The 258,827-nt window shown below is 41.6% G+C and overlaps 1 protein-coding gene across 6 annotated transcripts; it reads right to left on the bottom strand.

Moving 5' to 3' along the window:
* Positions 1-26,291: 26,291 nt before the first annotated feature.
* SORBS2 (sorbin and SH3 domain containing 2) lies at positions 26,292-242,073 on the bottom strand. Of its 6 annotated transcripts, none has more exons than XM_069977711.1 (28): positions 241,482-242,073; positions 183,779-183,884; positions 165,670-166,905; positions 136,957-137,006; positions 132,182-132,274; positions 125,619-125,645; positions 125,306-125,433; positions 106,886-107,018; positions 103,588-103,760; positions 91,425-91,491; positions 87,878-87,922; positions 85,487-85,679; positions 83,045-83,159; positions 79,848-79,931; positions 76,759-76,815; positions 63,292-63,341; positions 61,618-61,796; positions 54,684-54,769; positions 53,552-53,592; positions 53,258-53,372; positions 51,563-51,691; positions 49,766-49,966; positions 44,813-45,622; positions 42,915-43,097; positions 38,340-38,447; positions 33,391-33,434; positions 32,628-32,734; positions 26,292-31,811 (listed from the first exon to the last, which is right to left on the bottom strand). In XM_069977711.1, the coding sequence occupies exons 4-28, from the start codon at positions 136,964-136,966 to the stop codon at positions 31,750-31,752; spliced, it is 3,240 nt and encodes a 1,079-aa protein (XP_069833812.1). In that variant the 5' UTR covers positions 136,967-137,006; positions 165,670-166,905; positions 183,779-183,884; positions 241,482-242,073; the 3' UTR covers positions 26,292-31,749. The 6 variants fall into 6 exon arrangements, with proteins under 6 accessions (XP_069833812.1, XP_069833815.1, XP_069833816.1 ...); XM_069977714.1 differs by having other exon boundaries at positions 125,306-125,361; XM_069977715.1 differs by lacking the exon at positions 38,340-38,447.
* Between the last annotated feature and the right edge of the window lie 16,754 nt (positions 242,074-258,827).

The raw sequence follows: 258,827 nt of genomic DNA, 5'->3' as shown, positions 1-258,827 counted from the left end.
TTGACCACTAGGAAATAATTCCTCCAAGTGGATATATGTACCCACAGTAGATAGATAGGTAATTGCCCTCCGTTAGGTAGTCCGTTGCCCCTCCCAAGTAGAAAGGGGCCCCCAGTAGATAACTTGTTCCTTCAGTAAGAATATGCCTACCCAGTGGGTAGATAAATGCCTCCTCCAGTAGATAGGTGACCCTCTGTTGGTACACAGAGCCCCTTTGAGCAAAATAAATAAATACACTGTACATATTTATCTCATGTTTTCTTCCTCACCAGCAGGGCCTTTTCATTCCCCACTACTCACAGGCACAGCAGGCGCGCACACAAGTAAAGACATTGGAGAACATTTATGAACGGTCTGCCATAGGGGGATTCGCGGCAAGGCGTGGAGGAGGCTTGGCTTCCTCCTGCAACGCATTGATCATTATTTATCATGATGAGGGTAAATCATGATCCAAATCTAGGTGTAGATTTGGTATGCCGGACGCAGGATCGGGTGCCCGGCCACATTCACTAAGAGGTGTGCGCCTCTTAGTGAATTCGGCTTGGGAAAAGCGGGTAGGGCTCTAGTTAAGACTGGCGTACAAGTACACTGGTCTTCATAAATCCCCCCCATTGTGAGTGTGACTGAGCCAGGGAGGGGTTCAGAGGTCTTGCACTGTTTCTGGTTTATTTTAGACTGCAGGCTCAATGGAGCCTACACCTACAGGACAGCCGATGGGAGGAACAAGTGGCCTCTTGCTTCTTTGATGTTCACCCAATGAAAGCAACCCCCACAAGCAAAAGTGCCCAGGATTTCCGGTACTAGTGGTTGCGCACCCCCAGGCTAGGCAGGAGGTGTCGCCCTAGGTGGGTCCCTACCTTGCCTACCTCTTGTCTCAGCTCAGGCCAGGCTATATCTTGACTTGTTTAATGCTATAATGTAATGTAAATTTTCCTTGAGGATATATTTCTTGTTTTAAAAAATTGAGTTTTCTAGTATTCCCTCTTCTTCCTCGTTTTCTCTTTTCCTTCATTCTGTGGATCCGTCACTTTTCCAGAGTTTTTAGTTACAGTATACTTCCCCAGTTAGCAATGTCACAAAAACACAGAGAAATGCAACAGCTCACCGCAATGGCAAGATACAGACCCAATACAGATATGAAAATCACTAAAAGCAGCCCCCCAACTGCCCCCTAAAAATCTCAATAAAATAGTGAGGCTCTTGGTTACCATTTGCAAATAGTGTAAACCATTCCACCAACGATAAGGTGGCGCCATGCCAGGATAGACCTACATTGTACTAGCTGCTCCATGGCATATAATAAGCCTATGCTCTGGGCATGCAGGATCCATCCTATACTGGCAAAAGTAATTACACCATCTGGGTGGGATAGATGGAGTGCATGACCAAGTAGAGGCAGCCACTCCCTCTATCTGGAACACAGAAAAAGAGGCAAATTCGGTCAGCTCTCCTAGAACACTATTCACACTAGGCAGGAGTACGTTGCTTTAGCTGAAGTTGCAAACACACAAAACCACAGAGCAATGCAACAGCTTAACGCAATGGCAAGATACAGACCCAGTACAGATATGAAAATCACTAAAAGCAGCCCCCCAACTGCCAAAAAATCCCCATAAAAATAGTAAGGCTCTTGGTTGCCGTTTGCAAATAGTGCATACCATCCCACCAACGATAAGGTGGCCCCATGCCAGGATAGACCTACACTGCAGACAGTTAGCAATGTGTTATTGGTAAAATGGTAAGGGTGCTCTTAACCCCTTCAAGACCAAGCCTATTTGCACCTAAAAGACCAGGCTCATTTTTCAAAATCTGACCTGTCTCACTTTATGCGCTTATAGCTCAGTGATGCTTTAACGTATGCTAGCGATTCTGAGATAGTTTTTTCGTCACACATGGCACTTTATATTAGTGGCAAAATTTGGTCACTACTTTGTGTGTTTTTTGTGAAAAACATCAAAATATCATGAAAAATTTAAAAAATTTGCATTTTATGAACTTTGAAATTCTCTGCTTCTAAAAAAAGAAAGTTGTATTACATAAATTAGTTACTAAGTCACATTACCAATATGTCCTCTTTATTCTGGCTTCATTTCATAAACATATTTTACTTTTTTAGGGTGTTACGGGGGTTAGAAATGTATCAGCAAATTACCACATTTTTGTGAAAGTTTCCAAAACTGATTTTTTTAGGGACCAGTTCTTATTTTAAGCTGATTTAGGAGGCTTGTATACTGGAAACCCCCATAAGTGACCCCATTTTGGAAACTAGACACCTTAAAGAATTAATCTAGGGGTATAATGAGCATTTTAACCCTACAGGGGCTGGAGGAAAGTATTCACCATTAGGCCGTAAAAAAATGAAAAATAAAAATTTTCCAATAATATATACATTTAGATTAAAGTTTCTCATTTTCAAAAGGAACATGAGAGAAAAAGCACCCCAAAATTTGTAACACATGTTCTCTTGAGTACTACGGTACCCCATATGTGGGTGTAAACCACTGCATGGGCACACAGCGGGGCTCAGAAGGGAAGGAGCGCCAATTAGCTTTTCCATTGCAGATTTTGCTGAAGAAGTTTCCGAGCGCCAGGTGCATTTGCAGTGCCCCTGTAGTGTCAGCAGAGAGAAAAAAACCCATGTCACCCCATTTTGGAAAGTACACCCCTCAAAGAATTCATCTTGGGGTAGGATGAGCAATTTGACCCCACAGGTGTTAGAGGAAAGTATTCAAAATTAGACAGTAAAAATGAAAAATTCAAATTTTTTCCAATAATATGTTCCTTTAGTTTGAAATTTTTCAATTTCACGAGGAACAAGAGAAAAAAAGTACCCCAAAATTTGTAACGCAGGTTCTCATGAGTACAACGGTACCTCATATGTGAGCATAAACCACTGAATGGGCACACAGCGGGGCTCAGAAGGGAAGGAGCGCCAATTAGCTTTTTCAATGCAGATTTTGCTGAAGAAGTTTCTGAGCGCCAGGTGTGTTTGCAGAGCCCCTGTAGTGCCAGCGGAGTAAAATCTCGCCATAAGTCACCCCATTTTGGAAAGTGCACCCCTCAAAGAATTCATTTTGGGGTGTGGTGAGCATTTTGACCCCACAGGTATTAGAGGAAAGTATTCAAAAGTAGACAGTAAAAATGAAAAACTCGAATTTTTCCAATAATATGTTCGTTTAGTTTGAAATTTCTCAATTTCACGAGGAACAAGAGAAAAAAAGTACCCCAAAATTTGTAACGCAGGTTCTCCTGAGTAAAAAGGTACCTCATATGTCGGTATAAATCACTGTATGGGCACACATCAGGGCTCAGAAGGGAAGGAGCACCAATTAGCTTTTTCAATGCAGATTTTGCTAAAGAAGTTTCTGAGCGCCAGGTGGGTTTGCAGTGCCCCTGTAGTGCCAGCGGAGTAAAATCTCGCCATAAGTCACCCCATTTTGGAAAGTGCACCCCTCAAAGAATTCATCTTGGTGTGTGGTGAGCATTTTGACCCCACAGGTATTAGAGGAAAGTATTCAAAAGTAGACAGTAAAAATGAAAAACTCGAATTTTTCCAATAATATGTTCCTTTAGTTTGAAATTTCTCAATTTCACGAGGAACAGGAGAGAAAATTCACCCCAAAATCTGTAACGCAGGGTCTCCTGAGTAGAACGGTACCCCATATGTGGGCATAAACCACTGTATGGGCACACAGCCGGGCTCAGAAGGGAAGGAGCGCCAATTAGCATTTTCTCTGCAGATTTGTCTGAAGAAGTTTCTGAGCACCAGGTGCGTTTGCAGTGCCCCTGTAATGTCTACAGAATAGAATCCCCCCAAAAGTCATCCCATTTCGGAAAGTACACCCCTCAAAGAATTCATCTTGGGGTAGGATGAGCATTTTGGCCCCACAGGTATTAGAGGAAAGTATTCAAAATTGGGCAGTAAAAATGAAAAACTTGAATTTTTCCAATAATATGTTGGTTTAGTTTGAAATTTCTAAATTTCACAAGGAACAGGAGAAAAAATGTACCCCAAAATCTGTAACGCAGGTTCTCAACGGAGTACAACGGTACCCCATATGTGGGCATAAACCACTGTATGGGCACACAGCAGGGCTCAGAAGGAAAGGAGCGCCAATTTGCTGGAGCAAAACCGCAGCTAGTAACAGTTATTAGAATAGCGCAGTTACTAAAATACAATAAAAAAAATTAGATTGCAGGTAATGTGGGGTGGTTACGGACAGTCTGGGGTGGTTCCGGGTAATCTAGAGGTGGTAACGGGCAGTCTGAGGTGGTTACGGGCAGTCTGAGGTGGTTACGGGCAGTCTGAGGTGGTTACGGGCAGTCTGGGGTGGTTACGGGCAGTCTGAGGTGGTTACGGGTAATCTGGGGTGGTTACGGATAATCTGGGGTGGATACAGATAATCTGGGGTGGTCACAGGCAACCTGCTGTGGTTACGGCAACCTGGGGTGGTTACAGGCAACCTGGTGTGGTTAGAGGCAACCTGGGGTGGTTATGGGCAACGTTGGGTGAATACGGACAACCTGCTGTGGTTACAGACAATCTGGTATGGTTACAGGCAACCTGCTGTGGTTACGGACAATCTGGGGTGGTTGCGGACAATCTGGGGTGGTTCGGGCAATCTGGGGTGGTTACGGGCAACCTGAGGGTGGTTACGGGCAACCTGCTGTGGTTACAGACAATCTAGGGTGGTTACAGGCAACCTGCTGTGGTTACGGGCAACGTGGGGTGGTTACGGACAATCTGGGGTGGTTATGGACAATCTGGGGTGGTTACGGACAATCTGGGGTGGTTACGGACAATCTGGGGTGGTTACAGGCAACCTGCTGTGGTTACGGATAAACTGAAGTGCTAATAGGTAATCTGAGGTGGGTACCTGTAATCTGGCGTGGTTACGGGCAATCTGGAGGGGGTCACTGGCAATTTGGGGTGGTTAGAGGCAAGGTGCAGTGTTCAGAGGCAAGGTGCGGTGGTCAGATGCAAGGTGCGGTGGTCATAGGCGATGGCGGTGGTCATAGGCGACGTGCGGTGGTCAGAGGCAAGGTGCGGTGGTCATAGGCGACGTGCGGTGGTCATAGGCGACGTGCGGTGGTCAGAGGCGACGTGCGGTGGTCAGAGGCAAGGTGCGGTGGTCAGAGGCAACCTGGGGTGGTTGCGTGCAATCTGGGGGGTTACATGTAATCTGGCATGATTATGGGCAATCTGGGGTGGTTATGCCCAACCTGCGGTGGTTACGGGCAACCTGGAGGGGTTACAGACAATGTAGAATTGTTACGGATAGAGTGAAGTGCTTATAGCTAATCTGGGGTGGTTACATGTAATTTGGGGTGGTTACAGGCAATCTGGGGTGATTACGGACAATCTGGAGGGGGTCACTGGCAACGTGTGGTGGTTACGGGCAACGTGCGGTGGTTACGGGCAACGTGCGGTGGTTATGGGCAACGTGCGGTGGTTACGGGTAATCTGGGGGGTTACGTGCAATCTGACGTGATTACGGACAACCTGGGGTGGTTATGGGCAACGTGCGGTGGTTACGGGCAACGTGCGGTGGTTACGGGCAACCTGCGGTGGTTACGGGTAATCTGGGGGGGGGGTTAGGGGTAATTTTGGAGTAAACTGCAATTATTACTATAATAAAAAGTGTGTGTTTTATTTTTTTGTATGTTTGTCACTTTTTGAACTTTATACATTCATGTTCACTGTATTACTATGATTACTGTGATATTTTCTATCACAGTAATCATAGTTCAGTGACAGAGACTAAATTGGTCTCTGTCACTTTAAATTTTCAGAGCTTGGCTGGTTGTGGAGCGCATGCGCACTTCATAACCAGCCAGGACACGGAAGAGGAAGGAGCTCCAGGAGCAGGTGAGTATATGGGGAAGGGGGGGGGGGTGTGACTGGGGGACGGGGGTGACAGGGGGGTGGGGGGCGACTTGGGGGGTGGGGGGACATCACTTTTTATCCCCTGTCACCAATCATTCATGGTGACAGGGGATAAAAATTGCCAGCGGCACATGGCACAAGCGATCAGCGGTATATAGTATATACCGCTGATCGCTTGTACCGGGACCCCACAGGGGGGGTCCCGATGACTGCCCCATGCTCTCCGCTACCTCCGGTGGCGGAGAGCATGGGGCTTTCATTCATTTTTCTTTTTTGATCACTGTGAACAGACATTAGTCTGTTCACAGTGATCGCGGCGGCCATCTTGGATCCGATGGCCGCCGCGGGAGGGGGGGTTAGTGACTGGGGCACTAGGGGCTGATCTGGGGTCTGATTTTTACTTATTTCATCTCCCCCCACCGTGGATTCACAGTGGGGGGAGATGAAATACAGCGGCGGCACCGGCCCATTAGTGACCGCCGTTTCGGCGGTCACTAAGGGGTTGATGGGGGTCAACTGCGGAATCGCAGCTGATCCTCATTATCTCCGGTGCTGTACACAGATGACAGCGGGATCGCTGTCCCTGCAGCGATCCCGTTCTCATCACAAAGCCCCCTAAAGTCAGGAACGTATATGTACATTCCTCCTGCACGGGGCATGTGCAATAGGAACGTATATATACAGATGGCTGACGTGAAGGGGTTAAAGAAAAATGTATATTAATGGTTAATTTAATCAGAAAAACACTAATAGTCCATGAAGTACATAGTAGCATCTCTCACCCCAATACCACTATATTTCTAGAGCAGCACTATTTCAGTTTGCTACAAGTTCCTGGAAGAAATACCGTAGCATGTAATGAGAAACTTAAGAGCTGGAAGAGGTCAAGAAAGAAGAGATGCTTTCAATTACATTTTATATGAGCTGGTAAGAAGCTAAAACAGCCCAACCACAGAAAGGCATATTGTCGTCAACTTCCCTTATATACTATATACAGAACGGTTTATGTCCCATAATAGAGATTTTTTTTTTAAAGACAAAATTGCGTTAAACCCTTTTAGGACATATCATATGTATGCTCTAATAGCTGCCTATGCATTTTACCTACACAGGCAGTAAAGCATGAGTAAAATAATTAGTTAAAAATAATTGCAGGCAAAAATAAGGAATACGTTTTACATAATTATCATATTATTTAGGATTTATATATTTATTATCAGATATAGAAAAAAACTGTGTCAGTGCTCTTAGAATGAAGTGAGCTAAAACCTGCCTAGCCTTAAGGAGTTACAGGCTATGGGTCCTTTTACAATCATTCAAAGACGCTCTTTGCACTGCCTTTTCAAAGGCACGATTAATCGCGTGGCCAGGCCTCACAAACACTGTATCATTCATGTGGCCATTTAAATATATTTCTATCAGCGTCACATCTCCAGTTTAGACAGAGAGATTTGCGGCCATTAGGAATAGATTTTACCACTCGCAAAATGCGATATGCTGATGAGCAGGCGTTTTCTTGTTCGGCTGATCACCAAAGCTTTTACGTGTACATGTGTAAAAGGGCCTTAAGTCTTACAATATTGTATATCATCTTTTTTTATTGCTCAAATACACCTACAGTAAAATGTAAAATGAAGCATTGCAATACATCTTTGTAATGGGATACAGCTGTTTGCCATCATCCATCTCTGCTGGCTGTGGATGCTGATGTTGTGTGACCTCTGACAATACACACAGATGCATCCTAGCATTCTTAAAGGGGCCATACATGACAAATAGTTTCTGCTCAGCTACTGCTTAGTGTGAAGGTGTGAGATCATTTGATGCTGTTTTTGGAATTAACCTGTTACAACAAATGAATGTTATGGGACCTGTATACTAGCTAGATAAACTTAGAAGCCTATAGAAAAAGCAGCACCCCCTATAGGACTCATCATGACAGTCACCCAATCATTTGAATAGTTACCCTGTACTACTGTTGGGTTGCTCTCCACGGCTTCTGTTACAAACTAACAACTGATGGCCAGTGTTTTTTTTTTAATGATTTTTAGTTCAATTATATTCAATACATAGTACACATCTTTTACAGGGCTACATCTCCACTGGACTGTTTTTCAATGCAATTTTTGATTCCTAAGGAGGTTCCTTACCCACTTTTTTTCTTAAAACATGTCGCAAGTTTCATGTCACCTCAAATCACATGTAAATGGGGTTACCCATCTACACGGAGCGATAATCTGCCCAATGAGACCGATTATAGCTCTGTGTAATAAAGACAACGATCTGCCGAATAAGCGATCATCAGCTGATCGATGTCTTTCTCCATGTTGAAAAATCGTTGGTTACTGACCACGCATCACTACATGGGGCCCTATGCCCCTCTGCTAAATCAATGGTCAAACAACTCACTCTTAGGTTCTCCACTTCACACTCATGGACTGAGAAAATGTCCTTTCAGAGGGAACCTGTAACTAGTTTCATGTTGTCATATTGCCTGGACCACAATGATAGAGGATCTACGTTGTACAGCTGTACCATTTCAGAGTAATCGTAGATGTTACTTCACCTGTTAATGGCGCTCTGAGTTACTGGGGTGGTCTAGCAGCCCTGATGGACAGACCTCCCTCTATACACAAACAGAGAGAGAAATCAGTCAGTCAGGGCCAGCAGAACACTCCCATAACCCCGAGCCCTGTTCCCAGCCAAAGGTATAACTGTAATTTCTCTTAAATGGCATGGCTATTCATATATCATTGTAATAGGGGAGCCTGTCATTGCTTTATGCTGCCCACGGTTCAGGCTGTACAGCAACATGAAACTATGTTTCCTTTAAAAGCACTTTGGTAAAGCGAGGAAGTATCCAAGAGTGAACTATTTGACCTTTGACTTATCAGAGGGGCTTAGAGGTGACCCCACTTGGATGTGCTGTGAGCAGAGGAATCTGTCATTGACTAATCTGTATAACACATGTAGTAGCGACTTTACCAATTCTAATGAAGACTTAAAATATAGGATTGAATAGAGGCTACTATTAAAATCAGCCTTGTAACTTTTGTTGTTTCTTTGCAGGAACTGTGTAAAAATTATTGTAAGAAGGAGCAGGACTCAGCAATGCTAAGGAGTAGAGAAGAGCGAACCGGGTTCAGGTTCGAGTCCATCCGAACTTGAATGTTCGGCATTTGATTAGCTGGGGCTGCTGAACTTGGATAAAGCTCCAAGGTTGTCTGGAAAACATGGATACAGCCAATGACTATATCCATGTTTTCCACATAGCCTTAGGGCTTTATCCAACTTCAGCAGCCACCGCTAATCAAATGCCGAATGTTCTGGTTCGGATGGACTCGAGCATGCTTGAGGTTCACTCATCTCTACTAAGGAGGCATATAGAGAAGACATGGAGCACTGACCACACAGGCTCTATTGCTCCACCCATGTGAAAGGACAATTGTCTTCCCTTCTCTGGATCACTGGGGGTCTGACCACTGGGACCATTAGTCATCCACTCTCAATAGAAAGTAACATTTGATAATGCCAATACCCATTTAATGTTTGGGTACCGCTAATTTTTTAACCCGAAATATCTTTTACAATAAAACTTGGAGGATGTGTACAACCTGGCAAAATGTCTCTACTATATGAATAAAAACCTTTGCAATAGATAAAAGATTGGCTCAATAATCATGATAAGGCATGAAATAATATATGTCGTGAGAGGGAAACAAGCTGAAAGGCTGGGCACTAGAGATGAGGACACTTTGAGTATGCACCCAAACTCTCTACATTTGATTACAACCCTAGGGATTCCTGGGAAACATGTTTTCAGAGGGGCAGTCCCATCTGAGTTCAGGATCCTTTTTGTAATTCCCACATTTTAAAAGTCTATTATTGAAAGCTCTCAGTCGTATAATGCAGAGAAGAGGATTCCGTGGACCTCCAGCAGCTACAAAACTACAATTCCCATCATGCCTAGAAAGCCAAAGCTTCTAAACAAGTACTTAGAATAAGCAGAAAAGCTGAGGTGTGGTTAATGTACCACTACTATTTTCATGTATGAAACAAAACCACACTTTATAACTAGCAATTCTCTTCTGTGAGTCTGGTGAAGGTTTCATATACGCAGTATTTCTTCTTACATGAACGTTTACCTACGGACTCTGTGCATACTGAAGGCACCTGATGGAGGCACACTGCATTTCATGATAGTGTATGGTGGAACAGTGCTAATTCATCGTAGAACAATGTGCATGATAATGGTAGTTTAAGGGGTTATCCAGCGCTACAAGAACATGGTCACTTTCTTCCAGAGACAACACCATTCTTGTTTGCAGGTTGAGTGCAGGTTTTGTAACTCAGTTGCATTGAAGTGAATGGAGCTTGAAGTGAGTGGTGCTGTCTCTGGAAGAAAAGGGCCATGTTTTTGTAGCGCCGGAAAACGCCTTTAAGCTGGGTTCACACACAGTATATTTCAGGCTGTATTTGATCCTCAAGTCAGGTCCTCATAGCAACCAAAACCAGGAGTGGATTGAAAACACAGAAAGGATCTGTTCACACAATGTTGAAATTGAGTGGATGGCCGCCATATAACGGTAAATAACTGCCATTATTTCAATATAACAGCCGTTGTTTTAAAATAACAGCAAATATTTGCCATTAAATGACGGCCATCCACTCAATTACAACATTATGTGAACATAGCCTTTCTGTGTTTTCAATCCACTCCTTGTTTTGGTTGCTATACAGCCTCACAAATACAGCCTCAAATATACATAGTGTGAACCCAGCCTTAGGGTATAAACCCACACACCGTATACGCAGCAGATATGCAACAAAAACGCAGAAGATTTGTTGGTACACATTTGATGCTGTGTTCAGTTATTTAGATCTAATCTGCTGCGAGTTTGCTGCGAGTTTGCTGTGTATCGCAGCAGCAAATACGCTGCATATACGGTGTGTGGGTTTATACCCTTAAGCAATTAGTTACACACCGCTGTCATACATCTATGAGCAATACTGATTCACATATGTGAACTATAATGCTTACAATAAACATAAACTACTAGTAAAACTAAAAGTAGCTGAATACAGCTTTTTAAAGGGGTTATCCAGCGCTACACAAACATGGCCCCTTTCTTCCAGAGACAGCCCCACTCTTGTCTCCAGCTTGGGCGGGGTTGCAAACCGCACCTGAATTGGAGACAAGAGTCATGTTGTCTCTGAAAGAAAGTGGCCATGTTTTTGTAGCACTGGATAACCCCTTTAAAGTCCTACTTCTGCTTGGTACTTAAAGCGACTCTGTACCCACAATCTGACCCCCAAAACCACTTGTACCATCAGATAGCTGCTTTTAATCCAAGATCTGTCCTGGGGTCCGTTTGGCAGGTGATGCAATTATTGTCATAAAACATTACTTTTAAAATTGCAGCTCCGTGCCCTACTGGCGGATCTGTGCCCTAACTTTGCACCACCCCTCTGTCCCTCCTCCCCGCCCTCCTCATCATTAGGAATGCTCCAGGCAGATTGCCTTCTATTCACCACCTGTGTTACCACAGCACATGGGCTGGATCATTAAAGGAAACCTGTGGCAGGGTGGCAGGCTCCCAACCCCGTTACATCCCCTATACTTACCTCATCGCGCCGGGTCCAGCTTCCTGAGCCGGTTGGGTGACTGAGATTTCAGCGCCCGACGCGCGCGCTCACAGTAGAGTCCGATGTCCATAGAGAATGACGGAGCATCGGACTCCCCATTCATTCTCTATGAGCATCCGACTCTCCTGTGAGTGTGCGCGCCTGGCTTCGGGCACTGAAATCTCAGTCACCCGACCGGCTCAGGAAGAGGACCCGGCACGATGAGGTATGTATAGGGGGATCTAACGGGGGGTCGGGAGCCTGTCACCCTGGCACGGGGGGTGACAGGTCCTCTTTAAGACACCTGTGCAATGTTCAAACAGAAGTAAATATTTCAGTGGCATTCCTAATGATGAGGAGGGTGGGGAGGAGGGACGGAGGGGTTGGTGCAAAGTTAGGGCACAGATACTCCCGTTGGATACGGGGCTGCAAGTTTAAAATTAATTTTTTATGACAATAACTGCATCACCTGCCGAACGGACCACAGGACAGATCTTGGATTAAAAGCAGCTATCCGAAGGTACAAGTGGTTTGGGGGGGTCAGATTGTGGGTACAGAGTCGCTTTTATGTATCACAGTGTTATTTTCGGATGTAAGTTCATGAACTATTTACTATTCAATGCTTTAGGGATTTTTTTTTACATCCAGAAAGACCTGTCAGCACCAAAAGCTCCGAGGTAAAAATTCAAATGTGTGGCTGGTCATGGGTGGCTCCGCTCCATGCTTAATAGCTTCAGTCATACGTCACCCTCGGGTTTGGCAGGCTGCTTCCATATTTGGTTTGAACTTAAATCCCTGTCTGGCGAATGGAAACTGAGCAGGCTCATTCCAAGAGAGATGATCTGGAAGGTCTCCAGCTGGGATCTGTGCCAATACAGTAAGAAATAAGAAGGGAAGACTGTAGTCCTTAAGTGTGCCACAGTTATGAATATGAAGGAATATTAGAAATGTTGGAATGATTAAGCTATATTTAACTGCAGCCCTAAAATTCTACAGTCTTTTTAAATAGTTTATAAGTAGCTCACACTGTATAATGTATACAGAAAGGGAGAAATACTCTCTACACTATGATAGACAAATGGACAGACTATGGCATTTAGTTTTTTTACATGCCACGCATATAGACAGATGGATAATATTTATGTATATTTATGTAGACTCTTAAATTGTATCTCTTTAAATTCATGGGTTGGCACACTAAAATTTATTTATGTGCATATTAAACACATATCACAGATGCCAAGAAGACAGACATAATAGCTATTTGGAGGGATCAATAAGGCAACATATTTCTGGTGTTGTCCGCACTTTTTGTCAAGACTGATACCTTACTGCAACTAACCTAGGGAGCATTATATGACCCAACACAAGCATGGCTAAAGTTTTCAATCATAAAAACTTTTATAAATGAGCTAATGTATATACTTACATTGGCCACAGAGGAGACCTGTACACAATACACAATATATGGAGGCACAGAAGAGGCCTATATACTATATGGGGGCACAGAGAAGGCCTTTATACTGTATGGAGCGCAACTACTATATGGAGATGCAGAGGGGGCTTAACTTCTATACAGAGGGTGCCTAACAGTATATAGGGGCACAGAAAGGCATAATACTGTATAGGAAGCATATAGGGGATCTCACTACAATATGGGAGCACACAGGGGGGTGGCAAACTACTATTTGGGGGCTCAAAGTGGGCACTATTATACTACTGTGTACAAAATAAAGATAAGGACTTTGTACAGTGGTGAGAAGAGTGCTTGTCTAGCAGATCCTGTAGCTTCTACCAGTCTTTATGAATCTGAATAACCCCATTATTCATGACTTGTGAAGGCACATAGAGATAAGCGTTCGCTTGCTGCAGTCTGTAGGGCTTATACACACTCTCCATGATCCTCGAAGATAACGGAACGTGACTTGGACTCGCAGCTCTTCTGGCATCATGTATCAATACGAGAGCTATATGTGTTTAAATCTTTGAAGGACTGTACTGATACAGCTACGTGACTGGTTCATTACATTCCCGCAAAGATTTAAACACATACAGTTCTCCCGGCATCATAGTGATACATGACGGAGGGAGAGCTGCAAATCCATGTCACAACTTCACACTCCATAATCTCCGTGTATTGTGGAGCGTGGGAAGAAGCTCTTAGCGTCTGATTCATTCAGGCTAAAAAAAAAATCAAGCCTAGGCCTATTGTGGACATAATGCGTGGGCCTGCAATCTCTTTCAGAGAGTACGGGAATTTCAGATTATGGTAATTGCCTTATCTTAAAAATCCTTTATTTAGAACACATATGTACTATATTATTTCTTGCCTTTTACATTTTTATTTACTGAAAACAATGTGGGAAAAGTTCCAAACTGCAATAGAATTCTGAAAATATAGAATGGAAAAAACATTTATGCTAATTTGTTTGTAAGCTTCCTCCAATGTAGCTCTAGTCCTAGAATAGAATAAGTTTTTCCTTTGGGCATTAACTATTTTTTAAACATGAAATGAGAGATGTTTTGATGTATTTATTGTTCATGTATTTGATATGGTTCAAATAATAGCAAAAGTCCTTTTTAATATATATATATATATATATATATATTTATTTATTTATTTATTTTTTAGTATATTTTTAGGATCTAAGGGTCTACATTTATTTACAGGATGTCCCACTAGCTGAAGGTGCAGAAAAATCACTTATAGCCCCCAAACTAATGAACGAATTTTAATGAAGTTTGGTCAGAACCTGGCCTACCCAGCAACCCCTGATAACATGTTTATCCATTGCTGCTTTAAGGGCCTTTTAAAAGGGCTGATTATCGCGCCATAAATCGTTCAATCGTTCGAATTTAAGCAATAATTGTAACTGTATAACTGTATATGGCTAACAACTACTACATTTACTACCGTTACCACTTTAAACTTGCAAAGTCATAGGACTGCTGTTCTATAAACATTTACAAAATAGGTCATTTGCATTATATATACTGTATATATATTGAGTAAAACTATTGAATTCCAGAATCTGAGATTCCACATCAAGTCAATAAATGTTTTGTGTTACTAAAAAGTCCATTTTAACCCTTTCAGGACCAGGTTAATTGTGGCCTTAAGGACCAGGGTCCATTTTTTTTTTATCTGACCTGTCTCACTTTATTATTTGCATTGATGGATATGGGGAATCCGTGTTTATTTCACTTTATTTATATTTATTGTGCATTTTTTTAGTCTTGCACTTTTTTTTAGTGTTCCAACTTCACTATCTGATTGCCCGATGACAGGCATAATACATTGCAGTGCCTCTGGTTGTCACAGCTACAATCGGGACCCTGCGATCATTTTGCAGAGCCCCAATGGTGAACAGAGGGAGAATTCTCCCGCTGTTCTCCCTACAGATGTTGTGATTGCACTGACTTCAGCATCTATATGGTTAACTCTTGGGATCCGTATTCGGCTTGGGTCACAACAGTTGCTGAGGGTGCCCGGCTATCACTGACAGCTTCTGTGCCCATTCCATCTGATGACGTAACTGTATGTCCATGATCGGGCATGCACCACACAAATGGACATACAGTCATGTCTCTGGTCCTGAAGGGGTTAATAGATGGGGCAGCCCCTTGAAAACGTGTTTGTTTTGGCGTGGTTAAATAGCCTGGATCATTCTCAGCAGTTGTTTCTCCTTACATATTGAGTACAGGTGCTGATTTCTACAAGCCCTGATCCAGGCTTAGTGAGTCACAGGAATAAATATATGACAAACATGGGAAATGCCATATGTGGAGTGGACTTCTGTAACCTGAGTAATGTTTTTGTATATCTGTGATTGGTGTACATATCATCACTTGGTCAGACTGATACTTTCTATCATTTTGTTTAATTTTCTGAATATTATTGTCATTAATGTATCTTCCAACCCTTTCATTCTCTATAATGATTGTGCTTTCATATAGAAAACTATTACAATGGTGTATTTTGCAAAACACTTGTTTTCCTATAGACTTTTGAATATCATGGACCTCTAGAGGACACAGTGCTGGTTGTTACTGCTGTTTACTATGAGACTGAGGAGCCTTCTTTCTCTGGGTACTTTGTTCTCAGGCTTCCATGCCCGTCTCCACATCCAGCACTAGCAGATCCTTGCAACTCATCCTTACAAATAGCACTGTGAAACACAACCGGTCTCTTTCTATCAGGCTCCCAGGTCTGGTTCACAAGTAGTTTGTACTGTTGTATTGCTTTTCCCACACGCAGTCATATGAGTGTCCTGCTCTGTTATCCGAGCTACCATGACCAGGATAGGAGTAAGAACGTTCATTCCTCAAATGGCCATATGAGGCTGTCTGTCTCAGACTAGAAAGTGGGGATATTTGGGGGTGGGGGTAGTAGCTTTCTGTCTCTTGCACTCCTATGTCCTTAACATGAGACAACATTTTTACAGTGGAGTAGACAATTGTGATGGGAATTTGTTGGACTTGACGCTGATGTGCTGTGCCAACATGCCCACAACCTATATATTTCAGCTCTTTAGAGTAGCACTTTAGGTAGCCCAGCTCTATCCAGTGGCTGTGAGAGGCTACAGGGATGTGCATTGTTCAAAAAAAAAAAAAGAAAAAAGAATCTTGTCAGAAAAGAAAACACAAGCAGCCTACAATGCACGGTCTCCACTGCAGGACCACAGGGGTGCTGTATCCCTTTTTAATCCAGTATAAGGCTATGTTCACACTGCGTATGAGTCCGGCCGTAGTGCGAACCGCGAATATACGCACGTAGTTTTGAGGTTGATGCGTTCTCTTGAAAGTATACGATATACGCCCGCACAATGCACACTACGTATGAGCTTATGGCCGGATCGTATACGGAGTACTTATTTCAGCCAAATTGAACTTGATTTTTCGATCCAAGAGGTTCTGTGAGTTTTATTGGGCTGGGCGAAGATTTCCAAGTAAATGACCTGTTTCAGATCGCTTCGAAACAAGCTAGGGAAGCATAACTGTACTACGGGTGTATGTTCGCGGTTCGTACGCATCCGGCCGCATGTCTATTTTACCCACGCCCGTAGTTTCAGCCACACATGTACGGCGGCGTACGAAATGCGGCCGGACTCATACGCAGTGTGAACATAGCCTAACCATGGACCATAGGGGTGAACTGCAATAGGAATGCGAAAGCAATAACTTTTTAAGTCACTTCCTAAAAATGTTATGTATATTTGTGTATATAGTAGTATGTATTTATTGGATTTGATTTACATGACATTTCATGCTAAAGGCAATTTAAAAAAAAAAAGGGTCCATTGAGCCCTACAGACAGCAGCAACACACTTCATCTTATAATGTGTTGATGAGAAGACTCCTGCCTCAATTTCCTCTCAGCCCCCTTGCCAACCACTGACTATATACATATCAATAGAGACTGGTTGTAGTAGTTAAAAGGACTGATTGGATTAGAAGAAAAATGGTCTGCTTACTTCCAGAAATAATGCCACTCTTGGTATACCTGGTATTACAGCTCTCATTCTAATTTACGTGAATTTGCCTATATTGAAATACTAGCAGGGCTGTTTCTAGCAATGTGCGGGCTAGGGGGCTCCGGGAGCATGACAACCTACCTTCCGTTCTCCCAGTCTGGACCTTGCCCAGCGCTACCCCCCCCCCCTTTCACACTCAGCTCCCACCTGCCCTCCGATTTCACTCAGCACCCCCATCCCCCAATCTCCATCTTCCCGCCTGCCCCTCAATCTTACTCAGCTCGTGACGCCACCCCCCCTCTTAGGCCACAGCTCATCAGCCCCCCTGGCGGACAACATTCAGCTCCTAGCTCAGTGCCACCCCCCCTAGCCTTCCTCAGCCTCACCACACTCACTACCAACCCTCCCACCTCATTAAGGGCAGAGTAAACCCCCCCCTGACCTCAGCATTGACTTTGATGCCAGGGAGGAATCTCTCCAGCAGGCACATTGATATGACGTCATCCATGCTTGGATTAGGTGAGTAAAATGTTTTTTTGTGTGTGTGCTGGGGGACTGCAGGGGAACATTATTGCTATAGGGGCACAGCACAGGGAGACATTTCTATGGGGGCCCTGCACAGGAGACATTATAACTATGGGGGCACAGCACAGGGGGCCTTATTACAATGGAGACACAGCATAGGGGGATTTATTACTATGGGGGCACATCACAGGGGGCATTATTACTATGGGGCACATTACAGGGGGGCATTGTTACTATATGCGGACACAGCAGGGGGACACGTACTATATGAGGGCTTAAAAGGAGGTGTTATTACAATATGGGGGCACAGCAGGGGGCATTATTACTATATGGGGCATTATTTCTATATGGAGGGCACAGAAAGGGGCATTATTACGGGGCACAGTGGGGGTGGCACAGCATGGGCATTATTACTATATGAAGCACAGCAGGAGGCATTACTATTTTATGGAGGCACAAAAGGGGACATTATTACTATATGGGTCACAGCAGGGGGCATTATTACTATATGGGGCACAGCAGGGGGCATTTTTTACTATATGGGGCATTATTACTATATAAAGGGCACATCAGGGAGCATTATTACAGGGCACAGTAGGAGTGGCACAACGGGAGGCCTTATTACTATATGGGGCACAGCAGGAGGTGTTATTACTATATGAAGGGCCCAGCTGGGGGCATTATTACGGGGCCCAGTGGGGGTGGCACAGCAGGGGACATTATTACAGGGCACAGTGGGGTGGCACAGAAGGAGGCATTATTACTATATGGGTACAGCAGGGGACATTATTACTATATGGGGGCACAGTAGGGTGCATTGTTACTATATGGATGGACACAGCATGGGATCCTACATACAGGCGGCAACTCAAATACCTACTCACTTTACTGCGCATGACACCAAAAAGCGCAATTAATACACTGTGGGGCCCTAAGGGTGGGAAAAGGGAAGGAAGTTGCAGGAAGAGTTCAGAGCCTGAGATGTTTGTCTGGCAGGTTCTAAAGAGATGAATTGTAGTTGCAAGAAATCAGCATGGTGGTCTGGGCCAGATGGAGAGGAAAAGTAAGATCAAAGAAGTCATCACATGCCTGAATGTGTTGCATTTCACAGAACATTATTTAGTAGGGGTGCACCAATGTGACAATGGTTGGGAAACACTGCTTTGTGCTACAATACACACACTGCTTCTTCTGAACAACCAACTTGTTCTATTTCCCATCATACTCTGCAGCATGTCTGCTCTATCACTCCTTTTCATCTTACGTAACCACTTACCAAATTCTCCCTTTATACCAGTAAAAATCTTAAAGGGCCTCTATCAGGAATGAGAAATAGGGATGGCCCGACCCTATGAACCCGTATGAACCCGAACGCTAGGCAGCAGATTCCCGCCGTCTGCCCGGATCCAGCGGGAGTTACGCCTGGAAAACTGGGATACAGCCTATGGCTATGGCTGTATCCCAGTTTTCCAGGCGGTCCTCCCGCTGGATCTGCCCGCTCCACGGAGCGGGCAGACAGCGGGAATCATTACCAAGGGTTCGGGTTTGTACAAACCCGAACCGAATTCGGTTCGGACCATCCCTAATGAGAAAACATTATTATTTCAATAGAGCCTGTCAGCAGATTCATGCTGCCCTAACCATGAGCAGCATGATATACTGATAGGTTCCCGAATATCATATAATAATTACATTCATTCTGAACATTTGGGTATTTTAAGAGTAACAAATAACATATAATAAATAGAGATGAGCGAACCTCAAGCATGCTCGAGTCCAACCGAACCCGAACGTTCGGTATTTGATTAGCGGTGGCTGCTGAAGTTGGATAAAGTCCTAAGACTATGTAGAAAACCTGGATATAGTCATTGGCTGTATCCATGTTTTCCAGACAACCTTAGAGCTTTATCCAAGTTCAGCAGCCACCGCTAATCAAATACTGAACGTTCGGGTTCGGATCGACTCGAACCCGAACCTGGTTCGCTCATCTCTAATAAAAAACATATTTTGGGTTATGCACCCATAAAGAGGTACTCTGGCTAATTGTTTTTTTTTCTGATGTCAGAGAGTTATATGGAATTGTAATTTACTTCTATTTAAAAATCATAAGTCTTTCTATACTTATCAGATGCTGTATGTCCTGCATTATATGCTGTTTTCTTCCCAGACTGACACAGTGCTCTCTACTGCCACCTATGTCCATGACATGAACTGTCCATGCTACTGCTCTGGACAGTTTTCCTGTCTTGGACAGAGATGACAGCAGGGAGCACTATGTCATACTGGAAAGAATACACCACTTCCTGGACAGCACTTCCTGGAGGACAGCAGCTGATAAGTACTGGAAGACTGGAGATTTTTAAATAGAAGTAATTTACAAATCTATATAACTTTCTAAAACCAATTGATTTGAAATGGATAAAAAAATGCTGGATAAAACCTTTAAAGGGTTCATGGATTTTCTTCTGATTTTAAAGCAACAGTTATAAAAGGAGTAGGGCACAGGGAGAAGTAACCACTTAGCACCTCACCTCCATTTTCTCACCACTTAACTTGGCTTCACTGACACGCCGCTCCCTATATGAAAATAAGGAGAAATCTGTCAATCAAGCCATCTTGGGTGGGAAGAACCAAGGAAGAGCTGCCCAGTGGACGCTCCTCTCTGATTTAGGCTCATTGTACACCTGCGTTTGCCTTTAGAGGCCCATGGTTAGGGCAGTATGAATCTGATGGCAGATTACCTTTCTGCAACTTCTCTCACTTTCCCAATAGGATGACCTGGGCAACAAAATCAACACCAAACCATCCCACCATGTCCTGAGCTTTTGTATGGTTCTTCTGCTTTGATAGTGACTTGTGGAGGCATAGATGTATTCCTATCTGAGCTTGTCATCCTCATCCATAGCATAGGGAATACCAAGTTGATCACTGGGGATCTGACCACCGTGACCCCCACTAATCCCAAGAACGGAGATGCAAGCACTCTACAATGAATGGAGTTCTCAGCGCTCTGAAGCATTCAGCAGCCCTGTGGTGATTGCATCCCCGTTCTACGGATCATTATAGGTCCCAGTGGTTGGACCCCAAGAGATTAGCTTATTCTTCCCTCATCCTATGGATAGGGGATAACAACATAGGACACCATGTTTAATGGTTCTGTTCCATTCACTGGGGCAGATTTATTAGCTGTTTTTACAGAGTTAAACTTAAAACTTACATGGACCAGATTATGACATACTCTTAGGAATGGTTTTCCGACTCACATTTCCCACTATGACACTGGTCTTGATCTATTGTAATTTCTAGCTAACTATATTAATACATTTTTACTATTTGGAGTGCTTTCTCTATTTGTAATGTGTTTCACGTTTTAGCAACAGTTACCAGAGATGTTCCTGCCTCGATTATGTCACCCAAACAAACAGTGAACGCTACAAGGCAAATAAGGAATTCTCCATTCTCCGCTCTATGTGCTGTAAGACCGCTTTGCATCAACAGTAACAGGAGTTTTGCTAGAGCTTAGATGACATATCCAAGCGGAAGAACAGAATGGGTCTAATGTATGTGTGGTAGTCATTTATATGGTGAAAATAATCCTTTCCAGGTTTCCAGACATTGTGTGTAACTGACAGGTAAAAACGGGATATATATAATTTTGTCTTATCCAGTAATATGAAACTTACATGAAGTCATTGGACAAATATTTTTCAGTGACTTTTCATGAGTTGATTCTACAGACACTACTGCTTAGGTTTCCTTGAACTTTTTAACATGGCCACATATATTCTATTGTACATGTCATGGCCTAAACATAAAGGGCTTCCACTCATTAACCCACTAACTATTTATAGGAGTCATAATTCATGTTGCAGACCTAATAAAATGTGATGTTATCAGCAGGGACATTACACTGTCCTTAGGGTTGCTGGTCTTTGTGATGTGAGTGGAAATGTCAGGCAATGTTATGATGTCATTACCTCAGTGACATCATCACATTCATTCTGTCATTCTGACAGCATACCAGGCAGTCCCCTTTATCATGTCATCACTTGTCAGACTATTGGATGTCACAACTGCTATGAAGCCTAAAAGCAGGTGAAACATGGCTCTGGTTTGGGCTATCCCTGTCCCTTGTGTCATGGCTGTCTAATGGCTGCAGGAGGCAGAACTCACCTAATTTGGCCTGATGCTACTTTTGACATCATTACCAGGCCCTAAAAAGAAACTTGTCTGGCAATGTAAGACACTGTCCATCGTCCCAGTGACATCATCATATGCACTGGTGTCCAGCCTGGATTCATGACAGCAGCTCTAATAACAATGTGATGAAACCAGTCACTGACCTCAGACCTATGTGACGTTATGTCTAGTATGGAAGCAACTTCTGGCATACACCACCTCTGCTTACATGTGCAGCTGCCATGATTGTCAAACAGCTTCAGGTACTGCCTTTTAATGCATAGTGCCAGAACCTGACATCACTCTTCATATCATTACCCCATATAGAGTCCCCACCTCAATGATGTAAACAGTCCGTGAACACTTTGCATGCACTTGTGCCATAGAGTGCACTGACCAGCTTGTGTCCCCAACAGGTTTTAGGGCTTTTTGTCACTCCTTTGTGATATAACTGCCTGAAACACACCACCACCTTTGGCATCATCTATGATATCACCCCTTATTCTACAGAACATGTCGTGGTAGTTTCACTGACATTGCCCATTATTACATGCAGCCCACCCTGCCATTCCATTAATGATGTCACTACATCCATTACCAGGGCTGGAATAACAGTATTCAAGGTAGAAAGGTAGTATATTTATGACCAGGAAGCTGTTTAAGTATACCAAGAACATCTTTGCTGTGTGCCTCAGTGTGAGCTTAGGTTTTCATGCTATTACACTGTGTGGATTGCAGATTTTCTTGCACCTAAATAGTTATGTATGCTAAGTATGTGTCCACAGCCGCTTATTCTCACTTTTCCCTCTTAGTGACACATTCACCCTTCATGGGGTTTTCCATGGATTAGGATGACTATTGTTTGAGTCAAGTTTTTATGTTAAACGTATATAGTTTCTTTTAATTTGTTGGTGATGTTTGTTGTGAATAAAGGACTGCTGGGAAATGATCAGAACAGAACAGGAAGCCTCAGATTAGTTTTGGGTTTGGTGGTCAAAATGGAAACTGCAAGGTTTCATAATTTGTTTTAAACAAATTGAACATAAAAGGAAAAATGTAAAAAAAAAAAAAATCTTAAAGGGGTAGTGCGCTATACATACCTGCCTCTTGCCGACCCCCGTCCACCATCTTGTGCCAATGATGTCATCTTCGGACGGGTCGGCAAGAGGCAGGTATGTATAGAGCACTACACTTCTGGGTCTGGTGTGGGTGGGGGGAAACACAGGGAAGGGGGCCAAACACTAACATAACATACATTACAAAGTTGTATAACTTTGTAATGTGTGTTATTTAGTGAATAATTGTTTAGCGCCGCACTACCCCTTTAAATTACACATTCCCTTTAACTCCCACAGTAGTTACGTCCTGCATTGTTTTCTTTAGTGACATTTTCCTGGAAGCCAATACTGGCATTATCTTGTCAACATCAAACTTACCATAACCCCACACATTATCTCTTAAGGCTTTGTACCATCCACAGCATACTCAAATTTTGGACCTTAAAGTTTAACTTCAGATTTTTCTTTAGATACATTGCTGGCAAAGATTAAGCTGGGCAATACAAAACTGCATCACATATTTCATTACAGCCCACTAATAATCAACTATAATGGAGCCAGATATACAGGGCCATGTTACATTTAGAAGAGTATTAACTGATTCTGTTGGTTCTACTATTTTGTCTAAATTCACTGCTTGGACTTGGTCATGTGGTTAGCATTCAACTATAAAGAAACAGATGATCCAGCAGGCTTTGGTATAGCTGATAAATCACAACCCATTTATTGGATATGAATCACCTTATTGTACATGCAGACATCAGCCCCCAGCACAAAAAACGCAGACGCGTTTGAGTGCGGTTTTTGCACTCTTACTCTTGGCTTGCTAAGAGTTAGGGTACTATTACACGGAACGTTCTGTGTACTAAAGACAACGATCAGCCGATGATCGTTGTCATCGGCTGATCGTTGATATAAGTTCAGACCTATAATCGTCTGCCTGTCAGCAGAGACAAGCCGCTGTAAAGCTGAAGTGCGCGGACCCGGGGAGAAGTTAAGAAGAAGAGGACCCTGGACCATAAATTAGGTATGTATACAGTTTAAACAAAGGCTGCAAGGACATCGGTAACGATGTCCCTGCAGCCCTTGTTTAATGATTATCGGGCCGTGTAATAGGCCAAGTAAACGAGCAACGATCTAGCAGATCGCTGCTCGTTTACAGGTATTATCGGGCCCCCATCGGCCCGTGTAATACCACCGTAAGAGTGCAAAAACCGCATTCGAAATGTGTCGGCGTTTTTTGTGCTGGGGGCTGATGTCTGCATGTTCAATAAGGTGATTCATATCCAATAAATGGGTTGTGATTTATCAGCTATACTAAAGCTTGCTGGATCATCTGTTTCTTTATCGTTGATCACTACGTCACTCTCCATTGGAGTGGATCCATGCAAGCTGGAAGATCATCATGGGAAAGGTGAGCAGGCAAAATCCCTTTTGTATCTTTGATGGGGTTAGCATTACCAGGCTTCATCGTAGATGTTATTCCTATTTAAATGGTCTGATTTAGCCTGGTAATGCTAATGACATGGTAAAGTCTAAACAAATTGCAGAACCCACATAGTCAATTAGACTTGTAAATTGTGTAAACCAAAAAATGCAACAAAACTGTTAATGAAGTCAGAAACCTCCTCTAGTCAGTTCCCTGAATCTGCTGTTATTTGAACAACCAGCTTGGGAGAATTTGCAGACCCCACTTGATAGACAAAGTCGGTAATTGGTGGTGGTGGTGGTGGGGGGGGGGCTATTTGCTTTATTGGCCTATGATCACAGTTACACTTGCAACCTCTGTGACCCTTATTGCCATGCCACTGATTTTAATGTACATCTGTTCTGTACTGTATGTTTTAGTATGTGTTAAAGAAAGACCTAATCTCCTTAAATCAATGTACTTAGTAATATTTTGACCCTGTTTCTGGTAAAGTGCCATTGTGCTGGGTTGCGCCAAAAGACTTTGGGCCCAATTTTGTCATCAACACTGACATGGCTTTAAATGGAGCCTCCAATGACAGTGTGAACAGAACCTTATATTTAGCGGGGATTTATTTGGGTTCAGAGTTAAATACTCTATAAAGCATCTAGCTAATGTTTAGCTTACATTGCTCAGAGGTCGCTGATATAGAATAGTGTGGGATAATCTTTTTCTTTTATTCTGTAACTACTCTACAGCTTCTATTTATAATGATTTGTGGCTTGCTTTACTCTGAGCTACTGGATGAGGACTGGACAATATTGTATAAGTCCGGTATGTACAATATGTATGTGAAGCACTCTCATAAGAATGTGTTATGGAGAGAAAGCTGCCAGCTGGCTACTAGTGATACCTAGACAATAATGTGATGAGCAGACTGTACTCACAGATCATCTTAGCACTTATAGTGGTTACTAGAATAGTGCAATAGTGATTAGCTTTCCTGCAGACCCATTAACAGCAGGGGCTATTAGTATAAATGAACTTTAAATATATAAGACACTAGTGCGGAAGACCCAAGGTGTCAAAACTGTACCAGATTAAACTACACACTTACTTTTAAAGTGTCACTGTTAAAACTTTCAAAATCTAAAGTCAACGGTAGATGTGATATAAAGCAAGTTTGCAATTTACATTCATTACTATTATTATTTTTTACCATGCTTTAAAACAAAGCTATACTTACTTGTATCCAGGTCCAGTCCCCTGAAGGCAGCATTTTATTCTTGTGCTGGTTGAAAATAAGTGACTAAACACAGGAAGTCCTGGTCATCTGATTGCTTACAGAGAAGGCAGTCATTTGATTGATGGACACATTGAGGCATTACACTCTCTACTTCCTGCGTTTAACCAGCAAAAGACTAAAAAGCTGCCTTTAGGAGACTGGACCTGGATACAAGTAAGTATAGCTTGGTTTTACAGCATGATAACTAAAAAGCATAATGAATGTAAATTGCAAACATACTTTATATCACATCATCTGTTGATTTAGATTTTGAAAAGGATGATGATAGTGACACTTCAACAAACATGTAGCATTATGAAACCTTCTTCTCAGATTTCTATGTTTAGGATCCAACCAATATCTAAAAATATTTTTTTAATGCACTCATTAGTACATTAGTTTTTAAGTTTCCTTCATTACCCTATTCACAATCCTTTCATTAGAAAATGTATGGGAGGAGCATAGCTGCGCTGTCCTGATCCTGGTGTTGCATTTCTAATAAATTATACCAGATGCTGTACCTGATGTCACAGACTGGGAGAGTTTGGTACAGCATTTAATAAAGCATTGGAGAGATACACAGCCCAGTTGAGCCTGAAGTTCCGATGCAGCTCTTCTGTTTCCTGACATTGTCTATACTGCTCTCCTGTATGGATGCAGCATAGCAATGGCTATTTAGGATTTAGAGAGGGTTTTTTGCTAAGCTGCAGGTTTCTGATATAGTTTAATGAAGTTTTTATATTGCATACATTTTGAAATAAAAAAGACAGTTACACTTTATAAAAAATCACATGAAATACTGCACCAAGTCTGAATATGGTCTTACAGTAAATAATGACAGAGCCATAACTTATTCCAGGCAAAATTTATTAGATGTCTATTGAAGAAAAATAACAAACCAAGGAAAAATAACACATATACTGTCTGCTTGTAAGAATCCATAGTTAATAATCTGGAAGCCACACTTTGTTATTAGATACAGAAGGTAGAAACAGTGCGCTTTAAAATAATACAAGCATTAAACCAGGCATTGGAAAACCTACCCATCCATCTGTCTTACAGCCACATCTCCCATGAGCCACCAGCTGCACTACTATCCTGAACGTGAGGGATGTCGTTCAGAAGGCGCAGGATACTGAAGGATACCCATGCATAGAGTTAGACACCATACTCCCCCATATTAACACCATCAAAAGTAGGTGTTTATAGCAAAGCTGCATGCAGTATAACAACTGTGAAATTCAAAGCCTTTCAAATATAAAGCTTCTTTATTTCTTCAACATGAAATACTTTATACTGCAAAGGAAGGGGAGGGTATTTTATAGCATTTCTCTGTAACAAATAAATATGTACATTTAGATACCACTAGCAAAACAAGTTCATTGTTTCACAAAATCGTTCATAAAAGGCTATTTTACAAATGAACTGGCTAGTGTGGCGAAGAGCAGAGAAAAGCTGGCAGCGCTGTGGGGACTTGGGCACTCCCATGTACAACTTGGTGTGACAGAGGACATAGGGCAGAGGCTCTGTACAATGGAACTAGGCAACATATGTACAAAATACTACATAAAATGTGAGTGTGTATCTAACAAAGAGCAGAAATATAGTAAACACTGTTTAATAAGGTGCTAAAAAAGCAGTGTACTCAGTGTCCAGTGCCACTGTTATACATTGGGGCCTAGTCTTCTTAAGTGTCACATAGCCTGAGCTAATAGTCAACCCTCGATTCACTGTCAACTAAAAGAACTGTGTCATTTTTAAAACATGCATCTCCACACCTGTAGGTGGCAGCAGGCATACAGTCACTAGTATATGACATCTTGTTGATGCCACCCATTGTCTTCACATTGCATCTACCACACATTTTTTGAAGTTAGATAAAAAGTGTCCGTCTTCCCATTTTCTTACTATTTTATTAGTCTTAACACTGTCATCATCCACATGCAAACTACAAATTATGGCTTTTAACATTAGATACTTTAGGTAGAATTCTCACATTGCATATCTAATACAATTATTGGTTAAACCAACAAGAGAGATTTCTGGAGATACAGACCTAGGAAATATTTGTAACGGAATAAGTCGAAGTAAGTCATGAAATAATAATTAGATAACACAAGAGGCACCTCTGATTGTTTTCTCTCTCAGCTGATATGATGCTATATGTTATAACTATAGAATACAACTGTTAATATAGATCAGTGCAGATCTTTGGTAAATTGGTGTGTCCAAATGTATAAAATAATTTTTGTTTACCTAATGGGTTGTATGAGATTATTATTGGTCTGTTTTATTCAGAAAAAGCACCATGGGTTATGTCTGGTATTGCAGTTCTCGTGTTTCTTAAAAAAAAAAAACTTTCACAATAATGTTTTGATATTTATTACAGGACATAGTTTTATTTTCTCATGGGATATCTCTATTAAGTATAAAAAGTGTATAGTTATTTATTATATTTATAAGGTTATGTTTCATACTAGTAAATGCAAGTTTGTGTAATGGCATTCCTGTTGTATAACAAAACATATTGTCCACATTGTATGGCATATACAGAAGATTGAATTATAACTTTGTGTTAAGATAAATATATGTGACTTGTCAGCTTGTGGTGCTTTGTTACTATGTCATAATGTGAAACGCATGTACATGTTAAGCATGGTCTTCTACATGTGTGCAATGAGCACACAGGGTAATGGAAATGAGAACTCACAGAACACAGCTGAAGTTATGACTTTCTCTTCCATGTTCTTCTTTACAATACCAATTTGTTTTACTCACTTTAATTCTGCAACATATTTTTTTTAGCCATTTTGCATCCGGTTTTTTTTGGACAGCCAACACTTGGCACCAAGACACTAAAGCTTTATGCAAATTATGACTGTAATTTGCATAAACGGGTCACGTTTGGCCCCAAAATAGCAAGAAAAAAAAGCTGTGACAGCAAAAAAAAATGTTGTGAGAACATAGCCTATAGCTGTTCTTCTGATACACAGCTCAGAATCCAATGCATCCACCCATTTAAATGGCCACTAGATGTCTTACTTTTCCGCAAACTACTGTCAACTGTCTGTTGTTAGGGGGATTCCAATTTTAGCAACCAAGAGACCCAGACAGAATACAGAGAAGGAGGGCTGGGCTTAGATAGAGCTATGTTGGGGACACTTTAACCAGTAACCCCTTGACTTCCACCACTAGAGGAAGTTTAGGAGCTTACTACATACTTTTTTACACTGAAGAATAACACTGTATGCAGTAAGCTCCCTCTGGCATGTTAAATCTATGGAGGAGATCCATAGTTCCATGTAAGAAATAGAGCTACAATGACTTTAAAATGTCATTGTTGTTTCACAAAACTGTCATAGAGACATTTTAAAAGTTTTGATTGGTCACTGTCTGAGTGTTCAGACCCTTACCGATCGAGAGATACAGCTAGGAGAGGTCCTCTCCTGGCTCTGTGTCACATGATCAGTTGAACTCATCAGTCGGGCTCCATAGACAGGAGAGGACCACGCTTAGCACAGCCTTCTCCTGGCTCTATCTCCCGATCTGTAAGGGTCTGAACACTCAGACACGGACCGATCAAAACTTTTGACATTAATCTTTGACACGTCAAAAGTTTTGTGAGACCACAATGACACCTTAAAGATCTATAAAAAAAAAAAATTGTCCAATACCTAATATCGGTTCTTTCTTTTTTTGTTGAGAATGTCTAGCAGCGACCTCCTATAGACATAAACTGGTCATGCAGCTGATCCAAGCATGCATGTGTATGGAAGAGATAGGTGTCTGTTGTGCAAGTGTTTATAGCTGGATTTTTTGTCCACTTAAATAAAGCAGAAAAAAATTAATGACCCAAAAGAGTTTTAGAATTGGACTGTCAGTTCCTAACATTTCAGATATAGTTCTTTTAAGAATCATTGGATGAAGAAAATATTTTACCTGCTCTTGACCTCCTACACCTAATCTGTTATCCTCCTACACCGTAACATGGGATCTAAATGCCAGGCATACATCATGCTTTCTTGTGCAGACTCAAGCGTCAGTATTGTTCATAGATCTCTACTTTAAGGGATATTCCAAGTTAAAATAATATCCCCTTATCCACAGAGACCACCTGCGATCCCCTGAATGGAGCCCTGGGTGTTTGTTATAATTGGAGCACTGTACTCAGCTATCTCTGGCAGCTCCATAAAGAGTCAACAGAGAGGCAGAATGCACTCATAGCTTCATTCACAACAAACACCCACAGCCATTTTATGGGGATCGCAGAGGGTCTGACCTGGGGAACACCCTGTGATATAACACTCATACCCTATCGTGTGGGTAGGAGATAAGTTATTTTACCTCAGAATACTCATTTAACATTTTGACTTAAAGTACAAATGAGGCTCACTGTCACCCTTAGGGAGGTTTTTTTTAATTTTTTTTATTAGGTACTCCTCTGTTCACAATAGAACATAGGGAGGTAGCATTCATTTTGGTGTACCGTAGTTCGATACCACATTGTCACATTACTAAATTTTATTATTAACACAACACTGTTGCAGAAAGCACAAGGAATAGGGCGACTTCACATAGCTAATATCTTGTTTTTGTATGGATAGCAATATTGGCTTTTGCAAATAAGTGGTGCTAGATGTAGGCTTCAAATAACAATAAAACTATAGTTAATCTGGCTAACAGGGCAGATAAACTTTAAGGGTAAATTCACACGGGCGGATCCGCTGGGAGTCTCACGCATGAAATCCGGAGCTAATTCGCAGCTAATCTGCCATACACGTATTAATAATAATAAGAATAATACGTGTTTTGCAGATTAGCTGCGGATTTCGTGCGTGAGACTCCCAGCGGATCCGCCCGTGTGAATTTACCCTTATTAGGCACATAAGACATGAAAAGGTCAGACATGTTCTCCAATGGATGTGAACGTCAACTCTGATTACTGTGTTGTGGTTTATGTAATATATGGAAACCACAATGGATCCCACTGACTTATAATGGGGTCATTTGGTTCCTGCTGTGGTGTCCCAATGGGAAAAACAGAGCTGCATTTAGCATTATTCTTCCTATCTAAAACAACAGAATTTGTGGAACCTCTAATGTACTGTAGATGTGAACAGAGCTTGATAGACATGACTACTGTATGAAGCAGAATATGGCACTCCAAGAACTTGTCATTGTGTTCTTTGGCTAAACAACAGTCATAAAGTCTCAACTGCTAAAAATCGTGCTGTTACTCAATAACCCTTAAAAAAAATAAAATAAAAATAAATATATATATATGTATATATATATATATATATATATTTATTTCACAATGTTGGTCTTTGGGGGGGGGGGGATATTTATCAATGTGTTCACCAGACAACTAGTGTAAAAACTTCACTTTTTTGTACAATACTGTAAATTGCTGTAAAGTCTCAGATCTTTAAACAAATAAGAGACCGCTTAAGCATTTTACACCAAAGTTTACACTAAAATCATTGATAAATGCCCCCCCCCCCCCTTTGTGTATAGGAAAACCAAAATCAACCAACCATATTGCTGCTGTTTAGTGTGACCTCACATATATCAGTTACGGTTCTGATATGGTTATTATGGCCATCCAATTTTGTGATTTCATGTCAATTTGCTTTGATTTCTCAATTTTCTTCTTATGATTTGAGTTAGCAGTTTGCGTCAAGTAACAAAACCCCCAATCAATCTGTAATAGACAGGTAATGACAAGCTACAAAGCAGTATATTCTCATGGTTTTATTCTTATGACATAGACGTTACGAGAACTAATGTTTCATCAGCCATTCACTACTCATGGCCTGTGGAAAACCTGTGTTCCTATGTCAGGGAGCCATCTCATAATTACATAGCGCCAGGGACATCAGACACCTTTGCGCCTTGTGATACAACAGATGGTGAGATACACCTGTGATGTATCTGAGTGCTGAACTTATAATAATCATTTTACCCACATGTTTCTGATCCTATGAACAAGTATCTAAGCAGAGTAACATCTTTAATACCTTGTGTTCTTAGAGTGTCTTACACAGTGTTGAAAAGAAGCTTCAAAAACACACATCATTAGAGGCAGTGCGTCCTACAAAATTGCAGTTTCACAAAGAGTGAGTAAGTAATGATTGGTGCTAGAAGATTATCAGTAGTGATGGGACTGAACCGACAAGGCTCTAATACTGCTAGACAATGTTGGCAGGCTGCAGGACTACATATGAACTGGTTCAGGTCAAAAATAAAGATGCGTGCTTCCTAGAAATACATGTGACACGTTAAGCATCCAACAAAGCAAACTGCATTTACAGCCTTTTGACATAGTTTCCAGGGAAAGTTCCAAAGAACTTTGTTCTTCTAGAAGTGCCTGAAAATAGAGAAACATGTGAGTTAAGGAACAGTCCGTTCACATTTTAATGATGTAATTAAAAGCTTTGTTAGATCAGAGACGCCCACAAGCTGAGACTTAACAACCCACTGCCTCTTATGGTCCTTTTAGACGGAACGATTGTGCGAATTTGCACGATAACGATCGCATTTGAGCGATAATCGTTCCGTGTAAACACAGCGAACGATCAAGCGACGAGCAAGAAATCGTTCATTTTGATCTTTCAACATGTTCTCAAATCGTCGTTGATCGTTTGCAAAAAAATTGCAGATCGTTCAGTGTAAACAGTCTTTCAACGATTTCACCTATGTGTAAGATAGGCTTAAGTGATCGCAAAACGATTATTACGTACGATGTATCGTTCCATCTAAACGCTGATCGTTATAAAAAAAAACATTGTTCATTCAAAGTCGTTAATCGTGCGATCGGGCGAATTATCGCTCTGTCTAAAAGGACCATTACTGTAGGTGAAGGCAGCTGCTGCTAAAGCAAAAGTACTTAGACGTAATGCAGATCACCTAGTGAGAGAGACAATGTTCCAGCTGAGTTCCATCATGATGACTGGGGGTCAGTAGCTAAATGGTGACTAATCTTTCAAAACACTTTTCAGGATATGATGCCCAGTGTTTCTAAAAGAAGAGTGGCCATTATATAAAGTGGCATTTTTTTTAGCAGCTATGATATCTGCCATACACTTATACCTTTTTCTCAAAACTTTAACATAATAATAATAATAATAAAAATAATAATGTCCATAGCAGTGCAAAATGTTATGGTACAAGAAAACCTACTTACCTACAAACCATCCATCATCACATTTTTCCATAACATCTATCACATCACCTTCCCTTAATTCTAGCTCATCCTCATTCCGTGGAGTATAGTTGTACAAGGACTGGTATCTGGCAGAAGCAAAGGTAGAGGTGTCGTAGTTGCATGATCATGTTTTAGATTATTATTATTATTATTTATTTTAGAGCACCCTTGATTCCAGAGCACTATACATATGACAAGGGGTTACCATACAGAATGTAACATACAAAGAGATCTGCCTATACTGTCAGTCTTCAGACACAGGCTAATATTCTTTATAATATGGATGTCCTAAAACAGAGCATGTTTAGAAACGGCAGAATTTTTGCGTCTGCACATAGGTAATATGGGGAGGATTTAATAAACAGCGGGGGTGGCAGAGAGGACGCACGCTCAAGCCAGAGAGGCAGGGAGATGGTGGGGCAGTGGGCGGGGTTACACTCAGAGGTGGCGTGGCCTCTGCATACCCCTTATTTACGACAATTTATGCTGGCACGCCGAGGCAGATTGTTGGTGAAACCTAAGCCATATCCGAGCTGGCATAGATTTCAATTACAGCGCCCGGGAAGCTCTGATGCACTGGGGTTTATAAATCCTATGTGCTTGTGTGTTGGTGGATTTTTTAAGACCAGCGAGTAAGATGCCGTTCTTGATTAACTCGCCCCCCCATATGTGGATTGAGTGATTTGTTATCAAATACTTAATTTCCAGGCTGTAGAGTTATATAGAGGAAAGGTAGACTTACGGTTCTCCCATAGCTTGGATGTTTTCATGAGTAAATACTGCTCGCTGTTGGGGGAAAACACAGTTATGATTAGTATAATATATGAGAATTTTCATCATGGCTCAGAGTATCAGTACATATAACACAGACACTGATAACATTATTCTTGCAGTGAACATAGCTTACAGGACAAAGCTACAAGTAACTAAAGCTAAGCACATTTCACTCCTGTATGGAAAATGTGTTGTGTATCTCACACTAATAATTTTTGTGCTTGTGCACCTTTCACGTGCTGTGCAAAAATTTCAGTTTTTTGTGCAAAATTTATTATTAGAACTAGCACAGGTGTTGATAAATCTTGAGCAATTTTTTTTGCCACACCCCGTCCAAGCAGAAAAAAAATCAAAAATGGCACAGACAGTGTAAACTACTCACAAATAGTGCAACTTTCTTTATAAATGATGTGTAAAATTTTACATTTGCAAAAACCCAAAATATGCCAGAATAATGGTGCAAAAACAGAGTTGCCACTTTAAGTAAGGGTGTCTTCACACAGAGAGATTTATCTGACAGATTATTGAAGCCAAAGCCAGGAACAGACTAAAAACAGGGAACAGGTCATAAAGGAAAAACTGAGATTTCTTCTCTCTTCAAATCCCTTTTTGCCTTTGGCTTCAAAAATCTGTCAGATAAATCTCTCTGTGTAAAGGCGCCCTAAAGTAGTTCAGGTGCAATTATGAGGCAATTGCATGTAAGCTTTACTGCACATACAGGCTGGATTTGAGTAGTTTTTATGCACATACAATTTCAGTCACCTCAAAACACAGTATAGTACAGTAATGCAGTGTAGTGTGTTCAGAGGTTCACAGGCAAATACGGTACATATAGTACATGAAAAACAAACATTGCAGAAAAAAACATTGACTACATAGCGGTTTAGTGAAAGTCCAGGCAAATAAATATTATTAACATTCAAATGGATGAATATAAAGAATCTACTATGCAAACATAAAGTACAAAAGACAGAAAGTACAAGTATATTGTCCTCCCCTAAAGTTATTCCGCAAGAGCAGCATATCCACATACAGTAGCATCACATTTAAGCAGATGTAAGCCCAGCAACATGCTCAATATAGTTATAGAATTCTCTGTTTTAGTGATGTATTAACATCTCATGCTAGTGAAAGTGTGCCAGTACTAGGGACCTACAGAACAGTAAGGCGTATGTTGTGGTATACTTATGCTATAAAACATCCATAAGACAACAGCAAGTATCTTATTAATGGAAATGGCATACATGGCAAGACACGACCAGTTGTAGGAAGGCACACACCTTCAGGGAAAGCAGGGCAGCAGAGTATGTGGAGGGAAAGCAGGGCAGCAGAGTATGTGGAGGGAAAGCAGGCAGCAGAGTATGTGGAGGGAAAGCAGGGCAGCAGAGTATGTGGAGGGAAAGCAGGGCAGCAGAGTATGTGGAGGGAAAGCAGGGCAGCAGAGTATGTGGAGGGAAAGCAGGGCAGCAGAGTATGTGGAGGGAAAGCAGGCAGCAGAATATGTGGAAGGAAAGCAGGGCAGCAGAGTATGTGGAGGGAAAGCAGGGCAGCAGAGTATGTGGAGGGAAAGCAGGGCAGCAGAGTATGTGGAGAGAAAGCAGGGCAGCAGAGTATGTGGAGAGAAAGCAGGCAGCAGAGTATGTGGAGGGAAAGCAGGGCAGCAGAGTATGTGGAGGGAAAGAAGGCAGCAGAGTGTGTGGAGGGAAAGCGGGGCAGCAGAGTGTGTGGAGGGAAGGTGGGACAGCAGAGTGTGTGCAGGGAACATGGAGCAGCAGAGTGTGTGTAGGGAAGGTGGGACAGCAGAGTGTGTGTAGGGAAGGTGGGACAGCAGAGTGTGTGTAGGGAAGGTGGGACAGCAGAGTGTGTGTAGGGAAGGTGGGACAGCAGAGTGTGTGTAGGGAAGGTGGGGCAGCAGAGTGTGTGTAGGGAAGGTGGGGCAGCAGAGTGTGTGTAGGGAAGGTAGGGCAGCAGAGTGTGTGTAGGGAAGGTGGGGCAGCAGAGTGTGTGTAGGGAAGGTGGGGCAGCAGAGTGTGTGCAGGGAACACAGGGCAGCAGAGTGTGTGTAGGGAAAGCGGGGAAGCAGAGTGTGTGTAGGAAAGGTGGGGCAGCAAAGTGTGTGTAGGGAAGGTGGGGCAGCAGAGTGTGTGTAGGGAAGGTGGGGCAGCAGAGTGTGTGTAGGGAAGGTGGGACAGCAGAGTGTGTGTAGGGAAGGTAGGGCAGCAGAGTGTGTGTAGGGAAGGTGGGGCAGCAGAGTGTGTGCAGGGAAGGTGGGGCAGCAGAGTGTGCAGGGAACACAGGGCAGCAGAGTGTGTAGGGAAAGCGGGGAAGCAGAGTGTGTGTAGGGAAGGTGGGGCAGCAGAGTGTGTGTAGGGAAGGTGGGGCAGCAGAGTGTGTGTAGGGAAGGTGGGGCAGCAGAGTGTGTGTAGGGAAGGCGGGGCAGCAGAGTGTGTGTAGGGAAAGCGGGGCAGCAGAGTGTGTGCAGGGAACACAGGGCAGCAGAGTGTGTGTAGAGAAAGCGGGGCAGCAGAGTGTGTGCAGGGAACACAGGGCAGCAGAGTGTGTGTAGGGAAGGTGGGGCAGCAGAGTGTGTGTAGGGAAGGTGGGGCAGCAGAGTGTGTGTAGGGAAGGTGGGGCAGCAGAGTGTGTGTAGGGAAAGCGGGGCAGTAGAGTGTGCAGGGAACACAGGGCAGCAGAGTGTGTGTAGGGAAAGCGGGGCAGCAGAGTGTGTGCAGGGAACACAGGGCAGCAGAGTGTGCCCTTAGAAAGCGAAGGAACAGAAGAGTGTGCCACAGGAAAGCAGGGCAGCAAAGTATACCACAAAAAAACGGGGCAGCAAAGTTTGCCACAGGAAAGAGAGGCAGCAGAGTGTTTACCAACCTCTGACCTCACAGTAACAGACCCCAGGAGATAACATTTGAAAGATCAAGCCTAGTGTGGGATTAATGTCAATTGACTGACAGATGCAGAGAGAAGGACATCATTTGGAGCATGAGTGGGGCATCACAGAGAAAACGTATACATGTGTTACATGGCATGTTGTGTCTCTTATATTAGTCACATGTTGTTTTGCCAAGAAAACTTGGCAAATTACTGGGTTGTAGTTTATATTTACAAATTACACAATACAGTATATTGTACAGAATGTTCTGCATAGTGTTATTAGTATAGTATGACCTGACATAGAAATATTTCTGGCTGTGTGTGTGTGTCCATTACTGGCTGATAACTATCTCCCTCGACCCTTTGGTCTCAGCTAAGAATGCTTGTGTTCTGCACAGGGAGAGGGGAGTAAGCAATTACTAGAGTCTGGTGGCATCTTCTCTCCCCTGAGAATGGAATCAGGGCATCAGGCATATTAAAATCCAACAGCCTGATCCTTTTCTCTTCGAGTGGCTGAATGTTCCTGTGTTCTCTATGAGGAGGGGATGGTAAGCCGCTCTGGTGATGGTAGCTTATCTCTCCAACAAAGGGGTCAGACAGTGATTTACCATCACGCCCAACCCATATCTCCACCGGCATCAACTTTCAGTGGAGTCTTTGGAGAGACTTAGCCGTGGCCCACCTCCTGTGCTTCAGGCCGGGCTAGTTCCCTTGAATAGACCGGCACCGTGTGTGGGAACCAGGTCATGGTTCAAAAAAAAATTGACCAAGGCACCGGCATCCCCGCGCCGACGCCGGTCTATTCATATAAAAAACTTGAAGCGATGTACCTAATGGTACATTCATATATTTTGCCTTATCCATGGTAACCTGATATTCATTTTGACAGGTACCCTTCATATCTTTTGTCCTAACATAGACAGGACAAAAGGTAGAGACTCCTGCTGATTACTGTTTTCTTATATAAAGACACAGGATAGTGAGGAGGGAAATAGAGCTGATACTGTATCTTAGGACTATGAGCAGTTTTGTTATATAATTGTATATAATCTTCTTTAGTTGGAATTGTAATGTGAGACAAAATAGGATAAAAGGAGAGGAAGAAACGTTTAAGTGAGGAAAAGCTATGTTTTTTTTGTATGTTTTGGAGCATTTTCTATGTTTAATGTTATTTTAAGGGTCCAATTCTTGCTTTCAGTTGATAAAATTCTATTGAAAGAACAGACAAGCTTAGATATTACACAGCATGTTTTCTTGTTATATGAAGCATCACATGAACACAAACTACTCTTGTGCATACATATTAATATAGTCAGGGGCGTAACTACCACCGTAGCAGCCAAAGCGACTGCTACAAAGCCTGCCGCATCAGAGGGCCCGATGGCCCACTCCTGCAATACACTTGGCCCCCTGAGCTGTCATCATTTGCAGCACCCGATGGCAGAGCGGCCTTCAGGGTGCTGCAAATGTCCCTCTATCTGCAAACATTCCTGACGAGCACCTGCAGCTAAATGGTAAACGTTATGACTACACTTGACGGATTTGTAGTCAGTCAGGGGGTGCCCAATCAAAAGTATGCTAATAAGCCCAGCCATTTCTAGTTACGCCCCTGACAATGGTGCAGTCAAGCTATACTGCAAGAGCTCAATCACGTTAATCTGCATTCTAAAAAACAAACAAAAAGGAACATACATAACACACAGTATGTATACAGTGCTTAAAAACAACAGGCTAATTTTTCACACAATGTAAGAAAAGATAATCGATCATCAGAAGGCAGCAGTTGGGGTGACAGGTACACTCTTAGAAGCTTTCAAAGAAGGTGACCTTTAAAGGAATTATCTAGGATCAGAAAATAATGGTTTTGCAAAAATGGCAGCACTTTTGTCTGCCACTGCAACTACCTAGAATAGTGATCAGCCACAATACCAGACATATGGAGTATAGCATTGTATTTTCTTTATTCTACTCCTAGACAATGACTTTAAAACAAGCTTCCTAAAAAAAAGTTGACAAAGTGGATTCAGATTACTCTACCCTTTGGATGGTTTTGGGGCTTTTCACTGGTGACCTGCAGGATTTTCTAGACATCACAGGACTACGAGGAGGCTTACCAACAACTACTAGGTCACTTTTATAAATATTCTGAAAAACCATAGGACAAGAATCAGTTTCTAAATTTCCAAATTATTTTTATCAACCTTAATCCATGCAAAAATGGTGCACACAGCTGATCACATGCATGAAAGCGTAAGCAAGGGGAATAAGTAAGACTTAAATACATTATCAGTGAGGGCACACAGAACACACATAAAACAAACGTATTAATATGGGAAGAAGTGTTACATGGTTCTTGGGGTAAGGATACACATAACATTACCTTTCATATAGCTGTCTGTGACTACAATCTGCTAATTTGTTGCAGTGCCTGCAACATAAAACATTTTTTTCTTAGCACATTGCAGTCACAGACAGCTGAATAGAAGGTAACATACAGTATATGCTTTCTTTAAAATCTATGTAACAGTGCCAGCAGTTAGGCTCTCAGTTTCCAGGTTCACCATCTTCAAAATGGCAGCCATCTCACCAGGCAGGATGAGGGGTCAGGGAATCTGCATTCTGGAAATAGATGCACATCCAAAAGATGGAACATGCATCTATTACATCTGTCCTGTAAATGTTCCTTAAAATTTGTAAGGTGGGGATATCTCTTTAATTTCAGTAAGGGGCCATATACACAGGAATGGTGTTTTTCAGGCAACCAGAACAATCCCATGGAAGTCTTTGGTAGAAAAAGATTCTCAAAAACGCCAGAGAGATAAATGCCACCAAAAAAAGCTGTGTGTGTAAGGCATATCATAACTTCCACTGATCTCAAACTAACATCTGGCCACTGGCGTTTTTGCAAAAAACAAAATAAAACAATAAAGCCAGACTAATAATTATATAAAGAAAGTATAGAGTAATTCAATATTATGTGTATGATATTTTAGCGTTTATAATACATTTAAATGTAATTTTATTTTTTTATTTTACTGGAATACTAATTCACTCCTAAGCATGATGAATTGCTGCTACATGCAAAGGACTGTACCATACACAGTATTGGAATCAGGTGTAAAACTTTTTCTTTCCATATTTCTGTAAGAACTTGTGGGGTTAAAAGTCTTGCTGTACTCCTAGAAGTGTTTCCTGTGCCTCTAGATAAACAAGGTTTGTCAGTTGTTATTGCTGCAGTGGTGAATACCAGCTGAGGGGACAGTGTGCTTTTACTGCTGATACCCATAAAGTACCATGTTATTTTGTGAGCCAGCCAAATGCTCTGACATTTAAGAGCAGAATGACTCACAGGACATAGTGATACCAGAACTACATTTATATGCAGGAGAGGCCTCCCATCTGGGGCTCAAGAAAATTCTACCATATTTTGAGAACATTATCAAGAATAAGGGATAAGGATAATATGTCAGACAGATGCCACTATGAATCAAGAATTTGGTTAAATTATTACTGTTTGACACTTCTGAAATGTCAGAAATCTTGAGATCATCTATTAGGAAGTTGGCTGCATATGCATATCCCTTCTATGAAATCTAAAGACGTTATAAAAACTCGAGCTTCCAGGAGCCCACCATCATTCTAGTTGCATTGTTCATTAATGGCAAACTTTGTCATTTCACTGCAAAATGAATTGCTATGAAAACATACAGTACATCTCACTATAAAGTTACTGACGGTAAGTGGATCAGGCTGCCCTTTCTGTTTGTTTGCAGACACTGACAGTAACAGGTTCAAGTATGTCTGGCTAAAGAACAAAGGGCAGCTATTTTCATACAGCACAGGTGTCCACAGTGAGGCTCTTATAAGAAAATACGAAATTATTGTGGCACTGTGGCATTTGCCAGGATAGACCTTTTAACCAGTAGTAAACAACACTACATGGCACCATTGCCATATCTGTGAAATGCTTCCATACTTCCTCGTACCCCTTTATTGTAATTCCTTCACAATTTATCCATTCCCGTCTATGTATGGATAGAGCCATATAGTATGGTAATTCCATACTCGCTTAACACAGGCCATAGCACTTCACATCTGTCATCTTGGGTAATTCCAGATGGAAAAGGAGGTTCTCTTTATCATCTAGCCTTTAAATAGTTTTGTACTCTGATCATCACTATAAGCCAATTACATAGACACCTGTCTTCCCTTGGTTTTGTACCAGGACAATGTAATAAGTTCATGGCTCATTGTTGAAATCTCTTTGTCTGTAATGTCTTTATTTAGCAACCTTAATGCTTAGTAATTGGAGTGCAGGCCTTTGTTATTAAGTCATGTTTAATAGACTGTTTTATTGCAATTTAATGGAAAATCTCTAGAAACATAGTAACGTAGTTAACCCCCTCCCGCCGCTGCATAGTAAATTAACGTGGCTGCAACAACGTTAATTTACGCTGCAGTATAACACAGGTGTAGAAGCTGCGTGTGTCATCCGCGGCGGGTCCCGGCTATCAGTAATAGCCGGAGACCGGCCGCAACTCTCAGCACTAGAGCCATGCTCCGGTGCTGAGAGTTAACCCTATAGATACTGCTGTCAGCACAGCCACAGCATCTATAAGGCTCCTGACAGAGAATTCTAACCCTACAGAGGGAAAATTCTCCATCAGGGCTCTGCAAAGTGATCGCAGAGCCCCGATGGTAGCCATGGAGCCGGAAGCCTCAGGCTTCCGGTTTCCTGGCTACAGAGGCCAGTGGGGGTCAGGAGGGAAGGCAGGGCGCGTACTGGGGGTCAGGAGGGAAGGCAGGGAGGGCACCGGGCACCCGGCCATGCGCTCTGCCCCCTCCCCTCTCTCCCCTGCCACTGTCACAAGATTGTGACAGCGGCAGGGGACAGAGGAGAGAGGCCAGACATAGGGACATCAGCTTATGGGATCATTATGATCCCATAAGCTGATGTCCAAAAACAACCTAGGCATCAATGACCAATGGTCGTGAAAGGGTTAATAAGGTTGAAAGTTCATCAGCTTCAACCTAGGGAAACCCTACTGTGTTAATCCAGGGGGAAGGCAAAAACCTCTATGAGGCAGATGACAATTAAAGTTGTGGGACATAAATATCTGTAATATGACAACTTTCAAGAATGCAACAGCAGGCGATAATCTAGTTTTACTAAAAGGGACAGGACAATTTTTTTTCTAACCCACTTTAACTGGATGTTGTCAGAATAAAAAGAAGTCATACTCACCTGCCCCAATCCCCCATTGCTGCTGTTCTAACAGCTCTCAGTCCTCTCTGCTGTTAGCTGGTTCCTGTACTGTGTGTCTCTGCAGGAACTACTCACTCAGCCAGTCACTTGTCCTACGGTGATTGACTGAGCGGTCATTTCCAGCAGGGACAACACATAACAGGAAGAAGGAGGCAGCTGAGAGCAATGGTTCTTTAAATGGTTTTTTTTACTAGTCAGCATTGTGCACCAGGGAATGTATGTGAACTCAGTGTATGGAAAATTTATGTTGCACCCTTAAAAATAAAATATGCCTTCAGCTGAACGTGTAATGGCTGGTTTATTTGTAGTTGCGGATGCAAATTCTGCAACAGCTGAAGGCAGTGCTCCGTTTTAAAGTAAGAAATAACACTTGACAGTGTAAGTTCTAGAAGCACGAAATCCACCACTGCCAGGAATACCGACATTTAAGAAAACTAAAAGAGGAGACGTAACACCAATGTAATGTTATATTATGCTCAGTTAATTTATGAAAAAAAATGTCTTTCTTTTTACCTTGATTTATTTGGAAGAAAAGAAGAAGAGCCATTTATGACAGACCACTACTGTCAAATCTACTGCAAACATCATGTCTTAGAGCAAAACAAGTGGAGTATAAGGGCTAGTTTTATGAGGGCATATGCATGCCAAAGAAGGAAACACCCAGTCTAGGACCCTCATCTTGAAGCTTAAGAGAAGAACTCTGGACAGAGTGACACCCATTTGGTTGAATGGAGTGGCCAGGGGTGGATTAACTTTACCATAGGCCCCGGGCTGCTCACCAAGCCTGGGCCCCCACCCCACTCTAAATATGGCAGCACTAGCATGGTGTTCGTGGTACAGTATAGATAATGTCATGATTGCTGTAAAAAAGCAGTGTTTTTTTTTTTTGTTTTTTTTTTTTAATCCTGGCAGAACTGTAACCAAGAGACAATACACCACTAACAGTATAAGTCTTTTTGGGTGGCCATGGGCCCCCCCAGTGGCTCTGGGCCCCGGGCCACTGCCCAAAACGGAACTGTTATAATCCGCTACTGGGAGTGGCCATGTGCGACATTCCTTGCCGATAGCAGCTGATCAATGGTCTCTTCAATCCGTGAGATGCAGAACCTCTTGATAATCTCTATTTTAGCACAATATTATGGATGATCCAACCATGCATTGCAAGTAGTCAAAAGTAGGCACAATAACTTGTGTCATGCATGAATATTGGATCTTTTTTAGGAATTAGTATTTCCACACTTAACCTTAAGACCAAACACTGTCATGCTTATTGTAAGTAATCAAACTGTAAGGTGTGCTCATAAGAAAGAGGAAACAAGTGACAGCCACATGCATGTTGGCGTTACCTTTAAGCGCGGAGATTGTGTCTGCTGCCTGGATGTGAATTTCGTTGGCGCAGAGGAGTGTGATACAGTGGACTGACAGGGTGAAGGTGACGATACATAGTCAGCGTGAAAAGGAGGACTAGAAGAAATGTGGGGAGGAGAATGTGCGGGAAACCTTTGCTTTCCAGGAGAAATGGAGGTGCTCTTAAATATTTAAAAAACAATAAATGACAAAAATCAAGTTTCATTTACTGTCATAATCCTTATATTTAGTCATTCAGTGAGTCTGCTATAGAGCTCCAACTCCAACAAGATACAATTTTGGGGACAGAGTTAAAAAAAAAGTGAAGAAAAACAAACCACCAGAATGAAGATCATGCATTAAGATAAAATATAGAACATGTAACGCGTGAAGACGTCTTTAGTCATAATATGGATTGCACTTTGACTGAAGCAGCAATGCAAGCGAGAGACCAAAAAGACTTTGGGAAAGGAACACTTACACCTGCAGGACAGAGTAGCAATTGGACGACTGGGTCTAAATCACTACAGAAAGGCTACAATGTCAAAAGCATCTGAAATAACAATGACTTGTTAAAGAGGATGTACCACCAGGTACATCCTCTTTAACCTGAACCGACAGATTGATGGGGCCGGCAGGGGGAAGCTGGTGCCGCGGTCCGTTTTTCAGACCGAGGCCCCGTTCCCGTGCATGGCGCCGTTCGATCCAGTGGTACCGGCCTGTGCTCAGTGGGAGGGAATTCCCTCCCCTGTATGACGCGGCTCGCTTAAAATGAATGGAGCCGTGTCATACAGGGGAGGGAATTCCCTCCCACTGGGGGCGGGCTTGCCTACCTCCAGTGCTTGAGCACCGTCCGGTACCGCTGGATCGAACGGCGCCGTGCACCGGCGCCGACCGATCCGTGGGTTCAGGTTAAAGGGGATGTACCAGGTGGTACATCCTCTTTAAGCTTTTACTGAAGAAAGCATTCCAAAAACACTAGTCTGTGTAGCTACCCAGTGCTATGTAGTAGGTAAAGCAGCACTTGGCATCCTAGCTTTTTAGCTAACTCCATGGATGGTAACCAATCGTCAAATAAAGCTAGTGTACTAACTATGTGCTACAATGAAATGTATGGAATCTTAAAGGGATATTCCAAGATTTATTGAACATTTTTATATGTTGCTGAGGGGCTGCTAATAATAATACTTACCTAACCTGGTCCCCCACAGCTCCTTGTCTTGTCTACTCCCAACACAATGCATCAGAGCAGGACCTGCCTGCTCAGCCAATCACTGGCCTTATCAGTGTCCCGTTCCCTCTGTCATCTTGGAAGCAGAAACCAGCAGGAAGCAGTGAGTGACTAGACCACTGGATCAGGAGCTGTGGAAGGTGGGGATGGGGGAACCAGGATAGGTAAGAATAGCTTATTTTTAATTTTTAGTAGCCTGCAAGCAACATATCAAAATTTCTAATCCAGAAATATCTCTTTATAAAACATTATACGTATATATAATATATTTCACTTATTCAAAAGTATTGTATTTTTCAGCTGTGAGAAAGAATAGGAAATAATGTTTATATTTACCTTATACTTCTGTAATGTTATCTTGAGATTTACATTTTTACATGGTTTATGTGTTTAGATGGATTTTAGGGCCAGAATCTATGTCATTGGATACATGACTCTGTGGCCTCATATACATTTTATAGAAGACACCCAGCATTTGTTAAAAATGACGACCCTGTAAAGCAAAGTTCTAGGATACAGCTAAAGGTTGTGGTTGACTATATCACTGGGTTTACTATTGCCATTTTCATTCTTTGCCTTAACACTAGACTGATGGTAATATAACAGGACACTGTGGGGCAAACGTACAAGACAACATGCAGTAGCTTGATCTTAGTAACCGAATACCTCTGCATTGATACTGGGTGAATAATCTTCATGACATATAATAGGTTGCGCTACGTTTTCTACTGGTTGTTGTACGATTTCACTTTCACCATCTTCCTCGATGTAGAGTCTTGGGTGTTGTTCTTTTTGAGGTTTGTACCTAGAAAACCCTGACTCTTGGTATACCAGCTGACCTCCTTGAATGATAGACATCAGCTCTTGACAAATCTCCTCTTCCTGTTCATCGACAGACGTTGCGTTTAGTGCTGTTGACGGCCCTGGTGCACACTCTGAGAGAGCCAGTTCATTCCCAGAAGTTTCAGGCATATTAAAACGAACCAAGCAACTTTCTGTGGCTTGTATCATACTTATTTGTCCCTTTGACTGTGTCTGGTCCAAGTACTTTCTCTGTTCAGTCAGACTGCTATCAGTATTAGTTGCAGGCATAGAAGGGACCTCAAGCTGCTGAATTACAGGAGAGGAAAGTGTTGTGTCAGGAAATGGTGAAGGTATGGTAGGATGATGACAACTTGAAAGGGTCTTTGGTGATGTAATAGGAACAAAATGACCATCTTTAATTCGGGAAGCTATATCTCTTGAGGACAACTGTTCAGGCTGTAAAACAGTTAATGGCAAGGAGGTGGGCTTCTCTAGATTAAGAAGAGGGTGGTCAGGAAAAGGTGGTGGAGTCAGGACAGGTGTGTTTGAAGGAGAATAGCCGACAGTCAGTGACAGCCATTCACTGGTCACAGCTTCTATGTTCCCCTTACTAGAGGATGAGTCTGCTTTGAGAGTAAGGGGTGGAGTATGGAGTCTCTTAGATGAAGATAACTTTAGAAATAAAAGATAGGTTAAGAATCAAAGGAAACAAAACAAAATAAAACGAATATTGTAACAAATGTTAACAGAAAAAAAGTAATTTAAAAGGAAGTTAAAGGTGACAAAGTATTTAATTGTGCAGGTGGACATGCCAAGTACTATTAGCGCATGAAACCAAAGGAGTGAGAGAAAGCTATCTGAAAAGTGAAATGGTATCTGCTGATAGATCGGGTTCTAAATGTCAAATGTTGAGAGAAGTCTGAGTCATCCTATTCAAAGCAGTAGTGTGGGTTTCACACGATAGCTCTGAGTTTCTCCTGTACACATGCTAAACTACAGCACTGGAAAGTCACGGGAAGGGCTCTCATTATATTAGACCTAAAGGCCACCTTTGAACTCATATTTTTTTGCATTCCTTTATCTTTTACAAAGAAAACAGATCAGCAATTGGTTTTCATTAAACATTTCTACCCTTTGGCTTCCGTAGGTTGTATGTACAGTACATCCATTACAATGCAAGCTGTTTAATGCTGTTCTGTCCTTATTCCCTCATAGAGCTACAGGTGCAGCGTCTGCCACCATAAGCGTGACGGAGAAACATCTTGTTAAAAAAGGCATGCCAGCGCTGGGTCGGCAACTGTAAGGGGAACAATGATATGTAGATTTCTGTACTCTTGTATGTACATTCCATGGTGTGCTGCCAATAACAGTGTGCCACAGAAAAAGAGTAGCATGCTGCCATGATAGTGGCCACTTTGTCTTAGCTAAGTACTCAGTCTATTGCTATTGTCCCACCTCACCTGGATGCCTGGATGTAAATATTTTTTTATGATCTCTTTGTTAGAATAATAATTGAAAGAACATACATTATCTCCTTTATGCAATAACCCCTTACTACAATCTACTACAAATGGTTGGCCTAGGGTAAACTGAATATGGCACCAACATATCAAAGCCTATCCACATTACCTTCAGACTAACCTAAGGTTAAATTCTATTTGATATACATTCACTTCTATTTAATTTTATATTTTAGCTTAGATGTCAGGAAAGGTAAGAAAGGGATACAGAGCTGTCTTATGAAATGAACAGAGAACAGCGTTAAGCAGATATCATTGTAGTGTACATACATGCAAGTTGCAGGAGCCAAAGAATACAACATTTTTAAAGAGGGTTTTATGAGATAAGCTGCAGTATCCCATCAAGGCCACTAGTCTGCATTACTGTGTGTGGTAAAAAAAAACTGATTGGCAAGGGTGCTAAGTGGTGGACCCCCACCAATCACTTGTAAAGCAATTTTAATGAAAAGGGCTGCACATTGTATTTAAGCACATGCAATGCAGAAAAATGGGTTCAATAGGTCCATAGCCTTGATTCGTTCCAGCACTTGTCCAATTATAGTTACTAATCTGGCAAAAACAAAGCACTGATAATACTAACAGAATCATATGAGTCATATGTACAGTCAATGAATTAAGCATATTTCTATATATTTATTGGGTTACCTAAGGCTTCTGTACACACAATAGCATATAGGCTCATAAATCAATCCAACATGTAAAACAGCTTCGCAAAGTAAGGGCCCTATTTCACCGGACGATTATCGTTTGCATAATCGTTAACGATAAACGATCCAAATGACCGCTATTACGAAAGACCTGAAATCGTTCGCCCATTTACATGGAAAGATAATCGTTACTTATGATCGTTCTTGCGGTCGTCTGGTCGTCGCTATTGCGTTTGTCACTACTGCGAACGACCGAACGACGTCTTATTCAATGTGAACGATTTGCGAACGAGCAACGATAAAAATAGGTCCAGGTCTTATTAAACGATCAACGATTTCCGTTCGGTCGTTAGTCGTTAACTGCTATTCAAACGAACGATTATTGTTTAGGTTCGAACCATTTAACCATAATCTGAACGATAATCGTCCGGTGGAATAGGGCCCTAAATGTGTTGTTTTCTTTGTACAGGACTTTTAACCACAAAGCAGAAGTCATTGTAGCAATGTAGAAAAAAACAACTGTTATGTTTTTTTGAGGATAAGCGAACCCCCTGAAGCTCCCCAATATTGAGAAATAACAAACATTTCTAACACCCCTATGCTTACTGTTGAAATTGTTCTCCGGTCCCTAATTCCCCTGGGTTTAGATTCAGAAGCAATGGTGTTATGTCACTCTGGCCATAACATCTACTATGGACATAAGTGATCGGCCAGTGTAGTCATGTGATGTTGGTATGGGCAACATGTTAAAATCTGAATCTAATGCCAGGAGAGATGATTAAAGAAGGACGCCTTTTCTCCTCTATACAAATCCATTACTGGCTCTTGACTTCAAGAATCTGTCAGATAAGTCTGTGTGTATAATAGCCCTATAGTCTATAAATTCCTGAGGCATCTGTTGGACTTGCTGAGAAAAGCCAGATCCATGGAACCAGCATCTCACAACAAGTCTTAAAGCAACTATTGCTAATGTCCTCGTGCAAGATACCACAGGACTAGTGGAGTCCATGCCTCAATAAATCAGAGCTGGAAACAAACTCAGTCTTATAGGGGTTGTCAATAATAAAACAATTGATAGCTGAGGTGATATCAATAATTGATCGGCGGGGTGTCGATCAGCTGTTTGTTGCCTGCATTACCGTGAGAATGAAGCTTGAAGCAGTTAGCCCTGTTCCCTTAGTAGCAGTGATGGAGGTGTACTGCAGCCTTACCTCCTATTAACTTCAAGCTGAGGGTGCAGTAGCCCAGTTCCTCCGCCACATGAAATGGTGCCAAGAACTTCTTGTTCCGTTCTTACTGTAGTGCGGGCAAGGAACAGCTGATTGGCAGGGGAGCTGGGTATTGGCACCATGCCGATCAACCATTGATAGTCTACTCATTGTTTTATCCTGGAAATTTTCTTTACAACTTAGTTTTCAATGTTATGGCTGATTGGTGTATAACGTACTCAGTATCTGTAATGTGTAAACAGAGTGTCATAGACATCTAAACATTTTCCAGATTTGTTTTCAGTCATCACAATAAGGCAAATGTAGCTGACAAATTAGGCTTGACCTATAAGCTGGCCATTTATATGAGACAGCTGTCAGCTGCACAGTTATATCTTCTGATTCCCCCCCATAAACATATATACTGTAATAAGAAATAAGCTGACCTTATCAGCTTATACCCTGCAGGAACAAAGAATTAGCCATGTTGAACTAAAAAATAACCAGACCCTGTTCCTCTTCATCTCAAGAGAGGTATAACTTGCACCAAAGCTCCACCTAGCTGTTAAGTCAGAGAGATGCATATCTTCGTCTGCATGTTTGGTCGCTTTTGTCTGTTTTTTTTTTTATTTTGTTAGATAATTTTAAGCAATATAACCTATTTTCTTCATTTACTGTACCCTACTGAAGCAATTTAAAGGTAATGCATCTCTGAGTTTATGTTAGATATCATGTTATGTTAGTGCCTGTTTTGCAATAATAAAAAAAGAATTGTGATTGGAAAATGTAGTCATGGCTAAAAAAAACCTCATAACATACAACATATTGGCCGTAGGTTTCATAGGGGCAAACTAAAGCTGGGGTTTCATGGGTTTTATAACTGCTGCCACTAAGAAAGCACAGGTGGCCATTGCTCTGCAATGCTCATAGCCGCCAGAGGACATTTCAGAATAGACAGTGGTGAAAGAGCCAGTATAGACCCTGCAGGGTCTGTAAGTGACATGGAGGACAAGTAATAAGAAAGAGAAAATAAAAGTTGGCCTTTTTACTCAAATTGACCCCAGAGATATCTGATGCTAGTGCTGAGTTAGGGTATATTCACACAGGATGGCGATAAAGAGGCACAAATTGTAGTTCCTCATGGTTATAATAAAAGATCTAATAAGCATCAAGCATAAAACGCCTCTAATGTCTATATGCCTATACATTCTCCAGTTAGTGATTCAACAGAAAACCACAGTAAATATCAGATCCATTACATTTGTTCTTAAATTAAAATTCCTAAACACAAATGTTCTTAACTATTAACCAGAAAACTGTTCTTGCTGATGTCGCTGTCTGTATATGGTCCACAAACATTAAGAAGGCCATGATATTATTACATAATGTAAAAATGAACCAGTGATATGGATGACTGTATTTCAGGAAGGAAAGACTTACTGTGCTGCTGGAGTTATGCGTCCTCTCGGTGGAGTAACTCTGGTGAAGTGACCTTTCTGGAGATTGACCTTGGCTCTTGGATGGACTCTTTCTTACAAGTTCCACATAGGACACTGGAAAGATGCCTTGTCTGTTGGTTCCTGGAATTTTACCTTCATACCAGTTTTTATCAACCTTCTTAAGAAGTGTTACCCTGTCACCCTGGAAGACAAAACAGTTTTGTTTTGTGATGGAAGGCTTTTTTTCATCAGATTCAGGAGTGGCCCTATTACACCTATTACACCAAATGATTATTGGCCATACTTGGCCAATTACCGTCTGATAATTGTTAAAAGACCACGATCAGCTAATCATGCACAATGTCAGCTGATCGTGGTGTTTCAACATATAAAAAAATCATGATCACGTCTCTTCAATGGCCAGCCTGAACAAGCGGATGAGTGTTCGGGTTGCAGCTTCCCGCTCGCTGTCTGCGCGAGTAATAGTACATGCAGCGAGCTGGGGACAAGTGGCAAACGAGGGCTGACAGGTCAAAGCTCCCTTCCCCTTATACTGTGTAGTGTAATCCGGCCTTTGGCCCTAGAAGAAGAAAAGCCTTGCTTTAGGCTCCATAGCTCCCCAAGTTCTAGTTTGTTAGTGGTGAATCCTGTCATCTCATTCCTTTAGGAAACGAGGGTAGATGAGGATTATGTCAGACAATGGATCTCCATTCAGTATTACAAAGCACTTTCTTAAAAAAACATAATTACCATCCCAAAACTCTAGTTCAGTGGGCTTATAGCAAGACCTTTGGCTCAAAGGTACTAAGACTTTCTAGTAGACAGTCTTTACCAATTTGACACACCCTATTTTGATCATTTGTTTGCTTAAAGAGCACCAGAAGTTGGTCCATTTATATAAGCACAGTGTCATAGATTAGACCACTACCTCTTTTAAACAGAGGTTACGCCCCTTTATGGCAGAAATGTGTCTCTGATGCATCTAAAACACATAATAACCCTGGAAAAAAAGTCCCATGCACCAGATCTCAGACAGAATTCTGGCATAGACACATTACTACATGTGGGTCTTTGTGTCTGCATGTCTGGATTGAAAAAGCCACTGTTATGACAGGACTTACCTCCCTTCTCCATGTTTAGAACACATGAAAAGCACTATACATAATAAATGGGAGTCACCAGACTCAAGTTTTTTTGCCACTTGACCATCAAGTGTCCTGAAGCATCTTGTTTAATTATTATTTCTATATTATTTACAGACATCTTCAAATCCCTGACAATAAAACTGTACTGTAGCAAAAGTAAAAAAAAAAAAGAAACAGGGAGGACAGGTGGTGGTGGGAGCATAAAAATAATCAAGTGATACTTACCTGTCCCAGTGTCCCTGCAGCTACAGCACCAATTCTCACTGACAGCTTCTGGTCTCCTGTATCTCCTGATCCTGTGCGGTCACAACACCACAGGAACTACCCCCTGAGCCAGTATGTGACTGCAGAGGTGTCCAGTCTCCATCACTAGCTGAGCGGGGCTGTAACGTCATAAGATTGGGAGATACAGGAGACAGACGGGTGACAGTATCACTTTATTATAGTTTCCACTACCCCCTGACCTCCCTGTTTTTTTACCTTTGCCCAGAGTACCCCTTTAAGTGATTTCCCACAAGAATCATCCATAGGATATGTCATTTTCTGCTATTTTTACAACAGTATGCTTCACTTTCAAAGTAAGAACTTAATAGGGCCACCAGCAGAGAGAAATGCCTTCTGCATTGCTGGCCTAATACATCAAGGGAACTCACCTTTCTCAGTGATAGCTCGACATTTGTGTCAGCATTGAAGTTATATTTAGCTATTGCTTCTCCAATCTCTCGGACTTGGGCGGGGGGTGGGGGTCGCACTGGCTGGGATTTCTCAGTTGGGCTTATTTTCTGGGGAAAAAAAGCTTATAATTAGTCATTAGAGAATTGACATATGATTTTTTTTTCTACAACACCAAAAGTATTGGGGCAAAGCAGTATTCATTGGCCGTTTTCACATCTTCATCAGAAATAGATTTGGATGGACAGTGCTGTGTGTAGGATTATTGTTCCAATCTGAACAATTGACCCCATAACAGAACACATCGAACACCATTAGTCTATGGTGGGGTCTATTCATCTTATTATTAATTGTAAACCACTACAAAGATGTGAACGCAGTCTAAGGCTATGTTCCCACAATGATAAAATGATGGACGTTTTTCTGGGCTTTTTATTGCAGAAGGACGGGCATTTGTAACCATGGTCCTAATTAGGGATAATCCAAACCTGCCGAGGTTCGGGTTCCTATGAACCCAAACGCTCGGCATCAGATTCCCACTGTCTGACCGCTCCGTGGAGCGGGCGGATACAGCGGGAGGAACGCTGTCCTAGTCCTAATCATGAATTAATATTGCATTAATTTGAGACCTCTGCAAACATTCTCATGTCTTTAGTGCAGGGCTAACTTTTATAACTTTTGGAAGCGCTACAAATTGATTTTAATATTTTAGCAACAGCTGCTGTCCAGAGCAATACACTGAGTAGCATGCAATCTTATAGACTGCAGCTTAATGCAGCACTGTAACTCAATAGTTAAAATCAATCTGTAGCACTAGAGTAGCCCAGGCCTGAAGGATACACGTTGCTGGTCATGTGATTTGGTTTTCTGTTATGTAGTATGCAGATATATGTTCTAGAGACATGGAAATAACAGTATATGTCTGTTGAGGGCTCTACTCTGCACATTCATGCAGACATATCTTGTTACAGGGACACTATTGTCCTTCCTACATGGGACATGATTCAGCCAGGTTGTCATCTGGAGATAACTGGATGACCTTCAACAGGTGTACAGTCTGCTAGATTGAGACTCAAAGAATGCACTACAGACATCTACACAGTAGTATCTGGTAGGGATATATGTTGAAATAGAAATTTGGTTCCTTAAAGTAATAGCAAATGTAATGTTGTAGAATACTATTTTGGGCAAAGGGGGAAGCCATTTGTACTGTAGCCATAAATAGTAAAGACAACGCTGCATCAACTAATCACTCATGGTCTATTTTACTTGTGATAGTAGTTGTGGTTGAAATTCCTTATATACCAATAGGAGTGGCTTGATATGGTTTGGTTAGTCCTAAAAGGAACAGTACTCAGCTCTTAAGAGGTAGCTGTCAAAAGTAGACCCCAGTAATATTTACAGTATAAATTCAATTGTCACCATTGTTACTCACTGTATATGAATGCCCAGCAAACAGTGAGTAATACTGGACGCCTGCATTATCCGCTTGCTCAGCTCTGGGCAGGATTACATCTATAGAAATTGTTGGCATCTAGAAGATTTAGTTTTTTGCCCATTCACTGACCGCAAGCAAAAATCATGAAAATCTTAAGCAACTGAACCATATTAGTAAGTTCCAGAACTTTTTATAGAGTGATTTTGAATGAAGGAGTAAATAAAGGAGTTTCACTAACCTCAACGTAAGAAATAGGCAATATTCCCACTCTCCCATGATGTTCTCCTTCATACCAGTTTTTGTCTATTTTCCTGAGGATATACACAGTATCTCCTTTCTTAAAGGACAGCTCTCTGTAAAGTAAATGTCACAAACATAAAAAATAGGACATTGTTATAAAATTCTGCCTAGTACAGAAGGCCCCCCCCCCGACATCCTAAAAAAATGCGCATGAGATCAGCAAGATCATCTTTATCTTGAAAAATAATGTGCAATACTGCAGTAGAAGTTTATCATCCAGTCCATCACTTACTTTGGTGTCTGAGCCTTGAAGTCATATACAGCTCTGGCAGCCTAAATAAGAAAAAAGACAAGACAGACAGCTAGCATAAAGGGAAACTTGCACTGAAAGTGTATATAAACATTACAAGGGGTGGGGTCCTCTACGCGCCAAAATCTATCTTAAACAGGTCATCCAGCCTTTAAAAACGAATTGCCTTTCCTCAGATTGGCCATTAATATTAAAGAGTCTGCAAGACTAATGCAGGTTCTGCAGCATTTTTAAACGGGGGTTTCAACCACAGGACAAGGGGAGAGTGTCCTATCAAGGCTATCTTCAGAACTCTGAATAAATAATGAATAAAGCCTCAGTTGAGTATGCCCACTGCCACTTTATTCAGGTGGTAGTTTTAGGAGTTCCATTCTTAAAGGGGTTATCCAGTGCTACAAAAACATGGCCACTTTTCCCCTACTGTTGTCTCCAGTTCAGGTGCAGTTTGCAATTAAGCTCCATTTACTTCAATGGAACTGAGTTTCAAAACCCAACCCAAACTGGAGACAACAGTAGGGGGAAATTGGCCATGTTTTTGTAGCGCTGGATAACCCCTTTAACATCACCGGGGCCCTCTAATGTTTACATTGTTTGCAAGTCCATTCAAACTAGTAATGTACTGCAGCCCTGCACTATTTACTAGGCTGGCCATACATATTTGTTACTTGGATGAACAGCTAATGCTTGGCCGGCGGCTAGCTCCGCCAACCTTGCGATTACAATGCACGCCATGTCTGACAAGTGTACAAGTTTATTTCAGTGAGCAGGCTAGAATAAAGCTCTGGTAGACATCTATAACCGAGGCTTCTTACCTGCAGGAACAAGGGGATAGCCACGTTGAAACGCATTAGATAAACATTAGCTTGATACCAAACATTATCTAATGTGTGCAGCTAGCTTTAGACATAACTGAGGTCTCATATGTCATAATTATTCATACAGTATAACCCTATACAATTCAGTAATGCTCACACACAGTGAATAATTCAATTTAGTAACATCTATAGCAGTGTTCCTCAAATTCTAATCCCATCATGCTGTGAAAGCCAAAGACTTTACAGAATGTTTTTTCCATCAATCCAGCCCATATCATATGAGTGAGATACATGGTTACCTCCTTCTCTTGCACGCTCCTTCTTGCAGAACTTTTGCTCACATCAGTAAAGGCTGATGAATAATTTCGTTGAGAATCTTGATCGGCTATAAAAACAGAATATTATTAAGTCAGCCCTGATCCTATTCATATTGTTTTACTGTTTGTGATAGTTTGGGCACCTTGAAAAGAAGGTCTAGTGCTATTCTGTCATACAACCCTATAGTGCCCAGTACATAGATGTTAAACATGCAGGCTATTTTCACTGTGTGACATAAGCACAGACCTTCCGCTACAAAATAGGTCTGCTGCTCCTAGCCCTGGTGGCATTCAATGCATTCCTGAGCAGTGACTTCATTGCAGCCTGCCCTGTGAGAGAAGCTCCATCTAACGGGAACAGGGTGATCTCATACTGTCATACACTATTTTCTGCTGCGAGCATTTGACCAACCAAAACAGCAGAAATTAAACACAGATGGACACAGACGGATGTATCATCTACACAATGTCATGCTTTATACACATGCATGAAAGAACTGCATGCAAGACAACTTACTTGATAAATACTTGATCTTAGCGTTCATGTTATGCTAAACTGTATTTTTGCAGTGCTAATACAGAGTATACCATTCTTGTTAGAAGAACAATTAGCTGAGCCAAAGGTAACTTTTTGGGGGTACAAAACTGTTTACCCTGAGATTGGTATCACTGTGCAGGCTCGGACTGGCCCACAGGGGAGCATGGGAATCCCCCGGTGGGCCCTACCCATTAGTGGGCCCCTGAGCAGGAGGTCTGCATCCCCGTTTAGCAGCTTCAGGATGACATATAATCCCCCAGTTAGTTTCATGGGACTTCACCTTTCAAGAAACTTAAGTGGACGGCTGTGCTGTTAGCATAGAGCAGGGATGGGGAACCTCCGATCCTCCAGCAGTTGCAAACTCCCATCATGCCTGAACAGCTCCTATACACTAGAAAAGGGATGGGGAACCTTCGGCCTTTGGCTGTCCAGGCATGATGGGAATTGTAGTTTTGCAACAGCTGAAAGGCAGAAGGTTCCCCATCCCTGGCATAGTGTGTCTGACCAGTTACTAACAGTGAGCAAGCATAGCCGGTCACATGCACAGCACTGTGCAAAGTCACTATAGTAATGTAAAAGGTTTGACACTGGGTATATCTGGTGTATGTAGGGTGGGCCCCTAGAATAAAATATTCCCTGGTGGGCCCAAGGTACCCCAGTCCAACACTGTCACAGTGTGATAAGCTTACACTAAATTTGGTTATTTTAGTGGATTTTTCATTGAGCTATTAACGTTTACCTCCAAATTTACCAGGTATCTTACAGTTATAAATATCCCACGTACATCATAGCCATTCCTCCAGATCATCCCCTTAACAAAGTGTGTGATGTAAAGCTGGCCATGGGATAATAATAAGCCAGAAGTTGGGAGATCAATTGTCCGTGGGATCATTCGTATGAGTGATCCCACCAGCAACATGCAAGACTACTCTGGCATATAACTGTGTTTTATATGTCACAATGAGCTTACCCAAAGTGGCAAATCATCAATTTCAGTCAAACAAAATCTATTGTGGTTGATCACATTTTTGGCAAACATTAGTTTGCTGTTGGCTATTGCAAACAATTATTGTGTAGTTTATGTGATGGACAGCTGGAATGACCAAACTCATCTACTGTGGCTGACCACTGGCAAATGATCAGCCTAAAAGGGATATCCCTAGATTACAAATTATCCCAGGACAGGGAGGAACTAGCTGATTGATGGGTATGTAGGGCACTAGGACCCCAGCCAATCACACTGAAGTCAGCAAAGTACAGAAGTACCATAAATAGTGAATGGAGGAGAGGCTGAGCATGCATGCTGCCGCACCGTTCACTCAGGAGACATCTGACCTCTGTTCTCGTGACTGGTGAGGCCACAGCATTTGGACCCCCTATGATCTGTAGATAGGGAATAATATTTAATTTGGCATAATCTCTGAGAGTTTATGAAAAAAGACTGCATCGGGTGACCAGAAGAAGCTATAAGCTTTAACTAAACACCTGCACAGAAGATTAATGGGATGCATGGAAGATTTGCAGGGTTAACTGAGGCACACCAGCTGTTAAACTGTATCTGATAGGGAGGAACAACTGATATACTGTGTATCTTACAACTGAAAGCGTATGAAGGATAAACGTGCACAATTGCCACATATGTTTGCCATGTGCAACTCGGGAAATATACTATTAAACTGTCCACATTCAAATGTCATGTTTTCCTTGATATATTGCTACCTTTAGTTGGAGCTTGCTTTGGCTCTATAGTAACATGCATGGCTATAAGGCTATTTTGACTACCATGGTGAGCTGGCTGTTGTCTGTTAGTTATGGTAGTCCTTAGTTTCTACACTAAATTTCTTTAGTCTATAGACTGCTGATGGGAATATAGGAAAGCTGTATGGCGCTTACAGCTCTCCATAACCATACATGATATGATTAGTACTCTCTTGTAAGAATAAAATAGTAATGTATGTATTTGAAGGTAATATGTCTCCACTTTATGATCATTGATCATGAGAATGAAGGGGACACAGCGCTGGTGTAGCACTACCTGTAGCACAGTGGTTCTCAGCCATCCAGCAATGCAGGGCGACCAGAAGCCCAACTGTGCAGGGAAAGGTTTCTAATGCGACACAACGCCCAGATACCAGTGTTGTGTCCCCATTATTCATGTGAACAGTGGGAATTCGAGAGGTCAGACCCCCCAAGTGATGGCATATGTCAGTGTTTTTCCATTAATTTATGACACGGGAATACCCCTTCTAATGCCCCAACATGCAAACGTAATGGTCCCAATTTGAGCAGAGAAAGTAAAACTCCTATTACACCGGTTGACGAGAGGAAGCAAGTGTGTGCCGTTCCCCATTTGCTGCCGGCACTATTACACACGTTGGCAGCGAACGGATAGGTGCAGGGGGAGCTGCGGAGGGCTGCCAAGGTGATCGCTAGATCATCTGGGCAGCCCACAGCAGATAGCGGCGGTCTGCTGCTGCCGCTCCTATTTATACATGTTGAAAGACAACAATCAGCAGACATCATGCATGTCGGCTGATCGTTGTCTTCTATTACACAAAACTATTATCCGCCGTAACGGTCGGTATCTGCCGAATACGTCCAATAATCGCTTCCTGTAATAGGGCCTTAAGATTGACTCCTATAATTAGAAAGTAGGAAGACTGTAGTAGACATCTTCTCTCCACTTGCAGAAGCAGATATAATGTACGGTGGCCTACTGGTACATTAAGCAAGCAAGCAGCTTTATAAAATCCATTATATGGAATGAAAGGAAAGATAAATAAATGGTTTATATCAATAATTCTTGGAGACAGAGATGAAGAGGAAGCAAGAGAAATCTAACTTTGGATATAGTGTTAATACTAGACAGGTGAAAAGCACTACCAGATTCTGTGTCAATTCATTTGTAATAAGCCAATTCTATGTAGTCTGCACAATCTGCCTCTTCCTACAACATCTCTGCATCCCAAATGGATCCACAACTTTACAAAGCTGGATGAATGAAATGGGGAGGGTACATTATGAAATTTAAGGAAATGATAGCGGGGCACCTTGGAAAGTATATGGGCTATCCTGGGAGTTGTTGTTGGTTGCATCCACATCCTGGTAAGAGGCACTGATGGGCAGTCTTCCACAATCATTCTGATAAGGTGGGTAATGAATAGCACCATCTTGAGGCAGCTGGTAGTAAGACGGATTTGGGGTGGATAAAGGAAATGCTTTTAAAGAAGAATTTCTTTCTGGGACATCGGGTAGAAGCTCACTGATAAGTCTGTGCAGGATGCTGTTGTCTGGTAAGCTCCCACGCCTTTTCTCAGCTTTAATTTGGTCACAGATATTCTGAAGAGCAGAGTCCAGAGCTTCAAAAACAGATGCCTTACACCGGCTCTTCTCAGATTGCCTTTTAGGCGTAGAGCTTTTTTTCCTACGAAAAGGCACTGGACTGACAAGAAAAGCAATTTTGGAAAGGCCTGAATCGGTTTCTTTCCTTCCTGAAGTTTCACTTTTGTCTTGCTTAGCCCTCTCGTGTTTTAACATGGTGGTGAAGCGTGTGTATGATGCTGGGCACCGTCCTTTGCAAGAGCTGATGAGGTGCCGATGGTGGTGGTGATGATGGTGGTGGTGGTGATGGTGATGCCCAGAACCATAAAAACTTTCAGATGATGTGAAGGAATAGTGGTCAAAATCACTCTCACTGCAAAATGATGATCCTTCTATTTGTATGAAGTCACTCATGTCTGAAACTACTGCCTCAGGGTCACTATCAGAAAGTTCCACATGCGATTTTGGAATCTGATCACTTGTCACTTCAATATGGACGGGAACTAAGGGCTTAGCTTTCCCATTGTGCTGTACCTGAGATATATGTCTTTCTTGAGCTTCTTCGTCGAGAAGAGATTCAATAGAAAACCTACGTTTAGGGCACGAGCTGTTGGTAGAGATATCTAAGCTGACTGCAGACAGCATCTCATCTCCAAGGTTGGGCATGGATTTGGATTTCTGGATTAGCTGTTCAAACTCTGATATTCTTGTTGGCACCATATCTCTTGGCACTTCTTCAGACACTGTTCTCCAACCTGCAAATATCCCTTTTTGTTGTTCCTGCTCATACTGCATAATGCGAGATTTCACAGAACAGATCACTTCAGAGCTCATCAAGTCCTTACGATTGATACGATGCATTTTTTTGTATAACTTCAGAAAACCTGGAGTATCGTGAGCCGACCTATGACGAACCCTGGATGTGCTTGGTGCACAGCCTCCAGATGTATATGGGTTTCCCCACACCATGGCACTGCTCTGCTTGGACTTGTTGTCACACAATAAGGATCCCATGCTTTCAGATTTGGCCTGGTTTGTAGAGAAGTTATTGTGATCCTCTGTTAATAAATCATCACAACTCCTAGACTTAATTTTTGGTGATGCTGTTTCCTCTGTGCTGCTCCACACCTCTGCATTCTGTCGGGTCATCTGCCAGCCATTCTTAAAGCTGATAGCACGTTTTGTATCATCAGGCACAGCTAAGTGGTAACTATTGCCACTACAGTAATCTATTGAGTTTGAGGCATTTGGTTTATGTACAGAATAAGTGAATAGGGGGGGATACATTCTGCTAACATCCCCACCTTCAAAATCCAAAGAGCAGCATGACAAGAGAGAGACATTTCCAGAAATTAACAGATTTATAGCAAAAGAGAAAGCATTGGAAATATAGAGAAAAGGCATTGACAGAGACACAATGTAATAAACCTCGACAAACTCATCAAAACCCAGTCAAAATTAATTAATATATGAATATATTACCAATTCTATTCTGCCGACCAGTACACATCTCATTTATAGCCATAGGACACAACATTTTACCATCAACTAATATTTCAGTTAAAAATTGCATAAAAATTTACATTTCATATAAAAGGCTGGGGCTACATTCTGATTCCCGGCCACATGACTAGGAAATGCTGTGTCGCACTGGCTGTCATGCTGCCTTATCGTGTGACCCCTTCACAAGTGACCTACAAACTTCCATGACCCTGCAGTCGCAAAAAATCCATCGTGAATTTTCTGTGACTTTGGGGTCATGTTTACTTAAGTGTAGGGGATGTGCAAAAGGCAGTGCGACCAAAAATTGCCATGTAGCCCCAGCTTAAAAATCTTATTTCTCAAAGGGAATCTGTCAACTCCAGATCAACACCTCGTTGACTCTTTAGCTCCAGCCACGATCTAGGTCTGACAGATTTCCTTTAAAGAAATATGGTTTCAGAGGATTCAACACTAATCTAAAGCAGGGCTCATAGAGTGGACACATGTTAAAATGTTAGTAGTAAGAGTAACTACCTAGGAGTGGGATGAGGTTGGGGACAGGCATGGTTGTGTCCTTACATTAAAATCAGTGTAAGCAGGTTCTGACCTGCTACTGCGTCTTACCCATAGACATATGTGATTAGATCGGGAAGACTATAGTTAACATCTTCCATAATAGATGGGATAAGATAGCTTAAAAGCTATAGGGTCAAGCCCATTAAGGACAAAGCCAAGTCTCATTTTTGCACTTTTGTTTTTTTCTTCCTTGTGCTTTTTTACCTACATTCCCACATGATCCCTCATTTTTTGCGCCACTAATTGTACTTTGCAATGACAGACTTTAATTTTCCACAAAATATGCTGCACATTATTTGCACAGTGAAAGTGAAAATAAAAACTACTTTTTATTTTTATTGGGGGGGGGGGGGTTGTTGTTTATGCCATGTGCCCTATGGTAAAACTGACTTGCTACCTATATTCACCAAGTCGGTACGATTACTTTTTAAAAAAAATGAAATGTTCCTTAAAATTTCTTTATTACCATCCTTATATCTCTTTTATTTTTTGGTCTATGGTGCTGTCATTTTTTGCGCCATGATCTGTACTTTCTGTTGGTACCTTGCTTGTGTATATGTGACTTTTTGATAAATTTTTATTACAATTTTTCTTGATTTGATACAACCAAAAATGCAAGATTTTTGCACTTTGGAATTTGATCATTTAATAGTTCGGGCAACGCATGTGGCGATACCAAATATGTATTTTTTTAATTTAATTACTTGTTTTGGCAATTGATATGAAAAAAAGGCCACAGCTCCCAGACAAGCCTCGTTCTAAAATGTATTTTATAATTTAATATATATCTTTTTAATCGATTCTGATTGTAAATTATATAAACAACAACTAATGTGTAGCCAGTATTTTACTGGTCATCTGGTAAATGATGCAATATATAAGTACACCAGCAGATGGCGGCATTGAACTTTGAGTCAGACACTGAGAACTATTAGTGCTGGTTGCTATTATAAAGAGAATCACTTTTTGAGACAGCGCCTCTGTCACGTCATGTCCTACCTTTTGTTCGCGAAGGAGATGGAGGTGAGGAGTTAATGTAAGGTTTTCGCAGGGTGGTACTTGTGCCTTGTATTCCTGTTCGGCTAAGGCTGTTTCTGTTTGCATTCTGGTCACTGCTGGCTCTCTGATGGCCGACACTGGGCTCAGACTTCCGTCTTTTTCTATAATCACTTGCAGAACTTGGAAAAATCAACAAAAGAAATTGATAACAATTCTGCACTAAACATTCTCCTGTATGTTACTGTTATTTTTGTGTTTTGCAAGTTTTGTCCCTTTCATATCATCAGTTTTCTAACATTTGGTATCTCTACAGCCTGTACCCATACGTCACTTCAACTAACTAAAGAATAGTGAGAGCATGCAGATTTCTAATGAAGGTTGACAGCAATACATTCAACAAATCTATTATGATTGTTCATTACATTAACAGTAATAAACATGTAGAAAGGTTCACACCCGGCGCTGCCCCATATAACTGCATGCAGGAAAGATTCCCACGCTGGACTCATTCGGTTGACCTTTTAGCCATGTTCTGCTCGTAGTAAACAGTAGAGACCAACAATGCTTGAAACAAGATGTGTAGAAAAAGCGTCACTCACCATCAATCCATGTGGTCATTTATTTACAAATGTGCATAAACCAAATACACACGGGAGATCAGGTAACAGTAGGTGCATTCAATTGTGGCGACGGCCGTTGAGTGCAGGCATAGTTGTACGCCATTACGTCCATGCATGCAGGTTAAATACCCACCAGCATATACCATACAAAGTATTTGCACTGCATATGTGAGACAAGACTTAAAATGACAGCACACTATAAATTATACATAAACATGTAAACAGGTAACTATAAAAATACACTTAAATCAATATGATCGTTAAGGCCAAAAGGACCAAGTGCTTCGGTTTGCAAAATCCAGTGGGCCTCTTTTTGTAATACAAATACTGTTTTTTTTGCCACAATTCTGGTGGGTATTTAACCTGCACGAATAGACGTAATGACATACCACTAGGCCAGGAGAAGCGTGCCTGCGCGAAGCACACAGTTACCTGATGATCTGCTGTTAGTTTATGCATGCTTGCAAATAAGTGACCACATGGATTGATGGTGAGTGCTGCTTTTTCTTCATATCTTGTTATTAATAATAATAATAATAATAATAATAACTTATGGTACTTGTATGAGCTGTGAAATAACATTATACAGATAGAACTATTTATTGCCATCTATGCTGGATGCAAACCTTTCCCAGGACAATTTTACCCCTTCTGTTTCTCGTATAGCCCACTATTTCCTTATGAAATCCCAGTTAAAGGGGTTTATCCAGGCATCGAAAAACAAAGCTAATTTCTTCAAAAAACAGAACTTAACTTGTCCGCAGGTTGTGTGTGGTATCACAACTTGGCTCTATTCACTTTAATGGGACCAAGCTGTTCTAATTTAGTAATATATATTGGGTTATTACAACTTCATGATTACTGGATGAATGGGGTCTTCCTATCTATATATATATTTGACTGTTCTTTTAATTTGAGTCTCCCATATGGGTGGCCGGGATAAATTGTCCTGGATCCCAAGAATTGTATATGTGAATTCAGCACTGACTGCCAATTTGCCAGTGTTGTAATAGAATAATATGTAGTGGGTATATACACAATAATGTCACGTTACCTGGAAGGCCTGTCATAGATTCTTTCTAAGGATGGTTGGTATAATGATGTCTGCGGGAAGAAGAGAGGACATTACAGAATGACTGTGCAATACACATTAAATATCTCCACATAGATATCATCTATGTGCTTCATATAACACAAGAATTGTCATTTTCACTAATCAAAGCACAGAACACAGAAGTCATGAAAGATGAAGTTTCCATCAAGCAGTCCAGAGTGTGTTGTCCTGCCAAATAAACAGTAGTCATATATAGGGCTGTCTACAGTAATAACACTTTGCACTTCAAATGATGCTCTTTGACATCCCGGCTGTTTGAAGAAATGTGAGGTTAAGAAAGGACATAGAGATGAAAGGGCCAGCTGTACACTGGCTGCTCATGGAAAATATCAAAATCATGCAGTTAAATATAGTGATAGGGTAGACAAGGACGGCTAAAACTGAGGATTCATACATCTTTGCTTTCCATAGCTTCAGTGGGACTTATAAATATGTAAACTTCTCTATTTGCCAAGTCAGAAGCGTTCTGAGATAGATCGTAGACTGGGTTCATCTTGTGCTGCAGATCCATGTCTGAGGTACACACTGTCATACTGACCAAAAGCTATGGTGATGTACACCACAGCATGCCCCAGTAGGACTGAATGTAGAAACATAGAAGACTATCGGCAGAAAAAGACCACTTGATCCATCTAGTCTGCCCTTTTAGTATTTCCTTTCCTAGGATAGTGTAAGGAACTTACCTTGTCCGGCTCCAGCGGCGTCTCCTTCCAGCTCGGCTCCGGCTGTCGGCTCGGGAGCGCGCCGCTGCTCCGCCCGCCGGAGCCGAGTGACGTCACGGAGACCCGACGGCATCCCTAGCAACCGGGGACGCCGTGGGGTCACGTGACCGTCAGCTGGCCGGCCGGCACGCAGCTGATGTGTTTTACACTCAGGCTGAGTGACAGGTCGCCCGGCCGCTCAGCCTGCAGTGCACCAGCTGCAGTGAGGCTGGACTCAGGAGGCCGGACCAATCAGCCTTTGGTCCGGGCTCCTGGTCCAGTATAAAGTTTCAGTGTAGCCAGCAGGTTATCGCTGGCTATTAGTTGTTTCTGATCCCAGCTCCCCAGTCCCTTGTATTCTGTCCTATCCTTTCTCATTTCGACTTGCCCGGATTCTGACCTTTTTGCCTGTCCCCTGACTCTCCGTTTGGTTCCGATTTTGTACTGCGTTGCTCGTTTGGTTACTGACTCGGCTAGTTGACTTCCCACATTGTGTTTGTCTGTCTGTCTGCGTTTTATGTTCTGCACGTATACAGCATAGGGATTGTCTTCGTGGTTGTCCGCGACCGCCTAGGGTCGACCGAGGCAAGTAGGCAGGTGACAGTGGGTGGGGTCAGAGTTAGGGCCCACTGTCTTGTGTCTTATCTTCCCCAGCCACTCGTGACAGAATAGCCAGCCCAAAAAATTTTGTGTGACGTGTGCCAACGATTTGTTATCATGGATCCTATGAAGGCGCTAGTGGAACAGATGCAGAATCTGAACACATTGGTTCAGAATCTCGCTGAACGGGTTCAAGAGCAGGAGGCTGCTCCTCGACAGGTTACGATGACCACGCCCTCTCCCCCTGAACCGCCTGTACAACTCCCGGAAAAATTTAAGGGGGATAGAAAGAGTTTTCGAACCTTCAGAGAAGGGTGTCGGTTGTTTTTTCGACTGCGTCCCCGTTCGTCAGGAGATGAGGCCCAAAGAGTGGGAATAATCATGTCCCTCCTGCAGGGTCCCCCACAAGAGTGGGCATTCTCTCTCCCTCCTAACGCCATAGAACTAACTTCTGTGGACTTTTTCTTTTCGGCCTTGGGACTATTGTACGATGACCCTGACAGGACTGCAGTGGCCGAGCGACAATTGACGTCCCTAAAACAGGGGAAAAGACCAGTTGAAGATTATTGCGCAGAGTTCCGCCAGTGGTGTATCCCATCTGGTTGGAACGACTCCGCTCTGCGCTACCAGTTCCGGGTGGGTCTCTCTGACCAGTTGAAGGACCTCCCCCTGAAACGTTAGAGGAGACCATGACGTTAGCCATTAGGGTAGACCGCCGGATGCGAGACAGACGAAGGGAGAAGTGCACCTCTGAACCCTGTAGTACCTCTTCCTCTCTTGTGTCTTTTCCTAAAAACCCCTCTTCCCTGCTGCCACCACCGGAGGAACCTATGCAAATTGGCGCCACCGATGCAAGAACTAGACGAGCCCATCGGATGCAGCATAATCTTTGCTTATACTGCGGCAAAGCTGGACACCGGGTTCGGGAATGTACCTCCAGGCCTGGAACATCGTCGGAAAACTCCAGCGCCTGAGTGACTATCGAGGGGGTCACTCAGGCGCACAGGTACCACTCGATAAGAATAAATTGATGGTTCCCATCTCGCTATGCTTGGGCGAGAGATGTATCTCGGGGTTTGCCCATGTTGACTCAGGGGCATCCGCTAATTTTGTTAATTCCGGGTTTTGGTCCGGTCTGGGGGTATGTCCGCTTCAGCTTAAATGCCCGCTGAGTATCACGGGGGCGGATTTTACCCCATTGGCCCAAGGAAGAGTGAAATATATTACTCCTCCTCTCGAAGTGAAAGTGGGGTCGATCCATTCTGAGTGTCTAGATTTTTTGGTTATGGACAATTTGTCCTCTGATGTTATTTTAGGTTTACCATGGTTGACCCAACATAACCCTGTGTTTGATTGGGTAAACAGAGAACTTGTCCAATGGGGACCAGGTTGTGCCGCCCATTGTATTTCTTTGAATCTAACTGAATGTTCTTCGTTAGAAGGAGAGCTCCCTGAATTTCTATCTGATTTTCTTGATGTCTTTGATGAAAAATCGGTGGACGAGCTACCCCCTCATCGTCCATACGATTGTGCTATTGATTTAGTTCCTGAATCCAAGTACCCGAAAGGACGCATTTTTAACTTGTCTAAACCAGAGAGAGAGGCTATGCGTGATTATGTTAAAGAGAGTTTACATAAGGGTCACATCCGTCCTTCCTGTTCTCCCCTTGGTGCTGGGTTTTTCTTTGTGGGTAAAAAGGATGGTGGCTTACGCCCTTGCATTGACTATCGGGAATTAAATAAAATCACGATTAAAAATCAACATCCTCTCCCTCTGATTCCTAATTTGTTTGATCAGATTGTGGGGGCCCGGTGGTTCTCCAAAATTGACCTCCGGGGGGCCTATAATTTGATTCGTATAAAGGAGGGCGATGAATGGAAAACTGCCTTCAATACCCCCGAAGGACACTTCGAATACCTTGTCATGCCCTTCGGGTTGTGTAATGCACCTGCAGTTTTTCAACGTTTTGTTAACGATGTTTTTCGCGACTACCTGGGACGTTTTTTAGTGGTATACCTGGATGATATCCTGATTTTCTCTCCAGATTGGTCTTCGCATGTTGGTCATGTTCGTAAGGTTATGGAACTCCTAAGACTTAACCATTTATTTGCTAAATTGTCAAAGTGCCAGTTTGGTGTTCAGGAGGTCTCTTTTTTGGGATATAAAATCACCCCTAGTTCTTTTGGGATGGATCCCCTTAAGGTGACGGCCATTTCCAAGTGGGAGCGCCCAAGGAATCTTAAAGCTTTACAGAGATTTTTGGGATTTGCTAACTATTACAGAAAATTTATTAAGGGGTTCTCAGTGATTGCTAAGCCCTTAACAGATCTTACCAGAAAGGGAGCTGATGTGGATAACTGGACTCCTGAAGCCATTCTGGCATTTGACAAACTTAAAAGATGTTTTTCTGTAGCTCCGGTGTTGATTCAACCTGACTTTGAGCAACCTTTTATTGTCGAGGTGGATGCCTCAGAGGTAGGGGTGGGGGCTGTTCTTTCACAGGGTCCTGAAACTCTCACCAATCTCCGACCCATTGCCTATTTCTCTAGAAAGTTCTCCAAAGCAGAATGCAACTATGATATAGGCAATAGGGAACTCCTTGCCATTAAGTGGGCGTTCGATGAATGGAGGCACTTTCTAGAGGGGGCTAAACACAAAGTTAAGGTTTTAACCGACCACAAAAACCTTGTTTATTTAGATAAAGCTAAGCGTCTTACTCCACGACAGGCCAGATGGGCACTCTTTTTCACACGGTTTAACTTTGAAATCACCTTCAGACCGGGTTCCAAAAATGTAAGGGCAGATGCTTTATCTCGTAGTTTCAACGTCAATGAAGTCCCCATAAAGGAGTCTGAAACCATCTTATCTCCGGGGGTGGTGGTGGCTATACTGCAGCCCGATCTGGCTGCCCAAGTCGTCCAGTCTCAATCTATGGCGCCTAGAAATACCCCGGAGAACAAACTGTTTGTTCCCCCAAATCTTCGTTTGAGAGTTCTGGAAGAAACACATTGTTCAGTTTTGGCAGGTCATCCAGGTATTGCTGGTACTAAGTATTTGTTATCTCGTCATTATTGGTGGCCATCTTGGGTCAGAGATACTAAGCTGTTTGTGGAGGCTTGTGAGATTTGCGCCAGGTCCAAGGTTCCTCGCAGATTACCCGAGGGACTTCTCCAACCCCTACCGGTACCTGCTAGACCGTGGACCCACATCTCTATGGACTTCATAACTGATTTACCACCCTCTAAGGGTAAAACTGTGATTTGGGTGGTGGTTGATAGGTTCTCTAAGATGTGCCATTTAATTCCTCTCAGCAAGCTTCCTAATGCTCGTACCTTGGCTTCTCTTTTTATTAATCATATCTTACGTTTACATGGTGTACCAGAGAATATTGTTTCTGACAGGGGAGTACAATTTGTGTCTAAATTCTGGAGGGAGTTTTGTGGTCGCCTGGGCATATCTGTCAGGATGGTATCTTTGCGGAGCGTTATGCGCCCCTCGGCTCATGCTGTGCTGCCGAAAAGGCGCTGAAATTCTTGTATTCTGTTTGTGTTTTTGTTTGCAGTGTGTGAACACTGGTTTATTTGCTCACTTTTGTTGGGAGACACACCCAAATTCACCTGCTGAGTTCTGTCTGGCCATGTCAGGGTTAACCTGTGTTTTGGTTCTGCTGTGACTGAGAGGTCATCCTGCCAGTGGATCTGTTTTGTTCTCAGGTGTCTGTGCTTGGAGATCAGGGGGATGGTCCAATTATGTTCTGGATCAGAACCCTGGCCTCCTATATAACTACCTCAGTCTGGGATATCATTGCTGGTTATTGAGCTTGTCTCTGCCTGGTTTTGTGTTTGCTATTCTTGCTCTGTTTATTCTGACTCTGCTTTGTATCTCTGACCTCCTTTGCTTGCTGACTGCCCCTGACCATACTGCCTGTTTTTTGACCTTGCCTTTGGATTGTGATTTTGTACTTTTGCTGCCCGATTGTTGTGACTCGGATTGTGGACTATTCTTCATTGTGTTTGTCTGTCTGTTTTGTATTTGTGTTCCACCTAGCCAGTGCAGGGACTGCCGCCCAGTTGCTCGCCGCCATCTTAGGGCGGATTGTGGCAAGTAGGTAGAGGACAGTGGGCGGGGCTGAGCTTAGGGCTCACTGTCTTGTATTGTCCTGCTGTCCGGTTCCTAACAGAATAACCAGCCTTACTTTTTTTTTTTTTTCTTTCTCTTCTCTCTCTCCACCTTGCTATGGACCCCATGAAAGCTCTGGTTGAGCAAATGCAAAGTCTCAATCAGCTTGTTCTGGACCTTACGCAACGGGTGCAGCAGGTAGAGTCTTTCCTGGGCCAAAGTGCCATGCTATCTGCTGCTGTTTCCCCAGAACCTCCAGTGCAGCTTCCTGATAGGTTCAAAGGCGAGAGAAAGGCCTTTCGAATCTTCAGAGAGGGATGTAAGTTGTTTTTCAGACTTTGTCCCCGGTCCTCTGGGGATGAGAGCCAGAGAGTGGGCATAGTTATGTCACTCTTACAAGGACCTCCGCAGGAGTGGACCTTTTCTTTGCCTCCAGATGCCACTGAATTGTCTTCTGTGGATCAGTTTTTCTCTGCATTGGAGTTACTCTATGATGACCCTGACAGGGCAGCAGCAGCTGAGAGGCAGTTGACAGTTTTGAGACAGGGCAAGCGACCAGTGGAGGAGTATTGTGCCGAGTTCCGCCAGTGGTGCGTTCCATCCGGATGGAACGATCCTGCGCTTAGATGCAAATTTAAGCAGGGGTTATCTGATGACATTAAGGATGCCTGGACAGGACATCCAGATCCTTCCACCCTAAAGCAGGCCATGAATTTGGCTATTCGCATAGACCGTAGGCTCCGTGACAGACATAGGGAGAAAGTAGGCTCTGACCCTTCTAAGACCTCTGTCCCCTGCTCTGTCAAACACTCTGTTGTTATCCCTGAAATACATGAGGACGAGCCCATGCAGCTGGGACAATTGGACGCCAGGACCAGGCGAGAACATCGTAGACACAACGGTCTGTGTTATTACTGTGGTGACAGTAGCCACTTCATCAATTTCTGCCACAAGCGTCCCAAGCGGCAAGCTAACCGGCTCCCGGATCATCGGCGTCCAGGTGGCTCCCAGGAAGGTCACTTGGGCGCACAGGTACCCTCATGTGAAATAAATATTTCAAGTCCTACTGTAACTGATTTGCCCATATCTGATGTGAATTTATCATGTTCTTCTGCTCGTTCCGTCAGTAAACCTGTTCTCCATGCCATGGACTCTTCTTCTGATGAATGGGAGTCAGATGGCAATCTTCTAAGTGAAGTTGAGTCCTGTGAGGGTCCTGAGGCCCCTCGTAAAAGGGGGGGTACTGTCAGGATGGTATCTTTGCGGAGCGTTATGCGCCCCTCGGCTCATGCTGTGCTGCCGAAAAGGCGCTGAAATTCTTGTATTCTGTTTGTGTTTTTGTTTGCAGTGTGTGAACACTGGTTTATTTGCTCACTTTTGTTGGGAGACACACCCAAATTCACCTGCTGAGTTCTGTCTGGCCATGTCAGGGTTAACCTGTGTTTTGGTTCTGCTGTGACTGAGAGGTCATCCTGCCAGTGGATCTGTTTTGTTCTCAGGTGTCTGTGCTTGGAGATCAGGGGGATGGTCCAATTATGTTCTGGATCAGAACCCTGGCCTCCTATATAACTACCTCAGTCTGGGATATCATTGCTGGTTATTGAGCTTGTCTCTGCCTGGTTTTGTGTTTGCTATTCTTGCTCTGTTTATTCTGACTCTGCTTTGTATCTCTGACCTCCTTTGGTTGCTGACTGCCTCTGACCATACTGCCTGTTTTTTGACCTTGCCTTTGGATTGTGATTTTGTACTTTTGCTGCCCGATTGTTGTGACTCGGATTGTGGACTATTCTTCATTGTGTTTGTCTGTCTGTTTTGTATTTGTGTTCCACCTAGCCAGTGCAGGGACTGCCGCCCAGTTGCTCGCCGCCATCTTAGGGCGGATTGTGGCAAGTAGGTAGAGGACAGTGGGCGGGGCTGAGCTTAGGGCTCACTGTCTTGTATTGTCCTGCTGTCCGGTTCCTAACAATATCCTTGTCCTTTTCTTCAGCTTTCCATCCGCAGTCCAATGGTCAGACGGAAAGGGTTAACCAGTCACTGGAGCAGTTCTTGAGGTGTTTTGTTGCAGGGTCACAGGAGAAATGGAGAGAATACTTATCTTTGGCAGAGTTTGCCCTAAATAATCGTGAAAGTCAGTCTCTCAAAATGTCACCATTTTTTTGTAATTTTGGGTTTAATCCTCGTTGTTCTTCTGTACATGCGGCCGAGTCCATTAATCCATCCGCTGAAAAAATCTACAGAAAACTGTGCACAGTTTGGGCCCAGGCTCTTCAGAACCTGGTTAAAGCCCAAGAAAATTGTAAGAAACAATCAGACAAAAGACGTATATCTGGCCCTGAGTACAGGGTAGGTGACAAGGTATGGCTCTCTACTAAAAACTTGAGATTGAAAACACCATCTGGTAAACTTTCTCCTAAATATATTGGTCCTTATGCCATAGTAAAAGTCGTCAACTCAGTTTCGTTTAAGTTACTGTTGCCTAAGAGTCTAAAAATTCACGATGTCTTCCATAAGTCTCTGTTAAAGAAATATATTAATCCCGTGTTACCGTCTGCTCCCCCTGCTCCTTTGATTATTCAGGGTGAACTTGAATATGAGGTAGAGAGGATTCTGGATTCTCGCCGAGTTCAGAGTTCTTTACAGTATCTGGTTCATTGGAGAGGATTTGGCCCAGAGGAGCGCACTTGGGTAGCAAGTAGGGATATGCATGCACCACGTCTCATTCGGCAATATCATTTGCACAACCTGTCTAAACCAGGTCCTGTTACTAAGGGTCCTGAGGCCCCTCATAAGGGAGGGGGTAATGTAAGGAACTTACCTTGTCCGGCTCCAGCGGCGTCTCCTTCCAGCTCGGCTCCGGCTGTCGGCTCGGGAGCGCGCCGCTGCTCCGCCCGCCGGAGCCGAGTGACGTCACGGAGACCCGACGGCGTCCCTAGCAACCGGGGACGCCGTGGGGTCACGTGACCGTCAGCTGGCCGGCCGGCACGCAGCTGATGTGTTTTACACTCAGGCTGAGTGACAGGTCGCCCGGCCGCTCAGCCTGCAGTGCACCAGCTGCAGTGAGGCTGGACTCAGGAGGCCGGACCAATCAGCCTTTGGTCCGGGCTCCTGGTCCAGTATAAAGTTTCAGTGTAGCCAGCAGGTTATCGCTGGCTATTAGTTGTTTCTGATCCCAGCTCCCCAGTCCCTTGTATTCTGTCCTATCCTTTCTCATTTCGACTTGCCCGGATTCTGACCTTTTTGCCTGTCCCCTGACTCTCCGTTTGGTTCCGATTTTGTACTGCGTTGCTCGTTTGGTTACTGACTCGGCTAGTTGACTTCCCGCATTGTGTTTGTCTGTCTGTCTGCGTTTTATGTTCTGCACGTATACAGCATAGGGATTGTCTTCGTGGTTGTCCGCGACCGCCTAGGGTCGACCGAGGCAAGTAGGCAGGTGACAGTGGGTGGGGTCAGAGTTAGGGCCCACTGTCTTGTGTCTTATCTTCCCCAGCCACTCGTGACAGATAGATATATGTTAATCCCAGGCAGATTTACATTTCAGTTACTGTAGATTTACCAACCACATCTGCTGGAAATTTGTTCCAAACATCTATTACTCTTTCAGTAAAGCTTTAGTTTCTTATCTTTTCCCCAACTTAAACCTTATTTGGTCCTTTAAAGGTTTTGCCCATGTCCCCCCTTTCCCTTCTTTCCTGCAGAGTATACAGATTTAGATCCTTAAAGGAGAAGTCTGGTGAAAATGTTTTATTTAAGTATTGTATTGCCCCCCAAACGTTATACAAATCACCAATATACACTTATTATGAGAAATGCACATACAGTGACCTTTTCCCTGTACTTACTACTGCATCAAGGCTTCACTTCCTGGATAACATGGTGATGTCATGACCCAACTCCCAGAACTGTGCGGGCAGTGGCTGCTGGAGAGGATGATGGCAGAGGGATGCTCAGTGTCCCTCCAGTGCCCTGTGTCCCCCAGTGTCCCCCTGCCATCATCCTCTCCAGCAACCACAGCCCATACAGCTCTGGGAGTCGGGTTGTGACATCACCATTTTATCCAGGAAGTGAAGCCTTGATGCAGTAGTAAGTGCAGGGGAAAAAAGCACTTTATAAGCATTTCCCCTAATAAATATATATTGGTGATTTGTATAACTTTTGGGGGCAATACAATACTTAAATAAAAATTTTCGCTGGACTTCTCCTTTCTGATTAAGGCTGCGTTTACACTACGTATATTTCAGTCAGTATATGTATATTTCATTCAGTATATTTAAGTCAGTATTGCAACCAAAACCAGGAGTGGATTAAAAACACAGAAAGGATCTGTTCACATAATGTTGAAATTGAGTGGATGGCCGCCATTTAATGGCAAATATTTGCTGTTATTTTAAAACAACGGCTGTTGTATTGAAATAATGGCAGTTATTTACCGTTATATGGCGGCCATCCACTCAATTTCAACATTGTGTGAACAGATCCTTTCTGTGTATTTAATCCACTCCTGGTTTTGGTTGCAATATGAGGACCACAATACTGACTGAAATATACGTAGTGTGAACACAGCCTTAAGGTTTTATGCTTCAGAACGTCAACCATTTTTGTAGCTAGTCTTCTGACACTTTCTATTTTATCAATATGCTTCTGTAGGTAAGGTCTGATGTGGTCTCTCTAGAGCGCTATACAGCGGGATCACAGTCTCCCTTTTCGTACTGATTATACTTCTAGATAGAAAGCCCATCATATGGTTTGATTTACCTGCCGCCTGGTTGCATTGGTGACTCATTTTAAGGCTTTGAGAAATTACACCCCTAAATCCTTCTCTTCTGAAGTCTTTCCTAACACAACTGCTGATATGATACTCAAATAGATTATTATGTATTATTTACATTTGGAAACATTGAACTGCAGTTTCCACTGTTAGGACCACTTATCTAGCAAAGCTAAATAATTTTCCATATTACTGACACCTCCAGAAATATCAACCCTATTGCATACTTGGGTCATCTGCAAACAGGCAAACCTTGCCTACCAAATCTTCTCCTAGGTCACTTATCAAACATCTTAAAAAGAATAGGAGCCAAAACAGTATATAGTCTACTAGTCATTAGGATAAACAGCAACAGCAACTGCATCACTTGTTTTCACTTTAAATGAATGAGAACAATAAAAATGTTTGTGTAAAGGCAGAGATAGCTTTAAATACACCTGAGAAAACTTTCAGCTGCAGAATTAACATTCCCATGAGCATATTGCCTGCTTCTATCTGTTTTGAGAAGATTCTGTAGTATGTCCTGTGTGATGCAGCCTGACGCTGGTCTACTGTGTGTAGTAGCTACACTAACAGAGGGAAAAGTAGAGCTGTATCTCATATAATACCCTATACTGTGAGTTAGGGGATATAAGTTTGTGTCACTGATCAATTTGTTACACTTAGACCGGATTGGGTCCCACATGCTCTGTAAAGCTAGAGGAATCATGGGAAATGTAGGCTGCATTTGGAAATAGAATCAAAATTGCAGACAACCCTTGCACACCACATCAACTGAAAAAGACATTCATAAGGCATTTACAAGAGAATCTATTATTATTCTTTCATAGTAGCCTATGCTGCACTACATAAGGCTATGTTCACACAATGTTTATTTTCAATTAATCACGACCGTTGTTGCAAATTAAAACACTGGCCGTGATTAATTAAAAATATACATTGCATTGAAGTCTATGCGGCCACCTGATATGTCAGTTTTGTGCAGCCGCTATTCATTGAATAGCAGCTGCACAAAACTGACTGTGCAGTCAATGTAAAGTGCGGCACTGGCCGCACTTTACATTGTGTGCTATGGGTAATTGGAATGCAGGCACACCGGAATGTGCCCGCATCCCAATTCAAAAGAAATTAAGTTCATCCAGCCAGTACTGCAGTATCGGCCGGGATGAACTTCACTGACACTGGACGTTCTGTGACATGGCCATGTCATAGAAAGGCTGGTGTCATACATAGTGTGAACTCCGAAAAAAAAATTCCTGGCTGTATACACTCTGTTTAGGGGTGGATTAACTTTACCATAGGCCCCGGGCTGTTCACCAAGCCTGGGCCCCCCAGCCCACTGTAACTATGGAAGTACTAGTGTGGTTTTCATAGTACAGGATAGATAATGTTAGCATGCCTTGATTTGTGCAAAATTGATGTAGAAAAGCAGCAATTTTTTGCAAATCATGGCAGAACTGTTGCCAGGAGATGATAAACCATCAAAAGTATGAGTCTGTTTGGGTAGCCATGGGCCCCCCAGGAGCTCAGGGCCCCGGGCTACCACCTGAAACGGACCTATTATAATCCGCTACTGCCTCTGTTATAATAATGGACTGTGAAATATAACATGAAGCGAGAACTAATGCCAGCAGAGGATTCTATCTGCTTCTCCATGAATGATCTCTGCTGAATACATAACAGGCAGATCAAAAATAAGAAGGGTATCCACATGCTAAAAGGCTCTATTATTCATCTCCAATATTCAATACCTGCATTTAGGAAGACACTTGCTTCAAACAATTAACCTTTGGAATATAATAATATTCAGTATAGGATGACTGCTAAGGCCACTGTCAGGCCCTTCACCTCAACTGCAGTTATGAAATTACTTAGATGGAAATTAAAAGGATGGAATGGTACAGAATCCATATACAGGATGCATGTGGCTGCAATTAAAACGGTTCCTGCCTAACACAAATATACAGTATATAGAAGTTTCTCTTTACTGTCATAACATAACATACAGAATAAAATGACTGTAAGACTACTGAAAATAGAATCATGTAAGAGCTGGCTCCGCCTTCATCCATGCATTATATGGGCCACCTATGTGAATAGCTGGCATGCAATGCATACATTTCCTGCAGTGCTCATGGCTTTCTAGGGTGGTAACAGATGATCATGGAGGATAACGCAAGACAGACCTGCATAGCTTAAAGGGGTTGTACACCAAAACATTTTTTCTTTCAAATCAACTGCTGCCATAAAGTGCCAGAGATTTGTAATTTACTTCTATTAAAAAATCTCAAGCCTTCCAGTACTTAGCAGCTGCTGTATGCCCAACATGAAGTTGTATTATTTCCAGTCTGGAGAGGTTTTCTATGGGGATTTGCTGCTGCTCTGGACAGTTCCTGACATGGACAGAGGAGCAACAGAGAGCACTGTGTCAGACAGGAAAGAAAACACCACTTCCTGCAGGACACACAGCAGCTGATAAGTACTGGAAGACTTAAGATTTTTTAATAGAAGTGAATTACAAATCTCTGGCACTCTATGGCACCAGTTGATTTGAAAGAAAAAAAATTGGTGAACAACCCCTTTAAAAAGGAGTTGTCTTATACCTCATTATATGGAAACAGTTTAATCTTCTCTACCCCTTTAACTTAAACATGTGAGTGTTCATAAAGATCAGGCTGAAACATCAAAATCCTGTCAATCCAGTTCCTACTTTATACATAACTATTCAGCTCTTCTGTAACAATGGCCTCCTCTATGTTAAGTGGGCGCTTTTGCTTTGAAAACATGAATGGATTGTATATTTCCTTAGTAACATATATGTATTGTACTTGAACTGTTCACCTTTAAATACCCTTTATGTTCACAAAGGGCCGATGCGTTGAGGATTTTCTGTCTGCAGCATATAACAGTGCCAGCAAGGTGTATGTGATCCCCATGAAAACTGGCCCGCACTGCATATTGCCCATTAATGAAATAGATACACTGAAATCCGAAATGTAATGTTGCAGATTACCTGTGCATCTACAGCATAATCTGCCAACAGGGATTTTTAACCCACTTACTTTTTGGGTCATTGGACCCCCAAATCTGGAGAGAAGATATGAAGCACATCTGCCACAAGTGAACATACCCTAATGTCTCCCCAGACAGAAAGATGAAGAACTTCAAACATATGTAGATGTATAACAGGCCATGCAAACAATGAATAAGATTTCATTTACCTCAGTGGACACACGAGGGGGACTCTCCTGTACATAATCCAATAGTTTTTTAGGAGGCTGGCGGCAGACACAGAACAGAAATGCAGAGGTGAAATGGATAATCATGATAGTAGACCATTACCAAAGTGATGGAGAATGTTGGGGTTACTTTTTTTTAAAAAAAAAAAGGGCTTTAAAAGGGAAATAAAGCAAACTACTGACATGAGGAAAACAGAGAAATTAGTTGAAAGTTGTGAAGTGTCTACATGCGAGCCACACACAGAAATAAGCACGCGACTGCTGAGCGCTAGAGACATGTTAGTGCCATAGTTGTCCTATGCAGATAGTCACTCTATAGCAGGATTCCCCAACCTGTGGCTCTCTAGCTGTTGGAGTTGTCAGATCATGATAGGATTTGTAGTTTTGCAAAAGCTGGAGAGCCACAGGATGAGATCCCTGCTCTACAGGATCTTAGCGAAGGAAAGAAAGCACAAAAACACCACAAGTTTACAAGAGACATGCAGGCCCAGCACTCTGTAAACACCCTATTTTGCACCATTTCTCCTGTGCACCTCCTTCCTGTAAAGCTTATTACACACACTACTTCACTGGTGCTATATTAAAATAATAAACATTACAGGTAGTGCTCAGATTATTTGTATACTACGGTGTAGTGTGCCTTTACTATTACACTGAGGAGTATACTATGGTGACTAAACTGTTGTATGCAGATAGAGATTGTTAGCTTGTCAATGATTGAATGGGCAAACGATCCACTGAAATCAATCAATCTGGCGCAGGGTATGTTGTGGTCTACGCTGCCATACAGTTCTTCTAGTACTACAACGTACAGTCTACTTTTAAATGTGTACATATATATTAACATTGAGCTGTCTGAGCAGCTACTCAGCATGGACTTAACTGATTAAGAAGAATATTTAATATCTATCACAAATACGTAATCAGAGTAATGTGAAAATCCCTTAAGTATAGCTGTCACACAAAAAAAAGTTTTGATCAGAGGGGTCTGGATGTTCAGATGCTCACCAATCGCTAGAACAAGCAGGATGACATCTATAGCGGAGCGCTGCTCATCCCCGATATGTACATGTGTCAAAAGATGGTCCCAAAGACTTACTGTGGAAGTCCATCTCTTCACATGTCTAGTAGAGATGAGCGATCTGATAGGATCTGAACAACCAGATTGTCACCAGTCAAAACTTTTGACATGTCTCTACGACACGTCAAAAGTTTTTTAAAGTGACAGTGCCCATTTAAGTAACATGAAATGTCATTCAAAACAAAGAAAAACATACAGCATTGGTGTCTAAAGTATGGCCACTAGAATATGCTGTAAGGTTTATCAACCGCTGGCAATCCACAGATTGGATATCACTACAGAGTTCAGGTGCTAAATGATTTACCCATTTACCCTCTTAGTCTAACATTTGCCATATTTTATTTATTTTATTACTGAAAAGAAAAAAATAGAAAATATGAGGGACAGCTAGAAATGCAGTTGTCTCTATAAAAAGCATTTATTGCTAAGACATTTGACGTCTTCAGCTCATTGCTGATCAGGGTGTGACAAGTGGTTGGGTATCGTATTACCTAATAACTGCCTCATAATAATGACAGCCTGCAGCAACACACGGCCACACTGGCAGCGAGCTGCAAATATGATGCGGCTCTGCATTACTCTATGTTTGTCTTTCCCAGCTGATTAATTAGAATCTGACTAAATTATATGTATACTTACTGTGCAAAGGTCAGAGATTACAACTTTAACTACTGTATTAATAATTAGGAGTGAATTACATGTGAATACATTACACTTTGTAATGTATATTATTAGGGGAAAGTGGAATCCTTGTCATCTGTCAGGTTTTATCCAAAGGTTCAAAAATCCCCTCAGCTTGTCAAAAATCTACCTAGCATAAAAAAGGAGGGAGATGCAGCTGCAGCTTCTCACACCTTGTTTCAGTAAAACAATATAAGGGGCCAAATGGGCAGTGGAAGCAGTAGGGGAAGACATCTGGTCTCGGATGTCATAACAGAACATTGTTCCAACATCACACCAGAATGAGCCTGCCCACGCAACAAGCATTAAAAAAGAGAAAATGCACAATTAGGCTATGTTCACACTACGTAAAAAACCACGGCCGTATTTCATAACAACAGCCGTATTTGTAAAAAATTGCAAAAACACGACCGTTGTGTGAACCCAGCCTTAAGGTGAGTTCACGTTAACCATCTGCGCAAAAAAGTTCCCGCAAATTCCGCCACTCGCCCCTGCAGAAATACTTTCTTTCTGTATGTAACAATTACCCATCTGAATGTGCTGCCGATTTCCTACCACCATTTCCCTTCTCTGATGCTAAATGAATAGAGATGAGCAAACCTCGAACATGCCAGGGTTTGTCCGAACCCGAGTGTACAGCATTTAAATACCGATGGCTGAAGAAGTTAAATGCGGCCCTAATACAGCCTGGAAAACATGAGTATAGCCATAGGCTGTATTCATGTTTTCCAGGACTCCCTAGGGCTGCATCCAACTGGATAGTGCTGCAAAATACCCATTTATCTAATTCCCACCTAACTGAAAGGCTACATTTGTATTACAGTCACTCCAAAAAAATCTATTTTTGCCAATAACTTGGAAGGCAATCATATAAAAGGATTTGCTTTATACTATACTTTATTCAGAATTGTACCTGTAAGCTTTCTTGGCAGCTTTAATCACAGTTGGACACTGTACTTATTTCATAAAGCAGCCCACACAAGATACATATAAAGTGGTCCCTACTGCGTGTAATGGTTTCTGCAATGTGTACTGCAATAAACATTTTTCATCTGTCCAGCAAGGGTTATGGGTGGACAGTATGCAGATGTGACATCAGTTTGTGGCCTACAGTCCTATCCTAGAATATCCTTATATCACTAAAGTATGTGTTACCCTAATTCCATGCATTGTTAGTCCTGTCTACGTATAGGTGCACAGCATACGTTAATCCTTCATGGTGCATAAGTGGGAGTTAATAAACCATACACTTCACGGGATTAGATTATCCTAACACCTATTGTAAGCATTAGTATCTAACCTCACTTACCGGCCGTCCAAACTCCAGCTCTGAAAAGAATTTATACCATGGTTCATTTTCTAAATCTATCTCATCTGGATTTATACGACCATTCTGGAGTAGGAAGCAAGGAGGGGGAGGGAAAAGGTACTCAAAATGGGTGCAAATAATTCTAGAATGATAGCAGCAAATAAGCATGTAACACTAGAGCAGGGCATGTACAGTAAAAGGTGTTTATTAGCGTCAGCAATGCTTTAAGCAGACTCACTACTGATTTGGCTTGGGTTGACAATAAGTCATACGTATACCTAAAGTGTAGGTTTACTTTCATACTTAATATTACACTTTTTTCTCTTGATCTTGAGTAACAAGAGCTATATCACAGGCACAATCACAATTCTGCTGGTTGCTACTAGAATCAGTCAACACAGTGTCAATAGATCTCTTACAATCTACATGGGCTCCTATAGTGTAATCTATTTCACTGCACTACACAGATTACTGTACGTGTGTGTTTCTTGTGTAAAATTTACACATCCTGAAGTGCAAGTTATGAGCTCAGGCAGAACTAGCAGGAGTCTGCAGGACAGGACTTGGTAGCCAGAACTGTCAATGTGCAGTAGTTAAGGAATGGAGAATTCAACATGGTGTAAAATATAGCAAAATATATTTATAATTTATGTGAACATGTGCATCTGACCCTAGAAAAGCCATGACACTAGATGCATGTATGCAAAAAAGGAGAGGTCACACTCGGTTATTCTGGACCCAAATGCATAAGCTGTACCTGGGCCCTGCACCTGACTTCTCTAACTTCCACCTAACAATCTCTAATGTCTAATGACGTCCACTTTATTGCAGAGGGATCCTGTACTGTATGTGTCCTGGTGACAAGTAAGCTTGCAACATGATGAGCTCATGTATACATGTCACTTTGATAGAAGTCTCAGCTCCCACATAAGATAGACTGAAACTCTGGCATGGGAAATTTCTGGCATGTGTCACACGATTTATATCCTGTCAGTGGTTTCACATTTAGGTTTTATACACAGTCAGATTCATCAGAGATGTAGTGTTTATGTAATGGTTGCAGCAAACATTGCCTGGCAATATGCCCGGGTTATTCTTGCCTTATGAAAACAAGACACACCCGCCGGCTAGCCCGTGACTGTACTGTACCTTTAATTATGGATTTTCCCACATCAAATAGAATGAGCCCAGAAGAGTAGTTTATAGGAAGCATTTACATTGGTGACTAGACACTGCTTCAAATTAATACTATTATTATCAGTTTTTACTGAAATACAATAGTTCAGAACTACATGTGTCCATTATGCCTATAGATTAAACACTCACTGCCCTGTAATAATTGCTGAATGCCTGAATTTTTTTTACTGTGATAAATGTAGCAGCAGATTTTTGCAGAGTGACATGAATGAACATCAGCAACAGACACAATGGTACAACAAGCTTGTTTTTGTTATCTTCTGTACAGCCAATTATGTTAACACTATGTACTGCCTACCATTCACAGCATTTATATGATCTGTACTATGTTGAGCATTCATTCTGCACTGGACTCTTTACCACTGGCACTGCATCACTTATTAACCAGCCCCGGAGTCACCATCACACATTTCCAATAACATTATGTGACAGACAAGGATGGCATTAGTTTATGTAGTGTGCCCATATACACAGAAGACTTAAAGTGAATGTACACTAAGAACACCGCTTTGTGTTTTTTTACATGAACAGACCGGTGCTAGCGCGGGGATGCCGGTCATTGTTTTGAACCACCGCCTAGTGTTGGTCTACTCCTGAGCACCAGCTGGGCATGAAGCACGGGAAGTGGGCCCGCTGTCCCCCAGTGTGTCAAAACCCACTCCCCTCTGAGACGCGGCAGCTTGGAATCAGTGGAGCCGTGTCCCAGAGGGGAGGGGAGATCTTCACACTGGGGGCCGATGCTTCATGGCTGACCGATGCGCAGAAATAGACCGGCACTGTGCGCAGGAATCAGGCGGCGGTTCATTTCTGTTCATGTAAAAAACACAAAGCAATTTACCTAGTGGTACATTTGCTTTAAAGGGGTTGTCCAGTTTAGATAACCTCTGTTATAAAGCTGCATTTATAGTTTTGCTGGTAACTACTTGTCAGTGAATACATCCTAACATATTAGATTAGTTTCTATAATGCAATAAGAGAGAGAGCCTTTCCTTCATAGCATGTAATAAACAATTCACTTCTCCAAATGCACATCACTACAGCAAGCTCTGTGCGGAGTCACCAAGGAATGCTCTGCGATTTCACATTTGGGCTCTGAAGCATGTGAATGCAGCTACGTTGTATCTTAGGATCAGTGCATGATAAGTAACACCATGTAAGCTATAGGGTCAGGAGTAAAGGAGTCATCTAAGAAACCAGTAAGTTAGTCTGTCAGGATGCCAAAAAGCAGATACTATCATCCACACCTTATAAGACTGCTATTATTATTCCTTACACCATCACAATTTATTATAAGACATGGCAACACAAATTGTTATTGCTGTGCTTAAAGGACTAGATTTTCAGTGTATATATGTAGTATATGTATTTCCTATCAGAAATACATAATCAATGTCATGTAAAAATGCCTAAAGTGTACCTGTCACTTTAAAAAAAAGCTTTGATTAAAGGGGTCTAGATGTTCAGGTGCTCACTGATCGCTAGAACAAGCAGGGTGACATCTGTAGCTTAGCGCTGCTTATTTACACATGTCAAGAGATGGTCCCAAAGACTTACTATAAAAGTCCACCTCTTCACATGCTTAGAGCTAGGAGAGTGTGCAGTTAGCAGGCAGCTTCTCCTGGCATCTTCTAGCAATCTGCTAGGGTCTGAACACCCATGTTCCCACCAACCAAAACTTTTGACACATCTCTACAACATGTCAAAGTTTTTTATAGTTACGGAAATGCCATTCAAAACAAAAAAGAACATACAGCATTGGTGTCCAAACTGTGCCCACCGGAACATGCTGAAAGGTTTGTCAACAGCTGGAAATCCACAGATTGGAGATCACTACAGATTGGAGATCACTACAGAGTTCAGGTTCAGGTGCTACATGATGTAACCATTTACCCTCTTAGCTTTTATTTTTTTAGCTTTATATTTTATGTCTAGTGCTTGCAATGATGTAAAATGTAAGGCTGTCTTTTACCATAGAGTGACAGGTCACACACTGCACTTACCGGCCTCTCATGCTCGAGGATGGAGGACTTTCCTGGCTCGTATTCAAAGATACTTCGGGGTTCAGAGCGGAACTTGCGAGTATCAACCTTTCTGTCAGGTGGTTCCCACTCATTCCTTGTAGAAGGAAATAGACATATTAGTAAAAATGGCATATGCTTAAAAATAGACACAAAAACACTCTTTTTTTTTCATTTTAAAATAAGTGTCTAATATACTGGGAAAGTTTTGAGGATCACATTTCTTCTATACAGCAATTTATGAGGGTCCTATTAGACAATGCAGTTTATTTTCTCTGATTAATGATAAACGATCACAAACAAGTGCTTCTGCAAATGACCTGAACTTGTTCACCATAATACACGGAAGTTACGATTGTAACTCCGATCATTTGTATACTCTATTATACGAATAATCGTAAAAATGACGCACAATTAACAATGATTTTATGCTGAGCTGAAACAAATTAATTTTCGTTAGTAGTTTGATTGTTGCCTGCATACACATGGAAGGATTGTCACTTAAATTCAAACAATATAATATTTTTCCGCACAATAACCTTTCTGTATAATAGGGCTCTAAAAGAGGTAACCTCTATCAGTGTCTAGAAGACCTGTACAGCGCAGTAGCAAAAATCAGGTAATTATAAAATACCAGCATTTTAGAATAATACGTGACATGAAAGACTATGGGGGACATTTATTAAGTCCGACGTTTTTTACGCCGGACTTAAAAATGTCCCCGCATCTCCGGCGCTACGGAGATTTATGTAGAGGCGGACCGCCTCTACATAAATCCTGTGTGCTCTGGTACACACAGCCGAAAACCTACGCCAGCTGAGGGCTGGAGAAGGTTTTCGGCGTATCTTTAAGTGAAAAAAATGCTGAATCGCCGTTCCGCCCCCCTGGCGTACCCGCCAGAAAGAGCCGATTTGTGAATATTTTATTCACAAAACAGCCGATTTGCGGATAAAATATTTGCAAATCGGCTCTTTCCGCCGGAAAAAAAAGATACGCCACATAATACATGTCCCCCCATGACTTTCATCAAAGTGCTTCAGTCTAAGATCTTAGAGACCAAGGAGGAATAGAGTCGAGTGTCACATGCCGTACCCACGGCTCTATTCGAAACAAAGGAGCAGGGGGCCAATATGGAGATTGTCGGGGGTATGAAAGTCAGACCCACGCAATCTCTAACTTATCCCCTACCTTGTAGATAGGGGACGAGTTAGTTTTTCTTGGAATAACCCCTTAATAGATAGTAAACTTAGTTAGAAGATTATTCTATATCTATAGTCACCTGAATGCAATGGTTGCATTCTGGCTGTGATATTGTTCTTTATCATAGCTAATGTGATGCATCTGCGACTCCACAGTCTTAAGAAATCCATCCTGGATTGACCCCTTGTGCTTACATTAGCTGAGCTGCAGTATGATTCCTGCAGTGTGCATGGACAGCTTCAGCCGCAACCTATGTGATGTAGCTTTAGCTTAAAGCTATGGCCAAATAGTCAGCAATAAAAGATAAAAAATGAAAAAGCATAAACCTTTGCACTTTTGTGTATAAGGCTGGGTTCACACTACGTAAATTTCAGTCAGTATTGTGGTCCTTATATTGCAACCAAAACCAGGAGTGGATTAAAAACACAGAAAGGATCTGTTCACACAATGTTGAAATTAAGTGGATGGCCGCCATATAACAGTAAATAACTGCCATTATTTCAATACAACAGCCGTTGTTTTAAACAGCAAATATTTGCCATTAAATGGCGTCCATCCACTTAATTTCAACATTGTGTGAACAGATCCTTTCTGTGTTTTTAATCCACTCCTGGTTTTGGTTGCAATATGAGGACCACAATACTGACTGAAATATACGTAGTGTGAGCCCAGCCTAAGAGTGTGACAATCTCACAGCCAGCCAGCAGCATGTGGATGTTAAAGGGAACCTGTCGCCATGGAAAGGCTATGTATTCCGTCGGCTACCTATGGCTGGAATGAGGGATCAATAATTCTGGCCGTAGGTAGCGTTAAACAACAACCGTTAATGGAGGAACGGACATTGTTTGTACAGTGTGTGAATATAGCCTTGTGAAAAAAGATTCAATTTAAAAAGGAGATCTTATCCTTTCTCTTTCTGTTCTATGGAGTCTAGGGGACAGTCACTCATGCATTTTCATTGTGATGTTTCCTCTTTAAAAAGATCTAGTAGCAATTGAAACTGTCCAAAACAGAGAGAATAATTCCATATCAAGTAGCATGTCCTTATGCCTGTATTAAACAGAACCACTAGAAAATCCACTGGGCACATATAGTACATGTACATTCAAGTGCAATTTCCTGAATAACCTATATAGGACATTGTTCATTCAGATATATATGCTGATAAAAGTAGGTAACAACAACAGAGTATAAGGAAAGAAGCTATAATATTTGGCGACTCACTTCTCAGGAGAGCTCAGGTCCCGCATGCGATGAGGCACGGACGGAGGAAGCACAGGTACAGGAGGTGGCGGCAAAGGGGATGAAGCTCTAAATACATCTGTGCCATTATCAGAGATACTTTTAGATAGAGGCCGGTATGTTTGTGTCTTTGCAGCAGGGTGTGAATAGGCAGGTGCAGCCGAGCTGTAGTTATCTGTTATCATAAAGAAAAGAACACATGCTTGCATGCAACATATAGAAAAAATATATGCACACACAAACTATACTGCAAACATGACTATTTCGCTTGTAACTAAAAGTAATAGTTATTTATTAATGTTCTACTATCTCAGATCTATTTAGTTATTATCTATCGGCCTATCTGCCTATCAATCCTTGTTAGGCTGGGTTCACACTGCGTTTTTGCAGTCTGCTTCTTCTTCCGTTTTATGCAAAAAAATCTATTGAAAAAATGGATGCACTTGTGTGCATCCGTTTTGATCTGTTTTTCCATTGACTTCCATTATTTAAAAAAAAAAAAAAAAAAACGTATCAAAGTGCATCCGAGTTTCTTAGTGTACACAAATAGTCATCAATTAAACCTAAGGCTGGGTTCACACTGTGTTTTTGCAGTCCTCAAAACTAAAAAAAGAAAAAAAAAAAACATCCATTTTGATCCTTTTTTTTAATAATGAAAGTTAATGGAAAAATGGATCTAAACGGATTGCACACAGTTGCATCCGTCCCCCCCCCATACAACATATATCTTAAACGGACTGCAAAAACGTAGTGTGAACCAAGCCTTAGCATTTATAATATTTTGACAATTTGAAAAGTCAACACTTCATCCAATGCAGACTACTTTAACATAACAAGAGACATCTTCCTCCACACCACATTACATACGCGTAAACAAGGAGACAGCTAAAGCTAATTGTGGCTTCTAATATTTGTAAGTCTACCGCTTAGTGATCAGACCCTGTGAACTGTCATTGCTATCATTACAATTGTTATTTTAATGACATTATTAGCTACAATGGTAATTGCACCTATATGTATATGGCACCCAAAATGTATATGTTATTTTCAATGCAGCTTACTAAAAGGGAATTTGTCATCTCTATAGTGTGCTCAGAGCTGCAGACATGGACAAGATTGCTTATATAAAACACATAGTATATATATATATATATATATATATATATATATATATATATATATATATATATATCTGCTGATGGCTGCTTGCAAAGTTATATCATTATGATTTTGTTTTGAGCTTGTGTTGTAGAAGCTGGCTGAGCTGCAGCATGCACACCTTCTTCCTCTACAGAGCCTTAATCTCACAACCCTTGAGCTTAGAAAGAAAACATGACTTTATAACTTTGCAAACAGCCACCAACAATCAGTCAAGTGTCATTTCTTTTATTCCCCCAACTATCTGTCTATGTCTGTAGCTTAAGGGTATGTTCCCACTATGGAATATACAGTGAAATTTGAAGCGGAGGCCGTACCTGTCCCATAAACTCAATGTCATGGTCCATGTCAATTCTTTGGGCGGAAGGCGGATTTTGTTTGAGAATATCATTGAGGTGCACAGTCTCCGCTTGAAATTCTGCTGCTGCATATATTTCTTAGTGGCAAAATACCCTAAAGCATTATACCGAGCTGACAGTCTCCTTAAAATTGACAAACAAAGAATTGCAGAACATAAACTGAAAGTCTAAGATATTATTTTTGGCTGAATATGTTCATGTGCGGCCAGAATGAAAAATTGAAGTACAGGAGGCAGTGATCTTCCAGTTCCTGTGACATCCCTTCACCACAGAGGTGCCCGTTCAGCCAATTAGTGACTGCAGCAGTGTTTTGCCTTAGTCACTGATTGGCTGAGCAGGCAGTCTCTGTGGTCACATGATGTCACAGGAGCTGGGAGACAGAGGAGATCAGTGAGGAACTGGGATGTGTCTATATGATTTTTCTTATGGTTACACCATCCCCTGCCTTCTCTTAATTCTTAATTTTGCCCAGACAACCCCTTTAAAGGGAACCTGTCACATAGGAGACCAGGGAGACGGCGCATTGATTTCCTATGGATAATGAGCATAATGAGCATCTAGAAGAGCAGTGAGGATTTCTCTGCAACACAACCAGCATCCAAAGCATCACCAGGAGGAGAGGGTAAGTATGAAAAGCTTTATTATAGGGTAGGGTATGATCTGCCAGGTCTCCTGCTTGACAGGTTCCCTTTAAGATGGGAGCTAATCACTTAAAAGAGAGATCTTTGCAATATTTGCAGAACACTGTAGCATAGTAAAGTCGAAACAGAAGAACAATATTTCCAGACTTCTTACACAACAAGCCATTCTTCCTGAATACCTATTTATATTTGTGCATCAGGATTGGGTAACTCACCTGTATTATATGCATAGGCTGAGCTGGAATAATCACTGTCATTGTCTGTAAAACAAACAGAATCTCTGAGCCTTATGGCAAAGTCACATTTACTACAGGCTGGGAACAAACTAAGAATTACTTCCACCTTCTCCTTTATGTTTCATGGTTCAGCTCATTTCACAGCTCATCTCACCTTAAAGTGATTGCATTCCCATAGATTCTCCTTGTTTGAGCTTTGTCCTTGTCATATTACTGCATTTCAAGGCTCTGAACAATGAAATTGGCAGGGGTAATACTTTAAACGCAAGTCCCAATGATAATCTGTGCACATAAATATCTGAGGAGTTCTCAAAGAATAAATGCCCATAAGAGCTTGTTTAATATTTCACAAATATATTGGTGATTTGTGACTTCACATTTAACAGCCTTGAGCCCAGATGAAAATTTCAATGAGGTTGGGCGAATTTATATTCAAGTTCTGAGAGCACAGGTAAGAATTTGCAGGCCATTGGGCAGACAATACGTTTACTTACTGGCTGTCTGAGAATGGAAACCATTGATGGCATAGGCCTCTGTTTATACCCTGCAGCCTCAGGTAACATCTTCAGGAGCCTATCTGTATATAGTGGGATCAGCTGTGCTACCCACTGCACCATTAAAGATATGTAGCACTAAAACTAAAAAGAGGTCTTGTTCACAACAACCAGAGACCAATTTTTTAATGGACTGCTTGGGTCTGTCTTCTTTACATTCACCACTAATCAGAACACACATGGAAATGTTACTATTGTTAATAACTAAGCAGTTGTCAGGTCCATTTAGGAAGTAATACTAAGTAATCTTTCTGGCTTCCTTCTGTGATGTTTGGCCCTGAACTACCTTCACTGGTGCAGTGATTTGCCAGGCAATGGAATACAATACGTAACATGGTTAGCAGATAAATAACTTTGATTCAACAAAATGTATTCTGATGCTTGGTGAACAATGTGACTCTGAACCCAAAATCCCCCCCCCCAAACTGTTTGTACCGTCAGATAGCTGCTTTTAATCCAAGATCTGTCCTGGGGTCCCTTAGGCAGGTGATGTAGTTATTATGCTAAAAAACTACTTTTAAACTTCCCTCTGTCAAATTAGCGTGGCCTAGAGTGCCTTTGCCCTAGGCCTGCACCGCCTCTCTGTCCCTCCTCCCCACCCTCTTCACCATTAGGAATGCCCATGGCTGGATTTCTCCTATTCATCACTTGTCTGAACACTGCACATGTGCCTTTACTATCCAGCACATGTTCATTGTTCAGATAAATGATGAGGCATTCCTAATCGTGAAGACGGGGAGGAGGGACAGAGAGGCGTTGCAGGCCCAGGGCACGGATACTTTAGGCTACACCAATTTGACACAGGGCTGCAAGTTTAAGGGGGAGATTTATCAAAGGGTGTAAAATTTAGACTGGTGCAAACTACCCACAGCAACCAATCACAGCTCAGCTTTAGGCAGTGCTGAAAGGAAAGCTGAGCTGTGATTGGTTGCTGTGGGCAGTTTGCACCAGTCAAAATTTTACACCCTTTGATAAATCTCCCTCTAAAAGTTGTTTTTTTTTAGGACCACAACAGCCTCACCTGCTGAACGGATCCCAGGACAGATCTTGGATTAAAAGCAGCTATCTGACGGTACAAGTGGTTTGTGGGGGCAGATTGTGGGTACAAAGTCGCTTTAAGGTGCCCATATGCCTTCTACTTAATTTGGCTAAACCCATCAGGTTCAGCCATGTCTATATGGCATATGGCGTGACTTTAAGGACAGATGATGTTGCTGGATTTTTGCCACTGACACCTTTGTTCTTTGATTATTATTATACTTTTGTGTAGTATGTCTTCAATTCCTCATCCAACAATAGGTGTAATGACCTGAAGTGAAGACATCACAGCAATCTATGATGCTTTCATTTTGGGTAATTAAACCCATGATTGGGCCGTGATTGTGGCCATAAAACAGACACAAAAATTATGTTCATCCCACAACCAGCCTGACGAATAAGGATAGAAAGTGATAAATGGCATACTCAGAAAGAATCACATAGCAATACATTTATAACATTTGAAATGTTGCCTCTCATTGTCAGTTTTAGCAGTTTTCAAAGACACACACCCACTTTTCGGTTTTAAAGCACAAATGACTGACTGGTTTTCATAGATTTTTTTTGACGCACAATGTAAGTAAATGTGAGAAAACAATAAACCGACAAGGAAAGTAAAAACTGATGATAGAAATATGTTAGTAGCTAGTGAGGGCCACAGTTTTCTCCCAGGTGACAGAGGAAATAAGGATCGGGAAGTCCAAAGCCTGTTCCTTTTGTTCTTTAGGAGATAAGTTGCAGTTTAAAGCAGCTTATCTCCCTCTGTTCATTAAAAACGCATGCATGCTCAGACGAGACGAGCTTACATGTTTATGAGAAAATCTGAAAAATGAACTGTCGAATGATTGAAAATTTAAGGAGGGCTGTAAGAAGGTAAATGTATGTAGACAAAATACCATTTTAAGGCTATGTTCACACACTGTGAACAACCGGCCGTTCCGTGACCCCGGCCTGGTCACGGAACGGCAGGTCTCTGCCCGGATCATCACTTAAGTACCGGCCTCAGAGCTCTGATGCGGGCGCGGGCTGATGCGCCTGCATCAGAGCTTTCCCCTGCACACTATGGAGCGAGCGGCCACTCGCTTCAAAGTGTGCACTGACAGGGTTTCCTACGGCCGCAATTCATTGAATTGCGGCCGCAGAAAACTGACATGTCAGTTATTTGCGGCCCCATACGGGATCCCGGCCGGAGCGCATACGATGTGTATACGCTCCGGCCGGGATCCCATTGAACGTAAGGCATTGTTCCAAAAGTACAGCTGGACGTACTTTTACGTAGTGTGAACATAGCCTAAAATAAGTAGTGTTACATTAGAAAAATGTGTTTGTGTGGAGTCTATAAAGAATCTGATACCAGGTTTTAGGTGAAATTTTTACACAGGAGCAAATTTGTGTGCAAAAAATCTGCAGAATATTACAGTAATAGCAAAGATTTCAAGAAATCGCAACGACAGGCTATAGAAAAGAAACAAAAGGAATCTGTACAGAAACTGACAAATCTATAGCATATCAATTTATGTTGCTTATACGCTGTGGAAATAATGTAGACAATCAAATCTACAGTGACAAAACCACAACCTTTGATCATTTGGTGCATATTTGATTTGATAGATTTACCTTTGAAAATTCTGTAGATATTCTACACACAAATGCACTGCATATTCATATAATGGGACCCTTAATCTACAAAGTTATACAGCCCATATTCTCTACACCAGTGTTTCTCAACTCCATTCCTTAAGTACCCCCAATAGTCATGTTTTGAGCATTTCCGTAGTATTTCACAGGTGAAACAATTATAGTCAGTGCATCAGGGCTCCTCACAGGTGTTCTTTGTATAGAACGTCCTCAGATCATGAGCTATTAGGGGTACTTGAGGACTGGAGTTGAGGTACACTGCTCTTGACTGAACAACACAATGAGCGTTTACATACCTGGCTTGTGCACCATATGAATCTGCTTGAACATTGTCTTGTACCAGTCTTTTGGTCTGTCAACAGTCTGGTAAGAAAGAGAACAACAAACAAAAGAACATTATTTATCGGCAAACCAGTACTGAGAAATCACCCACAAGGATAAAAATACACCAAATTACCAATTTGCTTAGGAGGGCTACCAGATCGTTAGATACTGACTGTGAATAATCCATCTGGGAATCCATGTCTCCGATCACACTCTGCCTCCTGTCAGATGGACTCTATCTGGATGATCTTTTTATTGGCAGACTGAAATCTTTCCACAGTACAATGCAAGATGAACTAATCCAACCTGTTGTACCACAATACCAGCCATATTTCCCCTGTGTACAATGTACAATGCAGCTTTTAATGTATTAAAAAATTCTTTGCCTTGGAGTACTGACAATGGGAAAAGTATTCTGACAGGCGGACAAAAACATCCAGCAATTAAAGGGTTTACACAAAAATGGTAAAAGTCAACATGAGATCCAGCAATATTCATACTGCACATGTTAGTAAAAAAACAAGGATAAAATGACACGGACATCTACCAAACATTTTCCTACGACCTCGGTTCTCTCAGTGTATATCCCAATGTTAAATGCACTCTACAAAATCCTTTGTTGGAATCTCCATCAGTTGCCTCATCATTCTTCTAAATCTCATTGATGGTCTGAACTTTCTTCACTTTCAAGTTCTAGGAAGACCCAGAAATGGCAACTGGCTCATGAAAAGAGCTGCTGTATGTCCTGCAGGAAGTGATGTATTCTTTCCATTCTGACAGTGCTCTCTGCTGCCACCTCTGACAGGAACTGTCCAAAGCAGTAGAGGTTTGCTATGTGGATTTGCAACTGCTCAGGACAGTTCCTGTCACGGATAGAAGTGGCAGCAGAGAGCACTGTGGAAAGAAGACACCACTTCCTGCAGGACATACAGCAGCTGAAAAGTAATAGAAGACTTTAGATTCCTAAATAGAAGTAATTTACTAATTTATATAACTTTCTTGTATCAGTTAATTTGAAGAAAATCATTTTTCGCCAGAGTTCACCTTTAAGTAATGCTGTCTTAAGCCAAGCTATAGTAAAGTGGTGGCGTGTAAACCGTGATCACATGGGAAACCCTATTATGGAGAACCAAAGATATTTATGTTGCCATGATATAGATAATGGGCACCATTTAGTACTATATTTCCCCTGCAGTGAAATATCTGCTGGCATCTTTTCCTAGCAATAACTGCTGATCACGTGGGGTTTTAGCAAAGTTAAAGAGTCTACCTTTTTTTAGGGAAAACATCTTCAAATGTAAAACTAGCCTTAGGTCTCATGCATAGAACTGTTTTTGGATCTGTGTTAAAAAGATCCACAGAAATGCTAATATTAATAAATAACAGAGTTATGTATGCCTTATGTACATCTTTTTAGTTCATGTGTCATCGTTCTTCCCATCTGATATGATTACAGTTTTTTTGACACTGCACTTGCTATGAGCATGTGACTTATCAGTGACAAACAACTGTCTGTTAACGCACACTGTGTATTCCTATGAGATGCAGCTGCACACTGCTCTCTCCTGCCTCCTGGTGTAAGAGCTAAGACTGATGGAGAAACCCATCACAAGCAGGAGGCAGGGGGGTGAAGCGTAGTATAAGACTCAACAGGTTCCCTTTCTTTGCTATCAGTTTTGTGTAAAGTCCCCAGTCTATTCTATAAGATGAAGCTCCACACAGAACCCCAACCCAACTAATACTTGTTACTTTGCATATCCATCAGGTTCATTTACAACGGTGGATTGTCCAGCAATCAGAGGCTGGGAATAATTCTTTGTGTGTGTGCTTTGTCATAGATTAGTAGCACTGCTCATAGGGACTCTTGACATCTCAGCATAATACAGTATTACACCCACTTGGCGTATCCTCCAGAGGTGCTGAACACATAGTAATATGATATCTTGGATTTGCTTGAATGAATGAATGGAGTTGTCTTATGATTCAATATTACATTTCTCTGTCAGACAGTGCAGAACAGAACTATTCTTCAGTCTGCATGTATTTTAGGAAATGACCATGTGTCTAGATATTGCTATTTTATATATAGTCCCTTTTGTTGTTGCTTTGATTCCCCCTGCAGAATGTCCACCAAGTATGTTCAACGCTAGTAAGAATAAACTGTTTCTAGTATATAGATTCTTAAAGGGGTTATCCAGCGCTACAAAAAAATGGACACTTTTCCCCTACTCTTGTCTCCAGTTCAGGTGTGGTTTGCAATAAAGCTCCATTTACTTCAATGGAACTAAGTTTTAAAACCCCACCAAAACTGGAGACAAGAGTGGGGAAAAAGTGGCCATGTTTTTTGTAGCGCTGAATAACCCCTTTAATGGCTGGCCTGTACAATAGCAGGAATCATGCCTTCATCTGTGTATCGAGCTACTGAGTATGTGTAACCCAGAATGGTAAACACATTGATCAAGATTTACTATTGCCTGGATGACTGTATTATGTCAGTGTTTTTCCATGGGATTTACTAATTTGATGCATGGTTCTTGATAAATCCTTGTGCGTTTGCAATAGTCTGACTGATTTCAGCCTGGTTTCTCATGTGTAACATGCCATAAATGACACCAGACAAGGGCCTATTTGATTTGGGATTTTTTTTGGGCTGATATGCAAATTTCACATTCTTCTGAATGAAAATCCATATCCCCAACAGTGTACAGTAATGATAAATTCTGTGTACAAGCTGTGGCACTCAAGAAGGACAAAAATATAGAGAGTTTACAATAGTAAATCCCAACCGGTATTACAATAAATGGATGTTCTGAGCAGGAATTAAAAGCAAGAGCAGAGGACATCACAACAAGTATGTAATAGCAATATCTAGATACAAGAGCATTTTGTTCAATTATTTCAAATGAAAACTATTTTCTATTTTATGGTTTCAAATAGAGAAATTTAATATATAATTGTGGGACAAGCCCTTTGAGGACAACTTGTCAGACAATTAATACAATTTACAGATCACCACTCTTAATGCAGCTGCAAAATTCGCCTTAACCTCAACAAGTCCCCACCATATGTCTCACTCTTCACACCATTTAATAAGCCTTCCAGTGAAGTCATTTCAGTTCACATATGGCTTCTGAATATGCTAATGAAGTGCGTTTAGTCTTATTGCCTTAAGGCGCAATACGGCAACTAAAAGCAAGTGCCAGTACTGGCACACGTTGTGGTAATTGGCAATGTCCTACCCTGTTCTCTAATATATGTCAATGCTCCTGCTGCTGCAAATGAACATATAACTAACACAATTTGTGAGAGCTTATGGTGGTGTGTTGTTACTTTTTGCTTTATGATAAGGCCATAAGCATCTTTTGGATGCATGTGGTTGTATACAATGCTTAAGAGTATGGCCAGTAAAAAGCAATAAATGTAGAACACGTAAAGCACAAAATGTCTTAGTAATTCAAAGCACATCCAGTGTAGAAGACAAAAATGTGCTGAGAAGATAATAGCAACCAGTCCAGCAGAAATTATCACCTGCCGTGTTCTAACAAGACATTCAATATCTACTCAGCCCTCTCCTAAGCCTGCAGCCTTCCTTACTGGACATCTTTTCTTCCTACAATATATTGGAGTAATGACAAAGCTGCACTGTTTGATGCGTTGTCACCAACCTGCCCACAATATTGTTATATTAGCTTAGTGTAAAAGACTCTAACAAAGACACATTACTACAGTTGAAAGTGGACAGCCAGAGGGTCCAAGATGTGGGACTAAGACTTCTAAATTACAGGTAACATATATTAAACTATAGTGAACATTGTGTATGTATAGTGGTAAGCAATAGAGATGAGCGAATACGATTCGATTGAGTAGGTATTCGATCGAATATTGCGGTATTCTAAAGATTCAAATTCAATCAAGTAGTGAGGCAAATATGCGGGAAACATTTGAAAGCCCTCCCATCGCAGTTGGCGCTTTTTTTTATCCAATCACCATGCAGGGAGGCCGTGAGGGACCCTGGGAGTACGCACGCATCTCGAAAACGGCGTATACCCTCATTGGATGGCTGAACCACATGACCTTAAATACTTGGCTCCCGCCTCTCGACGGCAGATGAGCTTTCAACCTAGCCAGGGAAAGATCTTGGAGCAGGGAGAGATAGGTTTTAGTAGCGTTTTGGTTAGGCAGGCTTACTACTGAACCCAAAAGTCCTTTTCAGGGCTAAGATCAAGCGAAAAAGTCATCTCTGAATCAAAAGTACTTCTCAGTGCTAAGACATAGATGATATAACAGCAGCATCAGCATCAGCAGGTGTATTCATTCCAGTACCCTGTGTGTACAAGTGACTTATAGTGTCCCTGTTTAACACCACTAAGGGCACGTTATACATACTGTTCCAGTAGGCCACTAAGGGCACTTGATATATACTGTTTCAGTAGCCCAGTAAAAGGCACGTGATACATATTATTCCAGTAGCCCAGAAAAAGGCACGTCATACATACTGTTCCAGTAACGTTCGTACAGCATTATGCGTGATACGCGCAAATAACTTGACGCTCTGCGGACGCACATTGGAATCATATATGTAACACTGCGCAAGAAATACGAATAAAATGTGTGAACATTGCCATAAATGTTCGTAAAGCATTCGCAAATATTTTTCCTTCGCAACTGCAGAGAGTGCCATTATACTGCGATTTTAGGGTGTTGGGTGCACCCAGGCATGCTCCACTAATGTCCCAGTGTCATTTGGAGGTGTTGGCATCATTTAGGGAGGTTTCGTTGGGGACTTGGTGACCTCCAAGTGGTCGAATTTGGATTTTCAAGTGCCGAGATTTTTCTTATAGATATAGACTATAATGGGATCGAATACTTGTTCGAATAGTCGAATATCGGTGCCTATTCGATTTGAATACTCGAAAGTCTAATATTTCACTACAAGCTCATCTCTAGTAAGCAATAAGTATAATTGATCCAATATTCGTAAGCCTTGCCTCAGCCAGTCATAACCTATATACTGTACATTCATCTTAAAGAGGACCTTCTGGGGGATTTATGCTCCCCTATCTGGGAGCTGGATATGATAGACGGACAGATGTTGAGCATTATAATACACAACATTATGTGAACTGGAGTAGGAGTAAAACACACAGTAAATCCTTACAGGACTCCTAGCAGTTAGAGTCCTGTTTACCCCGCCCACACACAGATATTAACAGCTTCTCCTGTAATAGCGCTCTATTGCAGGGAAGATTTGTTATATCCTTCAAATTTAAGCAATAATCTTTCTGTGTGTATGCAGGCAATGATTAAATGGCTATCGAAAATTTGTTCATATGTTCTTGATCGCGTCTTTTAAGCTGAACATAAAATCATTGTTAATCATTCGCTAATCTTTCGGTATATGTACACATCGTTCGTTCGCAATTAGTATAATTAGTATACTAGAGTATATGAACTATCATTATTATGTTCATAACTAACAATAATTGTTCGGTGAAGGATTTCAGGTCGTTTCCAATAGTACTCGTTTGCAATTGTTTATCGTTAGTTGGTGGAAATTGCTGCGTCTAATAGGACCCTTAGGTGTGGGTAGGGTAAGCAGGACTCTCACTGTCTCTCCTAGGGATCCTGTCAAAATTTACTCTGCCTATAACCCTTTGAGGACCAGGCCCAAAATGACCCAGTGGACCGCGCAAATTTTGATCTTAGTGTTTTCGTTTTTCCCTCCCCCCCTTCTAAGAGCTCTAGCACTTTCAGTTTTCTATCTGCAAGCCATTAAAGTGCTTGTTTTTTACAGGAATAGTTGTACTTTGTAATGGCGTCATTCATTTTACCATAACATGTATGATGGAATTCCAAATATATTATTTATGAAGATATAAATAGGTGAAATCGTAAAAAAGAATGCAATATGGTAACGTTTGGGGGGTTCCTGTGTCTACGTAATACACTATATGGTAACAGCGACATGATATTATTATTCTATAGGTCACCCCGAACACAACCATATGCAGGTTACACAGATTCTCTAATGTTATATATATATTTTTTTAATGAAATCCTTTTTTTTTTGGCAATTAAATATTAATAAAATGGGCCTATTGTTTATTTTTTCACCTACGGGGCTGTATGGGGTGTCATTTTTTCCGCCATGATCTCTAGTTTTTATTAATACCATATTTGTGAAGATCGGACGTTTTGATCACTTTTTATTGATTTTTTTTAATATATAATGTAAGAAAATCGGTGATCTGCGCACTTTTTTCCCTCTTTTCGTGTACGCCGTTCACCGATCACAATGACGCTTGTTATATTTTAATAGATCGGACAATTACGCACACTACGGTATATTATATGTTTATCTATTTATTTATTTTTATATGTTTTATTTATATAATAGGATAGGGGGGTTATTTCAACTTTTATTGGGGAGGGGTTTTGGGGTAGTGTAATAGTGTTTCGAACTTTTTTTTTTTTTTACACATTTTAAGTCCCTTTGGGGGACTTTTACATACACTAGTTTGATTTCTACACTGATGATTGCTATGCCATAGGCATAGCATTGATCAGTGTGATCGGCAATCTGCTCATTCAGCCTGCCTGTGCAGGCTCAGTGTAGCAGATCGCCGATCGGACCGCACGGAGGCAGGTGAGAGAACTCCGGCGGTCCGTTTTACCGATCGGGACCCCCGCAGTCACACTGCGGGGGTACCGATCGGTAAGTGACAGGGGACTCCCCCTGTCACTTACACTTAAACGCCGGCACCGCGATCGCTGCAGCGTGTCATTACCGGTGAGGTCCCGGCTGCTCACTGCAGCTGGCCCCCACCTCCTATGAAGTGCGCTCCGCTCCGGGAGAAACACCCAGGACGTACAGTTACGTCATGGGTCGTCTGGGGACAGACTTCCATGACGTAACCCTACGTCCAGGGTCGTCTAGGGGTTAAGACTAGGTTCACATTAAAGTTTGTGCCTCCAATGTGTGGATAAGTTGACAGAATCTGAGAACCCACTGCTGATTTAAAATGAATGGGGCGCCTGCTGATCCAAGCACAGACCCGTTGGCATACGATTTTTCAGATTCTGCTGATGTATTTATGCCTCGGAGTCACAAAACATGATGTGAACCTGGTCTTACTCAGAAACAATGCTCCAACTCATGTAAATTTACATATCATAAAGCTCAACTCTCTCGATTATCACATACTGTTCCCGAAAGCATAAGGCTGGGTTCACAATACGATTTTGCAATCCCTTTTTTTAATCTGTTTTTTTTTTTTTTGCAAAAAACTGATGAAAAACGGATGAAAAAATTTGATGCATGTGTGTGCATCCATTTTGATCCAATTTTCTATTAAATTCCATTATTAAAAAAAAACGGATCAAAGCGGATCTGTTTTTCTTTTAACATACACAAAAAACGTAGTCGACCTCATTTTTGTTTCTGTTAAAAAAAAAACAAATCCGTTTTGATCCTTTTTTTTTATAATGGAATGGAAAATACAATGGAAAAACAGATTATCAAAAACAAAAACAAATTGCAAAAACGTAGTGTGAACCCAGCCTAATTACTTGGTTTACGTTAAGTGCCAAGACACATACTGTCAAAAAGTTTTCAACATCAAATATATCTATAATACTCAAGTAGTTGACAACCTGGAGAGAAACTAGACCTTCAGCTTAAAGCGACTCTGTACCTACAATCTGACCTCCCCAAACCACTTGTACCTTCGGATAGCTGCTTTTAATCCAAGATCTGTCCTGCAGTCCGTTCAGCAGGTGATGCAGTTATTGTCCTATTGTTTGGCCCTGTGCCAAACGGAAGTATCTGTTACCTAACTTTGCACCACCCCTCCATCCCTCCTCCCCACCCTCTTCATCATTAGGAATGCTCCAGGCAGATTGCCTATTATTCCCCACCTCTAGCAGCCCGGCACATGGGCTGGATCGTTAAGGACCTGTGCAGTGTTCAGCATGGAGAAAATGTTTCAGTGGCATTCCTAATGATGAAGAGGGTGTGGTGGAGGGACGGAGGGGTGGTGCAAAGTTATGGCACAGATACACCTGTTTGGCACGGACTTCAAATTTAAAAGTTGTTTTTTATGACAATAACTGCATCACCTGCCGAACAGACCACAGGACAGATCTTGGATTAAAAGCAGCTATCCGAAGGTACAAGTGGTTTGGGGAAGGGGGGGGGGGTCAGATTGTGGGTACAGAGTCACTTTAAACAAGTCAAGAACAAATCAATAAAATAACATATTCCATGGATGTAAGGTTGATGATAGTACATCCACTTTTGAAACAAAGTTCTGGCTTCATTGATAGCAGTTGTAGTATAATGGAGCAGCTACTACACAAGCAGTACAGTATTCCACATAGACCAGTAATAATCTTTAGTGATATGAGTACAATTTCTTTAATCCTGCTGCATATAGAATTTCATATCTATCTTTGGGCTGAGTAGATTCTCCAGTGTCTATCAAATTATATCTTAAACCGACTTGAATGAAAAATAATATACTGTAAAGAATAAATTGTCTTTGCACTGTATTCTCTACAGATATTTTAGGATAAAAGTGGATCATGGGATCAGAAGAACTGAAGTATAGTCATAGGGGAAAATACCCTGGCAGGTGTTGATCTCTAGAAACAATATGACACCTAGCAAGCTGCAGTATAAACTACCATAAAAACTGTATTTTATCACAAATGTTGTCACTTACATCCATTATGATGGGAACATATAATCGTATAAAATATTAGTAATGTATTATACCATTTTTTTATTTCTTCTTCATGAAACCTCACAAATATGTCAATATTCCAGAATGTAATTATTTCTACGTCAGGCAAATAATATTAGATGGTGGGAGTTCACAATGCTGATCAGCTGATTGAAGGGACCATGGCTCTTTTGCATGTGCTGTAACCCTTTTATTGTTTACCAAGTACAACGCCATGCATTTTATAGTGTCTGTTTCTAGTACTGCAGCATAGTGCGTCTTAAGTGGTGTTATAGTATTAGGCACAGCCAATACATAATGTACAATGGTGTGCCTGGCAAAAAACAATCAAGTCACAATGCTTGCCCGAGTCCTTTTAATTAAAGGGGTTGTCCGGCTTTCTGCCTTTTTTAATATATTGCTGCTGGTGCAAATAATAGAACATTGTATTTTTTATGTGTTGTGCTGCACCCCTGAGCATTTGTTTGAGTGGTGCCCACCGATTATAGACTGTATACAGGTGCAAATAAAGCACTCCCATCTCAGTCAGTGGTTGGCTAAGCAGGCTGTCACTTCCAGGATGAGTTTGTCACGGAAGTGGAGGCTTTGCAGTAAACAGGGAAGACCAGCAACACCAGAGAAGGACACCGAGGGAACAAGGAGAGGTAAGTATAGGATGTTTATTGTTTTATATGCACCAGCAGCAGTATATTAAAAAAAGACCGCTGTACAACACCTTTAACTTACAGAAACTCCAATGTATGCTCTGAGTAAAAAGTAAATCTGCAGTATTATAAATACAGAGCTAGAATACAATACAGGGTATAATTGGTGTGGTATAGATAATAAAGTGTATTTACAAAGTTAAAGGGGTATTCCAGGGAAAATTTAGCAAAGGAAAGGGTTAACCAAGGTTAACACTTTCCTAATATACTTACCTGTTGTTTTTTGGCCCCCCAAGGAGATCTCCGGTCCGGTCACGTGATCTTGCAGCTTGTGGCTCGGATCCTCTTCTCCTTCCGGTTCGGTGACGTCACCACCCGGCCGGCGTCGCTCTCTGTCTCATTAGCAGCAGAGCACTGAACCCTGACTGGCTTGGTAGCGTGCAGCCAATCAGGGTTCAGTGCTCTGCATCCCCACACGCTTCAGAGTGGGGGTCCCCTGAGGCTGCAGTAAATTATCAGGGGTCGTCGGGCTCAGTGCCGGTCACCAGTTACATGGGCCGGCACTGCACTACAGCAGGGGTCTGGCGTCAATCATCACTCCGCAGAACCCCCCCCCCACCTTGTCAGCGATGCCGACCGAGTCCCGGGAGGGGATGCGGCGGGCGGCATTACTTCATTCATAGCTACCAGACACCCGGCCGCCCGCCGCATCCCTTCCCCCCAGGGACTCAGGGTCGGCATCGGTGGGGAAGTAATGTTTATCGGCTGCTGATCCCCCCGGCCCCCCTCCCTGTGTCCCTGTCAGCGATCACTCACCCCCACCCCCCGGAGCGTGCTGCTGGCCCCGATCTCTGCACTGGTCTGAAGCACCTGTACTCAGCTGACAGGCGCTGTGTACGGAGCAAGAAATCTCTCCTGCCTCACTCACACAGAGCCTGTCAGCTGAGTACAGGTGCTTCAGACCAGTGCAGAGATCGGGGCCAGCAGCACGCTCCGGGGGTGGGGGTGAGTGATCTCTGACAGGGACACAGGGAGGGGGGGGGAAGTCCTGCAAAGTAATATGTATTTGCTGCTGATCCCCCCCGGCCCCCCCTCCCTGTGTCCCTATCAGAGATCGCTCACCCCCGAAGCGTGCTGCTGGCCCCGATCTCTGCACTGGTCTCAGGCACCTGTACTCAGCTGACAGGCTCTGTGTGAGTGAGGCAGGAGAGATTTCTTGCTCCGTACACAGCGCCTGTCAGCTGAGTACAGGTGCTTCAGACCAGTGCAGAGATCGGGGCCAGCAGCACGCTCCGCTCCGGGGGTGGGGGTGAGTGATCTCTGACAGGGACACAGGGAGGGGGGGCCGGGGGGATCAGCAGCCGATAAACATTACTTCCCCACCGATGCCGACCCTGAGTCCCTGGGGGAAGGGATGCGGCAGGCAGCCGGGTGTCTGGTAGCTATGAATGAAGTAATGCCGCCCGCCACATCCCCTCCCGGGACTCGGTCGGCATCGCTGACAAGGTGGGGGGGGGGGGGTTCTGCGGAGTGATGATTGACCCCAGACCCCGCATTCACCTGCTGTAGTGCAGTGCCGGCCCATGTAACTGGTGACCGGCACTGAGCCCGACGACCCCTGATAATTTACTGCAGCCTCAGGGGACCCCCACTCTGAAGCGTGTGGGGATGCAGAGCACTGAGCCCTGATTGGCTGCACGCTACCAAGCCAGTCAGGGTTCAGTGCTCTGCTGCTAATGAGACGGAGAGCAACGCCGGCCGGGTGGTGACGTCACCGAACCGGAAGGAGAAGAGGATCCGAGCCACAAGCTGCAAGATCACGTGACCGGACCGGAGATCTCCTTGGGGGGGCCAAAAAACAACAGGTAAGTATATTAGGAAAGTGTTAACCTTGGTTAACCCTTTCCTTTGCTAAATTATTGATTTTCCCTGGAATACCCCTTTAAATAAAGGGAACCTGTAACCATCAAAATTCTTTGTAATCTTTTAGCATCATGTTATAGAGCAGAAATACCTGAACAAGTTGATATATATCTTTGTGGGAAAAGAATCAGTATGATGTGCTATTTAATGATTGAAATATGATCCATACTAAGGAGTCCAGTGAGTGATTGTGTCATTGAGTGACACTGTCCACTGGACTCCTTAACTGAGAATGAGCATTTTTTCCTGCTTTATAACACAATGCCAGTAGATTACAAAGCATTTTCTTGGTAGGTTCCTTTAAAGGGAACCTGTCACCCCCCGTGCCGGGGTGACAGGCTCCCGACCCCCCGTTAGAGACCCCTATACTTACCTCATCCCGCCGGGTCCCGCTTCTGGATTCGGTCGGGTCCCGGAGATCTCAGCCGCTGCAGCCCGGCGCGCGCGCTGAGAGATGAGTCCAACGCTCATAGAGAATGACGGAGCGCTGGACTCTCCTGTCATTCTCTATGGGTGTTGGACTCATCTCTCAGCGCGCGCGCCGGGCTGCAGCGGCTGAGATCTCCGGGACCCGACCGAATCCAGAAGCGGGACCCGGCGGGATGAGGTAAGTATAGGGGTCTCTAACGGGGGGTCGGGAGCCTGTCACCCCGGTACGGGGGGTGACAGGTTCCCTTTAAGTTTTGACAGTTTTGTGAACTCAACTATATTATTTCCATTTCACATAACATTTGTTAAATGGTTTGTCCATATATTAGAGCTACTGGCTGATAAATACAGCATTCATCGTTCATTAAAAAACAGCAATCCATTTTGACTCTTACCGTTCTAATGGCCGTCGGTATTCCCGATTCATCGACAGGTCCAATCCCTGCATAGTGTGGTGCTTTAATGACTGTGACTTTTTTCTCTTCTTCTGAGGTCCTGCAGATTGGTATAGTGCTGCTGCTCCGGATCACTTCTGACTGGTACTGCTGGGAGAAAGACTCCGTAGAGTCTGCACCACAATGGAAAATAATTAATTTTTTTTGCAAGATAACTATATGGTAATGTCAGGCAGAAATATTAAAGGACACTTCAAACACAAACATACTTCCCAACATCTTAGATGGACAAGGAGGCTCACATAAAATTCCATATATATATATATATATATATATATATATATATATATATATATATATATATTCCAGCCTATAACACTTAACCCCTATTTACAGGATTAGCATAAATGTCTAACCATTGGGAACACCAAAGGGATGCCAAATATCCCATTTGTATGGAGTTACTGGGCCCGAGGGACCACTGCCTCATTTAAGCAGGTTATTCAGGACTTCATTTTTTAGATTAAAAAGTGTCCCAAAGGCCGTACCCCAATGATTAGATTGTTATCCCATATCCTTTGGATAGGATATAAGTGTTATAGACTGTAAAACCCCTATATAGAAGTAAATCCAATGTTACATCTTGAGCTGAATATATAAACTGATGTACAACAACCAGCAATAAATAATGATATGGCATATTGTTATGCTCTGCAGCTAGGAACAGACACATTTCAAGAGGAATAGGGACACAGGGAAAAGAAAAGAAAAGACCGACCCCTGCAAGAGTGAAACCTGAGGGGAATATATAAGCCTCAAATATCACAGGCAAAGCAGGATTTAATCACAGACAGGAAACATATAAGCCTCTACATCTTATTATCAGATAAACCTACAATGAGATACCACCAGAGATGAATATGAGTGTTAATTCTGGACCAGAAATATGACAGTGAGGACTTTTGTAAGAAGGACTTTTTGCAAGACCCTGTTTCAACTGGGTCCAGTAAGTGAGAAATGTTGAAAAGGGGCAATGTCCCTAACTTCCAAAAAAAAACAATTAAACTAGCTCAGAAGAAAAGTGGTGATAACTTTTTGTGTTTTGGGGTATTTTTTGGGAAATCATTTACATAAATATTACTATAATTCAAGTGAACTTTTGACATGTTCCCAGCCAATTAATACAGCTAGTCTTGGCCCAGTATAGTCCTATGCCTTTTTGTTCTTTTACCTTACATAAACTTTGCAGTCTCATTCTTTATCTTTGCATACTTTATCTACAACGTGAACCACTGTTAAAATTCCTGCCACCCTAATACATAATAGGAAAAAAAGTCAAAGAATTACATATGAAAAGTATGAACAGCTTCAAGCAGATGATGCAGGCGCAGACCGAGGGATCAAGACAAGCTCGTACATTGGATAGAAGGGACGAGGGAATATTAAATATCTGTTGGATTTCTCAACAAGTCTACAGACCACTAGCTTCCCTTGTGTAACATGATATCATACAAACCAGAGATGTTAACACAGTTTTCACTACTTTACTAGAACCATGACACAGGATCTTTTTTATTGCCAGTCTTAAAAGAAGAGAATAGAGATTTCCCATCATTCATTTCCCTGAGTGGTCACACAACATCCTCCTGCACTACAATGGGGCATTTCATTTTTCAGCTCATGGGTATAAAAGGTTATACAAATTAGGGCGGGCCCTGGAGGCCAGTGAAAAGCAACGTCAAGAACAATAAGTGTTTCAAATAGCGCACGCAGAAGGCAATTGTCTGATTCTGGCAGAATATCAGAGGTCTCTTTTGTTTCAGAATCTCTTCTTTGTAGTTACGCTGAAATTAAGCACATTCCTGATGCAGCACACAGAACATATTCACATAGGAGCAGCCTCCCGACACACCTCCTTCCACCCAGCCACTCTATTGTTACACTGATAATTGTACTTACTCATTAAACTTTAAGAAGAAATCAATCACTAAGTCTGTAATTACGGCATTGAAAATAGCTTAGCAGGTGGAAAACCTGGATAGCACATTCCTACACACAGCACACAGCTACAAATGGCTGTCTAAGGAGACAATTTGTATTTTTCCTCCTCTACCCTGTATCTTAATGACAGCATTGGTCAGGGACCTGCCATTCAGAGTACTAGAAGATCCTCTAGGGGCCCATGTTCTGATACAAATGGCCCCTCTAAGACAACATGGCCCCAAAGGTCCAACAAAAGACAAAAAATTTCTAGTTGAATTTGGAGCCAATCCTCTGCCACTAGGGTCTATTTCGTGAGGACTGAGCCACAAATTTATTAAACCCAACTTTTATTCTGTTTTCTGGGGAAATGGTAGTGGTTGGGAACATGTTCTGCGTGGATGCAGGATGGATCCTCAAAATCACTTTTTCCAGTGTGCTCAGTACTATTCACTGTCGGAAATCTTTTTAGTACTTAATTTCATTCAATGATGATCATAGAAATAATTTTCAAGTGAAACAATACGGCTTAGGAATTATTTATAATTTACTGTGGATTCTTGGTTGTAACATCCCTCCCATACACACTGGAGGGTCAGCCAATTCCACTAAAACTGGTGATTTTAGCTGACTTTAATGTGTAATACATGACTGTGAGGTTAGATTTGATGTGGGTTTGCAAAGCTATGTTTAGTATGTTTATACAACATAGAAAAGTTTGTTAATAATAAAGCTTTACAGACAGGATTTACACCTGTTTTGGTCTGTCTCCACCTACATCTTGTGTAGTTACTATCTTTGTGTGGGAATATAGTAGTGATATATGAGGCTTGCCATACCAGATACAGACACAATCCTGAGTGTAATGGTGAAAGGAAGAGATGGGTTTGCAATTCCCTAAATGTTTGGTATTTGACTCCCGGTGGCTGAATAAGATGGAAGCAATCCTAGGACTGCATCAATCTTCTCCAGTCACTGTCAAAGGGAGTGAAAAGGGTCAAATCACTACTATCGTTTACTATATACAATTTAATAATCAATTTATAACAGACAGCGATGTGTATAATAAGCAGCATTCATCACTAACAACTCCGGGCATTGTTCCTTTTCATCATTTCTTGCCTGCTTATACAAGTCTTGTCAGCACTTTCAAGCTACTATCAAGACTGAGTGCTATGGACTACTGCAATAAACAAATAAACACAAGTGCCAGAAACAAATACTCTAAAAGGATAACCTGTAGAGGTTCTTTTCGTCTTTTACCTATTATACAAATGAGAAATGATGTGGCAGATATAAAAATGCAATATAAACCCACCTAATGTTCTGTTGTGTTGCATGACCAAGGAGTTGTGTGATGGTGGGGAGGGGTATGTTGGAGAGAATGGTCTTTGAAAGTGACTCATAGGACTGGCTGGGCTTCCTGAATTTCCATTAACTGTGACTGGAGTCTGTATAAAAAAAAAGAAAGTTGTTAATAAAAAAAAGGTTAGTTTGAGCAGCAAAGGTATTCTTAACTACCAGGATATTGTTTAGAAAATCAAGTTTTGTCTGCTAAGTAAACCATAAAACCATCAGTCAGTTCACAAGAATTAGCACAATGTATTTGCTACACAGGGAGTAAATGTGTTAGTGTGTTAATTTTTAACATAACAACTACACCTTATATATTTCATAGAGAAGAAACAAAAATCACTGTATATTTAGGTCACCCATGGTAAATGTCTCCTCTGCTTTTACAGAATAAAAGATGTTCAAGGTAGAAGTGGTAATGCATCATATACACATATAGTCAATCTACTACATTATGGGGGTCTCAAGTATGGTCACTGAATCCATCCAATAGCCACACATTATAATTATAGCACATTAGTGATTTTACATGCTCCTCTTCATTGCACGTACATCTTGTGTAGACATTCAACAAAAATAGAGATAGAAAGCTGAGGGCACTCACCAATGTCGTGATGTATTCTTTATTCTAAATGTGGTTAAAAATAAAATTCAGCCGGGCATTTCATCTCTGGCAGGAACGCCAAGCACTTAGCAGTACAACATGACAGCCGTTTAGCACGCATGCACACTTCATAAGCACACATGCGTGTGAAACGGCTGTCATGTTCGTACTGCTAAGTGCTTGGTGTTCCAGAGATTAAATGCCCTGCTGAATTTTAACCACATTTGGACTTAAAAAACATTGCACAACATTGGTGAGTGCCCTCAGGTTTCTACCTGCATTTTTGTTGAATGTCTACTACAGCTGTATAAGAGGAGCACCTACGTGGCATATAGATTATATTCCGATTGTATACCGTGATCCCACTATCTACATAAGCCCTGTTGTTAGGTAGTGCTGGTGTCCTTCCTAGAGACTCAGTCTACTGTAAAGAGGGCACCTATTCATTGCATTGCCGAATCTCCATACAAGTATCAAGCTTCTGTTTTTTAACTAGTATTATTTATGACTAGAACTTTTTTCCCATTAGTTATGTACAGTATGTGTACTGTGAAGTTTTTTTGCTCATCCTGTACCTGACATAGTGGTTCTATTTTATAAATCCCGTAAATGAACAATATGACTACTATACAAAATATAGCCTTTACTAGGATTGTTTTGGACCATTGTGACCACGGGGTACCAGCAATCTCTATTATTTATCCTCATTAACAAAGCAACTGATGGAGCTCCAGTATGCAGTCAGCTGCTGTATGCAGAACATGTAACAACTGTATATGCAGCAAGCGTCCTGACGAATGGTAATATCCCTACAGACTGAAAGCAATTAACAATAATGGGAGGCTAGGTCAATGTACTGCAATGGCTTGCTGTTCTCACAGCTGTTAAAGCATTTATTGTGTTGGGCACAGTTTGCAAAATCACTTGTGAGCATTCTGCTTTCAGCCCAGCGCTTTATCTCTAACGTGGAGGTTTTATTAAACCAAACAAATGCCATGCAGGAGCAAAATGCAATTGTCGAGTATTCAACCTGGAGTACTCAATATAAAAAGCAAAACTGTGATTATTACTTGTTATCCATAAAGTGTCTACCCCACACTAGTGGGGTTCACAATCTTATGTACAGGTACACACCATATACATGTTTCTCGCTAGGTGCAGGCAAATCAGCTATGTATATTATTGAAATGTGACAGAAAGTACCTAGAAAACAAGGGCAGAACACATAAACTCCGGGCAAAGTACATGTGGTGAGATCCAGACCTAGAACTGCGAAGTAACAGTGCTAGCTAACCTCTGAACAACAGGAGTCATTTACATGTCTGTAGAATTCCATCCGTACATGGAAGGTGTTCTGCGGATTGGACCAATACAGTTTGAAAGTTTGTGCTAGTGTACTGATACAGCCGCACGGCTGTGTCAGTGCACTAATGCAAACTTTCAAACTGTTTTGGAGCTCCCGACATTATAATTTATCATGATGCTGGGAGCTCCTAGGTCCAGCCCGGAGAACAACGTCCGTGTACAGACAGAATTCTACGGACGTGAGAATGACCCCTTGCACTGTTTGCGTGCAGTTTATTAGCTGTCTTGTGAAATGTTTACATCACTGATTTCACACGAAGAAGAATCCAGTGTATCATGAACTTTAAAAAACATTCAAAGATATCCCGGGCTGACGCGTTTTAGATTGACATGTGAACCTTATATATGACTACAGGTTGCACATCGACCTGAAATGTGTTAGTACTTATACAGGGATATATTTGTGAGATCTTATTTTAAGTATTCAATAAAAACCTGTAGTGTATTATAGGACATGGGATCCCTGTTCTTTTTCTGTAGTATTGCCTGGGAATTTCCCAAACCCTCTTTCCATAAACTCCTATGAAAATGTGTGCTGGTTCTTGATGCTAATTCTGTGTGCAGGGATATAAAAATTTGTGCTTTTTGATGTTTTTTCTGGGTTGTTTCATTTTAGTGTAAATTACTGTAAATTACTGTTTTATCTTTTTCCGTGCATTTTTTATCATTACAAGTCATGTTATTCTTCCACCATGTGGTTCCAGGATTTCTATTGAATAATTAAGGAAAAAAGGCCAGAAAATGCACCAATATGCATATAGACATGACTTTTTTCTGGCATAACTGGCATTAAGCAGAAAAACGCCAAAATACGCTAAAACAACACCAAACCCAAAAATGTCCTGGGGATATGGAGTTTCATATTTCAGTATTGACTCTCAGCTACCATGTGGCTGAAGCATTTCGGAGTTATAAGAATGCAATGTGCCAATTTTGGTATTTTTATTGGCTTTGAAAAACAAAGCTTAGTCTTGGCAGCACCTTTAACAGAGACTTTATTAATTTTCACACACTGGTTTTATGGAAAAGGGCACTAGAGCAAGATGCATAAGTGCAGTAATCTTTATATTTTCGATAACCCATGCACTCTTATTTGCATTCTGGTCACTACAGTAAAAGGAGAGACAAAAATGCGAACATATTGCTGACCAATGGCTGAACATGTTTTTGGATTTTATACATATTATTGAATACAAAGCAAATAATATGTAGCAGTAGTCCAGGGAAGTACAGTGAGGTAATGGTGAGGTGAGGTTTCTGGTTAAAGTCATCATACCCCTAACCACTTCTAACAAATCATTGATAGCTGAGTAATTCCCCACATCCTTTTTTAGGCGTCACGGTCACTTAAAGGAGAAGTCTAGCATAATTTTTTATAAAAGTATTGTATTGTCCCCCAAAAGTTATACAAATCCTCAATATACACTTATTACGGGAAATGGTTATAAAGTGCTTTTTTTCCCTGCACTTACTACTGCATCAAGGCATTACTTCCTGGATAAAATGGTGATGTCACGACCCGACTCCCAGAGCTGTGCGGGCTGTGGCTGCTGGAGAGGATGATGGCAGAGGGACACAGGGCACTGGAGGGACACTGAGCATCCCTCTGCCATCATCCTCTCCAGCAGCCACAGCCCGTACAGCTCTGGGAGTCAGGTTGTGACATCACTAGAGATGAGCGAACCGGGTTCGAGTCGATCCGAACCCGAACGTTCGGTATTTGATTAGCGAGGGCTGCTGAACTTGGATAAAGCTCTAAGGTTGTCTGGAAAACATGGATACAGCCAATGACTATATCCATGATTTCCACATAGCCTTAGGGCTTTATCCAAGTTCAGCAGCCCTCGCTAATCAAATGCCGAAAGTTCGCTCATCTCTAGACATCACCATTTTATCCAGGAAGTGAAGCCTTGATGCAGTAGTAAGTGCAGGGAAAAAAAACACTTTATAACCATTTCCCGTAATAAGTGTATATTGGTGATTTGAATAACTTTTGTGGGGCGATACAATATTTTAATAAAAATTTTCGCCGGACTTTAAAAAAAAAAAAACAACAACTTTTGACATGACAAAAACACGTCAAAGTATTTATCAGTTTTGTTGTCCAAATAGAGCTTGGCTAAGCACTTCACTCCTTGGCTCCCTGCGATTTCTGGCTCAGGAGATGGTTTCCATAGACTTACAATTGAGTCCTTCTCCTGTACCAAGACAGAAAAGCCAAAGAAGTGGGGAGTGAAGTGCTTATCCTCGTTCTTCTCACGGCTCTATCCAACAGCCAGTTGGGGTCTAAGCTCAGTAGAGTCCTAGCCTAAACGATGTAGCCCCTCTCTCCAGTGGCTCCCTTAAGGATACATGTTTGGTGTTTAGCTTTAGGCTATGTTCACACATTGTATGACGCCGGCCGTACCGTGACCCGCCCAGGTCTCTGAACGGCTGGGGTCAGATAAGATCATCCCAGCAGTACTGCATTACCGGCCGGATGATCTTTAGCTCCTCTGAGTTCCGATGCTGGAGCTGCGCGTCATTGTGTGCACTGATAGGTTCTCTGTGGTCGCTATTCAACGAATAACGGCCTCAGAAATTTGACATGTCAGTATATTGCGGTGCCGCTAGAGATCCCGAGAGGCTGGAGCGTATATTATGTGTATATGCTCCGGTCGGGATTCCATAGATGGCAGCCTAACGTATATTTTCGTATTAATCACAGCCATTATTGCAATCGGCAACAATGGACGTAGTTTTACGAAAATATATGTAGTGTCAACATAGCCTTAGTCTGAAAGTGCCAAATGGACAAATGGCAATCTGAAACCTTGCTCTTAAACTAATCTTTTTAGGTGTAACACATTACTCTGTTAGGCTATGTTCACACTATGTATCTGTGCGGCTGTATTTTTTATGCGGCTGGAAATGTGCGGCTGAAACTACGGCCGTGGGAAAAAATAGACATGCGGCTGAAAACATACGGTCATTTACTTGGAAATCTGGTTCAACTAAAAACAACAAATAAAATCTTTAGAAAGTGATGCAAACACCTCTGGAATGCATCTGGGAAAGCAGGGAAACAGTTAACATGAATCGCTATTACCGGGGTTTGCGATCCTCTGCAGTATGCCGATGCCGATGCCTCTCATGGTTAATATATTTAATTAATAAAACACATTTTCTTTGTAATAAAGTCCCTTTTGTTGTTCAATAATTAAATTTAAACGAATCCATCATTTTGCAATTAAATATACTGTTAAAATAAATATATATATAAATAAATGTATATTTATATATATATTTATTTTTTGACAGTATATTTAATTGCACAATAATGGATTCGTTTAAATTAAATTATTGAACAACAAAACTGATTTTATTACAACGAAAATGTGTTTTATTAATTAAATATTAATAAGTATAGGAAGCTCCATTAAGCCGTTAATTCATAATCCCGGTAATAGAGCTTTCTGTACTAATCATCACTTTACTTTAATGAAAACATCAAATGTTTCTTCTAATTATGTTATCACAATAGCATTATTAGAAGAAACATTTAGAATTATATGTGCGCTCAGCTGATTGGCTGATCGGCTGAGCGCACATATAATTAGCGGGTCCGCAGCACAGTGACGTCATTGTGCTGCGGACCAGCGAAGAGGACACATCGGGGTGAGTATAAAGCTCTCCGCACCCCCTCCCCAGCACTGCACCCCTCCCAGTAAGGAAGGGGGGTCACTTAACCCCTTCCTTGCTGGGATGGGTGCAGTCTGACATCAGTCTGGCCCCAAGGGGTTAAGGGGGATGCAATACATCCTCCCTTAACCCCTTGGGGGCCAGACTGTAAGCAGCGATCTGTAAAGATGCTGCATACTGTAAGGAGCACAACACCGCTCACAATGATGGGTGTTGTGCTCCTGTTTGTGTGTTTCTCCCTTTTTGTTTTTCAGATATTGGTATCCTGTGGATTACGTCAGATTCGGTGGACTACGTTGATGACCAGCGGTTGTTGGGTGTTTTTATTTGAATAAAAAAAAAATTTCTTTTGTGTGTTGTCTTTATTTCTTTACTTTATAGACTTAGTAGTGGAAGCCGTCTAATAGACGGAATCCATTACTAAGTCGGGGCCTAGTGTTAGCCGGTATAAAATGGCTAACACTAACCCCCCCATTATTACCCCAGTACCCAATGCCACCAGGGGTACTGGGAAGAGCCGGGTGCCAGTGGTCCCGGAGCGTCAAAATTGGCAGCAGGCTGGTAAGATTTAGGCTGGGGAGGGCCTAAACCAATGGCTCTTCCCACCCTGGTGTTACCAGGCTGCTGTCGCTTGGTTTTTAACCTGGCTGGTTATAAAAATAGGGGGGACCCTATGCGTTTTTTTTTTTAAAATAAAGATGTTGCCTCTTCGCTGGTCCACAGACCAATGAAGTCACTGTGCTGCGGACCCGCTAATTATATGTGCGCTCAGCCGATCAGCCAATCAGCTGAGCGCACATATAATTCTAAATGTTTCTTCTAATAATGCTATTGTGATAACATAATTAGAAGAAACATTTGATGTTTTCATTAAAGTAAAGTGATGATTAGTACAGAATGCTCTATTACCGGGAATATGAATTAACGGCTTAATGGAGCTTCCTGTGCTAAATTAATATTTAATTAATAAAACACATTTTCGTTGTAATAAAATCAGTTTTGTTGTTCAATAATTTAATTCTAAGGAATCAATCATTGTGCAATTAAATATACTGTCAAAAAATAAATATATATATAAATATACATTTATTTATATATATATTTATTTTAACAGTATATTTAATTGCAAAATGATGGATTCGTTAGAATTAAATTATTAAACAACGAAAGGGACTTTATTACAAAGAAAATGTGTTTTATTAATTTAATATATTAACTATTAGAGGCATCGGCATTTGGCAATATTGCCGGCTATTTTTGAAGTACTCCGTACGGACCGCCTGTCAATCCACGGCCGTGAATTTGAACAGTTCCAGACGCAAACAATGGTCTTGTTCATTTTTTACGGGTCCGTTTACGATCGGGCCGTAGGCTCATATATAGTGTGCACTGTGCAGCCGTATATCGTATACTTTCCAGCGTACGCATGAACCGGAAATATCCGGCCGATGATTTACCGCCCGCAATACAGCCGCACAGATACATAGTGTGAACCTAGCCTTAAACTGCATTACTCTCAAACAACTAAGCTCTTCCTTCATGAACATGTGAAATTTTGCAGACTAGTATCCTTTTACTTTTATCACTGCTAGTATTTACTCATGAGGAAACAGCGTATTAGATAAAGCTTACTCAACATTTCAGTTTTGTTGTCACAAGGAGAAGGTGATCTGTAACCAGATATATTTGACTTTCCATGGCTGAATGCACACCCTAACTCTAAGTTGGCCAAAACTACTTATATTTCATATAATAAAGCATAGCAAGAACTGGGCCACAGAACATGAAAATTAACCCATCACACTGAAAATGCCCTCTGCTCTTTGGATGTCAGGTTATTAAGCTGAAGAAGCTTAGTAGAATGCTATAAACAATGCAGTGAGATATAAATGTGGGATTGCTGCCTAACTATACAGTTATGTCCTAGGCAGCTATATAAATGATTACAGATGAGGTCTGGTGACTGCTAGACATGCCTCTATGATGCACTCGGAGACATGTTGTCCAAAGGGCATACTGTGAGAGGGCACATCATTGGAATGAGAGAAGCTGGTTGGTTGTATCTACAAACTGCCCACCATCTAGGCCATTGTGACCAACCTGTCAGGCGGTGTTGGGAGCACTGGGCACACAAACACAGCAAATATGCTCCAGAAGGCCTACACAGACCATCAGTAGAGAGGATCAGCTCAAGGCTGATCCATTGACAAGCACAAGCAGATCCCACGTGTTCACGTCCACCATCCAGACACACGTCATTATACACCCGTCACTTTGGATTTTGTCATTTTAGGTTTAGGAGTCTAGTGGGCTATTTTAATAAATGGTTCCAAAGAAACTAATAGCTGTCAATCACTTATTGAACTCCTAAGCCCAGAAGGAGCAGAGTATTAAACAACTAAATGACTAATAATAATCTTTTCCCACAAACGTGTATATCAGTCTTCTCAGCTCATTTTGCTTTAAAACCTGCTGCCAGCAGACTGGATTATATTTTCAGCATGATGGATTTCCTTTATGTTCCCTATACATTCTCAGACATATACACTTAGGTATTTGTTTATAGTACTTATTGTTTATAATCCAATTGTGTATTCCTTCTATCAAATATTAAATATTATCTGTGTGTTTTTAGCCATGTTTTAATCTCACGGTTAGAAAAATGCAATTTATAGAACAGATTAATTAAATTAATCCACATTAGTTCATCTTGGCATTGCAATGATTAAGGGTAAATGGATTAATAGTACGGTGCATAACAAATTGTTTGTGCTGTAGTAAAAGTGATACTACTAGTAATTTTACAGTAAACATTGTTGCCACCTCAGATCACATGGGTCATAAAGTGACAGGTCCACATATAATTACACACTTAATCCAGTGGAAAGTGTTTGTTTCCACTGACAACAGTGAAAGGTTAAGTAAGTAGCCTTGGGGTGTGTGTAATTATAGTTCTGCAGTTACTGATATATTCATTTAATTTATTATATTCATTATAAATACTGTAATTATATTATTACTGGTACTAAAAGTCTTAGGCTATGTCCCCGCAACATTTTTCCTGTTTGTCTTTTTAAAAGAAAAAATGATGACCAATATTACGCGGTTTGGCCACCTGTCAGTGCAATGACGGTTGTCGGTACATTATTCTAGCTCAGGTGGACTGATTGGCTTTTGGATATGTCTCTAACCGAAAAGTCCATTAAGTTTGATAGTAAAAACGGTGAAAGGACAGTGAAAAAAGAAAAACTGTGTGAACAACTAAAAAGATGTGGACTGGGCCTTCATTACCCTTTTTCATGGGGGTAAGTCCCTAAAATGGGGGTCAGAAGTTATTGGACAATGTGAGCGTGTGCTATGACACATCCACCTGACAATAAGAATTGCTAAAATTATCTACATTATTAAACCAAGTTGTCAATGTATTCACACATTTCCAGGAGAAATAAAGATGCAAAATCATTGTTTTTTTTATGTGGAGCACAAGTTCAATGTATAGAACAAAAAGTGGCATACATAATATGCTACCAGAGTAAATATTGAGAACTCTATACTTTATAACATTGTTCTATTTATTACAATGGATGTATAATGGGATGTGCAGTTTTACCAATAGGTCATCAAAACATTATCAAAAAATATTAACCAGGCACATACTATATTTTTGGAAAGGAAATTACCTCAGTTTCTGACTATATAGACACCCTGCTGCATACTGTTTATGCAACCTTGTTGCACTATACAGCCAGAAACATATACCTGTATTGCAAAAATGTGGTATGAACCTTATCTCACACTCATTACATAATGTAAGGGATACAACATTTACTACCTATTGAAAATGGATGATTGTATCCTACATTACCACTGTAATATTCACATAGAAAACTTATGGATGAAGCAATGATGGGGACCATATTTAGCTACAACTCATGCAAATTCTTTTATTCCCAATGGAGAAAAAAAAACTGAAATTACTTTTTATTATTACATAAAATTATCCATGGGGAATAATAGAAAAGATATGATATCGAAACCTTCATGCAACACACAAGCGAAATTCAAGTCTCAAATTATCACACACAGTTTGGTCACATGATGCAATGGTTCCAAAGACTGATATGTCTTATTGTAAATCACATGACTACATCACTGTTAGTCTCTCCAACCCTAACGTCCTGATTGCTGTGCGGCAATCTCAGCTCTGACGTAGATTTTCAGCACACCCACACAACCTGAGTGCCTTGCAGTGTACCCAGTCAGCCCACAAAACGGACAGGGCATAGATTGTCCGTCACAAATTGTTAGGCACACCAGCTGGTTTGCACTTTTTTTCCAAACTACACCTGACACAGGAATGATAAATCCCCCATAACTTTACAACCATAATAATATTTTCTAATTGAAATGAACATCTAGTGTGTTACTGGCCCAAACTGAGAAGACTTCTGCTTTCTGGTTAAAACCCTTTTCTATGTTTAGGGCAGCACAGCTTGCAATGTCAATTCCTTAACTTGTAAAAACGCTATGGTCTCCGAGGTATACTGAGTAATAATGATGTAGCGCTGGATGGAAGGAATCCCATGGGCTCCAAAGTCATATAAGAAGTTTTAGAAACTCGTGATCTGAAAAGCAGCTTTTGTAGAAATATAAAGACACCTCTTGTGAGGCTATTTAACAGTGTGTTAGCGTTACGACAAAACAAACAGTAACACTTAAGGGGTCTTTGCATCAATGCTAAAATAGTAGTTGATAGTTATTTTGTAGCTAAATCTTTACAATTAATAAAATGAACGAATATTACGGTTCTTACTCATAAAGCATCTGTAGATAGGGTACTGTGAAGCCGAGACCTCTGCATTGATACACAGACCCCAGTAACTTCAACATGCTCACACATGCTACTTGATCAAATCGCTAATTCTAGGTTCCATTCTTAACAACGTAATATTAGGTTAGGTTAAAGCACTAGATCACAGCACTGCATTCCTTGTTAGACAAGACACTTTAAACTTTAATCAGTATACCACTTGTCTTTCTTTAGCAGTCTTTAGTCCAGAAATACTAGCAGGGGCCTTGAAAGAGTCCAAACTCACTGCTGTAGGAGGTCCAAGATATCCTGGATTCTCTTCTCCCTTGGTGTCCTGTTTTGAAGCTAGCTCAACAGACAGGGAGGTTGTGTGCTTTTCAGGAACAGGGTTATGGGGCACTAGGTTGGGTGAGTAGTCTAGTAGGGCAGTAGACTGGACCTTTCTGGGAAGAGTGTTAAATGGAGAGTTACCCGAAGAGTACTCTTTTAGAATTAGTTTTAGGGTGGAAACTCTACGTTCTCGTGAATCTTGCTTACGCTCCAGCAGTTCACTGTTCACACCTTCTGATTCGGAATTAGAAAATGAAACCTGTGGATTAGTGGTGGTTTGTCGCATGCTTGCGCTCGACATAGCAGAATAAAGGATGCTTTCCTTAGTGGACTGGTCACTTACTATGTGCCCACTTATCTCACCCTGCTGGAAATTACTAGACCTCTGATAGCTGCCTTTTCTAGGGGGAGGTGGGGGTGCCTGTTATTTATATGGAACCACAGAATAGAAGAGAACATGGAAAGAAACAAAAGGAGAAGCATATATTAGCATGTTTAGATGACTGAATATGTTAAATACTTCATGTACTGGATGTTTCTATTAACCATGTGTCTAAAAATTCTCCAGTGCAATATAAAACTTAAGAAAACAGCGCACCTTTACACTAACATATATTCTCCAATCTATCAATAATATAAATATTATATAGACTCCTATAAAGAATAAGATATTCTATCTCTATTAAAAGAACAACCAAAATTTTAAAGATGGAAATAGCTTCTTGTCCTTTGTGCTGCTGAAATTGGTAATTTTGTTATATGCATACCTGTGCACTCAAAGTAAAAGAAAATCTGCATACTGAATTCCTACGGCCCCCTCAATTATGTTTCGTACCCACTCAACTAGTCACTAGACTGAGTGGATGGTTCCTGTTCACAGAAAATGTCACAGAAAGGAGAAAGAAGAAGACCACCACAGTGAAGACCAGAATACCTGACAGTGGCAGCAGAGAGGTAGTAGGGGAGGTGAGTATGAAGACTTGAGTGTATAGGGAGGCACAAATTTCTAGAAAAATGGGTGCTGTAAAACGCACAAAATTTATTTAGGAAACCATTTTGGTGTGGAGAATGTGGTGAAAAGAAGCAAGTTAAACAAGAGATGCAGCACATAAACAATCTTGTTAAACTTGTTAATGGATGCGTTGCATAAAAGAGAAAATTTTTATCAGTTAATGACTGGTAGAAAAAAACATCCAGTACAAGCCATGCCCCACAAATAACATTTTTGTATGTTGGCAGCAACAATTTATTCCAAATGAATGGCAATGTATTAACATATAACACAGTATAATACAATAGTAAGTTTATAATTCAAATAAATGCAGTGTCCATGTCCATGCATTACCTTAGATCTGTTTATTCTGACCACTAGTTCACTGGTAAATCACATGGACTATGAGGGGATCATTGTAATGATGATCTCAGATCTCATACATTACACAGACAGATGAACAGATGGCAACTATTTCAAGATGCTTACTAGCCTATGGTCATGTGTTAATGCAGAATACTTAATCTTAGTTCTTATAAGCTGGTGCTTCACTGTAAGGGTTCATATATGCACACACATGCTATTAAGTGTAGCTTTAGAGGCGTCTAGATACCATTGTATTTCTACCTTATTATACATTTGACATTCTGAGCACATATTGTTGATATATAAACAGATACATACTACCTCAATGTGGTAGATCCCCCTCTAGAATAAATTGTATATGCATATGGAGGCATGGCCTCTACCATTTTGCATGCTGCATTTCCCCCTTTTCTACAACTTATTATATACACTATATAATTGCTTTAGCAAAACCTTCTGTGTGATGGTTTCCTATGATAGACAGGGAAGGAGAAGTTTTCATTCTTTGTTCAGATGAACCTATTATGCAAATTAGTCAATTGGCAGTAAACCATTTATTCAGAAGAATTAGTCTGTGAGCTTCTTCCTCTCACTGCTGAATGGATGGAAAATGCTAGATCTATGAAGATCCAAACTGTAAATACAGAGGGGGATTTTTTTGTTAATTGTGGGGTTTCTCACACTGGTCTTTAAGGGTTTTTGTCACAAAAAAGGTCTATACTGGTGCATTATGTTATATGAAACATTTCAAATTTACAAGCATTTCTTAAAATTTATCAAATGAGAGATTTAAACTTCTGTGCTTGCATTATTTTGATAACCTGTTGCCTCGGTTAAGGCCCGCCAAGCATCCACTAGGTTGGGTCACTCATGCTCAGTTCACAGTCACATGGTCTGTCCCATTTGTACTGGCAGTGTGTCTTCACTTCACATGCAAGTAAGGCTGAGTTCACACTACTTTTTTGCAATCCGTTTTCTTGCAAAAAACGGGTGGAAAAACTGATGCAACTGATGCATCCCTTTTTCCTTTGACCTCCATTTAAACCATGTTTTTGTGTCCGTTAAAAAAAAAACAGATCCGTTTTGATCTGTTCTTTTTTTTTTTTTATAATGGAAGTCAATGGAAAAACGGGTGCACACAGTTGCATCCACTTTTTCCATCCTTTTTTGCAAAAAACAGATTGCAAAAACGGATTGTAAAAACGTAGTGTGAACCCAGCTTAAAAGGGATTGTGGGAAAGTGTCTGCAATGTTGCATGGCAACAGCAGGGTCTCAGTTCAGAGAGGAAACCAGAAAGTTATCATTGATGGAAGCTACATTACTAAAAATGGCACATTTGCTCTTCTTTACATATATGTATGTGGTACACATCTATTAGATCTTCTTTGTTTTGTGACACCACAACTTTAAAGGGAATGTTTCTTCAAAAATAACTTATTGTTTAATGTTTTTATGTTAAACACATTTTTTTTAAAGAATTGGCAACATTTTTCCAAATTTTCCATTTTTCTATCCATATAAAATTATCCTGAAATCTTGCAGAGACTTCCTAGTCTGTCTTTGGTGATAAGAGGAGGCTGCTGTAAAGTTATCTGTACAGCATTGCAGCCACATTTAACACCAGTAGATAGAGGAGACAATAGCAGCTCCCTGTGAAATGACCTCTTTAAAGATCACACAATACGTTTAGTAATGTTTCACATTTATACCATGGGGACAGTCTATTGTCGTCTATGTCCATGCGGTTTTCTGTAAAGCATGTCACTAAGTGATGTTAAGAACAGCCCACGCAAGGTGGCAGCCCCCACAACAATGTATAAAGAGTGAAATAAAAAATAAATTACAGTCAGAAAATAGAAATAGATTAGAAAAAAAAAACTTTTAGGCTATGTTCACACTACGTATATTTCAGTCAGTATATTTGTCAGTATTGCAACCAAAACCAGGAGTGGATTAAAAACACAGAAAGGCTCTGTCCACACAATGCTGAAATTGAGTGGATGGCCGCCCTATAACAGTAAATAACTGCCATTATTTCAATATAACAGCCGTTGTTTTAAAATAACAGCAAATATTTGCCATTAAATGGCGGCCATCCACTCAATTTCAACAGTGTGTGAACAGATCCTTTCTGTGTTTTTAATCCACTCCTGGTTTTGGTTGCAATACTGACTGAAATATACATATACTGACTGAAATATACGTAGTGTGAACGCAGCCTCAGGCTGCATTCACACATCTGTAGATTTGCGGACCTTACGGATGGTGAATGCATGCAATGGATTCTTTACCCACCCAGCATCAATATCATGCTGGCAGCGGGGAAGGTCTTTGAATTGCCGCGGCTTTGCAAATGACAGGGCTGTGGGGCTCTGGGAGTCGGGTTGTGACATCAGCTGTGCTGGCTGTGGCTGCTGGAGAGGACGATGGCAGAGGGATGCTCAGTGTTCCTCCAGTGCCCTGGGTCCCTCAGTGTCCCCCTGCCATCATCTTCTCCAGCAGCCACAGCCCGCACAGCTCTGGGAGTCGGGTCGTGACATCACCATGTTATCCAGGTAGTGAAGCCTTGATGCAGTAATAAGTGCAGGGAAAAAAACACTTTATAAGCATTTCCTGTAATAACTGTATAATGGTGATTCCTATAACTTTTGGGGGCAATACAATACTTAAATAAAAATTTTCACCAGACTTTTGCTTTAAGATGTGAAAGTCTTATTCCCATATGTTAATATCCTCTTTTTGCTACTATGGAAAATATAACATTTGTAATTCCTTCTACAATTTTTGCAAAGATTTTTGGATTTGAGAACCATTGGATGAAAACATGCATCTCTCCATATGGTAACAGCACTGTGAATCTTGGCTAAATCCTAAACACCATTATACAGCATTATGCATTGTTGCAGATGGTTCATCGCAAGCTGCTGTATTAAATCACGCTTAAGAATAATGACTTCATGCATGGAGAGGATGGAGCTTTCAATAAACCATCATAATGAGATGCAAGCTAATTTGCATATAATCTAATTATAGGTATGAAATGAAGAAAGCAATATTACAAAGGAACCACAAACTATTGTTATGATGTGTTAAAGAGTCCTTTAGAATCCCCAATGGCTTCCTTTGGTGCCAACTTTTTTGCTAACTATAAATTCTCCAATTCTCCCTTGTGTGGATTTCCTTTCTGTATGCTAACTATAAATTCTGTATGGTTGGACCAACACTTAGTAATACAGGCTGCATGGCGTGCAGGGATGACCTGATCTCCATGCTCTTGTGAGAATTTTGCATGTACCGTATTATAATAACGAATGGACTGGTACATATTTATGCAGGCCACTGGCAGTTCCATTTTTTTCATGTGTAAAACATGCATTTCCCGTTATTTGCCTGTATGATTCCTTTTTTTCTTATATGCAAGCTTTGAAATTGCAAGAGGGAGTAAGGGATCAGCAAGAGTCCATATACCTATAGTTACATGGTACGTGAAATCTACAGCTACCACACAAGGTTTATGCATGCAGCTGGGAGATGCCACTGGGAGAGTGGGCTGACATGTAGCCTAGGCAACCGAGCCCTGACAGGAGCCTCTCCTGTATAGCTCCTATTAAAATAAATAGGTGCTTTACAGCAAAGGCTTCTTGTGCAGTGTGGTTGCCTAGGTTACAGAACCACTACCTTTCCTGGTGTCACTTTTAGCCAGGCAGTACTATAATCTGTACTGATGAGTTACAGCAACCCCAAAGGAGCTGGCTACAGATAGGTATTTTCCTCTTCTGGGAAGTTTCTAGCTTACTAAATCCCCAGTCCTGTTCTATGGCGAGGAGTCAACAAATGACTTGAAGAGAAAGCTACCTTTAAAAGGTGGTGTTTGAGAGCTGCTTTGCATATCCTTCTTTCCCATCCCATAGTGTAATACTATGATAGACTACTGCATTGCCTCCTGTATGTCACCTATTACATAGGCCCTTAAGAAACATGTCCCATGACCTTCTGGTAAAAGGCATATTTTTATTAGCATCCACATAAAACGTCTAAGAAGCTGTGGTTAGCTATGGACACCTTTGAATGCATTTTTATGCATTCCTGCCTTGAACTAGTATGAAGCAAAATAAAGAAACAAAAATTCCACGGGTTTCTATAAAAAATTAGCTTACTTTCTCTTCTATAGTCTCCTGACTTTGTGCTGGCTATGTCTCCAGCCCTTATCTTTTCTCTCTTTAATAATATTTTAACCTGAATTTCAACGTCATAAAGAAGCTTACAAGTTAAGTTACTTTTTTACTGTGTCTCTACCAGCTACTAAACCAATAGGCCAAAGTTAAATGGATACTTTCTGGTTCTGACCTTTCCTACAACTCTTGTAACATTTAGCAATACTATTTATAATTTTAATTTTTTTATTAGATCATAAAAATCATGAAAGGTTAACCCCTTCCCATCAGTAATACGTATATATATGTTCCTACTGCACTTACCCTGTGCAGTAGGAATGTACATATACATTCCTGACTGAGGGGCTGACTGATGTGTGCTGGACTGCTGCAGTGAGAGTGGTCCCACATACATCAGTGTGTCCAGGGCCGGAAGTAATGAGAGGCAGCTGCGATCCTGCAGCTGCCTTTCATTACCTGTGGACTTCCGCAGCCATGCTGCAGGGGTCCCGATCACATGTACCAACAGGCGAAAGTAAGCCTCTTACCTCCGTCCTGGCGGTTCGGAGATCTGTGCATAGAGTCTGCTCTCAGGCAGGCTCTATGCATAGATTGCTGATAACACTGATCTATGCTATGCTATGGCAGTGGGAAAAAAAGTGTAATAAAAAAAAGTTTTTAAAAGTATTAAAAAAAACCTTATAGACCCCCTCCCAATAAAAGTTTAAAATACCCCCTTGCCCATTATAAAAATATAAAAAATTAAAAAATTAACCTATTATATAGCGTAGCATGCGGAATTGACCCATCTATTAAAATATAACATTGTTTCCGCACAGTGAATGGTGTAAAAAAAAAAACACACACACATCAGGATTGCTGATTTTATTGAATTATATATCAGAAAAAAATGAATAAAAAGCTATCAAATTTTTTGTTACACTAATGTGATATTAATAAAAACTAGAGATCATGAAGCAAAAAATGACACCCCAACCAGCCCTGTAGGTAGAAAAATAAAAGCGCTATGGCTCTTAGAAGGCGGGGAGGAACGTTGCATTAATTTGACTTCCGGGCATCAAAAGGCTCAGTTAATGTAGATGCCAACCACAATTATCCAGGATTTTACAGGGTAAATGTAGTGTCACATACATTAGCAGCCTTTTACATGAATGACTGTCCACAAGGTGCTGGACAAATATAATAAGTGAAAGGAGGAGACGTACAGAACTGCTCTCTACTATAGCTCATAGAGGGGGGTCCTAAGTGGGGGACACCTCTCTATCATGTCTATTGACCATTTTCAACAGCTGAAGGGCTGCAGGTTCCCCACCAATGTTCTATACAGTAGAAGGGAGGCAGATGGAAGGTAATAACACCTGATTGCAGTTTCTTTCCAGTTGTCAGAAACCATGCACATACATCTATGCTGGATCTACAGCAGAACAAAGCTATTTGCAGAGTTGCCTTTTTTTTCCGTTAAGATACACTCTAGCAACCCAAAGTGCACAATGTTTTATTAATTTTGCAATTCAAAATAACTAGTTCAAGATTTCTATTCACGCTGCTTCTTCCTTAAAGGAAACCAAGGGAACGATTGTGCTGATATGGTTTCCAGCTGCACAGTATAGATCTACTATTCAGCTCCACAAGGCTACCAGCCGCATCTGTAGAAGTAGGGAAAAAGTGGTTTTATTGTGGCACATGAGGCTGGGAGAGGGGTGGCAACTAGGCGGGGAGCCATCAATGAGTAGTCACGGTTCTCTGCCAGTCAGTGCACAGCGCTTGGATGATCGACAGGCAGAGAGAACTGTTAGCTTCCAACCCAGATGACTAGTTGCCGCCCCTCCCCCGGCCCTACACGCCACAATAAAATAAACTTTTCCCTGATGTAAAGCTACCACTGCAGACATGGCTGGTATGCTAGGGGAGCTGCACAATGGATCTGTAGGATGCAGCTAGGAACCATATCAGCACAATCCCTTTAAAAACCTACATTCAGTGCTATTGGTCAAATGTTAATTAAATCTATACAAACCAGTGATAAATGTAAAGAAATATTGGAATGAAATCAAATATTTACCTGAGTAGGTGATTTTCTGTCTTGCAAGTTTGGCCGTACGCTTCTAAAGCCTTTTGCTGCAAGGGAGGAACCACTTGAATCACCATTGAGACCATCTTTCACATAATCATTGTAAGATCTCCAGATATCTAGAGTTAAATCAGACCATATGTACAGTGCCATTAACATTACTTAGGTGAATATGATGTAAGGAAGTTGTCTGCCCAGCTACTGTGCACCTTCAGAGCCTATTATAACCAGCAACAACTGCAAATACAGAACTACCACAAGCCCAAAACATAACCAAAAACAATAACAAAGAACAAGTGAGTACCTGAGTCGGGCGAATGAGAGTCCTGCCCTAAAAAAGGAATAATTGATAGTTAATAAAATATATGTTGTTTTCTTCCTATTTAAAATGAGATTGTGACCACTGGGCAGTGACTTGACCTTCTAGCACCATGGAAACAATTAGCTAACATTAAAGTGTTACTGTTGCTATAACTTTCTAAATCTAAAAAGCATAACCAATAGTTTTTTGGAAGCTAAATTAAAGACATTAACAAATATGGCTGCTCTAACTGTTCTCACGTTTTCATAAATGGCTGACACACAAAACTGAAAGATGCCCATATCTCTGTAAGGTAATAAAACTTGGTTACTGTACTTCTTATTCATCAGTTTAAGGATAATTGTACATTTTAGATTAAATTCTTTTTTAAATAACTTTACATGCACAGCTACTTTCTGATATAGTGTTATATCTAAAAGTTTAATACATATGGTATATAAAATAAATATAAGCACATATATATAATATATACACACAACGATCAGCGATAACATTAACACCACCTTGCTATGCGTAGGTCACCCATGACACAAAACAGCTCTGACATGTTGAGACATGGCCCTCATGGTGTCATATAGTATGTGGCACCAAGATGGTAACGGTGGATCTATTGAGTACAGTAGATTTAACTTGCCTTTATAAATACCCCAGATCTCAATCAAATCAAATGTCTGTGGAATTCACTGGGAAAACAGGTCAATGCATTACCCTGCTGTAAAAAGTCCCCTGCCATTAGGGACTACCTTTGCCCTGAAGGGTTATACGTGGTCTGTAACAATGTTTAGGTGGGCTTTTTCTTTCCACAGTGCATCCATTGTGCCTGCTCTTCCCCAGGTAAGTGATGTAAGCATCCAAGTGATGTTAAAGTAAATATGATTGAACAAACTAGATCACCTTCCATTGTTTTATGATGCTCATGCGCGCATTGTAGGCACTTTTAGTGGTGGACAGAAGTCTACATGGACACTTTGACTACTCTGCAGCTATGTATGTGCATAGGGAATGAATGAGTGGTGGTCAAGCATTAACACTGCAGATTCATTGACTCGCAGGACAAGAGAATTCCATTCTCGTGATTGAACATGGGTGCCAGTAGTTGGTCCCCCACATATTCGCTAGTTGTCGCCTATTTTGTTAATAGGTGATACTTTTATTCTTGGGATAACCCTTTTTTCAGCAATTTCTACAGTAGCTCTTCTGTGGGACTGGACTGCAAAGACTAGCCTTTGTTCCCTTCTGCATCTATGAACCTTATGCATCCATGGAACTGTTACAGGTTTATTGGTTGTCCTTTCTTGGACATGCCATTTTGGGGATTCTTTAATTCAGCAATCTAGCCATTAAAATTCTATTCTTGTCAAAGTAGTTCAGATCATTTCCCATTTTCCAACTCCAAGATCTGGCTATTCACTTACGGTCTAATGTCCAAGGAAATGAATATTATCCAGTTATCCGCTTTACATGCCAGTCCAGTGATTTTAATGCTATGGCTGATCGTTTCATATATATATATATATATATATATATATATATATATATATATATATATATATATAGTGTATATATATATATATATATATATATACACATATACATACATACACACATATACTACTGGTCAAAGGTTTTAGATCATCACACTTATTCCATTTTTTGTGTTTAATATGAAATATGACAAATAATGTAAAATGGTTTAAAAGCAAGTTAAAAAGATGAAAACAGTAGTGATTAATTTGTTAACCTCAAACACAACAAAAGTCTGCAATTTTGATTTTAACAAAGAAGGAAAGAAATCAAGAACAGATGCAGTGCAGCAGGAAAATTATGCTTTGAAATGCAAACTAATTCTTCAGGTGTCTTAGCGTGGCAATTACAATTCTCCCCTTTGCATCTTTATTATTGGAATAGGCTTTCCTTGACTCCTCAGTGCACTGTTCTGCCAACCCACCAACTTGGACATTCATGCCTACTTATGCATATTCAGCTATACATAAGCAGGAAGGTCTACTTCTCGCACATGTGCAGGTACAGCAGCCCATCTCCATACAGGTGCTGTTACTGTGCATGCACTAGAATGGGACCTGGTTGCTTATGCGTAGCTGAATATGCATAAGTAGGCATGAACTTCTGAGTTGGTGGGTGGGCAGAACGTTGCACTGAGGAGTCGAGGAAAGCCCCCAGTGCACCAAAGGAACTAATTTACATTTTTATTTAGGAAGGAATTGCTCCAAAATGGTGGCACCTACAAAGATTGGAACAAGGAGGTAGGAGGCTATAGCGACTTTTTAACCAGCTCATATGTGACGTGTTAAGAAAATGATACATGGTCTTCATGATTAAAAAAAAAAAAAAATTATTTTTATGTTTTGCAAAATAGCTGAAGCTCAGTCAGACTGGATAGCACACCGCTGCTCCATTCATTCTAAATGAAGCCACCGAAGAGCAGAATGAATAGAGCAGCGGTGTGCATGCGCTCTGGGGCTCCTTTGCAGGATCCAGAGTTGGCAACTTTCACTAGCACAATGGACAATGAGCCAAAACATACTTCTAAGTTATGTCAGAACTACCTAAGAAGACTCTGGACTCAAACCCCATTGATCTAGTTTGTGATGAACTTAGTAGGAGGGTGGATGTAAAGCAACGTACAAATACAGCACATCTGGAGGAACTTCAACAACAATACTGCGAAGAAATGTCTGAACAATATTTGAATGCAGTTGTAAGAATGAATATCTCGATTCTGTAAAGTTGTTATATCAGCTACAGGTGGCTATGATGAATATCTAGAATTTCTGTTAAAATTTGTAAATATCAATGCAAACTGGAAAAAATTAGGTGTTCTAAAACTTTTGACCAGTAGTAGGTATATGTGTACAGTGGTTTGCAATAAATTAGAATATCAACAAAAAGTTATTTTTTCTTTCAGTAATACAACTCAAAAAGACCTCATATATTTTATAGTCAGTACATAAATAGTGAACTTTTTCGAGCATTTATTTCTGTTAAAGTTGATGATTATGGATTACAGGCAAGAAAAACCCAAAAGTAAGTATTTCAGAAAATTAAAATAATTAACCCAAAACACCTGCAGTGGCTTCCTAAGTGTTATAAAAGGTCCCAGCATTGTAACAAAAATGCCATTCAAAAATTTGGGAGAGATCCACAAAGAGTGGACTGCTGCTGGATTCAGTGCTTCAAAAGTCACCACATACAGACGTCTGCAGGACATGGGCTACAAGTGTTGCATTCCGTGTGTTAAGCTACTCCTCACCAATAAACAACGCCAGAAGCGTCTTATCTGGGCCAAGGAAAAGAACTGGACTGTTGATTAGTGGTCCAAGGTGCTGATTTTAGATGAAAGTACATTTTGTATTTCATTTGGAAATCAAGGTCCCAGAGTCTGGAGGAAGAGTGGAGAAGCTGTACACAATCCAAGCTGCTTGAGGTCTAGTGTGAAGTTTCCACAATCAGTGATGGTTTGGGGAGCCATGTCATCTGCTGGTGTAGGTTCACTGTGTTTCATCAACACCAAAGTCAACGCTGCCATCTACCAGGAAATTTTAGAGCACTTCATGCTTCCCTCTGCTGAAAAGATTTTTGGAGAAGTAATTTTCATCTTCCAGCAGGACTTGGCACCTGTCCACACTGCCAAAAGTACCAATACCTGGTTTACTAACCACAGCATCACTGTGCTTTATTGGCTGGCAAACTCGCCAGACCTTAACCCCATAGAGAATTTATAGGGTATTGTCAAGAGGAAAATGAAAGACACAGAACCAACAATGCAGACGAGCTGAAGACCGCTATTATAGCAACCTGGGCTTCAATAACACCTCTGCAGTGCCATCAGCTGATCACCTCCATGGCACGCCACATTGATGCCGTCATTCATGCAAAAGGTGCCCCGACCAAGTATTGAGGGCATTTACTGTACAGACTTTTCATTTGGTCGACATTTCTGTGTTAAAAATATTTTTAAGTTGTTTTTATATAATATTCTAATTTTGTGAAATACTGACTTTTGGGTTTTTCTTGGCTGTAATCCCCCTACTGTTGTCTCCAGTTTGGGTGGGGTTTTGAAACTCAGTTCCATTGAAGTAAATGGAGCTTAATTGCAAACCGCACCTAAACTGGAGACAACAGTAGAGGGAAAAGTGGCCATGTTTTTGTAGCGCCGGATAACCCCTTTAACAGAAATAAACGCTTGAAAAAGTTCACTGTGTATGTAATGACTCTATAGAATATACGAGTCACTTGAATTGAATTACTACAAAAAACAAAAAACTCTTTGTTGATATTCTAATTTATTGCAAACCACTGTATATTCTCACCATTTTACCCTTTGTAAATAAGAAAGAAAGGTTAAGCAACTATGTAAATTACTTCAATTACTGCCCATGCCCTAAAGAGAGAATAAGCAATTTTAGTGGATATTATATTGTTGGATATTGCTTTTGTATCTGATAATATTTAAAAATACATCCACATAGATTTTAACCTGGTTTTGCTCTCTGTGTTTTATAAGTAAAAAGAGCAGGCATGTTGGTGGATTATTGTGTTATATGGATTTGTAATATGCCACAAGTACAATAGACAACGATGGGGCTCTAATGTACCTCCCTGGGGCTCTGATATATGGAATATGACAGCATGTAGAGGTTTTCTATTAGAGTCATGCACATGCCATATTCTGAAGGCATGACTACTAGGGGAGAACACAGTGCCCCGTAGAGGCCCCATATGTTATTAAATAGAGTGCCTATGGCTTGCAAGCATTGATTCTAATACTATATCCAATGTTCATAAGGCTAGCTTCACATAAGTGTAATGTGGGTGCAGAGTATTGCATAATGTTGTTACTGAATTCTTACATTTTAAATATGGTGGGATTGAGTTACTGACACTTTTTTGTTGACAAGATTCAGCAAACATAAGGCTTTCAGAGGAGCAACTTATTGCCACTCTGGAAAGGTTGAAAGCAATATATTTCTCCGGCAATACATTTTCATTTAGTGACTCATTTTTTTGACATTTTCAAGTGGAGAAATATTGCATCCAAACGTATAAAGATAGCATGTGATTCATCTTTTACTGAAAGTTCTGATTCGATTATATGAAGTTTCACTAGTTTAGATTTGAATCTATTAGGGAAAAGAAGCATTCTGGGCAAGTATCAAAATGGATCATTACGGCCTGAACTATATACTGTACATGATTGTAGTGGCATTTAGTCCTTACATACTTATTACTTATAGCTAACATCCACCTTTAATCACTGTTTTAAAATTTATATACAAATACACTGGTACCTTGGTTTATATGTATTTTATTTGTATTGTATGTTATAGACCAACACAAAGTAGCAAGTAATTGTGAAGTGTAAAGAAAACATGGTTTTCATTTTTTTTAAAAATGTGTCTTGAACCCCCCCCATTAGAATAAATGGGGCCACATTACAGAAGAGAGGGGTGATCGTCACACTGGGGGGCGTTGGGCCTGTCCCCAGCGCTCTCGGCCGGGGCTTGGGAATAGACTAATGCCGTGTGCGGGAAGAGGGTGGCAGTTCAAAAAGGACTGCACCACTGGCGCCGGTCTGTTAATGTAAAAAAAAAGGGGGCTTTAAGGGGCTTATAACATCACTGACCAAATACAGTAGGCCAGTGTTTCTCAACTCCAGTCCTCAAGACCCACCAACAGGTCATATTTTGAGGATTTCGGAGGTGATATAATTATAGTCAGTGCACCAGTAACTGCCACAGCTGTTCGTTGTATAAGATATCTGCAAAACATGACCTGTTGGTGGGTCTTGAGGACTAGAGTTGAGAAACACTGAAATAGGTCAATATCACCCCATGCAATAGGCCAGCAATCAGCTAATGAAAGCGGTTGATCACTTACGTGTAGTTTTAACCTAAATAAAAAAGAATTGCCTGCATATTTACCCATGTAATAGGGGGATTTTCTAGAAAAAAGTCTACATGTACATTGCAAAAATGGTGTTCAAAGATGGACATTCACTTCAAAGGTTAGCGATCAGTGTAAGTTTGTTCTGCAAAGCTAACAGGGTACATTTACTAGAACACTTCCATGATTCCCAGTGGTAATACTTAAAGGGAATGTATCATTGCAACAGCCCCATTGAAATGAGACCTGCTTTGGTGATCAGATGACTTAGCTAAAGGGAAGTTGCCATCTGCAGTTCAATTCATTTGACAAAAAAAGTCTTTTCTTTTTTTGTCTTGCTCTCCAGGCTATAGCAGATTTTCCATTAATCCACCCCATCTGCACTATTCTACAATCTTTAGGACATAGCGTAATGGACATGACACTTCACAAGAACATTTTTCCATAATAAAAAGTTTTGTTTTATTATGTCTACTGTATTGAACAATACAGTATGTAATGTTACACAGTGCTACACATCAGCTGAAAGCCTAACCAGGTGACACTGACTTGTATATTCGGTTCATCTGCAGCAGTCAGAAGTGAGGGCTGCAGTAAAATGTAAGATCTTCACTGCTTGTTTGTTTGGTTAGTTGCTATACCTGAAGCCAACAGATTTGGAGAACTTTGTACTCTCTTCACAGCTGTTAGTGTGACAGACATTGCAGCACGTTTGCGAGCATATCCACCGCTATCTGGAAGCACACAAAGTGATAGAGATGCGAGCAATACACAGACACAGCAAGCACATGCAATGTTTAGCACCGATATGTGAACAGATGGCATTTTAGTGCAATTACACAAGAAGACGGCTGGACAGATATACACAGAGGCATGTACAGTACTACCGCTGTACTTGTACATAGTATTAGCAGACCACACAAGCCATAAAATATTAAACTTGTTATAGCAGCTGTAGCTTACTGAGCCCAAGTAGTAGTCAGTTTGCCCAAGCAGATTTGCAGTTATCATTTTCTTACCTTTCAGTGCTGAATGTTATAAAATAAACATAGTGGTCACCACACCAAAACCAATGGGTAGTACAAACAAGTCCTTTCTGTGCAAGTTTTATTTCTTTTGGGGATAGTCGGGAAGTTGTTGGGAATAGATACGTGGAATGAAAACCAAAATTATGCCTTTGGGTATTTATTTTTTTGTTAAGATTCCTATTGAACTTACACTGGATAATCGGGACAGGCATGACATGGCTTAAAGGGTTAGGTCACACAATTATTTAAATCACGTGGTGCCAGAAAGTGCCAGAGATTTGTAATTTACTTCTATTAAAAAATCTTAAGTCTTCGAGCACTGATCAGCTGCTGTATGCCCTGCAGGAAGTGATGTATTCTTTCCAGTCTGGAGAGCAAGAGAGGTTTTCTTTGGGCATTTGCTATTGCTCTAGACAGTTCCTGTGACAGACAGAGGTGGCAGCAGAGAGCACAGTGTCAGACTGGAAAGAATACACCACTTTCTGCAGGACATACAGCAGCTTATAAGTACTGGAAGACTTGAGATTTTTTAAGTGAAGTAAATTGCAAATCTCTGGCACTTGCAAGGACCAGTTAATTTGACAGAATTTATCTGCCCAATCACTGCACAGCACATGCTTCTCTCTGCTATACCATGACACAGTGTTGGAGAAAAGTGCACTCGACCTAAAAGGCTAACACTGTACTGAGCTGATGATTTACACAGTTCAGTGGTACATGGCTAAAAGTGTGTGTGTCATGAATGTGCCTGGGATGAACTCCGTGCGCCCCTCAGCTCGTGCTGCGTGGCTGAGATGGCGCTGATATTCAGTGTTTTTGTATGTCTTGTGCAGTACCTGAACCCTGTCTGAACACTGGCCTATTTCTTGCATCATGTTCAGCCCCACCCGTCTGCTGTGTGCTCTGGCTATTACGGAGTTACACTGCTGCCAGTTCTGATCCGCAGGTGATTCTGTTTGGAACCAGGAGCCTTGTCCAATAGGGGGCTGGAACTGTCTCCTGGTTCCCTATAAGTATTTGGCTGAGGCTCATTCTAGTGCCGGATATTGAGCTTGTCTCTGCCTGCGTTTCTGTATTTCTATATTCTGTCTTTACGCTGACCCTTCTGCCTTGTGTTCTCACCATCCTTGCTAGCCGCCTGCCCCTGACCATAATGCTTGTTTTTTGACTCTGCTTATAGGATTGTGATTTTGTACTTTTGCTGCCTGATTATTGTGACCCGGACTGTCGACTCTTCCTTATTGTGTTGTTTGTCTTGTCTTGTTTTGTGTTCCACCTATCCAGGCCAGGGATCGCCGCCCAGTTGCTCGTCGCCATCTTAGGGCAAATTGTGGAAAGTAGGTAGGGACAGTGGCCGGGGTTGAGCTTAGGGTCCACTGTCTGTGTCCGCCATCTTGTCTTTCTTAGCGACCAATCCTAACAGTGTGTGTGTGTGTGGATGATAAGAGAGAAGCCATGATTTACCTCTGAGGAACAGCCTATTGAATAATCATCAATAGGCAGACTGGCTCAGCTTGCAGTTACACAGCCAAGACTTTCTCAGATTATTTCCTGTATGGTACACAGTGCACCTACTTCCTTTGATTTTCCCTGATCTTGTTATTACTAGAGGCAGAATTACTGGACAATAGGCAGCAGAAATGAGACACCTAGAGGCCAATAATTTTGAGCTGTTTTTTTTCTGGAAAAAGAGTTATTTTTGGTAAATACAGTGATTTAAAGATACATTAGGAATCGCATAGGCTATGACATGGTGGGAAGTTGTTTAAAACAACAGTGACCAGTAAAACTAGTTTGTTGCAATTGAAAGTAAAAACAGTAAACGATTATTAATACCACTGGTTATCCAAGCAATCCTGGGTGGTCACCTATAGCTCTTCCCTTGTATAGGGTTTTTACAGGCATGGTTAAAGACTCGGAAGTCAGCACATTTTTTTAGGCATATTTAATGATTCCTTGCATGCCTGACAAAGGTAACAAGAAGTAATAAGAATATGGGTGTAAAATTGACGTTTTGTAAGCTGCATAAGTAGTAAAGATTTATTTTGCACATTATAACAGACAGCATAACAATGATAAAGCTCACACTACTGCAGCTAAATGCCAAGTACCTCCTTCTAAACAACAAATCCGTCACATTGCAGCCTAAGAGGTGACAAGCTCCTAAATGACACTTTATTGCACCTTTCATCATAAATTACACGGTTGCCGATTATTCTCTAACAGATAAAATGCTCTTTTAGATGTAGAATAAATGGAATTGTGCTTCCCATGTGTAAGAAGTTAATATAAAAAAACAAAACAAAAACAGGATTGGTTAATATGAAATCCTTTCCTCAGAGAACAGGCAATGTGTGGCTCTTTAGATGAAGAACTTTCTGTATCTTGCAGTTATTATCAATTAACCCCTTGAAGACAGAGCCCTTTGATGCCCAGATGTCCGAGTCAAATTAATGTAATGCTCCTCCTCACCTTCTAAGAGCCACAGTGCTTTTATTTTTCCATGTACAGGGCTGTTCGGGGTGTCATGTTTTGTGCCATGATCTCTAGTTTTTATTATCAAATTGGTGTAACAGAAACATTTTGATCGCGTTTTATACATTTTTTTTCTGATATATATTTTAATAAAATCATTAATCCTGGTGTTTTTTTTTTCCGTTTACGCCGTTCACCATTCAGGAACAATGTTATATTTTAATAGATCGGACAAGTCAGCACGCTGCGGTAATATGTTTATTTTAATTTTTTAAATATTTTTATTTTTATAATGGGCAAGGGGGTATATTAAACTTTTACTAGGAGGTTTAGGGGTTTAGAAGGTGTTTTTATTACTTTTAAAACTTTTTTATTTCACTTTTTTTTTTTACACTTGGTTTCACTGTAAAAAATGCAATCATTAGATTGTATGTACTGATCTATGCTATGCCATACAGACTGCTGACAGGAAGGGGTTACCACAACATAAAAATGTTGTTTCAAAGTGAAGCTCCACCCTAAGAAATCCTTTAAGCTCATAAGGTTGGAGTCAGGCATGGTGTTTTTTTCGGCAAACTGTCACTGCAATTCTCCCCCAAATGTGAAAAATTTTACAAATTGTTGTGATTTTTTTTTTACTTTTTTGCCATTAGGATTTCATAGCTGCCTATAGATTGTAGAAATAACAGTTTAAGGCCATGTTCACACAATGTATATTTTTATTAAACAACGGCCGTTATTGCAGATTTGCAACAATGGCCTTTATTTAATGACAGCTGCTAATCGCTTTAATTACTATGGAATCCTCGTTGGAGTGTATACACAATGTATACATTCTAGATTCCATGCGGCCAAACAAAAAAACTGACAGGTCAATTTTGAGCTGTCGCAATCAATTGAATAGTGGCTGCACGAAATTGACTGTGCAGACAATGTTAAGTACAACTCCCGTCTTATTTTACATTGTCTCCTATTGTTAAATGAAAAGCAGGCACACCTGAATGTGCCCACATTCCAATTCCGAAGAAGTTATGTTTATCCGGCCCGTACTGGGTGAACTTCACAGACAGCAGCCATTCTGTGACACAGCCGTGTCACAGAACCGCTGCTGTCTTACAGAATGTGAACGTGGCCTTAGGGAGCGTGCACACTGAGAAAAATAGGTGGAAATCCAAAGGCCAATTAGTCCACCTAATCGTGTGTTTATCTGAGAGTTTTTGAAGCCAAAGCTAGAAATGGCTTTAAACAGAGGAGAAATCTTTCCTTTATGATCTGTTCTCTGTTTATAGTCTGTTTCTGGCTTTGGCTTAAAACATCTGTCAGATAAATCACTCTGTGTAAATGCACCCTAAACTAGAATAATGTACCAATAGCCATCATTGCACTGACGGGTGGTCCAACAGTGAAATGACAGATGTTATTTTAACCCCAAAATGACCGGCGTAATTTTAATCGGTGAGGAAAAAAACATTGTGTGAACATAGCCTAGAAGTGAAGACCAAAAATTGGAGAAAAGAAAAACCTGATACAAACACCTTAATACATTACCTTCAAAGGGTCAAAACTAATTTATACTTCCTTTTAAAAGGAATCCGGAGGTCAGTGTGACAATGTCATTTTAATACCCCCTTCCATAAAATAGGAAGTATATGCTGAAAGGGTAAGTGCTGGTGGAATGTGAATTTTAGGCTGTCAAGTGTAAAGAAGAGGCTGAGCCAGATTAAAAGGCTGAACTTTGTTTTATCCATTTCCAAAGATTACTGAACTAAGGGTTAAAGCTAAAGAGCCAACTATTGCCTGACTAAGGTTTAGTACTTCAAAATACTATACTTCGGGGTAACCTAAGGTTTTTTCAATATGTAGTATACATGAAAACATGTCTTGAGGGAATAAAGACACTGGAAGAGTCATACCTGTGTTCATCTTGATTTCTCGTGGTTAAAAGAAACAGACTTCAGTTTGCCTACAAATATAAAAATAACAATTTTAATAACTTTAATACATACCATGTATAGCTCTAATATGGCAGTCACTACAAGTTACCAGGCCAGTCACATTACTCTAATACGTTGAACCCAATAGAAATATGCAGTAGTTATCTAAGCTTTCTCTAGTGGCAGCAGCAGGCAGTTGGTATTATTCCAGTGCACCTTGGCTGTCATCTTACATGGTACCAGCACTGTTGTAAGTGCAACCTCTCCAATATATAATATGCAGTCAAAGGTGACAAGTGTCTGGCTCAGACTTTAGGGCTTAAAGGTTTTTTTCCAAGATGTCAACTTATCATCTATCCCCAAATTAGGCTGGGTTCACACAACATTTTTTTCATCCATTTTCACAAAAAACGGATGAAAAAACAGATGGAAAAATGGATGCATTTGTGTGCATACCTTTTGATCCATTTTTCCATAGACTTCCATAGACGTTTTAAAAAAACATCAAAAGGCATCCATTTTTTTTTAACATACACAACACACATTTTTGTGTATGTTAAAAAAAACGGATGCGTTTTGATCTGTTCAATGGAAGTCAATGGAAAAATGAAACAAAACAGATGCACACAAAAATACATCCATTTTCCATCCTTTTTTCATCCGTTTTTAGTAAAAACGGATGAAATAAAAGAATATAAAAAAAAACGTAGTGTGAACCCAGTGATAAATATGTGATTCATTGGGGCCTGATACCCATTGTAAAACACCCAAATTGATATCTATTGAGTGGACCTGGGACACTATAACAGGAAAAAGAGTGCATTGCTCAACATTATAGTATATTATTTAAATAAATAGCTAAGAAGTTAGATATAAAAGACAAAAAAAATAGTGTTCATAAGTGGCTAGTAGGATAAAAGTATATTATATACCATTTACATACATAGCACTATACATCTTATTCTTGCAATCAGTCATATATTAATACAAAGATCGTGAATTTGTGATTTCTGAATTTGTCTCTACATTTCCTTGAATTCACTACAGCAGGCGGTTACATTTAGCGTATGTGTTCCTTTCACTGTGTCATGAATCGACAATTACCGCCACAGATTTAAGTGTTTAACTGTCTCTCTGTGACTTTTATGGCACTGGCATAGTCCTCTGCCAAACCTCTTTACCTGTTACACATTGCAGCATAAAAAGCAAAGACACATTTCCTGCCATCTGCTGCCTATAACTAGTTTTAAATAGAATAAAAAAGATATTTGCAGTAAAAGAAAACACTGAGATAAGTATTCAAGGGAGATGTAGACTCTTCTGGAAATCAGAGACTGGCAGAGATGCAATAAGTGTTAGGGTACAAACCTTGACTTATTTGCTAAGTGTTAGGGGTGTTAGGGTACAAACACTTGACGTATTTGCTGCGTGAATCAGTCTTAAAAATGAGCAAGCAAAACGCAGGTTGGCTTTATACAATTGTTCTGTGTTAAAATACGCAATTGCGTATTTTTGAAGCATGAAGCTACATGCGTTTTTCGCACAGGTTGTTAACTGATGCTTTGCTAACAACAAGCTTCATGCTTCAAAAATACGCAATTGCGTATTTTAACGCAGAACAATTGTATAAAGCCAACCTGCGTTTTGCCTGCTTATTTTTAAGACTGATTCATGCAGCAAATACGTCAAGTGGGTTTGTACCCTAAATGTGCTAATGTGTTGTGGTAGTATACTGCACATCATATAGACTACCTATGCTGGATGGTAAAAATAATAAGTGGCTTATTGAATGGTAAAGCCTGTATTGCCCAATATTAACCCCAGACTCAACATGAACTGGTTCCAGCCGACATTTCCATTTTTATTCCATCTTTTTCCTTTCAGACACATAAAATCTAAGTATACACATATGGCGAGCCCCAGCCATGCCGCATTCTGCTATGGAGTGAAATGCCTGGCATGCAGCTTGAAGCTCATTAATAAGCAGTTCACATATTTTAAGCTGTCTAAAACTAGAGCGAGTCCAATCATTCCTGTTCTGTTCTGATAAAGTTTCTTTGATTTCAACCTCAGCCAAGCAAAAGAGCTACAAATTATTATTGAGGATACCACATTCTTGGAGTGTTTGCAGGCTGCTAATGGAGACAGCGCTGGAGCTATTCTTCCAGACAATGTAACTTAACCAGCAGTGGCATCCGTGAAAAAAAGCTTGTGGAACCCAACACTGCTCCAATTCATCCTAGTCTGTCATGATGATCCCTTACATGTGCCAGCAGGACTTGCAGCTTACTTCCAGTATCCCCTCACCACTAAAGAAGCTGGGATTATCACAGTCTATGGCTTTTGGTAATAAAAGTGTTAAGTGTTAAGCATCTTGTCTATAGAGAACGGATGCCTCTGCCACTTTCTCATTGGTGAATTTATCAGCCGTCAATATACTGGAACTGTGATTTCTGGGCCAGCACTACAGCTGCACTACCATATGGGCTTTGCACTGTATTCACAGTTTGGGCTTCTTTAGTTAATTCTGTGCTGATTAATGTCATAGAACATAACATTTATAAGTAATATATGTCTATAGGTTAGAAGGCTAACACAACATATTACCAGTAGTTACTATCAACTGCAATATGAACTACAATAATAAAATCTTGCACAAGTAGCACCCCTGACCTAAAGAAAAATCATAGACACGTCTATTTTTGTTTTTCATTATTATTATGAACTGGACATTGCAAAGAATTTTACAGTTAGTAGTGTTTTTTATATTGATCTCCATATTTTTCTGCTTCCCCACACACTGGCAATGCTAAAGCATATGAATAATACGCTTTTCAATATACTATATTACAGATTCTTCTATGGTTTCCATTTAAGCCCCTTTTGCAAAATAGGCACTATTGGGCAGGGTTGTATTTGTCCCTTTGTCCCTTTCAGGCTGTTTACAGGCCTGTGATTTCTGGGCCACTGCATCAAGTCAGAGCATCAGCTAAGCCACATTATTATTTCACTCATAGTGACATGGCTCAATAAAAGTTTTTTAATTTTGGAAATATGTAGTTACTAACAATATATATAGTGCCAGTTTTCTGTTACATTGTAGTATACGTCTGTAAGGTTACTGCTACCCTGTAACTTTTTGCACCACTACTTGATTGATTTTAACTATTGAGCTACAGGTGCAGGGCAAAGCAATACATTGTGTGGTATGCAATGCTGTGGACTGCAGCTGTCATCCAATAGTTAAAAATCAATCAAGTATCACTTCCAAATGTTACTGAGTATTGGTGCGTTTACACAGAGAGATTTATCTGTCAGACTTTTTTAACCCAAAGCCAGGAATGGATTTGAAAAGAGGAGAAATCTCAGTCTTTCCTTTATGACCCGTTTATAGCCTGTTCCTAGCTTTGGCTTCAAAGATCTGTCAGATAAATCTCTCTGTGTAAACACACCATAAACCAAACCTAAATCTTAGAAAAGGGACTACAGCCTAAATTGTTGTCACTTTAGGAATTAAAACTGATGATCTATGGCTTTACTTGCTGTTTGTACCTTATTGAAAAAAAAGTCTACAATAAAACAAAAATGTGATTGCAGTACATCTGAAGGTATAAAAAAAGTACAGTGGTGCCTTGAATTATGAGCATAATTCGTACCGGGACCGTGCTTGTAATTCAAATCCACTCTTAAACCAAAGCAAATTTTCCCATAAGAAATCATAGAAATGCAGACAATTGGTTCCACACCCCAAAAATAATGATTTATTATTCTAAATAACATGTAGAACAGATGAAACAAACATTCAGAAACAGCAGAACATGTGATATTATAAGTTACTGTACAGTAATGGAGAGGATGGGAAACACAAGGGCGGACAGAGACTGCAGGGAGCAGGGAGGAATAAGCAGGACAGATGTGGGTACATAAATGCAGTACTCTCTGTCCGGGGAGAGAGGGGTTACAGCTATGAAGAGATTACCTCCACAGTCCTGTCCCCTGGTGCAAGCCCCAGCCTGAAATGGATCTGCTATGATTTGGAAGGTGAGGGAGACTTCCTGGGTCAGAGTACAGGGCTGTAGACCCCGCTATGCAGACCATGCCCCTCCTCCACTCCCCCTCCCACCCAGTACAGGGAGCTCTTACACCAAAGCAATTCTCTTACACCAAGTCACAATTTTGAAAAACTGTGAGCTCTTAAACCAAAATGCTCTTAAACCAAGTTACTCTTAAACCAAAGTACCACTGTATTCCTACTGCTTTAAGGAGTTCCTGACATAAACCTTAGACTGCAAAAAACCTGCAACTGTAGTTATTTTGGATTTGTTTGGGTAGGCCTCCTCAGGTTGAAAGGGGACCTATTTATACAGTTAGCTTTTACTGCATAGGTATACAGACACAGCAAATGCAGTGTAAATCCACGCTAATGCTAATTTGGTAAATGTACACTTCAAACACAACTTGAATCAACCCAAACACAGCATTAGGACCATGTATCACGAGGACAGGCAGCACTACATCCATTGTTATTAGAAGAGTGCCAGTCAGGAGTAGTTTACCTCAGAACCACTTGAACTAACCAATTTATAGTAGACCAGACAGAACACCAAGAGTTGGAGAATGCTTTGCTAATAAGCCTTATTATCCATGTGCAAAACTGACAATCAATACAATCAATTTTTCATACAATGTTTTGGGTTTTATAAGCCTTTCTTCAGGCTACAAGTAAACAGATCTATATATAGGCAGGCCCAGTCATGAAGACCAAATTCTGCCGGTGTGGAACTGCAAAGTAAATTAAATGCAGGAGGCCCATAAAGTGTGCCTAGTGCGAAGTGCCCCAGGTGAGACACTGGAGACCTAAACCTTAGACTTATGGTGCATTTACACAGACAGTTTTATCTGACAGATTTTGGAAGCCAAAGCCAGGAATGGACTTGAGAAGAGAAGAAATCTCAATCTTTCCTTTATGATCTGTTCCCTGTTTATAGTCAGTTCCTGGTTTTGGCTTCAAAAATCTGTCAGATAAATCTCTCCGTGTAAACGCACCATTAGCCTTCACAGAGGATTTCCGCTGCAAAACTCATTAGCTATCTATACTCCTGCATTTTCACAGCTGATTTTATTTGTCTCTGCCTGACTGGCCCGTTCACACTATGGATTCAGCGCGGAGATCCCAAGAAATGTCAATCCTTTGAGCGGAGAGCCAAAGAACTTAAAGGCATAGCAAGAGGGATTCGGCGTGGAGTTCGTGGATGGAGGTTCCCGTAGTGTAGTGTGAACAGGCCATTAAAAGTAGCAATCCGGTAGCTCCCCCACCAGTTGGGGGGGGCACAGCGTGTACACACCTGTTGTCTATTACAAGAACCAATCAGCCTCTACATTGCTCAGTTACATGTAGGGCCTACAGTATACAGTATATAGAAGACAGGAGGCTATGAAAGTTTGGTGTCAGACATAATGTGCAGCAAGTGAATGAAAAAGACATGTCTAGTAAGCTTGTATCTACTATATTTACTGTGTAAGTAAAGTCAAGGTGACTAGCAGCCGGAGGCATGCATGAGACTGCAGCTATTTTTTTAAGTGCTGTGAAAGTATTAATACAACACACTGGGCAGTAAACCAGTATTATCTGCCAGGCTATATTTATAGCCTCTGCAATCTATTCATTAAAATTCCTTCTCTTGAGTTATTTTGATACCTCATTGCTTCTTGGTGAGTGGAGTAGCAGCCCATTCAGAGCAGATCCAGGCTGTGGTACTTTTACATATTTTATGAAACACTAAGGTAACTGAACACGAGCTTTATTATTTATTTAGGAGATGGCTGGATGGTTCTGTTCTTCCTATTATATTCTTGTTGAACATGAAACACTTTAGTTTGAGAAATAATAGTTTAATCCGAAAAGACAAATATATTGAATTCTTCTGATCTCATGTTTTAAAGTGTAGCTGTTATGACATAATAAATAAATAGACAGCAAACATATAGTACATAGAGTCTTAGGGGTGGTCCCCAACATCTTTTTCGGTCCAACCTGCCTTGATTGACAGATTTCTAATATGTACTGTATACCTCACCAGCACCGCAGAGTTCAAACCTGTTCAGTAAACATTTACCAACCTTATGTCATGGTATTGCAGAGAGTATGTGATGCATTCTGATTGGTTATAGAGAAAGGAAGAACCTACAAGTGTACCAAATAGCTCAGCCCTGGTCTAACCTCCTGAAGCATAGTGAATAAGAAATAGCTGTGCACCATGAAGGGGACTCTCAAGGGCCCAATAAAAGCGGTGAGAGCACTAAAACCACCTTGGTTTAATAACAGTTATTGTATAATGTGCATTTATTCACTATACTGTATAAAGGTTTTATCTTTTGGAGAGTTAAAGGGGTTGTACACCAAAAAACTTTTTCTTTCAAATCAACTGCTGCCATAAAGTGCCAGAGATTTGTAATTTACTTCTATTAAAAAATCTCAAGCCTTCCAGTACTTATCAGCTGCTGTATGCCCAACAGGAAGTTGTATTATTTCCAGTCTGGAGAGCAGGAGAGGTTTTCTATGGGGATTTGCTGCTGCTCTGGACAGTTCCTGACATGGACAGAGGAGGCAACAGAGAGCACTGTGTCAGACAGGAAAGAAAACACCACTTCCTACAGGACACACAACAGCTGATAAGTACTGGAAGACTTAAGATTTTTTAATAGAAGTGAATTACAGATCTCTGACACTTTATGACACCAGTTGATTTGAAAGAAAAAAATTGGTGAACAACCCCTTTAATAAGATACTTCTAAATAGAGTTTGACTATTTCTCTTTGTGGTGGGGTCTTAATGTTGTGTATTCCTTTCTTTTGTTTTTATATTTGGTTTGATATGGAAAATAAAGAGTAATTGTGATAAAACCCATGCAGGTTATTAAAATTTGTCTCTTGACACAATCTGGTGATAATTTCTTTGGCCTGGTCGCATGTTTGAATGAGCTCTATGAAGGTTCAGCAAATAAACATGGATTATTCTGATGGAAACAGGCCTTAAAATGGGTACCACAATCTATTTTGGAAGGCTGGTTGAGAACAGAGCAGTTTTTTTTTTTCACGTAAAAAGAACTGTAAATGTGTTTAACATTACTATACATAAAAAAAACTAAAACCATGTACACAGGGACCCTATTCTACATAGTGCAGATGCATGGTGCCAACAAGAGACACCACTGTATGCCACACTGTATGGTGTATGAATAACCATTACTCTCTCAGCCAATCCAAAGAGGCATTTTCTAGGATTATTGTACTGAGGCAATGCAAACATCTGCTGCACTTTCAGTCCTTTTCTCTTATGTCAAAGTTATATAACCTGTTCCAATACTACCTGACAAGGTTATCTGTGTTTACCTTCCCCTTGTTCTTGTAACTAACCATTAGCACTGAGAAACTGTAAACTGTTATGGGCACGTCTCTATCACCTAATGTTATAGTATACCCCATGTGTGGGTTGCTGCATTGTATTTATGTACTGTTTTATATGTTTCATCCAAATGAGCCCACAGCCTTAATTTTCTTAAGGTATGTTGCTTTTCCTGACTTTACTCACATTTTTTAGTTTCTTCAGTTTCAGCTTCTGATGTCACTACAGATAAAGAATGCTTTACAGATATATTTCCTTGTAAGTATTAAAGCGACTCTGTACCCACAATCTGACCCCCCCAAACCGCTTGTACCTGCAGATAGCTGCTTTTAATCCAAGATCTGTCCTGGGGTCCGTTCAGCAGGTGATGTAGTTATTGTCCTAAAAAGCAACTTTTAAACTGGCAGCCTTGTGTCAAACGGCCGTGGCCTAGATTGTGTATGCATTAGGCTGGCACAACCTCACTGTCCTTCCTCCCCGCCCTCCTCATCATTAGGAATGCTCCAGGCAGATTGTCTCCTATTCCCCACCTGTGTCAGCACGGCACATGGGCTGGATCGTTAAGGCACCTGTGCAATGTTCAGACAGGAGAAAATGTTCTAGGGGCATTCCTAATGATGAAGAGGGTGGGGAGGAGGGATGGTGCAAAGTTAGGGCACAGATACTCTAGGCCACGGCCATTTGGCACAGGGCTACAAGTTTAAAAATTGTTTATTTAGGACAATAACTGTATCACCTGCCGAACGGACTGCAGGACAGATCTTGGATTGTAAACAGCTATCTGACGGTACAAGTGGTTTGGGGGGGGGGGGACAGATTGTGGGTACAGGGTCGTTTTAAAAGTACAATTTACTGTTTATTTTTAGCTGTCAATTTCAGAGCCTTAGGAGAAACAGATCATTGATTTCAGGGAGACCAGCCAAAGATAACACTGCTGGCTGCTGGTTAAAGAGCTCAATGCAGTGAAATCCTAGGTGCATTGCTCCCTGGGAAACATGAATATGCAAAAAGAAAAAAGCCAGTGAAGCCTCATTTAAGAGTCTTGAAACACAGGACCAGCCAGATATCCCTCCGGGAAGGACCCAGCCGAGGGGTGGCTCCTGTAGGGAAACCACCAAAACCACCATATTAGGGGCCCGATAAGTCAATGTAATGACAAGGGAAAAACAGTAGTGAAATCCCTGGAAAACATGAATATGCCAAAAAAAGAGCCCACGGAGCTTCAATTAAGAGTTTCGAAACACAGTACTAGCCAGATATCCCTCCGGGAAGGACCCAGCCAGGGGGTCAGAGCCAAGCATAATTCACTGCATTCTTGACTTTCCATTGCTAATAAAGCAGATGAATGCGATTAATAAGTAATAATTATTAAGATGACTTAGGTGTCTTCTTCCTGTTTGGGAGTTACCAGAAGGAAGTCCAAAACCCTTTGTACCTTGTGACCTATAGTCAACATTTAGTAATGGTAAGAAGCCACATTCAAATCAGAAACAAATCAGGATCAGGATGGACAAACCAAGGGGGTTTAAATTTAAAAAAATAAGAGGGCAAACTGGGATAGTAAAATTAAAAAGGCAATCACTGGACACAACGGAGATTACTGTGGCACAAGTAATATGCCAGTGGCAAAGATTTGTGGAGTGAGTATTGTGTATGCTACAAGCATATGTTTGTAACTCAGGGGTTCTATCATGAACTAGAACTAGAGGACCAGGTTTGGCTCCTGAATAACTGACACAGTTTTTCTTTTTTCACCGTCCTATAACCATTTTTACTATTAAATTCAATGGACTTTTCAATTAAAGACAAAAGGCAATTAGTCCACCTAAACTAAAATAATGTACTAACAGCCATCATTGCACTGATGGGCGGCCAAACAGCGAAATGATGGACATCATTTTAAACTCAAATTAACAGACGTCATTTTTTCAAAAGCGGAGAGGAAAAACATTGTGGGAACATAGCCATAGGCTTACAGGAGACCTGTGTTAACCTCTGTTAAAGGGGTATTCCCCCCAAGAGCTAAAAAAATAAAATGCTCCCAAACCTAGCTTGTCTTACTCACCAAGTCCCCCTGACAATTTTGAGCCGTCTCCCGTCTTTCTAGCTGCTTCCGTTCCTGAGTTACAAGTTTTTTAGAAAGCCGAACTATATCCAACATGGCTCCAGCCAGAAAACTACATCTCCCATCATGCAATGCTTACGTCTGATTGGTCCATGATGTAGCAGAGCTGATATCCACAAGATATAACAGAGTTGAGAACGTAGCATAGCAGAGTTGAGAACGTAGCATAGCAGAGTTGAGTGCGTAGCATAGCAGTGTTGAGTGCGTTGCATAGCAGTGTTGTGTGCGTTGCATAGCAGAGTTGTGTGCGTTGCATAGCAGAGTTGTGTGCGTTGCATAGCAGTGTTGTGTGCGTTGCATAGCAGAGTTGTGTGCGTTGCATAGCAGAGTTGTGTGCGTTGCATGGCAGAGTTGTGTGCGTTGCATAGCAGAGTTGTGTGCGTTGCATAGCAGAGTTGTGTGCGTTGCATAGCAGAGTTGAGAGTGTTGCTTAGCAGAGTTGAGTTATTTGAGTGAGGGGGGCCGCAGGTCAGCCGGTGAGCCGTGCGTGGGGGGGTTGGGTGCCGTGGGTTGAGTTGCGAAGTACAATGACCCTATATATCTATATGGAGGAGGGAGGAGAGAGGAGGTGAAGATGGAGGAGAGAGGAGGTGATGGGGGAGATGGAGGTGGGAGGGAGAGAGGAGGTGAAGGTGGGGGGGAGAGATGTGAAGGGGGGAGAGATGTGAAGGGGGGAGAGAGAGATGTGAAGGGGGGGAGAGATGTGAAGGGGGGGAGAGAGATGTGAAGGGGGGGGAGAGAGATGTGAAGGGGGGGAGAGATGTGAAGGGGGGGAGAGAGATGTGAAGGGGGGGAGAGAGATGTGAAGGAGGGGAGATAGATGTGAAGGGGGGGAGAGATGTGAAGGGGGGGAGAGAGATGTGAAGGGGGGGAGAGAGAGATGTGAAGGGGGGGGGGAGAGGAGGTGAAGGCTTGGGGGGGGAGACACCACCACCCCCGTTCCCACCCGCAGCACCTCGCCCCCCCCCCGTCTCACCCGTGGCACAGCTGGCAGCAGCGGTACCAACACCCCCGGACCCCACACAGCGCAGTACAGCACCCTCCGCCGCCGGCTACTTTGCTTGGTTGCCGGGATGCGGGGGGGGGGAGTGCTATGGGGCGCTCACTAATCGTCCGATCCCCCCCCTCCTCCTATACCATGTACATCCCCCCCCCTTCCGATACCGAATACATCACCCCCTCATCAGATCTGCAGCAGGGGGGGGGGGGAGTTCGTGGGCCGAGGTGCTGCAGGTGGGAACGGGGGTGGTCGTGCCGCGGGTGAGACAGGGGGGGGGTCTTGGGCCGAGGTGCTGCGGGTGAGAACGGGGGTGGTCGTGCCGCGGGTGAGAACGGGGGTTGTAGTGCCGGTGAGTCCCGGAGGGGGGGCAGGGGGTGCCGAGGTGAGCTGCAGGGGGGGGGGCACAGGTGTGTTCAGGGGCGAGGGGGCACACAGGTGACCTGGGGGGAGGCAGTCGGGAGACAGCAGCAGCTGTCAGTGTACTCCCTCACTTCAATAGGCAGGGTTAGAAACCAGCCCATTGAAGAGAGGGAGGACACGTGATGCCGTCTCGGAGGGTCGGGGCCAGGAGCAGGGAGCGTGTCGGAGTGGACTGAGAGCTGATGATTCTATGCAAACGGTGGGGGTGAGTGCTTCTAGATAACAGCAAAACTGTGCAGAATCCGTAATAACTTTATATTGGAAAGATGGAAAGCTACGGGTGGGCAATGTATTAATGCAAAAAAATTTGGGGGGGGAATACCCCTTTAACAACTTCAATGTCTAACGTTTTTACATCAACCAAAGACTGTTTTATCACAGACTGGTTTGCTTTACAGGGTATTTGGGTAAATTGTGGTTGAAGAAGGCTAAAGGAAAAACAAACACATTGTTAAAAATATATATATATATTTTACTATTAAGAAATACTGCACATATTAACATAATAAGTCAGAACAAAACTGTGTATAAATACGCCTACTGTCTTTCTGTAATTTACAGTAGGTATCGCAGATAACTATTAAACATACCCCTAAATGGTAGAAATACCTATAAGCGTAGTTGATCTTTCTGGGACTAATGTGGCCTGATGATTCCCACCAAGAAATAGCTGAGAACTATTGGATCGTTCCCCAGCACTGCAAGCTAAAAAAGCATCTAATAAATTAAATTTAGCTTCATGCTGAACCATGATTAACAAAACATGTATTTCAGGCTGCCTGGTTTATTTTCTCACAAATACACAGTGTACCCGGAGTTGTACAGTTTTCTATGCACATGGGACGAAGCAATATTAGAGCTAATCACAGCATGGCCATGAAATAAAGACACACGTGGATATATCTTCCTTAAATATGGATAAAGAAACCACCTTAAAATAGATTCTAGCTGCATTGTCTCTCAGGTCTACAAGCAGCTGGTCTTTAAGTTTACAGAGTATTCACAGTTAGGGGGTGTAGCTAGGGGCATGCTGGCCAAGTGCTGGTTGGTTGTAGGGGTACGTGGTAAATAATTACAGTGCTAGGGCAGAAAACGTTATCTTTGTGAAACGTGAAGGAACTTATATGGGCACTGAGCTGAGTTCAGCCATAATGTCAAGTTAAAGCATCATTTCTGTCAAACCTCTGACCTAATACAGTATATAATACTTGGTGTTGTGACAAGCTTCTTTTCAGGAAGGAAGCCAATCTTTCATAGACCACAAAAACTTGACTTTTTTCCAGGTGCCCCTTAGGCTGGGGTCACACTGTGTTTTTGCAATCCGTTTAACGTATCCATTTTTAATTGGTTACTTTTAACGGACAGAAAAACATAGTCAACACTACTTTTGTGTCCGTTAAAAAAATTCATCCGTTTTGATCTGTTTTTTTTTTTTTTTATAATGGAAGTCAATGGAAAAACAGATCCAAATGGATAGTGCACAATTACATCCATTTTTGCATCCGTTTTTTCCATTAAACGTATAAGTTAAACAGATTGCAAAAGTGCAGTGTGAACCCAGCCTTAAGGCCTTATTCCACTGGCCGACTTGAGGAGCAAACGAGCGCTCTCATCGCTCGTTTGCTCCTCGTTCCCCGCTCACTGCCTCCGCTATTCCACGCATTAGTAGCGAGCGGGTGAGTCCGGGGATGGCCGGGGGGAGCTGCGGGGGTGGCTGCCCGGGTGATCACCCGGAGCGACGGCAGCATATCATTGCTGTATCAGTCGTTTGTTTTTCAACATGTTGCCCTCTATTCCATGGGACGATTATCGGCCGGATACGGCCGATAATCGTTCCATGGAATAGGTCCTTTACTCAGCAGAGGGGAAGGTGTCTGGTGAACCTGAAAACCTCACAAAATGGAATGGGAACAGTAGAGCGAGCATGCATGGATGCATTAAAGTGTCACTGTCGTGAATTTTTTTTTTGCAGAAATCAATAGTCCAGGCGATTTTAAGAAACTTTGTAATTGGGTTTATTATACGAAAAATGCATTTTTATAATGAAAAAGCAGTTTGAAGCTCTCCCCCCTGTCTTCATTGTTCTCCTATGGAGAGACCTAAAGAAAAGACCAAATCAGGACAACAAAAAGTGAATCTACAAATCCCTCACGGGATATCTCTTCTGACCATCACCAGTGACCTGTCTGAGCTCAGATTACAGCTGTCACCCAGCTCCGTGCCTGTAATCCTCTGTTATCTGCTTTCTGCTGCCGGCTAACTCCCTCCTTCCTCCTCCCCCCTCCCCTCTCCCTAGAACAGACAGAGGACGTCTCCTGCAACAAGTCACAATTTTCAGATTTTTCAGAGTGGATGAAAAAGAGGAAGGAGGGGGGGACCTGGGAAAAGGCTTTTTACATGCAGATAATGGCAGATTTGGCTAATAAACCCAATTACAAAGTTTCTTAAAATCGTCTGGACTATTGATTTCTGCAAAAAAAAAAAAAATACGACAGTGACTCTTTAAAGACTTCCAGGTCACTGTATTACGCCACTTTTACAGATTGACAATATGCACATTTAACCCAAGAAGAAGTCCAATTTAAAGTGGATAAAAAGTTAGGAAACACTCTTTTCTGTAGAGAAACCAATATGAGAGGGAAAAAAACCCTTCCTACACCCCTTAAAACCTGGCCCATCTCTCGCCTTAGTTCACATCATCTCTGACAACCGTAGATGCCGTAGGCGAGGAGTAATCAAACTACACCCACCAGTAACTGTTATTGTGAGTATGTGAGTCATGGTAGGACCCCTCCTGTTTAAATTTTGAAGGATGGACTCATAGGATCTTAGGAATAACACTAGTCCTAAAAAGACCATTTGGGGAGTTGTGGATAACTACCTATACCAGCTCTATACCAGTATCAGTATTCCATATAATTCTGGTATATTGTCTGGAAAAAATTTTTTTGTCACACTGAGATTACTAGTTCTGGAAAGAATTGTTGGGTGTTTTATTTAAACTAAACACCTACCTTGCTAATAAAACTCCCTGTCAGTTAACAGAATGCAAGAGAGCATCAGGTGACCCTGGTCTATACACACCCCGGTCATTTGATGCAGACGGCCAATCACTGCTATGACAACATAGCTGTGGCATAGTAGGATGTGCCAGCTCCTTTCCCTCATGTATAATGCAAAGCCACCAAACATGAGGCAAGGAGACTTGTTATTTTACCATGCAGTACTTGTTCGAGTACTTGTTGAGTACCCCGATACTTAAGCGAATAGTGCTCAAAAAAATCATGCTTGCTCATCGCTATTCTTCATGTAAACCCTATTTCATTTAAAAGGGTTATCCAGCGCTACAAAAACATGGCCACTTTCTTTCAGAGACAACACGACTCTTGTCTCCAGTTCAGGTGCGGTTTGCAATTAAGCTCCATTCACCTCAATGGAACTGAGCAGCAAAACTCCGCCCAAGCTGGAGACAAGAGTTGGACTCACATTGAGGTCATCAGAAACTTGACCACAGAATAACCCTTCAGGTATTACAGAGTGCAGATACAGCCGGTCAGGTAGCTGTTTACATGAGCCATCTCGGTAGGGGGGGGGGGAGATCAGAGTGGAGATGAAGTGAACAGCTCACACGCAGTTTCTGTGTCTTCAGCAGAAAGCAGCAGGCTCAGAGCTGGAAAAAGGAGACTGAAAAGATATAGGATCCCATAGGATCAGTACTTTTCCTTCTCCAACAGTGTGACATGTCACAGTGTGTGTGTGGCGGTGTCTTAGTTCTGTACTTCCTGGTTTTACTTTTTGGTTGAGCAGTTGTGCAGAACTACAATTCCCAGAATGCATTGCTGTCCCTCAGCTATTTATGACAGTCCTCCCACCCTGGCAGTTCCCCACCCAAAGCTATTGCAGAACATCTCATTTTACTGCAAACTACTATTGTACAATCTGTAAAGTTGCAGAACCATCTGTATTTTCAGTCTGCTCTTTCTGTGGCATCATTCATCACAAGGCAGCATGCTGTAAAAACACCCCTCTCTCCCTAAATGTCCAAATAAACACACATATATATATATATATATATATCTGTGTATATGACATAGGGAGATGGTGAATCACAAAAAACATACTGATGCCAGTCCTATTAGCAGCAACATTATATTAGTAAGAGATATATCTTGGGGTGACAGTTTTAAATAGAATTCTCTGATACCAGAATATCCCTTTAATTTGTTAAGGGATGTTTCAAAAAGCATAAAACAAAGATTGTATTAGGTTGTATATGTGGTGTGTATTTGTTACTAGAAAATGTACCCAGGCCGGCCTGGGTATAAAGTGTCAGTGTGTTAATTAGATTTGTTCTAAGGTGCCCAGGAGGCCAAGCTAAAGGTATAGTTTCATCTGAGTTAATCAGTGAAATTAGTGTATACCTGTAGTGCATAGTTGGAGGGGTTCTGTATACCCACAATGTATAGTTTTTAGGGGTCTCGCATACCTGTAGTGCATAGTTGGAGGGGTTCTGTATACCCACAATGTATAGTTTTTAGGGGTCTCGCATATCTGTAGTGCATAGTTGGGGGGGCTGTATACCTATAGTGTATAGTTGGGGGGGTCCTGTATACCTGTAATGTGTAGTTGGAGGGGCTGTATACCTGCAGTGTACAGTTGGTGAAGGTCCTGTATAGCTGTACTGTATAGTTCGGGGGTCCTGTATACCTGTAGTATATAGTTGGTGCTGTATACCTGTAATGTATAGTTGGTGGAGGTCTTGTATACCTGTAGTTTATAGTTTGAGGGTCCTGGATACCTGTAGTGTATAATTGGTGGAGGTCTTGTATACCTGTAGTATATAGTTCGGGGGTCCGGTAAACCTGTAGTGCATAGTTTGAAGGTCCTGTATAACTGTAGTATAGAGTTGGTGGAGGTCCTGTATACCTGAAGTGTATAGTTTGGGGTCCTATATACCTGTAGTATATAGTTGGTGGAGTTTCTGTATACCTGTAGTATATAGCTTTGGGGTCCTGTATACCTGTGGTATAGAGTTGGTGAAGGTGCTGTATACCTGTAGTATATAGTTGGTGGAGTTCCTGTATACCTGTAGGGTATAGTTTTGGGGTCCTGTATGCCTGTAGTGTAAAGTTTGTGGTCCTGTATACCTGTAGTATATAGCTGGTGGAGGTCCTGTGCACCTGTAGTGTATAGTTTTGGGGTCCTGTATACCTGTAGTGTCCTGTATACCTGCAGGGTCATATTTACCATTAGGCACCCATGGTCTGGTGCGTAGGGTAGCACCTTGCAGAGGGGCAGTACCCTCCCGTTCAGACTTGCCAGAAAATCTGGTGTCTTTTCGAGGGGGGTATGGCGGTATTGGTCAGGTCTGGTATAGCGGTGTTATCCAGTCACAGTATGGCGGTATTGGTCGGGTCTGGTATGGCAGTGTTATTTAGTCACAGTGTGTCGGTATTGGTCATGTCTGGTATGGCGGTGTTATCCAGTCACAGTATGGCGGTATTGGTCAGGTCTGGTGTGGCAGTGTTCTCCAGTCACAATGTGGCGGTATTGGTCAGGTGTGGTATGGCAGTGTTATCCAGTCACAGTATGGCAGTATTGGTCAGGTCTGGTATGGCAGAGTTATCCAGTCATAGTATGGCGGTATTGGTCAGGTCTGGTAAGGCAGTGTTATCCAGTCACAGTATGGCGGTATTGGTCAGGTGTGGTATGACAGTGTTATCCAGTTACAGTATGGCGGTATTGGTCAGGTCTGGTATAGCAGTTTTTTCCAGTCATAGTATGGTGGTATTGGTCAGGTCTGGTATAGCAGTTTTTTCCAGTCATAGTATGGTGGTATTGGTCAGGTGTGTTATGACAGTGTTACCCAGTCACAGTATGGTAGTATTGGTCAGGTCTAGTGTGGCGGTGTTATCCAGTCATGGTATGGTGGTATTGGTCAGGTGTGGTATGACAGTGTTATCCAGCACAGTATGGCGGTATTGGTCAGGTCTGGTATGGCAGTGTTATCCAGTCACAGTATGGCGGTATTGGTCAGGTCTGGTATGGCAGTGTTATCCAGTCACAGTATGGTGGTATTGGTCAGGTCTGGTATGACAGTGTTATCCAGTCACAGTGTGGCAGTATTGGTCAGGTCTGGTATGACAGTTTTATCCAGCGCAGTATGGCGGTATTGGTCAGGTCTGGTATGACAGTTTTATCCAGCGCAGTATGGCGGTATTGGTCAGGTCTGGTGTGGCGGTGTTACCCAGTCACAGTTTGCCGGTATTGGTCAGGTCTGGTATGGCAGTGTTATCCAGTCACAGTTTGGTATACCTGTTGTGCCCTGTATATACATGTACCGTATAGATGGAGTAGGGGGCCCTGTATATACATGTACTGTATAGATAGAGTAGGGGGTCCTGTATACATGTACTGTATAGATGGAGTAGGGGGTCCTGTATACATGTACTGTATAGATGCAGTTGTGGGCCCTGTATATACATGTACTGTATAGATGGAGTAGGGGGTCCTGTATATACATGTACTGTATAGATGGAGTACGGGGTCCTGTATATACATGTACTGTATAGATGGAGTAGTGGGCCCTGTATATACATGTACTGTATAGATGGAGTAGGGGGCCCTGTATATACATGTACTGTATAGATGGAGTAGTGGGCCCTGTATATACATGTACTGTATAGATGGAGTAGGGGGTCCTGTATATACATGTACTGTATAGATGGAGTAGGGGGTCCTGTATATACATGTACTGTATAGATGGAGTAGGGGGCCCTGTATATACATGTACTGTATAGATGGAGTAGGGGGCCCTGTATATACATGTACTGTATAGATGCAGTAGGGGGTCCTGTATATACATGTCCTGTATAGATGGAGTAGGGGGTCCTGTATATACATGTACTGTATAGATGGAGTAGGGGGTCTACCAGTTATTACTGTGGATGTTGTGAGGCAGCTTCCCTAGCAACCATTGCTCCCTGTGAAAATGAGAGCAGTAATCCTATTGGTTGCTAAGGCTCCAACTGCCGTTTTCTCTGGGCAAAGCTGCAGCTAATTATATCACCTGTGTTTGCAGTGAGGAGATTTTCCCATTCATCTCTATGGGGCGCCTTTTCCCCTCCCCCTCCCCTCCTGTACATCTGGCGGGGACGGGACCTTCGCTAAAACCTTCCCAGGCACCCAATGTATCTGTGGGCCAAATTTGGGGTCAAACGGTTCAGGCGTTTGGAAGTCTATTTGGGACAGACAGACAGACAGACTTTGATTTTTATGATATAGATGAAGTACTTCAACTGGTCCATAATTTTTTTGCTCTGGATTATAGCGATTCTTGTGTAAAGAGCTTTTCCTACTGTGTAATGGTTGACTAAACATACAGGACATTGGGCAGGTATATGTCTGTACAAAGCAATCATGCTGTGGAGAAATATATTTTGCAGCCCAGCTAGCTGGAATGAAGGAAAAGCATTTAACTATAATTAAAATAATTGAGAAAAGGACATTTTCCTCAGTCTGCAATTAATTAAGCTCCAGTGCTACCATAGAAAAAAAAAATCAATGGACTGTTCATGTAATGCTTAGACGCGACAAGTCCTTCAGTGGAAGAATGTCCTTAATGGCTGACCCCCACGTATTAACACAAAAGATATTTGAAAATAGGTTTCCTTATAAAGATAACCTCTAAAATAATAAAAATGGAAAAAAAAACATGCTGGCCCAGAAGCTTGTACTGAATTTAATCTTAAAGTGAATCTGTATGAATCTCTCCCAGACTATAACCGTTCTGTAGACTGTCTCAATCCCTGTCCCAGGGTCCATGTGGCTGCTGGTGCCATTATTCATGTAAAAAACATCTTTTACACCAGTGCCAAAGGGTCAAAAAGGCGGAGCCTAAAGCAAAGAAAGTCGAGCCATGGGGAGTAGCTACTGCAAGGAAAGAAGGGAAGAACAGAGAGGCCTGCAGGCCTAGAGCACAGATGCTCTAGGCCCCACCTCTTTGACCCTATGCTGCCACAATAAAAGATGTATTTTACACAAATAATGGCACCAGAAGCCAAATGGACCCTGGGACATGGGGAAAGACGGACTACGGAAGACTACGGACTAGTGGTGGTGGTGGGGCTTGGGAAGGGTACAGATTTGCTTTAAGATATAGTAAATTACTCCTTTTTTCAGGTCCTGTGGGTAAAATAATGAAAGAAATCTCTGTTAATGTTAAGTAACAGAATAAACATCCTTTAAAACACAAAATCAATTTGAAGGATCAAAGTAAGGGCAATTTTCCGGCATGCACAACAAGAACTCAGCACTGAACTTCCTGAGTTCTTACCAGCTATAAACAACCTCTATTTTATCATTGAATCCTAAAAATCCTTCCAAAATAAGAAAAAGGAGACTTCCCATTTACTCCTGCCATGTAACATGTTAGTTGGTGTTTTATGCTCAAGTACAGTACCAGTAAAGTCATCACAATGGTCTATCTGACAGAGAACAGGATGAGAAGGACAGCCAACCTGCAGATTAGGGGATAGAACAAAGACAAGCTGCTGAATATGAATATAAAAGATCTGTTATGTTTAGATACATGATGTCCTGAAATTAAGTGCAAAGAAACATTACAATGTGAATGAAAAACATGGGGGCGAGATGCAATAGAAAGAGAAGAGGGAGCTCAGCTCGGCTATCTATACAAAGTTCTGCAAGAAATTATTTTCTTACACTATTTCATGTATCACCACATTGTTTTTTTCTTCTAAATTACAATTAACAATTTTAAGCAAGGCTGGTTTGGTTCACAAAGACGCTGCTTTATAAAATATAACATCTCTCATTCTAGATCCTTATTTTTAGGTTACCTACTCTAATTTCTAATAAATAGAATTCTATTCTTTTGTATCCACTAAAGGCTTTGGTGAACAAAAATGGCATCCGCTAATTCTGTCCACTGACCCATTCAATTTTATGCCCTATGCCCTATGCGCACATCCATACGTATTATGGCCGCGTGTTGGGCCTGTGATCCGTGACGCAATAAATATGAGTAAGGCATTGTACACCCTGTAGCTGCAGCATGAATCCCCTATAGTAAATAAAGGGGTTGGTCCCAATAGGTTGTGGTCGCTCATCCGTAGCTGCAGGTTCCCGGCTATGGGCAGGACTACAGATGTGTAAATGGGGCCTTACTTGAGTCTTTTAATTTGAATCTGTTCATTTCACTAAAATGTTTTATAAAGTACTATTATGAGCCCTCAGTAGCTGATACAGTTCAATGGCTAAATGAAAATAAATAATCCCAGTTCAATTAAATCAGGTATTACAAAGATTTTACTATCTCAGTGAAAGAGGGATGAAACTATCTACCTGTCACTAGTTACATGCTGCCTGAACCTCAGGCAGCATGAAACAGGAGGCCTGGCTTCTTTATGACAATGCTGTGTAATTTAGGTTACAGGGCTTTGCCAATACAGAGGGCTCGCCAATATAACTTCAGCAGGGGACAGGCATCTGAGTCATTGGGGTGGTCACCAGTAGCTTCAGAGGCTTACAGGCCTACAGTAGGGTCCCATAGACATCTGAATGTATTAGACACACATGCTCAAAATATATTTTACAGTAGAACAAAGCAAATACACAGACAGCAATCAGAACTTAAAAATACTTTGCTAGCAGGTGACTTCACATCATTACATTGGCGTGTATGGTTTACTAAACCACATTAACGATTCAAAGGGTAAGAAAGATACGCTAAGATGAAATCCTGAAAGGGTTTGATGCCTTTAGCATTCAATAAACGCCATGTCAGTTAGAAGATATATTGTAATTGTGTATTATGGCTTTCCTGTCTCCATACAGCCTCTGTAATACAGTGATAGAACAACAATCCCATTTTATGAAGCTCCAGGATTAAGCTGTCTCAGGTGTGTCTCTGTGATATATCTCCCGGCTCTCCAGCATAGAATTATGTCTTAGGTACAGATAAAACAAATGTAAAGGAGAACTCCAGTGAAAAGTAAAAATTCACGGCCAGTGGGGAGGGAGTTGCATCGGTGGGGTCAGAACTTAATAAAAAAGTTATACTTACCTGTCCCCATGACTTCTTTATTATGTTACAAACCAAACATCCCACCCCCACTGGCCATGGATTTTTACTTTTCACTAGAGGTCTGCTTTAAAGGCTATGGAAACTTTTGAATTACATTTTTTTTTACTATTCAGTCACTTCCTAAGCTCTGTTCACACAGAGCAAAACTGGTGGAGTTCCTGAGGAATCCTGCCAGCCTCTATGTCATAAGAACACTCTATGGGAGGCTCGCGCTGAAGAATGGACATGGAGGCTGGCGGGATATCCGCCGCAGAATTCCGCCAGTTTTGCTCTGTGTGAACGGAGCCAGTGCTGATTTTTACTTTCTAAAGTCTTCAATTACAAACAAAATGACTACCATGAAAAGTCCTTCAACTATCTGCCCTAAGAAAAACAAAAATCTGAGATCTGTGTCTGAGAGAAGGGAAGAGTGGAGCAGAAAGCCATCATAAACATGGGTAGTTATAGGGGAAAGGGAGGGAATTATACACAGCAGACAAGAGTGTGGAGAGTTGGGAGGACATACATGGAGGGCAGCTCACACTGGCTGCAGACAGGAAGGAAAGGACACAAATGCAGTATTGTAGAAGAAGAATCCCATGAGCTGCGTACAAGTGTATAGAAAAGGCATCGAGAATGTATTACTGGGAAGATACACCCACATGAGAAAATGTAAATCTATGAGCAGACTGCATATCCAGTGTATTGTATGAATTAAATGAGGAATTGCAATTTATTAGGGACAGATTTATAAAGCCTCCCAAGAGAAATACTGCCTCTACTGCCCATAGCAACCAATCACAGCACAGCTTTCATTTTCTAAGAGCAGTATATGAAATGAAAGATGCGCTGTGATTGGTTACTATGGTCAATAGAGACAGTCTTTCTATTAGACAGCTTTGTAAACCTCATGATGTACCTATAGCATGTATAATACTCCCTTACTACAGTATAATAGGAGAATGGAGACTGCTGAGAGTAGAATCACTACACAGTTCAGTTTCCTACACTCTTTGAGACAGTTTTTATTAAATTGCTGTGGCCTGTAAGTTTGTGGTAAAAACAGCGTTTCAGGAAATGGTTAGTCATGCAATTCTCTCATTCAGGCCATATTTACAGTAATCGTAAGCATTTATATGTTTTACCAAAAAATGGGAGGAGGCCTCAAAATCTGTGTGGAGGGTGTTTTAATAAACATGTTACGGAAGAAAACCAAATCACTAGAGCCCAGTGATGGCACTGTTATGATGTGATACTGATATGTTATAGATGCTTCTTTTCTGTCACCTCGGAAAATCCTTCTTAACTACAGTAAATGGGATACTGATTCTGGGGTAAGATATTTGGCACAATAACTTCCAGCCCAACACAATAAAAACCATAGGATAGGTTTGAAATTGGCCACAGATAAATGACCACAGGTCACACACTTCCAAAATAAATCATATAGTTTAGAGTGGTCAGGGCCTCGGTGCTGTGACCCCCCACTAATGGATAAAAGCAGCCAGAAGAAGTGCACAGACATGGGCTTCACTCCTCGGCTTGCTGACTGATCCGCCGTGTTGCAGGAGTCTGGCTCCATAGACTAATGCCTAACCCCTAACTAGAAATCGGAAGTTATTATGCCTATTTAAAGTGGTTAAATGAACTAGGACTCTTTGGACCCTTTGTTCTTAGAGAAGTGATGGGAAAAGTATTTGTTCAGTGCTCAAAAATGCAGCCTCCACTAGATGACAAGTAAACTTTACCCACACCTTATCAAGTAAGAATGCCCTGGCAGCTTGTTGGCATCATGACAGATGTCCAGTAGTAGAGAAATAACCTTTAGTGTTATCTCCCAATCCTGAGCTCTCAGGCAGCATGGTTCTGTATGTGATGTAGATACTGCTGGAATGCAGAAAGCTTTCCTGCCCCTTTCTCTGCTTTCCAATCAATGGCAATACAAGGTCAACCATCTTTCTTAACCTAAATCAGAAACCAGTACTTAAAACCTGTCAATCAAAACTGCAAAACCCGACCTGAAAATAGAATGTGGATAAAGTTTCTGTTCTGGTATGCAATACTGAATCCAGCAAGGTGTTACACAACAATGTGTCAAAGCTCATGGCTTGCCTATCGATTGGAGCATGACAGAAAAGTGAAGGGAACAGATGTTAAAATATATAGGTGGAGTATATATGTAATATGCCTTACTGCAGAAATGGTGGTATATGACTATAAGTCACCACTGACTGATCGGGGAAGTCCATGTAAAAATGACGTTAGGCAGCACTTTCCTAAAATTGATGCCACTTTTTTTCTACCAATTGTCTATGATTTTGGGAAATGATTAACTTTTGTATTAACCTAGAAAATAAAGAATTGGAATAAAGAATGTTTATACAAAGTCTGCATTCATGGCAGCTTTCCTATAGACTTGAACCCAACCTAAGTCTACAGAAGTCAACCTAAATTCCATGCACGGTCTGAATATACAGAATGTGTGTATCTGGCCTTAGGCTTCACACTTCTGTAAGGTCACTAGACCTAAAAGAATGAAATGCTGTTACCATACACTTGTTATATGTGCTGGTTACATTTACGTACATGCACCTTTTCATGTATGTTAAACAAACAGTAGATAAGCACAGAGGGAACTAGGGAGATTACTGGACAGTGCAACAGTATATAATAAGTATAACCTGTCACCTGTAAAAAAAAAACACACACTCTGATTCAAATGAAATCAGCGTTTGTTCTGTTCTGCAGGGGCGGCATTGCATTGAATTAAATGCAAAGTCACCCACTGTGTTCCGACATTGCTGTGTTCCGACATTAAATTAGCATGCCTATTATTTCTTAACAGTGTTCGCCGAAAAGCGTCTGGAAACAATAGCTGTTCACACAATGTAAAGTACGGCCGGTGGCCATACTTTACATTGTAGTGAATGGTTAATTGATTTGCAGACATACCCAACGGTGCAATTTAATTGTAAAAAAAAAATGTTCCTGCAATGTTCCTAATTGTAAAAAAAAAAAGTTACTACAAGTGATACAACAGTATTCACTGCAGGAATATTCTGAACGCCGCCCGGCAGCCGGCAGTATGCAACAGACGGTGCTATGCGATATGTAAACATCGTGCATGAGCCTTTATCAGCATAGCAAAATAATGTTATTTTTACCATAGCTTAGCATTATGTTCATGGATATACTTGAAAATACACTGTATGATGTAAAATAAATAAATTATATATAATTTTTTTTTTTTTTCATACTACATTCATAGGTATAAGAAATAATAAACAGCAAACTGAGAATCACTAGGATACTGGCGAGAAATTCAGAACAAGGAATTTTGCAACCTTGCCTCAATAGCACACGCGCGCACACACACACACAAACACACAAATAGTTTTGCAGCTTGCATTATTATGTATGGAAATAAAGAAAAAACAGCAACCTGAAGACATAAATCCATCATATTCATGATGTATCCTGTGAATATGGAAGAGATTATGACACCAGTTTGGAGAGAGCCTGAGGAAATCTGATTATCCTCATACTGGGATCACTGCTTACTTACAGCTGAACTACTGTTTTGGACTCATGCATCAAAGTAAAATCAGCTGAATGCTAAAGTTATGTAGTGGTAATATTTCTAGGGAAAGCACTCACTGTACAAAATAGGAATTAAAAAATGCTTTTAAATGTGTCTACAACCTTGTCATATAACTCAATATATACAACTGTAAAGTATAGTATAGTAAAGTATACTAAGAAATGTCTGCTTACATTAGCATAAGTTTTATTAGGATCATTTCACTGCAGATTATTCTGTAAAAAATATTCAATAAAATGTAGTCATATTCACCAACATGGCTAAATAGATTATATAAATAAATTAATATCCTCCCTACTTTTACACAGGTCCCTTCTATAGTGGTTCGAACCACTATTTTCCCATTACTCCTACACAAATGTGTATAAATAATTAAGAAGATAATTAAGCCATCAATTTGTCATAAATAGTAATGTAGGCTCATGAGAACACAGAAAAGGTGTCAGAGGAGGAATTAGAGAAGTGCCCCCCCATTAAGACTATGTAATACACCATGGAATGATATGTTGACAGTATCTCTCCTAGCAATTAAGAAGTGTCACTGTGTTGTCAAGCTAAAAAATTTACACACACCATACCAAATTAAGTCTCTACCTACTATAGTACTGCATTGTATATTTACAGCATATTTGAAGCATGTTGTACGTCTAGAAAATTGAAGCGTCGATACATATTATCTCATTGCAATATGAAAAATAAATATATCCAGTTCATACATTTTCTGGCCTTCATTCTGATTACAATAAGTCTGTGGAACTGCGGATGAATACTGGACCATTATGAATAATGGACAAAGCCAGACCTGCTTTGATCTGTGTGTACTAGAGATGAGCGATCGATGAGTAGATCCGAACCCGAACTTTCGGCATTTGCTTAGCTGCTGAACTTGGATAAAGCCCTAAGGTTATATGGAAAACATGGATATAGTCATTGGCTGTATCCATGTTTTCCAGACAACCTTAGAGCTTTATCCAAGTTCAGCAGCCCCAGCTAATCAAATACCGAACGTCTGGGTTCGGATTGACTCGAACCCGAACCCGGTTCGCTCATCTCTAGTGTGTACATGAGAAGTAGAGTTATTTTGGCTATTATATAACGTGTATATGGCAGTATAACTTTTATTTTACAGTTTCTCCTCAGTAAGCTTTAATTCTGCTTTCATTTGTCTCTGAGCTAGGAGATAGAGCCCTCTATGCTAGCTCCCACACACTGTACACATACATCTGAAGGGACCTGTTCTTTTATATCTTTATAGTGCACCCTAACAAGCAATAGCAGTATGAAAAATATTATAGAGCAGTACTGATCCATCTAACCTGTGAATTAAGCCCTTGTGTGAGATTTAAAAGCCCTTGTTTAGTCAATTCCCAGTCTCTGTTTGCCTCTGTCTCTCTCCAGTCATTCCCTTCATCTCCCTCTTCTCTCCATAGACTTATATGGGCAATTGTCACCTAATACTTTAGTGAGCTGATCTGCTTAGAGACAGACGTGAGCAGTTTTTCAGGGGTATGAGGAAAGGAGACTAATAAGTGGAAAAATATTTTTTTTTTCTCTGAACAGAAATACAACAAAGTTTCCTATATTTGCTTGTGCAATTTATTAATGCAAAGTTTTTAGGATCAACAGTGGCCACTTAACTACTATTATCTCAACCATCAAGGCCTGTAAGTACCGACTAACCCATTACACTTTAGATAGACCTAATATATCCTAATGGTGACAGTTACAAAAGCACACATATCTTTTCCATAAAATACATTTAACTGCATTGACTTACCACAAACAAATCTCGTAAATAGCTCCTATGAAATAACCATTTTATGACAACAAAAGGACAAGAGCCATAGTTCAAGTTTACTGTAATACTGAAAGCAAGCTGACATCCAAGCACTATTCTGACCTAAATATACAGTGCTGCAGGCGAGAGGGAATGCTAAAGCAAAGCGCCATTGAGGCTGCAATATAGCAAGCCTTGTGAGGAGCATGTTCTGGAGGTGTAAAGCTACACTGACAGCTCAATCACAACATGATGAGTAAGTCTACCATCATTAGCTTCCCTCCCGCTCCCAGTTAGAGGTACAAATCGTGATTGATTACACTAAAACCTGTTGATCTTGTTTCCAAGGAAATCTTCTGTAGTATCTTTTATGTGGGATTAATCTAGTTACATGAGCTGGTACTAGAGATGATTAAAGGGATTAGAAGAATTGCGACTGCCCATCACAACGAAACAAAGGATACCACACGTGCGGGGGTTGTTTGATACATTGCTAGTGTTGTGAAGGAAGGATGAGTTTTTTTTATTTATTTGTCACTCTATGTCTTATATAAATGAAATCAACAATAACATACGTGACAACAATAAAATGGTGCAAATCACTGATGTACCTCAAGCAGGAAAGCATGCCACAATATAACAAAGTAGTTGACTATATATTTATTTTGCTTTAGTATTGACACAAGAAATAATGTATTACTAAAAGAGGAAAACAAACAAAGAGAATTAAAAAAAAGCCAGCAAACTTTTAGGGGAGACAACACGTTATTCTAACATGACGATGCCCAGGGTATCCCTCCATCAGGTGCTCATATTTCTGAAAATCAGCTCATGATATAGAGTCCCAACAGGGTCAGGTCCAGTGTCATTTAAAGGGATTTTACAGGATTATATGATTGATGACCTATCTTGTGTTGCCAAAACCCTTGCCAATCAGCTATTCTGATCCCCGCACTACACAGTGAGTAGGGCTCAAGGCCTGACACCATTCAATGTATAGTGATGGTGTTGGGTAATTACATGAACAGTGTTGGGTGTCAGCAACTAGCCAATCAGTAATTGATGGCCTATCATCTGTATAAGCCATCTTGTAACAATGACGTCGTCTTCGGGAGGCCAGCCGAACCGCTCCATCCGTCCCTCATGCCGGCCCCCCTCTGCCGCATCGCCAATCGCGGCTGAGCAGCTGATGACGCGGCATAGGGGGGCCAGCATGAAGGACGAATGGAGCAGTTCGGCCGGCCTCCTGAAGACGACGTCATTGTCACAAGATGGCAGACGGAGGTCGACACGAATGCGGTAAGTATAATTCACCACACTTCCGGGTCTAGCGTGGGTGGGGGGAAACACGGGGAAGGGGGCCATTCACATACATAACACACATTACAAAGTTGTATAACTTTGTAACGTGTGTTATTTTGTGAATAAATGTTTAGCGTCGCACTACCCCTTTAACCTGAATGATGTGGTGTCTGAATAACATCTGAGTTTGAGAGTGAATGCTAGCTCAGTCCTGTCTTCCGCAATGTTCAGAAGTCCCATAGACAGTGAATGGAGTGGTATAAACTGTCCAGAGCAGGAGCGGTTTTCATTAGGGATATTAGGGATTTCCTACTACTCTGGACAGGTCCTGACATGGACATAAGAGAGCACTGTCAGATTGGAAAGAATACATCACTTCCTGGAGGACATACAGCAGCTGATAAGTACTGGAAGACTGGAGATTTGTAAATAGAAGTCATTTTTAAAAGCAAAAAAATTGGTGGACTGTTCCTTTAATAAAAACTTATAATCTCTGCTCTTCTCCCTCAATGTCTTATCCTGTTATACACTGAAATAATGCAGTTCCTGACCTAATAGAGAAAAAGACATTCTGTACTTCGTTTGATACCAGTATGCAGCGATACACTTTAACCATGCAGTATACTATTGGCAGAAAACTGAAGTGTCCAGATGGAACCTCCCTGATGCCAGAGAAAGCATACAAACTCAATACATCTATTCCAACACTTAGAATGATAGCAGAGGACTAAAACTGTCAGGGAAATAATGCTAATTATAAACAATTTTACTTTTTCGACAATTAAGATGGCATTAATGGACATTAATGCTGAGTCTGCTGGCAGCAAGTGCCCAGCTCCTAGTAGTGAAGTATACCAGCCATGTAAATAGGCGTAGACAATACCGCACAGTGGAAAAGCAGGGGAGACAAATACACAGCACAGAAAACAATTTATCATAAAACCCTTAATAACAATAAATCTATCTGACACTCACATTATCTGCATCTCGGATGTAAAGGTTGGTGATCAGCGCTTCACCATCTGTTCTATCTCCAGCTCTGGTAATAAGGAACTGTGTACAGTCTGATGTGGCTGAATGCAACTCAAGTGCCACATACATTGTTCTCATATTGGCTGAAGCTCAAAATCACTGCTGTCAGATTGGAGAGGCAAGCTTCCTTAGGCAGAGAGCAGGAAGAAGGCGTAGGTGTAGAAACAGTATTCATTGTTTGTATTTTAAGCAAGGTTCACTACAAAAGGCTACGGGCTGCAGGTCAAAGTTGAACTACAGAAACACTTTTACGGTGTGTTTACACAGAGTGATTTATCTAACAGATTATTGAAGCCAAAGCCAGATGTCATTTAAATCTCTCTGTGTAAACACGCCATTACACATGCTAATGTTTATGAATTAGCGTTTATGTAAGTTTTTAGATTGCTCTTTTACTTTTTGAATGTAGCAGATACAGAAGAAGATACAGTTAAAGGCAATAAGCACCCTTTAGCCAGATTCACACTGTTAGGGCTCATTTTGACCTGTAGTATTACAAATAGCAATTGTGTAACATTTGGTGTTTAATCCAAAGACAGTTATTAGGCATTGTGATCATGTGTATACTCAAACAGTAGCTATAAATAGGAGTTTTCAGTGTGAGGAGGCTGCCATTCATTCTAAGTCCCAGTCCCCTGAAGAAGCTGTTTTCTCGGTGAAACATGTTGGAGGAAGGGGGGGGGGGTCTAATCTTGTTTGAGCCACATTTATACAATTTAAGTAAAAAGCTGGTTCTGTGCAATTCGCTTTCTTTCACAATTAGATTTTGATCCTGGAGGTATAGTTTGTGGTGCAAATGAGCAAGCAACTTATTAAAAGGGTTATTTGAGAAAGTGCTAGCCGATGGTTAATGATCAATAACTGTGTCGATTTGAGGTACAGTAAAACTGCATGCTGTTAGTACAAATAAGGTGTTAGTCCAAATGCCTATAGACATTGCAAGGCTATGACTACCTTTGAATGCTTTTTTATTGCATTGTACTTATAATATAAAAAAAAAAAACCACTTTCCCATATGTCCTAATTTAAAAAATCTGCTCAGTTTCTTCTCTGCAGCCTGGATGTTTTCACATATAGTGCAGATTGTTCTGTCTTGTTCAAAGTGAAGTACGAACAGGAATTGGAAAATTTCCAACATGGTCCATCCTTTTTGTTCTGTCAATTGACTGTTACTGATTCCTGCCATGCAAAAAAAAACAACAACAAAATTTCAGCACCTCTGTAGCGGTAGAACAGCACACTAAAAACGCTAAGGTATATAGTCACTAGAAAAAGAGAACATGTTCTATAATTCTAGGATCTATATTCAGTAGAGGTTTTTGTATGCTGTTGCTTTTACTGCTTTCTGCTGGCTGCTATATGCATTAAATTGCCGGCAATTGCTACCAAAATGATACAGCATGTTGTGACTAAAATCCAGTGCATAGTGACATCTTAGACTGCTTACATCATCCATTGTGTCAGAATGCTTTGTTATCTATTAATTGCTTTTCATGAAAGAGCTCTTCTTTGAAGTGTGGGAACACAGTCGCTGGCAGTGAAGCCTTTTAGGAAGATCTGTGGATGACATCATTATAGGTGAACCTGCAGTACATAAAATTTTTAACTAGAATTTAGAATGCTAAGTATATTCTCTGGGAAAAAAAGATTTAGGCCTCATTCACACGTCAGTGTATTTTTGCTGACTGAAATTTGTGTCCGCATTTTGGCATCCGCAATCTGCTAAAAACCATCCATAGTGCACATCTGTAGCATCCTTGTTTTTTTGCTGGTACCTAGAAATTGTACAGTGTATTGAACTACTTGTGTTGTGTTCAGCATTTTTTGCGGACAGATTGTGGATGGTTTGCGGACAGTGGAGGCTCTAATAGATTTCTATGGGAAAAAGTGCTGCAATTGCGGTCCGCACTACAATATGTCCTATTTTTGTGAAACAATGATGAGATCAGAAAAATGCATAATTTTGTAATTTTATAAAGATGATACAGATTATAATAATAAAATAAATGATGAGATCAGATCTTTTTGGGGGGCATATCATAACTTCCTGGACCCCTTTATTTAGCTTAATAGGGAAATCCAGCCCTGAAAACGTATCCCTTGTCCACAGGATATGGGGTACGTAGTTCAGCAAGTTAAAGGGGTTGTCCAGTCTGATAAAATTTTTGCTATGTAGCTGTGCTAATAAACGTAGAATAAATATCCTATGCTTACTTTTCTGTGCTCCCCCGCTGTCTCCCGCTGACTGCAGCCCCGCCACTAAGATGAACACGTCTTGGGAGTGACAGTCCACTTAGCCAATCAATGGCTGCTGTGCTGTCCCATCTCAGTGAGAGATTGGCTATGGGAGCTGTCACTCCAGAGATAAGTTTGTTTCAGAAGTGGTGGGGCTGCAGTCCGTGCTTGGATATTTTTATTTTAAAATAACTCCCCCCCCATAATCCATCCCTGGCTGAAATGCTGTGTTTTTGCATGTATACATTGTAAAACAGTGGTTAGGGTACTGCAGGCTTCCAGTTGATTCCAAAGCACCACAGCATTATTTAATCACTTGCCCTCATAAGCCATAAAATGTATAGTTTTATTTTACAATGCAATGCAGTGAAAACATGCCAAGAAAAATGGTACATCTGAGAGACGTAATGTGCTGGGAATCATAACATTTTGTTTTAGGTGTTTTGTATAAAATAAGCCCCTAAAGTTTCCCTTTTTGTTGATGAGAAATCCAGAGAGTGTCATTATTCAGTGCCTTTCTGCTGGCTGACAAATTGAGTTAAAGTTAAAGCCTTCCATACAATATAGACTATCTGGAAATGATTCACTTGTCACTCACAAAACATCCTCTATCTTCTCCCTGTACAGTAATAATGAAAAATTCATTGCCCATTAAAAGTGCAAATATGCATCTAGGGAAATCGCCATTAATCTGAAAGTATGGAAGACAGAGGGGCTTCATACTAGGCTGAAAGCCCTGATAAAGAACTGAAGGAAAGGTTATGAAAGTGCCACACATCAGAGATTGGATAAGATGCAAAGACTGCGTTCTTAGTCTTAGCAAGCTCAAGCTGACATTTTTCTTGGCTGCATTTCACGCTTTAGAGTTTAGAAGAAATCCAGTTGTAATTGTCTGTCGGTAACTCTATTTACCTGTCAGAAAGCTTATATCACACAGCTAAATAAACTCTAACCACAGAAGAGGTCACAGGGAAATCTCTTCTCTAAGGTGTTACATTCTGGGCAGTCTGACAAAGACATGTTATTTTACTTTCTGTCGCATTTCAACTATGTCAGTATTGTTAAAGGTAATCTACCTGAATCTACCTGAACACTGTTATCATGCTGAAGGCTGAAGAAGATCTTGGGCTAGGCTGCATTAAAAGTCACCTGTATTTGTCACTGTAATATTTTATGGTCTGCGTGTATCAAGGGTGGTCTTGACCCCGGTAATAATGGTTACGAGCCCCATGACTAATAGTGTGGTTATCATGAACTAAAGCCAGGTCTACAGAATGGATTCAACAATAATTTGTCGCTTGCATTTTGTATTCCTTTCACTTTTAATAACTAGACGTACAGTAAGGCTTCCAACACAAATGCAATTAGTACATAAAGGTCTTTAAATGGCAAGCTAATCCACATAACTAAAATGTGACACATGACATGAACTAAATAGTATTTTGAGTCTTTTTGGATCTCTATATAGGAGGGTGATAATGACGCTGTTTGGGCTATAACCACTGCATTCTTACATATCCAGAACAGTTCTAGAATACATGGCTGTACAAGGACGTATTTTCATCTGTACAAAAGCCGGTTACAGGGCGAAACAGGTCTACAAAACACACATATACAATTTCCCCTAATGGTATCTAATAATTTTACCAGGACACATTATGTAAAAAGAATAATAAAAATCTGTAAGATAGTAATATTTAACAATATTTAAACACAAATAAAATTGGTCACTGCCGTCCATAGTGCGAACCGTGAATATACGCACGTAGTTTTGAGGTTGATGCGTTCGCTTGAAAGTATAAGATATACGCCCGCACAGTGCACACTACGTATGAGCTTACGGCCGGATCATATACGGCGCCGTGAAAAATTAACAAGACCATTGTTTGAGGACGGAAATGTTGAAACTCACGGCCGTGGATTTTCATGCGGTCCCGTACAAAGTACTTATTTCAGCCAAATTGAACTTGATTTTTGATCCAAAAGGTTCTGTGTGGTTTACGGGGCTGGGCGAAGATTTCCAAGTAAATGACCTGCCTCAGATCGCTTCGAAACAAGCTAGGGAAGCATAACTGTACTGCGGGCGTATGTTCGTGGTTCGTACACATCCGGCCGCATGCCGATTTTTCCCACGCCCGTAGTTTCAGCCGCACATGTACGGCAGCGTATGATCTACGGACGGATTTATACGCAGTGTGAACATAGCCTATAACTGTATAGCCTATATCAATTTTTTTCCCCTTAAATAGCTATAGGATAGATAGATAGATAGGAGATGATAGATAGATAGATAGATAGATAGATAGATATCCAAACAAACGTGCAATTTATTCATGAAGTGCAGCACAGCAAGGTAAAGCGACGTTTCAACCGCCTCAAACGGTCTTTCTCAAGCTCCTAGACCGTGTGAGACGGTTCTCAAGAAAGACCGTGTGAGACGGTTGAAACAATTTACCTTGCTGTGCTGCACTACATGAATAAATTGCACGTTTGATTTGAATTTTTCGGAGTGCCGTTGGAATTTGTTTGGATAACTACACTGACCCGTGGTCAAGGTCCTCTGGCTGGCACCCATCTCTACTTTCAGCTCCGAGCTGTGCTGCCTACTATCCTTGTTGCTAGATAGATAGATAGATAGATAGATAGATAGATAGCAAAGTGGTGGTTGGTAGTGATGAGAGAACTCCAAACTTGACCACTGAGCATTTGACTCCCGCTGCCTCGAGAGACTGGATGCAGCCCTAGGGAGTCCTGGAAAACAAGGATACAGTCTGTGGCAGAATAGATAACTGACAGCCAACCTGATCCCTGCTTCACATAACTATAAATTAGCAGATGGAACGTCCTGCTTCATCTCTATAGCACACCTCTCCACCACATAATCCATCACCATAAGATTACATTACAATTGCACTGGAGGTGGTGCTGTGGAGGCAGAATGGGAAGCTTGTCTGTAATGTTTATGTATGTATAACATAGGAAGGGGATAAGCTATTTAACTGCAAGATATATATATATATATATATATATATATATATATATATATATATATTTGTATTTTGTTCATTGTATTTTTCTTATATAAATTTGCCAGTGGATTAGATACATGTTTATGGTTAAGTTATATATACACATTTAGTCTAGTCATAATAATGTGGAGTAATATAAAGTGATAAAAGATTATATTTAATTATGTTATGTATTTAGTAAGTAATAGTAGCTTCTAGATTTCAGGATATAGACATAATTACATGACAAAAATACAAAGTTAATTGTTTTAAATAAACAAATTTCCTTGCATAAACTTTCCTCCCAGGAGATTGCATATGCGGCTATATAACATCTATTCATTTAGCTGACATTCCCAATAATGCAGCTAAGTGCAATGTAAGGTGAACAATGAGACCAACCAAAATATTCAGGCTCCCTGCTATAACCCCCCCAAAAGTCAGTGAAAAACGTCACAAAATGAAAGTTTACAACACGTCTGGCTGTCAAATTGGTTTATTACGACAGACTACAGACAGATCTAATGTCTAAAGATGGCATAAACTGTAGAGCTTGTAAACAAATATCTGATATCATTCAATGAAGGAGGCAAAATTTATATTCCTCTGTTCACTGACAGTCTCCCTCTGGAGTACATGCAATATGTACGGTACATGAGAAGACGTGCCATGATCCCTAACGTAAACCACATCCCTGATGTAAACCACAACAATTGCTCATCGGTTGTCCTCTTTTTTTTTTAGATCAGCTGTAAAGCAAATCCGTTGTAACTAAATATTATACATTACATAAGATCAATAGATCAATTGCATTCCCAAGCTGACAAGCTTGGTTTAATAATTGCTTGTTAAGCTCTAATGGGGACATTAGGAATACAAAATGACCACAGCAAATGAGACCACCAGAAATATGCAACAAGCCGTTCACCTTTACGAGCAATAACAAGCGAGCAGAGTAGTTCTCAGCTCACCAATAACTATTCTTCAGCTGTAATGAGATTAAACGCTACATCTCTCTACACAGATGAATATTACATAATTGTATGTGTTATAATTCCCTGCCGAGGTCGTCTGTTGCTTACATGATGTCCAGCACTAAGGAACCAGTCTGCAGAAAATGGAAGAAATAATTAGTACGCCTAAATGGCTGTAAACACCTAAGCAGGAATATATCATTCACATAATTTAGGCGTTTAGATTTGTTTCTGAGTCACTGAGGGCTGAACAGACAACTTCATTTTCTTTTTTTCCAGTGTAATAATCATCATCCAGCAAATGCAGAAAAAATGTATATCTTGATAGTTTGCACCAGTAGTAACAATCTTGTCTGATTTGGGGACTCATTTGTGCCTTTTAGATTTAGACTTTTCAGGTTAAGCTACCCTTTGTACATGATAGGTAGCACTATTCCTGGCCTTTTTGCTATTTTCCCCTCTGCAGTCATTAAACACATAGATGAGGGTCTCCTGTACTGTACCTTTATAGTAGGGCTTGGTGGTAATGGCCTCAATCAATACTACGGTTAATCGTACATGTAGCTGCAGTAACGTTAATTGGGCGATATTATGACACGCCCCTTTTTGCAGCCACACCTATTTGGCCATGCCAAACTGGCGATATTTTGTTTGAATAAAGTAAAAAAAACAAACATTATTTGTCATTATTAGGTGGTCTCAGAAGAGACCTAGACATGCTACTTACTACAGGGGTACTACAGGGGCACACAGTATATAGGATAGGTATATAGTATATTATATATATGTGACAGCACGAAGGCACACGATAGGTACGATATGATGGGTTTACACTGCACAGGTGACAGTACAGGGGCATCTAGAACACAATCTCATCTGGAAGCATCTATAAGGGATGGGGGAGAGGGGGCCATCCATAAGGGGGGAAGGAGAGGGGGCCATCTATAAGGGAGGGGGGATAGGGGGCCATCTATAAGGGGGGGGGAGAAGGGGCCATCTATAAGGGAGGGGGGGAGAGAGGGCCATATATAAGGGAGGGGGGGAGAGGGGGCAAACTATAAAGGGGGACAACACAGGGGGAGCCATCTATTAGGGGAACAACATAGGGGGCCTTCTATAGGGGGGCATCTATAAGGCGGACAACACAGGGGGGCCATCTATAAGGGGAACAACACAGTAAGCCTATCCACTAAATGAGGGTGCAAAGCGCCCATTACAAATGTGCAGTGTTTAGTGAGATGAGGATGGTGTCAGTGTGAGGAGCCTTATATGTTTGTCTGGCAGATTCTGTGGATTCGTGGCTCAGAGAAGTTCTCATAATGGCCCAGGGCAGATGGAGAAGAAGATGAAAAGGGAAGAACTCTGATCAGAGAGTCACCTGATATAACTGCACTGTAATGAATATGGTGTACAGAACCTGTGTAGAGCTGGGGCTACCTCTATATTATTGTATGTGGTGGTATAAGTCAGTAGCAGCGGTGGTGTTAGTCAGTATAAGGTGGTATAAGTCAGTAGCAGCGGTGGTGTAAGTAAGTATGCAGTGGTATTTGTCAGTAGCAGCGGTGGTGTTAGTCAGTAGCAGCGGCGGTGTTAGTGTGTGGTGTATTATTTGTTGCTTATAATCTGGTACTGTGTTTTATTGGTCTCAGTATACTGGATTTGGTCAGTAACAATATGGTGGTGATGGTAGTGGCTGTGGTGTGGCGCTAATATATGCTGGTGTTATTGGTAATATCTATTTTGGTGTGTATGTGTGTGTGTGTGTGTATATATATATATACACTCACCGGCCACTTTATTAGGCACACCTGTCCAACTGCACGTTACCACTTAATTTCTAATCAGCCAATCACATGGCAGCAACTTAGTGCATTTAGGCATGTAGACATGGTCAAGACAATCTCCTGCAGTTCAAACCGAGCATCAGTATGGGGAAGAAAGGTGATTTAAGTGCCTTTGAACGTGGCATGGTTGTTGGTGCCAGAAGGGCTGGTCTGAGTATTTCAGAAACTGCTGATCTACTGTGATTTTCACGCAAAACCATCTCTAGGGTTTACAGAGAATGGTTCGAAAAAGAAAAAACATCCAGTGAGCGGCAGTTCTGTGGGCGGAAATGCCTTGTTGATGCCAGAGGTCAGAGGAGAATGGGCAGACTGGTTCGAGCTGATAGAAAGGCAACAGTGACTCAAATAGCCAACCGTTACAACCAAGGTAGGCAGAAGAGCATCTCTGAACGCACAGTACCTCGAACTTTGAGGCAGATGGGCTACAGCAGCAGAAGACCACCCGTTACTAGCATGGTGTACCTAATAAAGTGGCCGGTGAGTGTATATATATATATATATATATATATATATATATATATATACCAGTAGCATCACTTGGTCGTGAAAGGGGGGGGGGCAAGTTGACCTCTCGCATCAGGGCCCAGGAGACATTAGCTACGCCCCTGCTTATACAAGACTGTTCTTGCATTCCCTCTGTGTCCCTGCCTCTACTCTCTGAACTCACTTCCTCTCCTGTATTCCATTCCTCTCCTGCTATTCCATTTTATAAACACAGGATTGAGCTATATTTTTTTACGTGAATGAAAGATTATCAGTGGAGGTGGCTTGATAAGAGAAGAAAGAAGCACTTTTCTCTATAAGATATATTACAAAGTATCCTACATTCACTTGTCCTTTAGGTTTATGCAAAGCATGTTAAAACAACAGTTACTGTAAAGTGTCCCTCCAATTCAATTCTACCATTTGACATTGATCATGGAGCATAGTAGTGTGTACACGGTGTGCAGTTGTTTAGACATCCTTACAATGTGTTATGTCTAGTGAAGGGAATAAAGATGTTTTGTATGACACAGGAATTCAATGAACATCAAAGAGAGTATCTGTGTGCCATGCATCATCCCCTCAGGCCTTGCACTAGGCATAACACAGTTGGAAAGATTTATCAATCTATTTACACCAGTTTGCGGGCATATATAGGTTGCAAAACAAGGCGTTCAGCCAAACAGAATATTTATGAGGTCCCTATGCCACAGGGCTTCCATAATCATGCTGAATATATATGAAGGCTTTCCTACGAGAAAAAACTTTTTAAACACAAGTACATAAGTTACAGGTTATGTCCACATCTACATCGTAGGCCAAGTCAGGAGGCTACATTTGTCAGCACTGACATCAGTGTACATTGGTGTAGACTAACTCAATGTCTTTTGACTGTATTCTCAAGAATGTGAACTGTGATTCTATTTGATAAAAACTCAAGAAACCACCGCTAGATCATAACATACCCAAACGATTAGGTAAAAATTACAACTGAAACAAACATATTATACTGTAACACTGAAACAAACATACCGTAGACTAATCCAACAAATGTATAGCTGACCATGTTGTGATTTCATTACAATGTAATTGGCAAAGTCAACTGATCAACAAACCAGTACACACAGAATGAAAAGTCTTCTGCTGTTTTTTTTTTTAAGATCCTTTATATTATAATATAATAAAATTTAAAATCCCCGAAGGCTACAATCGGTGCCCCCTGCTAGCCATGCCACTGGGTAAAGGAAATAGTTGGTGGCAATGCCCTAGTTGTAGAGACTGGTCTGGGTGTTGAGACCCCAACCAATTATTAGAACGAGCCAGGACAAGTGGATGGACTCCTAGTGTAAATCTAGAGGGCTGTTCAGCCATACGCTTCTCTCCAAGCTCATTCTAGAGATTGACTGCGGTCTGAACACTTAGACACCATCTACATATTGCAGGTAGACCTCTCCCACTGTATACTCCTACCATAAATGTCTAGAAGAACCTAAAATACAAGGAGTGAACCATTTATCACTGTACATAGGGCTCTTAAGACAGAACAGAACATACAGTAGGCAACAAAGTCCAGGACATGTACTTCTAGAGCTGGCCTTAAGCATGAGTAAAGCAGATGTGATCAGCTGGTAATTGTGTTTTCTCTGGCTGCCACATGACCCTTGTTTGTGATGTTACTTATGAACTGAAATTCCATTCCCAAGTACTAGTAACGTTAAGAAGTGCATGCCAACACAGTGAGCTCTCTCCATTAGTAGCTATCACATGCCAAGGTTATCAGACTGGGAAAGAAAATACCACAAGGAACTGGCATTATAACTGAGGCTCGTACATGATTAACTTTACTTGCTATTGTGCTGACCAACCCTAGTTTCTGTCAGATAAGGTTTTTTTTTAGTTTTTTTGTGACTGATTTGTTTCCTCCAAGACAATTGTATTCTGCATACTTTGTAGCAAGAACAATCTAAACTGTTGTAACTTGCACTATGACTTCCTGTCTGCCTCTAGCATGCTTTTCTAATGGCCTTGTATAGCAGCTACCTGCACGACATTCCCATTCTGTCTAATGAGGCATTCCATTGTCTGGAAACTTCCATGTTCAATAAGTAAGAATGCAAATATTCCCACGGATGCAATGCCATACGGTTTGTGCTTGACTGTTCATATGTGTGTATAATACATACATACATACATACATACATGCTGTACATACTAATACATGTGTATATATATATATATATATATATATATATATATATATACACTGATCAACCATAAAAGCAATCACAAACACTACAAGGTTATTAATGAGTGTGGGGAATAAAGTTGTGAATACACATGGTACATCACAGCTTGTTGTATATGGGGTTGTATAGCCACAGACCAGTGATCACGTTTACCTCTGGCCACTTCCAAAGTGTCCAAAATGAACATGAGGGCAAGACTATGAAGTCAGAATAAAGATGACCTAGTCAAGCGACCCGTACCCACAATTGGACCCCCCCCCCCCAAACAGCTTGTACATTTGGATAGCTGCTTTTAATCCAAGATCTGTCCTGGGGTCCGTTCAGCAGGTGATGCAGTTATTGTCCTAAAAAACAACTTTGAAACTTGCAGCCCTGTGTCAAATTGGCGGGGCCTAGAGTACCCATGTCCTAGGATTGCAACAACACTGTTGCAGACCAAACTGCAAAAACAGTTCAGGAATGATTTCAAGGTTCAAGGTGTTGACTTGGCCAGATTTCCAAGACTTCAATTTGGCCAGTCATAGGATTATCCAAACACTGGGAGGTACGGTATAGCATATAATGCATGGTACATCATCCAAGATTACTAAATGCGGGGGATTTTTAATTTCTAACTAGTCAAAAAGATAAGAACTGGAAAAATTGACAAGATTCCTTTGGTAAAGATTAGTGTAAACCTACATGTAGTGAACATTCTCTTCCATTGTTGATACCACAAATCACCCCCCACCCCACATACACACAACATCAAAAAAGGGAACAATCATACATATGACTGTAGTGAGTACAAATCTGCTATAAAATCCAACTAGAGCATATCTGCATGGACTTAAAATGTGGCCTAAATACACCTTACTAGATATTATTCTCCAAATAATTCTATTTTCCTGAATTTCTTTTACCATAATAAAATGGACCTATAATTACGTCAAATGCAGATGATACAACTCCACAGTTTTCTGCTGGGGGAACATTGTGTAAGGGGATGTTTTAAGAAATGTTACACTAAGATGAAGCAAGCTTTTCTTTGTCCTTTGGGTCTCGAGTGGCTTCCTGGCACTGCTCGAGTGGCTTCCTGGTACTGCTACACTACTGTGATTTCTGCGTCCCATCTACAATGCAGATTGAAAATGAGTTTTGTTAATTGTAAAAAAAAAAGCCTTTCCAAAAATTGCTATAATTGCACTTCGACTCTCTGTGGATTAGGATGTCGGGCTGCAATTCACAACAACCTGCATGTTACTTTACCAGGGCTGACTACGCATCTCTAGACAGAGCAACACACTTGGCTGTAAATTGTTTTTTGGCACTGGGACAAACGTTTGCATTATTTAAGTCTGGAGAATAATTTGGGATCAACCAGCATAACAGAAATTAAATATTTAACAGCAAAAACAAAATCTGTTATCACAGGCCTACTTAACTTGTAAAGTGCTGCTGGTGAAATGTATTCTGGTACTGGCTGTGATCACAATACACTAATAATTAGACTGCCGCCCTCGGCTCTCCCATGTACGCCTGGAACTAGTACAAACTGCATCAATAGCCTTGAGCCAGACCTTTACACCTAAGACACATCTCCTGCGAAAAATAGCTCCTTCAGTCTGGATACAATGAGTGAAGCTGAGGCATCATATCTGAGTGAGGCTATTCCTGCTTTAAAACACAATTTTGAATTAGATTTTTGAAAACTAGTGCAAATGAAATGAGAATGAGCAATCTCCTCAATTGTATGGATCCAGCTCACTTTCTAAATTAATATCCACATCCTGCAGGGTTGACAAGAGCATTGATATGCTAACTCACGTGGATCCACATAACTAGAGAGATTCAAAACTAAAGAAACGTTGGGTCACAAATTAAAAAAGGAAGTAGGAAAAAGCAGGGTAACACAATTGCATGGTGCCACCCTGAAGGGCAATTTCATTCAGTGGCCCCTGTCATAATCCATCTCCATCAAGTCTTTCATACTTGTCCATAGTCTTACATCCCTGAGGTTTTGGACAGACTGTTCTTGAATGATCCAATGTGGAAAATGGCCTAAATAGACCAAACTATGTTGGGAACTGGAACAATATTTTGGCTGTTCTCCAACAGGTTCAGCATGTATAAGGTACCCTTTATACATCTATGGCACCAGGGCCGGGACAAAGAGTAGGCAGGGGTAGGCGATGGCCTAGGGCGCAAAACTACAGGGGGCGCAGTCTGGATGGGTAATTAATTTTCTTACCCATCCATCCTGTCCTGTCCCCCGCTCGCCCGCCAGCCCACCCTGCACTGTAACCAGGGCCGCATTGACGGGAGTGCTGTAGGGGCCAGGTGACTCACAGAGAGGGGACGGTGCTGCTGGCTGTATACTGCATTGCTTAGTGAGAAGAACAGACTTTTACAGAGCTGTCCTTCTCACTAGGATGCAGTCTGGGGTCGTGCTCCCTCCCCTGTCAGCAGTCTGTAGGTCTCACCGGCTCTCACCTCATGGCTTCAGTCTCCTGTCTGTGCAGGACAGGAGGGGGAGGGGCGGGAGAGCATAGTGCCGGTGAGGAGGACGACAGAGGAGCTGCAGGTGCTGGGAAGATAGAAGGAGATCCCTCATGAAATGTAAGTGCCTGCATGGGAATGTGTGTGTGAGAGTGGATGTATGCATGTATGTGTGAGAGTGAGTGAGTGAGTGAGTGTATGTGTGTGTATCCCTCCCAGTACTTGCTGGCAGTTGTAGTGTTGTCACAGGTTAGCTGTCAGCCTGTGACAACACTACAACTCCCAGCATGTACTGACAGCTTGCCTGTGACAACACTACAACTCCCAGCATGTACTGACAGCTAGCCTGTGACAACACTACAACTCCCAGCATGTACTGACTCCCAGGATCCCAGTGCATGCTGGGATTTGTAGTGTTGCCACAGGTTTGTAGTGTTGCCACAGGTTGCCAGTACATGCTGGGAGTTGTAGTGATGTCATAGGCTGTCAGTGCATGCAAGGAGTTGTAGTGTTATCACAGGTTTGCTGTCAGCCTGTGACAACACTGCAACTCCCTTCATGTACTGACACAACACTCATCCATACCGGTACTACTACACCCCTTATCTATACCTGAACTACTACACCCCTTATCTATACCTGAACTACTACACCCCTTATCTATACCTGAACTACTACACCCCTTATCCACTCTACCTCCACTACTACACCCCTTATCTATACCTGAACTACTACACCCCTTATCTGTACCTGAACTACTACACCCCTTATCCACTATACCTCCACTACTACACCTCTCATCTATACCTGTACTACTACACCCCTTATCCACAATACCTCCACTACTACACCTCTCATCTATACCTGTACTACTACACCCCTTATTCACAATACCTCCACTACTACACCTCTCATCTATACCTGTACTACTACACCCCTTATCCACAATACCTCCACTACTACACCTCTCATCTATACCTGTACTACTACACCCCTTATCCACAATACCTCCACTACTAAACCCTACCTAAATGGAGGCACAAAGAAGATCTCCTATACTGTATGGGGGCACATATTTGGCAAACCAATTTATATGGGGTGCGTTGAGGGCTTGTCTACTACATGGGGGCACAGGGGGAGCACTGGCACAGTGGGAAGCAATACAGTTGCTGTCTCAAACCTTCCCCGCTGCTGTGTGATCCCGTGTCTTGCTAAAAAAACATTTTTATCCCAGGGAGGTGGGTCTGTGACGATGTCTGTGCACGCCCTGCTCTCTGGCCACTGCTGTATCTTCAAGCTGCCACGTCCTCCAGAATAAGTGACAGCTGGAGGAGTGGAGACGACCTGAAGATGCAGCAGCCATAGAGCAGGGCGTGCACAGACATTGTCACAGACCCACCTCCCTGACACTCTCAACCTGTGATAAAAATGTTTTTTAGCAAGGCACCGGATCCCACTGCAGTGGTGAAGGCATGTACAGTATGTGTTGCAGTAAAATGATAGAATCAGTCGTTTGTTTTTCAACATGCTTGAAAGACAAACGACGCAACGATCAGCCGACATGAATGATGTCGGCTGATCGTTGCCTACTATTCCACAGGACGATTATCAGCCGAATATGGCCCGACAATCGTTCCTTGGAATAGGGCCTTTAGGGAAACTGACCGCCGATTCTGATAACGCTGGGTTCGGGGGGGGGGGGCGCAATTTGCCTTCTCTGCCTAGGGCACCAAAACTCCTTGTCCCGGGCCTGTATGGCACACCTATTTAACGCTCCGTTCAGATCTGTGTCAGGGACTCCCACACAGATTCCTCTACATACGACAGCAAGAATCGTAACTCATGTGTAACCAGAGCCTAAGCTGCGCTGCCATGTATGTGTTAGAAATGTAATACAATAAAAAAAAGATTATATTTTGGCACATAGATTCTCATTCTAAAACTGTGTGGCAGCCAGAGTTGTACTCTGGGAAACCATTGCATTGCAGAAAAAAAATGTAATTTATCATCTGATTTCTGCAATTTAGATAGTTATTTGTTTTCAGCCTGGAGAAATCTGACAATATCGTAAAGCGAAGTGGAGATAATCAATTGAAAAGCGCACTGATGGTGGTATCACTTATTTTAATTTTCTCATTTATGTAATTTTTTGGAAGATTTTGGCATCTTAGTTATTAGACACCCATATTATAGACTTATATTGGATAATGTTAGTGCTGTTAATTTCTTAGTGGCATTAAAGGAATAGTCCCATCTTGGACATTTATGACATATTCACAAGATTTGCCATAAATGTTCTGCAGATGTGGGTCTCACCTCCGCGACCTGCACTTGGAGGTAGTGGAGAAGGTACAGTTTGATGTTAACAGCATTAAACTGTGTAAAACAGCCTGTTTAGCTGTTTTTGGCTTCCCAAAAACACTTTTTAACTTTAAGGTATATCCTGTGGATATGGTATAAAGGTTGGGATGGGAATACTTCTTTAAGGGATGTGTTGTGTATTGTGAATTCCAGCTTGCCACATCCAACACCTAGGAGCACAATGATGTACAAGGCAACAACTCGGGTTAAATGAGGAAGGACTGCAGTGCTTCACGGATGCAATATAAAACATGGATCCTTATTTGGAGCATTTGTACAGTACAAGTACAGGTAATGCATTACAGGTGGATAACACACTCATGGCATAGGCAGTATCCACCCCAATCATGTCAGTGTTAGTTCTCCTGTCTGACCTGTACTTGTACTGTACATATACCCTGAACAAAGATCCACATTTTATACTGCATCCATCAAACACTGAAGGCCTTCTTCTTGTTCTGTGAATTGGTAAACAGAAACATGTCACATCGTTGGTACATGTGGGCACAAGTAAAATGCATACGTTATTATTTACCTTGTCCTCTACATTATAACTCCCAGCTCTCTCATATTTAGTATTCATAATGTCCACTGCCTCTTTTATTCATCTATTCATCCTACCAGTGCAGCATTTTGTCGAGTTGAAGTTTTCTTTTAGAGATCCAAGAGCAGCTAACATATATTGCGAGATAATGACACTTCTTCACAGAATGATTTGAATGGAACAAAAAGCCACCCAATTTTCTTATGGTATAAAAGCAAGCCTTGCCCCTCATTAACACAACCACTAAATGTATTCATATACACTCATCATATATTACTATTATATATCAAATGTAAAAGAGCAAGAATAAATCACATAAAACCATACATCTGGAATAAAAGGGAAGGCCGTATTACAATTCTGGACCAGCAGACATATACAATTATAAAGTCAGAATCTGCAGTAATTGAGCTGATTTGCTTCTTGGACATTGTTCAATCATACATCCAGAAAATTATAGCATTATGCAGGAGAGGGGATTTAGGGCACAGATTAAGAACTCAAATCCCTTTTTTTCTGAGTGGATCTTGCACGTGTTATTGCGAGATAAGTGCACAAACCAATAATGTGCCAATCAATGGGTAATGGATTGTTATTGAGCACCCTGTGATATCATTCCAAACACACAACCACTGCCAATACTTTACGTCGTGTGGACAGATTTATCCATTTCTATACGGATAAAGGATTTATCACTAATTTTCCGTAAATATGCAGCCTTTATATTCTTTACTTTTAATAAAACTCTTTAATATTGTCATAGTTTAATAGTGCCAGGCTGCGGCTGTATGCTGAGACCACTATTACTATTAACTCCTAAATAACAAGATTAGTTATAGGTGCCAAGCTTCTCTGGGATTAAATTGAATTTGGACATGAAATGCCCAGGTTGGCTCTTAATTTCAAGGCTTATTATTAGGTATAAAAGAAACATTAATTCTGCATGAATGATTTTCCGATGTGAATGTCTAATGCAATATTAAACACTTATATATGCATATATAATTGTATATGCCATACATATTATATACAGCTACAGTGCCATCTAGAAACTGAATCTTATGCTTTAGAGAAGACCTGCTAATAATATACAATAAGTTTCAATGAGTAGTGTATAAAATGTAAAAGGAATTTCCTGAATAGATCCCTTTCCGCACATCCCAGCTGTGCGGCCGCAGAAAACCCTGCCAGTGCTCCAGCCGCTCGCTCCATAGCGTGGAGTGGAGAGTTCTGATGCGGGCGTGCATGGATGCGCCCACATCAGAACTTTGCGGTTGCAAAGATCATCCGGCTGGTACTGCAGTACCGGCCGGGATGATCTTTTCAGAGACCGGCTGGGTCACGGAATGGCTAGACTTATTTTTTTTATTTTTTTTTTTAATTATTTTTTATTAAATTTTGAAATTTTTTTTTACAACAAGGCCTATATATGGCCCAGGCAACAATAAAACAGTTAATATACGTTGTGTGAACATAGCCTAAGGCTGGGTTCACACACAGTATATTTCAGGCAGTATTTGTTCCTCATAGCAACCAAAACCAGGAGTGGATTGAATACACAGAAAGGATCTGTTCACACAATGTTGAAATTGAGTGGATGGCCGTCATTTAATGGCAAATATTTGCTGGTATTTTAAAACAACGGCTGTTGTATTCAAATAATGGCAGTTATTTACATATATGGCGGCCATCCACTCAATTTCACCATTGTGTGAACAGAGCCTTTCTGTGTTTTTAATCCACTCCTGGTTTTGGTTGCTATGAGGACCTGACATGAGGACCAAATACTGCCTAAAATATACTGTGTGTGAACCCAGCCTAAGGGTGCATTCACACCATGATCATAATGCCAACCCTGTCTAAGATGTTCAGCGCTCACCTTGTGAACCTGGTAGCTTTAAATACTGACACAGAAGCTTTAGTTCAATGCCCAAACTTTTGCTTTATCCTTTTCTTTAGTCCGTCAGAAGGTTTCAGTTTTTTTTCTGAAAGAGAAAAATAATGGATCACATTAGGAGGGGACATTCAAGTTACAAAAAGAAGCATGGTGGTCGTAATACTGATATCATCATTGGATACATGTTGATTTTTTTAGGCGGATCAAGCCTGAGAAATGCAATGGGACAGGCGGAACTTCAAGCGGAATCAGCCACACGGCCTCGGCTTAAAATTTCCGCCTGTATTCCATAGTGTGAATATACCCTTATTATTCATAATTCCTGTAGATGCCTGATAAATATTTAGGTGATTTAGGGCATTCATTAGCACCAGATGTATAAGGAATTAAGTGACTGACAAGGGGGGTGACGCATTTAACTGCCAATCTATAGAGACATTGGTGGTGTGTACTGATGTCACTAGAACTTCTGTCACAGGAAAAAGATTTTCTTAAAAATTTTTTTTTAAGGCAAATATTATTTATTATGTTTATATTGTGATTTTACCATTGGGAAAATCTGAAACATTCCGTCTCCCCACCAGTGATTTTTATAAAGTCATAAAATTGCTAAATACTGTATATCGTTCAGACTACAGAACAAATATCTTCAGTGCATCTTTTATACACGGCTACCTGCATGGGAAAATGCCCTCTACCAAAAGAAGCTGGTATCAGGTTATAAAAAGAGAGCTACAAGTAAACAATTGTACATTGTAAGGAGCATTTTGCGTTGCAGTACATTAAGGGATCCATGCTGTTACTTTATTCTTTCTGCATAAATCTTTATGGAGTCAAAAGTGGCTTGTGTGCAAAAGGCGGTCCTGTGCACACGAGATTAAATTACATGTACTTCCAATGGGCCTCCATCCCAATTCAGTTCACTAATGTGAGAGTGGTGGGAATCAAGCTGCCTACCGAGGACATAAAGGATCCTCCTGGATAAAAGACATTCCATGAAGGAAAACCTATTTGCTTGTGAAGTGATATATCGGTGAGTTCAAGCTTCAAGTGAAAGAATGTTGAAACACGGCTTCTGAGACATGTTTGGCGGGAAGCTGCTCTGTGTGACTCTGTGCGGGAATAGTCTGCTATACCCATTGAAGTATTCAGCCTTGGGAAACACAGAGAAATCGCTCGTAGACTTTTGTTTGTACATCAGAACAACATGTTTTAAGGCTGTTGTCATGTCTTCATCAAAGCTCATCTGAAGTATACATCTGACATTATTTTAATCCTAAAAGGGATTGAGATCTGAAATATCAGCTCCAAACCTTAGTTTGTGTTCACTTGAGTTCAATCTCTAAATCAAGTTGATCACAAGCTGACGCTGCCATAGTCTGTTGTATGGCTATGCTGAAAAAGGTAGAGGTTCATAGTCCTCCTATAGTACAGGATAGGTCCATTCTACTTATAATCTGCTCTATGTCCGATGCATTTCTATAGGGTTGTAGAATCTCAAGCAAAAGCAATCACATTTATAGCTATGCGTGAATCTATTCTGCCTGTTGTGGTCCCAATGATAACATAGTTGCTGGGATGTTGGTATAAGAAGGTTGTTGCTGGACCAGCACTCATGGCCCTCACACTGTGGCAAAACCACAATTCCCATCATGCCTGAACATCCAAAGCTTTGGCAGTCCAAGCATAATGGGAATCGTAATGCTTCAACAACTGGAGGGCTGTAAGTTTAACACCTGTGATTTAGACCAACACAGTTCTAGTTTTTGAGCACATTGCAGTAGGTGAATAAAGCTTTATTTATTTTGTAGCCAGGCATGGACACTTTTAAAAGAAAAAGGAAACAACAAACAATCCCTCAACAGCCCCTTTACATCAGAATAAGGTATAAATAGGTTTATTGGCAGCGATATCTGTCATGCCTGTGCCATTTATACCATCCAACCATAGAAAAAAACTAAAATACATATTTATGCTCTACACTTATCACAGACATGCTCTCTCTCAGCATGTTATACTGGACTATGTGGCAGACTGGAGGAGGTCAATGAGGGCCTGTGGCCATCTGTAGTAGCAGGCAAAGCTATGGTTTGTGGTGCTGTGTACTAGAGCCAAGACCACAACTTGCTTTGATACATAAGTAGATGAGTTTGCAGCGATGACAGGGATAATACATGAATTGTTTGAGGGCGAAAACTAAGAATTGGTGAAAGGACGTGGTCATATATGTTTTTGCGTATTTTTTTTTTTTTTTTTTTTTATAATGGAAGTCAATGGAAAAACAGATCAAAATTGATGCACAGTGCACACAAATGCATTTGTTTTTTTATCCTTTTTTCCCAATTAAATGGACCTGTTAAATGGACAGCAAAAACAGAGTGTGAACCCAGACTCAATTAGCCTTATAAAAGTGACTCTGTACCCACAATCTGACCCCCCCAAACCACTTGTACCTTCGGATAGCTGCTTTTAATTCAAGATCTGTCCTGCAGTCCGTTCAGCAGGTGATGCAGTTATTGTCCTAAAAAACAACTTTTAAACTTGCAGCACAGTGCCCAATGGGCGTGGCCAAGATTGTGTATGCATTAGGCTGGCACAACCTCACTGTCCCTCCTCCCTGCCCTCCTCATCATTAGAAATGCTCCAGGCAGATTGTCTCCTATTCCTCACCTGTGTAAGCCCGGCACATTGGCTGGATCGTTAGGCCACCTGTGCAATGTTCAGACAGGAGAAAATGTTTCAGTGGCATTCCTAATGATGAGGAGGGTGAGGAGGAGGGACGGAGGGGTTGTGCAAAATTAGGGCACAGATACTCCTGTTGGGCATGGTACTGCAAGTTTAAAAGTTGTTTTTTAGGACAATAACTGCATCACCTGCTGAACGGACCCCAGGATAGATCTTGGATTAAAAGCAGCTATCCGAAGGTACAAGTGGTTTGGGGGGGGGGGGGGGGTCAGATTGTGGGTACAAAGTCGCTTCAAGTCCTCAGAACTTCTCAAAATAGCAGAGACAATGGTTTTAGCTATAATAGATTTTTCTCCTCATTTTTTTCAAAACATGTATATACAAAAAACAGCACAGGTAATTTTTTAAAATTTGCTTCTCAATTACTAATAAATGCAAACAGACCCTAATCCTCGAAGATCTCAGTACACTTGTAATATTAACTTGAAAACTTTTTTATTTTATCAATGGCAAGCAATGTGGATGCATGGAAGACAGGCAGGCAAGCCCTGCAAAATCTGAACAGCAAGAATAGTACCAGACAAGATGAAGACAAGTGTGCATGGATGACAGGGAGATTGAAGGTGGTACTAAAGGGAGAGCAGCTAGAAAAGAGATGTCAACTCTAGCTGTCCATGGAGTGATTGCCTGCCCAGAAAGAGACAAATAGGAGTAAGAGGCACGAGCTGCGCACAGAGCAGGAAGCAAGGCAGACAGAAGCTCTGTACAGGGAGAGAATCAGCCTTTATTATCCTTCTCTTGTGCACTGAACTGTTGAGAGGGGATCACATCCCACCTCCACGGGTTTACTCACACAAAGACGGAATCAGACATCATTGTTTTTGTGTGTGAGAGAAAGTACATTCTTTATTTGGTACATATTTCACATGGGGGGTGAATCAAGCTACTTCTTTCTTCTGAATACAGGACTACAATTTAGCTGTATCCTTTGTCAAAGAAAAAAAAAGGAAAGATCCATAAATGATGTAAAAAAAGACTTATTTTTGCAACACAGGAAATATTTAAAGAGAAACGAACACCACAGTTTATATAGTTGGATTACAGACTGGTCACATTTTATAAACTCTCAAAGCTGCAAATGCAAATTATACTAGAAGAATCAGAGTAATCAATACTTGGCATGTGATTATTTGCAACCAATAGAAGATCTATATTTATCTAATAGCTGGCTAGAAAGCACCCTGACTTTTCCAATGGTGCAGACTCATTAATGCATAATTTTGGAATTTGGAATTTTGATTCCACTGCGGATATGTAACCCGGCCCCTTTAACCCCCCGCCACCCGCAGCCCCCGGCCCGAAGCATATATTACCTGCTTGACGCCACGGCTGTGTGTGAGGTTCCCGGCTCCTGCCTGTCACCATCAGCAAATCAGTGCTGCCGTGGGCTGATTGGCTGATGGGGAGCAAGAGGAGCAAGGAGCCTCACACACAGCCGCGGCGCCGAGCAGGTAATGTATGCTTCGAGCCGGGGGCTGCGGGCGGCGGGGGGTTAAAGGGACTGGGTCACATACTGGCAGCGGAATGAAAATTCCGCTGCGGGTATGTGACCCATTCAACTTCACACTACCAGGATCCGCAGCAGATTTCGCTGCAAACTCGCAGCGTGAAATCCGCTGCAGATCCGGTACGTGTGAAGCTACCCTAAAATTGGATGAAGAGTTTCAGTTCCTTAACATGTACCAAAAGTAATTGGACAATTGCCTCTTGGGCTATTTCATGGGCAGGTGTGGGCAATTCCTTTGTTACTCCATTCTCGATAAAGCAGATATAAGGCCCGGAGTTGGTCTGAGGTGCAGTGCTTGCATTTAGAAGATTTTACTGTGAAGAAAACATGTGGTCAAAGAAGCTCTCCATGCAGGTGAAACAAACCATCCTTAGGCTATGTTCACACTAAGGAAGCTACACTATAATCACGGGCGTTGTTGCCAATTTGCAACAACGGCCGTGATTACTACGTAGCTTACGGAGTGCTGCCTTTAATGAAATTTAGTCTGGAGTGTATACACATGGTGCACACTCCGGCCGGGATCCCTAGCGGCACCGCGAGAAACTGACATGTCAGTTTTCTGCGCCCACTATTCAGTGAATAGCGGCCGCAGAAAACCATGTCAGTACTCACAATGGAGCGAGCGGCTCTGCCCGCACGCTCCATTGTGAGCGGTGGGGAATTCAGATGTGGGCACTCACGGATGCACGCGCATCACAATTCAGCGGCGGTAAAGATCATCCGGACGGTACTGCAGTACAATATGGGATGATCTTTTCTGACACTGGCCGTTCCGTGACCTGACCGGGTCACGGAACAGCCAGTGTCTTACCACGTCTTAACATAGCCTGAAGCTGCGAAAACAGAGAAAACCTAACTGAGAAGTTGCTACAATATTACCAGTGGCAAAATGTACAGTTTGGTAAATTCTGAAAAATAAATAAAGCACTGGTGAACTCATCACTGCAAAAAAAGACCCCGAAGCCCACAGTAGACCACACTGGGGAATAATGGCAGAATAATTTCCAAGGTGAAGAGAAACCCCTTCACAACAGCCAAGCAGGTAACCAGCACTCTCCAGGATGTAGGCGTATCGATATCCAAATCTACCGTAAAGAGAAGACTGCATGAAAGTAAATACAGAGGGTTCCCTGCACGGTGCAAGCCACCCCTAAGCCTCAAGGATAAGGACTAGATTGGACTTTGCTAATAAATTTTTTTTTTTTTTTTTAAAAAGCCAGCACAGATCTGAAAGAAGATTCTTTGGACAGATGAAACCAAGATCAACCTCTACCAGAGTGATGGGAAGAAAAAAGGATAGTGAAGATGTGGTACAGCTCATGATCCAAAGCATCACGTCATATGTAACACATGGCGGAGGCAGTGTGATGGCTAGAACATACATGGCTGCCAGTGGCACCAGGTAACTACTGTGTATTGACAAGATAGAAGCAGCTGGATGAAGTCTGAGGTATTTAGAGACATACTGTGTGTGCAAATCCAGCCAAACTGGTTGGTCGGCGTTTCATAATACAGATGGACAATGACCCAAAACATATAGCCAAAGCAACTCAGGAGTTTATTAAAGCAAAGAAGTGGAATATTCTAGAATGACCAAGTCAGTCACCTGAAGTCAACCTAATTGAACTTGCATTTCACTTGTTATAGCCTAAACTTCAGACCGAAAGGCCACAAACACACAGCAACTGCAAAGCGCTGCAGTAAAGGCCTGGCAGAGCATTATTAAGGACGAGACCCAGCATTCATGATGTCAATGAGTTCAAGACATCAGGCAGTCATTGCCAACAAAGAGTTTTCAATAGAGATGAGCGAACCTCGAGCATGCTCGAGTCGATCTGAACCCGAACTTTCGGCATTTGATTAGCGGTGGCTGCTGAAGTTGGATAAAGCCCTAAGGCTATGTGGAAATCATGGATATAGTCATTAGCTGCATCCACGTTTTCCAGACAACCTTAGAGCTTTATCCAAGTTCAGCAGCCCCAGCTAATCAAATGCAGATTGTTCAGGTTCGGATCGACTCGAACCCGAAACCGGTTCACTCATCTCTAGTTTTCAACCAAAGTATAAGAAATTACTATTTTATTTAAAATTATTAAATTTCTCCAATTACTTTAGAAAATGAAGGGATTGTGTATAGGAAATGCTTTAGTTCCTTACATTTTATACAATCACTTGGTTCAACCCACTGAATTAAAGATGAAAGTCTGAACCTCAACTGCATCTGTATTGTTATGTTCAAATTCATTGTGGTAATATGCAGAACAGAAATGAGAAAAATGCTGTCCAAATATTTATGAACCTAACTGTAATGTGTTTTTCCCAGCTCAGATGCATTCTTATATTGGAACCCTTTCAATATGACAACTGTGCTATGTATGTAGGACCTTCTTTGCATTACAGGATTACATAATAATAACCTATCTTTTCTGACAGTTGTCACAAACATCTTGCTACCAAGTTCACACCATATTAGTCTTCACTATGTGCCTCCATGCTTATAATGCTGCTAAAGTCATCATTTTTGTTCTAAAAGACCAGGAGTTCAGTGATATAGTAGATGAGTCAACAGAATGATTAGCTGCAGAGTTATAAAACTCCCCTGACTCATACTGTTTTTCTTTGCTATGTGAAGAATCTCATGTGTATTCTATGAGATGCAGCTTAATACTTCTGTCCCCTCCATTCTGCTTGTAAAAGCTAACAGAGGGATAACTACCACAAACAGGAATCAGTGGTAGTGTGCACTAGAGAGCAGTGTGAAGTATCTCCATGAATACTCAGGAGTGTCTGCAGTAAGGGGATAGAAGTTTTACATGACTGAGCTGTACAATAAGCATAGAACACATCAAGTTAACTGGTTTACATAGGCCATGAACAAAAATGTCTACACATGCTACTTAGGAAATAAAAACTGTAGTTGTCCTTTTATATATTTTATCTAATAGGTCTAATTTATTTTATGTCATAGAAGTTAATACAGACTTCTTAATATTATAGCCTCAATATTTTTATACTGTGTAAGTGGTAAGTAGTGTAGACCAGTGAGCATGCTTTAAATATCAGTATGCCGCACTTCGAACAGCAGCTCAGATAATGAGCGTCTCGGGGCGTTACTTTCCCTGTTGATCAGACTGTACTATTGTTACTCTAAATGCTCAGCCAAAATTGCAGTGGTGTAATGAAGGAGAATTAATTTGGAATATTGACAAGAAATGTGACAGTGAAGGCTTGCTTTGCTCTGTCGACTGCACAGTTATTCCTCTTAATGATTATGATTCATGGGAAACAAATGCAGGAAAAGCCCAGCTGCTTTACACAATGATGTCGGTTATCGCTGCTCAGACTTGGATTGTGCAGGAGAAACTGGTTTATATAACACTGCAAACCAGTAAGGACAACTGAATGGAGCATAACAAATATCATAGGCAAAGTGTATATTAGTTTTACTAATTTAAAAGATTACTAAAATGCTAATTATGAATATACAAATCATACAATAAGCCTCACACTGGCATTCTGCTCCACTCATATATTATACCACTGTTATAGACACATTTGTGTTACTCTCCCATTGATTTCGAACAAGTGTTTTTCTAACCCCTTTTGGGTTAGCAGCACTGTAGCGGAAATGTTGTATTAGATTTACGTGAATGACTATCCATGTAATACAAGTAAGTGCCAGGTTTGGTGTTAATCCGTAGACAGGCTCACAGAGGGGGCCTCTATGATGTCCATATGCTCTTTTGGAAGATATAGAAGTGACATGTCTAGTTGAGACAACCTTTGTAAAATCAATGTTATCCAACAGGATTATGGTTCCCTTTCAATCTATACCCATCATAAATATGATATAAATGGAAGCCTCAGAACAGGTGTGAACATAGCCTAAGTATGCTGAAACACGTAGCATCTAGTCACAGGTTTCTTCATGTTTCTTCTGATATCTGGAGGTGCACCAATAATAAGCTAAAGGACCTGACAGACAGTGGGGAAACAAGGCTGAATCATGATCTTCTTCCACCTTGCCCATGGCTAGTTGTAATTTGGTTCATTCCACATACAGAGAGGTAACACTGATGACTTCTAGGCTGCTGTTCCTTAACCAAAGCACTTCCAACAGGACCTGACATAACCCCGCGCAAACTGCTACCTGTTGTGAACACGTTATCCTTTGCTTGTGACAGTGTCACATGAAATAAACCCAAACTTCACATTAATATCTTATAAATAGTCATTTCCTATCTTGTACGTTATCAAAAGATTACGTTCTAAAGAAAAGAGCAACTTGTAGCGGGAAGCACGACAAAGAGGTTTAGCTGCATAATGAAACCATTGGTAATTGTTACCTTACAATATCAGCAATTGTGTGATAGGAATAACAAGTCATTAACCAGATGGTGTTTAATTGCTATTAGTCCGGATTAACATACCAGAAAGCCTTAGTCAACTGCAATTCTTCACAGTGAAAGAAGGAACACGCAGCCCTTATGACAAAGATGGCAACTTGGCCTTTTTGGAAATACAAGCTGCTTTTTTCACATATGCCATCCCTAAAAGTACAGACTTAAAACTGCTATAATATAACAATGTGTGCAAAAACACATTCTTCCATCACTGCACCCCCTACCTGTCTATAGCACTTCTTCTATGTGTACTGCACTCACTTCATTGTAGTCCAGTCCTCTCTACTTCTAAACAACCATCTTGAATTTTTAGATTTATCCTGACTCTCCATCTGTGCTTTGCTATCAATCCCATAATGCATCAGCACAGCATCGCAGCTAGGGCCAGTATACATTGTAAATAGGGATGGTCCGAACCTGCCGAGGTTCGGGTTCGTATGAACCCGAACGCTCGGCAGAAGATTCCCGCTGTCTGCCCGCTCCGTGGAGCGGGTGGATACAGCGGGAGGAACGCCTGGAAAACTGGGATACAGCCTATGGCTATATCCCAGTTTTCCAGGCGGTCCTCCCGCTGGATCCGCCCGCTCCACGGAGCGGGCAGACAGCGGGAATCATTACTGAGGGTTCGGGTTCTTACGAACCCGATCCGAACTCGGTTCTGACCATCCCTAATTGTAAACATTACAATGGATGAGTAGACATTATAATATTTCTCTATAATCTTCTAAATAAGCTAACACACCATAGGTATAACTGAGGTCAAATGTCTGTGATTTCTAGGTGTTTGGCGTTCCGACCATCCGCAAGCCGAGCTGATGGCTTTTATGCTTTAAAGAAATAAAAACAAGTTTTTAATGGATGAGTGCTCCACAGATTTTTTTCTTTTTAGGCTATGTTCACACTATGTAAAACTACGGCCGTAGTTCTCGCCGCAGAACTACGGCCGTAGTTTTGCGATGTGTAACAAAGCCTTATGTGCAATGGGATCCCGGTCGGAGCGTACACACATCATATGCGCTCTGGCCGGGATCCCATACAGCGCCGGAAAAGTGAATTCCGGTCGCAGAAAGACCTGTCAGTTCACACAGTGAAGCAAGCGGCTCCGGCCGCTTGCTTCACTGTGGGCTATGTGAAGCACTGATGCGGGCGCACGCTGATGCGCCCGCATCAGGGCTCCGCGGCCGGAAGGATCATCCAGCCGGGGTCACGGAACGGCCGGTTGTTCACGTAGTGTGAACATAGCCTTATACTGTACATAGGTATAACTGTGTGACAGGAGCTGTCTATTCATCAATAGCAACTACGATAGAAGTGTCTGTTGAGAACCTGTGTGTCACAGTTGATGCAGTTTTATCATACAGGAGGTTCTATTAGCTGAGATGGTAAGCACAAGAACACATGTAATTTCCAAGGGGTCATCAAAAGGTTTTCAGGACTTTCCAGAGGAATACCTTAAAAAGGTATAGACAGTTGAACTATCTATATACACACATATATTGTGTGACTACATAATAATTTGACTATAGACAATAGCATAAAATTGCAGACACTTTAGAGTAGGATCTCACAGTGCAGAAGGACTGTTCCATTAAAAAAGGGAATTCATGCTTAATAATTGTGCAGTTCTTCATGCATTTGCTTTGATTTCTTGTACTGAACCTGTAATGACTTAGGTTGTCTTAAGGCCCTATTCCACGGAACTTTTTCGAACGATTATCGTTCATAAAATCGTTCAATTGACCGCTCGTTAACGATATTCGTTCTGTGGAATAGCTGTAAACGAGCGAACGACAACAGCGAAATCGTTGTTGAGTCGTTCACTTTTTTTTTCAACATGTCGAAAAAAAATTGTTGGTCTTTCAACAATAATTCGCTAATCTTTTCGTTGAATAAAAAATCTTTCAGTCGTTCTTGAAATGTCTACCTACATTTCCCCACGTTTTAAACGACCATGTAACAACCGCAAAAAAATCGTTACACTACAGATATCGTTTACGTTCCCACATGTATTATGTGTTATCGTTTGCTAAAAAAATTGTTAAGTGCTCGTTAACGAGCGGTCGTTGAAGCGAGTCTATGAACGATAATCGTTCCGTGAAATAGGGCTATTAGATTGGCCAAAAAATGTACAAGCTCTTCCAAAAGAGAGTGGCACTGCACAAATTATATGCAACCATGAAGCAAAACCTCACAAACATCATTATAATGAGGTACATGCAAAAATACTTGGTGTGACCTTCTCTTCACATTACCAATTAACCTCTGTAGGAAAGCAATGTGTCACGGTTCTAAAAACACAAGACTGCATCCTGTTTTCGGCAGGATCTAATGTAAACAAGCATGTATGACCACCTTTGTCAGCTCTCCTGTCATGTTGTTTTGGTAAGTTCTTGTATTCTCTATTATATAACAATTGTGAAGCATATTTCCCTTCTTTATTCCGCCTACAAAATTCATGGATATATTGACAACTGGGTTTAACCATTCCTCTTGTAGGTTCTCTAGGCTGTCTTATTCTACCAGTGCCAATTGGACAATGTCAGGTAGTTAGTGACACCCCCCAAATGGTAACACCCAGCAGTCAATACAATAATCTTTTGTAAATGACGGCTTACTTGGTTGTAGTTTAGAACCATGCTATACTCATTTCTGTGGCTTTCTGATGAGCTTTAACTTATGTATGATAGCCAATCTGAACCTAAAGACTTTGCAGTGTACACAAGGGTCAGACAGAACACCCACCTGAACCACTGATGTGGCAGGCGACATCTTTCGGATCATCATAGGCTTCCTTTGCATTTTACTACTACAGTCACTAATATTGAGCAGAGCTAAGAATGTGCCAAAACATTAGATGTGGTAGTGGCATAAACTCAAACAATTAGTTATATGACTTTGCAAAAACATAACTGAATGCCCTTGCAAAGTCTTCAGTGGCATGTACCACAGCAGGAGAAAGCTGTTGGTCTCTACAAAAAGAACGTATATTGTGTTTGTTACCATCTCTCCCTTCCTGAACACTGTATACACAGGACTAAATGACCATGCATGCCATCGGGCTTCCTGTTCTGTTCATCTGATTGTTTGGTGCCAGAGACTAGCAGGGGATGGTGGGTCCGAGCCTGATCAGATCTGCAGGGAAATTCAGTGGGCTATATTCCTTCTGTAAGTGGGGCTTCAAGTACAAGGGAAATCAGCTTTAAAAATTATCTGAAGGTGTCCCCTTAATTTGTAAGGCGGGGTTCACACTGCGTAAAAAACATGGCCGTATTTCATAACAATGGCCGTATCTGCGCAAACGATGGTCGTTATTTGTGAAATAACGGCCGTTGTTTGCACAAATACGGCCGTTGTTAAGAGATATGGACGTGTTTTTACATAGTGTGAACATAGCCTAAATGATAATAATAAAATAATAATAAATAGAACCACCCTATTTGCGAGCACATATTATAGTCAGCCACCTGTTTAGGTTTTAGATCATTCGATGACCTCTTTTTATGTTTGCATGTAACTCATATTATTGCCAGTAACCCGAGGACTGTTATATTAATAAGGATACCACAAATAACAATGAAGTACACTTGTGACCAGGAAGTTTTGCGCAGATTAACAGATTTATATAAAATAATTATTTTATCCGCCAAAGTAACCAGATTTGTATCAAATACCAGAGATTTTTTTCCCCAACGTAATAACCAATAATCTTTTTTGAAAGTAGGTTATTAAGACATTTTTCGCTTTTCTCACTAAAAAGTTTATATACACTGCCACCTGCCTGACATGGTGTAGGTGCCACCAAGTCAACACCTGTACTGGGGCGGATTAACTTTACCATAGGCCCCGGGCTGTTCACCAAGCCTGGGCCCCCCCACCCCACTGTAACTATGGCAGCACTAGCCTGGCATTCATAGTACAGGACAGATAATGTTATGATGTCCTGATTTGTGCAAAATTGCCATAAAAAAAACTGATTTTTTGCAAATCATGGCAGAACTGTAGCCAGGAGACAGTACACCACTGAAAGTATAAGTCTTTTTGGGTGGTCATGGGCCCTCCAGGAGCTCAGGGCCCCAGGCTGCCGCCCGAAACGCCCCTATTATGATCCACTACTGCCTGTACAACACCATGTCATGGTCCTTAAACCATTTCTGAAGATTTTTTGCAGTATGGCAGGGTACGTAATGTTGCCTCTGCCAACTTGTTTTCTTCCCACAGTGCATCCTGGTACCATGTTCTGCTCAGGTAAGTGATGTGCTCTCACCCTTCAGAAGACATGTTATTAAAGAACACATGAATGATCAGATCAGACAGCCTTCTTTCATTCGCATGGCCAGTTCTGTCATTCCTATGCCCATAGTAGGTGCCTTTGTTGATGCACAAGAGTCGGCATGGGCATGCTGACATTCTTCTACAAAGTGCCCATATGTGGCAAGCTGTAATTAACATATTTAGCCATTTGGGTTGTAGTAGCTCTTCTGTGGGATCAGGCCAGTTGGGCTAGTTTTCTACACTGGCTGGTCAATAGAACTGAGCTTCATCTAGCCAGAGGCCCCCAGGACATACAGTAGCAGTTGCAAGAAAAAGATGCAAAGCACTTATGAATACTGGCAGGTAACCAGAACAAGACAAGCAACACATCAATAAATGACTGGAACTGGATATGAAGGAATGGATGATGACACAAACAAATGATAATGGTGGCTGTCTGGGATGACACAGAGTAATGGCTGGATGGCACACTGTGACAAAGGTAATGGTCCACGTGGACAGGAATAAAAAAAAAAGTTAAGGCCCCATTACACGAAGCAATTATCAGCCGTATTCGTCCGATATAGGCTGTTATGGCTAATAATCGTCTCGCATAATAGAAGGCAACGATCAGCCGACATGCACGATGTGGACTGATCGTTGTCCTTTAACAATAAGCGACAGGTTGGCGCTCATTTACTCTACTGAATCGCCTGATGTAATAGAGGCTTAGGTCCTGAACAAATACATATCATAATAAAGGGCTGACTCTACCTTAATCTATTACCAGTGAAATAAACCCTCACTATCCCTGAAATGTCCCTATGGAAACCCTGGACTAATTCTTTTTAGCAGAAAGCACGGGGAGGCTCTAGGGTGCAGAGAATCAAAAGTAAGCAAAACCTATAACAATAAAACTTTCAATAAGACAAATTGAACTAAACTGCACAAACTTCAACATACAAATAATAGGATTATAAAAACAAGGAGCAAGAAATACCTAAGGATTTAGGAACAAGGACAAGAGACAAAGAATGGAAGACATACAAAAAACAGGCTCATGAAGCATATATAATCCTCATAAAAGCTCACAAACTAGGTTTTTTAAAGGGGTTATCCAGATTTATAAAAACTTGGCTGTTTTCTTTCAGAAACAGCACATATCCTGTGCTCACTTTAGGTATGGTTATGTGGCTTATTATCATAGAAGTGAATGGAGCTTGAAAAGTACTTGTTACCACAAATATTAAATACTTTGAGAATAACAACTTTTTTTCCCAAAATTCTGACTTTATTAAATTTTTTCAGTAAGGAACAAGAAGTGCCTTTGGAGGCACAGACAACAATACAATTGTCTAAATATAACACAACAATATGAAGTCCATAAGGCTTCATATAGAGAAGACAACTGCTAATAGGGGCCGAAGCCCAACCAGGAAAGGAAAGGCAAATAAGGTAGAAGAAAAGGAAAGAAAGGAGAGAAAGAGAGGAAAGAGGAAATGAAGAGAAAAAAGGAGGAAGAGGTGTAGGTAGAGTAGAGGGCTACCTCACTGAGCTAGAAGATTCTTGTATTCAGCAGTGTCCTTAAACTGATCCTAGTAGTACCACATCCAGAAGAAGCAGACAGAATGGTCACACAGCTGAGCTGTGAGGTCCTCCATTCACCTGATATCCTCCCCTTTCCATAGCCACACGTGAATATGAGGGGTATCTGATCACCGCCAAAAGGCTTGAATACAGGCCCTTGCAGCATTGACCAAGTGACGGATTACAGAATGACCATAAGTCTTCTGTGGGATGTCAGAGATGTGCAGGATGACTGCAGAATGCAGCAGTGAAAGGCAACATATGGTCTGTGAAGGTAGAGGCTAAACACCACACTTCCTTCCAGAAAGGGGTCAGTTTGGGGCAACTCCAAAACATATTTAGGAGGGTACCCTCTTTACCAAAGTTCCTTCAACACATCAGCAAAGCATCTGGAAAGAGTCTGTGAATCTGTTAGTGGGAACCTGATAAAACCGGAATAAAATTGTATACCCCACCCCCTGTTACCGAAAGGAAATAGATAGATGCAAGTGGGAACCAGATACCACCAGGATAAAACCTTATACCCCACCTCCTGTATAGGAGAGGAGATGGAAGATGAGTGTGTGCAAATACATTAGAGACTTGTGCTGCTGACATAGAGAGACCCAGTTCCGCTTCCCATGAAAGCCAGGTAGGGAGGGCTAGATTGCTCCAGGAGGGAGCACAATATGGCAGAGAGGAGGGAAAGCAAGTGCAAAGCAGGCCCAAGCCCATGCATAGAAACTCAACAGGGGTAAGAAGATCATAAATAATTTTTGACGTTATCAGGCATCACTGCTGAGACCCACTGCAATATGAAGATACCGACGATAAGTAAACTCAGTAGCAATACGATCCACTCCCTGGATCTTCGCTTAATCCGACACTCTAGCCTCATAGACTCTGCCTGATGACACGTTAAAAATTATTTTAAAATGACAGCAACTCTTTAATTGCAATACCACAAACTACCTGGAAACAGGGCTGGTGCCGTTTTTTTTTTTTTTTTTTTAAATATATTTTTATTAAAGTTTTTCACATAGTAGTTTTACCACAATTTCACAAGGTATACAAGGTATATACAATCAACGGTGACCCCAACCCCTCCCCCCCCAACTCCCCCCTTCCCCCCCCTCTCGCAGTACCTCCCTCCATGCCGCCCGCAGATCAACCAAAATCAACTTAGAACAGCGATAGCTCCACCATAAATCTGACAAGTGTAGCGGAGGTAATGCTAATAACTCCTCTGCCCTCCGGTATTGGTCTGGGGTGTGGGCCCGATTATTACAGTTTGAGTCTCCCCAAGGAACCTGCCAGGTCCGCTTTCAGATACCACTCTGTCAGTTTAAATGGGGAGATAGCATGAACAATTTCCTGGTCGCTACAAAAGGAACTCATAAACGATTTCCATTTGGAGATGAAGTGTGTAGTTTTCGTAGACTTATGCTGCTCAGCCTCCAGCTGGTCCATTGTCATATAGTACTTTACCTGGGCGACTACCTCTGAAACAGATGGGATGGTGGGTACAAGCCAGTTGGCCAACAGACACCTCTTGGCCACTAGAATAAATATATGCATGAGATGGGAGATCGGGTTGTCGCTTTCAGGGATGTGGAGTATGATGGTAGGGGCTCGTGTTGGTAACCTTTGGTGCAATTTGGACCACATCAGGTCACTTAAGGCCGACCAGTATGAGTCTAGGGCAGGGCAGGTCAGGAGACCATGTAAAAGGTCAGTGTTGGGCGTGTGGCACCGGAGACGGTTGGGGTCTGTGGAGGTGCCCGGCAACGAGAAGCCATACAGGGCGTGATGCATTATTTTAAAATGCGTTTCCCTCCACCGTTCATTGATCACCGAAGCTCGTATTATACCCCAGCCCTTCAAGATGCTATCCTTCAGGCCAGTCTCCCCTAGCTTACGTTCCCAGTAGTCAAACATTTGTGATTCCAAGTGCTCCAGACCTGATCGTTTGATGTCCTGATAGATAAGTGATAGGGAGTGACAGGCCTCCGAGCAGTCCACATAATTCTCCAGGATGCCTGGTTGGGTTTCTCGTGACCAGTTCCCAAGGCGAGAAGTCAAGAAGGATGTGACTTGTTTATAGGGTAAGAAGTGGCCTGCTTCCAGGCCTGTGGCAGCCCGTAGTTCTGCAAACGTCAAAAGTCTCGGCTCCGAGGCGTGGAGGAGGTCTCCGGCCTTTCGTATACCCCTAACCTTCCACATTGCAAACATATTATTCTCTCTTCCCATTGTGAACTCTGCGTGGTTCCAGAGGTCCATATGCCGACTAGCTAGATAGGCTGGTGCCATTTTTAAAAGAAAGTAACTGTGCTATTTCTAACCCCTCTAATAAGAGGCTAACCTGGAGTAACTTCACTATAAACTATCCAGGGCTGTCAAAATAGCTGACACAGCAAAAGATCTGCATACTAACTAACCTAAACAAACTGCAGAAGAAGAATAGGAGGATAAATCCTGCTATCTGTGCAGTATCTAAATAAGCCTTGGGTGCCCATCAACCTGTTATCAATTTACAGTAACCTTTCTTTGGGCCACTTTTGGTAAGTACTAACCAGTGGATGCTAAGGACAACCAACAGAGATATGCTGTTTTTGGGAAGTATTTGCCAGGATACTTCCCATACAACTGAATGGAGAGAGCTACACACATGCATAGACACTACTAACCAGGCTTCTGATTAAGAATACTAAGGTGTTTGGTTTATTTGTAATAGCCTGTAATATAATAAAACAAGAACATATCTTCCAACAAACATGATCTACACAAAGTTACTGTAATAACTGATTTTCTCCAAATTATACAAACCACACAGAGTAAGGCTATGTTCACATATAGTATTTTTGTATCTATGTTTTTCCAACAGAAACCAGGAGTGTGTTGAAAACACAAGAAGCTGTGCAAATTTAATTTGTTTAGTCATGAGGAGAGACGTATAATAAATGTACATATGTATATGTACATGTACATGTACATAAATGTCTCACACAGGAAATATGGGGAACAGATATGGGGAACAGACGTTTCAGATAAAACCCTCAAAAGAAAAGGGGGCACTGCCTCCGCCTGGAGAAAAAAAAGGTTCAGTTTCCAGAGGCGACAAGCCTTCTTTACCATGAGAACAGTGAATCTGTAGAACAGTCAACCCCAGGATCTGGTCACAGCAAAAACATTGGAGGGCTTTAAAACCGGCTTAGACAAGTTCTTAGCAGAACAACATTAATGCTTATATAGAGATATATAATTAAAACCCCCTTTTATCGATCCATACACCTTCCTTTATTCATCTTCTATCCTCCCTTGGTTGAACTTGATGCCTTTTTCAACCATACTAACTATGTAACTATATAACCCTCCCCTCCACCAATATGCCATTTAGTAGTGTACTTTAAATCATCCCTCGGACCAGACCAGAGTAAATTAAACAAAACCATACAGGTTTTTAAAATTATTTTTAAAGTTAAGCCTTTCTTGTACACAATACTGATAAATACAATGAATAGTGTTAGGCCACAGGTAGGCCACATATTCAGAATGTAATAACCCAACTCCCATGGAAGTAACTTCATGCTCCCTTTCTTAGACCTCACACACATGTATACCAGATCTGCAATATGTAGTTAATGCATATTACTTTTTTTTCTCTTAGCATGCTATTCCCTAGCCTATGGAGAGGGGATAACATACTCAGATTTGGAATACCCTTTAAAACATTCCAACAGTAATTTTCCTGAAAATCTCTGAACCTACAATGAAAAGCCCAAAGACAAGTATGAACATAGCACTGGCAATTTGGCATTACCCAGTTTGGTCTGTAGAGACAGGGGATATATACTGATCATGATATGTTATGATGGTCAGTATAATAAAGTTATAATGGGCAGGTGTAAGTAACTTCCTGTATTAGATTGCCATACACACTGCCAAACCCAAGAAATGTGCTTACATCTGTAAGCCACTTGTGCATACCTGTGTCAGTAAGCTGATGAAGGCTCGTACTGTTCTGTGGGAGGGGATCTTATTAAGGAAGGATAAGGAGCACTGGCTATGTTTTTTTAAGTTATTTTCCCAATGTATTTGACACCACCTTTGGAAAGTTTACAAAGACATCACTGTGCCGCCAAAACCTGCACAAAATGTTACTGTTTGCTGCTCTGAGCCCAGAGGTAAATGGAATCAAATAAAAGGCATTCCAGTTTTCCCATGAGACTCCTTTCTTGTAGCTGAATATGGGCAGCTATGAATGGCCTGTGTCTACCTTCCGTGACCTTCACTGTACTGTACTTATTAAGCAATGGTCAGCTGGGAAAAGGTCTTGAGCCGAGCCTCACAGAAGGCACCAAATAAAGCCTGTCCGATCATGTGAAATCGAAAAACTATGTAAGAATGACACTAATACCGTCTACAATCTCCATGTAACATAAGATCTCTTCAGACCTGTTCAAGTGCAAGCTGTGAGTAGCTAAAATGATATTGTATCAGAACGTGAAGTGCTATGTACAGTACTACTGAAAAGCTACACAGCACAAGTGTGGTTTGGGGGATGCAGAGTAGTCAAGGAAAAGAAAAAAAAATTGTGACATGTAATGAATGTTTTACAAAAAACTAAAAAAGTTGTGGCATCATTCGCTTGCCTCAGCCACTGGACTGCCCTCTGCATCATGCTGCATCTCCTGCAGTGATATGTGGGTTTCTATGGGAGAGGCTTCTAGCTGTAATTTAGGGAGTATCAGGGGATAGTGGATAAGTGTAAGATGACAGGGGTCCTACTGCTGGATCCTCCATGATTTCTAGTAGCGGGTCCCAACGGAATTCATTCTTAAAGGATCTGCGGTAGATAGAGTACAATGATTATCCGTTTTAGGCAGCTCCAATGGCAAACGTGCTGGGTAGGGTTCTGGACACCACGTGTAGGGTTCAGCAGTAGGAGCCCCCTTCATTTCACACTTATCCTCTATCCTGTGGATAGGGGAGAAGTTAAGTCAGAGTACCCCTTCAACATTTTTGAACAGCACACACACACACAGAACAGGAATAGTATATTACAGAATTTGTAAAGCAGGAATTAGTTTTTTTCAGTCAGTTTTATAGAAATAAATACCTGTGAGTATAATCTTTTTGCATTTTGGTGCACTGGGGGCACAGCTATTAATCATTCTCAACTTTCCAGGTGCAGGACTAGAGTTAGGCTGTACTCCAGCAGTACTCACATAGGCACTTCCTTCATCTTACTTGTCTGAAATCAAATCTCAGGACAAGATTTACTTCTCTCTACTATACCATGACATTTAGCTGGAGAAAGTGCACCGAAGACTGAACTGGGGTAGAGGCAGTGAACTTACACAGTATACTACTATAGATGGCACGTGGAGAGAGAAGGGGTTACAAGTACACTGGATTTGCAAGGTGCTATGGGAGCAGAAAAAAACAGCAGCTTCAATGCAAGCAAGGGGTTGCACTAAGCATTAAACTCTTCTGCTAATAATGACAAGCTAAACGGAGGGAAATTACATTCAGGAGGCAGCAAGCTGTAATACTAACTCTGGTATTTACACAAGGGACAGCTGCCCAAAACTATATGGGTGGTCATGGATGAGAGAAGCCACTGGAGGAGACAAACAGGCTCATAGGTTATAGGTACACCACCCAGGCTTTCTTTTTCTAGTCATGACAGTAGCTTAGCCACACTTTCACTCCCTGAGTTCTCTCTATATATCTCTGTTATTAGAGACAGATCATGCCTAACAACAGGCATTGGACAACAGATTCCAGTGTAGTTCCAAACCTTGTGGCCAAGCCTTTAAGGCAGTTTTTCTGGTGTAAAATATCTTTTATTTTTATTTTTTTAAGGTCAGGTTATTTAATAAATATGTCAAAAATCACATAGGCTATTCCATTGAGGGAAAATGTTTGAAATGGCAGCAACCATTTAACCATTTATAGTTTCTCAGTTCAATTAAGCCGTAAAGTTTAACAAAACGTCTAAGGTAAAAAGTTAAGCATTTCTAACAATAAAAATAGATAGAGATTTTAAAGTATATTTTGTTAGGGAAGACCGTGGCTGCAGGGTACTTTAGAGGACATTAACACATGCAGATCTGGTATATGCACAAGAGAATTCATAATCTTGAATCCTAGTTCTTCCTGGAGTTTAGCTGATTTCTTGCGATACACTTACTACAAGGTGGGCAGGTGGCTAAAAAAGGAAGGCATCCTAAATGAAGCTCGGCGTCTCCTGTCTTCAGAAGGGGATTCCAACCTATAATAATTTGGGATGACTCAAGTGGTTAGTGATACCAGATAGTGCTGTGCACTGAGGAATGTTCTTTTTTTTCACAAGACAAGACCATGGTGATCCAGGTCTTACAATGCAAATATGCATTTATGTTACGTTATATATAAAGAGGGCTGGGAGGTTATGTTATGACATAGATGGATACAGGCACAAGGGCTCTCTTGTTACTGTCACAAGAAAGGGTCAAGGTTTATTCCTGTACTTGAGTAAACTATAAATACTACAGCACTGTAAACACTGGAATCCTGTCTTGTGGGAAACTAAAGAATTCATGGTGACATACATTGTGCTCTTACAAGCGTGAACATATCTGTGCCAAATCTGTGTCCAAACACAAAAGATTACTATTGCCATATCCCAATGGCACTACCATGTTGTTTGCCCCCTTACCATGACTTCTCTAACAACAGAAGTTAGAGGAAGTGATGCTGTATTTAAACATGGCCGATCCTCCATGCCAAGTTATCAGCAACTTTCATAATATCTAGCTGTTATGCTGCGTTTACACAGAACGATTAACGTTCGAATTTTCACAAAAACAATCGCATTTCAGCAATAGTCGTTCCATGTAAACACAGCAAACGATCAAGCGACGAGCGAGAAATCGTATCTTTTAACATGTTCTCAAATGGTCGTTCCCTTTCAAAGATTCACCCTATGTGAAAGATGGGCTCAAGCGATCTTAAATAACGATTTTTCTTATGAATTTTCTAATGATTTATTCGTCTAAACGCTGATAATAAAAACCAAATTGTTGCTTCAAAATCGTTAAACGATTGATTGGACTAATGATCGCTTTGTGTAAACGCAGCATTAGTCTCCCTCTGTCCATTAAAGGGGTACTCTGGAGATTAATTTTTTAAATACATTGCTTTAATAAAGTTATACAACTTTGTAATATAACTAAAATAAATGTAGGCTTTTTTGTTTATTCAGCAATTTACATTAACTGGCAGCAGTAAGGGGTAACCAGGGCCTCCCTCCTGCCAACAGCATGTGTGTTGGTTACTGCAGGTCTGTCTAAGCCCTGAAGTTGCCAGTCCCCTGCTCTGACCCATTACTGCCGCACAGCGCTACTGATATAGAGCAGGGTCCAACAGTGTATATTTTATACACAGGGGATCCTGCTTTGTATGTGGCAGCGCTGAATCAGACCAGAGGACCGGGAACATTGGTGGCAGAGTGTTGCCCCATACTGCTGCCATTCAATGTAAACTGATGTATAAACAAACAGTATAGATTTATTTTAATGACATTATATTACAAACTTATAATATAACTTCATAAAAACAATGCGTTAAACAATAAATAAATAAAAATATCACTGGAGTACCTCTTTAAAATAAATAATGTGCAATGTTAACTTCAGAGCCTCTGCCGCAGACTCTAAGGGATACATAGTGCTAACCCTAATACAGTCTATTATAGTTTAAAGGGGTACTCAAGCAAAAAAAGAGATTTCTAATTTACTTTTATTTAAAAATCTCAAGTATTCCAGTACTTATCAGCTGCTGTATGTCCTACAAGAAGTGGTATATTCTTTTTAATTTGGAAAGCAGGAGAGGTGGCAGCAAAGAGCATTGTATCAGACTGGAAAACATACACCACTTCTTGCAGGATATACAGCAGGTGATAAGTACTGTAAGACTGGAGATTACTTAGCAGAAGTAAATTACTAATGTCTAGCAATTTGAAAGAAAAATGTTTTGCTGGAGTACTCCTTTAAATAGGTTGTCTAGGAAAGAAAAATCACTTTCCCCCTATCCAGAGCATAGGGGAAAAGTAGGAGGTCATGGGGGGTCTGACTTCTGAACCCCCAGCAAATCTCTGTATTGGGCCCGCTGGCTCTGTTATGAATAGAGCCGCGGGTACGGCACGCAACCCGCGGCTCTTTTCATTCCTATGGGGAAAGAGCCAAGTCCACCGGAAGAGCACTGTACTCGGCTCTTTCCATCAGCTCCATAACAATGAATAGAGCTGCAGGTACGTCTTAACAGAGCCGGTGGGGTGCGATACAGAGATCGGCAGGGGGTACAGAGGTTGGACACTGATACCTGACAGCACCAGGATCTGGGACCAGTACCTGAAAGGACACTGATACCTCACAGCAGCACCTGGGACCAGTAGCTGTACCTAAGAGGACACTGGGACCAGTACCTGAGAACACTCAGTAAGGGCGGGTTCACACTACGGAATTCTCGCGGACACTGTCCGCGGAATTCCGTCAGCTGTCCGCCCGCATGGGCACGTGCTTTTCCGCCGCCTCCATAGACAACCATCTATGGGCCGGCGTATTCCGCGATCCGCTGAAAGAAGTGACATGACACTTCTTTCAGCGTATAGTGGAATACGCCGGCCCATAGAATGGTGTCTATGGGGCCGGCGGAAAGGCGCCCAGATGTGCGGGCGGACAGCTGACGGAATTCCGCGGACATTGTCTGCAAGAATTCCGTAGTGTGAACCCGCCCTTACTTCACAGCACCAGGACCCAGCTTCATAGTGGCAGCCATACTGCAGATCGTCAGAGTTTCCACACCAAAACAGTGTGGATTTTAGTGTGATTTGTTGCAGATTTTGGTGTGGATTACCTTGATGTTTGGTGAAAATATTATTAGTACAGATCCACATCTTTTAATTCTGCAGAGAATCCACAGCATTTCCAAGGCAAAATCAGCAACAACTAAGGATCAAGGATACATTCAAACGTACCACATTTGCCATGGATCTGGTGCTGCAGATTATAAATCAACATAAATGATGATGAAATTGTAGTTTAGCAACAGCTGAAGGGCCACAGATTGGAGAACACTGCTGTAGACGGTGGTCCTCCCAATGTCACATGACACCTAAAAATTAAAGGCATTGTAAAAAAAAATTGCCCTGTATGACATAACTGAGACAGGTGTCATAGCAAGCGACAGATTACACAGAGAAACCTCACACAGTGGGTCACAATAAAACATAACTCAGTAAGATCAGAGCTGCTGTGATCACAAGTGATGGAGCTGTCAGTAGGTGTCTAGCATACACGGTGCAATTATTCTCTAGTTCTATAGAAAAACAGTAACAATTCATATAAACATCCCCCACACAGTGGTCAGGCTGCCAGCTTCACCCATCATGGAACATAATAGCATGTGGCACAGCTACACACACCAGGCACATGCACAGGTACTGTAGGATTGCTTGCTCTGTACTGCACAGCTCAGGGGACAGTGTTGCTATCAGGTCCTGGTGCTGCCCTCACATTTCTAGCTCAGATACTAGTGTTAGCCTATGTGACAGTAGTGACATACTTACAAGTCTGAGGTAGCTAGGTCCTGGTGCTGTGAAGTTACTGAGTGTTCTCAGGTACTGGTCCCAGTGTCCTCTTAGGTACTGCTAAGTGCTGCTGTGAGGTATCAGTGTCCTTTGAGGTACTGGTCCCAGATCCTGGTGCTGTCAGGTATCAGTGTCCTTTCAGGTACTAGTCCCTGGTGCTGTCAGGTATCAGTGTCCTCTCAGGTACTAGTCCCAGGTGCTGTCAGGTATCAGTGTCCTCTCAGGTACTAGTCCCAGGTGCTGGAGCTGTCAGGTATCAGTGTCCTCTCAGTTACTAGTCCCTGGTGCTGGAGCTGTCAGGTATCAGTGTCCTCTCAGGTACTAGTCCCTGGTGCTGGTCCTGTCAGGTATCAGTTTCCCCTCAGGTACTAGTCCCAGGTGCTGGTGCTGTCAGGTATCAGTGTCCTCTCAGGTACTAGTCCCTGGAGCTGTCAGGTATCAGTGTCCTCTCAGGTACTATTCCCAGGTGCTGGTGCTGTCAGGTATCAGTGTCCTCTCAGGTACTAGTCCCTGGAGCTGTCAGGTATCAGTGTCCTCTCAGGTACTAGTCCCAGGTGCTGGTGCTGTCAGGTATCAGTGTCCTCTCAGGTACTAGTCCCAGGTGCTGGTGCTGTCAGGTATCAGTGTCCTCTCTGGTACTAGTCTCAGGTGCTGGAGCTGTCAGGTATCAGTGTCCTCTCAGGTACTAGTCCCTGGTGCTGGTCCTGTCAGGTATCAGTGTCCTCTCAGGTACTAGTCCCAGATCCTGGTGCTGTCAGGTATCCGTGTCCTCTCAGGTATTAGTCCCAGGTACTAGTCCTGTCAGGTATCAGTGTCCTCTCAGGTACTAGTCCCAGGTGCTGGTGCTGTCAGGTATTAGTGTCCTCTCAGGTACTAGTCCCAGGTGCTGGTCCTGTCAGGTATTAGTGTCCTCTAAGGTACTAGTACCAGGTGCTGGTGCTGTCAGGTATTAGTGTGCTTCAGGTACTAGTCCCAGGTGCTGGTCCTGTCAGGTATTAGTGTCCTCTCAGGTACTAGTCCCAGGTGCTGGTCCTGTCAGGTATTAGTGTGCTTCAGGACCTGGTGCTCTCAGGTACTAGTCCCAGGTGCTGGAGCTGTGAGGTATCAGTGTCCTCTCAGGTACTATTCCCAGATGCAGGTGCTGTCAGGTTATCAGTGTCCTCTCAGGTACTAGTCCCAGGTGCTGGTCCTGTCAGGTATCAGTGTGCTCTCAGGTACTAGTCCCTGGTGCTGGTCCTGTCAGGTATCAGTGTGCTCTCAGGTACTATTCCCAGGTACTAGTCCTGTCAGGTATCAGTGTGCTCTCAGGTACTATTCCCAGGTACTAGTCCTGTCAGGTATCAGTGTGCTCTCAGGTACTAGTCCCAGGTGCTGGAGCTGTCAGGTATCAGTGTGCTCTCAGGTACTAGTCCCAGGTGCTGGAGCTGTCAGGTATCAGTGTGCTCTCAGGTACTAGTCCCAGGTGCTGGAGCTGTCAGGTATCAGTGTGCTCTCAGGTACTATTCCCAGGTACTAGTCCTGTCAGGTATCAGTGTCCTCTCAGGTACTAGTCCCAGGTGCTGGTCCTGTCAGGTATCAGTGTCCTCTCAGGTACTAGTCTCAGGTGCTGGTCCTGTCAGGTATCAGTGTGCTCTCAGGTACTATTCCCAGGTACTAGTCCTGTCAGGTATCAGTGTCCTCTCAGGTACTAGTCCCAGGTGCTGGAGCTGTCAGGTATCAGTGTCCTCTCAGGTACTAGTCCCAGGTGCTGGTCCTGTCAGGTATCAGTGTGCTCTCAGGTACTAGTCCCAGGTGCTGGTCCTGTCAGGTATCAGTGTGCTCTCAGGTACTAGTCCCAGGTGCTGGTCCTGTCAGGTATCAGTGTCCTCTCAGGTGCTGGTCCTGTCAGGTATCAGTGTGTTCTCCTGGGGTAACTTTCAGGTCCCTGCCCGTCCTATAGCTCAGGTCCTGGAGCCCTCAGGTGCCGGGGCTGCCCTCAGATACCGCTGTAGCTGTGCAGCCTGGTGTAGGTGTCAGTGTCGCCCTCCGGTGCTGTACCGTCCTCCGTACCGTGTGGCTCCGGGCAGGTGGAGGCAGAGCTGCCTGTCAGGGAGCCCGGGGAGCGAGCTGTGTGAGTACTGTGTGTAGTGACTGCAGTGAGTGCACGGAGAGACCTCCCCCCCTTCCTTCCTCTCTCTGCCGGGTCTGCCTATCACAGCACTCCATGCCAGCCTGCTGCTGCTGCTGTGTGAGGTGATACAGCCAGGGGGACACACACTGGTAACTTATGTCTATGTACCATGCCAGACAGCACACCTCTATTATATCAGGATTTAGAGGATCACATAGCTGACATATTGGTCAGATATCAGGTAATCAGATATTATGGTAACTCTAGTATACAGTAGATGGCTGACAGAGAGCACACCAACAAGGCTGTTATTGTGTAGTAGTAGTAATCACTGTTCACACTTGGGGTATCATGGAGGTCTAATAAAAGTCCACCTCTATCTTCAGGTCACCAATTTACAAGGTCACAGCTCTGTGTTAGTGCTCTCTGTTATCATCCATTTAGGCTACATTTACCATAGTAAGTGCCTCTAAGTGGCTCCTACCTATCACTGCACAGCCATTGGCTTTATTACTGGCACTATTTTTGGTGCAAGCTACACAAAAAAACAAAACAACAAAAACAACAACATGAGTTGTAAATGACTTTGCACAGTGTAATAATCTTGCACAGTGAAGTCACATGTCAGCAAGCAATAGTGTCCAATAGTCGCCCCAATGTTTTCCACCTGAATATGGTAAGGGCGACCTTTCATATTAGATGGCAGGTACAGAGAGAAAACAAACCTCATAATGCTGTATTTACACGGAACGATAATTTGTCCGATCGCATGATTAACGATTTCGAAGTAACGATTTTTTTTATAACAATCAGCGTTTAGACGGAACCATATATCGTACGGAAAAATCTTTTGCGATCGTTTTGCGATCGCTTAAGCCTATCTCGCACATAGGTTAAATCGGTGAACGACTGTTTACACAGAACGATCTGGGAATTTTTTGCGAAGGCTCAAGATGATTTGAGAACATGTTCAAAGATCCAAAATGAACGATTTCTCATTCGTCGCTTGATCGTTCACTGCGTTTACATGTACGATTATCGTTCGAATTTGATCATTATTGTGCAAATTCGCACGATAATCGTTCCGTGTAAATGAAGCATTACCCTGTTGTGTTACCTGATCTCTGCACACAGTAATACCCCTGGTGTGAACAGTAATTCACAGTAACACAGCCTTGTGCAAGTGTTCTACGTTGTCAGCCATTGATGCAAGATTTGCTATAGTGACAGTGGGTGTGCAGTGTTGAGTTCATACAGAGAAGGAGATACAATTGTCAGCCTACAGCATAGGTCTCTTATAAGGTATATTGCAAGGGATGTGCTAAAAGTGGATTAAACAAAATGCTAAGTAGTTGCTATGACAGTCATTTACTTCCCATAGAGCTCCTGAGATATGGTATACGGTTGTTTACCAGGTGCAACTACTCCACCTTTCCTTTGCATCAGCTTTAATACAGATCCCCCTAGTCTCTGTATCTACACTCTACTCTGGGTGGGGGAATATGCTGCAGATTTTCCACATTGAATTTTAGATAGCATTTAGAGTAGCAGAAAAGTAAAATCTTAAAAAAAAAAAAAAAATCTCATCCACATAAAAGTAATTATTTTACATGTCTTATGGACTGAATAATAATTACAACTGAATCCCTATTTAGTCCAACCTAAGTTATTTACCCCAACCTGGTTTAGGAATAGGTTGTGGCTACTACGTATATTTAAGTGAGATTCCACCGGGACGCCACCACTCCAACACACATTTCGTGACCTTCTTCCGGGGGTAATTGACCTAGGCAAGATCAGAGCTCAGGGCAGTAGCCCTGTCTCCAGTGCTTCTTACGGGCAAAGGATTTCACAACAAACAGCACAGGAACGACATCCAGGATGAAGGTAAGGGACATACCTTCATCCTCAGTGCCCCGTGCACTATACTGTAGATATCAGCAGGCTGGATTCATCTAACTTGCTGATAGTTCACCTTTAAAACTTGCCCTGGTAATAATAAAGAAATGTATAAGAAAACCCATAAAATGATGAAATAACTTTATTGCTTTCCCCATCCTGTACTTAGACTTTATATGAGAAGACTGATCTGTACTGCACAGACACATTAGAATAAAGAATAATTCAACACCAAAGTAACCAGTAATTTTAGGCCACAGAATAAAAGAAAGGGCTTAGCATAATGTTCTACTTCCATATTTGAAGAGTTTGTGGTTCTGGATAAGGTTTTGCATTCTGTTCAGAGGGGTTAGAGAGGATGCAAATGTATAAAAATATTTCTGCTGCTATGACAACATAGGCGGGTAAAATATCTGCATAATCAAGTGTTTAATATGTGAAAATTATTAGATGGAGCTACTGAATCTTTAACCTTCTCCAGTGGGAATTTCTTGTATTTCAGGCCATTTTTTTCAAAGAATTGTTTAACATTCCCAGTTAATTGTACATGATCATTACTTGGAAGATTTCATACTTGACATTCTTGAGGAAGTGTTAGTAAAAGCTGGCTGTGGGCCATTTTGTTTTGTAGGATCCCGGTGTAGGGAACACGTCAAAACAACTTGTCTTGTATTACTTATGACACCACACCGTCTAGTCCCCAGTTCAGATATAATCATTCATCTTGTCAACTATTTTTGACTGTTTGTAACTAGACGCTATGAGCGTCTTACTTCTGTCACCAGAAACTACTGACCATTTTGTGACATGAAGGCTACCTCATGTTCTCTGACGTAATTTGATGGTGTACACATTACAATTATATTGCATGCCTCTCGCTGCAGCTAACCACTTAACCTTTTAGCCCCCCACTCATTTGGGCCCATTCACTCATCTGTATCTATGTACCTGCAATTATGTGAATAAAGCTATTTATTTTATGTAGACGCGGTGGTGAGTGCCTCAACTTTCCAAACTCTTACACTTTATGATTCCTCTACAATCTATTTGTTGATTAAGCACCACCTGCGGACATTAAGGATCAAAGGGATTGTTCACATGGTGCGGTTTTCCCCCTAGTGGTAGTGCCGAGACTATCCTTACTGCTTTGTTCCTGTGCTGATAGATTTGCTTCAAAGCATATTCTGGTCTTAGTAAATCCCACCCAGTGTAGAACCCAACATGTCTCTCCACTCAATAATCCATAAGCACAGCTCACTCATGTTGTTATTGTAAGTCAACACAGCCAAAATTTTGTGGTCCACAATTGTGCACCTACAACTAAGGACTGTATAGGTCACATTAAGGTCTATAAGCCACTGCACACAACCCCAAATGCCACAGTCTCTCCATTTAACCATAGACTTTAAAGGGAACAAATGTGCTGATCGGACCCCCAGAACGGCTGCATGCACCTGGAAGCTGTTGTATCCAATGGTGTTGGGGGTTCCGTGCTTCGTTCAGTAAAATATATCTTAATCCTGTGTGCAAGGCTAGGGGGAGAGCCGTGAACTAATCATCAGGGCTGTGACTAGTCATGGCTCTATGTCCTGTCAGTGCACTTTACAGGGTGATTGACAGACAAGGAGGCCTGTTAGTGGCTCTCCCTCTGCCTCACGCAAGGGATTAAAAAGTATTTCACTGGACATGAAGGGGGAGATTTATGAAAGGGTGTAAAATTTAGACTGGTGCAAACTACCCACAGCAACCAATCACAGCTCAGCTTTAGGCAGTGCTGAAAGGAAAGCTGAGCTGTGATTGGTTGCTTTGGGCAGTTTGCACCAGTCTAAATTTTACACCCTTTGATAAATCTCCCCAGAAGACTACAGAGCCTGGAACCCCTGACACCATTGGGGACCCGGCTGCAAGGTGCATGCAGCTGTTCTGGGAGCCCAGTCAGCACAAATGAGCCCTTTAATTCCTTTTATACATTTTGCTGTGGATTCCTAAGTAATCTCCGGCATTATCCACAGCAATAGGGTTGCAAGTGAATTTCGTTGATAAATTGGACCTCCTATGGACTTTAAATCAGCAATAAATCTGCAAATAATCCAGAATTTCCTGACAGGCGTGGGCTAAAAAAACTGTACCACAGGCCAGTTTCTAGGGGGAAATCTTCTATTTTGCTGCTACTGTATTATACTCTGGATTTTCTGTCTGCAAATCTGCATAGACAATGCACAGTAGATCCACTAATGCTGCGTTTACACGTAACAATTATTGGCCCGATCGTACGATTAGCGATGTCGGATTTACGATTTTTTTTTTATAACCATCAGCGTTTAGATCAGGGGTGGGGAACCTTCCGGCCCGCGGGCCGCATCCGGCCCCTGAGACCTCCCGATGCGGCCCGCGGCCCGCAGCTCCCCTGTGATGCGCGCCGCTCTGGAGGAGGAAGGAGCCGGCATACACAGCATCCTCCGGTGTCTGTGACAGCTGCCGGACACAGGAGGATGCTTACTATGCCGGCTTCTTCCCCAGCAGAGCGGCGCGTGTCTTCAGTGTCCTGCGGGCTGCGCGCGATTACGTCATTTCATCGCGCGCCGCCTGCAGGAGAAAGACCGGCACAGAGGACCTGGGACAGAAGAGGACATGGGCAGCGTGGGAACGGAGGTAAGGTGAGTGGGATGTTTATTTTTTTTATTTGGGGGTTAACTAGGCCACCAGGGACATGCCTGATGGGGGTTAACTAGGCCACCAGGGACATGCCTGATGGGGGTTAACTAAGCCACCAGGGACATGCCTGATGGGGGTTAACTAGGCCACCAGGGACATGCCTGATGGGGGTTAACTAGGCCACCAGGGACATGCCTGATGGGGGTTAACTAGGCCACCAGGGATATGCCTGATGGGGTTAACTAGGCCACCAGGGACATGCCTGATGGGGGTTTACTAGGCCACCAGGGACATGCCTGATGGGGGTTAACTAGGCCACCAGGGACATGCCTGATGGGGGTTAACTAGGCCACCAGGGACATGCCTGATGGGGGTTAACTAGGCCACCAGGGACATGCCTGATGGGGGTTAACTAGGCCACCAGGGACATGCCTGATGGGGGTTAACTAGGCCACCTGGGACATGCCTGATGGGGGTTAACTAGGCCACCAGGGACATGCCTGATGGGGGTTAACTAGGCCACCTGGGACATGACTGATGGGGGTTAACTAGGCCACCAGGGACATGCCTGATGGGGGTTAACTAGGCCACCAGGGACATGCCTGATGGGGGTTAACTAGGCCACCAGGGACATGACTGATGGGGGTTAACTAGGCCACCTGGGACATGACTGATGGGGGTTAACTAGGCCACCTGGGACATGACTGATGGGGGTTAACTAGGCCACCAGGGACATGACTGATGGGGGTTAACTAGGCCTACCAGAGGCATCACTGAGGGGGGTTAACTAGGCTACCAGGGACATGACTTGGGGGTTAACTAGACTACAAGGGGCATCACTGGGGGGTTAACTACAATAGCAGTGCATCACTGGGGGTTAACTACAATAGCAGGGGAACTAGGGGAACAATACTTTGCCTTGCCCTGGGTGCTGCAAACCCACGCTACTAACACACGGTATGCGGCCCTCGAATGATTTTATTAATGCCCGACCGGCCCTCGACATGGAAAAGGTTCCCCACCCCTGGTTTAGATGGTACGATATATCGTATGAATATTCGCACTGCGATCGTTTTGCGATCGTTTAAGCCTATCTCACACATTGGATAAATCGGCGAACGACTGTTCACACGGAACGATTTGCGAATTTTTTGCGTACGATGAACGACGATTTGATGACCTGATGAAAGAACAAAATGTACGATTTATCGTGCGTCGTTCGATCGTTCGCTGCGTTTACACGTACAATTATCGTTCGAATTCGACCGTTATCGCGCAAATTCGCACGATAATCGTTACGTGTAAACGCAGCATTACCCTTATAGCTCCCAGGCTTTCCTAGAGTCCTGAAAAGGAAATGTGTAGAACTATGCAAGGATATAATACCTGCCAGTATATCACTGCTAGGTAAAGCTGTGGGTGTTGCTACATTGGCCATCATTTATTTTCTCCATAGACATAATAATTGAATGACATTTCAATCTCCTGACAGTAAGAATATTTTCCTATTTTTCTTATTTATAGTGAAATGCTGTTTCAGAGAAACTGAATGCTGAGATAGAATAATAATCCGTAACAGAACATTGCACTATCCTAAATTGTTAATATAGAGTGGTGCTCATATATCAATCTGTCTACAAAAGACACATGAACAATGAAAAATGTGGTGCTGGAGACATTTCTCACAGTTCTTAAAGGGTATGCACAGTTTTTTTTATATATTAATAAGACATTAATACTGACCAGTCTGTATCTGTAGCAGTACTCACTCCCATCTAAAATGATGCACTGTAACAAATGTTTCCAATAGATTTGCGAAACAAATCTATTGACAAATGGTTGTACACATATTACTACTGATAAATTCAGTTTTCCCTGGTCTATAAAGATAGGCTGCATACTCTTAGGCCGATTTAGTCATTATAATCCGCTCTCTATGTTTGCAGAAACAACATACAGAAGCCATAAGAGGTGTGGTTTGGAAAAATAATACCTTAACACCTTGTCAAGCTTGTCAGATCCGCTTGCCTCAAAGCTACCTAATCAGATATGAAGGAATCCCGGGCTCAGTTTGCCACACCTGATTGAGCAGTATGGAGACAGCCTTGGATCTGTCAAGACAATGAAAACTACATACTTAAAAAAAAATCATCCTCTGAAGCTTAAAGGGAGTCCTTATAAAAAAAAGTGTTATTATGAATGAAGTGTCCCGGTTGGTGATCAGTGAACATGTTCGTATGCTCGTTCGAACATGATGCTAAATGTTTGTGTTCGCCAATCAGGAACAATTTGTTAGATGATTGAAATTAGGGATGGTCCGAACCGAGTTTGGTTTGGGTTCGTACGAACCCGAACCCCCGGTAATGATTCCCGCTGTCTGCCCGCTCCGTGGAGCGGGCGGATCCAGCGAGAGGACCGCCTGGAAAACTGGGATACAGCCATAGCCATAGGCTGTATCCCAGTTTTCCAGGCGTTCCTCCCGCTGTATCCGCCCGCTCCATGGAGAGGGCAGACAGCGGGAATCTTCTGCCGAGCGTTCGGGTTCATACGAATCCGAACTTCGGCAGGTTCGGACCATCCCTAATTGGAATGTTTATAACGATCATTTTCGAACATATTTGAAATTGTGAACGTACGCCACTGCGTAATTTACGCTTTGCCCCGATCATCTGTACGCATGTGTGTAACTCTGGACTGGAAGAGTAGCAATGTTTTTCAACAGCTGTTGCTGTGACAGTGTCAAAATTGGAAAATGTCAATTTAAAAAAAATGTCAATCAGCCTGTCAATCATTCAATTTTCACCATGGACAGCAGTGGGCGTTGGTGGATCAGTGCCGTAATATCAATTTTCTCCCAGGACATTGGACATTGGTAAATGAGCAACCAGTGAGTTATTATGATGGACACTGTGTTCACTGTGACTTCCCATAATGCACACCCAGCACCCAGTGACGTGGTATAACAAACAACAATCACCCAGTTACTTGGTATACTGGACAATGGCTTCACTGCTCCCACAGAAAACCACCCACAATCCACCCTCCTCTCTGTCCCTATCTCTCTGTATTTCTCTCCCTGCTGCAACCTGCTCTCCACTATACACAGCCGAATGGCCGCCTCCAGGAAGCCAATCACCTTATACAGAAGGGGGGGGGGGAGTTGCTCAAATCAGAGTGGGGTTTGCAGCTGACTAGATGGGGCACAAGGGATAATGGATAATCCCTGTCTCCCACCAAAAGACAGTTCTGTAAGCTAACATGTGCAGCCATGTTTAGTGAATTTGCGAAGCGAATCTGGCAAATTTGCTAATCGAAATTTGTCGGATTTGCTTTGCTCATCTCTAGTCCTCAGTTTGGGGGTGGTTTTGCAGATCACTTCTATTGAAGTGAATAGAGCTGAATTGTTATACCGCACACAACCTGAGGACAGGGGTGATGCTGTGCTTTTTCTACTGCTGCATAACCCCTTTAATAACCCTGAGTGACAGCATCATAGTCATGTATGATGCTCTGAGTTCAGGCCTTTAGACCCATGATTAGGCCAGGATTTATTGCTATAATGTGGTCATAAAATTACACCATTATTATTCTAGTATACGATAATTGGGAGAACAGCTCAAACACAGATTTTTGTGCCTTCAGCAAAAAGCAGCAGCTGAGAACTGGGAGAAGGAGACTAAATAGATGATAACAAGTATGGAAGGAATTGTTAGTCTCACCATGTGCAGCAACATATCAAAATATATGTTTGAGTGGAATACCCTTTTAAAGGGGTAGTGTGGCGTTTAAAAATTTCTCACTAAATAACACACATTACAAAGTTATGCAACTTTGTAATGTGTGTTATGTAAGTGAATGGCCCTCTTCCCCGTGTCCCCCCACCCTTGCAAGTAGGTTACTGTCGATCCCATCTTTGGTCGAACAATGTCATCTGGAGGCCGGTTGGACCGCTCCAGCTGTCCCTCATGCCGGCCCCCCTCTGCCGCACCATCAGCTGCTCAGCCGCGATTGGCCGGCCTCCCAAAGGTCACTTCGTTCGACCCAGGATGGCGTCTGGGGTCGACAGTAATCTAGTGAGTATACTGCACCACACTTCCGGGGGTGGGGGGACACAGGGAAGGGGGCCATTCACTTACATAGCACACATTACAAAGTTGTATAACTTTGTAATGTGTGTTATTTAGTGAATAATTTTTAAACGCCGCACTACCCCTTTAAAGGCAAAATACTGATCAGTGTTTCACTATCAGGACTGTGAGTAATATTTTGTGGCTATGACCTCTATAAATCTTGCAGGAACAGTTGTGACAGGGTGAGGTTTCTGTATGCACTTCACTACAGCAATCTCAGGAATTTTGCCACTGTTAGCCGATCACTTGAACTAAAGTCTGCCTGCTTTACAACTTCCAGACTCCAATGCCTCAATACCTCAAAAACCCTTAAAGTCTTTTTAAGTGTTTGTAAGTATGATAATCCGAGTGTTGTTTTTACTTATAGTTGATCCCACAAAGGCTCTGCCAATGAACCTAAAGAGTAAGAGAAGGGGCCGACAAGGTGTCATCAGAAAATGACTTATTGTTTAAATAATGTTTTTATGTTAAACATATTTTTTTTTTAAATGTTGGTGACATTTTTTCTAGTTTCCATTTTAGTATCCATATTACAAAATAATCCCGATATCTTGCAGTTTTTATTCTCACCACTGGGGCATACACAACCCAGGTCCACCATAAATTTCCCTGTTCATGCACTACCTTCCATCCTTGTTGAGGACAAGACAGAAAAAGTACTGCAGTTGCAAAGTTTCCAATTTTACGAGTGTGTAAACAATTCTTCAATCTGTATTGCTTCTCCGGCAAGTATAAAAGCACCTGACATATACAAGAGGCAATGCATTGTAACTACTCATTGTGATCTTCTTCATGGTCATACTACCATTACACCTGGTACTCTATATAAAGGGGTAGTGATCACTTGTAATGTAGTGATATCTGAAGCATTTACCATTACCTGCAAAGTGTTTGCAGTCCTGACTTCCTTGCATTCTATGTCTGTGTCCAGCTATCATCTGCAGGTCATGGGGTCATTGGTGTGTAGCAGACAGTCACGTTTATGGCCACTCTATGAAACATGCCGCCCGTTCAGAGACTGTACAAATCTGCCCCTGAGCAATAAACTCATTTGGCCTCATGGCAGAAACGGCCCTGTTACAAAGCCTAGTTACATCCATCCTGCATTGTCTAGTTATTATCCAATGGTTTAATTGGGCCAAGAGCTGAATCTGCAATCATTACATTGTAATTTTAAAAGACAAAATTATATTTTGTAGAATTGCTGGATTGTACAAGTAAGAAGGACAACTGCCAAGGGTATAAAGAGAAGAAGGAAGTAAATGGATGTATATTTCATAAAATTTGTGTTGCTTCATGATCCTTGGCCTCAATTCACTACATTTGCATTTTCCCAGGAGAACTACGCAACCCTATATATATCTGCAGGCGCATTTTACTTAGTCAGTTTTTTTTCATCCCTCTTTATGGATTTTATAAGTTTAGAGTCTGAATTCTACCTCTGCTTAGGATACAGTAAATTATAATGTGTCATAATATGAGTTCCTAAAACAAAACATTTATGAAGGCTGAAGGAGAAGATGAACATTTTTATATACAGTTTCTGCCCTTAGATACTTATCATGCAGCAGAGCGCCCTCATAACAGTGACATGTCTACTATACATATAGTATAACCCGCGGCGTATTCCATCGCTTGTCCCCGCCCCGGAATGCGTAATCCGCCCGTGCATAGAATAGTGTCTATGGCACGGGCGGAAATGCGCACCGCCTCGTGCGGGTACGAGTGATGGAATACGCTGCGGGTTTTACGCAGCAATTCCGCAGTGTGCACGCACCCTTTCTCCTAAAAAGCAATGTGTGAACAGTCAAAAAGCATCTGCTCATGCTGTACTCAGTGGCAGGTTGTGCTGTTTGCTGCTCCTATGTAACATATTCCCAGGTCTGTAGGAGAATTTTCTGCTCTCCTAGGAGGTCTTGCCTTTTTGGCAGACTCCTGGAAAATCCAGTCAGACTGACTTCAGAACACCCTGGCATTTCAGAAATATCGTTATAGCCAGGTTCTCAGTGCCCAGAACAATTTCTGAAGCTGACTCACCTCAATAAATATGAGGTGCCCTTTAATGCATGGTACTTTTCTAAAAAATACCTGCTTTTATGTTAAACGAAGATAGATGAACCTAATTGGAAATCACACCTGAACTGGAGAAAAGAGTGGTGCTGTCTCTGGAAGAAAGTAGCCATATTTTTGTAGCCCTGGATAACCCCTTTATAGGCGCATTTAGGAGACAAAAATGTTTTCAAATCACTTGTGCCATAAGGTTGTAGAGAATTACTTCTATTCTGCTGCTGTATGCCCTAAAAAAAGTCTTTTTTACAGGGTGCTCCCAGCTGCCACCTCTGTTCATATCAGGAACTGTCCAGTGTATGCTATGGTAATTTGCTCCTGGACAGAGGTGGCAGCACAGAACTCCATGTCTGACTGGAAAGACTGCACAATTTTCTGCAGGACTAGATGGATCATTTTTTAAATAGAGGTACTGTAATTTATAAATCTATACAACTTGATTAGATTTTTCTTTCTCTAACGTGCCCCCTTAACTAGAAACATTACAAACGTTGTCCAGGATAAAACAATTGATGGCTTATCCATAGGATGCTTAGAGGGGTGCCCCCCCCCCCATCAGCTCTTCGTCACTCACACTTCAGTGAGAACAGAGCTAGAACCATTTGGCTCTGTGGCCTGTGTAGGAGTGGCACCAATGTACTGAAGCCTTGGCTACTATTCAATTCAATAGCAGTTGAGGCTGCAGTACACTGGTGGTGCTGCCGCTAGTCATAGAACAGAGACAAATTTTTGACTTGTGAAAAGTTTTTATTGTTTGGGGCTAGGCGTTCAATCTCCCATTTATTGCTAGATAGAAAGGGAAGAAGTGCACAGATGAGCACTTTACTTCCTGGCTCACTGCTCTCCCTGCCTCACTACAGGAAATGAGCACTATAGACTAAGGGCCCTATTACATGGAGCAATAATCACAGTGATTATTAATGGCGATGCATGGCCAATGGCTAACAATTGAACAAACAGTTAATACATCACCTCTCCACACTCCCAGTGTTCTCCTGCATTCTGCATGCATCCCTATGCAGGTTATAGCTTCAGAGTAGCCTGTCTGAGCTGAAAGGCCGCTCAGCCAATCACTGGTTGCAGCAGTCTGGGCCAGTGTTTGGCTGAGTGGCCTGTAAGCTCAGACGGACCACTCTGAAGCTGCAGCACGCGGTGCCAGGACGCATGCAGAGCGTAGGAGATGACTGGGAGCATGGAGAGGTGATGTATTAACCGTTTGGGCAAGGGCTGCACAGACATCGCTAAAGATGTCTGTGCAGCCCTTGCTAAATGATTATCAAGCCATGTAATAGGCCCAGTAAACAAGCTCTGACCTAGTAGTTCAGCGCTCGTTTACAATATTGATTAGGCTGTGTAGTAGTATCCTTACTATGGAACCAAACTCCTGCATTGAGCTGGTGAGTGAAATGCTTGGCTGTGCTCTTCTCCTGTGAACACCCAGACCCAGACTGATCAAAACTGAGATGTCTCTGTGACATGGCAAAGTATTTTTTTTTATGTAACAATAATGATCTAAAGTCATTCAGCACATAACAATATGAATAGCTTGTATCAGCAGAACATGAAAAACACAGACTCTCATAGTCAAACGTATTGTTCAGACTTTGTTTGTATAGTAAAATGTGACTGTGCTTTAATACATCACTAGCAAGATAATGATTAACTTCAGGACAGGTATGTAAATCTTTGCTGTGAACTTTCTGCTGATCCTTGGATCTTTTTTCCCTATTCTAATATAAAAAGCAGAAACAAATATATAATAGCCTTATTGTATAATATTGTATGTTTATAATGCAGGGTTAGGCCATGTTCACACAACGTATGTTTTGCATAAATCACGGCCGTTGTTGCAATGTGCAACAACGGCCATCATTTATGCAAAACATACATTGTATTGGAATGAATGGAATCCCAGCCGGAGCATATACACATATTATACGCTCTGGCCAGGATTCCAACCAGCCGCACGGAAAACTGACATGTCAGTTCACACAGTGGAGAGTGCGGCTCCGGTCACACGCTCCATTGTGTGCAACAGTGAATTGGGATGCGGTTGCACACGAGTGCACCCGCATCCCAATTCAACAGAAATAAAGATCATCTGGCCGGTACTGCTGGATGAGGGCTAGGGCATTAATATCTTGTCATGTTACCTTAGTACATCCTATTTTATCTTACATAGATGGATACTTTTGAATTTATATTTTTATTATAAACTTATTTCTTGTAGGATTTTCCATTAAATTGGTTTTCCAGGCAAAATTTATTGATGACCTATCCTCAGGTAGGATATTACAAATTTAGTATCACCAATACAAAATATACAGAGCTGTCTGCTTCCGGCTGTTTCACTGTGTATGCCAGGGAGCACATTACAGGAAAAAAATGTATGCAAAAAGGCATTGGCACACCAATGAAAATATATGAATACCTTATTTACACAAATATATCACTACACATGAAAATGATAACCCAAATACAGTTAAAAAACAATTAAAAACTGCCAAAAGGGAACCATATGTGGTAGAAATGGTCCCACGGTCAGCACTAAATCACGTGTGCTCCAAATAACGCCAAACTTCCCTTACACGCATAGTAACCAAGAACATGATATATTGCACATAATAATATGAATAAATAAAGTGCAAATAAGAATAATAATCTGTGCCAAACACAATTACAAAGTGGGTGCCCTAAAAGACCATAATTTATATTCCCAAATAAGAATAATATCAAAAAAGTGCCAGTGCAATTGTAAATCCACTAATCCTAAGAGTGCAAAATAGGCAAATAGTTATAGGTACTAGGTAAGAAATGTGAACACGAAGAAAGGGTTGAAAAGCAAGAAAGCTATAAAGTGCGACCCAAGAATGTCCATACTTATTTATTGGTTGGTGTATAAGCCGGGGACAATGCTAGCAAACAGCTGATTGGTTGGGGTATCAGGTGATGATGACCTTTTCGCAGGATACATCATCAATATATCTGGCTTGAAAAAACAATTTTTTTCTTCCTAGACGTGACTTGAATATGCTTCTTTAATGTTGCTTAGATGGCACATTTAGGATTTACACAGTTTATAGTGTTTTCATGTAATTAAATCTGCAGTCTAATATATTCATCAAAAGGTTTCTGAAATCCTGGCGTGTCCCTTCCTTTTTCCTGAGGCACCTGCATTCATCTGAAAACACCTCAAAGAAGCTTGAAGTTTAACTTACTGTTGACTTTAATACCCACATTACTTTCCTGCAATCTTGTGGCACGCACACTACAAACATTTACAGTTAGAAAGTCTCTGGTTGACGCCTTCACTAATGGTAATGGGAATGCGAATCACAGGTGCACTCTGTAAGATATACATGCTTCTGTGCCTTCTCTGTCCAGTACTGCACACTTAATATGATTGCTTAGAGAGTATACCACATCATTACACATCCTTTCATTGAGGCATAAAAATATTTACACTTTACATTGTATTATGCAGTTTTGGCCTGACCTATAGTGGGTTGGTGTATCACCCCTCCTTCCCCACAAGCGGCATTCAGCACAGTGCACCATCTGCACCACGGCCATCAAGGGCCCATTCAAGGACACCTTAAAGGGATATTATCATCTCCTTAAAGGGGTTATCTATGGTTAAAAAAAACATGATTTCTCTTTTGTCTCCAGTTTGATTGTGATTTTGCAATTAAACAATAGAAATTGGTAGCAAAACCAAACCCATACTGGAGACAAGAGTTGCACTGTTTCCGGAACCAGAATGTTTTTCTAAGCCTGTAAAATCCCTTTAAGTTTCAATATCTGATAGATAATGCAAAAGTAGGCAATTTTGCAAATACTTCTCATTAGCTAAATTGCTTACTTTAGCTATTTGTCTCTTCCCCTGTAGATGACAGCTTGTTGCCTAGGTTACTGACCACTGATCTCCATCCTTGGGTAGTTGGGACCTTGGAAGGTGGCAAGGTTGCTTTTTGGACTTCTGTGTCTTCCCCTGAGATCACACACATCTCCAAGCCTTGTGTGTATGTAATCACAGTGGGAGACACAGAGAATCAGAGCTGATTCAGCTACAAATGAATGCACTTACATCAAGAGTCTAGAGAGAATTATACAAGTAATCTGGACAACCCCTTGTAAAATGCTCCACATGGTCATCATAGTGGGAGGTGCTGTACACATATTTTATGTTGATAAATAAGACCAGAATTATTATCTATCTTGTTTTGCTTGTTTAATATTATGCAGTACAGGTTCTGCAGGTGACTTTATGAAATGCATGTATGGATATTTTAGAGACATATCTAGGTCACCGGCAGGTATCAGACTTATCACAGTCTTTTTTACCTTTGATCAAGGCTGCCTGTAACATTTGCTTATGTGTAAGTGCCGTATGACAGTGTTTAGGGCACATAGTAGTTGATGGAACTTATTATATTCAGACTTTGTCATTGCTTTCCATAAAATATATTATACTTGATTGTATAAGAAAAACTGCATTAATAATCTGCACGCGTTAATGTATTTGTAAGAAGCTTTCTGCATTGTTATATGCAAGAATTATCTGGGTGCTGACAAGACAATAGTCCCATTAATCCTTATCATGTGAGCTAAAAATACACGAGTGAAATGATGAACCATACGGACCATAACAACTAACAACTAACGTACATAACACTATAATTTTCAGGAATATCTTTACAAGCCCATGATGTTATTCATACCACATAGCTAACATTTCAGGGACAGAAGAACCTGAAAACATATGTAATACAGACCATTGCATATGTAACACGTTTGACATGCCACATACCTCACTGTGATATCACATTGTAACAGTGGTCTAAGGCCCGGCTCAAATTTTACACTAATTGCTCTTTTTTCTTCTTGGACCTACTTCTGATTTTGGTAAATATACTGACACCTGTCAGTTTGGATCATCAGATTCACAGTCAGGCCATGACTTGCATCCACAATTCAGATGTATATATCCTTTACTGTGCAGATCAACTGAAATATAATAGAGCCTATGCAGCCAGGATATGATACTTTGCATAACAGTAAGGTGTTGGATATATTTACTGTTCGCAAATACTTTCATTAACAGTAAATTATATTTTTACTTCTTTTTTTTTTTTTTTTTTTTGCTGCTGCTGTTCTCTTGAGTCTCGCATAGGACCATGATATCGATTGCTGGTTCCTAGTGGTTGATTGGGATGCACAAAGAACGAGCACACTCTCTCACTCTCAATACGAGACCACCTATATCATCTTTGTAATGATGGGCAAAAATGGTTGTCTTTGAGTGTTTGAATCTTTGATACTTTTAGCAGTAAGGATCAAATGTAAATGTCTTGCTGTAATTTCCTAAGCATAGACCCCAGCACATAGCTTCAGAAACACATTCGCAGTAAGTTTGTTCACTGTACGATATCCCATGTGACACAAACATACATTACATATAAACCTGCAAGTTACAGTAGTAAAACATAAATGCTCAGCATATAGTGTACTGTCTCGTCTCTGGGAATTGCTGGATTACAGCACAGCCAATGTGAGTGAGGTCAATAGATGTATTTCATTATTGCCACCCAGACATTATCGGTGGTATCATTTTGTGCTGAGCTTGCATGGCTTGTAAAGCCAAATAAAAAATGCATGATGTAAGCTATGTATTTGCTACAGCTATGTTGTTTCTTTTACATCTTAAGAGGCTTTAGATGGTGCTTAGTACAGCATCTTATACTGACAGAAGATAGTAAGAGCAGGTATACAATCTCGATGACTGAATAAACATTTGCATAGTACACACCCATATCTTGTGATCACATTATTTTAATGTTTTAAATGAAGTAACCTAGAACTAGGTAACCAGAATGTGCACAGTACTTGCTTGTTTGAGCTAACTTGTTCTCTTGTCCTCTATCTATTAAGGCATTTTATTTGTGAACTATTGAATCTTTTAGTAGAAAATACACTTTTTCTACTAAGTACAGTGAAAACTAATGCAAAATAAAAATTATGGATTAGCATGTGATTTACTTAAAGGTTTTTCTTACTGCACAGTAAAGTCCCTACTGAATATGCAGGGAAATGCAACTACAGCTTAGCTCCATGCACTATTTAACCCCTTAAGGACCGGGCCAATTTCGAGTTTTTGCACTTCCGTTTTTTTCCTCCTTGTGCTTAAAAGGCCATAGCACTTGCATTTTTTCACCTAGAGACCCACATGAGCCCTTATTTTTTGCGCCACTAATTGCATAAAGTACACTGTAAAACCAGGAAAAAATTCAATGTGTGGTCAAATTGAAAAAAAACCCCTGCATTGCTTTTATTTCGGGGGTATTTGTTTTTACGCCGCTCGCCCTGAGGTAAAACTGACTTGTTACGTATGTTCCTCAAGTCGTTACAATTAAAACGATATGTAACATGTATAACTTTTATATTATGAGATGGCTTGTAAAAAATTCAAACCATTGTTAACAAATATACGTTCCTTAAAATCGCTCCATTCCCATGCTTATAAGGCTTTTATCCTTTGGTCTATGGGGCTGTGTGAGGTGTCATTTTTTGCACCATGACTGATGTGTTCTTTATGTCGGTACCTTGATTGCGCATATGCAACTTTTTGATTGCTTTTTGTTACAATTTCTCTGGATTTGATGCGACCACAAATGCGCAATTTTGCACTTTGGAATTTTTTTACGCCGTTTACCGTGCGAGATCAGGAATATGATAATTTAATATTTTGGGCGATTGTGCATGCGGCGACACCAAACATGTTTATTTATTTGTTTATTTTTATTTATAACATGGGAAAAGGGGAGTGATTCAAACTTTTATTAGGGGAGGGGGCTTTTTACTAATAATGACACTTTTTTTTTTTTTTTTTTACACTTATACTAGAAGCCTCCCTGGAGGACTTCTAGTATAAGCACTCTGATCTCTCATTGAGATCTATGCTGCATAGTAGAGATGAGCGAACCTCGAGCATGTTTTGAGTCGATCCGAACCCGAACTTTCGGCATTTGATTAGCGGTGGCTGCTGAACTTGCATAAAGCCCTAAGGCTATGTGGAAATCATGGATATAGACATTGGCTGTATCCATGTTTTCCAGACAACCTTAGAGCTTTATCCAAGTTCAGCAGCCCCAGCTAATCAAATGCCGAATGTTCGGGTTCGGATCGACTCGAACCCGGTTTGCTCATCTCTACTGCATAGATATACAGCATAGCTCAATGAGATAGGCACTTGATTGCTTTTGGCTGCTGCAGCCGAAAGCATTCGAGTGCCGAGCCGGGATCAGCGCCATTACGGCACAGACCCTGGCCGGGTGAAGACACAGGAACGCTCCTCCGGGACAACGTCACGGGGGGGGGGGGCGCGATCTCCGCCACTAGACACCAGGGAATGGCTGCATTAGGTAATCGGATGCAGCTGTCATCTTTGACAGCTGCATCCGATTATCTAATTAGGGGGCACGGCAATCGGACCGTGCTCGCTAATAGCCGCGGGCCCGGGTTACATGCGGTACCTGGGTCGTTAAAGGGTTAAAGTTGAAATACTATGCACAGATTACAGACTTTATATTTTTTTCAAGAATTATTGGATTTTAGGTTAACGTTCCATTTTAGTGATGTTAGGTGAAAAAAATTTACCCTTACTCCTTTAGAAGCAACCAAGAAGTAAATGGTTTCTTTAAACCCTGATAACCGTTTGTTATGTTGAGGACATAACTTAGGCTGAATTCAGTATAATAGACGATCCACCCTTACCTAGGCCTGCCTTGCACTAGTGTAATGTATTGATATGATGTCTTCTACAACTTTCACCTTGACTTTCATTTGTGGTCATCCCTAGCCTCTCCTGATAGATAAAAGCAGCAGGAAGCCTGCATACCGCGATGTCATCCACTTTTGTTTAAAAAAAACACACATGCGTTAGTCTAGTACATAGCTTTCCAGTTATAGCCAAGCATTTGTCATCTCATAATCCTTTCTTCTACTATAAATTAGTTATACGTTTCCCTTCCTAAATCCTAACCAGCATATTATAGCCAGTATTATATAACCTAGTGCTGTTGATGTACAGTCTGAAATATGTGCTTTTACCCAAACACCAAGAGTCCAGGATTGTGTGGTGTCTGTCATTGACAAAGCTTCTTCAGTTAGAGCAACGACATCTTGGCAACGTTGCATTTCCATTACAAATGAATTGTAGCTTGGAAAGATGCTTGTCATTTTGGCCAGTCCTTCATGAAAATGCCAAGACCCTGAAGTCATGAATACGAGCAAGGCTTAATGTTTCAAGTAGAGAGGGTTTTATTCCTTTTTTTTGGCAGCATGGCACTCTGTAGGCCGACTGTCAATACTCCGGTTTTGTCAAGAAGATCTTACTATGGAAATTTATTTCAAGAGGGCTCTCAGACTGAAGACAGATGCCAGAATGTACAACTCCGGCTTCTCTTCTGCAGTGCTGAGGGACGTGAATTTTCCACAAAAGCAACATTTTTTGATGTATTTATCACTGCATTCACAATGCCTACCTACTGTGAAGAGGCCGTCACCAAGAAATAGTCTGTACTGCTTAGTAATGTTAGTTTTTGGTGTGTTAAGAAGTTGTGTAAGGTATCATAATTTACATATCAGCTATTCCAATGGTATTGTAAAGGTAGCCATGGAGAGTGCTTTCCTAAATCCTATGTGGTTTCAATGACAGGATTCACTAAGACAGAAGGAATATGAATTACACAATGAGCTCACCTTTGATGACTGTTACAATAGATGTAGGATGTGTACATTCCAAATATAATGCATTCTTCTTAAGTTTATTGCTGGTTTCCTAGCACAGGGCTTTTCTAACAGGCTGTTGCTTCTTACCTTCAGGTTCAATGATCCGGGCCTATACACGCCTGTACTTGTTAGGACACCTCCCTCGGACGCTTTTGTCTACTACTTTAAAGTGATAACTTTTTATTATGAATTGGGGTCTCTGATCTACTTAAGGTGGGTTCAGTAATAGACAACATAAGGAGTACAAAATAAAGATGCAATATGCAATAATTTAATGCAATATACACATCAGACATCTACTATTAAACACTATTTTGACCAAGGCAAACAGAGGACTCCAGCATCCCCTGGTAAGTAGTAAACTTTATTAGCAGGTGCCATAACAGCAAACTGGTACAGAGGATATACACAGGACTTAAAGTGTCACTGTCGTGAATTTTTTTTTTGCAGAAATCAGTAGTCCAGGCGATTTTAAGAAACTTTGTAATTGGGTTTATTATCCGAAAAATGCATTTTTATCATGAAAAAGCAGTTTGAAGCTCTCCCCCCTGTCTTCATTGTTCTCCTATGGAGAGAGCTAAAGAAAAGACCAAAACAGGACAACAAAGAGTTAATCTACAAATCCCTCACCTGATATCTCTTGGGACCATCACCAGTGACCTGTCTGAGCTCAGATTACAGCTGTCACCCAGCTCCATGCCTGTAATCCTCTGTTATCTGCTTTCTGCTGCCGGCTAACTCCCTCCTTCCTCCTCCCCCCTCCCCTCTCCCTAGAACAGACAGGGTACGTCTCCTGCAACAAGTCACAGTTTTCAGATTTTTCAGAGTGGATGAAAAAGAGGAAGGAGGGGGGGACCTGGGAAAAGGCTTTTTACATGCAGATAATGGCAGATTTGGCTAATAAACCCAATTACAAAGTTTCTTAAAATCGCCTGGACTATTGATTTCTGCAAAAAAAAAAAAATACGACAGTGACTCTTTAAGATGCCCTAGTGTTTCTGGTATGGCACTGCTGGCGTTCGGAAGTGCTCAAAATGTGTTAAAATCAGCTAAACCCTGTGTATGCACTCTTCACAATTTTGCTGTAATGATACCTTCTAATGAAGCCAAGTTTTACCGCTTACCTGGAGACGCTAGACTTCTTCATCTGCCTGTATTGCCTGGTGCTCCCCTGTATCTCCCTGCCTTCCCCTGCATGTTCTTGTGCAGCCGCTGAGATAAACTGGATCCATAGAGTATATACACTGTTTCAATCAATGTATACATGTACACTCAATGGAGGGGAGGGGGTAACAAGCAGCTGCCAGAAAGTTCTAGCACCAGCTTACCTCCAACATGATGAATTCTCATTTACCAGGAGATTTTCTGTTGGGGGACAGTAGGGAAGCCCCTATATACACTACAGTGTATTAGCATGGGTGCCCCATATAGCCATGGCCTCATGCTGTGGAGCTTGCCATAAGAGGCCACAGTTATCACCATAGTTGAGTAGATACACAACAGAAGATGTACCAGTGACAGTTTTGTGTTGTCATTGTTCTACCTGTTACACCTTAAGGCTATGTTCACACTGCGTATATGTCCGGCCGCATATTTTCGCCGCCGGACATATACGCGGTAAACTCCGGCTGGAGATTTACGCTACTTTCGGACGGCTACGTATGGACCGCAAAGTTACGCCCGTAGTCTACTTACGCTTCCCGAGCGCCCTACATAGCGATCTGACAGCGGTCTTTTACTTGGAAAGCTTCGCCTAGCCCCGGACACCCCACAGAACCTTTTGGATCGGCACAAAAAGCTGCAAAAATGAAGAAATCACCACTATCTACGGGACCGCATGTAACGCTACGGGCGTAAGTTACGGCATTTTCGTCCGCAAACAATGGTCTGGTCATTTTTTACGGCGCCACGTACAATCCGGGCGTAAGTTTGTACGTAGTGTGAACTGTGCAGCCGTACATCGTATACTTTCCATGGTACGCAAACTATGTAAGTCTCCAGCCGCTTATTCACGGAACGCGCTACGGCCGGAAACTTACGTAGTGTGAACATAGCCTAAGCTGGGTTCACACTACGTATATTTCAGTCAGTATTGTGGTCCTCATATTGCAACCAAAACCAGGAGTGGATTAAAAACACAGAAAGGATCTGTTCACACAATGTTGAAATTGAGTGGATGGCCGCCATATAACAGTAAATAACTGCCATTATTTCAATATAACAGCTGTTGTTTTAAAATAACAGCAAATATTTGCCATTAAATGGCGGCCATCCACTCAATTTCAACATTGTGTGAACAGATCCTTTCTGTGTTTTTAATCCACTCCTTGTTTTGGTTGTAATATGAGGACGACAATGCTGACTGAAATATACGTAGTGTGAACCCAGCCGACTTATGGCTTATTAGAACAAGCTGCAATATAGGTAGTAGTAATATTATGTATACAGCATTTTAGACCTCATAGCACTTGAACATTGAACTTGGCTCATATTACCAGTTCTTATACCCAATTGCTGCCATCTCACACAGCAGTGAATTGATGCACATTTTGCTCTCTGGATTAGCCAAAGATGTAGCTTTCTCTTAAATCATATATTATAGTCTGTGGCGGCCATATCTTGTGCTGTCTCACACAATGTTCTTTTAAATTCTCCAGTGCACTGATAAATGCAGACCTTTTACAGTACCGTGCAGATCAATACTCGACTGAGCTGGAGACAAATCTGAAACATTGTTAACAAAGCTAGGCAAAAAGTAATATACTGTATTTTAGTTAATCCAGTCCCTGGAATATTCATATCAACAATCACCAACACAACATGCTCGGCCATTGCATTTACAAACTAAGTCTATGTTTACATGGCGTATGAGACCGGCCGTTCCGTGAACCGGCCGGGTCACAGAATGGCCGGTCTCTGAAAAGATTATCCGGCCGCAGTGTTCTGATACGGGCGCATCAGCGCGCAATCACATCAGAACTATCATAGCACACAATGAAGCAAATGTCCGGAGCCGCTCGCTTCATTGTGTGAACTGACAGGTCTTTCTGTGGCCGCAATTCACTGAATTTATTTGCCTGTTGATAATATTTTATTTTGTATTGTTCAGTAAAATATCTAAAATTTAGTCTAATTTCTAAATAGTTGTCTGGTTATATTGGTGTAACAGTTACTAAAAGCAATGCATTTTTACCTATCCAATTATCAGGACCTGGTTACTTATACATGTGGCCACCACTACACAGTGAAGAGAGCCAACTGCTTCCAGCCCCATTTTCTGTGTAGTGTGGGTACTCAACAACTGATTGATGGGGGTGCTGTAAGTCGGCACCCTGCCGATCAGTGACTGATGCTATCCTGTGGATAGCTCCCCAGTGTGTTTTCCCTGGAAAAAGTTAAATTTGGTGTATACATTATACACTCTATGGCCGGTTTCACACTATGTATGACAGCGGCTATTGTGTGACACTGCCGAATCACAGAACGTCTGGTGTCAGTGATTTTCATCCCGGCTGGTACTGCAGTATTTGCCAGATAAACTACTTTTCTTTCAAATTGAAATGCGGGCTCAAACGGGTGTGCCCGTGTTCCAACTAGCCAGTGCAGACCATGGTCTGCTCTGTCACTCTTGTGCTGACAAAACTGACATGTTAATTTTTTGTGCGGCCGCAAGGAATCCCATCTGGAGTGTATACAGAGTGTATATACTCCGGCCAGGATTCCATTGAAATCAATGCAATGTATTTTTCATTTAATAACATTGTTCCAATCTGCCTATAATATATTATGTACAGTAGTAGTAGTATGTTTTCCTATAGTGTTTGTTTCCTTCTTTGTTTTTTCTTGTTTTTCCTAGTGGTGCATTAACACAGACAGATTTATCTGAAAGATTTTTGAAGCCATGGCCAGGAACAGACTATAAACAGGGAACAGGTCATAAAAGAAAGGCTGAGATTTCTTCTCTTTTCAAATCCGTTCCTGGCTTTGGCTTTAAAAATCTGTCATAAATCTCTCTGTGTCAACGCACTGTTTGAAATACCTCCAGAATAGTTTTGGGTGCCTTCACACCTACCGACTCGCAGCGTTTATAACGCTGCGAGTCGGCTAGGTCCTGGCAGATCAATGTCATTACATACACGCAGCGGTCTGAATGACCACTGCGTGTATGTAAATCTGCCGGCCGCTTAACCCCTTCTGATGCCGCCCGCCTCCCACTCCAGCTCTGTATACATTACCTGTCCTCGCTCCACAGAGTCCCGGGGTCCTGCTCTCCCACCCGGCCAATCAGAGGCTGCGGCTGGGCAACACACTGATTTGCCGGGCGCGAGAGCAGGACGCCGGGACCCCGTGGAGCGAGGACAGGTAATGTATACAGAGCTTGAGCGGGAGGCGGGCGGCATCAGAAGGGGTTAAGCAGCCGGCAGATTAACATACACGCAGTGGTCGTTCAGACCGCTGCGTGTATGTACTGACAGTGATCTGCCAGGACCTAGCCGACTCGCAGCGTTATTAACGCTGCGAGTCGGTAGGTGTGAAGGCACCCTTATGGTGCTGAATTCTGATCATTAAGCTTGTCCCCTGCTCAGTGTTTCTGTTTCACTAGATACTTTAAATTAACAGCTACCAGATGCAAACCTCTCGGGGCACCTTTATTACATATAATTGTTCACCAAATGTGTACTAAATCCTTTTTATTGCTTAATTGCGTGTATATGAGGATAAGAAGGCTCCCATATAAAACAGTGAGGATTCACTTAGAATTGCACGGCAATAATAAGAAAGACAAAGGGATGAGAAAAAGATCCATTCAAACCTCCTTAATGGTCATTTTACATGTTTATGCTGAAAACGTCTTTTACGCTTTGTAATAACTTAGGGATTAAAGCAGTCACAACTCAATGAACACAACTAGATTTGTCTGCTGACAAATGCCCTGGAATAATAAATTAGTTTTACTCTAATTATATCTAATTATATTTTATTTTCAGTGAAACATTGTAGACTTATCGCATAAAATCCAGTTACAGTACATAAGGCTCTAGACGCACAGATTACTATGGCCATAGACATGCAGGTATCTGCCATATAGTGCTCTCTGCTCTAGGAGTGGAGTTATTGTTCCCCACCCATTGGGTCTCCATGTGTTTCAAATCTGCAACTCCCATCATACCTGAAGACCCGAGGGCTGTAGCTTTGCAACTGATGAAGACTGAAGAGCCCCAGGTTGGAAAACACTGCAATGTTTTATAGTAAAGTGTATAAGCTGATTACCCGAATGTGTGCAAAAATGTGTGAAGGTGGTCCTCTCAAAGAAAAATGTATACAAAATACTGGTTTGAGTGTCTAATGGAGATAGCAACCATGTACATCTCACAAATAAAGTAACACTAAATCATGTCTTTTAACGTGTTGAATCACTGGTCCCCAGCATGGTTTACTTTCTTATTCATTACCCCTTATTTCTTGTTCCCAACATCACTACTCATCTGAATTATAGTTCTTAGAAAGAAAGTCCATAGTCCTAATCTTATTTCTGGTCCCCAGCATAAATAACTTATTCATTCCTTGCCCATAGCATGGTTTACCACTTATCCTTGATCTCCAAGAATGGCTCACTATCGTATTCTTTGTCCTCCATATGGTCCCTAACTAGTTCCTGGTCCCATTTACAGAATGCCTGCCCACATCGTCTCTGGTCCCTAGCATAACTCCCCTCTGTTTTTTTTTGTTCCTAGCAAGCTTCCCCCAGTAATTCTTAGTTCCCAGCATGGCTTCCCTGTCCATTGCAGCATTACATCAATTGTGCTCTCCCTATCTCCCTCTATTTTGCCTCCTATCCACTGACAGCTCCTCCTTGTGCTTTATCAATCTTTGGTCAGATAGAGGGGTGGTCCACTTATAGAGAGGCAGCTTCTATAGATTGAATTGGTCACAAAAAAAGTAGTCAGGGTCTTCCTAAAGGGGTAGTCTTTTTGGGACATGTAACTTTTTATCTCTCTATTATGGATACATTATACCACATTTTTTTTATTCTGTACAAATTCAAATCTCCCATTTCTGAAATCTGAAGAAAATCAAAGTACAGTACAGTAGGGCAGAAGTCTATGGTGTTGTATTACTGCTCTCTAAAACCTGGAGGTGTGTATGTGCCCTTAGGGCCTGTTCTTGTCAGTGTTTCTTCAATATAAAATTACAACATAATGTAGCATAAATGTACGAGAAAAAAAAAAATCCTGAAATACAATATGACAGAATAGGTTTCTCTAACTTTAAAGGAGAATTATCAGCAGGTTAGACAAATCTAACCTGCTGGCAACCCCCATTGTGCAGGAGAAAGTGCCAAGGATGAAGGTAAGTCTCTTAGCTTCATCTTTGGCGCTGTTCCTGTGCAGTTAGTCTTTTACTTTTCGGTCTGGTAAGACTGTTTGGAGCACTGGGGCACTATTAGGAGTACTGTCCCTCCCCTATAGCACTGATCCGCCCCCAGCTGGCGCACCTCTTCTGATGATTATAAATGGAGTGGGCCGGCTGGGGGCGGACCAAGGGGTAAATTACTAACTGCACGTGAACAGTGCCGTGGATGAAAGTAAGAGACATGCCATCATCCTCTGCGCCTCCTGCACAATAGGGGCCTATCAGCAGGTTAGATATGTCTAGAAGAAAGTCCAGTGATGGGTCAGCACACCTTAATAAATGTGGATATATGTGTCTCCTTTGAGCAAATTGCCTGGGTGGAGCTCGACAGACCAGAAAAGTACCCCGGACCTTGGGGCGGTATACGTATGTATTGCAGAAAAAAAGGAAAGTCTCCGGCTCTCATAAAATAACCAATTCTTTATTATAAATTCATTTAAAAGGCCTTTTAAATGAATTTATAATAAAGAATTGGTTATTTTATGAGAGCAAGAGACTTTCCTTTTTTTCTGCATTAGATATGTCTAACCTGCTGATAGTTCCCCTTTAATTGACTTGATTGCTGTAGGAATACTTTCATAGATACAGGTCTTTTCCCTGATATCTGCTATCAGGGGAGAGTAAAGAGGCCACCATACATTTTAGCTGGTCGCTGCCCCTGATGAAATTTGCAGGCTCTGCTAATACTTATGTAATACATATGTATATGTTAAAATATAGCTATGACAGATGCCACTTAGTGATATCCATTATACATAGGGTATCATGTTAAAAAGATGTATACCGTATGGTTCCCATTTTTTTTTTTTTGGATTCAGACAGATGTAGTAGTTTGTAGTCCGTGGGGCTCTGTGCATTAATTTAACACATATGCCGGGACTGTCCTTGTGCTTGTGTTAAAAAGAGCCTGAGGCCTCATGCATACAGTCGTATTATGGATGTATTATGTACACAGTGATTAGTTGGCACTAGAGATGAGTGCAACTCAAGCATGGTCGAGTCCGATCATTCGTCATTTGAATACTGAGAAGGTTGAATGCAGCCCTAAGGCTGTCTGGAAAACATGGATCAACCATAGGCATCCAACTTCTTTAGCCACCGGTATTCAAATGCTGAACGAACAGACTCAAGCATACGCGAGTTGTGCCGGTCTCTAGTTGGCACACATATAAGCATATGTTACAGAGGAATACAGAGATTTCAGGTTCATACTGAAAGTAAAAGTTGGCATGGGTAAGTATGTATTTTTTCCTTTTAAAGCATTGCCTCTAGGGGAGAATAGTCTGGTACAAATGGCACCTGACAGGGTCCCTGCAGTGTTGTATTATGAAGCTGTCAGGGACTGTGTAGGGCTTTTTACAACTTCTCTGCCGAGGCCCTACAGAAGGAACAATCATCAACCAGTATCAAAACTGCCTTGCCTTGTAAACAACTTGGGTGCACCTCAGTGTGTCCTGCCTAACACTGTGATGATGTTCATACACCTTCATAAGCTGTTGGCAGAACTTGAATTTGGCCAACAGTTAGGGTGGTATTACATGGGACGATTATCGTTTGAAAAATCGTCAGGTCGTTCGTCTAGTGTAATAGCAGACAATGATTAAACGATAAAATTGTTTGATAGAATTTGGACCTACAGTATATTTATTTTTATACTTGATCATTTGCAAATTGTTTGCATGTAATAAGACGGCATTTGGTCATTTACAGTAGTGACAAACGCAGTAGTGACAACAGGATGACCGCAAGAACAATCATAAGTAACAATCATCGTTCCGTGTAATTAGGTCAACGATTCCAGGTCGTTCGCCATAGTAGTCATTTGAGATCGTTTATTGTTAATCATCGAAAAATCACTTTGTGGAATAGTACCCTTACTGCATCTCTTCTGTTCAACCCGTACACATAGACGAATGGGGAGAGGGGAGTTAGGCCGCTGCTCACCAAACAGCTCTGGTGACTTATCTACAGGAAAACATAAAGGTTGGTCAGTGGAAATCCAACTTGCCAGATGTTTCTAACCCCCAACGTTATCTGTTAGAGAGTCAGAAGGCCCCCATACACATTAGAAAGCCATCTGGTCTTGGGTGGGGTTTCTGAATTTTCACTAAAGTGTGGGAAAACCATGAGGACTACTACTATCAAGCAACATGCAGATTTAGTAGGTTGTGGCTGCAGAATGAAGGGGGGGGGGGGGGGGGAGGAAGCTGTTATAGCATTGCGGGTCTATGGGAGGTGCTATGATGAACAGCTGTTGTAATAGCACCCTATATCCTCCATTCATTCAATAACTGGTTTCAACAGTACAATTATAATAGAAAGTATATTATAAAGTGTGACTACCACATGTGGCCTGTACACAGATAACCAGTCTCCAATAGCTACATCAAATGGAATGTTTAATATTTTTTTTATCTCGGAACCTCCTCCTTTTCTGCATTTCATTGTCTGCTATCAATGGCCGCTGCCTTTATTTTACTATTTCTAATATGACATACCAAGGCTGATTGTTAAACAGAGTTTCTCATTACTTGTTCCTGAATCAGTGAAGACCATGGCAGACTGTGGCAGGCAGCCAGGTGAGGCTTACCTCCATTTAGGCTTTGAAAAGTTCAGCAATTTGTTAAAATAAAAGAATACGGCTGCACTTAAGCTACGAGCAATGCAAAGCAGACTGGTAATATTAATCCAACCCTCCACAAGTATTTTTTACTCTGAATGCAGGATAAAATAAAATCCATCATAACAAATGAAAAAGCTGCAGTGTCCTCCCTGTGTTGCATTACTCTGGTTTCCTATGATATAGACCCTTGTCTGTGTGAGATAGGGGTCTTGTGAACCCCAATGTGGACAATGACCTTTATATGTAATGTCAATCTCTGTACTCTGCTGTGGAATATGTTGAAGCTATATAACCAACAAGGGGTGGGGACAGCCAGACTATCCCTAAACCCAGATGTGGGGGTAATGTGCATGCATGTAGAAAACATGCATGTTCTGCCAATCTGAGGGTACATCTATATAGAGGATCTGAGAAGATGACCAGGTAGCTTTGTTATGGCCAGCTTGATGTGTGTGCCTTCAACTCTACTCTGTAGAGTGGTACAGTGCACGCCTGTCCTGCTTTTTGGCCAATACAGTGATTTGGAAATCCTCATATCTTGCATGGTGGTAATCACTGAAGTCTATACTCCATCTTTATGACTTAATGGGACAATCCCTTTAACCATGACAGTTATAATTTCTTAAGAAAATCTACTGTATAAGGAAAACATAACCAAAGAAAGCTATGAAAACAATGGGGGGGGGGGGGGGGGGGGTTTATCAAAGGGTGTAAAATACAGACTGGTGTAAACTGCTCCCAATCACAGCTCAGCTTTCAGGCATGGTAAAATGAAAGCTTAGCTGTGATTGGTTACTGGGGGAAGTTTACACCATAGTATATTTTACACCCTTTGATAAATCCCTGCCCCCCCCCCCCCCCCCCTATTGTTTTTATAGCTTTCTTTGTATGGGAATTCCAGAATTTACTATATTCAGCAGTTGTATACAGGCTTTGAATTTGGAGGTAGGATTGCACACCATGTAACCACAGGTGAATAAGAGCCAAGAAGGCATTTATTAATAATGTTTTCTCCATTTACTTTTTATACAGTAGCAGTATTATTGGGAGAAAATCCACTTATTACAACTTTGAATATTGCAAATATTCAATTTCTGTCCTTCTCTTCCTCCTTCTCATCACTCTTTTATTGGTATCTGAGGGGATGGTTGGAGCGATGATAAGAGACAGAGTTCAACAAAAGCATTGGGGCAGTAAATTAAAAGTTACAGTCCCCTCCTAATAATACAGCACCGTATGGCTGCTATCACGAAGGGCAAAGAGCTAAGTGTTAGATGCAATCCTTGTAAACAGGAGAAGGCAGGGTGCAGCCACAGTGACATGTTTCTGGGTGGGCCTTATATCTTTCACCTTCATTTATCATGCCTCAGAAGATTGCAATAAAAAGCATATTGCTTTTACACACCCAGCGTCATCAGATTTGTATGCCTCCTTTGTTTTATGCTTAATGCCCAAGTGTACAGGACTATATGTCCAATAACTAAGGTACCAGCATGTCTTATTATGCTGTCTACATCACCTATATTGCAGGCAGTTTATCTCTCATGTTCAGTGTAAGGCAGAATGAAATCTATGGCACAGTAGGAAAAATAGCATGCAGCATTACAGGGTGGGGGAGGGGGAGCAAAATCAATAGCATCACAATGTATGGTGGAGATAGGGAGAACCCCTGGTCATTAAAAGACCTAAATAATCATTCAAATGGAAACAGAAAAACATCAATTCTAAAGGGAACAAGCTCAAAAAGCCTCAGAACACTAAACCTTATGCTTGCTTAGTGTGCTGAAAGACGGCATTATACCCATGTTATTGTGCACAGGGATGAATGTCAATAAAGTTTATCTGAAGGATATGACAGTGACATCAATACGCCTATTGTGATTTATAACTTGAGCTTCATTGTTTGCCCAGATACATAATATAAAACAGATCACCTGGACAACTCTATGGAAATGTTAATATTTGTATGCAGAGTGACAGAACAAAGAGGATGGGATCTGCTAGAAAGGAAATTGTAATTGCAACTAGTTGAATGATTGCAGCACATTTTCCCTTTTGCTTACTTGAACTGTGCCCTGTGCCCGGCAGCCGGCTTACTGTCTGTAAATGTATTCCATCCCTTTTACATCCTTTAAACATTAACCAATTGCTGTTTCTACTGCCTGCATTAACCTTTACCAATATTGACAGCCCAAGTATCCCTAAGAGACCATTGACGCTAGAGAATGAATTATTGGTGGGTGTTGGTCTATGCTGTGGTTATGAATATCTAAGGAGTAAGAAACTCAATTCATTGTGTGATAGATCCTCTTTTCTATGGGGAAAGTGAGACGGTATGCATAATATAATAGCATCACTCTGTATGTGCTCCACTCCCAGCTGGCTGGCTATTCTTCCCTTTGACTCCATGCTATGAAACCCAGTGGGTGTGCTAAGCTGAGTGGTGGGGTGTATGCCGGCTCTTATTAACTCATTGATACTTACACAGGAAAGCACCTTTCTCTTACAGAATAGAAAAGAATTCACTAACTTTTACCATCCAGCGTATGGCAATGCCCCTGTTAAACGTAAAGAAATGCCACCTGCTAGCCTGACCTAGATAACATAACAATGGTGAGGCAGGAGAACACTCTGGTAGGCCAAGTGCTTTGACATTTGTGGAGCCCTCATGTACATCACATCTAATGTGATGCAAATAGCAGCCCTGATTCCTGCATAGGTACTATGCAACGTATATGCATTGTACACAGTACACAATACCAGTCCATGCAGAACACGTCTTTGCTGTATATAAAATCACAATTGTTAGAACTATATCAGAACAGAACAGATCTAAATCCATGTACATTTATTATATCACGTTCTCTATGTGCAGGATAAATTCTTACCTTGTTACGCAGGTAGTTAGCGATGGTACCTTGGTCCTCCAGCGAAAGTGTTCAGGAAGGGTAAGGCAATACCAGAAAGGGTGCAGGGGCTGTGTATTGTAGCTCAGAGCCTAGATGAGTGATACACCTGCTTCTTCTCTACTGCCGTCTTCTTGTATTAAGAAGAAAAAAAAAGCAGAGATTACAAAAAGGGCAACACCCTTTGTTCGGGTCACTAAGCTTCCCTTGTGAGCAGCTAATACTGAGCCCTTCAGATAACGTTGCAGGGGAACCTTGCCTTTACAAGACAAAAAACCTACTCCACCGCCTGATAAAGGATATGCAGCATTATCAGCCTGCATTCCATCTTCTGGAATCAGCTCCTAGCACAGGCAGCCAGCAGCAGCTCATCCACACAGGGGCTCCAAGGCATTCTCAGCTCTAGCACTGATCAGCAAGCCCGCCTAGCATAGCCCTCAGAAGATGGGATTTATTTCCTGTAAATAAAGGATATAGCAAGGCATAACACACAGCACACTGCTGCCTCGCAGGGGGAAAATGGCTGGTCCTTTCAGCACTGCTGCAGATAGCTCATTGGGTTGCACTGGCTTTTTGTAACTATAGAAACAGCCAACAGACAGGCTTACACAGCAAGCATGGCCGACCATGTGCAGGTCACCAGTCCTGAATGCTAATTTCTTTCAATTACATTGTGCTCTATCTGGGTCTGTTAACTTGTTAATTGTATCAGTTCGACATAGGCTACAATGGCGCTCAGCAGCTATTTATTTACATATGGACTTAGGGGTTTTATTGTACCTCATGGAGCACCGACACCATTGTAACTACTGAGCTAGGAATCTAATGCTGTTATTGTTCCGATCACCCCAAATATAGTGATATGATAAATAATAAAGATAGTCATTCTTTATGTAGATTACAATAACCACTAGCTCAGATCATCTATATCCATTATATGCTGCCTTAATCACTCCTTCTATTATATATATATATATATATATATATATATATATATATATATATATATATATAATATATAATATATATATTAGATCTGATCTCCTCCTTGGAGATCAGAAAAGCCTTTCCTAAGTAAAATATGTCAGTGCTGCAGTGAATATGATGTACAGAGCAGAAATACAACCAAGGGCATAGGCTACAAATGCCATGATATGTTGCCGATGTACTAATCTAGTTATAAGGACAATATTTATAAGCTTAACTGGGTTCACACTACGTATATTTCAGTCAGTATTGTGGTCCTCATATTGCAACCAAAACCAGGAGTGGATTAAATACACAGAAAGGATCTGTTCACACAATGTTGAAATTGAGTGGATGGCCGCCATTTAATGGCAAATATTTGCTGTTATTTTAAAACAACGGCTGTTGTATTGAAATAATGGCCGTTATTTACTGTTATATGGCGGCCATCCACTCAATTTCAACATTGTGTGAACAGATCCTTTCTGTGTTTTTAATCCACTCCTGCTTTTGGTTGCAATATGAGGACCACAATACTGACTGAAATATACGTAGTGTGAACCCCTAACAGTGTAAGAAAGTTACAAACAAGGGTCAGTGTGTACCTAAAACACATAAGATGTGCATTTTATATCCTATGTAATTTCTTTTACAATGGACTGTTTCTGCATCACTATGGATGTTATTATATGGCGTTAAAAATAAAATGGACATTGTAAGAAAAGCTGGCCTAAGGGATTTTTCATTTTACATGATGCTTTAAATGGGTACTCAAAAAATATCTATTTCAAATCAACTGGTTATAGCAATTTATATAGATTTCTAATTTACATCTATTTAAAAAAATATCCAATCTCTAGTACTTCCAGTGTTTTATTTCCAGTCTGACACAGTGCTCTTTGCTGCCACCTCTGTCCCTGACAGGAACTGTTCAAAGCAGGAGCAAATCCCCATAGAAAACCTCTCCTGCTTACTTATTGTTAAAAATTATTTTCTTTAATAAAAACATAACCTGCAAGAAAACCTCTCCTGCTCTGGGCAGTTTCTGTCTTGGACAGAGGTGGCAGCAGAGAGCACTGTGTCAGACTGAAAAGAATATACCACTTCCTACAGGACATACAGCAGCTCATTAGTACTAGAAGAATTGAGATTTTTAAATAGAAGTAAATTACAAACCTATATCATTTTTGACACCAGTCAATTTTAAAGAAAAATATTTTCACCATTATCCCTTTAAGTGTAATTAGGATGCTGTTCAAATTCACATAGGTTGACAGCAGTATATATATATATATATATATATATATATATATATATATATATATATATACACTGCTGTCAACCTTTGTCAATTCGAACTCCCCAGATATGTCTAATGTGGATTTCTCAACCACATCTGATTGAAGTTTATTTCAAGCCTCTACTGTACTACTCTTCGAGTAATATATTTTTGGCGTTGTTTTTGATTGAAACCGCTTATGTTAGGATTCATGATAAATGATGATGGAATATGTACAGGATGCTCTGTCTGAGTCAAATAAAAAGGAGATGCCACAAGTATGCATTGACCCTTATACTGCTTATATGTTCTGATATCACTATAGCTGGCAATTCAGCCAACACTTTCTCCCTCCCACAATAACTTCTGAACTCAAACTTCACCCACAGGATCTTTCCACATAGTAGAAGGGAAATAAAAGTGGCTGAATTTCCAGCTAGAGTGTAAAGCAGGAACTGGGAGTCAATTACAGGATGTACATGAGACAGTAAGTGGGGTAATGAAGACAACAAAGTGGGCAGTTTGCATCAGAAGCAGAAGTCTGGGTCTTGAATTGCGGGGTACCAAGCAGTTAAAATAGCAGATAAAAGGCCTGTATGGCAGCCATATTGGCTCTTCTTATACAGTGTGCCGGTCAGAATAGGGCATATCTAAGCATTGGAAAAGTGCACAAATTATTAAAAGATATAAAAGGCAAGAGCAAAAATCCTAGGTCCTCAAAGGGTTTAAGCCGACTATTGCCTCTACTAGTATGCAGTGGTATACACCAGCATCCTTTCTTGTTTGTATAAAAATTGTACTGGTAAATAAAATAGGAACCTTGCATAAGTAATGTCTCTGTGTAGGTATCATTCTCTATCTGCCCCTATTATGTAAATATAGATGCTGCGCAGTACCCCTTCTCCTGTCCTGTATGCTGGGTGTATTCCCCAGTATCTGCACTTATTTTGCATAGTTTTAAATGCGCCTGGGTGGGGGAGGATTGTGGGTGCGTGGTTTGGTTACCGGGGACCAAGAACATTTTTCGTACAGGGGTCCTATGTAGTCTGTGTCCGCCCCTAACCAGGTGGTCTATTTTTCTGCCAACAATCTGCTATGTATAATTCTATGTTTCTTTGCTTTATGGTTTAACTGCTTAAAGATATAGATAGAGAATAGTTATAAAGTTACAGTATGATCGTAAGATTATAAATAAAGAAGCACAAGGCTTCATCAAAGGGGGTGAAACATCAAAGGGGGTGAAACAATGCAATGTATACTGTCTATAGAGCACACCTCATGTACATCAAAGGGGGTGAAACAATGCAATGTATACTGTCTATAGAGCACACCTCATGTAGTAATGTCATTTTCAAAGAGTTAGGATGATCACATTTAACCAAGAAAAGTATAAAATTAACTAAATTTACTAACTCCTAGGATTTACTTCAAATTTTTTGTACATACCTAGTATGAGATCATGTTCTTAGTACTATATGCATTGTCTGAAGGACAATGTCTCCTCAAGCAGTTCATTCTATACAGAAGACTATCCCCCAACCCCATATATTATATTCCATAGGACCATAGTCTGTAATTTGGCATACTATAGATGAGTCACCAAACCATTCTGGGTGGGTCCCAATAATCCTCCTGCAGTAAATCAATGTGTAGTGTCAGCTTGTTAATGGTTTTAATGTTGTCATTATATATTATACTGCAAATGAAGGAGTCAGTCAGTCCATCAGTCATAAGCTATTAGGTTGTCAGTGTAATTTTGGTTCATTAAGTTTAGGGGTATACTAGGGAATTGCTATAATGAAGTTCAAATAATATCTTCCAGGATAGCCTATATAAATTCTTTTTGGCTTGCCTTATGTTAATTTGTTTTTTATTTGTACCCATGGATAAAATGAGCAAGGTGTTGTATCTGTACTGTAACTAGATTGGGAGATTTACCTTATATCTCCGGGAAATATTTTGTTAGTAAAACTAACTGAGCTTTAAAGTATCCCATCTTTGATGGTAAAAAGGAATCTGAACACCCAGAAAGATCAAAACTTTTGATATGTGTGATATTACATTTTTTCTTTTTTTTAATCTCAGAGGGTCACTTTAAGATAAAACTAATTAAGGGGACCTGTCATAAGCTCTGTCTGTTTCAATAGCCTTGATTGATAGGCCTCTGGCTAGTGGGGCAGGGAGAAGCGGCCAAGGATTCTCTGATGCTTCATTGTTCAGGCAGATTGAAAGTGATGACAGGTTTCCCCTAACATTATAAAACAACCTGTTTTGTATGCTGGAAAAATAAGGGTCAGTTCACACCGACCCTGTGAAGTTGATATTTCCAGGAGTCAGGATGGAAGTGACAGATCCTAATGAATCTAAGTATATTATAAAGGGTTTATCTTCAAACAGTTACCAAAAACTAATTCCCTTTATATTATTTGTCACAATGTCAAAACCATAATATAACAGGAATTTAATGGAACACAAAACCACTTTCCATAGAAACATAGATAATAAAATTTACATTAATATTTGCAGTGTATGTAGATGGTACATAGTAATTGATCTTTCTCTCAATGATAATGGCTTATACATAGTAGCCAGTTAGGTAACAACAAATACACTTTTTTGGACTAATAGTTCTAGTAGGATGATTTCTTTTCATTATATGTGAAATTCTCATATATCTTCATTTATTAAAAGCTCGTTTTAGGGCAGCTTTTTCCTTGCTCTGGATAATACACACAGTAACCTTTCTAAGTCTGTTCAAAAATGTCAGATTCAGAAAAAAATTTTAAGGAATTTGTTTTAATATGGAGGGTCATGTAATTGATCTGAGACAAATGTACAATCTGTGCTACACTGAGTGAGCAATAAAACGTAGGTGTATGTGGAGGAGTTAACATTTGTAACCATGTCTTCATGTTTTCTTGCTAATAATTCCATTTCACTTGTTTACTTTGCCAATATGTGTGCAATGTGGCAACATAACAATGCCAAGTATCTTAAAGGGGTTCTCTGGGAAAAGAAAGAAAATAGACAATTAAGAAATGTGAAAATAATTAAATTCACAAATACCTTTGGACTTTGTTCACCCAACGTCAAAATGACAGACATTTTCAGTGGACGGACATTATTGGCCGGTAAATGACGCCCCCTCCTAAATCGGATGCCAATTAAACGCTGAGTGAAGATAGCCTTAATTATATAAAAAAGGCGTATCTCTACTATCCTGCCTTCACCATATCCTATCAGAAATGTATAATTAACTTGTCCTTAAAGGGGTAGTGCGGCGCTAAACAATTATTCACTAAATGACACACATAACAAAGTTTTACAACTTTGTAATGTATGTAATGTTAGTGAATGGCCCCCTGGGGGGATACACGGGGAAGGGGGCCATTCACTAACATAACATACAGTACAAAGTTGTATAACTTTGTAATGTGTGTTATTTAGTGAATAATTGTTTAGCGCCCCACTACCCCTATAAATAAAAAGTGGTCACAATAGGATGGGCTATGGGACGAGATAATGTTTAAATGGGTCAAACCAGTGATTAGATCATGGGCACCTAAGACTTATGGACGCACATGGAGGGCGGAATCAGTTCAGTTCTACAGAAAAACTAACGAAACAAACAATTCTGAAAACATTACTATTAGTTATCATATAAAGGTGATGGACAAACAGTGCATTGCAGCTTGAGGCAGGAGAGGCTTAAGGGCTTTGCTTTGGCTGTCCAGGCATGGTGGGAATTGTAGTTTTGCAACAGCTGGAGGGCCGAAGGGTCCCTATGTGTGCTTTCGGACCACAGACCAGAAAACCTCTGCTGACTTCTGTCCCCTGCTGAAAGTTCCTAGTAACATGACCAAACTGGGGCAGTATTGAACCTTTAGCAAGGAAAGAGTGTCTAGCAGTGACCACCTTACTGAAGGAATGATACAACAGATAAAGTTTGGTCAAGTCAGTGGTGACGAGATCCAGCATCATATCAGTTAAACAACTTTATGACTCAGATTTACAAAAGTGTGTAAAATAAAAACTGTTCTCCACTGCCCATAGCAAACAATTACAGCTCAGCTTTCAGCTCTGTTAAAAAGAAAGCTGAGCTGTGATTGGTGCTTCAGGTGGATTACACCAGTTTCTGTTTTACACACTTTGATAAATCTGAGCATAAATTCCTATTTGAACAGTATAAATTCAATGCACACTTGTGCACTTAAACTTCAGCTTGAATATGGTGGTTCCATAGTACCTAATGCTGTTTGAGCCCCTGTGGCTCTTAATCGTAGCGTTGAAATGTGTTAGTGAGTTAGTTAGTGCATTGGGAGCTACCAAATTAAGGCTTTTCCAAGCCCCTGAATAGCTGCAAGCTGGAATGCCGCCTCTTCTCTCCCTCTCCCTCCATGCTTGATACTTAGAAGCTGAGTGCTAAGCAGGTTCAGGTATGAGAGGGGGAGTGAGGAATTACCGCTTGCTGCACTTCAGGAGCTTGGGAAAACCTCTTTGTCTCTTTGTGCTAAAGAATAAAAGTATTACTATACATCCTGGAAGCACAGCTGGATATATGAAAGGTACTTTGTGTCTCCTTGACCTAACAGCTATATACTGTGTCAGCAATGTGGAACATGAATTGCAGCTGACAGATTCCCTCTAAAAGATTAAACCCTTTCCCAATGCAGCAATTATCATCTCTTCATTCCAAGAGATGTAACTACTATATTTTCCCATTATCATAACAATATCAGGCCTTGTTTTTGTGGGTGAGCTGAGTTGTATTTTTTAAAGGTACCATTTATTTTAGCATTTAAAGGGGTTTCTTCCTTTACATGGAATTCTATTTAAAATTCAATTCTTTTATTATGATACTATTAAAATATGAAAAAAATATTAAACAAGTGAAAAGTGAAGTAGGAAAGGGTTTCCGTGTATATGTCACTATTGCATAAATATAGCTATATTAGATTATAACCGTTTAAAGTGGGAGTATTAGTAGTGAATGCCCCATCCAAAAAAAGCACATGACACGGATTGGCACACGATTTCTACACCAAAATTACAGTGTAAATATTGATACTTACAGGCAAATATTGTATATAACCCAGCCAAAGAAATAGAATAATGAGTGTATTCATACAGTGAGTCAGGCACATATCATATATATTACTGGGTGGATGAGATAATTCATAGAATGTTGTTATATTAGTAATGGTAAGTATATCAATGTATCAGATCAAGCACACACCATCTATACCGCTCCCTATAAGCGGCAATATATTAATGGTTAATAGATGTATTAGAACAGTAAGTCTCCTGCACACTGTATACTTATATAATAACAACATTTCTAATCTAAATACAGGTATTTAGTAGAGATGAGGGAACCGGGTTCAGGTTCGAGTCGATCCGAACCCGAACTTTCGGCATTTGATTAGCTGGGGCTGCTGAACTTGGATAAAGCTCTAAGGTTGTCTGGAAAACATGGATACAGCCAATGACTATATCCATGATTTCCACATAGCCTTAGGGCTTTATCCAACTTCAGCAGCCACCGCTAACCAAATGCCTAAAGTTCGGGTTCGGATCGAATGGAGCATGCTCAAGGTTCGCTCATCTCTAGTATTTAGATTAGAAATACCAGTACCAATACCAGTACCAATACCAGTCAGGGCCGCCGATAGGGCAGTACAACTGGTACTGCCGTATGGGGCCCGGACCCTAAGAGACATGGGGGGGGGCCCGCCGCCCCCCGTCCGCTACGCTAGGGGGGCCCGCACGGCCCCCCTTGCCACCTGTTTTTGAGCATCCCGAGAAGCTGCGGCCGCGCAGCTTCTCGGGATGCACTGATCGCTTTGATGTTCCGCCCGCACAGTGAGCGGGCGGAACATGAAAGCGATCAGAATACAGGAGCAGGACCTGTCAGCGTCCTCCTCCTGTATTCTCTCCCATAGGCTGCTGGCACTTCATACCAGCAGCCTATGGGAGGCCGGGCCGTGACCTCTCCGGCAGGCGTGATGATGTGACGTCATCACGCCTGCCGGAAGTCCCGTCCCTGCGGCTCGCAAGATGGAGCCCGAAGAGGAGGAAGAGCTGCTGCCAGCAGCCACAGCGCGGATTAGGTGAGTAGGATGTTTGTTTTTTTAGGGGCACCTCTGGGGGCATTATTAGTATATGGGGGCACCTCTGGGGGCATTATGAGTATATGGGGGCACCTCTGGGGGCATTATTAGTGTATGGGGGCACCTCTGGGGGCATTATTAGTGTATGGGGGCACCTCTGGGGGCATTATTAGTGTATGGGGGCACCTCTGGGGGCATTATTAGTATATGGGGGCACCTCTGGGGGCATTATTAGTTCATGGGGGGCACCTCTGGGGGCATTATTAGTATATGGGGGCACCTCTGGGGGCATTATTAGTGTATGGGGGCACCTCTGGGGGCATTATTAGTGTATGGGGGCACCTCTGGGGGCATTATTAGTGTATGGGGGCACCTCTGGGGGCATTATTAGTATATGGGGGCACCTCTGGGGGCATTATTAGTGTATGGGGGCACCTCCAGGGCATTATTAGTGTATGGGGGCACCTCCGGGGGCATTATTAGTGTATGGGGGCACCTCTGGGGGCATTATTAGTTCATGGGGGCACCTCTGGGGGCATTATTAGTATATGGGGGGAACCTCTGGGGGCATTATTAGTTCATGGGAGCACCTCTGGGGGCATTATTAGTTCATGGGGGCACCTCCGGGGGCATTATTAGTATATGGGGGCACCTCTGGGGGCATTATTAGTTCATGGGGGCACCTCTGGGGGCATTATTAGTTCATGGGGGCACCTCTGGGGGTATTATTAGTTCATGGGGGCACCTCTGGGGGCATTATTAGTATATGGGGGCACCTCTGGGGGCATTATTAGCTCATGGGGGCACCTCTGGGGGCATTATTAGTATATGGGGGTACCTCTGGGGGCATTATTAGTTCATGGGGGCACCTCTGGGGGCATTATTAGTATATGGGGGCACCTCTGGGGGCATTATTAGAAAATGGGGGCACCTCTGGGGGCATTATTAGTAGATGGGGGCACCTCTGGGGGCATTATTAGTATATGGGTGCACCTCTGGGGGCATTATTAGCTCATGGGGGCACCTCTGGGGGCATTATTAGTTCATGAGGGCACCTCTGGGGGCATTATTAGTATATGGGGGCACCTCTGGGGGCATTATTAGCTCATGGGGGCACCTCTGGGGGCATTATTAGTATATGGGGGCACCTCTGGGGGCATTATTAGTATATGGGTGCACCTCTGGGGGCATTATTAGCTCATGGGGGCACCTCTGGGGGCATTATTAGTATATGGGGGCACCTCTGGGGGCATTATTAGTTCATGGGGGCACCTCTGGGGGCATTATTAGTTCATGGGGGCCACCTCTGGGGGCATTATTAGTTCATGGGGGCACCTCTGGGGGCATTATTAGCTCATGGGGGTACCTCTGGGGGCATTATTAGTTCATGGGGGCCACCTCTAGGGGCATTATTAGCTCATGGGGGCACAGCAGGGAATCCTACATACAGGGGGCACAGCAGGGGATCTTACATACAGGGGACATCCCACATTCCTACTCGCTTTACTGCACATAACACCAAACAGCGCAGTTACTATGGGAGCCTACAGGAGGGAGAAAGGGAAGGAAGTTGCTAGAAATGTGCGGAGCCTAAATTGTTTGTCTCGCAGGTTCTGAAAAGATGAAACATATCTGGAAGAAATCATCATGGAGGTCTGGGCCGGATGGAGAGGAAAAGGGAAAGTGACGCCTCAGATCAAAGAAGACGTCACCTGTGAGTCACTGAATTACACTTTTTTTATTTTGTAGAACATCATTTAGTAGGGGCACCCCGAGGTGACAGCTACTACATTATCTGTACTCAGACATATCACTGTGTTATCTGTGGTGTTACATAGGACTGCAGGTGACTACTACATTATCTATACTCAGAGATATCACTGTGTTATCTGTGGTGTTACATAGGACTGCAGGTGACTACTACATTATCTGTACTCAGAGATATCACTAAGTTATCTGTAGTGTTACATAGGACTGCAGGTGACATCTACATTATCTGTACTCAGAGGGATATCACTGTGTTATCTGTGCTGTTACATAAGACTGCAGGTGACTACTACATTATCTGTACTCAGAGGGATATCACTGTGTTATCTGTGCTGTTACATAGGACTGCAGGTGACATCTACTACATGATCTATACTCAGAGATATCACTGTGTTATCTGTGCTGTTACATAGGACTGCAGGTGAAATCTACTACATTATCTGTACTCAGATACCACTGTGTTACGTGGTGTTACATAGGACTGCAGGTGATATCAGGTGATTTCTCCAGGTTGCAGAAGTTCAAACTTCATCGTGTGCTGGTGTCTGTATACATGTGTGCTGGTGTCTGTATGTGTGTATACATGTGTTCTGGTGTCTGTATACATGTGTGCTGGTGTCTGTATACATGTGTGCTGGTGTCTGTATACATGTGTGCTGGTGTCTGTGTGTGAGATCAATTCTAGAGAACTGGCTCATATATCCCATTTTCCCCAGTGGCTTAAAATGTAACCTCTGTTATACAGTTATAAAATTGTAGAACCTAAATGTGAACAAGGTGCAATTCAAATAGACACTTACTTGTATAGCTGTCTCTTGTGCTCTGTATGCAGTGCATTATATTCACCCTTGCAACGTACAATTTATAGCGTGTCTACAAGCCCAGCGGGGCTCATTATGATGGAGACTACAACTTATACAAGAATGGGGTAGGGGTTCCCCTGTATTCAGAATGCTGTTGAGTGCTAGGCAATGCCCCGTCTGGGATTATTGAATTTCGAGGGTCTATGCAGGGCAGGATAAAGGCACCTCTGCTGCACAAACAGGATCTCCTAGAAAGCGTTCTCACCGCCATGTATTCGCTATCACTGTCTTGGGTGAGCTAAACTAGTCTGCCTGGGGGGGTGTGGGATTTGTATATGCTCACTAACATGGAACAGCCTCATTATATTAGCCTTATCAACATATTCTATGTTAGTGAGCATACCGAGGGGGGGGGGGGATATTGGTGAACATATACAAATCAAACAGCCCCCCAGACCCTCGAAATTCAATAACCCCAAACGGGGCATTGCCTAGTACTCAACAGCATTCTGAATACAGGGGAACCCCTACCCCACTCTTGTATAAGTTTTAGTCGCCATCATAATGAGCCCCGCTGGGCTTGTAGACACGCTATAAATTGTACGTTGCAGGGGTGAATATAATGCACTGCACACAGAGCACAAGAGGCAGCTATACAAGTAAGTGTCTATTTGAATTGCACCTTGTTCACATTTAGTTTCTACAATTTTATAACTGTATAACAGAGGTTACATTTTAAGCCACTGGGAAAAATGGAATATATGAGCCAGTTCTCTAGAATTGATCTGAACCAAATTATACCTCCCAGCAAGGCGTGGGTCGAACACACAATTTTTTTTTTTATTAATGTGGGGGGCCCAGACACTTTGGTCGTATGGGGCCCCGAAATTCCTGATGGCGGCCCTGATACCAGTGCACCAAACCACCTCAATAGCAAAAGAGAGGAATATAGACCATTGCAAAAAAAAGAAAAAAATTAACACTATGATTTAAACCAATCAACAATCTCTAAGTAATCACTATAATAGACACATAGATTCCTTTAGTTGCCCCAATGATTCAGGACAGGACAATGATTCAAGATTGGCTGAACATTACTCGTACTTTAATATCCCTATATATCCTTATGTCTTTTGTTTCCCAATTTATGGCTCCTGAGGATCTCACTATTTGGTGAGGGAAATACATAGGGACTTAGCTATTCCCTTATGCAGTTATGTTGTTGTATATGTTGTATATTAGAGGAAATTGCTGACTGGTATGGGTTGTGTATATGTTTGCCATTCTTGGGACCACACTGTTGTCTATTGACTGGTACTGGCTTTTTTAGCTTACATTTACACTTATTTGTTAAAGGGGTTGTCCGGCGCTAAAAAATTATTCACAGAACACACATTACAAAGTTATACAACTTTGTAATGTATGTTATGTCTGTGAATGGCCCCCTTCCCCGTGTCCCACCACCCCCACCCGTGTACCCGGAAGTGTGGTGCGCTATACATACCTGTCACGTTCCGACCACGGTCTCCGATCCTCAGCAGTGACGTCTTCTTCGGGCGGCCAGCGGATCTTCCCGAGTGCCGGCCACCCTCTGCAGCGTCATCCGAAGCTCAGCCGCGATTGGCTGAACATAACTGTGCTTAGCCAATCGCAGCTGAGCAGCTGATGACAGGGCCGCGTCATCAGCCGCTCAGCCGCGATTGGCTGAGCACAGTTATGCTCAGCCAATCGCGGCTGAGCTTCGGATGACGCTGCAGAGGGCGGCCGGCACTCGGGAAGATCCGCCGGCCTCCCGAAGAAGACGTCACTGCTGAGGATCGGAGACCGTGGTCGGCACGTGACAGGTAATGTATAGCGCACCACACTTCCGGGTACACGGGTGGGGGTGGTGGGACACGGGGAAGGGGGCCATTCACAGACATAACATACATTACAAAGTTGTATAACTTTGTAATGTGTGTTATTCTGTGAATAATTTTTTAGCGCCGGACAACCCCTTTAACCCTTTAATTTATTGTATTTATGTATTTCGTATTAGTGGGGACAATTTACTTATGGCTGTAAAAGTTATATTTTCAATAACGGTTCTATGCTTTGTCCTTTATGGTTGTTTTCTCAAGAATATGGTCTTTTATTGTAGGCAGACAATGAATTTATCCATCAATCCAAGTAGGGAACCTGTTGTACATAGAGCTTCCTGGCTGCATTTATATCATTTAAACCCTGACATGGGCATTTGACTTGTCTCTATATAACAGTGCCTAGTGGTCTCTATTACAAAAGTGTCTGAATTTTAATAATTATTAAGATGCTGCTTAATAATGGGAATAGTGCAATGACAGTTACTGATATATGTAACTAATAATCGGTGATCTACAGAACATTGTCAGTATTGTTGTATTGCAATGGTGGAGGAGAAGAGACCCCAGACTTGTGCAGAACCAGCGCTGCCACTTTCTGTACAGTTAATTACAGTCTCCTCAGCCTCCAGCCTTTACTTAGCTCTAATCTGCTTTATGTTTCCATACATAAATGTGATTGGGTGGGGGATAAGCTGAGTCTCCTAAACCATGTGTATAATTGGTTACTGAAAGAGTTAAATCTATAATAGCTGATTATGCTCTCCCTTGTGTGTGTGTGTGTGTGTGTTGTGTTCCCTTCATACTATCTGCACATGGTTTTACACTTCAGTGCCTCTGTATACAATTCACACTCAATTGACACAAGTCAATACATATAAGGCTATGTTCACCCTGCGTATGATTCCGTCCGTAGTGCGAACCGCGAATATACGCACGTAGTTTTGAGGTTGATGCGTTCGCTTGAAAGTACACGATATACGCCCGCACAATGACCAGTCCCTAATACTGACCAAAATGAACTCTAGAATGAGGACCAAATACTGATCAAAATACTTTATGTAAAAGAAGCATAATACTACAGCCATTATTCTTACTTACCTGCACTATGCAGACTCTTTAAGGCCCGGGTTCACTCTATGTAAGACACCGGCCGTGTCACAGAACCGCCAGTATCAGTGAAGTTTATCCTGGCTGGTACTGCAGTTTCATTCTCTTTATTGTGTAACCTGTGAGGCTTGTGGGGCCGCTCCAGCCGGAGCGTATACTATGTGTATACACTCCGCCCGGGATTCCCTCTGACTGCAGCAACGTAAGTTTTGTATTAAGCACGGCCGTTGTTGCAAATTGGGAATAACAGCCGTGATTAGTACAAAACTTATGTTGTTTTTTTCAATTTCACCATACGTTTATTTTTTTTCTGGTTTTCCAGTGTACTTTATGAAAAATTTCAGCCTGTCATTGCAAAGTACAATAAGTGGCGCAAAAAATACGGGCTCATGTGGGTTTCTAGGTGGAAATGCAAGTGCTATGGCCTTTTAAGCACAAGGAAGAAAAAAGAAAAATGCAAAAATCGAAATTTGCCCGGTCCTTAAGGGGTTAAAGGTTTAAAGGGGGTAACATGATTTACTGTTTAAATTCTGACACAGGTGTAAAGAATAAATTTAGCGTTTTTCATACCTTATTTTATATCATACGTCATCGTGCTTGTTCAAGCAAAAAGTGATCTTTTATCAACTGCAGACTGTGTTAAGTGGGCGGGGCATTAGCACCACTTAGCTACGCCCACAACACCACCGTTGGCCCCGTCCCCTCACCGGCCATTGGTGGGCCGACCTAGAGGGGGTGGGGCCTAGACCTTTAGGCCAGCCTGTTCCAATGGCCGGTGAGGGGCGGGACCAATGGTGGCATTGTGGGAGTGGCTAAGTGGCGCTAATTCCACGAGCCCCCGCCCACTTAACACAATCTGCAGTTGATAACAGATCAATTTTTACTTGAACAAGCACCATGACGTATGATATAAAATAAGGTATGAAAAACGCTAAATTTACCCATTACACCTGTGTAGAGATGTCAGAATGCACAAAGAGGGTGACAGTGTCACTTTAAATAATGTTTTTATGTTAAACATAATGTTTTTTTCTGATTTTCTATTTCCAGTCTATATTATAAAATAATCCTTAGATCTTGCAGTTTTCATTCTCACCACTAAAGCTAAAACTAAGCTGAGACTTGCTTTTGTGTCTGTGGTGATAAGAGGAGGCTGCTGTAAAGTGATCTATACAGCATTGAAGCCACATGTGACACCAGTAGATAGAGGAGACAATAGCAGCTCCCCATGGAATAACCTCCTTAAAGGTCACAGAGTACGCTCAGTGATGTTTCACATTCATCTCAAGGGGATAGAGTCTGTCTATTGGCTTCTATGTCCATGAGTCTTGCTGTAAAGCATGTCACTAAATGCTGTGAAGAACAGCCAAGGCAAGATGGCAGCACCCATAACAATGAACAAAAAGTAAAATAAAAACTAATTAGTGTCAGAAAATAGAAACAGATTAGAATAAAAGAACCATTTTTAGAATCTGACTAATCAGTAGAAGAAAATTTAGGTGACAAATTGCCTTTAAGGGCAAAAACTACTCTCAAAACATCTCAAAAACACCTCAAAATCATGAAACCACAGCAATACAGGATAAGCAGCATGTAGTTCTTTGCTTTGCTTCTAAATGGCCACAATTCTTTTATCACTTCTATCCAGCAACGTTTAGGGATTTAAGTGGAGTTCTTCATCTTTAGGCACGCTAGATATGCTTTAGGATAAAACATCTGCGACTGTTTACTTTGTGAAGTTGATGATTAATTGCACAGTAATGAAGACAATCAAATCTCCTAATGATATAATAAGCATCTGTGCAGAGCTAAATGAGTCACAAACCATGAGAAGAGCTCACAAATATCTGACAATATTCATTACCAAAAGTCTTATTTTCTGTTATAACTGGAATGTTAGTTAAGGTGACCCTCAGTTCTGTTCATCTGAATTTTACTTACTAGCTTTCAGATTGCACATAGCATGGCTAATGTTGGTATCTGCACATTTATGCACCTCCATATGTGTGGTAATACTACCAGAATTCCCCTTCCTTCCCCTTCCTATAATTTGTTCCATTTGTTGGAGACCAAGTGACTTCTGATGAGACTCACAGAATATGCAAAGAAGGGGCCCGTGGAACCTCAGTTGCGAGTCTCAAAACACGGGAATAGCCATATATCCCCCTCTCCAGCCAAAGGGGTGCACACCAAACCCCAAGTGGGGTGAACACCAAACCACCCTAATATGTAACCCCTCCTCACTCTGTTGCCAGCATTGGGACCCAAAAAGGGAAACACCAGGGTGGCCCCTATAAGTCAAAGTCTAACTCTGTTGCGAGTGTTACGACATAAGACAAGGGTTACCAAGGCTAGGCATCCATAGACAGCTGTTTCGGGGTATTTGACCCTCGTCAGTGTGGAGCAGGATTCTGGCTATGAGGGGGTAATAAAAAATAGACCAATACAACACAACAATCACTAAACTCGGGGAGATCAGTGAAAAAAATCCAATGAAGTAATCATTTAAGAGTCTCCACTGATTGCCCCCTACAAAATCTGAAAATGCAAAGAAGAGGTCCGTGGAGCCTTAGTTGCAAGTCTCAAAACACGGGAATAGCCAGATATCCCTTTCTCCAAACAAGATTTTTTTTTCACTGATCTCCCCGAGTTCAGTGATTGTTGTGTTTTGAGACTCACAGAATACCACAGTAAGTGACGTAAGGTTGGTTTCTACCTTCATTCCAATGAGGCGATCAATGTCAGGCATACAGTAATGAATAAAGAAAGGGACTACAGGTTCAGCCCCCCTTCAGACGTCAGGAAATTCTATAGAATTACAGAATTCTATAGAAATCCAGATAGATTTCCTGACCCATAGGATTCTATGGATCATGGATTCAGGATTCTTCCTGAAGGGTGCTGGAAAGTTATAGGACATGTCCATGCCCATCTCCATAGAACCCCATAGGGGAATTTAGAAGTCCAGACAGGCACGGATGTGCATTCGAAAACTGTCTGCAATTCTGGGTGCTTGCTTAGCTGCTCGGAGCAGCGCCACAAACTCAGGCAAATATTACCAGGTGCTGTAGCTGACCCTTTAACTGTACTTACTCCTAATCAGAAGCGCATACAATTAAATGCAGCACATTTTTTGACAGGATTCCTGACCCTGACAATCACTCTTCTGCCCGGAGGCAGCATTATCCCTCTGGCCACTAGAGGCCACTGTCTTACCCTACAGCGTTTCAGCGCACTAGTGAAGTCACTTGTGTGCTTGCATAGTCTGAACACAGAGAGAGAGACGCTGGGGGAGGTAATTTTTTTTTCTCTTCTGTTTTTACAATCAGGAAAGACTCAAAACAGCCTCCAAAATGGCTTCCTAATCAGTGTTTCCTGACAATAAAAACAGCCACAGTAGTTGCTCATCCTGAGCCATTAATCAACTTGAACTT

Source organism: Dendropsophus ebraccatus, chromosome 7 (assembly GCF_027789765.1).
Source record: "Dendropsophus ebraccatus isolate aDenEbr1 chromosome 7, aDenEbr1.pat, whole genome shotgun sequence".
NCBI lineage: Eukaryota > Metazoa > Chordata > Amphibia > Anura > Hylidae > Dendropsophus > Dendropsophus ebraccatus.
Note: the sequence above shows the minus strand (reverse complement) of the source record. Positions and strands in the feature narration are given on the sequence as shown.

Bases quoted from the DNA above. Each gene is read 5' to 3' on its own strand.
- SORBS2 (XM_069977711.1), bottom strand. The intron at 85,680-87,877 runs GTGAGTTACCCA...TTATGATAACAG, and splicing joins AGCCTATGCATATAATACAG to ATAACTACAGCTCGGCTGCA. The intron at 54,770-61,617 runs GTAGGACATGAC...CTGTTTTTATAG, and splicing joins ATCTCCTTCGCGAACAAAAG to CCGATCAAGATTCTCAACGA.